At 35.4% G+C, this 261,910-nt stretch overlaps 12 protein-coding genes and 2 long non-coding RNA genes across 40 annotated transcripts in view; 7 read left to right on the forward strand and 7 right to left on the reverse strand.

Moving 5' to 3' along the window:
- LOC132163974 (uncharacterized) overlaps positions 1 to 2,712 on the reverse strand; it is a 4,017-nt gene extending 1,305 nt beyond the window's left edge. Inside the window, exons 1-3 of the mRNA XM_059574370.2 lie at positions 2,534 to 2,712; positions 2,282 to 2,429; positions 1,934 to 2,027 (exon numbers count right to left, since the gene is read on the reverse strand). Coding sequence (XP_059430353.1) covers positions 1,934 to 2,027; positions 2,282 to 2,429; positions 2,534 to 2,649 — 358 coding nt within the window. The 5' untranslated portion in view covers positions 2,650 to 2,712. The remainder of the gene's footprint in view (positions 1 to 1,933; positions 2,028 to 2,281; positions 2,430 to 2,533) is intronic.
- Positions 2,713 to 35,601: 32,889 nt separating this feature from the next.
- LOC132187924 (agamous-like MADS-box protein FUL-L) lies at positions 35,602 to 118,409 on the forward strand. Of its 11 annotated transcripts, XM_059602356.2 has the most exons (9): positions 35,605 to 35,919; positions 51,018 to 51,096; positions 53,805 to 53,885; positions 59,983 to 60,044; positions 60,326 to 60,425; positions 69,841 to 69,882; positions 109,291 to 109,422; positions 117,826 to 117,872; positions 118,284 to 118,312. In XM_059602356.2, exons 1-9 carry the CDS (start codon positions 35,735 to 35,737, stop codon positions 118,285 to 118,287), a joined length of 732 nt encoding a protein of 243 aa, XP_059458339.1. In that variant the 5' UTR covers positions 35,605 to 35,734; the 3' UTR covers positions 118,288 to 118,312. The 11 variants fall into 11 exon arrangements, 10 of the variants coding, with proteins under 10 accessions (XP_059458347.1, XP_059458329.1, XP_059458339.1 ...); XM_059602346.2 differs by lacking the exon at positions 118,284 to 118,312 and having other exon boundaries at positions 35,604 to 35,919; positions 117,826 to 118,113; XM_059602361.2 differs by lacking the exon at positions 117,826 to 117,872 and having other exon boundaries at positions 118,284 to 118,409.
- On the reverse strand, positions 51,546 to 62,580 carry LOC132187971 (uncharacterized). The gene is made up of 3 exons (XR_009440857.2): positions 62,168 to 62,580; positions 60,636 to 60,709; positions 51,546 to 51,975 (listed from the first exon to the last, which is right to left on the reverse strand). It is a non-coding gene; the product is annotated as an uncharacterized LOC132187971 (long non-coding RNA).
- Positions 102,616 to 116,687, reverse strand: LOC132187964 (uncharacterized). The gene is made up of 4 exons (XR_009440856.2): positions 116,571 to 116,687; positions 116,420 to 116,468; positions 116,021 to 116,344; positions 102,616 to 102,868 (listed from the first exon to the last, which is right to left on the reverse strand). It is a non-coding gene; the product is annotated as an uncharacterized LOC132187964 (long non-coding RNA).
- A 1,780-nt stretch (positions 118,410 to 120,189) lies between the features above and the next one.
- Positions 120,190 to 124,564, forward strand: LOC132187745 (PLAC8 family protein). The gene is made up of 5 exons (XM_059602166.1): positions 120,190 to 120,322; positions 120,409 to 120,516; positions 121,340 to 121,454; positions 122,413 to 122,675; positions 124,102 to 124,564. Exons 2-5 carry the CDS (start codon positions 120,409 to 120,411, stop codon positions 124,336 to 124,338), a joined length of 723 nt encoding a protein of 240 aa, XP_059458149.1. The 5' UTR covers positions 120,190 to 120,322; the 3' UTR covers positions 124,339 to 124,564.
- A 964-nt stretch (positions 124,565 to 125,528) lies between these two features.
- Positions 125,529 to 137,176, forward strand: LOC132179536 (Translation elongation factor EFG/EF2 protein). Of its 2 annotated transcripts, XM_059592282.1 has the most exons (21): positions 125,529 to 126,112; positions 127,107 to 127,328; positions 127,911 to 128,032; positions 128,124 to 128,274; positions 128,520 to 128,591; positions 130,624 to 130,719; positions 130,814 to 130,902; positions 131,036 to 131,102; positions 132,033 to 132,071; positions 132,368 to 132,428; positions 133,091 to 133,200; positions 133,296 to 133,370; positions 133,473 to 133,541; positions 133,695 to 133,816; positions 134,616 to 134,741; positions 134,925 to 135,045; positions 135,206 to 135,306; positions 135,392 to 135,452; positions 136,360 to 136,413; positions 136,516 to 136,657; positions 136,838 to 137,176. In XM_059592282.1, the coding sequence occupies exons 1-20, from the start codon at positions 125,705 to 125,707 to the stop codon at positions 136,615 to 136,617; spliced, it is 2,268 nt and encodes a 755-aa protein (XP_059448265.1). In that variant the 5' UTR covers positions 125,529 to 125,704; the 3' UTR covers positions 136,618 to 136,657; positions 136,838 to 137,176. The 2 variants fall into 2 exon arrangements, with proteins under 2 accessions (XP_059448265.1, XP_059448256.1); XM_059592273.2 differs by having other exon boundaries at positions 136,516 to 137,176.
- A 903-nt stretch (positions 137,177 to 138,079) lies between these two features.
- On the reverse strand, positions 138,080 to 146,061 carry LOC132162651 (3-hydroxyisobutyryl-CoA hydrolase-like protein 1, mitochondrial). Of its 3 annotated transcripts, none has more exons than XM_059572937.2 (14): positions 145,867 to 146,061; positions 145,704 to 145,784; positions 144,884 to 144,952; positions 144,679 to 144,742; positions 144,027 to 144,106; positions 143,406 to 143,489; positions 142,888 to 142,972; positions 141,922 to 142,007; positions 141,712 to 141,833; positions 141,187 to 141,247; positions 138,909 to 139,007; positions 138,712 to 138,813; positions 138,586 to 138,627; positions 138,080 to 138,473 (listed from the first exon to the last, which is right to left on the reverse strand). In XM_059572937.2, the coding sequence occupies exons 1-14, from the start codon at positions 145,990 to 145,992 to the stop codon at positions 138,354 to 138,356; spliced, it is 1,221 nt and encodes a 406-aa protein (XP_059428920.1). In that variant the 5' UTR covers positions 145,993 to 146,061; the 3' UTR covers positions 138,080 to 138,353. The 3 variants fall into 3 exon arrangements, with proteins under 3 accessions (XP_059428920.1, XP_059428932.1, XP_059428928.1); XM_059572949.1 differs by having other exon boundaries at positions 144,679 to 144,737; positions 145,867 to 145,956; XM_059572945.2 differs by lacking the exon at positions 144,884 to 144,952.
- Positions 146,062 to 151,403: 5,342 nt separating this feature from the next.
- Positions 151,404 to 158,421, forward strand: LOC132184707 (malate dehydrogenase, cytoplasmic). 2 transcript variants are annotated; one of them, XM_059598446.2, is made up of 7 exons: positions 151,404 to 151,725; positions 153,718 to 153,876; positions 153,975 to 154,150; positions 155,495 to 155,772; positions 156,643 to 156,778; positions 156,895 to 157,006; positions 158,038 to 158,421. In XM_059598446.2, exons 1-7 carry the CDS (start codon positions 151,683 to 151,685, stop codon positions 158,130 to 158,132), a joined length of 999 nt encoding a protein of 332 aa, XP_059454429.1. In that variant the 5' UTR covers positions 151,404 to 151,682; the 3' UTR covers positions 158,133 to 158,421. The 2 variants fall into 2 exon arrangements, with proteins under 2 accessions (XP_059454429.1, XP_059454421.1); XM_059598438.2 differs by lacking the exon at positions 151,404 to 151,725 and adding an exon at positions 152,348 to 152,535.
- Positions 158,422 to 159,043: 622 nt separating this feature from the next.
- Positions 159,044 to 165,130, forward strand: LOC132164562 (uncharacterized). Its single transcript, XM_059575098.2, has 3 exons — positions 159,044 to 159,347; positions 160,339 to 160,606; positions 164,719 to 165,130. Exons 1-3 carry the CDS (start codon positions 159,264 to 159,266, stop codon positions 164,865 to 164,867), a joined length of 501 nt encoding a protein of 166 aa, XP_059431081.1. The 5' UTR covers positions 159,044 to 159,263; the 3' UTR covers positions 164,868 to 165,130.
- A 19,053-nt stretch (positions 165,131 to 184,183) lies between these two features.
- Positions 184,184 to 186,308, forward strand: SPL8 (squamosa promoter binding protein-like 8). The gene is made up of 4 exons (XM_059602551.2): positions 184,184 to 184,513; positions 184,602 to 185,251; positions 185,827 to 185,975; positions 186,058 to 186,308. The coding sequence occupies exons 2-4, from the start codon at positions 184,623 to 184,625 to the stop codon at positions 186,210 to 186,212; spliced, it is 933 nt and encodes a 310-aa protein (XP_059458534.1). The 5' UTR covers positions 184,184 to 184,513; positions 184,602 to 184,622; the 3' UTR covers positions 186,213 to 186,308.
- Positions 186,309 to 199,056: 12,748 nt separating this feature from the next.
- LOC132163301 (uncharacterized) lies at positions 199,057 to 204,956 on the reverse strand. The gene is made up of 4 exons (XM_059573578.2): positions 203,960 to 204,956; positions 203,664 to 203,782; positions 199,829 to 200,009; positions 199,057 to 199,553 (listed from the first exon to the last, which is right to left on the reverse strand). Exons 1-4 carry the CDS (start codon positions 204,652 to 204,654, stop codon positions 199,295 to 199,297), a joined length of 1,254 nt encoding a protein of 417 aa, XP_059429561.2. The 5' UTR covers positions 204,655 to 204,956; the 3' UTR covers positions 199,057 to 199,294.
- Positions 204,957 to 222,264: 17,308 nt separating this feature from the next.
- Positions 222,265 to 223,270, forward strand: LOC132167705 (Matrixin family protein). Its single transcript, XM_059578718.2, has one exon. The coding sequence runs from the start codon at positions 222,287 to 222,289 to the stop codon at positions 223,268 to 223,270; it is 984 nt and encodes a 327-aa protein (XP_059434701.1). The 5' UTR covers positions 222,265 to 222,286.
- Positions 223,271 to 234,143: 10,873 nt separating this feature from the next.
- LOC132166938 (zinc ion-binding protein) lies at positions 234,144 to 235,116 on the reverse strand. Its single transcript, XM_059577803.2, has 2 exons — positions 234,918 to 235,116; positions 234,144 to 234,580 (listed from the first exon to the last, which is right to left on the reverse strand). Exons 1-2 carry the CDS (start codon positions 235,016 to 235,018, stop codon positions 234,313 to 234,315), a joined length of 369 nt encoding a protein of 122 aa, XP_059433786.1. The 5' UTR covers positions 235,019 to 235,116; the 3' UTR covers positions 234,144 to 234,312.
- A 19,030-nt stretch (positions 235,117 to 254,146) lies between these two features.
- LOC132164880 (Plastid-lipid associated protein PAP / fibrillin family protein) lies at positions 254,147 to 261,219 on the reverse strand. Of its 13 annotated transcripts, none has more exons than XR_009438457.2 (5): positions 260,718 to 261,219; positions 259,974 to 260,039; positions 255,489 to 255,609; positions 255,274 to 255,344; positions 254,147 to 254,437 (listed from the first exon to the last, which is right to left on the reverse strand). XR_009438457.2 is itself a non-coding variant. In XM_059575423.2 (4 exons), exons 1-3 carry the CDS (start codon positions 261,176 to 261,178, stop codon positions 255,510 to 255,512), a joined length of 627 nt encoding a protein of 208 aa, XP_059431406.2. In that variant the 5' UTR covers positions 261,179 to 261,219; the 3' UTR covers positions 254,147 to 254,440; positions 255,489 to 255,509. The 13 variants fall into 13 exon arrangements, 5 of the variants coding, with proteins under 5 accessions (XP_059431406.2, XP_059431370.2, XP_059431428.2 ...); XR_009438452.2 differs by having other exon boundaries at positions 254,147 to 254,440; XR_009438453.2 differs by having other exon boundaries at positions 254,147 to 254,440; positions 255,248 to 255,344.
- Positions 261,220 to 261,910: the final 691 nt, after the last annotated feature.

Raw genomic sequence — 261,910 nt, forward strand, 5'->3', positions numbered from 1 at the left:
GAGTGAGTACACTTACAAATCAAGAGTGTCACGTGTACTCCAAGAACTGGGGTCACTCTTTTTTACCAAACGCATCAAGCCAAGACACTCGTATGAGTAGCATCGGAAGCTAAACCAATTATTGAGAGGAGAAACACCTAGGGAAGCCTTTTTTTAGTGAGCCTATAATATAGCATGTTAAGACACCACTTAATTCAAAAGCTCAAGCGAATAGATTTGGGCTCAACTATGCCATATAAACCACTCACTCTTCTTACATCTTAGTAATGTGGGACATAAACCTCACAAGTGCATTCACGACAATCTCCCAATCACTCGAGTCTCTTCCACATTAATCCAAACTCCCCTCATGTATGAGTGAGTACACTTACAAACCAAGAGTGCCACGTGTACTCCAAGAACTGGGGTCACTCTTTTTTACCAAACGCGTCAAACCAAAGACACTCGTATGAGTAGCATCGGAAGCTAAACCAATTATTGAGAGGAGAAACACCTAGGAAAGCTATTTTTTAGTGAACCTATAATATAGCATGTTGAGACACCACTTAACTCAAAAGCTCAAGTGAATAGATTTGGACTCAACTATGCCATATAAACCACTCACTCTTCTTACATCTTAGTAATGTGGGACACAAACCTCACAAGTACACTCACAAGGAAAAATAATTTCTAAGCAATTCAAATTTATAGCAACAAGACAAATAAACCCTAGCCGTCTCTTTTCTCTCTAGCCGCCAGAGAGAAAAGCGAAACCCTTCAGCCACATAGGGGAGGAGGGTTGGCCGTTTGGCAGCCTCCCTCCTCCCCTCGTCATTCTCGCTCCGGTGCTAGCTATTTACCTGATGCCCTAGCCCCGGTGCCTCCTCTCTACCCCTTCCTTGCCGCTCATTTCCCCCTCAATTTTTCTCCATTTTTGCCTATTCCCTGCCGCTTTTCTTCCCCCTCCTTCATTTTCTGCAGCGGGCTCCTTGGCCATGTTTTGGCTCTTTGTGGGTTCGAATTTTGTCTGTGGTCGCCGCTTCGCTGCCCACTTTTAGGGTTTTCTTTCATACGTCCCCACCGCATCGAGCTCCCACGCCCCTTACGCGGTTGTTTTCGGCCTGCACGGGTCTGGCTCCCTTCCGGCTACCGTCTTCCCACTTTGTGCTCATTTTCCCTGTTTTGGTGGCTCCTTCTTGTTTTTTTTCTTGTTTGTGGTTGTTTTCAGGTCCTGCTTTGCCGGTCTTCTCCACACCTGTTCGCCGCCCACCGTCCACTGTTGGGCCTTTCGACGCTTCTCCGCCGCGATGAGCTTCCAACGCCCCTTCGGTTTTCGGTTCTCGGTGTGTGCGTGATCGGAGTGTGCTGTTTTTTTCTTGTTTTATTTCCCTATTCTGTTGCTTCTTTAAGATGTATTTGTGTTTTGGCGGGTGTTTTTTTCTTGTATTGTTTAATTTTCATGTTTTGTTTGGTTTGTAATAAGACTCTTTCCCCTCTCACTCAATCTATGTCGCCTTCGGATTAATTAGTTTTGGTCCAGGCCTTTGGGTTGTGGATGTGATCATTATCCTGGCCATCGGGTCGAGGAGGAAGAGTTTCGGCATGAGAGTCTTTCCGCTCTCAGGGTCGAGGAATAATTGCCATCCATGCATTTGGTTGAGTCTGTTTGTCACAGATCTAGTATTAAATCTGATTTTAGTCATGGGTTAGCGGATTGGTCTCAAATCTTGTAGTAAACCTGGTAATCTTATAGCTTTATGCTATGGTTGCTTCAGAGCTTTGCTCTGTGATATAAAAGCTTTATGCTCGTGGTATTATTGAATGAAATGTTATGTTTTTCTCAAAAAAAAAAAAAAAAAAAAATTATAGCAACAAGGGCACTACTATTTTGGCTGTTTTCTTTGAAAAGAGTCTATCAACAAAAACCAAACATGTGATGAGCAGAGTGCAAAACCTGTGTAGAGCGACTGTCGAAGAGTTTGAACCAATTCGTTCTTCATAACCGCATCCCAAACAGCTTTATCAGTTGCTAGTGCAAACACTAGTCTCTGCATTTAAGTTAGATCCCTTAAAGAGACGTAAATTAACAGAAAAATTCTGTCTGTCCAGGAAAAAAAAAAAAAATTTACCAATTTGAAGTATTTGAAAACTCATCTTTTGATTTATAAAAAAATGGGTTGGAAAAAGTTTGTAGAGTCGAAATGATATTTTCCTTAAAAAGAAAAAAAAAAAAGCAATTTCTAAGTAAAAGATTATCCAAAGCTTGAAGAATGCTCATTTAATGTGAAAACTAAGAAGGCACCTTAATGGAAGGATCTGTTTGCAGCAATCGAAAAGCATCACAAACTGTTCTGTATCCCTGAGACAGCAAAAGTCTTGGATCAACGCAATCCAACTTCTGCTGGAGGCATTTCAACGATGACCCAGATGAGGATTCCCCAACTAAAAAACTGGTTGCCAAAGAAATCTGATCAGAAAATTCCAGTCTAAGAAATAGATGATTTTTCCGTGAAAAACGCAAAAGAAACAGAAATTGTAAAACTAATATACTCACTTCAAGAGAGCATTGATGGCATTTTCAACCTCCAATTGGGATGGAACATGTCCGAAAACAAGATTATAGAGAGACCCACTTCCTCTTTGCTGTTCTGTTCCATCTACAATCTCCATTTCTTCCACTGGTTTCACTGTGTCCAGTGTCCTCTATAATTGGCTGAAACTGGATGGTTTAGAATCTTTGGATGGAAAGAAGAAGAATGGCGCGTTGTCGCTACTCGCTTATATTTATATCAACTCAATCGTGGGCCCCAATTTTTTATGTTGTCCTCGTGGTTCGTCCTCTACTCACTCACTCACTCACTCAGCTTCTTGGACAAGTTTCTCGACCCACTTTTACAAGGGTTTTTTTTTTTTTTTTTTTTTTTTTTTTCTTCTAAAAATGTAATTTTTAAAATTAATATTTGGTCAAAATTTAATAGTAATATATCACAAGCTCAATAATAATTTTGAAAAAAAAAAGACCTATATCATTTTTGGTGAGATATAAGAGAGACTTTTAACATTACTCTTATGAGAAAGATATGCACCCATATTTTAAATCTCGAAAAAAAAAATCCTTAAATTTTGTTAGAATTAACGCTAGCTGGGGTTGTTTGGTAAAGAGTTTTATTATGAAATTTTTGCTTGAATATTAATAAGAACTTATTGATTGATAAAAAGTAAAATTGAGTTTTGAATTTTTTGTGAGGGAAAAGTAAAAAAAAAAAAAAAAAAGTTGTTTGGTAATGGTTCTGAAATGAGGTTAACTTTTCTTTTTCTTTTTTTTTATGGGAGAAGTACAAATAAGGGAGAGTTGTTTGCCAAACAGTATGTCATGTTTGCTGTGTCGTACCACATTTAGAGAATTAAGAAGATTTATTTATTTTTTCTTTATGTGAGAATGAGATTTAAGTTTATTGGAGTTTTGGGTCTTCAATAGTATTTTTACTGTATTCTTTGTACTTCATCTTTAACCAGTTTGGTTTTCCAACCCTAGGAGCATAAACTATCTAGTCTAGACTATCTTAACCCAAATTATTATCATATATTTTATTCTCACTATGCAAGAATATGCAATGTCATAATATCATCATGATCAGCATTTCATTTCATAAACATCTTTAAATGATCATGTTAATTCATAAATTAGTCATGCTCAGTTATAAAGCAAATATCACTTTTGCTTTAAAAATAAATTAAGTTTCACACTACTGATGGTCATGCGGCAAACCCTTTGGGGTTCTACTCCGTTTATGAAACGTTGTCTTATATTACGGCATTTTTTGGTGGTATAAGTTCTCTTGATGGGCCAGATTTTTATTTGATCTACTCCCAACTATTCTTCGGAAGGTTCTGTCACTTTTGTTTTTTTTTTTTTTTTCATTTTCTTGTAATTTCTCTTTTCTCTTTCCCACATTGAATATGTATATATATGTGTGTTGGGGGAGGGGGGGGGGGGGAAGAAAGAGCATCTTTGGGTGGCGGTTTTTCCTTCATGTATTTACCCACGCGTACCTGCAGGGCAAGGTTCTGACTAACCAATGAACTGAACTTTGAGTTGATTCGAAAAAAAAAAATTTATTTACTCGGATTTTCATACGTGCATTACTACAACATAGATATAATCATTATTAAACTATGTTATTATTACGGTTATTACCCAAACATTACAGTGCCATTATTATAATTTTTTACGATAAATTGAATATAATGAAATTATATAAAAGCATTATTTTAAAATAATAAATCTAACTCACTCTACATCATACTGCTATAATAAATTAACCTAATATTGCTACAATAAATTAAGATAATCTCTTATATTCCCAAAATTTTACCCTATATGTAACCCTCCTTCATTTTCATCTTCATCTTCCTCAGCCACTTCACAAAATGCGATCGTCAAATTCTTGCAAAATGTTCTTAAATTGTGGTGAGGAAGACGAAATTGAGTGAGGGTTATGCACCAAGTAAAATTTCAGGGATGGAAGATATTATGCACTGAGTAATTTTTATTTTTTTTTTAAAAAGTGATTAACCGCTAACCGCCGGTTAGTTATAACCGCTAACAATCACCACCTTTTCACCTCTAGTCAAGAGGAGCTTACCAAGCATTATTCCTATCTTCCTCTTTTTATTTTATTTTATTTTTTATTTTTTCCTCTCTTTTCTCTCTTCTTCTCTCCCACATTGGGGGGCCTTCCTGCCACGTCATGTCGGAGGATGCGTGCCAAGATTTCTACTTTTATTTTTTATTTATTTTTTCATATTTATGTTCTCGGTTCAAATCAGCCATTAAAAGAAGCAATCTAAAATTAGGCATATCCCAATGGGGTGGTTCCGGTCACCCCTATTTGGGCCTTTGAGGTGGCCGAACCACCCCCAACCTGGCCATTTGGGGGTGGCCGAGCCAGCCCCAATGGGTTTGGGGGTGGTTTCGGCCACCTCCATTTAATTGGCCACTTGGGGTGGCTCCCAAATGCCACCTCTAACTTTTTTTTTTTTTAAAAAAAATTAAATATAAATTTTTAATGTTTTTAATTTTAAAAAAAATATTTTTTAATTAATTATATGGACACGTGTTAATTTGTTATTAGTGCTGACATGACGTTTCGTCAAATTTTAGATGGAATTTAGACGGAGGTACCATCTCCGTCTTTAGGCAAATTAGAAGTACTTTCCTGTGATAAAAAGTAAACCCTAAATGGCAAAAAAAATAAAGAAGTTAAACCACAGGGAAATAAAGTATTTAACCCTAAAATTTATATAGACAATTTTGCTGTTTGATAATAAATTTTAAAATAAATCCATAAAAAAAAAAAAAAAAAAAAATTGACTATGCACCTACAAATTTTTAAGAAAGAGAAAAAAATATTTGTAGTAAAGCAGCCTTGTAGTTGGAGATTGTGTGAATAAGTAAATTGAGAGCAAAAATTACTATTTGTTAAGAGACAGTAGATGAATAATTGAAAAAAAATTGCTTGCTAAGAAAAAAAAAAAAAAGCTTTTTTTATTTTATTTTATTTTAATCATGGTATATGGCTAAATGGGGTTGCAATTTCGAAAAATCCTCACCTTTTTTTTTTTTTTTTGAGAGAAAAATCCTCACCTTTGTTAGCTGCAGTTGTTTGTGGCATCCTTTTCCTTTTCCTTTTATTTGGAAGAAGCAAATTAGGCAGCAAACCATTAATCTACTTTCTGAAAATTTAGAGTATCTTTTATACTCTCACACAATTAAGTTTTCTTTTAATTTTTCATTCAAAAATAATTTTAATTACTCACGTCAGAACTTGGTTGGTTTTGTATAGTTGAAGGCTAGGGGCATTTAAGAGAGTATGGATAGATTTTTCTTTCAAACTGGCCGGGTTGGAGAAATTTTTTCTAACTCAATCTATAAAAATAACATGTGTCCTTTGAACATTTAAGATAAACATGTTTTTTTAATAGTAGGGACAAAGTTGGAATAAATTTTACTAAAAACTCATGTGCATCTCATATGTTGTTAAAAAAAATAGACACATGTCATTTTTATAAACTGTGTTGAAAGAAGTTTCTCTAACTCAGTTTGAAAAAAAACTGTGTCCTTTAAGTATACTACGTCACCAGTCAAATCACATAGGGCAATTTTTTTCTAAGGGTGCACACGACTTTTTTATATGTATGATGTATTAGAAAATTTGGGCGGGTTCAGGGTTAATTTGCCCCCTCTCGACCCCTTCCATCCTCCATTAGATCGAGCAATGCACTTGTGCCTTACAATGGAGTTGAAGGTCATTTCTTGACTTTGAATATGAAACATGTATATTTGCTGCTTTTGAACACTGCTTAGGTAATAACATTTGTTTTTGTAACAAAAGTGTTACAAAAACCCATTTGAGTGCTTTCATTTAATATATTAAAACATTTTAGATGATACGTCTTCATATGTTCATATGAAAAACAAATTGACCCTTCCAAGTTTAAAGTATTCTTTATAAAAATAACTTATTAATTATATAGTAACTTGGGAGTTTATAACCCTAAGCAAGGATACTTTTTAGTTTAACTTATGATCTATCTTACTCTTTCAAAGGCTACCATTGCTAAACAACTCTCAAATTAAATAAATTTTTCTTGAAGGCAAATTCATACAAACAACAATTGACCCTTCGAAGTGAAGACGAATTTTGTGTTGCTTATGATTTATATATTTTAGTTTGTAGTGTTCTTTTACTATTGTTGTCAAAAGCCTATAAAATACATAGCTTTTACTAGTGTTCTTTTAAAGTATTTTTTTTTCACATAAAATTACTTTAGGAACATGTCAATTCATGGACTAAAATATCTTTTATTGCAAGTGTCTAATCATTCTCTTGCATACTAGTGTAAGGTATAAGCCTTAATTCTCATTTTGATTTACAATCCAAATCAAGGAAGTTTCTGAAGTGTGAGAATGACAATGGTTAGGAAATGTGTTAGAAACCTTACAGTGGTGATGGTGGAGTTGCTTATCCTTATTTTCCTTGATGTAGAAGCCAATAATCTTGCCCCCAACTCTATTTTCTTCTTCACCTCCTATCCTACTTCATTATTCCTCTAAACTTGATCAAGCTAAAGAATCCATGCATGAGTGCCTTACAAATGAAATTGAAGGTTGTGAAAGTTCTAAAACAACATGGCCATTTACTGATGTAAAATACAGCTTTTGCATTTTTCATAGTTTTGAAAAGTGTTTGCACAACCATCGTTTCGATCTAATTATGTATCCTATTATTAGAGATTGCTTCCTTGGTTGCATACCCAAATTGAAAATTGGGCTGGCAACTGGCCATTTTACGAGTTGTTTATTGAAATGTTATGAAGACCACATCAAGAAGCCCTCAAATGTCATTTATACGAAGAATCCTTGAGTTCCAGCTTTTGATCTGGTAAGAGTTCCTAACGTTCTTCAATATCTATTTTATTGACAAAGTTGTGTTTCTATAACACTCATGCAACTAGAAATGTTTTTTTAAGGATGACGAATGCTTAGTTTAATGAAAAATTGATGGAAATGTCATGTTTAGGAAAGTTTTCGAATTAGGAAACTTTTTTAGGAATGACTCCTAGCTAGTTCAACTAGAAGTAGGTTAGGTTTGGTAAAATTTTATAGGAGGTTTGTTTCACATAAAAACCCCAAGTTGTCCTTTAGCAAATCTATCCAAATATTAGTCCTTGCAAAAAATGAATTTTTGGAAAGCCTAAGGGGGCAAAAGGGAGTTTCAACTTTCGCCCACCAGTAGATCTTACTATTTAATCACTAAAAGATATAAGTCCTTAAGAGATTAAAACCCTAGAAAATATGTTGCCCATCGGAGGTAGACAAATGAAGTCTCTAATTTATGCTTGAATTTGATTTTGATATGAATTTGAAACTGATTTATGCTTGAATACTAAGCCTTTAAAAGTCCAGATACATATCTAGAACAAAGAATGAAAATTGAGTCTCTGATGCTTGATAACAAAAGAGAAGCAAATGGGAGAGCTTTAGAGCGTTAGTTTGTTGTTTGTGGTGTAAAGACTTGATTTTTTATTGTTATTTTCTATAATTTTTTTTGGCACTTGATTACCACCCAGCCACCTCCATGGCCTGGGGGTGGCTCGACGGCCATCCCCAGGCCATGGGGCGGCTGGGCGGCCACCCCACAGCCCCCTTTTTTAATTAATTAATTATTATTTTTTGAAAATTTTTTTTAGGGTTTGCCAAACGACATCATTTTGGGGACCTTTTTTAAATTGATTTTTTTCCCAAAAATGGCATTTTAGTAATTTAACCTTACCAAAACGACGTCGTATTGAATTTTCAATCCTATTTGACGGTAATGACTAATGGAATGACCAAATTCCAACTGGTTGGTAGTTTGGGTGGTTACTTTATTACATTTTGAATATTGAGGGGCTAAATTGAAAATGACTGGTAGTTTGGGGGGCTAAATTATATTTTTCTCATTAAACTAATATGTAAAAAATAAAATGACTACCCATTCCGAGTTAAGAAAATATAAGCAAAAGAAAATGCACAAAATATTTTTTTCTTAATATATTACAATTTTCAATTCAATTGCTTATTAAAACGAAACTTAACGTTCTTTTACATACTAAAAATCATTTATGATTGAATATGTATTAAATTTCGCAACAATTTCTCTTTCGATGTATAATATCAAGGAATCAATAAGAAACTAATCTTCAATTTTGTTGTGAAATCTAGTTTTGACAATATTCATAGCGGAAATTGTGGTAGAAATGAAAAAAAGCACGCACAAGTCGATAAATAAGTTGGTAAATAGTTGATCTTCTAGTACTTACACTACAAGAAAAAGGTGAATTAGGGTCCTTTTCCTTTCATGCCTTTTAATAAAAGTAGTAGATTAACTACCTTTTTTATAAAGTGACCGTATATAAATACACTTTAAATAAATGACTCTAAAAGCAAGAAGTATTGTGTCCTTTTGACAATCTTTGAAAGTGTGAATCGTTGATCTTATGGTGCTTACCTATTATTAGCACAATTGACCATCTTTGAAAGTGCGAATGTTCAACTACATTATGCTCATAATGCTAGAGTTATATTTTCAATTAACCTAAGAAGTCTAGAGGATCTTGGTGTGCATTGCTTCAATTAAGAGAGAGAGAGAGAGAGAGTAATTAGGAAATCTTTACTAAATCCAAAAGCTGGAATTCAAGGATTCTGCATAATAGTGACATCTGAGGGGTTCGTGACATGCTCTTTGTAACAATCCAATAAACAACTCACATAACGAGCATTCAAACGATGAGCAGCTTTAATTTTCAGTTTTGGGGTGCACTTGGTTGAAATGCATTCATCAATGATTTGATGCATAATTGGGTCTTCATAAATATTAATTATTTGTAAGCAGTGTATAAAAGTATAAAAAATACACAATTCATATTTAGGGTCGGGATATGGCCATGTGCTTTTACACTTCTGACAATCACCAACTCCATGTGTAAGGCACAAGTATAATTCTCCGTGATCAAGTTCAGAGTAATAAGGAGGCAGGATGGGAGGTAAAGATGGAGAGAATGAGGTAAGGGTATGGGCATTGGCTTGCATATTGAGGAGAACAAGTATAAGTAATTGTATCATCAATAACATAAGTTTTCTAACATATTTCGTAACCATCATTTTTCTCACACTTGAGAGAAACTTTGTTATTTGAAGTTTAATTCAAACTGATAATTAAGACTTGAGCAACTACCCTTATATTCAAATGAAATGACTTTTGGTTAGAGCAAAAGTGTTAGTTCTTGTGTTGGCTTAATTCAGTTCCAAAATGCAGATGCTACTGTTCACGGCTCAAACACTGATATAGAATGCTCAGAATCCAATCTCCACCGTTCATAATGTAGATTCATGTGTTATGAATGTCCCTGCAAAATTTCAGCTCAATCGGACCACAAACGCCCATCGATCGGAGTTGTTGATGAAGACTGGACAGTCCGGGTCCGGACCTTCAGAAGCCGGGTCCGGACCCCATTTCCAGAAACTTGATTTTTCAAGCAGGGTCCGGACCTCAATTCCCCGGGTCCGGACCCCAGTTCCCGAAAGTGCATTTTATGAGGCCTGTCCGGACCTCAGATCTGCAGGGTCCGGACCTGGCTGACTTATTAGGGTTATTTTCTATTTAAACACGATTTTGCTACATTTACAAGTACGTATTTTTGGAGAGCAAAATCAGAGAGCTTAGAGAGAGATATTGTTCTAGATTATTTGAGAAGAGATTAAATACGTGAAGCCAATCGGAGTTCCGGTGAAAGGAAATCTTATAGAAGAATTGTGCCAGATGTTCTGGAAAGGGCTACTGCGGTAGAAGTCAAGTGGGTCGCTTGTCGTATACAAGGAAGAGTAAATTGCAAAGGTTTTGTAATTCTTCTTGTATTCCTTATTCTTCTTATAGTGGATTGATTTCCTGGGTTTGGCTGCCCCGGAGAGGTTTTACATTTAGAGAGTTCTCTAAATGGTTTCCTCTTCGTAACCAAATATCTGTGTTCTTGATTTTCATTACATATCTGTATTTGGTTGATTATTGATTGTTAGGTCAGATCTTATTCCGCTTAATATTTGTGAATCACCTAGACATTTGAATAGGTGTCGTTTGGAGTCGTTTTAGAATTTTCAATTGGTATCAGAGCAGGTTCACTCTGTGAAGGATTTATTTCCTGAGTGTGATCCGAGACTCCATATCAAATGTCTCATACTGTTGCTCCTAATTCTCTTCCCTTCTTTGACGGAACAAATTATACGCTTTGGAAAATTCGTATGAGAGCATATTTTAAATCCATTAATGTTTGGCATGTTGTCGAATCTGGATGGACACGTCCAGAAAAAGCAATAGCTGAATGGACAACAGAGGAAAAGAATAATGCTACTGCGAATGACAAAGCTATAAATGCTATTTACATCTCTGTTTCAAATGAGGAATTTTCTAGAATTTCTAGATGTGAAATAGCTAAGGAAGCCTGGGAAACTTTAGAAATCACACATGAAGGAACTAAGGTTGTTAGAACTTCAAAAATTCAAATGTTGGTTTCTCAGTTTGAGGAGATTAGAATGCAAGAAGATGAAACTTTTGATGAATTCTATTCAAAGCTTAGTGCCATTAGAAACTCTACCATTAATTTGGGAAAGAAAATGGATGATGCTAAAGTGGTGAAAAAAATCTTAAGATCTTTGCCTGAGAGGTTTATTCCCCAAATTTCTGCTATACAACAGAGCAAGGACTTAGATACTATGAGAGTAGAAGAACTTGTAGGTTCCCTTCAGACCTTTGAGCTAATTCTTCCTAAACACAAGAACACCAAAAATATTGCTCTTAAGGCAAAAAATGTTAAGGTTGACTCTTGTGGTTCATCTGATGAGGATTCTGGAAATGAGGAAGAAATTGCTATGTTTGCTAAGAAGTTTAGGAAATTCTTTAGAGCCAAGAAAGGAAATTTTAGAAATAGCAATTCACAATTTTCTGAGAAATCTAGAAATGAGAATGTTGAGAAAGGAAAGTCACCTAAAGGTATCAAGTGTCACGAATGTGGAGGACATGGGCACATTCATGTCGACTGTGCTAACTTGAGAAAGTCAAATGGCAAGGCATTTAATGTGACTCAAAGTGATGAGTCAGACAAGGACGATGCTGAACAAGGAGTTAATTACTTAGCATTTGGAGTTAGTTATGAGAGTGAGCATGAGAATAGTGAGTGTAATTCTCAAGACAAACAAGGTGTGTCCGATAATGATTCGGAAGAAGAAGATGATTTGCAAAATGCTTATAATAATCTCTTTGTGGAATACACTAAACTGAAAAAGCTGAATAAGCAGCAATTGAAGAAACTCAATGAGGTTAATCTTGAAAATGATCAACTTTCTGTCACCTTAACTGATTCTCTTGCTACTCATAATACTTTGATGTCTGAAAATCAAATGCTAATTGCCAAAGTGAAATCCTTAGAGAATGAACTGAATGAATCAAAGAATCATTTAACAAAATTCTCTAGTGAAAAGCTAAATCAAATGCTACATAATCAGAAACATTCGTTTGATAGAACTGGATTGGGTTTTGATAAATCTGCTATTTTATCTACTAATGTTGCTTCTTCTTCAAAGATGATTTTTGTGAAACCAGTGAACAAAGAAGATAGCTTGGCTGAAAAGAAGGTAATTTCTCCTCAAATTTTCAAAGGTGGAAAAGGTAAGGGAACTCTAACTGATTCCTATATGTCTAGTTCTAAGTCGAGAAGTATGCACATGTTAAGGAACCAACCTTCTCAAAGGTTTATTCCTACGTGTCATAACTGTGGTAAGATTGGACATATTCGTCCTAAGTGTTTTCAGCTTAACAGTCATGAGCCTAAAAGAGAATATTTCCATTCTAGAAATAGTTATGAGAAATTATTCAACATGATGAGAGACATAGTAACACGGTTAGATGTCTTGGATAAGAGTCACACAGTTGTCCCTGATGTGAAGAAAGTTTGGGTCAAGAAGATTAATACCATTCACCCATTGAGGGGGAGTGGTAATGGACTCACCTAGATTAGGTGGGCACATAGACCATGCCTAGAAATTGAGCATATTGATATTTGTCTATAGCTGTTCTAGGGCATTTTTTTTTTTAATTTTTGTTTGCTGTGTTTTTATTTTCTTTGATTATTTTTTATTCTTTTAGATTGTTTTAATTGTTAGATACTCAGTTTCTCATGTCTTGTGCTCAAATGAATATTTTACATATGAGTGGGGTCAATATTTTTGCAATTTACATCTATTGCTCCATATGTTTCTGATATACCTTGTTTTTCTGAAGACTGTTAAAGGAGTAAGAGTCAGTTTTTCTCATGTTCGAAATTGTGCACTTTTTGCCCCCATTAGGTTTAGATTTTTGTTATATGTTTGGGGATTTGGAGCAAACATTTTGCTTGGAAGATAGGTAGTGTCAGTTCTATCCACTTGACCAACTCGTTAGTTGAACCTAGCTCCTAAAAAATTCCAACATTTTCCCAAAAAAAAAAAAAAAAAAGGGGCTTAAAATAAGCTCAAATGACTTAGTTTTGCTTCTGTCTGTCCCTAAAGAAAGAATCGGTGATCAAATCATTACGGAAATAGATGATTACTAAAGGACATGGTAAAAGCGAATGATTAGTCTCAGGGGGAGTGTATCGGATGAGGGAATCTAGGTCCTAACATTATAAGGTTTTACTGTGGCTTGAATCAGACTGTTTGTCTTTCATTTACAAAGTGTCTGCCTAGATTTCCTTTCCACTGATGCAATCTTATTTAATGGGAGTTTTCACACACTACACCATCACATGAGATTTCTGATTATTGCCTACTTGACTGCATTCACAGACCAAGGTTGTGTCATGCATATGGTACATTTACGGTGTAAGTGTAGCTTGTTGATCACTCCGAATTGTTCAGATATTCATACGAGCACGCATGATCTATTGCTTATCTATACAAGTTGTGTTTTTTTTTGGTGTTTTGTTTTATAAAAAAAAAAAAAAAAATTCATTTTTTTTCTTTCTTTCTCGGTGATTTCGTTTCTTAAAGGCTCAACACTTTGGTATCATCCAAGGTATGCTTCTTCCATTATTCCTTTTCGATTTGATTTCAAATTGCAATATGTGAATGTTTGGGTTTAATTGTGCGATTCCGAATTGCTTATCTGTTTGATTCTTATTGGTCATTCTTTGTATCTCACATGGCTGTTGCACAATACATCATCTATCATGTATTTGGGGATGGGTTCCTTAGTTTGCCATGGACTGTTCACGGATGAATTTTCTTTGCCTCTCACGTGTTTGATAAATTGCCTCAAAGACTCAGTTTTGCAATTGTGTTCCATTGGCGCTCTCATTACGAAGATTTTGCACGCCACTTTGCCAAAAATTGCTGCAAATGAACATATGAAAGCTCCTGAAGGTTACTTTGGAAAAGCAACTATGATGAAGTCAAATGCCCAACTTCGACTTCACGCTCCAGCTAAGTAGGCGCCTCCACTTGCTCAAGATTCTCCAGCTGCATCCTCCTCGGGATGAAAGATGTGAAGTCCATCAAGGAAAGCTTTTGGATATTCATTGTGCAATACATGAGTCATTGATGTGTTATCATGTGTGTTCATTTAACTTTTAAAGGGGGAGAAACATGCTTTGCATTTCCAGTTTCCTGTTGTTAATTGAGTCATACATTGAGGGGGAGTTTTGCTGATGTTTCTTTATAATCACGCATCATTTTTTTCTTGAGTTTTATTTATGTCTTCTTGTTCCACATATGCCTTGATGTATTTTGTGAAGTGTTTCAGGAAACATGAAGACCTTTTGTCATTCTGTGACAAAAAGGGGGAGTAAATATGGGGAGATGATGGGATTGGCTCGACATTTTGGTTTTGTCACTGAATTGCCAAAGGGGGAGTTTGTTAGTTCTTGTGTTGGCTTAATTCAGTTCCAAAATGCAGATGCTACTGTTCATGGCTCAAACACTAATATAGAATGCTCAGAATCCAATCTCCACCGTTCATAATGTAGATTCATGTGTTATGAACGTCCCTGCAAAATTTCAGCTCAATCGGACCACAAACGCCCATCGATCGGAGTTGTTGATGAAGACTGGACAGTCCGGGTCCGGACCTTCAGAAGCCGGGTCCGGACCCCATTTCCAGAAACTTGATTTTTCAAGCAGGGTCCGGACCTCAATTCCCCGGGTCCGGACCCCAGTTCCCGAAAGTGCATTTTATGAGGCCTGTCCGGACCTCAGATCTGCAGGGTCCGGACCTGGCTGACTTATTAGGGTTATTTTCTATTTAAACACGATTTTGCTACATTTACAAGTACGTATTTTTGGAGAGCAAAATCAGAGAGCTTAGAGAGAGATATTGTTCTAGATTATTTGAGAAGGGATTAAATACGTGAAGCCAATCGGAGTTCCGGTGAAAGGAAATCTTATAGAAGAATTGTGCCAGATGTTCTGGAAAGGGCTACTGCGGTAGAAGTCAAGTGGGTCGCTTGTCGTGTACAAGGAAGAGTAAATTGCAAAGGTTTTGTAATTCTTCTTGTATTCCTTATTCTTCTTATAGTGGATTGATTTCCTGGGTTTGGCTGCCCCGGAGAGGTTTTACATTTAGAGAGTTCTCTAAATGGTTTCCTCTTCGTAACCAAATATCTGTGTTCTTGATTTTCATTACATATCTGTATTTGGTTGATTATTGATTGTTAGGTCAGATCTTATTCCGCTTAATATTTGTGAATCACCTAGACATTTGAATAGGTGTCGTTTGGAGTCGTTTTAGAATTTTCAAAAAGTTTTAATGGTTCTGAATTGATTTATTCTTAAATTAGTTTTATTCGAAACAAGGCTTGTTTAATAGTTCTTATTTTTGGAAGTATGGATTTTCTATAGTACATGGACACTTGGTTAGATCAAAAGGTTTTGGAAAACATTTATATTAACATGTGACTTCTAGCGAAGCTAAAGTTTACTTGTACGTGTTTAATTATTTTCTATAAACAAGTTGTTAGTTTTTATTATTAGCTCATATGGGGCTTAAAACATATCTTTTTTTTTTTTGGGATCGAGTAGAATTGCACTTAGGTTTGCGGTTTAAGACATTAAAGAAACTGTGTAAAAAAAAATAAAATAAAAAAGTACGAGAGAAAATGTCCGAACAATAACACAAGCTGCATGGGCAGCTTCAGAGAGTCACTATGTATGAAGTATAGCATTACTCAAACGCTTATTACATAGAGGAATGTGATACTTGGAGCATGTTGGTGAATAGGTGATGTTTCCTCATCTCAACATAAAAACCAATTTTTATAGAAGATTACAAATTTACAATTGGATAATACTAGACATCTCAACACTTTTTCTCAAATGATCCGGTCCATTCAATAAATAAATAGATTTATATTATTTTTTTTTCTTAAATGAATGTGGGGTCCAGATCATTTAGAAAAAAATGTTGAGATGCCTAGCAGCCCTCTTCATAATTTATGTTTCTCACAACTAGCGAACATTTAAATTTATAAAATAAAATAATGCAAAAAAAAAATAAAAATAAAAGGGGGAGGTTCATCTTACTTTGACGAGCATGATGCCATAAATGCTCTTGCGAACAAAAAAGGGTACCAATCCCGTCAAAGGGTTGGATTAAGGGTTTCCATTGACCAATCATAAAACTCCAAGTCTCAAGATGTGAGCCGCTGCCAATAGCGATGAGAGGCGACAAAGGTGGCTATGAATGAAATAGGAAGAGAAGTAAGAGGTAGAGAGAGGCAGAGAAGCACGTTTACAAACTTATTTATGCACAATGATTAAATAAAAGAGGAAGGAACAAATTTTATAAAAAAAAATTACAAAGTGATGTGGGATGCAACATGATTGAAAATGAAATAAATTCAAATTTTGAAAAATCCAATCATGTTGTGCAACATCATATTGTAAAAAAAAAAAATTGTAAAATTTATTTGTAGGCCTAGTGTTGTGCAAAAAACACACGATCACAATTACGGTTAAATAAAGCGAGAACAATCACACACAAGATAACACCATGATTTAAGTGGTTCCCTCAATGTGAGGTACGTCCACTGGTGGAAGCGATCACGAAGAAATTCATTATGAAAGATGGAGTGCAAAAATATAATAGAGAGAAAATCACTCAGACCCAAAACCCCAATACACTCAAATCGTCAATCACACAATAGAGATTATTCCCTAAATAGAATATAAAAGACAGGACTACAAACTCTTCTTCTTTTGCTGGGATACAATGGCGGATGGTCCCTTATATTTTTCTCTTCCACAGTTGCACCCTTTATTTTTCTCTCTTGTTTTGGGCTCCTCCAAAACCAAGAAGAAAACAGTATGGTGCTCTTTGTCTTCTCTCCTTTATTTTCTCTCATGTCTCTAACTCATGAAACCAAGAAGAAAATACAAGAGGTGTGGCGCATTACTCTGCTGCCCTTCAAACAGTAGCCCACAAATTCACTTGTGCCGCTCTGTTGGTGCTTTTCGCATACTTCATAAGAGGACCAAAAACACGTATATATAGGCAAGCAAAGTCGGTTCCTTGAAGGAGAAATCCAAGTTGGTCAAAATTCCTATTGCATGTAGGTCTTTAGTATTCCCACTAGGTCTTGGATTTCATATAAGACAAAACTAAATCCTTTCCTTCTTAGAGAAGGACCACACATTGGGGACCCACCTTAGTCATTGGTTAAAGTCACCTTACGTCAACAATTTCCAACTTGACTTGAAACCCATCAAGTCCCTGAAATACGAATCTGCTTATGATCCCTCCGCCCAAGCCACTAAGGGCTATCACAATCCATAAGTGTCACTCAAGTCCAAGCACCTTTTGAACTTGAGCATAGGACCTAGTTTAGACAGACTACCATGCTTCTCTGGCAGTCCTCTAAGCCACACAACTTTATGTGTTGACCCATTCTTTTTGTAGACCCATTTGCACTCTTTAACCATCTTTGCCTTTAGCAATTCTATCGATTCCTAAGCTTTACCTTTCTATAGTAACTCCACCTCTATCGGCATGCCATTCTAAATAGACGATGAGACTCCACTACAACTGTTAGAGCAAAGGAAACCATGTCCTGAAATCTATACCTCTCCGGTGCTTTTTGATCATGTTTCTTTTTGCCTCTACCTAAAGAATAAGGCTCTTCTCGATGCTCTGAATCTCTTGACGATTCTTCGTCATCACATATGTCTATGAGTGAACGTTGTTCATCAAGCTCCACCTCCACTACTTGTTTCCTTTCTAGCTATCAGTCGATGCTTCACCCTCACCCTTTCTTAACATATTGGCCTCATTAAACACCACATCTCTGCTAGCAATCTTCTTCTTTGAGACTGGATCCTAGAGTCTATAGCCTTTAACACCAAATTCCAAACCAAGACAAATACATTTTCTTGACTTTGAATCTAATTTCGATCGTTCTCTACTATGCACTTGAACATATGTCAGACAACCAAATATTCTTAACATAGAATAATTAACCAGTTTACCTGACCATACTTCCTCTGGAACCTTGAAGTCAATCCTAGTGGCTAGTGATCGGTTGGTGACGAAGCATGCATAATTAATTGCCTCAGCCCAGAAACCCTTTGGTTATCCTGCACTCAACCTCATACATCTTGCATTTTTTAATTGTGTTCTGTTCATCCTTCGACAACTCTGTTCTACTGTGGAGTCCCTGATAAGCGCTGAATGTTGCACATTCAAGCCCCTTAATTTGCATATGTTAATTCCTTAGCGTTGTTATTTGTTTGATTTTGTTTTGTTTTTATTGTTTTCAGGTTATAAATAAAGATGCAATTAATTCCATTGATTTTGGGCTTAAAAGCACACATTGGGAAGACCTAGAAGATATGGTTAAACTTAACCAATCATGGTTAAGTTTAATCAAATAAAAGAAGGGATTAATTCGGAATTTCTCAAATTGGAGTCAAAATCGGATTGGATTCAAATTTGGATTCTGCATATGTCTCGGTATTTTGGCCATAACTTTCAGCTCAAATATCCGATTAAGGTGATTCAAGCGGCAGTAGAAAGCTAACTCAAATTACTACAAATCATTGTGAAATAGAATTTTCCCAATTCGGAGCGCCGCAATGCCAAAATAGCCCCGCAAGACAGGAACGCAATTCTGGGCGAATCCTATTCCGATTTGGACTTAGGTTTTCTTTGTCCTAATTGGACTTGGACTTAAATCTCCGAAATTTATAGGATTACTAGGGCTTCTAGGACTCTCCTAAGCCCTATAAATAGGCCTCTAAGCATTGAGAAAAGACACCGCTTTTAGAGCAAAAATTCAGTAAAATAGTTTGTGGAGCTTAGAAGATCATGAGCAGCTAAACCCAATTGTGGGGTATTGATGTAGCCCTCTCCAAGTACAATGGTTTGATTGTATTTAATTTCTAGTCTTTCAATTTATGCATGTTGATTGTATAACTTTGAGGATTGCTACAATTGATTTCTGTTCTTCATATTAAATGCAGTTGTTCTTTAAATTCCAATTTAATATTAGTAAAATTTTTATCTTGTCTTAGAAATTATTTTACTATTATTGAACTCAAATCATTCTTATTTTCTGTGATTATAAGAATGATGGTTATACAATGGTTCTTAATTGACATGCAATCAATAGGATTAGATAGGCCATGCCTAGGGAAGACGGATCGTACTACACCCTAGCTTAGTGTAATTTAGGTAGACGGTCCGTGCCAACCGAAGATGGGTTATGCTATTCCATTGATTGTATGAGATTATTTTTATATGTTTTCTTGTTGAAATTATAACATGCATAGAATGAATTGCTAGAATTAAATATGGTTAACCATTGATGTGCGGATTGTGGTGAAGTCAATACCCTACTCTCTCTCTCTCATACATTTACTTCCTTTATTTTCCGTTTATTTTATGCACTTCAAATTCACACAAACAAATCACTCTCTTTTAATTAAGTTAATTTTGATCTTTCGAATTTGATAATTTAACCCCTGCAGTCCTTGAGGTTCGACACCCTCTCTATAGCCCTATCCTACGGGATTCGTTCTATTGCGAGTGGTTATTTTTATTATTGATATTTTTGGTCACAAAATACCACATCAATTTTTGGCGCCGTTGCCGGGGACTGCTTAACGGTTTATTGTCAAATTTTAGAGATTAATTTTAGCTTAATAGTTTATTTCCCTGTTTTAAGTTGCTAATTTTTTTTTTTTTAATTTTGTTTTGTGTTGATTTTTTTTTAGAAACTGCAAACAGGTCCGTAAGTTGCCTTCTCTGTAACTGCGATCGAGCGCACCCTGCCGTGTGATCGAGCGCACTTACGGCATCCTACAGCCAGAACCCTAAAGTGCTCTAAGGCCGTTTGTGAGCTTATTTGTTTCTGCTTTAGCTTAATTTTTTTTTTTTCCTGTTTTCTTTTTAATTTCTGTTTAGTTTATGCTAGGTCGTCGTTCTTTATCTTTTCCATTAATTTCTTGCGACCTTGAAATTGAACGCACTCTTAGACAAATTAGATCCCAAGGGACCCCTAATTTGCTAGAAGAACGTTCCACTGAGACCATGGGAGACGGTAATCACGTAGCTTTGCAGGATCACTACCTGCCAACCACTTACACTACTCCCACATGTCTCCGGTTGCCAGAAATTACGGCAACCCATTATGAAATTAAGCCCAGCACCATACGAAGTTTACCTTCTTTCTTAGGGCTTAGCACTGAAAATCCTTATGACTTCCTCAGTGACTTTGAAGCAATTTGTGATACTACTAAAATGAATGGATTCACTGAGGATGCCCTAAGGATGCGTCTTTTTCCTTTCTCCCTCAAGGAAAAAGCCAAACATTGGTTTCAATCCTTAACACCTAACTCTATTACTTCTTGGGCTCAATTACAGCAAGAATTTCTTAAGAAGTATTTTCCCATAGGAATGACCAATGATACTAGGAGAGCCATCACTACTTTCTCCCAGTATGAGGGAGAAGATTTCCATGAAACTTGGGATAGGTTGCAGAGCTTGCTTAGATCATGCCCACACCACGCTGTCCCAAAATGGCAGCTAGTGCAGTGTTTTTATGATGGCTTGACCGAGTCCAACAGAAAAATGGTAGATGCATCATGTGGGGGGACATTCATGTTAAAAAGCGAAGATGAAGCATGGTCTATGTTTGAAAACTTGAGTAACAATTCTCTTCAGCAGGTCTCTACCAGACGGAGGGCACCACCACCTAAAGCACTCAAGACCGAAAGTTTGTATGAAGCAGACCAGTTCCCAAACATGGCGAACCAAGTAGTTGAGGCCATCACAAAGAAGCTAGATCAAGTTCTGTTGACTGCCGGTTTAGCTCCTAATGCTGCTCACACACACACTGAGCCATGTTCTTTCTGTTCCAGTCCTATGCATCATATAAATAACTGCCCTATTACTGGAAATTACACTGATATTGCAAATGAGCAGGTTAATGCAGCTTTCTCCAGACCGGGTAATGATCCATACTCCAATACTTACAACCCCGGATGGAGAAATCATCCAAATTTCTCATGGAAGAATTCAAGTTCAGGCAACTCAGCCCCAGGGCCACATAATCAATCTCAATCCAACAGGCAGCCCTACCAATCTCATTCTACTTACCGGCCTCCACAGCAGCACTATCAAGTTCCCCCAGAGTCAAATTTTGAGGATCGGATTATAAAAGCAGTGAATGAGCTGACCAGCGAGATCAAGCAGTCAATCAAATCTCAAGAAGAAAGAGTCAACTCACATTCCCAATCCATCGCCAAGCTAGAAGCTCAAGTCGGACAACTTGCCAACACTGTCAACAGAAGGGACGAAGGCAAGCTTCCAAGTCAGCCGGTGGTAAACCCTAAGGGGCACTTCATGGTAGATGAGGGCACTTCCTACCATCAGCAAGTTCAAGCCATCACCACCTTGAGAAGCGGCAAAATAGTTGACAATCATGTGGAGGAGAAAAAGGATGAGCACACAGAGGTTGCACAGAACCTGCAGAATGACAATAGCAAGCAAGCAAGCAATAAGGTTTCGTCATCAGCGGCACCCACTCCAGAGATCCCATATGAGCCACGGGCCCCCTTCCCGGAACGTCTCAGGGCACCTTCACACTTTGGGAAACAAGGAGAGAAAATTCAAGGAATGATGGAGATGTTCAAACAAGTCAAAATCAATCTTCCCCTCCTAGATGCCATTGCACAAGTGCCCGCCTATGCCAAGTTCCTTAAAGACTTGTGTACTCAAAAGAGGAAGACCAGAAATAACATCCCCAAGAAAGTCCTTCTGACTGAGCAAGTAAGTTCCCTGATTAAGCACAACACTCCTCTAAAGTTCAAGGACCCCGGGGCTCCAACAATTTCCTGCATCATCGGAAAAAGCGAGATTGATCGGGCACTCTTAGATCTGGGAGCTGGTGTGAATTTACTTCCTTATTCAGTATATCAGCAGCTTGGCCTAGGGGAGCTGAAACCCACCACTGTGATTTTGCAACTAGCTGATCGGTCAATTAAGAAGCCTAGAGGGATTGTAGAAGATGTGATCATCCAGGTAGACAAATTTTTCTTCCCAGTTGACTTCATAGTGCTTGATACTGAGCCTGTGCCCAATCCTGAGAAACTGGTTCCTGTCATCCTTGGGCGTCCATTCTTAGCCACAGCAAATGCATGTATCAACTGTCGAACTGGAGTCATGGAGATCTCCTTTGGCAATATGAAGGTTCGGTTGAATATCTTTACTGCATTTCAGCATGCTCCTGATCAGAATGAGTGTTTCTTTTTGGACAGCATTGAAGGATATGTAGAAGATTCACTACCCAGTCTCCTGACGAAGGATCCAGTGGAAGCATGCCTGAATTACTTCGACTTTGAAGAATTCAACACCGACCAGTACATTCAAGAGGTCCATGATTTGCTCGAAACAGCTGCAAGTGCAGATTTCCATCCATGGAGAGTAGTAAAGGAGCCCCTACCTGCGACGGCCAGCACTCCTCCTGTTCCATCTCTGCTGTCTCCACCAAAGCTTGAGTTGAAGCCCCTGCCAGCAAAGCTCAAGTACGCATTTCTGGGGTCTAACAACACCTTGCCAGTTATCATTGCTTCCGACTTGCAAAAAGACCAAGAGGACAGTCTACTCGCAGTGTTAAAGGAGTATAAAGAGGCTATTGGTTGGACCGTGGCAGATTTAAAAGGGATTGACCCCTCCATCTGTATGCACCGGATCCATTTGGAAGAAGATGCTCGACCCTCCCGCGAGGCACAGCGCCGGTTGAATCCCAACATGAAGGAGGTAGTAATGAAAGAGGTAGTCAAGTTACTTGATGCAGGCATTATCTACCCCATCTCAGATAGCAAATGGGTGAGCCCCACTCAAGTGGTTCCAAAGAAATCAGGCATCACCGTCGTTGAGAACTCTGCAGGAGAATTGGTTCCACAGCGCACCACCACGGGATGGCGTGTCTGCATTGACTACCGGAAGCTAAATTCCCATACCCGGAAGGATCATTTCCCGCTCCCATTCATTGATCAAATTTTAGAGCGTCTTGCTGGCCAAAGTTACTATTGCTTCCTTGACGGCTACTCCGGGTATAACCAGGTTGCAGTTGATCCCCAAGACCAAGAGAAGACGACATTCACATGTCCATTCGGCACCTTTGCTTACCGACGCATGCCCTTCGGCTTATGCAATGCACCTGCCACATTCCAGAGATGTATGATGTCTATCTTCTCCGACATGGTGGAAAAATTTTTGGAGGTATTTATGGATGACTTTTCTGTTTTTGGATCTTCTTTTGATCAATGTCTTCATAATTTGTCACTTGTGCTTCAACGTTGCAAAGAAACTAACCTGATTTTGAGCTGGGAGAAGAGCCACTTCATGGTACAGGAAGGGATAGTTTTGGGCCATATAGTGTCCAAGAGAGGTATTGAGGTGGACCGGGCTAAAGTTGAGCTCATTGAGAATTTACCACCCCCCACTTCAGTGAAGCAGATCCGTTCTTTCCTAGGGCACGCCGGTTTCTACCGTCGTTTCATCAAAGACTTCAGCAAAATCTCAAGGCCCTTATGTAACTTGCTTGCTAAGGACGCCCCTTTTCACTTTGATGAAGCATGTCATAAGGCATTCCAGCAGCTCCGGTCTCTCTTATCTTCGGCTCCCATCATGCAGCCGCCTGATTGGTCATTGCCCTTTGAGATTATGTGTGATGCATCTGACTATGCTGTGGGTGCAGTTTTGGGACAACGGGTAGGCAAGCTTCCTCATGTCATTTATTATGCTAGCAAGACTTTGATAGATGCTCAAGTTAACTATACAACCACTGAGAAAGAATTGCTAGCTGTGGTATTTGCTCTGGATAAATTCCGCTCATATCTGCTGGGCTCAAAGGTTATAATTTTTTCTGATCATGCTGCTCTGCGACATCTACTGGCCAAGAAGGAAACAAAGCCTCGGTTGATCCGCTGGATATTACTTTTGCAAGAATTTGACATCGAGATTCGAGACAAAAAGGGCACTGAAAATGTTGTTGCTGACCATTTGTCACGGATTTTATTTGAGACACCTCAGCCAACTCCTGTTCATGACTCTTTCCCCGATGAGCAACTCTTGGAAATTACTCCGAGCAATCCGCCGTGGTATGCCGATATTGTCAATTATCTAGCAACAGATCGGATTCCTTCTCATTGGTCCAAGCAAGATAAGGACCGCTTCTTCAAGCAAGTTCGATTCTATTATTGGGAAGATCCAGAGTTGTTCAAGTATTGTGCGGACCAGATCATCCGACGTTGTGTCCCGGAGAGTGAATTTTCCAGCATTCTTACCTTTTGTCATTCCCTGGCTTGTGGAGGACACTTCAGTGCCAAGAGGACAGCAGCCAAGGTTCTACAATGCGGATTCACATGGCCCACCTTGTTCAAAGATGCCTATGACTTCTGCCGAGCTTGTGAGAGATGTCAACGCCTAGGAGCAATGTCTCGGAGGGACATGATGCCATTAAACCCCATCCTTATCGTCGAGATTTTTGATGTTTGGGGTATCGACTTCATGGGACCCTTCCCACCGTCTTGCGGGTATGAGTACATTTTGGTAGGAGTGGATTATGTTTCTAAGTGGGTAGAAGCCATTGCCACAAAGACCAATGATCATAAGGTTGTAGTGAAATTTCTCCAAGCCAACATTTTCAGCAGATTTGGCACTCCTCGGGCAATCATTAGTGATGGAGGTAGACACTTTTGCAACCGGTTTTTCAAAGCCTCGCTTCTCAAGTATTCTGTCACACATAAGGTAGCCACTCCCTACCATCCTCAAACAAGTGGCCAAGTGGAAGTGTCTAATCGGGAGATTAAGCATATTCTGGAGAAGACGGTTAGGCCAGACCGAAAGGATTGGTCCTTGCGTCTCAATGATGCATTATGGGCCTACCGCACAGCTTACAAAACTCCCATTGGAATGTCTCCCTATCGGCTGGTATATGGCAAAGCGTGCCACCTCCCTGTGGAATTAGAACACAAGGCTCTATGGGCAATTAAGCAGTTTAATTTCGACATGCAAGCAGCTGGTTCTCACCGGAAACTTCAATTGACAGAGTTAGAGGAGCTGCGGCGAGATGCATATGATAATGCTTGCATTTATAAGGAGCGGACTAAGGCTTTTCATGACAAACATATCTTGCCCAAAACATTTGTTCGGGACCAGAAAGTATGGCTCTTCAATTCCAGACTCCGGCTTTTCCCTGGCAAGCTTCGCTCCCGATGGGACGGCCCCTTCATAGTCACCGCAGTGTCGCCCCATGGTGCTGTCGAGTTGCGGGACCCAAAGAATGGCACTCTGTTCAAGGTCAATGGTCAAAGATTGAAGCCCTGCATCCAGCATTTCGAGCCAGGTACAGACGTGGAATCCGTCGATTTGACGGATCCCGTCTATTTTTTGGATTAGGGCACTGACACCCTGGGCTCGAGCGCACTCACCATGCGCTCGATCCTAGAAGACGAGCCTGCGCTCGAGCCCACCATGCGTGGGATCGAGCGCAGATGCTCTGCACTCAACACACACATGCATGAATGCACTCGAGCGCACCTTCAGGAGCGCTCGAGCGTACCCCCGCTTTTCCACCCCACTCTCTGCGCAAGAGCGATCGAGCGCACTCATTTAGAGTTTGCACGTGACCCTTTTAGGTCATGATCCCCTCTTTCTCCCCCATTTTTCCCCACTCCCCAGCGCCGCACCTCTTCTTTCCCCCACACCACCGAATCCAACCAAGCACCCACCTCACCAAACCGCACCGTCCCCCTTTTTCGTTCAAATTTTTGTAGCAATCAGCAGTCCGTGGGTCCACAGACTGCTCTGTGTTGGTTTGTCTTTGTTTTGCAAGGGGTTGGGCAGCCCAATAAGGTGGTTATCCATCTCCTCCCTTTTGGAGTGCCCACCAAGTGCTCGACGAATTGCCTTAACCAAGCAACATCATGCTTCGGGCCACTGCTTCCACATCCCGCTCTTCGCCTGCTCGGGAGAAGCCCAGCAAGAACTGCTGCGCACCATTGTAGCATGGCTGCCACCTGCACCCGGGGCATCTTCTTCTGCGCCTTAGTGACAGGTTCAGTGTTTCTTTTTCCCCTTGCACTGTTTTATTGTTATTTTCCACACACTGAGGACATTGTGCACATTAAGTTGGGGGGTGTGGGCATATACATGAGAGTTCTGAGCATGCAATTGATTTTCCGGTTGTGGTTTGAAATTCATTGATAGGCTTAATATGACGAACAGATAATCACTTGATTAAGGAATTAAAACTGGGTTACTTTCATTGGCAGTATGAAATATTACTTGTTTCAATTTGATTTGCACAAGCACACTAGCACATAGTCTGTGGATCATGAAATCTGGAATCAAGATTGTTTGTTTTTAATATTTGAAATGTAGTTGGGCAACTTATTGGGAAAACGACCTTGGCATAAATTCCAATTAAAAAAAAAAAAAAAAAAAAATGACGATCATTTTGAACTTTCCACCAAGTAACCGGACCTCTTGCCTCATTAAGCAGTGAGCGTTCGCGTCAAAAAGTGAAAAGTTTAGATTGGTTGATATATATAAAAAAAAAAAAAAAAAAAAAAAAAAAAAAAGCTTAGCTTTGTAGCCTTTTTGATCCGAGTTAGTAAGTCCTTAGGGGTGTCTTTACACCTAATGCCCTAAAACCATCTGGTTTGGGAGTCATTGGCTTAACGCTCGATACATGGGTCAATTAGAAAGCTTAAGGGAGCTAAGTGAAAGAAAAAAAAAAAAAAAAAAATTTGTTGCCTCGGTTGTTTATCCAGTAAGAAGTCCAATAAATTTTGAGTATTAATCCAATGTATGACTGAGATTAGTTTTGAAATCCCTTGACTATTTGTTGAGTTCACATACACGAGTTGAATCTTGTAATATCTCATAATTGCCATGATTGAAGCTAAGTTGTGATTGCCTGAAATTGTGAAGATAGTGTTTGTTTTATTAAGCCTGTTTATGACTGAGAACCATGATGGTTATGATATTGCATGTTTGAGAACTACAGGGGTATAAAATGTTTGTGGGTATCATTCCTGAAAAACCCTCACGAGACTTCACTCGTCCTCTAGGGAATTCCTAGGGGTTTAAAAGGCTTGTTGCATACGCTAAATGCAATCGTATATCCCACGAAAGATGGATTTATCTTTTTATGTTTCACTTTATTTTCTGCTTTGTATTGCTAAGGGACTAGCAATATGTAAGTTTGGGGGTGTGATAAGCGCTGAATGTTGCACATTCAAGCCCCTTAATTTGCATATGTTAATTCCTTAGCGTTGTTATTTGTTTGATTTTGTTTTGTTTTTATTGTTTTCAGGTTATAAATAAAGATGCAATTAATTCCATTGATTTTGGGCTTAAAAGCACACATTGGGAAGACCTAGAAGATATGGTTAAACTTAACCAATCATGGTTAAGTTTAATCAAATAAAAGAAGGGATTAATTCGGAATTTCTCAAATTGGAGTCAAAATCGGATTGGATTCAAATTTGGATTCTGCATATGTCTCGGTATTTTGGCCATAACTTTCAGCTCAAATATCCGATTAAGGTGATTCAAGCGGCAGTAGAAAGCTAACTCAAATTACTACAAATCATTGTGAAATAGAATTTTCCCAATTCGGAGCGCCGCAATGCCAAAATAGCCCCGCAAGACAGGAACGCAATTCTGGGCGAATCCTATTCCGATTTGGACTTAGGTTTTCTTTGTCCTAATTGGACTTGGACTTAAATCTCCGAAATTTATAGGATTACTAGGGCTTCTAGGACTCTCCTAAGCCCTATAAATAGGCCTCTAAGCATTGAGAAAAGACACCGCTTTTAGAGCAAAAATTCAGTAAAATAGTTTGTGGAGCTTAGAAGATCATGAGCAGCTAAACCCAATTGTGGGGTATTGATGTAGCCCTCTCCAAGTACAATGGTTTGATTGTATTTAATTTCTAGTCTTTCAATTTATGCATGTTGATTGTATAACTTTGAGGATTGCTACAATTGATTTCTGTTCTTCATATTAAATGCAGTTGTTCTTTAAATTCCAATTTAATATTAGTAAAATTTTTATCTTGTCTTAGAAATTATTTTACTATTATTGAACTCAAATCATTCTTATTTTCTGTGATTATAAGAATGATGGTTATACAATGGTTCTTAATTGACATGCAATCAATAGGATTAGATAGGCCATGCCTAGGGAAGACGGATCGTACTATACCCTAGCTTAGTGTAATTTAGGTAGACGGTCCGTGCCAACCGAAGATGGGTTATGCTATTCCATTGATTGTATGAGATTATTTTTATATGTTTTCTTGTTGAAATTATAACATGCATAGAATGAATTGCTAGAATTAAATATGGTTAACCATTGATGTGCGGATTGTGGTGAAGTCAATACCCTACTCTCTCTCTCTCATACATTTACTTCCTTTATTTTCCGTTTATTTTATGCACTTCAAATTCACACAAACAAATCACTCTCTTTTAATTAAGTTAATTTTGATCTTTCGAATTTGATAATTTAACCCCTGCAGTCCTTGAGGTTCGACACCCTCTCTATAGCCCTATCCTACGGGATTCGTTCTATTGCGAGTGGTTATTTTTATTATTGATATTTTTGGTCACAAAATACCACATCAGTCCCTCTCACTGTGAAGTGACAACTAATGCCTTTTGTTTTGCAAAATTCCAAAAATGCAGTATCTTTGTACTTTAACCCATTGTCCGATCTCAGATACTTCACTCTTCTTCCCGTTTGATTTTCACCTGTGCCATCCACTACTTGAAGATGGTGAAAACCTCTGACTTGTGCTTCATAAAATGCACCCAGACCTTTCTTGAAAAATCATCAATAAAACTAACAAAATAATGTGCACCTTCGTTTGATGGCATCGCAACTAGTCCTAAACATCTGAGTGAACATAGTCGAGAACACAATTGCTTGAAGGAGACGCCACCTTAAAGCTGACTCTTCGTTGCTTCCATTCCTCTTGTGAACCTCAAACATATTGCGCTCACCTAAATGACCAAGCTGCATATGCCACAAAACTGTGTTACCATTATTTGGTTCTGCCGAGGTGGACACTGCAGCTCCACCTGTAACTATGTCCCCGAGTAACTTATACAAATTGCCAATTTTCTTACCTTTCATTATCACTATAGCACCTTTAGTTGTTTTCATAACTCCATCTTTGGCTGAATAACCATAGCCAAAGAGTCCAATGCGCCTAATGAGATCAAATTTTTCTTAAGATCGGGAACATATCTGACATTAGTGAGTATCCTGACAATCCCATCAAACATCCTGACTTTTATGGTACCTAGTCCAATGGCCTTACACCTAGCATCATTGCCCATTAGCACTGTACCCGCATTATAGGATTTAAATGTGTCGAACCACATCCTATTCGGACATATATGATATGAACAAGTAGAATCCAAAACCCAAGAGTCTATGAGAGAATTTTACCTGAGGAAACTGAAAGAACATTTGTGCTTGCCTTGCTGTCATCAGACTCACCATCGGCCACACTAACTGAATCTGTGGAACCTGTCTGATTCTTCTTATCTTCCAGGTCTTGTTTCATTAGCCTGCAAAATTTTCTGTAGTGCCCTTTGTTATGACAATAATAGCACTTCACATCTTTTGCATCTGACCGAGATTCTTCACCCTATGCTGATCGTGACATAGACCGAGATTGCTTACCTCTGCCATTTTTTCCCCTTAAACTTATCTCTTCCGCGCTTTGGCTCAAATCGTGCCATAAGCCCATCAACTTGATCATTGACAGGTTTTCTCCGTGTCTCATGTGACAAGAGAAATCTCCTCACCTCTTCAAACGGTAGAGTCTTTTTCCCATTTAACAATGTCATAACTATATGATCATAAGAAGGGGGAAGCGATGCCAACAGAAGGATCGCTTTATCTTCTTCTATAATATTCACTCCATAATTCAACAGCTGTGTATTCAACATGTTGAACTTATTGAGGTGCTCCAACAGATCTGTATTTTCTTCCATCTGTAAACCATATAGCTGCTTCTTCACGTACAACTTATTCGTCAAATTCTTCGCGATATATAAACTCTCCAATTTCTGCCAAATTGACTCAACCTTTTCTTCATCAATCACATTCATCTGACAAATTAAGACGGATCGCACAGGTAGCCTTCGCATCCATCTCTTTCCAAACATCATTCTCCATCTTCTTAGGTTTCTTCGCCTTTCCCAATAACGCATTGTGGACTACTTGCTGAATCAGCAGATCCTTCATCCTTCTTTGCCAAAGAGAAATTATTCTTCCCATTAAACTTCTCCACTTCAAACTTGGTACTCGCCATATTTGCCGTCAATTTGATTCTTGAACTTGAGCTCTGATACTACTTGTTGTGCAAAAAACACACGATTACAATTATGGTTAAATAAGGCGAGAACACTCACACACAAGATAACACCAAGATTTAAGTGGTTCCCTCAATGTGAGGTACGTCCACTAACAGAGGCGATCACGAAAAAATTTACTATGAAAGATAGAGTACAAAAATATAGTAGAGAGAAAATCACTTAGACCCAAAACCCCAATACACCCAAATCTGACTATCACACAATATAAATTATTCCCCAAAGAGAATACAAAAGACAGGAATACAAACTCTTCTTCTTTTGGTGGGATACAATGGCGGATGGTCTCCTCTATTTTTCTCTTCCACAGTTGCACCCTTTCTTTTGCTCTCTTGTTTTGGGCTCCTCCCAAACCAAAAAGAAAACAGTCTGGTGCTCTTTGTCTTCTCTCCTTTATTTCCTCTCTTGTCTCTAACTCATGAAACCAAGAAGAAAATACAAGAGATGCGGCGCACTACTCTATTGCCCTTCAACCAGCAGCCCACAAATTCACTTGTGCGGCTCTATTGATGTTTTCCGCACGCTTCACAAGAGGACCAAAAACATGTATAGATACGCAAGCAAAGTCGGTTGCTTGAAGGAGAAATCCAAGTTGATCAAAACTCCTATTGCATGTAGGTCTTTAGTATTCCCACTAGGTCTTGGATTTCATATAAGACAAAACCAAATCATTTCCTTCTTAGAGAAGGATCACACATTGGGGACACACCTTAGTCATGGGTTTAAAGTCACCTTACGTCAACACCTAGCATTTTTTTCTAAATAAAATGCATCTTTTTTGTTTCTCTTAGTGAGTATGGGTCTTGCTCTTTCGAAGTTTCATTAATGATAGGGGCAAAGCATTAAGCATGGATATAAATATATTAAAATTAAAGATTAAACTAATATGTAAAAAATAAAATGACTACCCATTCCGAGTTAAGAAAATATAAGCAAAAGAAAAGGCACAAAATAATTTTTTCTTAATATATTATATTTTTCAGTTCAATTGCTTATTAAAATGGAACTTAAAGTTCTTTTAGATCCCAAAAATCATTTATGATCGAATATGTACTAAATTTCGTAACAGTTTCTCTTTCGATTGATAATATTAAGGAATCAATAAGAAACGAATCTTCAAATTTGTTGTGAAATCTAGTTTTGACAATATTCATGGCAAAAATTTGTGGTAGAAATGCAAAAAGTTTGTACAAGTACAACAAGTCGATAAATAAGTTGGTACATAGTTGATCTTCTTATGCTTACACTACAAGAAAAATGTGAATTTCTTTCATGCCTTTTAATAAAAGTAGTAGATTAACTACCTTTTTTATAAAGTGATGGTATATAAATATACTTTAAATAAGTGACTCTAAAAGCAAGAAGTATTGTATCCTTTTGAAAATCTTTGAAAGTGTGAATTTTCAATTACATTATGCTCATAATGCTGGAGTTATATTTTCAATTGTATTTTTTCATGATCAATAAAGTATTGCGGTTAAAACTTGTTTATTAACTGACAAATATCATCAATTCTGGTGTTAATTTAGACCAAGTTCATTAGGGTATTTTTTTTTTTTATAGGCCACATGGGGTCAGGTTTGTTCGTGTACTTAATTTTTTAGACCCCCTTTAAGGGGCCTAAGGCAAAACCTAAAGATGTATCCTAAAACATATTTATATTGAACCATTCAAAATTTGAGGGAGGTCATAGCCTATGTCAGTCTCCCTTAAGTAGGTCTCTGGTCATATGCATGACATAACTAACCTTATAATGTGATGGGATTAATGTTTAAAACGACAAAAGAAATGAAATAGCTAACGTTCATATTACTTAACCAACATTGTGGACGTTACTCATTTATGGTAAGTTTGGAACGCATGATGACTATTCTTTACATTCTCTTTTTTTTGTTTTGTTTTTATAAAAAAAAAAAAATACATTTAATTGTGAATTGATCGAATAAGATAGAATATAATAGTTTTGGTGTTAAAGTATATTTCGGAGATACCCTATCATATACCCTAACACTTGAAATTGTCATTCTCTCATAGATGATAATGGTTATTCAAGGGTTATTTCATTTCACATTTTTTAATTTCTAATTTTATTATTATTTTATGAGTATTATTATTATTTTTTTAAGTAAACAATTGGGTAGCTTATGGATGCCACAACTCTATTCAATCCGTTGGATAATGACTTGATTTCACAAGTCTTATGGTGGGCTCCAGCCTTTTTTTTATTTACTTTTCTATTTTCTCACTTGGTTTTGTCTCACATGCTGCTTTCTTCATTGAGAAGTTTACGTCATGGTGATGTTCTTCACCATGACCGATATATTTATATATTATACCTATTCGGCCATACACTAAGTGAGAGGACAACATCTTTCCAAAAAAAAAAAAAAAAAAAAGTGAACGGCTTCATGGTGTAGAAAAAAATAATGAGCGGTTTTATTTGTACTATTCTTTATACTTTACATTTTGTTAGTAAATTCTTCTTAATCTAATGCTTATTAAGTCAAATTATTTAAATTTTGGTGTCTTGTATGACCAATTGTTATTTTTTATTGTGCTATTTTTTTTTTGCTTTATTGGTGATCATAGAATTATATTATCTCAACACTAACTACTCTCTATTTGGGCAATCACATATGGCCACAACTCTATTTACACGTGATAGAAATTTCTTACAAATTAAGTTGTTAGAATTTTTTTTTTAGAAGTGTCATATGTCCCTTAGCATGTGAGAAATACATGTTTTTTTTAATAGTATTAATAATAATAAAAAATGTACTTCTCACATGCTTAAGATACACGTAACATTTATAGTGCTTGAATTGGAAAAATTCTTAAACCCTAAACCCTAATTTGTAGGAAATTTATATCCGTGAGTAAATAAAACATGTACTTCACTCATGCAAAATATACACATAACATTTTTAGAGACTTAATTGGAAACATTCTTAAACCCTAAACCCTAATTTGTAGGAAATTTATATCCTTTAAGGTAGTGTTTGTTAAACAACACACCACTCCCACTCACTATTCACTTCATTTTTTCAAAAAAATCAACATAAAAACATTCTCACTTTTATATCATATCATTTATTTTTTATATCACATCATTTACTTTTTACTACTATTCAAATAAAAAAATCACCACAAAACAATTTTTTTTTACTTTTTAATACTACTTTTTCACTTTTCTATATCAATCATTATTTAATTTTTTTAATTTTTTTAATTGTGAACAGTATCTTGGAAAAGCATTGTTGTTTAACAAACAAACAAGGCCTAAGTAAATAGTTGGATAGCCTCTGCAAGGATGCTCAATTCTAAGTTTCTAACTTGACCTGCGCAATCATATTCAACAACCACAATAATTTTATGTTTGTCTTGGACGTGACTAAATTGGGCTTTAACTCCTTTCTAAAGTTCAGCATGTCCAGGTCCCGGGCCAGCACAATTGTCTCACTGTCGGGTTCCATTTTCTATTTATTTATTTCATGTACTTTTTAGTACAATTAATGGATCGCATTTAATTGGACAAACATATATTCGAAAAACTTAACAAAGAACCTTGGATTGTCGTATGATATGAAATGACCCCCAAATTTTAAAATTATTTCAATTTCACCTCTTGAACTTTTAATTTGATGGAATTCATCTTCCGCTACTAATTTTTGGATGTTAAAAGTGATAAAATGACCTTTATACTCCTTAAACTTTTTAAAAATTTTAAATTTACCATTATTTTCACATTGAATTTTTTTTAAAAAAAAATTGGAGAGTAATTTGGTCCTTTTAGTAGTTTCTATTAGGGTTTAACAGCAAAAATTGATGGGAGGATTAATTGCATCAAATTAAAAGTTTTTAAAATTTAGAGGGGGTCTTCTCAAAATGCATGATAATTCAAGGGTGCTAAGTGAAATTATCCAATATATATATATATATATATATATATATATATATATATATATTTGCACCTAAAATCAGCTCATAATTAGACACCTTTTTATTATTTGAATATAATATGAAGACACAAGCATACATCGATGAATTATTTATAATTTTATAGGAAATAGAAGATGTTCAATGTAATTGGCATCTGCCCTCAATTTCTTATAAATTATTTCCAAAATATGAGAAAATCAATGATGGTTGCTTCTCTATTTAAAGTTAAACCGAAATGATTTATTTTATGGTTTATATTAAATTCAGTAGTGTATATGTTAGCACGTTATTTAAACACTATGTACACCGTAAAATACAACAAGATAAAATATTAACCACAAAATAGACTCTCCAATCACAAAAATGGTTGCTCAATATATGTAGCACACATCTAAAACAATGTCTCACAAAACTTAAGGCTAGCACGCCTCTAAGATTATCCTTCTCAAATTATCCTACTCGAGAATTTGACCACCTCAATGTCGCTTATCTTAATTAAGGATAAAATTTTCTTTTCTCCAATCTAATATATTAAACTGATATTTGTTTTTAGAGCATATGATTATAATGTACATTTGTAATAAAACATATTCTAAGAACAAATATCAATTTAATAAACTAAATTGAAAAAAAAAAAAATCTTCTAGCCTAATTTAATTTAATGAAGCTTTATACCAAAATCAAAAACTAATAGTTTTATTTATTTATTCAAAAGGGTAGGCCGGAAGATGCTAAAACTACTGCGCTCGAAGTTTCTTTAAAAGGACAGAACACTTTATAGGGGAGACAAGTATCTAAGAAGGCCCATAAAAAATGTCTGGGCCAAGAGAGAGACAAATGAAATTATGAAACGGCCGGGTCTAGTGGGGAACAATCAAATTATTGATGACGTAAGCATCCACGATATAGCTCTACGGCCTGGAAATCATTCTGTACGGGCCTTCACTGTTATCGTTTAAATAGACCGCGACGGGACTTAGTATAGTAAGCCTATGACGAAACCTAGGACCCAGGGTTTGCGACACGTGTCCATAAGATCTGACACGCAGCTAATTTTTTCATCCTGATCATGGACGCGCAAAAGGGATGATTGCCACGTGGAAGAGTATAGTCCTCGCGATAAAGATGCTGCGATTTCTATTTTCGAAACTATCTATCTAAAATATCTAAATACTTAAAAGAGGCCCAAAAAAATAAACAAAGACGTTAAGAAGAAAAATCGTGGACTCTATTCGAATCGATCCGATCCTCACCGGAGAAGATCCGAGGGTTAGGGTTTTGGAGGGAGAGAAAATGGGGAGGGGGAAGGTGCAGCTGAAGCGAATCGAGGACAAGATCAGCCGGCAAGTGACGTTCTCGAAGCGGAAGGGCGGGTTGATGAAGAAGGCTAACGAGCTCGCTGTGCTCTGCGACGTGGAGGTGGCGCTCCTGATCTTCTCCGACCGAGGAAGGCTCTACGAGTTCTGTAGTACAGAGAGGTTGGCCTTTCTTGAACTTTTTGCACACACTCTTTTTCACAAAGTTTCCAATTTCTTTTCTTTCTCTCGGCTCGCGCGAAGTCCTCACTTCTTCGCTCTCCATCCATGTCGTTTCCCTCTGTGCTCCATCTCTGCTTTCTGCACGGTCACATGTCCATGTCCATGTCCTAGCTTAGGTTTGAGTCAGATACAAAGGAGAATATCTTAAATATCTTAAATATCTGAAATATCTTATTTTTTACTTTTTTAGAGAAATATCTTAAATATCTTTCTCCAAGATATTTTTTTGCTCCTTATATTCTTCCAAACTAGTTGACGGAGCAAATCAATTCTGGTTGGCGGTGGGTCTAATCGCGCATGGTCTTCTTCGGTCATGTGCCACTGTTTGACACCATGCGCTCACTAAAATATCGGTTTCTTGGAGCTGGGTTTCGGTGTCAGATGCGCAGGGAAGCCTCTGCATTCTTCATATGGAATCAATTCCAGCAATATGCTTATCCTCCACTTGGAAATTATCTTCGTTTGAAGAAGGCCTTGGAATATATACATTTTGTTAATTGTAATTGCTCTTGGACCGCCCAACAGTTTTTGGGGCTTTTGCTGTGAATATGCTAGTGTATCTGTTACTGTGGTTTGCATTTAGCCTAGTGTAATTTATGCAACTCTATTGATTTTAGTATGAATTGCTCTTCTTCTTCTTCTTCTTTTTATTTTAACTGTAATTGGCATGGTATGGTTCTTGAAGCTGAAAATGGTATGTCAAGTGTGTGATTATAAATTTAAAATGTCTACCAACGGTTTCAAATGATGAGAGGATGAGGTCGTTAAATAAAAGATTGTTAATTTAGGTAAGTTGCAACGAATTATCCAAATTTCTACGACTTTCCACGTATGCAAGGGGGTTCTTGTGATTGAGGTGTTGTCTTTCTTTGTGGTAGAGTGCGCTCGCATATTTTAGGTTTCAGGCTTGGGATTTTTGTATTGGATTGTATGTCTCTGTGAAGTGCATTTGTCTAGGGCAGAGAACCACCTCTTACGGGCGGATTTCAGCTTTACCTGGACCTTGTCCTTGTATTACTCTCTCAATGGGGGGCAGTTTTGGTATCCACCTGAGGCTTGAATCCGCCCGTATCCGCCCTAAGGGCGGGTAATTTTGGCTATTCCATCCGATTAAGCAAAAAAAAATCAGACAATAGCGCACATATAATCTATACAAGAAAATGAAGAGGCTCTCGAATGATAAAAAAACCAAAAGGGGGATAGAAAAAAAAAAACTCTTTTTACTTATTATATTATTATATAAAATAGACAATTGTATAATATTAATTTGGCGGGCGGATATATCCACCCTTGCTATCCGCTGCCCATTACCCTTACGGGTGGGTAGATTCTGGCAGGCAGGTCGGTTCAACTGTTCTCCCAACTTTTCATTTTGGATGTGGGGACTTTGTTAACTCATGACCCAATTTTGGCGCCTTGGTGTGTGTTTTGAAATTCTAGTTTGGACGTATCCTTCTCATTTAGTTCGAGGCCCAATAGAGTAACTACCTATGATAGGAGGCTTTTGTTATCATAAATTAAAACTTAGCTGCTTCTATTAGGGGATGGTAATAGGTTAATAGGGATTGAGATTTAGGTATTACATAGGATATGGTACCTAGTAGCTTTAATTTAGTTTGTTCATTTTAGATGAATGGCTTGAACCACTTTTAGTTTAGATGAACAAACGATTGGCCACAAGGGTGGTTTGGCTACCCCCTATTTGGTCTTTGGGGGTGGTCCGACCACCCCTAAATGGTCTTTGAGGTGACCGAACCATTCTAGTAGCTAAAGGGAGTGATTTGACCACTCCCAACTTGATCTTTAGGGTGGTCGAACCACATCTAGTGACTTGTGGTTGCCAAACTATCCTCTTTGGCCACATGCATCCATAAGGGTGGCCGGTTATCCCTTTGTCTATACAGCGAGAGAGGAAAGCCATTGATGGTGGTGGTAGACTGACAGTGACGGTGTAGTTATGGTGGTCATGGTGAAAGTAGAGTTGGCAGCTGAAAAATGAGAGAAAATTTTGAGTTATAATTTGTATTGATGATGTGGCATGGAATGACTCAGATTAGAGCTATTGCACAATATTGCGTGAGATCTCAATCCGGTGAATAGGTTTGTTATGCCATTCACTTGACAGAATAATTGCAAGAGTATAGTTGCTAAGAGAAGTTATAGTTTGAGAAATTATCTTCTAAGCTTGTCATAGTTAGATAGCGTTGATAACACCCTCTACATAAAAAGGCAACATAAATTGATATTGTCATTTTGATTAGTGTTGTTAAAAGCGCCGGACAGATTCTAGTGGAGGCCTTATGGAGCTAACACAAATAAATATAAAAATAAGAGGAAAAACTAAATTGGCTAAAAACTACGCAGAATTTCAATCCTGATATTAAATTTAGGCCAAATAATTAAGGGCATTTTGGATTGCTGTTCTGAGAGCTTTTTGCTGGAATCCCCGGTGACGAAAGAACCATATAATTAAATTGTGAAATAATGCTGGTATTGTAGAGTATAAGAACTTTCAAATATGTCAATCTCACTAACATTTGATGTTAAAGCCAATGATAATGTAGGGCTTGTGCATCGTTTGGGTTTCTTGCTTGTTGAGAGCCTCTTGTGTATATTGCTTGTGTATTTAGGGGCGCCTTACGCTTTTTAATGAATAACTTTCATTACTTATATATATATATAAAAAAAAAAAGCCAATGATAATGTGCTTCTAGTGGATGATAGTAGTTCCTTTGTAATTGGAGCGTCCCTTCCCCAGTTGGAATGGGAAGAAGGTGCATGGCATGGCATGGATAAAGTCCATATAGACTTGAGCTTCTTTTGGTTGAGTCTTGACCTAGCAGGTAATATAATAGTCATTGAAAAGACTCCTAAAAGAAAAAAATTAAGATAAATATTAAACAAAAAGTTTGATTTCCCCACTCCCCTGCAAGGGCACCAACACCTTCTTTAACACACACACACTATATTACCCCCACCATCATCTTTGTCCTCCCCTGGATATCCACCATCATCTTGATCTTCCTGTAGACATGTTCCTGGGATGCATAACGAACATTTAAACAATATCCAAAAGGACTAATAATAATTGAGATTCTCTGTAATCGATTATATAACTTAGATCGTCCTAGTATATGCTTAATCTAGGACTTAGCATATGTCCATAAAATGCTTTAACAAATTCAATTTGGGATGTCACAATCTTACATAAATTCCTTAAATCCTCATCGAAGCCTGTGTTTTGATGTAATGTCTGAACCATTGAATGTTATTAAGTTGGCTTTCATACCATTTGTGGAAGTCTATAAGGTCTAAGGTTTGAATTCTCTTGGGTTTAAACAATTTCTTGGGATCAGTCCGCCGGCAAAGCCGGAGTATTACCAGATCCATGTAGAAGGGGCGCTTTACACCGGTCCGAAGTGTACCTAACAGGGGTGGGTACATTAAGTGGGTCTGCCTTGAAGGGATTCCTTGTTATCAAAAAGAAAAAGAAAAGGACAATGGTTGCATACTTCCTATTTAGTTGGAGTGCCTTACACTTTTAATGATACCTCGATTATTTATTTAAAAAAAGAAAGACAATTGGATACCAGAAAATGTGATATTAGGTTATGCCGTTGCAATGCAAAGCCTCATCTATAAATAGATTTGGCTATTAATTTGAATCTAGGAAAATATGGGGTTTGAACTCGAGATTTGTTGAAAGAATTAATATAAGGTGAGATTTAAATGGTGACATGAGAAAGGATGGTAAGAGAATATTGAGGTGGGCATAAGAAAGAAATGACTCAAAAAGTTGGAATACTAGGTCTTGCAATTGCAATGGTATATGAAAGGCTGAAAATTTTATAATTTAATTTCTAATTAAAAAAAGTTATTTCTTAAAAGGACCTAATTCGTTATATATTAGCAATAATAGTGTTGGGGGATAAGAAAAAGTCATAATATTAAACAACCTCGTCTTTAAATAGGTTTGCTTTGTCTTGATTTTAGAGTAGAAAGAACAAATTTTTGAAGATTTGGAAATAAACATGATTACCGTCTTTGCACCATATTGACAGGAGCTAAGCATTATAGTGTCATTCATTTGAGTGGGCGGGCCTTACAATTGAACCACATGATTTCTCTCCTTTAACTTGGAATAACATATGAAGGATATAGATGAGAGGTTAACTAGAAAACATAGTAAATTACCTATGAGCAAGGTTGTAGAGTCGGGTTCTTCCAAGTTAAGAAAAATGTTTAGTGTTTTGAAAAGTGTTTTAGTGCTTGAAAGGCGGAACCTCGCTTTCAAAGGTATTTTTCACTTGCATTCAAAAACTGAGCATGTGTTTTCAAAACATTCTTATATGAAGGTGGAGAAGTTTTTGAGAAGTGTTTTGTGTTTTATTTTCTAAAATGTGTTTAGTGTTTTGAGAAGTGTTTTCAAAAACGAAAACTGAAAAGTGTTTTTTTGTGGGAGCTACATGTAAAACTTTGTTTGAAAAGTTTTTTTATTGTTTAAATAGCGAAATCACTTTCAGAAAGGTATTACCAAACATTGTGATACTTGAGGACTAGGAATAGATGATGAAACTTCAATCGGGAAAAACTTATGTTTAAGGGCAAGGAATGTACATGAAATTTGGATAAAGTGGACAAATCAATATTGGAGGATAAGGATTGATGATGGTTCTTGAAAGAGGACTAGTCAAAGTCACTATTGGAGCTTCCTAAAATCACTTAAATAGTCGAGTCTTACCAACTAAGGAACTAATATGGAACTTAACACTATGTAACACATTCACAATCCACTCATCTAATGTGACCCTCACTTAAATTTTTGGTGTCTTTGTCAGGGCTCATGTTACATCATAGTACCCCAATGCTACATGATGTATTGATGTTACTAGGTTGTGTTAGAATTAGCAAAAAATGCAAGAAAATATTAACAAAAAAGCAGCAACAAGAATCAAGACTCAATTTTACGTGATTTGACAAGATTGCATACATCCACAAGTGTTGAAAAACAAATGTTTCTCTTTGGAAAATACAATGAACCTATCTCCTTTTTTCTTATGGAACTTCAAACTACCGATAGGATACAATATGCGCATATAAGCCTATTGCATGAGTAGGGGTCTATATTGAATGCGTATACAATATGCCTATTGCATGAGTAGGGGTATATAAGCCTATTGCATGCATATACAATATGCATCTTATTCTGAATTTATAGACTTATGCACTTCTTTATCTACGGAGTAGGGGTCTCTTGTATACTCCCTGTGTACATGGGTTGCACCCCTCTGCGCATTGCTTGAATATACATTATTTATATATAAAAAAAAGAAGCCTATTGCATGAGCTTTATTTATAAGCAAAAATAATCCTCTCATAAGGAAATTGGGATTCATGAAGAGAGAAAGAATAGGTCTCATAATCTTAAGAGGATACATGATCCTACCAAAGTTTTATTTTTTATTTTTATGACGAGAAAGCTCTCTAAGGCAAAGTCACTTCGTGTACCCACTTCTGTTGAATAGACTTCGGAACCGTGCAAATCGCTCCCTCTACACGAATCGGGTAATAATCCAGCTTCGCTGGTGGGCTAGCCCTAAGAAATTGTTTGCACCCAAAGGGATTCGAACCTTAAACCTAATGAAAATGCTATCAAGACCAATGCCCTTACCACTTTAGCCAACCTCTTGGGTAATCCTACCAAAAGGTTTTTTTTTTTTTTTTGATAAGTAATGTAATCATATTAGGGGTTTTGGGTTTTTTGGGCTGGGTCATCTTGGATTGTGTTTTGGGTTTTGAGGGCTGATGTTGGGTTATTGTGGCTTTTGTTTTGGGTTCTCTTTTAGGGTTTTCTGTTTGGCTGGGGCTTCTTGGGTTGTGTTTTGGGTTTTTAGGGCTGGTGTTGGGTTATTGTGGGCTTTTGTTTTGGGTTCTCTTTTAGGGTTTTCTGTTTGGCTGGGGCTTCTTGTTGGGTTTTTTGGGTTGGGTCATCTTGGGCTGTGTTTTCGGGCTTGTGTTAGGCTACCTATGTATACTTTCTTGTGTACTTAGAGGCGCTTTGCGCTTTTTTTGGATATATACAACACTGCGTATCAAAAAAAAGTAATGTAATCATATCAAAGAGCGTAGAGGGGCGCAAGCACAACCATAATACACATAAAATATACAAGAGAACGCCTAAGAAAAAGAAGAAAAAAGAACAAGAAAATCATTAAAAGTATTCACTAAGGGAGCTTAAAACGTAGCAGTCCAAGAAAAAAAAAGGGAAGAAAAGAAAAAAGACTTGAGCTCCTCCAACGTCCTTTCTTGGTTCTTGAGAGTTCTAACTAATAGATTAAGAAGGGTTGTGAAGAAGATTATCTCAAAGCCTTAGAATGCTTTTGTAATGGGTAGGCAAATTCTGGATTCAATTCTCATAGCTAGTGAATGTTTGGATCGTCGAAACAAGTGTGGCAAACAAGGGGTGCTTTGCAAATTGGATATTGAGAAGGCCTATGATCACATCAACTGGAAGTTCTTATTGTATATGTTGAGAAGGTGCGGCTTTGGGGAGAAAAGGTGTTCTTGGATAGAGCACTGCATCTCTTCGTTGCGTTTCTCCATCTTGGTCAATGGCACTTTGTCTGGTTTCTGTAGTAGCTCTCGTGGGTTGAGGCAGGGTGATCCTTTGTCTCCTCTTCTTTTTGCAGTTGTTATGGAGGTTTTGAGTAAAATGATTACTGCTACTATCGAACATGGGTCTTCTGCTTCTCTGTGGGTTCTAGGCCCTCCAATATGGTTAATATTTCTCACTTATTGTTCGCAGATAATACTTTGGTTTTTTGTGGGGCCAACCCTGACCATCTTCACCATCTGTGTGTTTTAATTGTATGTTTGGAAGTTGTTTCTGGGTTAAAGGTTAATTTGGCCAAGTTAGTTTTGGTTCCCGTGGGTAATGTGGAAAATGTGGATGGGCTGCTGGCAACCCTTGAAGTGGGGCCAACCCTTGAAGTGTCTTGGTTTTCCGCTGGGGGCTTGTTACAAGGCTAAGTCTATTTGGGCTGGCATTGTGGAAAAGATTGAGTGTCGGTTGGCTAGTTGGAAAATGTTGTATTTGTCTAAGAGTGGTAGGGTTACCCATATTAAGAGCACTCTCTCCAACTTACTTACGTACTTCTTGTCTCTTTTCCCCATTCATGCTGGAGTGGCAAATCGTATAAAGAAGCTCCAACAAGATTTTCTATGGGGAGGGACAAGTGAAGATTTTTAATATCACCTGGTTATCTGGACCAAAGTTTGCTCTTCTATTTCTGAGGGAGGATTGTTGATTCAAAACTTGAAGTTGTTCAATACGGCCCTTTTAGGAAAGTGGTTGTTCGGTTATGTGCATGAGAGAGAGGCATGGTGGAAAGTTGTTGTAGACACTAAATTTGGTAGTGCTTGGGGCGGGTGGTATTCTATTGATCCCCCGGGACGCATGGGGTGGGGCTTGGGAAGAATATTAGGAAGGGGTGGAGGTTGTTTTGTAGCCATACCAAACTTGAGCTTGGAGATGGGTCCAAGATCAAATTTTGGGATGATGTGTGGTGCGTAAGGATGACCCTCAAGGAAGCTTTCCCGGATTTATATAACATTTCTCTTGGATGCGTCTGTTGCAGTTTATTTGGACTCCTCTAGTGGATTACTTCAATGGAATGTTAGCTTTATTCGTGCGGCTCATGATTGGGAGGTGGAGGTTTTGGCTTCCTTTTGCACTTTGTTGTATTCCTCTAGAGTGAGAAGGGAAGGGGAGTGGAAATTTTAGTATGTCCATTATGGAGCAAAAATTTTAACTTTTTAGTATGGGACAAGGTTGTGAAGGAGAGTTCTCTCTGGCCGTCACTGGAAGCAGGTTGTAACCGGAAGTAGTTGAGTTTGTTTTCTGTTAGCATTAGCGATGGGTTACTTGGGTTTCTTTTACGTGGAATCTAAATCATTTGAGATTCAGTCTGATGTGAATGGAGGCGTTCAAATGGTTGAACAAAGTAGAAGGGTCTCTAGATCAGTGATCATGGCTTGGCAGACCATGTTTTGGCTATTGATTGCATGGGATTTTCTTACTACAGGCGAGACGGTACGTGAAAATTGGAGAACGTTTCGCTTCGGTGGCTTTGCATATGTGATGCAGAGAAGAAACAATTCTTAGGGAAACTTCTTGGAGTTATCTGAATATAGAGGTAGAGGGCGAAGAAGTTTTGTGATCATTCTTGAGGGTAATGACGGGAAGGGCTAGGTGGACTGCATCATCCCAAATCACGCACATATCAAACACTCTTAATGATATGAGTAATGCTATCAAACATAGTGTTGGACGTTTGTGACTTGAACATCAAGCCAATGGATCTCACTTACTATTCTTTATGGTTTAGGAGTATGTTGGTGTTCTTTTGTCAATTTGTACAGAGTTTCAGGCTTACAAAAGCATGTTTTCGGTCCTTCTGATTTTTGCAGCAAAGAAGAGTATTGCTTAACTTCTTTTCTTTTGTTTGCGGGATCGCATAAGAGAAAACGTCTTTGTTTCTTGTCGGAGGCGCCGCAACAAGAGAAAGTTGAGTGTGAGAAAAATAGAGAGAGACCAATTGCCGCTTGTTTCCATGCAAAGAAAAGTTTGTCATTTTGTTTTCTTCTTTGGGGAAGAATCTCTTTTATGTGTCAATGAGTTTATTCACAATCGCCTTTATTTGTGGACATACCTCACATTGAGGGAACCACATAAATTCTGGTGTTCTTATGTGTAATTGCTGTGTTAATTACCTTAACTATGATCTTTTGTACAACAAGTGATATCAGAGCTAAGTTTGGTATTCAAATTGAAGATTATGGTAAATATGGCAAGCACCAAGTATGAAGTTGAGAAGTTCAATAGTAATAACAATTTCTCTCTTTATCAAAGAAAGATGAAAGATCTTTTGATTAAGCATGTAGCATACAAGGCATTATCAGGAAAGGCCAAGAAACCCCAACAGACAGACGGTTGTGAGTGGGAAGAAATGGATGCCAAAGCGGCCACTGCAACCCGTATTAATTTGTTAGATGAAGTTATTTATAATGTGATTGATGAAGAGAAGGCATAAACAATTTAGTAGAAATTAGAGTTTGTATATGGCAAAAGAATTTGATGAATAAGTTGTACGTGAAGAAGCAGTTATATGGATTACAGATGGAGGAAAATATGGATCAACTTGAGCACCTCAACAAGTTTAACATGTCGAATACATAATTGTTAAACTTTAGAGTGAAGATTGAGGAAGAAGATAAAGTGATACTTTTGTTGGCATCATTTTCCTATTCATATGATCTCCTGGTTACAACATTATTGTATGGGAAAGACTCTTTGGAGTTGGAAGAGGTGACTGAAACTCTCTTGTCACATGAGACGAGAAGAATACATGTCAATGATTAGGTTGATGGGCTTGTGGCAAGGTTTTAGCCAATGTGCAAAAAGAGTAAGTCTAAGTGGAAGAATGACGAAAGTAGGTAATCTTAAAGGATGAAGAATCATGGTCAGATGCAAAAGATGTGGAGTGTTATTATTGTCATAAGAAATGACACTATAGATGATTTTGCAGGGTGTTGAAAAAAGATTTTGAAGATGAAAAGAATCAGAAAAGTTTCGCGGACTTGGTCAATGTTGTCAATGATGAGTCCAATGACAATTAGGTTAGTGTAGATTTTCTCTCTCAGTTTCCTTAAGTACATATTCTCTCATAGACTCTTGAGTTTTGAATTCTGCTTGCTCATATTATATGTTTCCGAATATGTAGTGGTTTGACACGTTTAAATCCAATAATGTTGGTATTGTTCTAATGGGTAGTGATGCTAGGTAATCCATTGGAATATGTACCATAAAATTTAGGTAAGCCATTGTGAGGACACTTAATAATGTTAGATATATTCCAGACTTTGTACTGAGAGACTCCAGACATTTGTAAAATATTTTAGGCTTCTATGCTCGTTTTGCTTAGTTATTCTTTAACCTTGTTTATAAAGTAAATGTTATCTTCTATAGATAACATACTTGAAGAGTTCTATTAATTATGAGGGGTCCAACTGTGGTAAAGGCAAGAAGGTGTAGGGTTCCTTGTGGGTTTTTGGGTTTCGTGTCTGTTTTGGGTTGCTTTGTTGGTTTTGGGTTTTCCTTTGTTTTTCTTGCTTTTGTTCTTTTACTTGGTGTCCTTGTGTATACTTCCAGTATACTTAGGGGCGCATCACGCTTTTTTATAATATGCGCTTGATTACCTATCAAAGAAAGGTAAATGTTATCTTCTAACCTTGAAACAACTTAAAAATACATAAGAAACACCAATTTTTATTTCATGTTGTTCATCCCACAAAAATTTGAAATATCATCACCATAAAGCATATGACCAATTGATGAAGACAATTGTACTTCCACTTGAAAACATAACTACTTAGGCCTTTGCCGTAACTTGTAACTAGGTGTGATAACCCAAAATTGTAATAGTTAAGTCTCACATTGGACAAGTGGATTATAAAGGTGTGTCTATACATCGTCTCACATTGGTGGTATACTAGATGAGACTGGATTGTATTAATGACTTTAGGGTGTTTTAATTATAACTTAACTAGTACATTTCGGGTATAAAACAAATTTGAGTAGTGCTTCCTTATGACGTGACAAATGATATCAAAGCCAATCTAGTAACACCATATGGTGCTGGGGTACTACAGTGTGACGTGAACCCTAACAAAGACGTCACAAATTTGAGTGGAGATTTTGATACCCTAGATTATGACACTTAAGTCCCACATTTGAGGTATAAAACATATATGACTAGTGCTTCCCTATGATGTGACAAATGGTATTGGAGTCCAATAACACCATATAGTGTTGGGGCACTACAGTTTGATGTGGACTATGAAAAAGATGTCATGAATTTGAATGGAGGGGATTTTGATACCTTGGATTGTGAAACTTAAGTCCCACATTGGATTGATGAATTATAAAAGCATTTATGTGCTAAGTCCCACATTGATTGTGTATTAAATAGGGTTGGGCTATACAAGTGATTCTAGGGTATTTCAATTGAATATTGACTACTTTTTTTGGAATTATGCTGATAATCTGTGAATAAGTTGATTGATTCAATTATGTTCATATACTTCAAAGCACCAAATATCTAAATTACTTTGACTTAGTTCAATCGCTTAGCTTCCAATCTGTAATTTGGTGAATCTGGACTCAAATAATCTAGTTCGTTTTTCAAAAGAATGAAGCAGCTTTATAGTTATGCTTTGGGTTTAAATACATTATCGAGCAATTACTGTGTCGCACAATGAATGTATATTAATCTTTTCTTCTGGTGACAGGCCTCTAGAGTTTGGCTAAATTCACTTAAATTTGGTCATCTTGCAAAAGGGGCTGCATGATGGAAAATGGCTATTTGTCTACCACCTAAGAACTCCAGCATGAGATAGTTCCTTCTTTATTTTGGTTATATGGAAGTTCTTGTATTAAACTAGAAATACCAAAAAAAAGAGAGGCTTGTTTTCTTTTCCTATATTATTATAATCACATTTGCAGGTTTTTCTTATTTTTTCTGTTTTGATGTCTTTTTTGTATACTCCGTGTATGCTTAGGGTGTCTTACGCTTTTTTTATAATATTCCTTTGATTACCATTAAAAAAAAAAAAATCTCATTCCTTGAAGTTCCACCCCTATGTGATTATTGAAACTAAAAGAAGTTATTGTTTCAAACAAATAAATCAACTAGTCCTTGCCTAGAAAAACAAAGGTATGTTTATTAATGTGTTCTTTTTTTCTTGAGGGGGGAGGTGTTTTTTGTTTGAAAAAATGTTATGATGTGACATAAATGTGACAATAGTTTGTGTTTTGAAGAGTGTTTTCGGTTGTTTGTTAATATCTTTGACTTAAGAATAGAAAACAAAGTTGTTGTGAAACATGTTTTTCCCCGAACTACTAAAAAGTCCACTTAAAGTTTCACAAAAATTGTAAGAACAAAATGTGATGAATAAACTTTAAGAAACTATAGTCCCATGTACTACAACCGTTTTTTCATTTACGCATCCAAACTCTAAAAGTGACACTAGGGCCCCCCATACTACCATCATGTGTCAAATTAAACACTTGTGTGTTTTTCTTTCCAAAATACTCTTGAAATTATTAAAAACATAAAAAATAACCATTTGAAAATAATATTAAGGGGGCAAATACGAAAAGGGCCACCTCTTTTCGTATTTTCGGTTGTTCTTTCTTTTTTGTTTAATGTTTTTAATAATTGTTTTTTTTTTTTCCCAAGTAGTTATTTTTTAATAGAGTAATGCTAGATATTATACTATTATCTTACAATTGTTTAACAATGTTAACGTGGCACCCCATATCAACCACTAGATCTTTTTTATTTAAGAAGGATTAATTCAAGGGTTAGTTGGTAGTGCCACATCAGCCTTGTTGGATGAATGTTTGATATAATTATAGTATTTAGTATTTCTCTTTTTAATAACGGTAAGGGTATTTAGGGAAGAAAATTTTATGTCCTAGTTTGAGGCTTATTTAAGCATAGAGGTTGCCTACTAATTAGGCATATGGAAAATGAATTATTATCTAAATTTTAGATAGAAACCTTCAAAATCACCTTACATATGTAAAATGCATTTGAGCTATAGTTCTTCTCCAATTTTGGAGAATTGTAGCACAATTTATTTATTTAGTTTTTAATTCATCTCTCTTTCTTGAATAAAGACAAAGTATTTAAATGTTATAGAAAAAAGAATGGATTAATAGATAATCAGATATTTAAAAAGTCTTTTAACTAAAATAGAAAAAAAGTAGCCATAATTAGCTATTTCAAATAGAAATTTAGAAAAATCGGATAAACTAGTGGCTAGAACTCATGATACTACCCGTATTGTAGGGAAGGTGTCATTTAAGTTAAAACTCATTGACTGCATAAAATATCTTAATATTATATTTTTCTTTAAAGAATAAAAATCTAATAAAATCAGAACACCAAAATAATAATAATAATATTGAACTGAACCCCATTGAGGGCATAAGCTATTCTAATATTATCTTTGTATTTATTTATTTTTTAAATAGGACCGGAAGACAAGAAAATATTTATTATTGCAAATTTAATGCGTTCGATATATATATAATGGAATATAAAAAATAAAAAGAAAAATTAATAGCAATTTTTCACTGCTAGTGAGTTTAGATTTGCGTGGTTTCTTTGAGTCGGTTAAATTCTTATCCCTTGGCTTAGAAAAAGAGTTCGCTATCACCTATAGCCTCTTTCACTATGATATGATATCATCAATGTTTCAATATCTACTCTGTTTTTGGAGGCATGGCTATGTTATTGCAAAGTTGAAGAGTTTCCAAATTTAAAGAATCCTTCATCCTTTTGGGTAATTTACGTCACTGCAACAAGAGACAAGTAGAACTTGGAAAATAAAAGAATTTCATGGTTTTATTGGAGGGAGTGGTAAACTGATGTTGCTTATAAAGTGTTTATAACGCTGTACGTTTGATGGTAGTTTTGAAAAAGTGTTTGGATGTGATATACACGTGAGAAGTGCTTTTTTTTTTTTTTGGTGGGGTCTACATTTAAAAGTGTTTTGAATTGATTGATAAAGATTTTGAGAAAAATGTGTTTTTTGTTTAGAAAATAAAAAATTTTTGTTTTTCCTTAAAAAGTGTTTTTCCTTATATGTTTGAGAATAGTTTTGAAAAGTGATTTTTTGTTTTGGTTTGAAAAAGTGTTTTGATGTGATATAAAGGTGAGAAGGGGTTACGCTCTCTTTTTATAATTCCCGTGTATATGGGTTGTGCCCCTCTACGCTTTTGTTTTATATCATCATTTCTTATAAAAAAAAAAAAAAAAAAAAGAAAAAAAGGTGAGAAGGGTTTTTTTTTTTTTTGGATTTACATCTAGAAAATCTTGTGTTTTAAATTGATTGTGAATGATTTTGAGAAAAGTGTGTTTTTGGTTTAGAAGACAAATGTGTTTTCAAAACCATCACCGAACAAGGCCAAATCAGAAGCAATACAAACAAGTAATTGGAGGAAGTAGTAAGCTTTTATTGCTTGGTTTTCAGGTCTTAATAATGGTTTGGGCGCTATAGTTAATAGAAATCTATGTGCTATGCTGCTTCATGGAATATATACCATCTTGAAAAAGACGCTTGCCATGGACTCAAGTAAGAAATGAGGTTGAAAATAGGAGGTCTTGGCAATGAAATAGTGGCGTACATTTAGATCAAAACTAAGGCTATTAAAAACAGAAATAGTGGCTTAGCTTACGTTCCAAATCCAAATTTCTGCAGAGTTGGATGCTCAGTTAAGTCAGTTGTGTGTAGATTCTGAAAATGGAATATACGTTGCAATGCAAAAGTCCTTGCCTTGCAACAAAGGCCATTCTCTGCAAGCATATTCTTAGAGGTCTCTTTGGCGCAATAACTTTTAAAGAATCAGACAGGACTTCACTTTTTTAACATGAAGAGTGCAATATTGCAAAATCTAGCTAAATGGCTGCTTCTTCTGAAGAGAGTAGAAGCATTCTCATTGTCTATACCCCGATTGTTATTGAAACTTTCGAGGGTGCAGTGCACGGGTCCGAGATTTACTTTCCAGGGGTGGGTCCGAAGGGCCCTACCCTGTCGAGGTTCCCCGTCATTAAAAAAAAAAAAAAAAAAAAGTTATTGTACCTATTAGTGACCTCAACCCCCTCTCATTTTCTTCATCTCCTTTGTTGGTGTTTTTCTGTTCTATTTTGTCTTGTTTTGGTGCACTGGTATTATGCGAGTTGATTGTATCAGCACGAGGATATCCTATAGCACAAAAGGATCCTCACGTATATGTATTCACTACATAGTTCAATGCTTTAGTGAACTTATTAGCAAAGTATTCAAGTGAAAATTCTAATTGTTCAAATAGAACCAAATCACCTTGTTTATTTGAGTTTTGTTGTTCTGTTTAAGTTTTATAATATAATGTTTTTGACATTCTGCAACGCTATATGTTCCTGGTGCTACAGTCTAGAAGAAATTCTTGAGCGTTACAGGATACATGCAGAAGAAGAAGCTGCTGTTCGTAAGAGAGCTGAACAAGAAAAGGTTAGCCAAAATTTTCATCTTTTTCGAGGTGTAGATCTGTGACTGTAGATTTATAGTACTCATAAGATTTTGTATAATGACAGAAGACCAATAGTAGCCATAATATTATCCATCTTTTTAGAGGTGTCCAATTCTAGCCAAGCAAATTGAAACTTCAGCTCTGACCAGAATATAACACAGGGCACTGGACCAGCATATATAGATATGCAATGGTTTGGTGAAAGAAGACTCCGCACTTTGCTCTTCTTTTCTAATTAAATGAGCCTTTCCCAATAATGTTGAGTCAACAACAGATTCTTTGCTAATTAAATGAGGCCATTGAATTCAGACAAAAATAAAAATACTGAGCTCATTGAAACATGATCATTTCCTATATGTTGTGGAATAGATCACAATTACAATAAATAATACAAAACAATCACATGCAAGAACACTAAAATTTACTTGATTCCTTCAATGTGAGGTATGTCCGATTCACTAACCAAAGATGGAGTACAATATTGTAGAGAAAAAAATCACTCAAATCCAAAATCCACGACACCCAAATATCACTCTCGCAAGAGAAAGAATTATCTTTTACACAATTCTCTAGTCTTAACACAAGAGAGAGAATGAGAAAAGAAGAAAAATTTTCAGCTCATGCCAAAATACCTTATTATGCAATATTTCAAGAAGCCCTCAAACCCTACAAGCACGCCAACCTGAAACCCACAAAACACGTAAAGTTCTCTGACCTGAAATCCACATGAAGCACTCAACGCTACTGCACATAAGCTTTGCCTTTCCCACGCCTAGAGGACACGCATGCAGTGTGGAAACATCCCAAAAATCGTCTCCCTGAGCCCACACCACCATCTCCGAAGACGGACTAAAGCCTACCTGCAACTTTGAGATTGAATCAAACCAGTCAACATAGTTTGGTCATAACACCACGCTTTTTTACTAGTTCAGCTGGCCACAACGTACTAATCTGTCACTGATCGACATTGAATATTTCGGAGGTAGGAGACGGTGAACAATGTACTAATCTATCACTGATCGACATTGATCGATGGTGGTCGAGTAATGTGCTGACTAATCTATTGACACTCGGGACTGATCTACGACACTGGTCAGAATGCAAAAATTTGAGAGTTAAGTACTAGGACTATGGCTATCTCTCAGGAAATCCTACTAATGATAAGATATCTTGTTGATGAAGAAATCAGAGTGTTTGAAGGAGATTTTGAGGAGAAATATTACGACCAAGGAGAGTAAACTCACATGAAAGTCTATACAATGATTTTTCAGCATGCTTCTTTTGATATAAAATGTGCATCTTTGTGCTATCATAAAATGCTTTGTGATTTAATGTTGTGAACCTTGAGTTTTTAACTAAAGCTAATAATTTTGTAAAATGAATAATTGTGTGACCCTCAATGTTATTTTAAATGCATGGAAAATGAAATGATAATGTACTCGTGTGACATAGCCACCTTTGTTAAATAATGTGAAAGGAATATGTGGCATGAGCATACTAGACTATACTGACTAACTCTAGGGCTAGTTATGTGAGGAGTGAGTATTACCCTGGATCGGAGGGTGATTGTGATCGACACAAACAGCCACGGGGTGGAGGTTACACCTTGCAGCATCACTAGTTGAGTGAATCACTTGGGGTCGGATTTGGTCGATCAACTAGCTATGTACCTCGCCATGGGCACCGGAGTTGTGCCATATGTCGTGGACATGCAAACCTTCCCGTGAAGGTAATGCTATTTTAAATGCATGGAAAATGAAATGATAATGTACTTGTGTGACATAGCCACCTTTGTTAAATAATGTGAAAGGAATATGTGGCATGAGCATACTAGACTATACTGACCGACTCTAAGGCTAGTTATGTGAGGAGTGAGTATTACCCTGGATCGGAGGGTGATTGTGATCGACACAAACAGCCACGGGGTGGAGGTTACACCTTGCAACATCACTAGTTGAGTGAATCACTTGGGGTCGGATTTGGTCGATCAACTAGCTATGTACCTCGCCATGGGCACCGGAGTTGTGCCATATGTCGTGGACATGCAAACCTTCCCATGAAGGTGAAAGGGCATGGATAGGCCATAGTGAGGAGAGTTGTGACATGTAATATAATTATATATTATGTATACTTATGCGTTAGCATGATTTTCTACCCTTCCACATTGAGAAATACTGTTGCATGTGTAATTTTACTCCGTTTCAAAACGATTGGGTTCACCACATAATTGTGTTTGACCACATTACCGTTTCAATCCTTTCCATCTATAAAACAATATGTTTTACAGAGAAGCCTGTACTAGGAATTGAGCAAGGAACATCTCAAGATAGATGCGGTTGCTTGACGCGATATTATCGAACCTATATAGCCTAAGGGCTTGCCACTCATAGTAATTAGTGCCTTTGGGTGAAGATTACAAACTTAATGAATTAAGATGATTTTGTGTATTAAGATATAACTTATACTTTGCGGTAGTGATAAATATTGATGTGATTAGTAGATGCTCTAGTTGTAATAATTAATGTTGATGGTTACAAAGAAAAATAAATAAATATTTAAATTATGCTTTAATCTTGATTATGGTTTAGTGGTGACACTTCGAGTTAATTATCAGTTAATTAATTTCAGGGGCGTTACAATACTTCTCTGGTACTTTTTGATCATGTTTCTCTCTGCCTTTTTAATGCAGCATGGCGTAGTGGATGACAAAGACAAACAATCACAAGAATTACAACTCTTCCCAAAACTGAGATCAAATCATGGAATTGAGGTAAAACAGATAAAGAAACAACTCCTTGAGTATTCCTTGCTGAAATCCAACGAATAATAATAAAAAATTGCTACATTAGTTGTCCATAACATGTATTTATAGTAAATAGACTCCCAAACTTAATAAGACATTGAAAGAAAGTCAGTTTAACCAATTTTACATTACTCGTCTAGACGGGCATCCTTACTCGTTTGGACGAGTACGCGATAACATGATAAAACCCTAAAAATCAATATCAATCCGAACAGGATTCCGACTGAGCTATCGAACATTTGCTATAGTTTGATTTCTCATTCGGACCCATAGCAAACGACCAATCGAACGAAGCATTCTGGATCTTCCCTTGACTCCACTTGTTAGGACTTGTTTTGAACATCACTCCAAGCGAGGTACACTAGTTCTTCTGCAAAAGCCTTCCTAACATTGTTCGGATGCCAATGTCTATACCTGTTTTCTACATAAATTCGAACGCAGTCTAGTTTACATCACTTTAAGTACATAATAATACTCTTATTGGTAATGTGAATCTCTAAAAAAATGTTCATCATCACTCGTGTATGGGTAAACTTTAATCATCAAACTCCATCTCCACAACTTGTTTCCCTTTCTGGTTGGCAGTTGATACTTCCATCTTCACTTTTTCTTAGCATATAAGCCTCATTAAATACTACATTTCTGCTAACCAATTTCTTCTTTGAAATGGGATCTCATAGCCTATCATCCTTAAAACCGATCTTAAAGCTCTTGATAGGGTGGAGGAAGAGAGAGGTTTATCTCCGGAAGAGGTTGAAAGGAAAAGGGTGCTTGCAAGAGAGTTAGAATCCTCCCTCCTTCAAAAAGAAATCAGTTGGAGGCAAAAATCTAGGATCCATTGGTTGAAAGAGGGTGATAAGTGTACGAAATTCTTCCATCGGATTGCTAATGCCAACCGAAGACAGAATTATATTGAGTCTTTGAACATTAATGGCACTACTACTTCTGATCAAGAGGCTATTAGTAATCATATCACTTGTTTTTATGAGTCGCTGTTCACGGAGACTCTTAGTTGGAGACTGAGGTTGGATAATCTTCATTTTGACATGTTGGAGGTGGATGAGTCTTCTAGTCTGGAAGCTCCTTTCGAGGAAAGGGAGGTGTCAGAGGTCGTCAAAAAAATGGATAGGGACAAGGCTCCCGGCCAGGATGGCTTTTCTATGGCTTTTTTTCAGGATTGTTGGGATGTGATAAAACTAGACATCATGGCTGTTTTTGTGGAGTTCCATGATCGAGGTAAATTTGAAAAAAGTTTGAATGCTACGTTTATTGCTCTTATTCCGAAGTCTCATGGGGCATCCGCTGAAGGACTTTCGTCCAATCAGCCTTGTGGGGGGACCTACAAGATTATTGCAAAGATTTTAGCCAATAGAATGAGGAGAGTTGTGAATCGGGTCATCTCCAACCCGCAGAATGCCTTCGGCAAAGGTAGACATATTTTGGATTCGGTTCTTATCGCCAATGAATGCCTGGACAGCCGAATCAGATCTGGGGACCTCGGCCTCTTGTGTAAGTTGGATATGGAAAAGGCTTATGATCGCATGAACTAGAAGTTTTACTCTACTTGTTAAGAATGTGCGGTTTTGGTGAGAAATGGTGCTTATGGATTGAGCATTGTATCTCGTCGGTGCGGTTCTCAGTTTTGATCAATGGCTCTTCTTCCGGTTTCTTTGAGAGTTCGTGTGGGGTGAGACAAGGCAATCCTCTTTTGCCTTTTTTGTTCATTATGGTCATGGAGGTGTTCAGCAGGATGATTAATGCTTCTATTAGTAGGGGCTTCATCAATGGTTTCTATGTGGGTGCTAGAGAGTCTGAGCGGGTAATTGTTTTTCACCTTCTTTTCGCTGATGATACACTGGTTTTTTGTGGGACTGTTCCTGACCAAGTCAGATTTATTAAAGCCCTCGTTATTGGCTTCGAGGCGGTCTCAGGGTTAAAAGTAAACCGGACCAAATCTGTTTTGGTCCCAGTTGGAGGTTCGGTTGAGACGGGTGAGTTGGCTGGTATTCTGGTTTGTGGCACCAGTTCTTTGCCTTTGAAGTATCTAAGTCTTACTTCGGGCTTCGTTCAAGCTTTTGGTTATTTGGGATGACATGTTGGAAAAGATTGATAGAAGGTTGGCCCCTTGGAAGCGCTTGTATCTGTCCAAGGGGGCGAGGCTCACTCTCATCAAGAGCACCTTATCCAATTTTCTCACCTATTTTCTGTCTCTTTTCCCCATCCTTACTTCTGTGGCGAATCGTATTGAGAAGATTCAACGGGATTTTTTTTTTGGGGGGGGGGGGGGGGCCTCAACAACGAACCTAAGTTCCACTTGGTTAGATGGCAGGTTTGTTCTCCGATTTCTGAGGGTGACCTAGGGATTCGGAGTCTGCGTCTTTTTAATCAAGCTCTTTTGGGGAAATGGTTGTGGAGATTTGCCAATGAGGAAGAAGCTTGGTGGAGAAGTATCTTGGTGGCAAAGTATGAGGTGTATTGGGGTGGTTGGCGCTCTAAAGTTCCTCGTGGAACACATGGGGTTGGGTTATGGAAACACATTTGTAAGGGGTGGAGGTCGTTTTAGTGCCACTTTAGATTTGATCCTGGCTTGGGGGTGAAAGTCAAATTTTGGGAGGATATTTGGTGTGGCGAGATGTCCCTCAAGGATGCTTTTCCTGGTCTTTTCAATATTGCTATTAATAAGGATGCTTCCATTGCGGATATCAGGGAGTGTTTAAATGGTATGGTTCACTGGAATGTTACCTTTGCTTGTAGAATTCATGATTAGGAGGAGATGGACCTTAGCCTCCCTTTTCTTGCTCTTGTATTCGTTTTCGATGCATGGGGAAGGGGAGGACCGGATGTGGTGGATCCCGTCAAGAAAAGGGAAGTTTGAGGTTCGCTCTTTTTATAGGATGCTTGTCTTTAAAGAGTCCAACCATTTCCCTTGGAAAAGTATTTGGCACACCAAGGCTCCTTCAAGAGTGGCGTTTTTTGCTTGGTCGGCCGTCCTTGGGAAATCTCTCACCTTAGATAATGTTCGGAAGAGAGGTATTGTTGTGATTAATTGATGTTGTATGTGTGAATCAGATGGGGAGTCTGTGGATCATCTCTTTCTTCATTGTGGGGTTGCGTGCAAGTTGTGGGATGTTATCTTCTCTTTTGTTTCAACATGTGTTGGGTTATGCCTAGAAGCATTAAGGAGATGTTCGCTAGTTGGTGGTCGGGCGGTAAATCCCGTAGTGCTGTGGTGTGGAAGGAAATGAATTCGAGATGCTTCGAGGATTTGTTGAGGAACCTTGAGGACCTTGTTCATTTCTTTTTGTACACGCTTTTCACTTGGACTGCAGGCTGGCTTGCTCCTTTAGTGATCAATTTTCCTGATTTTCTCTTTATGTTCTCTTCTTCTTTCTCCCTAGCTTAGTCATTCTCTTGTATACTTCCTGTGTACTTGGGTTGCACCCCTCTACGCTCTTTTAATGCATCATTACTTGTCAAAAAAAAAAAAAAAAAAAAACAATCTCAATGTGATGTGTGACTTGAAATCAATCAAGTCTTGTAGTGTGGGGCCTAGCAACTTTGCTTGTCTCATTTGATTTGGTTTTTGAAGTTGTAGCCGATTCTCAATCTTGTTCAAGTTGGACTTGGAGTCTTTTGTTATAACTGACTTCAAGTTTTATAAAAGGCTTCAAATAGCCACCCAACAAGAACGTGAAAGAGAAGAGAAAAGGGTAGCCACATTCTTGTTTTGTTTGACGCCCAAAACTCAAGTTTTCTCACTGTTTTGTTGTGTCACACAGCATTAAGAGAGTTGGAGAAAGTTCTCTTTTGTCAAAATTCTCTTTTGTATGAGAGTGAATTTTGGGTGTATTGAAGCATTAGGTTTTGAGTGATTTTTTCTCTACTAGTGTTTGGACTCCATCTTTTGATAGTGAATTTCTCATGGTTGTCTTTGTTTGTGAACGTAAGTTTGTTAAGCTGAACTAGGTACATCTTTGCGTCTTGTGTGACTTTTTTATTTAATTATGTTCTTTTTTTGTTTCTTTGAGATCCTGAGATTACTTTGTCACAACACCATAAATCTCAAAACTAAGAAATATACACTTTATAGATTTTGGATCTAATTTTGACCGCTCTGCACTTGGCAAATAACCGTATGCAGGTCGCCAAAGAGAGAAGTTGTTCTCACCATTGAACTTTTCCACTTCATACTTGGTACTTGTTATATTTACCGTAATCATCGATTAGAATATCGAACCTTAGCTCTAATACAAATTATTGTGCAATTGACCACAATTACGATAAATAATACAAAACAATCATATGCAAGAACATCAAAATTTACGTGGTTCACCCAATTTGAGGTTCGTCCATGAGTGGAGGCAATCACAAAGAAATTCAGTAACCAAAGGAGTACAAAATTACAGTGAAGAAAAATCACTTAAACTCACAATATAATACACCCAAATCCTTTTTGTTATTTTTGATAAGTAATAATCATGTTTTATTAACACCCAAATCTTACTCTCACACAAGACACAGAATTTTTCTTTGAGACAATCATCTAATCTTAACACATAAAAGAGAACATGAGAACAGAAGAAAAATATGCAATTCACGCCAAAATACCTTGTTATGCAGCAGCTCAAATTCTCTCTCGTTTTCTCCCTTTTCCTCTTGTGCTGCTTCCTTTTAGTGGGTAAACAAAACCAAATTTTTTCTTCTCACTTCTTTAGTGTGCGGGAAGCTTTCTTCATTTACTCTTCTTTCACACATAACAATGAGTCATACTTCATACATTTATGTATACTAGTAGTCAGTTAAAAGAAGGCTACCTTAATGCAATTAATGCTTCCAATGACAACTTTTTCCTTCACATAAAAGAAGACCACTTCTTTAGGAGAAGAAAAACACCCACATGACTTGATGGGTTTAAGTCACATCAACACTATGAAATCTGGATCATTATATCCTTTATCATTCATCCAACAAACTTCTTTTCCCAGACTACAACGATGCTATGTTGACTATATTAGAGCATCTCCAGTAGAATAGGCAAATGATCCATAATAACTAAATTTGACTTTAATGAGCTATTTTTTGTGTCCAACAGAGTAGCTACTTTAACATTTTTCTTATACTGTGAATAATAAATAGGCTCTTTTGCCTATTCACTATTTACACTACAAAAGATTTTTATTATCTTCTCTCTTCCTTTATTTCTTTGACTCTCTCTCTCCCCCACTTTCTTTCACACTCTCACACACAAAAGAATATTTAAAGAAAATAGAAAGTAGAATAAAGAATCTGTTGGAGTGTGTATAGAAAAATGAATAGCAAAAGTAGAAATTTGTACTTTTTCAATAGTTATTTTGGCTACTCCTGTTGGAGATACTCCTAGAGGTTTTATTTTCTCTAAAAGACTTAACATTATGCCTCATGTGAGGACAAAGCTGGATATGGTACTAGCCTAATGGGAAAAGGAACACGGCATTGTCAATGCTGCTAGGATGATCACAATCATGAAGAGGACAATTTCCCTTTCCGAAGCATGGAAAAATAGATTGCTTTAATGATGGGTCTCAATCAGAGTCGCACAATAGAATAGAATTGTATTTAGGATAAAACTCCACTTTGGGTAGGAGTTGGAAGTACATACACAAGACAATAGAAATTCTCGACCTCATAACATAACACAAAGACCCTTAAATACTCTACTACTAACAGTTACCTAAACCACTACCACTTCTCTCACACTATAACAAATCTTACACCACAACACGTAACTGCCCATACTAAATAACCTCCCAGTAGTTAAGTAAACTTCTACTAACCCCTATTATAAGATAACACTAACTCCATTAATCAAGTCACGTTCTATCATTTGCCCTTCATGGGTAATTAACTTATGTGGCCTATCATTTAATCCCATTTCTGTCCTAATTAGCATGATACAAACTATTTGCTGTGTTACATGAGTTTGCTGATCATCTGTGGTTATTAACTTCTAAATGTCATCCTAGTATATTTGATGATTAATTTTATGAAATTCTTCTCTTATTCAGTTTTTTGTCTTGCCATGCAGATGAATCTTGCTGAGTGTACTGATCTTCAGACAAGTGGTAACCCACTGCAAATGATTCAAAGGTACATCTTTGAGGTCCATATACATGAGTTGCAAGTGACACAGAGGAAGTAAATGACTCATGTAACAGGGAAAACTGCAGGTTCATCTTTTACATGATTCAAAGGCCACATCTTGAAGATCAGTTTCCGTTGTTACATGATATTTTCTCAAACTATATGATCCTCTCTTAACATGCTATCTGCACAAACTCTTGTCCATCAGTTGCATAAAATCTTTGGGACCTATGTAGACTTGCCTCAATGGACCTGCTAATGCACCTCTATTTTTGTGCTTTTGGCAGCCACCTTGACACACAAAACATTGACCAGAAAAGCATGACAGAACTCACACAACTAGAGAAAGAAATGGATGCCATATTAAGACAAATCAGATTGAGAAAGGTAATTCTTACAAGCTACCTGTTATTTCCTTTTTCTTTTTTCAGTAGCAATATTAGAGTTAAATAGTTAAAAACCGTGATCAGTGACAAGCTGTAGCCATGAGGTGTCATCTAATCATTAGTCAAAATTCTTGAACACAAATACAATGGAAATTAGATTTGTTATAAAGTTGTGTTCTCATGTGTAAAAATAAATATGAAAGATGTTAACCTGATCTTGTAAGAAATTATCCAGCATGTGGTAGATGGTCATGGGCTGTTAGTTTGGAAATGCATCAACTGTTCCTGAATGGGAAATGTTGAAAAGCTTAACAGAAAATGAAACTAGATGGCAGGGAATTACTCCCAAAAGAATTGAAAAATGCTTAGGTTACTACAGCTTTTTACTACAGCTTTTACTTCAATTCTCTGACAAATTCAAGTGGCAATATCTTAATGGTGGAAAAATTAAGGCAAAAAATTTGACAAGTAAATTTAATTGTTTAGTGGCTGAAGTGGTAAGCGTTATATGGATTCTCACGTCAGTTTGTAAGGGACTTATAGTAAAAGTTGCAGTACTCCTAGCAACGCTCAAAAGAATTAAGAGAAGCATTAATGAATTTAAACGTTGGGAACATCATACATCAACATGATTGAAAATCAGGCAGATTCTTTGCATTTCATTTGAGATGATAAACAGCTATAGTGTACAACCTAGTTTAAACTGAAATTTCTGTGAAAGTGTTTTGGTTCAACTCACCAAACAGAGTCATTGAATTCTTATTTATAAACTCTGTTCATTTACATTTGCGGAAGATAAGTTACATTGATACAATTGTACTCTTGAAGATAACGTAAGAAGACAAGAAGTTGTTGTAAATGCAGGAGCCATTTCTCATCTGTTGGAATTATCACCAGAAATCTTGGTTGATGTCTGGTTTAGTTCATGATGGTTAACAAAAAGAAGTGAAAAAGGCAAATAATCTTTAGAGGTGAGCGCAGATGAACAAAAAAACTATTACTGAAAATATTCTTGTTGTTTCCATAAATCATATTAACACCGCTTTTGGTTAGTGGTGTCTAATACCGGCATTGAGAACATATGATGGTGGGTGTCTACTACCAGTACCTTAACACAAAAAAAAATTATGGTATTGAGAACATATGATGTGGTGGGTATCTAATACCGGTACCTTAACCAACTGCAAGTGTCTGTGCAGAGTAGAGTATTCATGGTCTTTAGAGGATTTCACAACAGGAGAGTGTTTAGTCTCCTTGAAACTAACATAAGATGTTGCACATTAGTGTTGTTTACTAAACTTGATTTAGTAATATTCATTTCTAATTTATTCTAGATTTATGGAGTTAAAGGGTCTTACATGTATTTGGTCTAAAAGTAAAGGGAATAAGGGAATAATTGTTTTAGAAGTTACATGAGATTTTTCATGCATGTGAGTTATTTGGGATTTATTTTTATGTGGGAGTTACATATGATGTAAACGAGGGATTTGAATTCTGGAAGACTAGAAGCATCCATTGTAGCTCATAAATACCCATCTTTCTTAGAATATTGATTGCGTTTTAGCCTGCTTGATTTCCAACACATAGTCCCGCTGAGTTTTAATTTTCAGTGCCATAAGAAATGAAGAGTCAACGTATGCATATAAAATTTTCTTAATTGAGAAAAGGAACCACTTTTGCAGAAGAAGTAAGAATATACAACGAAATCACTTGTATGGAAAAGAAGAGATGGGCACTGTTTACCTGCAGGTATGAAGTCCTGGGGTGCCAATTTGAAAATGGTCACAAGAAACCGAAGATATTCTTGATCTTCTTTTTCTCCTTTTTCTTCTTCTTCTATTTCCCCTCCCCCCCAGCACATCTAATGGATTCGTACAAAATTGACTTTATCTTCTAGCCTTCTTTGTCGCCGGCATAGTCACGTTATAAAAGGACCTTTTCTATAGTGCGAGAAAACAGAGTGCGATCTTTTCTTTTCCTCTTGGCACTGCACCGCAAGAGAGGAGAGTAAAGAAGCCAAAGCAGTGAAAGAGAAACATAGAGAGGTCAGCTGCGTTTTGTTGTAGCAAAAGAAATGTTTGTATTTTTGTTTTCTTTTTTGAAGAAAATCTCGAAAGCAAGTGATATTGGGCTTTGGGTTCTAAGTAATTTTCTCTGCACTTTGACGTACTTCGTATTGAGAGAATCATGTAAATCTTAATGTTATTGTGAGTGATTATTTTATCTTATTTATCATAATTAGAGTTAAGGTCCAGTATTCAGATTGACGATTATGGTAAATATGAAGTGGAGAAGTTCAATGGGATGAACAATTTTTTTTGGGGAGAGAATGATGAAAAATCTTTTGATTTAGCAAGGAGTCTACAAGCCTTTATTGAGAAAGGCGAAGAAACCTTAGAAGGTGGACAATAATTAGTGGAAAGAGATTGATGTGAAGGTTGCCAATGTGCTCTGTTTTAATTTGTAAATGATGTCATTTATAGTGTGATTGATAACTTGTATTCGCACTTGATGCGTGGGGTAGGGGATGATCGAATGTGGTGGATTTCTTCTCGCAAAGGTAATTTTGAGGTTAGATCTTTTTACAGGATCCTTGCTTCTAAAGATCCCTCGCCTTCCTTTGGAAGAGTTTATGGCGCACCAAGGCTCCTTCGAAAGTGGCTCTTTTTGCTTGGACGGCCGTGCTTGAGAAGACTTTAACCTTAGATAATGTTTGGAAGAGAGGTATTGTTGTGATAAATTGTTGTTGCATGTGTGAATCGGATGGGGAGTCAGTTAACCATCTCTTTCTTCATTGTGGGGTTGCGCGTATCTTGTGGAATGCCGTTTTCTCTCGGTTTGGTTTGTGTTGGGCGATGCCTGGTAGTGTTAGGGGGTTGTATGATTCTTGGTGGGCGGGTGGCAAAGCTCGCAGTGCTGTTGTGTGGAAGATGGTTCCTCTTTGTCTTATGTGGTGCATCTAGACTGAGAGAAATGCTAGATGTTTCAAGGACTCGTCCCTGATTTTCTTTTTATGTTTTCTTCTTCTTTTTCTCCCTCTTAGTCACTCTCTTGTATACTCCCTGTGTACTAGGGTTGCGCCCCTCTGCGCTTTGATAATGCATCTTTACTTATCAAAAAAAAAAAAGAAAAAGAAAAAATTGAGTCAATTTTGCAAAAGAATTTGACAAATAGGTTGTACATGAAGAAGCAGCCATATGGTTTACAAATGGAGGAACATTCAGATTTGCTGGAGCACCTCAACAAGTTCGACATGTTGAATACATAATTGTTGAACTTTTGAGTAAAGATTGAAGAAAAAGATAAAAGCAATATTTTTGTTGGCATCACTTCCCCCTTCATATAATCGCATGATCACAACATTATTGTATGTTAAAGAAACTTTGGTGTTAACATAGGTTACTGAAGCTCTCTTCTCATATGAGGCAAGAATGATCAGGCTGATGTCTTGTGATGAGCTCCAAGTTTTTTTTGATAAGTAATATTGTATATGTAAAAAAGCGTAAGGCACCCCAAAGTACACAGAGTATACACATGACAACCAACATCAACCCTCAAAAAGACCCCCGTAAAAGAATCCTGAGACCCATAGTCCCTAGGCCCGCAAATACATACCCCTGAAACCCCAACTAAGCCCTAAACTCATAATGCCTTCCTAGACCCACATAGCTGTCCTGCCTTTACCCCTACTAGATCCCTTTCCTATAGCCTCAAAGTTAATGGAGCATTCCAAATTTTTGAGCTCCCTTTTTCCCTTAATATTTGAAATAGGAACACCATCTTCATGAAACCGATCATCTTCAATGATTGAAAGAAGATCCTTGAGCCATTTCTCATCACCCCCAAAAGACAATCCCAAAGTGGGGGCGACTCCCATCGCATTAAGCACGACCTTGGATGAGTCCTCCTTCCCCCCAAAAGGAATGGCCGACACAGCCTCGACGATCAGATTCTTGTTTATCTTCTTGTTCAGCATTGCTCCTATGTTGTTCTTTACTCTTCGAGTATACCTCTGTTGTGACTTGGCATCAGAAGGGTAAATAGGAGCTTCATCCTCCGACATGACAGGATGGGAGAGATGAAGTCTATCACCCAACTCAACCGCCCCTGAACAAGAACCCTCGAACTCTAAAGAACCTGCCGTCAAGACAGTGTGAATGTCTTGTTCAATACCATTGAACGACCCTTTATTTGACAATAGAGGCAAGGCCACAATAGATGCTGTCGGAGGATTCCTTGCAGCCAAGGCTTCCTTAACTACCAGTGTTGATGAAGAAGAAGCGGTGCTCGACCCCAAAAACCCTTCGCCGGTGGAGGTTTACGATCAACCTTGACAATAGTTTCCTCCTGTAACGCCCCGAAAATTAATTAACTGGTAATTAATTACATGGTTCGTCTCTCAGCCTTATTCCACTTCGAACAAGACTCAAGGACCTCTACTCCTCGAAAACAGAGGATACTAAACAGTGGAAACAAAAAGATTCTATAAACATAATCGTTACAACTAGAGCGTCTACCAAGGAACATCGAAATAGCTGAAATCACACTATACAAGTTATCACCTTTACAAGGGATTCATGCTAAATCTTAATATGCAAGCATGCATAAAAGCTCCTAATGCCTACCGCACAACTCATAAGTACTAGTTACCATGAGTATCTGCCTAAGCTTGCAATAAGTCCTCAAGCATCCCCCGGGTCGAATCCTCCATAATAACCGGATGTTTCGCGGTATCCATCTTCTGCTAAACTATCTATAACAGCATAGTTGTACATATAGAGAAAAAAAAAAAGAAAGGGAAATAATACAAGGATAAGTCCGACGACTTAGTGAGTATAAATGCACATAACGTACCCGTTATTAAATAATGAACTCAGTTGTTTATAAAACACATGCAACATTATGAGATGACAGTTTATCTTGGGTGTGATATAGATATAATATATGCTTATAGTTATGAGTAACAGTAATAGTTCAACTATATGGTCTACCCGAGATATTACTTCTTCTCAGCAGGGTTGGCGCTGTCCTGAGGGACCTGTAATACAACACCGGTGCCCCGGATATTGTAAGCTACCGTACATAACATTAGTGGCACGACCGAGTCAAACCTCGGGTGGCCCACACCACTAATGACGTTTGTCTTATAGTGACCATCCATTGGGAATGGCTGCGCCTTGGTCACGAAACCATTGGATCCAAAGCTTACACACATAAACATTTGACCATAAAGTTAACCTGTATAGTAAGCCCATGGCTGTTATCCCGCACGTACCGGTGTACCATGTCATACAATGCAATTAGTCTTATTAATCTTTTACATGCATTGTTTTACAAATCTCATTATTATCTTGTTATCAACACACGTTTTCACAAAATAGAGTTCACAGTAGTTTCAAAATGTATTTCATGAGAGTTGCAAAATATGCATGTTTGATATATATATATATATAAAATAGACGTGCAATGCTGAAAATGTAACAACAAGCATCCATGTGAGTTTGTACTCACCCCGATCGTAAGGCTCCTCCATAAAATTTTCTTGATACTCCATAACCTCAAATACTGAGAAAAGACCTATCATCAGTTCTAATCCAACTAAAACGAACTTAGAACATCAAAACAGAGGTTGTCAGACGACTGGCCAAAGTGACGTTCTTTGGAACACTCCTGACCGTACGTCCGGGCTCGTGACCGTACGTTCGCCCAGAAGGCTCGTACGTCTGGTCTCGTGGCCGTACATCCGCTCAGAGAGTTTCAGGTAGAACTTCATTTGGTTCAACCATCCTCTTATTCTCCCAAACTGGTTCTAAAGCTACCAAAAGGATTCCTAGGACCTCCTATCTCAAAACAGCTCCTCCATTCAAAAGGAAATAAGGCCAACAAGAATCAAATGCTAACCTAAGCTTAAACCAAGATTAAGGGCAACAATATAACTAGAAGCTACAAACTTAAGCTAACTATGGAAAAGCACTTAAACAACATAACAAATATGTAACAAGTTAGGCTTAGAAGGTTACCTCCTTGAAGCCAAAAACCTTCAAGAATCACTCATTCTCCAAGAACTCACAAAATCCTCACAAAACACTCACACAGGGGTATTAGAGAACCTGGGGACGAGAATGGGTGTGAGAAACCTTGAGGGTAAAAGGTATTTATAGCAGAGGGCGCTACCAACTTATCTAAAAAGTAGCGGACGTCCGGTACTATTGGGGCATACTTCCAGTACTGTTTACACAGCGGTCCAAAGGCTGTAGCGTACGATTCAGGTATTATCCAAGGGGTATTCCAAAAGTAGCATACGTCCGTGTGGTCCCAGCGTACGTCCGTGTACTATAATTAGTGTACGTCCGGTGGTCCTCATATGTACGTCCACACTAAAAACAAGATCGTACGTCCGGCAACCCTATGTCCTCTACTACAGACAAGAGCGAACGTCTGGTAACTCTAGCGTACGTCCGGTCCGAAAGTCCAAAATTCTCAAAATGCCCTTCTAGCTGTCCTTAGTGACCCAAAATTCAAATTAACCCTCTAACTCGGCTACCTAAGCTTAGTTAATTATTTGGGTCACTACACCTCCACCGCCACAAGTATAGACCTCACCGAAGCCTCCATTGCCATAGGTACAAGGTCCACAAGGTCCATACACACTAAAGGCTGAATACTCATTGGACACGCCACCACATAGGCGAGACCATAACTGGATTCGTTGGAGCAACCATTGGAAACTACTGGGTTTGATGGAGATAACACCAGCGTGTCAGAGACAAGCTCCACCTCTGGAGATGCAGCCCCACGACCCGCTTTAGCACCTGATCCTTCCATTGAATTGTGGGGAAAACCTACCCATGAATTAACTGAATCTGGCTGAGTACTAAAGCCTGACAACGACCCAGTGATGGGCTCAAAATCCAAGTCCAACATTGAAGGCCTGACCTTCTTCAACTTAAACCCAGACCTCAACGTAAAGCCACGAAAGGATATGGGCTTTAGGCCCAACCCAATAGAGAGGACCCAATCCATGTCAGCCCTAATATTCAAGGATCCTCTTCCACGAACGCAAAACAGTCCTCGTCTTCATCGTTTGGGCACCGCCACCCTGAGAACAACTCCTTCCTAGCAAAGAGCCCACTGCTTCCTTTTTGGTCGGGGCACCATACTCAAACTTGAAGCAGTTCACTGGTGATCTCGCCTCCTCACCATCATTCACCAACTCTAAGCAACCCACAACCAAAAACAAATCGATGTTAATCAGCAGCTTCAAACCACTTAGTGACGTTGAAAGCATTGCCGCATAGGAACGTTGCGACGAGAAATCACCTCCGCCAGAGGAACCTCCAGTAACCATCGGTCGATCCGTAACAATGATGAGCTCCAACAATAGCCGCAACTCGTCCACGAAGCGACGCCAGCCCCAACCTCATCGGCCCTCAGGGATCCAAATAATCCCTTTCCGGCCACCCTCAGCAAAGATAGCCGCCGCTAAAAAACAACCGGACTTGTTGCTACCCTTTACAAACCATCAACACCTCCACCTCTTCATGTAAAGATTTAACAAAATCCTCCTTCCCTTGAGACAACAGCGCCTCCTCCACCATGTCTGCCAACCAATCCGAACCCCTACTCCCCAGGAAGATAGAACCCTCGTACCCTTTTCTTCTTTCCTCCAATCAAACCTCTAACTTGTCTGATTTCGCTGAGAAAAAGAAGGATTTAGCTTCCACAATAAAACGACGCTCCATCTCCACCAACCCAAGCGCATCTCACGAACCAGAACCAATCTCTAGCGGGACACGTGCACGCGTCTCCACTAGAGAGGAGGGAGAAAGAGAGAGAGAGAGAGAACGCTAGAGAGAATCGAGGTTTAAATTTTCCCTAAGGAACGAAATAAGAGAAATAAATGTTGCATTAAGACTTTTTCAAACTTGCCTCCAGCATAGAAGTCATTGAGGTCTAAATTAAAGCGCAAAAGGGATAAGTTTTAAGGAAAAGAATGGCAAAGGTAAACATTCTTGTTGTAAGCCACTTTTGGCAAATGATGATGAATCTCAATCAGATGTAAAAGATGTGAAATGCTATTATTGTCACAAGAAAGGACACTATAGAAGATTTTGCAGGGTGTTGAAACAAGATTTATAAGATAAAAAGAATACTAAAGATTTCGCAAATTCAGTCGGTGTGACCAATGATGAGCCATTGAGCCTCATGACAATGAGGTTAGCGTAGATATTTTTTCAGTTTCATCAAGTATAGATTCTCTCATAGATTATTGGGTTTTGGATTCTACTTGTTCATATCATGTGTCCGAATGGGCAGTGGTTTGAGACATTTAAATCTTGTAATGCTCGTACTGTTCTGATGGGTAATGATGCTAGGTGTAAGGCTATTGGAATAAGTACCATAAAAATTAAGATGTTTGATAGGGTTGTAAGGACACTAACTAATAATTGCAATAACCGCATGAATGCAGATAGTAATCGCATGATGCGGATATTACTAATATCCACATCCGCATTTTCACTCCTCATATACCTCATATTGAAAGAACCACGTAAATCTTAATATTATTGTATGTTATTATTTTATATTATTTATCATAATTGTGGTCTTTTGCACAATAATAATTCAACATGATAACTTTAACATGATCTGATAAGCTGGGAAGAGACCTGCTTGGTATGAATACTCACCAATCAAAATGTATATATAGGGGCCACGCAAATTGATGATTTTGAGGTGCTTCTGTTGTGTAATATTGTAGAATTAGGTTGTGCCCTTTTGGTGTTTATGTTAACCATCATGAACTAAACCAGACAAATGGAGATTTCTGCAGATAATTCCAACAGATGAGAAACAGTTAACCTTGTCGTCTTGTGTTTACAACAGTTCAGCTCCTATATTTACAACAACAGATGAGAAACGACTCCTGCATTAACAACTTCTTTTCTTCTTGCTTCATCATCGGTTATCAAGTGTACAGTTGTATCAATGTAACTAATCTTCCGCAAATGTAAATGTACAGAGTTTATAAATAAAATTTGAAGGACTCTGTTTTGGTGAGTTGAAATAAAACACTTACATATAAATTTTTATGGTATCAAAACTGAATCTTGTCTCCGTCATTCATGTCTCATTAAAATTAAACATTTCACTTGTTGAGCCTCACTTATTGAGATGGAATTTGAGCCTACACGTGAGGGGAGTGTTACATGTGGGGAGAAATGCGTTTGATGTGGTTCTTTTTTTTCACTTATGTGAAGGCCTATATGTGTATCTTGTAGAAAAGAACTTAAGATAAAGATACAGTTCGTTATGATTTTTAATCTGTCTTTCTATTCAATATGTACACTAGTTATGTAGTCTGACAGAAGAAAAAAAAAACACATAGAATACTCAGGAGTTTTAATGGTACACAGACACAGCTAATGATGGAAGCTGTAAAAGCAGTGCATGAAGAGGTATGCCTTTCTAACTCATTGTTCATGTGAAACTTGATTCATTTCACAGAGTAAATCGTGCATCTCAGATAGGAACAAAATTTGAGACAGCTTTCATTAGGTGAGTGAATGTTTCGAAAACCCTGCAGAAAACTTTGTTAAAGAATCTATTGAAGGCTGTGTCTCATTTTGTTTCAGGGTGACAAAAGTGTTATCAACTTAGTTGATCTATTCGTGGCTTTTTGGGTAACTAACCTATATTTTGGCATTTGGGGGGAGGTTGAAGAGCTTGTCTTTTCCAGTGCTTCTGAGAAATATCTGGTTTGCATAAGGTTACATAAAGTTAGTTTACTTATGGCTTTGAAATCTTTTACTCTGTATAATTATGTTATCTAGTTAGTAGCCTTCTAGGAAGAGCATTATTTGCAAACTCTAATCTAACTGTAGTAGTCTTGGATCATCAAGTACACAGAGGTTGCTAAAAGGAGGAGAAAACCCTCTCTTCTCAAATGGTACATATACTTGTACACATATTATGAGTATGGTGAATGGGGGCATGATTGGGGAGGGAGATTTGATGCAGGGCCGATTGGTCCAGCAGCAATAACCTAGGACAACATCAGAAAAGGATAGAAGTCTCAAGTCAACTCAACTATAGCTGTAATTGCTAAGGATGGAGGAGGTGAAGAAAGCAGAGTGCACAGAAAATGTTTGAAATTCAATTGATGAAGTATGATAAATGATGATCTCCAAAAGACAATAATTTATAGGAAACGTAGACTCAAGAATTGACCTAGAATTCAGAATACTTATTAGTTATTCTAAAGTCCCTCCACATCCAAACCCTTCATATTTTGTTTCCTTATTTATTTAGACCAAATAGTCTCTTAAATAGGTTGGTTTCGTTAGGTTTCATGTTGGTTAATTCGGTGTTCAAAACAATTCGTTGCAAGTTTAAATTTGACAGACTAAGTTTTGTACTTAGACTAGAAATGAGAAACTTGATATTGCAAAGGCATATAATTGCTCGGGTGGAAGGTTTGGTTGGTGGAAGTCCGAATCAAGAGTCTTTACAAGAGTTCAAGTATGGCTTCCCGAGGCACTGTCGAAGAGGCCGTTCGTGGTGGATCCAGACGAGACATTTAAGTGGACTTCCCAAACAACTCAATTGGAAGGCTCGTTCAAAGCCGTTTGGTTGTTTTGTATTGTTTTGAGAATAACTCCTAAGGCATCTAGTAGGAATGATCGGTCGGGTTGGTTAGAGAGTTTAGTCACAGATCGTTCGAACGAGCGTGTTTCTTTGAAAAGAATTGAAGTTCAAGTTTGACTCCCGAGAAGCGTGGTCGCAAAGCTTGATCGGACTTTGTCCAAACGAGTTGAAGATCTCATTCTCGCTGAGGCTTGATCGGACTTTGTCCAAACGAGTTGAAGATCGCATTCTCGCTGAGACATTCCTTCTGAAACTCGGGCTTTGTTCGGTAAATGAGTTGGGCTTCCCTCGATACTATTTATCACAATTTTCCAAAAAAATCAACATCAAAACATTCTAACTTTTTTACTTTTTATATCACATAATTCACTTTTTATTATTATTCAAATAAAAAAATTACTACAAAATAAAACTTCTTCACTTTTTCATACTACTTTGTTCACTTTTTTATACCAAACATTCTTGCTTTTTTTTTTTCACATCAATCTACATTAACTACAGTGTCTAGACCAACCCATTTACCAAACACCACCTCAGTCTCACCACATCCGAACGCTTCCAGAAGAAATCCGTGAAACCCTAGCTGCGTTCGAATGACACCACTCTCTTCCAAACACCAACCTAACATTTGCCTCTTCTTTTTAAGGAAACGAATTGCATTAAAATACCTTGTTTTTCCAGTTTTCAGTATGGCCTTTCAGTACACGATTTTCACAGGACTATAAGACCAATATTTGGTGAGCTAAGAAAGAACCCTAACATCCTTATGAGTTTGATTAAACCACAAAAGTCCTTAAACCTTCAAGCTTTCAGGTTTCAAGAGGAGACTCGGTAGAACATTTGGTCTATAGTTCTGGAGCTACTGCGGTAGGAAACAAACTGGTCGTTTATTAGGGTGCACATCAGATTAACAATTTAATAGGCTAGAAATTCGAAATTAATATTTATGTCTAGTGCATCGAGTCAAAATCGAACAGAAAATCTACTTTCTAAGCCCATTGTTAAATACTCTCGTTGGGTAATTATGAGTTAGGGTATCACCCAGCTAAACTCAGGAAATTTTGAACAATTAGGGAGCCGAGATCATTATGGTTTTTTTTTTTTTTGTCTCTCTCTCACGTACGCTGCCCCTCTTCTTCTATTTAACGTGTCTGAACAAAAAACTAAAACCCTCCCCTCTCTCTCATGTCTCTTCTATCCCTCTTATCAAAGGTGGAAGCTTTTTCCTTTGAACTCAAAATTCCAAGGAAAGTCCCTTCTCTCTCCTTATCTCTTTGTGCATAATTACTGGATTGCATGAATGGTTTAGACACAAAAGGTGGAGGCTACTCAACTTGTTACGTAGCCTACCACACATCTTATCATATAGGTTTAGAGAAATATAATAATGCTAAAATATTCCCAAACCCTAATAACTCTTCTAATACTCCACTTCAAGTTTGAGCTTATATATCATATAATCCAGCTTGGAAGAATCAAGCAAATTAAAAAAACCTAGAAAAACATACTCTAACACTCCCCTTCAAGCTGGAACAGCTTGGAGCACACACACACACACAAAAAAAAAAAAAAAAAACCGTCTCATTGGGCCTTTGGAAACTAGTCGGTCGAAAACTAGTCGGAAACTACAACGGGCGGTTGGATCTTGTCGCAAAACACTAAGGCCGGTAGGATCTCGCCGCAAAACAATAAGGACCGGTTGAAACCCTCCGCAAAACACCAAGGCCAGTTGGATCTCACCGCCAAGAGTCGATCGGATCTCACTACAAGATCCCAAGGCCGGTCGAATCGCACTGCAAAACACCAAGGCCGGTAGAATCTCACTGGAAAACACCAAGAACCGGTTAGAAACCAGTGCAAAACACTAAGGCCAGTCGGATCTTGACAACCAACAACAATCATGTGTACTGTGATCAGCCAACAACGACGACAACTTGAATGAGAGCTACTCCCCCTGAGCAACAAACCCGATGAGAGCGCCATGCAGCTCAAACCAACATGAACTAGGCTAAAACACAACTGAACCAGACATGAAACTCACTAAACAAGTAAAGAAAGCACTGAACTGGTCAAAAACCAGTTAACCAGTTGTAAAAGATATTGAATTGGTCTCCAAACCATATGCACCAAGAAGAAAACTACAAAACCAGTTATAAATCAAACTGAATCGGGCAAAACCAATGAACCGATCTGAAACCACATTGAACTGGTCTAGAAGGGTGCTGAATCACTTGTAAAACAGCATAAACCTGACTGAACCAGACAATAATCAATGAGCATCTTCATCGCCGGAAAAGACCGCAACAGCTGCCAGAAAGAACTATAACCACCAAAAGTTGCCAGATTTTGCCGAAAAGTCGTCGGAGACAGGCAAATGTTACCGCAAACATTCAGCAACTGCCGGAGACGGCCACGAAAGCACCCATTGAGGCCCCCGACTACCAACAATGCTGACGACCACTAAACGATAGCCAATTACCGTGAAACTTCACAGTTTTTCACTAGAGTCTCACTACAAATAGCTCTTTTAGTTCTCTAACAGGGCACTGCCTTAGTCCACATAGGTGGTGCTGCCGCCAAAGAGAGACTCGCCAACACAAAGACATAAAGTTCAACAAAAAACAGAGGGAAAAAAATACTACAAAAGAAAGGGATTAGACCAAAGATCTAAACCTAAAGCTCTGATACCATGTTGTAGTTTGCATGAGCGGTTTAGATAGAAAAGGCGGAGGCTATTCAATTTATTACGTAACCTACCACACATCTTAAAGCATTCACATCCGGCTCAACAAATATTTAGCTAAGTTTTAGCTAGATGATCACCTTTTCTACTTTAGCATTCCACTTCTTCAAAGCACCTACATCTGACTCAACATTTTAGCTATCAACTTTCACTTTTTCATTTACAATATTATTTATTTATTTACTTTCCCTATTCCCAAAGATAAGAGAGAACAAGATTGAATTTTTTATTATTATTATTAGGTATAGATTGTTGAGTTACAGTGCTCAGCAAATTTGCCGTGCACTGTAGCAGCTCTACAAACTCTTAGCAACTCAAGCTAGCCGGATGTATGGTCTTGTTTGCTACATGGCTCAACAAAATAAGAGCCCAATGCGAGTGCTCTTATTATATAGGTTTAGAGAAATATAACAATGACACAAATATCTCCGAACCCTAATGACTCATAAACACTAATAACTCTTGTAACAACAGCTAACACTCTTTCTCTCTCCTATTATTGTTTCTCTCTCTGTTTCGTTTGGTTTCTCTTTATGGTGATAGTAATTCGTGTATTTTGGTTTTAGAACAGATTGATATTTAGTGCAATTTCGAGTTTTGAGCGTTGATATTCTTTTATAATTAAGGCTCGTCTTTCTTCTGGGGTTGGAGCAAATGAAAATGGATTGCATGCGTTGGTTTTTCGTTGAGTCTAAAGTAGTGTGTGAGCTTTCGGTGCTCTAAGGGGCGTTTAGTCTTGCGGTTGGTTGAGAGAAGACATGGGTTATCCCGTGTTATGTTGGTTGGAAAATTTAATGTTCCTTGGCTAAAAAAATCGACAGAAACTACTTCGTCTGTCAGAGGACACATACTTCATCAATTCTTCGTGGGCTCTTTGTAGAATGGCGGGGATGAAATATTGTCGTTGCTAAGTTGGGGAAGGTGGTGGTTGTCGCGCTCTCAAATTGTGAAATTTAAAAGGGCACTGAAAATCAGTCGTTTAGGATTAGAGTACAAAATTGCAAACAAAAATTCCTAGGGCAGTGAAATTTACAACAAGAAACTTTTAATTATCATAAACTTTAATATAATGATACAGGAGTTTCTTTACTCTATACATCTCAAAATGTAAAAGAGCTAATCCTGAGGAAACTACACTGCATGTAGGCAGGTCACCGCCATCCCAAACCTTGGACCAGCTAGATAGGTGATGTAGGGGCCATGATCAACAATGTCTGTATACACTGTTTACAGGTAAAAGAGGTTAGTTTTACAACTTAATAAGTAAACACAAAACATATGCTAAAATATTTATTCTTAGAAAATCCTTATTACAAGTTATAATAGTTCATGCAAAATCATTACTTTGAAGAAAAAGAAATTAAACTTTGAAACATAATTTCATAATTATCTTTAACCATTATGACTTGCAAATGAATCAAATCTTTCATTTTGCTTTACATGAACAAACTTCCTTCCATTTTTCATAAAATCATGTCCTCGTGTAACATGTTTACCGCTTGGGCCATTTCCGCATTTCTTAAACCCTGAGAAGCGCAGGTTGGCTTGTCCCGAAGGACCATCATGAGCTCAATCCTGTGGCTATAGGAGAGCTGCCATAATGGAAGCTTCCCTAGGTGAAGGCCACCCAATTGATAATCCACATGTGCAATAAAGTGTGGTTACTGTGCTATCCATAAATCGTTAACATATCATCATAGTAAGCTCAGAAAATACCCACAGTCATAGCATCATCATAGTGGTGCCGTGGGGAAACATAGTGCACATGCATCTTTCATAAACTTAACATCTTTGAGTTCAATAAACTCGTATACATTATATAGCTCATAATCTTTGTGCATTCTTTTTCATAAACATCATTGAGCTTATAAACTTTGTGCATTTTCATGAATTATTAAAACCATGCTCATGGCATCATAACATTTTCATGAAATATCATAATCATGATTCATGTCATAAAACATCATCTTATCATCTTTAAATAGCATGACATGTAAATCGTGTCATTTATCATAATTTAAAAAATACGGAGCGAAGTATTAAAATGTATGCATCAATTAGTTTAATAAAATGAATTTGTCGAGAGTTTTTAATTGTTTACTTACCTGGTTGCCGACATGTGGAAAAGTGTCCCTTCACCTGAAACCCTACAATTTATCACATAACTAGGTTTCGTTTATGCTTGTGAAGTACCCCGGCCTACCATTGGGGGCCTCTTACAAGGCTAAACATATTTGGGACAATGTCATTGAAAAGATAGAGCAACGGTTGGCTTGTTGAAAAATGATGTACTTGTCTAAGGGTGGTAGGAGCACACTTTCTAATTTTCCTATGCATTTCTTGTCCCTATTTCCTCTCTCTGTGAGTGTCGCAAACCGTATGAAGAAGCTCTGAAGTTATTTCTTATAGGGTGGGCTAAGTGAAAAGTTCAAATATCGCCTAGTTAGCTGGTCCAAGGTTTGTTCACCGTTGTCGGGGGAAGGGTTGGGAATTTGGAAATTACGGTTGTTCAATTGCTCTCTTAGGTAAGGATGCCTCTAATGCGACTCACTTGGAGTTTTTTAGTGGTTCCAATCAAGGAAATGTAAGCTTTGCTAAAACGGTTTATAATTGGAGGTGAATGTCTTAGCCTCATTCTCTAGGGTATTGTATTTGGCTAGAGTGAAAGGATTTAGTGAAGATAAAAGGTTTGATCCTTCTATTGTTCCTTGGGTTGTAGTGAAAGCTACTGTTTCCCTTTGAAGAGTGTTTAGCGGACTAAGGCTCCCCCGATGGTCGCTTTTTCCGCTTGGTTGGTGGCTCTAGGTAAGTTCCTTACCTTGGATAACCTCAGGAAGCGACACGTTATTGTGGAGGACAAATGCTGCATGTGTCTAAGGGATGATGAGTCTGTAGACCATCTTCTTCTTCATTGTGATGTGGCTTATGCCATTTGTATTGCCGCCGTCAGTTGTTTTGGATTGTCTTGAGTTATGCCTAGATTTGTAGTTGACCTGTATGCTTGTTGGTGGACTAACGGTAGTAAGTAAAGTTTTGTTGTGTGGAAGATGGTGGCTACTTGCCTTTTTATGGTGTTTATGAAGGGAAATGAATGATAGATGTTTTGAAAACCGTGAGAGGACTTTAGAGAAGATTAAGTCATTTTTCTTTAAAATTTTATATCTTTGGACGGCTGCTTATATTTCTCCTTTAACAATTAGCTATAATGATTTTCTTGTTCATTTTGCTCTCTCTATTTAGGTGCTTCCGCTTGTATACTTTTTCTATACTTAGTGGCACCTTTACACTTTTAATGATATTTGCTTATTACTTATAAGATCATTAGCAGCAGATACCCTATATGTCATTCACTTCCCTATGTTTAAGGAAAATTTCAAAAAAACCACACTACTCACATCAGATTCTCTACATTTAACCAACCATCAAGAATTGTTACAATATTTCTCAATGTGTAGGGAACCAAAGTGGTTCCCTATACATTATTTTAATATAAACATTTATCTTTCTTCTCTCATCTTTCATCTTTTTGTCTTTAATTGGAGATTGTGAAAAAAGTAAAGGTAGTTAAGAAATTTGTATTTTGTAAATAAATAATATTTTAATGTTATAGGGAAAGCTAATGGAAGCTATTATGAAATATATTTTCATAGGGAAGCAAAAAGTAATTTTGTCTCCTAAATTTTGGAAAAATCAAAGGGAAGCTGCTGTTAGTACTCTAAGAAAAAGAATACAATACTTGTGTTGGGTAATTGCGAATTGATGCTTCTTTGCATGCCCATTCAAAGACTAAAGCAGATTTAGAGTAAATTGTTGAAATATTTAGTAGAACCGGATACCCATTTAATTTTCTTTCCTCTCATTGATCAGTTATGTTGTTTGTTGTGATCGAGTCTTTTTGGTTAAGATTAAATGGATTATTATTGGTATACCCATCTGTTAATTTTGCCAACTCAGGTAAATTTTGGGAACAAAAAAATTTGTAAGAAAGCCGAAACCCCTCTTTTGGTATATCAAATTTTGCTTTTCTATAAATTGATTAAGGGCTTGATTTTCGGTGGTGATCTTCTTTGATGTGGTTAAATAATTTCTTTGTTTGGGTATTGGAAGTTTTCTTTTTGTTAAATAGCAAATTTTATTTGGACCGGTTGGGGGACATGTTTTTTTTTTTTTGAGGGTTTAGATGATTTTAGTGCTCTTTTTTTTTTTTTCTTTTAAATTTACGAGTAATTCGGTGAAAAGATTCTAAATTCTCGTTCAAGTCTTGCTATATTTTGCTACAACTTGATGCTGGGTTTCTTAATGCTTTTTGAGTTCGAGATTTTGATTGAGATTTTGGATTGTCTTGGGTTTCTCTGTTTGCTTACTCTGAAAGTGTGGGAAAACAATTTGAATCATAGGCTTATTTAAATAAACCAAATGGAGGGTGAATGGATTGGTTTATTTAAATATTTTTTCTAGCTTCGGTGAACTATTTTCTCTTGAGAAAATAGTGTTAAGAAGTTTTTCTGGGGAGTTAATTACTGTTCTTTAATGATTCTATGACTAATCTTTTATATATCAACTCTCGAGTTGATGATGCATGATTGGATGGACAAGTAAATAAATTGCTATTGGTCAATGGACATTTTTACCATAACAGGACCCGGATTCTCTCTGTTTCAAAGGAAATGGAGAGGAGCCAGTCTCTTATTTTACAAGGGTAGAATAGTCATTTCACTTTTTTTTTTTTTTGGCCATTCTTCTCTTATAAAAAAAGGACCCGAAGGAAATGGAGATGATCCTTCTCCACCTTAACATACGTATCTGGACAAAGGACATCTTTACCTGAACATGAACATGAACATGAACATGGACAAAGGACATTTTTACCTGGACTTGGACAACACTATTCAGACAATTTGGAAATGACAATTATTGTTGTTGGACAAATAATCATATGTAAATTGGACTTAAAGAATACAAAATTTAGTGATAAACGAAAAAAGGGGTTAGGTGGCGTATTCAAGCTGGACAAATTTTTATTTGATTTAAATGGATATTTGTCTATTGGGTCATAGGATAAAGTTTGGATTTAATTTTATGATGATTACAGAAATTTGCAAATTCCTGTGTGGTGCAGGAATTTTAATGTAGGAATTTTTACTTTTTTATTTTGAGAATTGTTGAATTGGACAGCTTAATTGGCATCTAGTAGAATTTAAGCACTTTTAATTGAGAGATAGAAAGGGGGGAGGATAGCTAGCTGTCCAGTAAATAAAATTCTGGGCAATGTTTAATTTCTAAAAAAAATAGAGATTGAAGAACTTCTCTAAACAAGGTTATGTGATAATTTGCAAGGTCCCAGGTAAAGGGACACTTTTCTACGTGTTGGCAACTAGGTAAGTAACATCTTTAAAAGTACCGACAAGGGTACAAATATTATTTTTATTCAACTAATGATTCAAAAAAAAAAAGAAAAAATGTCGGAAAATATTATAAACTGATGCATGTACTTTAAATGTTATAATACAATGTCATGAAAGTTTCAAGATGCTATGAATTTTGAAAGTGCCATGATATATTAAAAGTGCAATTGTACTTTATGCCATTACCATGATTTATGAAAATGTGCACGCATAGTTATGCACAGAAGATTATGAGCTCAATTATGTTATGTTTATGAAAGAGCATGCACATCATGTTTTAATAAGTTAACCCTCGACGCCATTATGATATGATGATGTTTATGACCGATACGGGATTACATGATGTATATGATTTACGGATAGCACAACGCACCACATCAAATGATAATTACATGAAGGTGTGGGCTATTAGCCGGGTGTCATTCTCCTGAGTGTACACTCACGGCAATGGTCTTTTGCTCGGTCATGATCCATTGATCAGGGAAGATTCCCATTGTAGGCAGCTCTCTTGTGGTTACAGGTTAGAGCTCATGAGTTTAAGAAATGCGAAAATGGTCCAATGGGTAAACATGTTCCATAAGAAAATAATATTCATGAAAAGTGGGAGGAAAGCTTTGATTAATTTACAAAGCCAAAATTGATTTGCAAGTCTTAGATGATTTGAAGTTTATGCTTCAAGTTTATTACATTTCATTTATTGCATGATCTATTATGACTAGCAATACAGAATTTCTTTCAATAAATGTTTTCAATATATGATTTATCTCATGTTTTGTGTTTACTTACCGAGTAGTGAAGCTCACCCTCTTTCACCTGTAAACTTTGTTTACAGACACTGTTAAGTTTGGCCTCTACATCATCATCTGTTTAGCTGGACCAGGGATCGAGATGGCGATGATGTAGCGCCCCAACTTTTAATACAAGCCGTAAGTGGGATTATCTGAATTCCCACATGATGCTACTACATAATTGTAACACTTGCAGCGGAAATATCATGTATAAAATTTTTCTTTTATTTGTTTTTCTTTTTTGGTACTACAAATTCATCTCGAATCATAAATGAACCAGTGCATCTAATTTAAACTTCACATTATATAATTACGTAGAACATTTTCTTTACATTAACATTATCAACATTTATGCTAAGTTTCCAAAAAATGTCATATGCAGTAGCTCAAAATACTAAAAATTTGCTATAGTAATTCATCCTCTTCTGAAAATTGAGGCTTCTTGTTAGCCTCAAGAATAGTAGTGCAAACATGCGTATGGGTCTTCATCTTCCTCCTCCTCAACCATGGTAATTTTACAGGTAGATGTGCTTGTGCACGACTCAGCAAGTTTAAGCTTAAGCCTTCTTTTTATCTCGAAAAAAAATAATAATAAATAAATCTCTAAATAATATTTACTAAACAACTATTTATGTATGGTTTTCACAAAGAGTTTGATAAACTTATATTCAAACTAGAGAAGTTAATACATAATAATAAAATTTCATATTTTCCTTTGCTTTTTCTTTACTATATATATGTATACAGCTTCACATCCCATATTATGGAGTAGTAAAATAGTTCGTAACATGATAATGGAAACAACAATTTAAATCATAACTAGTAGGGATCATATCTCACTCATACCTAGTTTGTATGAAAATAGCTCTGAAACCCTGTTATATAACAATCTCAAAATAATACTATCACTTGCATGGTTATCACAATATCGCCAATGTACCTAAGTAAATTGCTTCAAGTTGAACACATCGGAGGCCTTTAAATGACTTAGAAGACTTGGCCGGTGTGCATTACGATTTATCTTCTACATAATCTCGTAAGGCCAAATCTTCCCCTCTCGTAGCTCGCTATACTCACCGATGGGGAAACGATCACGTGTGAGTACAACCTAAACCAGATCAACCTCAAACGTTACCATGCGCCTATGGTTGTTGGATCGTGCTATATACATGACATTGCTATCTTCTATCATTTTCTTAACCTGGTCATGAACTCCTTGGAGGTAATCTCCCATCTCATCAGCCTTAATACTCAATCGACCAATACGGGGAATGCGTGCCAAGACAAGCACTCCCAATGGCTTTTGTCCATACACGATCTCTAAAGTGCTCAACTAAGTCGTTCTATTCTTTGACTGGTTGTAAGCAAACTCTGCCTGTGATAAAGCTAGGTCCCACTGCTTCTGCTTATTTCTACTATCTAAACTCCTTAAAAGATTTCCCAAGCTCTCATTCACCACCTCAGTCTAATCATTGGGGGTGGTAGGCACTACTAAAATTAAGCTTGGTCTCCATCTTTTCCCACAGACTCGTCCAAAAATGACTCATGAATTTTGTATCTCAATCCGATGTAATAGATATTGAAAACTCATGCCTTGTGCATGCAGCTAATTTCCCAAAAATATAGGAGAGCAATTCGGGTGGCATTCATCTTCTTCCGACAAGCTACAAAATGGGCCATCTTCGAAAATCAATCCACCAACATGAGAATAGAATCCATGCTCCTCTGAGTGCGAGGTAACCCTAATACAAAATCCATGCTAACGTTGAGCCATGGGCCATCGAGCACTAGAATGAGGTGTACAGACCAACATTTGTGAGGGCTCATTTGGACCTTTGAAAAATAAAACATTGTTCCATGTAACGTGCCACATCACTAGTTTGCTAGGGCCAATAATAGTCTGATGAGACCAAGGCCAAAGATTTCTCTCTCCCAAAGTGACCTCCATGCAACTCTCATAGTATCTGCTCCATCAACGAACTAATCAGAATGCATATATGTAAACCACATAACATATAACCTTTAAGAATAATATAATAATTTTTCTTACCAATAGAGACCTCAACAAATATCTTCTCGAATGAAGGATCTTCTATATACAACTCTCGGAAGGTGTCAAAACTCTGGTATGCAGAGTAGTAAAAAACCCGCCTACTCAAAGCATCATCAACTTGATTCAAGCTCCTTGATTGGTGCCCTAAGGAAAAAGTGAACTCCTGAAGGTAGGCAACCCACTTAACATGTCTACGGCTAAGGTTATGTTGGCCATTGATGTACTTGAGGGCCTTGTGATTATTGATAAGGATGAATTCCTTCTGCACCAGGTAATGATGCCAATACTTCAAAGATTGTACAATGGCGTAGAACTCCAAGTCATAGGTGGAATAATTCTTTTTAGACCCCGATAGCTTCTCACTAAAAAGGCGATCGAACGTACTTATGGCTCAGAACACCACCAATGCCAACGTCAAATGCATCATAGTTGACTTCAAAAATCTTCTCGAAGTCTAGAAGAGCAAGAATGGGTGCTTCAGTCATTTGCTACTTTACCAAGTGAAAACTTGCATCGGCTTCTTTAGTCCACTAGAAAGTCCGACCCTTTAAGCACTCTATTATTGGTATAATCAATGTACTGAAATTTCGGATGAACTGTCGGTAGAATGACGCCAATCTATGAAAATTTTGGACATCATGTTGACACTTGGGTGTTTACCACTCTATAATTGCTGCCACCTTAGACTGATCTACTTAAACACCATCAGTAAATACAAAAAAAAAAAAAAAAAATGGTAGTAAGAAATGAACACTTCTTCTAATTGACATATAAACACTCATTTCATTGTGTTTCAAAAATTTCCTTAAGGTGCTCTAGTTGTGTCTCTTGCAAGAGCTATAGATGAGGATATCGTCAAAGTAAACAACAACGAACTTCTCCATGTAAGACTGCAACACCTGATGCATGAACCACAAGAATGTGTTTGGGCGGGTTGGATAGTCCAAAAGGTATGACCATCCACTTGTACAACCTATGATGCATCTTGAACGTTTTTTTCCACTCATCTCCAGGCCTAATTCTGATTTGGTGATACCCGCTCCTAAGGTCAATTTTCGAAAGACCTTAGAACTTGATAAATGATCCAGCATTTCGTTCCAAGAAAGGAATCGAGAGTCTACACTTCACCATGATTCGATTGATGACTTTGCTATTGATACACATACACCACAATCCATCCTTCTTCGGAACTAAAAGAGACAAAACTGAATATGGACTCATGCTCTCTTGGATATAACCTCTTTCCAATAACTCTATCACTTGGCGTTGTAACTCTTCGGATTCCTTCAGGTTGAGGCGATAAGCTAGTCGATTTGGCAAGCTTGACCCCAGCACGAAGTCAATGTGGTGTTGAATATCTCTCATGGGTTGCAAACCAAGGGGTAGATTCTCAAGCATCAAATTAGCAAACTCGGTCAACACCTCTCGTAACTCTTCTGGCACTTCATCATCTACACTGGCACCCTCTTCACATGGCATCAAGTGTTAGAGGGATTTAGGGTTTGCATGTAAAGAGAAGAAAGAAGAGGCTCTGTTGTTTTTTCACGTAGCCTTCTCCTCTTTTACTTCATATATATATATATATAATGTAACATTGAGTACAAAGACCAAAATACCCCATATAATATATTAACCCTAATATGCTCATCTAACACTCCCCCTCAAGCTGGAGCATATATATCATATAAGCCCAGCTTGGAACAAATAAACTCTAACTTCTTTCGACACAGAGACTTTGTAAACATATCAGCTAGTTGATCTCCAGACTTCACAAATGGTGTAGATATATCTCTGCTGAGTATCTTATCTCGAACAAAGTGACAATCGACCTCAATATGCTTAGTTCTTTCATGAAAAACAGAGTTAGATGCAATATGTATAGCGGCTTGATTGTCACAAAATAATGGGATAGGTGTAGGAGCAGTGAATCCGATCTCCTGTAGGAAATGTTGTAACCACGTCAATTCACTAGCAGTATTAGACATTGCCCTGTATTCTGCCTTAGCACTCGACCGTGCCACCACCGTTTGTTTCTTACTTTTCCAAGTCACCAAATTACCACCCAAGAATGTGCAATACCCTGTAGTAGATCGCCTATCTGGGAGGGAACCTGCCCAATCTGCATCAGTAAACCCTTCTACCCGGAGGTGTCCATTCGGTCTATACAATATCCCAAGGCCAGGAGCTCCTTTCAAATATCGAATAATACGAGTAACAACTTCCCAATGTAAAACTCTAGGAGCCTCCAAGAATTGACTAACAACACCAACTGCATATGAAATGTCTGGCCTAGTAATAGTGAGATAATTCAACTTTCCAACCAAACGACGATACCTACTAGGATCTTCAAATAATTCTCCTTCATCTTTTACTAATTTCTGATTAGGATCCATTGGAGTGTCAACAGGACGAGCACCCAGGAGACCTGTCTCTTCTAACAAATCAAGTGCATATTTTCTTTGAGATAAATTGATACCCTTTCGGGATCTAGCAACTTCAATCCCCAAGAAATATCTGAGTTTTCCCAAATCTTTAGTATGAAACTTCTGCTGTAAAAACAGTTTCAATCGAGCGATACCTCCTGAATCATCCCCTGTAATCACAATGTCATCCACATATACCACAAGAAGAATGTAGCCTGCATTTGTATGCAAGTGAAATACTGAATGATCTGTCTGACAACGCTGAAGACCAAACTCCATAATGGCCTCAGAGAACTTCCCAAACCATGCCCGTGGAGATTGCTTGAGACCATACAAAGCCTTCTTTAACTTACAAACACAACTCCGATACTCCCCCTGAGCAACAAACCCAGGTGGTTGCTCCATATAAACTTCCTCATGTAAATCCCCATGTAAAAAGGCATTTTTGACGTCCAACTAAAATAAGGGCCAATTAAGATTAGCAGCCAAAGAAATAAGAATACGAACGGAAGAGATTTTGGCAACTGGAGAAAACGTCTCATCATAATCAATACCATACGTCTGTGTATAACCCTTAGCAACCAAACGAGCTTTCAACCGTTCAACAGAACCATCAGGATTAAACTTAACTGTGTATACCCATTTGCAACCAACAGTCTTCTTAGCAGGGGGTAATGGAACAAGTTCCCACGTACCATTTTGATGTAAGGCCTTCATTTCCAATTCCATAGCTTGCCTCCAACCAGAGTCAGATAAGGCATCCTGCATTGTCTTTGGGGTGGAAACAGTGGAAAGATGGGAAATAAAGCAAAAATGGGAAGGAGATAAAGAACTAGTGGATACAAACTGACTGATAGGATGTTTAGTAGTGCAAGAACGTGTACCTTTCCGTAGGGCAATGGGCAAGGAATCAGATGCAGGTGCCAGTGGATCCGAAGACGGGGTGAGAGATGCACTGTTTACCAAGGGGGAGTGTTAGATGCAGTCAATAGTTATGGCTCTGATACCATGTTAGAGGGATTTAGGGTTTGCATGTAAAGAGAAGAAAGAAGAGGCTCTGTTGTTTTTTCACGTAGCCTTCTCCTCTCATACTTCATATATATATATATATATATATATATATATATATATATATAATGTAACATTGAGTACAAAGACCAAAATACCCCATATAATATATTAACCCTAATATGCTCATCTAACAAAGGTGTACATTACACTATCCTCTTTTGCTTCCTCCAGGATTGTTCTGATAGCGTATGATAACATCAGAAGTTAAGAATGAAGACTATAAAGGGAACTCAAGAAGAGAGAATATAACGAATAGGAAAGCGAAAGACCATACTCGCCCCAAAGAAGCAAACATAGAATAACTTTAAAAGACCAAAATTTTATTGATACTTCAAAACTGAATTGTTTCATTGAGTGTGTATCCCTTATATAGACTAAGATACACTTCTAATTTAACAAGGAAAAGGGAAAAAACTAAACAAATCCTAAATGGAAAAGAAAAAACCTAATCCTTAATGAAAAAGGAAAAACCTAATCCTTATTGAAAAGGAAAACTAAAACACACATGCATAATTGGAAAAACAGAAACCCAATCCTAATAGAAAAGGAAAACTAAAACACATACATAAATAAAATAAATCAACACTAATATCGGTCTTCACCTGCATCACAATCTTAAACATGTGTATATAAGGTCTTAGACACCATCCCCTTGCAAGCCTTTTCAAAGTGTGAATTTTACCCAAGGTACAAACCTCAGGTAGAACTTACGCTTGAAAACCGGTTTGCAAGAGGCGAATGTCCAAAACTTTATATACACATGCTTAAGATTTTATTTATGCCATGTGGAACAATTAATGTTTAATAGAACTAAGTGTGGCCAGACACTTGAGGATTGATCAACTCTTTTTTTTCTCAGAAGCATAAATTCATGACGAAAGAAAATGTTATATGCTCGGGCAAATGATTTATTTCAACCAAACCATTAATCCACCACACCTCCAAAAAAATCTCATCCAGTGTTAATGAAAACTCTTATTAACTAATGTCTAGGTAAAATTAAAGGTGTAGTGTTTAGCATTGCTCCCACTCTAGGTGAGAATGTTCTTTGTCCGATGTCCAGGTAAAATTTTCCATTGTCTAATATCTAAGTAAAATTGTCCATTGTCTAGTATCCAATGTCCAAATAACATCCTTTGTCCAAGTTCAGGTAATAAAATATCATTTGTTCAAATTTCCAATTTAATTCCATGATCCAACATTTTATGTTTTATTTTCTTACCACTTAATAAAGAATGAGTTTAACCCATATATATAGCTTAAATTATATTGTACAATTATTTATATAAAATTATAGTACCAATACTCCTTTTCTCTAGAGGCCAACAACCAACAAAAAATCCCAATCAATTCTTCAAAAAATTTCTCAAAAAAAAAAAAAAAAAAAATCTAAAAACCCCATCAAATTCACCCTTCATCCAAACATCAAACACCCATTGATTTTTCTTCCATTCAACCAAACATCAACCAAAACTTCACAACCTAAACCAAATTCGATCAGCCACAAAAAGAACCCAAACCAAAAGGTTCAAAATCGGTTACCACATAGAATCAATCAAAATACCTAAAATTTGAAACCCAATCATCCCAATTCCAAAACTCTTCCAAATTTGGCCAAAGGGAATAACAAATCAAAATTTGCTAAAAATTTTCTATTCTACCAAACCACAATTTATTCTAGAAATCTACTTTAGTTCGACTACCTTCTCGATAGTAATCAGCGTGGAACCTTGTAAATCAATATCAACCAAAAGAAAACACCCAATCAGTCAAGAAATATAAGAGTTATGAATATGTGATGTCTTACAAAATCATGGTTAAGGCCTTTTTTATTTATAAACTAATCAGTTACACAAGACATAGATGAATACAATTTCTATGTTTGTACATGAACAAAATGTTATCTACTGTTTTAACTGGATTGATTGATATCCTTATCAGATGGTGTATCTTGAATGTTTGAACTTGAATTGATCTTATCATGAGTGAGATGAGTTGTTGTGGAGATCATATCTCTAACACGCCCTCTCAAGTTGAACGATATAGGGATAAAGTTTAGCTTATCACGAAAGAGGCCCAACTGTGAGGATAAGAGTGGCTTTGTGAAGATGTCCGCAAGTTGATCTTTGCTAGAGATAAATTTGATGGATAGGATTTCTTGGCCACCATGTCTCAGACGAAATGGAAGTCAATCTTGACATGTTTGGTTCTTGCGTGGAAGACTGGGTTGGAGGACAAATATGTGGCTTCAATATTGTCACAACATAACTTTGGAGGCTGAGAAAATTGTAAACCAATTTTGGATCAATGTGAGCTAAGATAACTCCGCATTTGTATTTGTTAATGCTTTGTACTTAGCCTCTATACTTGACCTGGCGATAGTTTTTTGTTTGCAACAGCTCCAAGAAATAAGATTTTTGCCAAGAAAGATACAATAGCCCCCCAGTAAAGAGATGATCATCATGACTACCCATCTAGTCAACATTAGAAAAAGTTTGAATACACGATATGGATGCCTTTTAGAACCAAAGACCATGCTAGATGGTTTGCTTGAGTTAGCACAATAAGACTTAACAAATTGCCAATGGAGTATGTGGGTTTGTGCATAAAATGGGAGAGTTTATTGACAAAAAAAGGAAATTTCTGGCCATGTGATGCATAAGTACTATAAAGCCCCAATGGTGCTTTTGAATAATGTGGGATTAGAGAATAAATCACCCTCAAATGCAGAAAGGTGAGCAGAACCAATCATCTTAGTACGCTTAAGTAGATCCAAGATATATCTTTGTTGGGATAAGATAACCCCCCTATAGCAAGGCAACACTTCTTTTTCCTAGAAAAATATTTAATGTGCCCAAATCTTTCACAACAAAGTCACGGTGAAGGGTAGTGAGTAATTCACAATGCGTATGTTATCCACATAAATTAGCACCAACATGATATAATCAGAAGAATGATAAATAAAAAGAGAGCTATCATATTGAGAACTAAACAATCCGAGCTCAACCAATTGGATACTCAATATTGAGAACCAAGCCCCACGGGCTTGTTTCAAGCCATACAGGGCTTTTTGAAACTTGCAAATGTGAGATGGATACTAAGAATGAGCAAAGCTAGGTGGCTAAGTCATATATACTTCCTCAAATAAATTGCCATGGAGGAATGCATTTTGTATGAATATTTGGTGAATTGGCCGACCACTAGAAATAGAAAACTACAGAAATAGACGTGTTGTTGTGGGTTTAATAACTAGACTTTAGGTCTCACCATAATCAATTCCAGCTTGTTGATGAAACCCTTTAGCAATGATTCTAGCCGTGTAATGGTCAATTGATCTGTCAGCTTTCCTCTTCAACTAGAAGACCCATTTACACCCAATCACTTTCTTTGCTGAGGTGGAAGGAACCAAGTCCATGTATGATTTTTTAGTAGAGCATCAAATTAGGTGTTCATGGCTTTCCAACAAATCTAGTCCTTCATGGCTGAAGAGTGACAAGTGGGTTCGAACTCCTGTAGATTCGAGAATGAGGGCATGGGATATAGGGTAACAAGAACTGCCCATCTATGAACTTTTTGGGTTTTGTAATGTTATTTTTGGCACGGGTTATCATTTGATGAATCGAAGGTGGAGGTTACTAGGATTGATCAGAAGGAGAGGAAATAATGTGAGAGATTGGGGATGAAAAAGGTAAAGTGGGTACTTGGAACTCTGTAGATGGTGGGCTGGATGTATCATGTGGGCTGCAACTAACTTGGAGGTTTGAAGATACTGAGTCCGTGGATGGCGTTGTTGTAGGCCCATGGTTTGAGATAAAAGGAGACATAAGGTAAGGATTGATTTTTGAGACCTACAAACTTAAACTTGACTGGACTGAATTGGAGGGTGACTCACTATGTAAGGGAAACACAGACTCATCAAAAATAACATCTTGTGAAATGTTAAGACGATTAGTGGATAGATTTAGACACTTGTACCCTTTATGATGAGGATTCTACCCAAAGAACAAACACTAAGAGGATCATGGCAAAAAATTATTTTTAAATGTTGGAGTTGGCATGCGATTATAATGTCAGGACCAGTTTTGACATTATAATGTCAATGCTTACAACACTATTTTGTTAATGCATGTGTGGACAAGAAACACAATGGGAAATGGCAAATGATTGAAGAAATTTACTCACCCCCCACCAATCGGATTGAACTGCTTCTATTTTTGGACCCAAAGAAACATTCAACATATGATTTGAATTTAATAAAAACACGGGTAACATCACTTTTACAAGGAATAGGATATAACCAAGTATATTTACTAAAGGAATCTAAAACGGAAACATAATACATAGAACCAGATTTTGAACAAACCGGGGCAGGACCCCATTAGGGACACGTGGTTTGAAATTGAGAGGCAACAAGAAGTTAATTGCTTTTTGAGCTCAAGCAAGTACAGCACATCCCATCCACTTTATTGGAAGCAAAAGGAAGCTTGAAAGAGCACAACACCCGTTGAACCACCTTTAAGGCTGAGTGTGCCAACCATGAGTGCCACTAAGGGAAGGAGACACGCTCGAAAACGACCGAGACAGTGGGAGGCGGTTTAATGGCAAAAGGAAGAAATTGATACAAACATTGGCTATTCAAGACTTTAAGCAACGTGTTCTCCGAAGCTCAAACCTTCAAAAGACAATAAGAGGGATGGAATTCATAAAGGAAGAACTTGTGGACAGACAACATATTTTTTGAAATCTTGGGGACATGCAAAACATCAAACATATCAAATTGAAAATTAGAGGAGAAAAGACGGGTGTTTCCAATGTGATAGATGGAAAGCCCTTTACCATTGTCGATTCTAATATGATCGGAGCTCATGTAGTCCTCAACCTTAAGGTTGAAATTTTCCATACTAGAAGTTAGGTGATGGGTAGCACTGGAATCTGGGTACCAGTTCGGGTCAGAACCACCCAATGGAGCGGAGAAATTTGCCTCCATTGATGGAGTTGTCTCTCTTGTGTAGATGTTATCATAACAATGATAATAGTCAAGGGCAACATGGCCTATTTTGTTGCAGACCTTGCAAACAGGTCGAGAGGATGAGCTATATCTGGGAGACCCATGGCTAGAGAAGGGATGTCCTTACTCCCTGCCTTAGTTTGGTTTAGAGAGTGCATGTTAAAATTTCCATGACCAGAGGAGTTATAGTTCCTATGGCCTCCTTGTCCTCCACGGTTTGATCGTCCCTGAGATGCAAGATTAGCACAACCAACAAAAAGATCAAGAGTAGATTGATTTTGTTCGAGCCGTAATTCGTGGGCTAACAAATGGCCAAAGAGCTCCTCAATGGAGAGAGGTTCAACACGTCTCATAACAGAGGTGACAAATGGGTCAAACTCCGACTTAAGGGCAGAAATTCATTCAGAGGTTGATCCACAGCAGCCAGAGTATTAGTAAGTTGCTGAAGTTTTTTATGATAATAATATGCAATTGATGTGTTTCCCTTCTTAAGGGTAGCCAATTGATAATGGACTTGCATTGTTCGCACTTGAGACTGGGACAAGAACAATGTTTCTAAAGTGAGCCAAGCATCTCTAGAAGTAGCACAACGAGTAACATAAAAGAGCATTTTTTCTGATAGTGAAGAATTTAGCATCTAGAATCAATTGATCTTGCATGTTCCAATTTAGGGGTAACATATTCAACACCATCCCTAGTAGAGAATGGTTTGAGGTGGGGGATGGATAGACCCATCAACATAACCAAACAGTTTCCTACCCTCAAGGTAAGGAACAATTTGGGTAACCAAAGACTATAATTATCCCGAGATAGCTTCTAAGGATTGAAGTTAGGGAAGGTAACTAGGGGTGGGGTTGAGGTTTAGGTGGAAGTGAATGAAGAGGAGGTGGTGGACGACTGGGTGGATTGAGTAGAAGTTGTAGGATCTTGAAAGAAAAAAAATGGATGAAAGGAAAAAAATGGATGTGTGTTAGTGAGGCTCTAATACCATATAAGAGTTTTGAATATGTTGCCGTACAAAATCATGGTTAAGGCCTTTGTATTTATAAACTAATCAGTTACACAAGATATAGATTATTATAGTTTGTGTGCTATACAAACACTATACATGAACATAATGTTATCTACTATTTGAACTTGATTGGATGATATCCTTATTAGATGGTGTATCTTGAATGTTTGAAGTTGACTTGGTCTTATCATGAGCGAGATGAGCTATCATGGAAATATCTCCACCAAGAAACATCCAAAAAATCAAGCCCTGGAATGCGTATATAGAAAATCTGAAAATCATACTCATAATCAGTAATTAGAAAATGAAATTAAGCCCCAATTGCAAGTTTTCTTCACCCATGTTCGGCTACCTTAAATGAAACCCCAAGAGCCACCGAAAATTTCCAATAGAATACCCAATGAAAATTTCATCTCAACTCAACAAAATCTCTTCACCCAACTGGTTGTAAGGAGAACCCACTGAGAAAATCAACCTAAAAGAAACTCTCCCTGAAACACCAATTTTCAGTCAATTCTTAACCAAAATCAATTTTCCTACCCACTTGAATTTTTTCAAGACCCAATCGATATGTCAATCCAAACAACCAAAATACCCACCATAATCATCAGCCAAAATTTTAAGCTTGTTTCGGCCAACACAAAAATTTCCAAAGCAAAACCCAAAATTTACATCCCAATAACCGCTAGAATCGTCAGCCAAAATTCTTATCTTGTTTCGGCCAACACAAAAATTTCCAAATCAAACCCAAAATTTACATCCCAATAAATCAATCATTCAAACATCAACCAAATTAACGTTCAAACCCCTTCAACCAATTCTTACAAAAAATAAAGCTTCAAATCTTAACTAATATTAAACCCAAAAATTAAAGCAACAATACCCATTCAATCATCCTCAATGGTAGACCAAAGAGAAGAAAAACATCAAAGGGGGATTGGAAAGAGAGAGGAAAATATAATATGAGAGAGAGGGAGGTAGAAAAATTACCTCAAAATTGATTTTGAATTCCCTTCTTTTGCAGGGGGAGAGAAGTGCGTAAAAAATGATTTTGGAAGAAAGAAGAAAACATTCTTGACGGATTCCGTTAGTGTGTCATGTCACATCCAATTATATGATGACACGTGTTGCCCATTATAAAAGCTATAAATGTATAAAAATGTAAAACTATTAAAAAAAAAATCAATAGAAGGTACCAATCAATCGATCCAAGTCAGCAAAACCCTATCAATCAATTGGCAAAACGTACCAATCAATTAGTGGTCAAGTTGATCAATAGGTTAAGCGATCGTACACTGTGGATTTAAAAAAAAAAAAAAAAAATGTAATTTATTGATTGACCTAAAGTAACTGATCAATCGATGAGGTGCGAAGACACATTAGATGAAATTGAAACCTTGGTGATCTAACGGCCCAATGAACCAATCTATAGGTGATAGACAATTTGCGATTTAGGTTAAGTCCAAAACTTGCAGAAATGGTAGGGGGCTTATTTAAGGTCGTAATGGAACCATACACCTCCAGAAATGTGTAGAAGAGAGAGATAGAGTAAAAGGAGAAGAGAAGGAGAAAGAAAAGGCATGTATTTTCTTGGTTCTTTGGGAGTTTAGGGCCCCAAGAGGTAATCTCTTAAATCAAGCTTGTATTTTTGTTCCTAAAGGCACTGCTATTTTCTTGGGTTTGGTTGGTTATATGCTAGTGTGTGTAGTTATGGGTGTGGGAATGAAAAGAGATTTAGAATTTTGTAGCTTGAGGTGGGTTCCGTCTTAAATATACTAGATGAGACTAAAGACGAACTTTAGGCTATGCAAGTTGTAAATTTAAATAGTTGTTTGGAGTTTTTGGTTAAAGGAATATGGTGAGAATGTAAAGTTGAGAACTTTGTGCTTAGTAGAAAGACTCTTGACTTTTGGCTTTAAAAGTGTTAGATGTGATAAAGGATGTGCCTTTTCGAGTCTTAGTTCTGCTGACTAATCTATTGACACTCAATATTTAACTACCGATGCTATTCAGAATGTTCATCTCTATACTGTAATGAAATGTTTTGGGATTTAATGTTGTGAATCTTGAGTTTCAAATTAACGCTAATGAGTTTTGCAAAATTAATGATTGTGTAACACTAAATTTTATTTTACATGCATGGAAAATGAAATGATAATATGCTCGTATGACACAGCCACCTTTGTTAAATAATGTAAAACTTATAATGTAATAAATATATGGCATGTGCATAGTAGATTATACCAACTAGCCCTATGGCTAGTTGTGTAAGGGGTGAGTTTTACCCTAGATCCGAGGGTTATTGTGGTTGGTGCGACCATCCACAGGGTATGGGTCACTCACAACGCCATCATCAGTTGAGTGGATCATTTGGGGTTAGACTCAGTCGATCATCTAGTGGCGGCTAGCTACGTACCTCAGTCAAGGCATCGAGGTTGTACCATATGTCCTTTTGGACGTGCAAACCCTACTTACGCATCAACATGATTTTCTGCCTTTTCATATTGAGAAATACTGTTTGCATGTGTAATTTTACACCTTTGTTTCAAAATGATTGGATTCACTACATAACATGTTTCACGCGTGCTTTACTCACTAAGTCGTGGCTTATCGTTTCCATTTGTAAAACAGTCTGTTTTATAGAGAAGTTACCACTAGGATTTGGAACAAGGAAGATCTCGAGATACATGCGTATGCTTAACATGATATTATCGACCTTATATCGCTTAAGAACTTATAGACCACTAACTACTTCGGGTGAAGATTGCAAATATAATGATTTAAGATGATTTCACGTATTAAGATATAACTTATATCTACTTTGTGGCGGTGATAAATATTATGTAATGATTACAATTGATGTGATGGTTACATAGTAGATGCTCTAGTTATAATAATTAACGTTGATAGTTACAAAGAAACAAAAATAGATGAATAAATTTCGTTAATTTATTTACTAAAAAAACAAAAATGTCTTTTTGTATTTACTAGAAGCAGATAACCGCATATGATGTAACGGGGCTTTCATAAGTAATCAAAGCATTGGCAATATTATATGCTTTCATAAGTAATCAAAGCATTGGCAATAATCGTGCGGATGCGAATAATAATCACAAGATGCAGATACCTAAAAATGATAATTGTATTATGCGGATGCAGATATTGCTGATAACCACATCTGCATCTGCATTTACACCCCTAGTAGTTGCACTCTTGTTTTGTTTGACACAAATCTCTTCAATTGTCTTCTTGTTTTGTAGTGTTGCATGGTCTTAGGCCCACTAGCCTACTTGGGCCTATTGACTTGAACGACTAGCCCATGCCCCAATAGACTTGAGTGTAGTTAGTAGGTGCCACACCAGAGCCCGTCCCCTAGCCGTTTACCCATGCCCCCGACATCCCATTAGCCCTCTCATGTCCCTATCATCCTACTTATGTCCTCACAATCTCGTCTACCCCCTAAACATTTATGAAGGTCCACTAATTACGACTTTTAGGGCAAAGTTCTAGCAGGTAAGGCCTCCAATCGAAACATGCCTCGTAGCTAGCGGTAAAGTGCTTATAAAATTATGGTCAAATGATAAAGTATTGATAATCCTCTTCATACTAATTGCACATTTCTCTTTCCTCATATATATAACCCTCTTTGAAATACTAACTTAAGCATCAAAGCTATCTTCGCCAATTTGCTTTGGCAAGCTCTTATGCCCAGTTTTCCTCGTTTCTCACCAGTGATTTAGAGCACATCCTCGGCACGCAACCAACTATATCAACAGTTTGACATCGTCTGTGGCAAGCAACATTGTTTATTTGACAAAGGGTGGATTTTGAGCACATCCTGGGCACGTAGTCAGATGTATCAATAGTTTGACATCATACGTGGGAAGCAAAATTGTTTCTTTGACAAAAGACCGAATGTTGGAAACTTGGTCCAAAAACGTGTGTAACCATGATGGGAGTCCCCCCAACCCGCACAACACCAGCACCTCCTAAGAAGAGCTTACCATATTTGAGGCTCACCTCCTGCAGCTTTCCCATTAGATGGATGTGCTGGTACAACAAAACCAACAAATCATGTAGCGTTGAGTGTGAACCAGTAGTGGGCAACCAAACCCACCATGACGACCACAAGACCCAGCCAACTGAACTTCAAGGAACCTGTGACGAAGGGGAAAGCATGAATGTTGGCTGGAACAATGAGGGCAACCTCTCCGCTCAACAATTGTCAACTCCTAATCTGGTGGATAGCCGAAAGGAAGGATGCATATGAAGGAGTGCCTCAGCGACTTGCGAGCCCTAATACGATGAGATGGAGCACAAGATTAAAGGGAAGCAATCCGCAGTGGAAGATTTGCTAAAGAACGCTAATGTCCCTTTTCATATTGGAGGCCATGGAACTCCCCTTGCCCTAGAGGTTCAAGGATCCACAGATGGACGTATTGACAAATTTGAGGATCCCGCCAAGCACATTGAGATGTACATGGCCCATATGATCCTCCATGCAATCCCTGATGGGATAGCATGTACAGCCTTTCCTCTCACACTCAAGGGATCAGCATGGAAGTGGTTTGCAAACTTGTAGCCGAATTCCATCAGGTCCTTCGACGATTTATGTAAGTTGTTCTTCAAGCAATTCATTGTTGGCCACAAATGCAGAAGGCCAACAACGTACCTCTTAACTCTCAAGCAGATGGGAGATGAGTTACTCAAAGACTTAATGGCTCGATTTAATAAAGAAATACTAGCAATCGAAGACTAGGACGATAGAATAATATTGGTTGTCCTCCTCGAAGCAATTTGGATCTCAGCCTTTACGTCCCCACTTTCAAGCCCATACCCATTGAAGACAACGTTGTATAAGTATGATACCTTGATGCGCCTTATCAATTGGCTAGTCGAACTAAGGGAGTTCAATATTGAATACATCCCCTAGGTGGAAATCAAGGGACAAGTTGTGGTAGAGTTCACCAACCGACCGTTGGGGGACGAGGGTGACAAACCAGAGGGGTCGATCTGGGTAATCTACATGAACGGTTCCACAAACAGAAGAAGAAGAGGCACATAATTAGTGCTCACCTCCTTAGAGGGTCTTGAAATGGAATATGCAATTAGACTATCGTTCAAGGCCACCAATAACGAAGTAAACTACGAGGCTGTAGTAGCTAGCCTTGGTATAGCAAGGGTGCAAAGTAGTGACAATTCGAAGCAATTCTCAAGTAGTTGTTAGGCAGGTCAAAGGAGATTTTGTGCCAAAGGAGACCTTCTGAAGAAGTACCTAGCCAAAGTTCTTGAACTAAAAGATCGATCCCATCAGTTTATCATAGAAAAAGTGCCAAGAGAGTAGAATGTCCGGGTAGATTAACTCGCCCGAATGGCATCCATTTTAAAGGAAGAGACTAGGACAACAGGTGGCACAAACGTGGCATGGGCAAAACCCAATTTTGGATTACTTCAAGAATGGTGTGGTGCTTACGAACAGAAACGAGACCAAGTGGATAAGGTTCCAAGCTGCCATGTTTTCCATGATAGGAGACGTGTTGTATAGAAGGAGCTTTGTGCTTCCACTCCTCAAATGCATCTCCGGAAAAGTTCATTGCTATCTCCTTGCCCTACCCTTTCACGCAGTAGGGTGTCGACTTGGTCAGTCCCCTCCCAAAGCGAAAATGGGGAGTGAAATTTGCTATTATGGCGATAGATTACTTCACCAATGGGTTGAGGCTAAGGCGTTGACAACAATAACTAGCAAGAATATAGAAGGCTTTCTTTGGCGATCGATGGTGTGTAGGTTCAGAATCCTCAAAACATGCTAGATGTTTTGAGGACTCGTCAAGGAATATTGAGGACCTCATACACTTCTTCCTATCTACCCTCTTCACTTGGACTGCTGGCTGGCCAGCTCCCTTTGTGTTTAGTTTCCCTGTTTTTCTCTCTTTTCTCTTCTCTTTCTCATTCTTCGGCGTTCCTTTGTGTATGGCCTGTGTACTAGGATTGCGCTCCTCCACACATTTTTGATATATACATTTTTACTTATATAAAAAAAAAAGAATCCCGTACGCTTTTGTCACAAACAATGGGAAGCAATTCGACTAAGAGTCATTCAAAAAATGGTGCTTAGACCTCATAGTCCATAATGTCTATTCATCTCCCGAGCACCCTCAAGCAAATGGCCAAGTAAAGGCAACCAGTAAACAAATCTTTAAATTAATAAAGAAGAAGTTGGGCGACAGATATGGGTTATGGGCAGAAGAGCTACTTGGAGGATACCAACTTCTCGGTAAAACTTTAAAACACTTTGCTAAGGGGTTTCCCTTTAGCAATACCCTAAGTCCTTGCTTGAGGGAACACCCCCGATAGGCCATAGACCTCATTGAGAGGTCTCTTAAGAAATTATTTTAAAGGCTTTGGCTGGGGTATACCAACTTCTAGGCAAAACTTTAAAACACTTTGCTAGAGGTTCCCCTCCAACAGAATCCTAAGTCCTTACTTGGGGAACACCCCCGATAGGGCATAGGCATCACCAAATGTTTCCTTAGAAAGTCTTTGCAAGGCTTCACCTGGGAGATACCAACTTCTCGGTGAAGCTTTAAAACATTTTGTTGGTGGGTTCCCCCAGGAAAATGCTGTCTTTTCTCGAGGGAGATTATGATGAGAAAAGGATAACCAGATTTTGACGTGTGTTAATAAAAATTATATTTAAAAAATGTTGAGTTTTGGAAGGATAACCAGATTTGAGAAAATGACACGTTATTACATACAGTTAGTAAAGGAAAATGATAATGCTATAGAGTTAGCAAAGATTAAGAGTTGATGAGTAAATTGTGGAACCTATGTTACGGGGGGCAAAGAGTCATAAAGACTCATGTTAGCATAATATGCTTTATGGACTTTTTTATTGCTCTATATATATATATATATATAGAGAGAGAGAGAGAGAGAGAGAGAGAGAAATACATAGTAAAGAAAAATGCCAAAGAAAATATAAGAGGATTTTCTATATATCATTATAAACTTCTCTAATAAATATCTTATTAGCGGTGACTTTTCAGTAATAAACTCTTTTTTTGTAATACTCTATACTAGCTGTCATTAGACACATGTAGAGATATTTTCTAAAAATAAGGCTTATATTATAAAGGTCAGTGTTTATTATACTTATTTTTTATAAGTAATAATGCATTAAAGAGCGCAGAGGGGCGCAACCCATGTACACAGGGAGTATACAAGAGAGCGGCTAAGTAGGGGAGAAAGAAAAAGAGAACATAAAGAGAAAATCAGGAAAATTAATCACTAAAGGAGCAAGCCAGCTTGTAGCCTGCATTCCTCATGTTTCCAGTGTTTATTATACTTATTGAAAATGTGAACTCATATATCCGTTTATGTAATTGTGGTGACTCTACAATTACATAGTTGTTGATGCAGGGACTGAGGCTGAAGGGAGGACCTTTATGCCTACTTAGGTTATTATGGATGAGGCTGGTCATAGTCTCCATTTTGTTATATACTAACATGTCTTAGTCTATCTTAGATGTATATATTCGGTTGTGCCGCTTGTGGCACTTTTGATAAACACGTTGTACAGTGTATAGTTAATGTAATAACTTACAATTTTAATTTTTATGTAAATAGATATTTATACAGTAGCTCTGATATGTTTATCTAGCTATGATTATACTGCTAACAGAAAAAGAAAAATTATTCCGTTGTGAGATTTATGGTGTATGTAGTATTGTCACTTGAAAAGAGTTATTTCCACTAACGACTTTGTTTTAAAAGCCATAGCATTATAAACAACGTCATGCGCGAACGTCTCCTCATTGAGGCATACTTCATCCTTGCTCCCATCAACCAATGCATCTTCCTTCTTCTCCGGGGTGCGCACGCATGTCAATTGTATTGAATACCTCTCAATGTGAAGGTTACTCATATTATATAGGAATTGTATAGCTAATTACAGCAATCTAGGAGAACAAATAAGGTAACTAAAACTCACCTATTAATTATAAGATACTATAGCTATAATACAAAAATATGTCATAACTAGAGAGACTAATTATGGCTAAATATATATGATATATATGAGTATCTAACTGACATCCCCCCTCAAATTGATGTTGGTCGATCAAGAAGCATCAATTTGCCCACAAGGAACTAATGACGCTGTCGTGTCATGGCCTTCGTGAAAACGTCAGCTATCTGAAGATTAGTGGAAACACGAGGAAGAGAGATAACACGAGTGTCCAAGGCTTCCTAAATAGAATGACAGTCTACCTCAATATGCTTTGTACGCTCATGGTAAACAGGATTAACAGCTATTTGAATGGCACTAGTATTATCAGCATGAAGGGGAGTAGAATCAGATTAAGCAAAACCAAGCTCAACCAGAAGCCCACGAAGCCAGACAATCTCAGAACAAGTAGTAGACATTGCCCGGTATTCGGATTCAGTAGATGATTCTAAAATGCGAGCTTGTTTCTTACTCTTCCAAGAAATCAAAGAATCACCAAGAAACATGCACCAACCCGTGACAGACCGCCGAGTATCAGGACATCCGGCCCAATCCACATCACTATAAGCAACAAGGCGAAGAGGAGAGCCGGTTGGAAAGAACAACCCACGGCCAGGTGACCCCCGAAGATATCGAATGATATGGCAAACAGCAGCTAAATAAAGATGGCGTGGAGTTCGCATAAACTGGCTAACCTGCTGGACAGCGAAAGAAATATCAGGCCGAGTAATAGTCAAATAGTTCAAGCTGCCTGCCAACTGTCGGAACACAGTAAGATCAGAAAGAAGATCACCCTCCTCACTTCGATATTTCACATTAACCTCCATAGGAGTATCCACCGAAGAAGAATCGTGAAGACCAGCCAGGCTAATCAAGTCCTAGGTATATTTGTGTTGATTTAAGAATATACCTGAAAAATCAGTGTGCACCTCCAACCCCAAAAAATACGTAAGAAGACCAAGGTCTTTCATAGGAAAAGAAGCCTAAAGATTCTACTTGAGATGGGCAATTAAACTGGAGTCAATGCCAGTAATGACAATATCATCCACATACACAAGTAAAAGAACGAGACCAGTCGGAGCCTTGCAAAGGAACAAAAAGGAGTCATATTGGCTTTGGACAAGGAGAAGCGTAGCAGAGTAGACCTGAATTTTTCAAACCATGCCCAGAGAGCCTATTTTAAGCCATAAAGAGACCGCTTTAACTTACGCACAACGGTAGATGGAGAATAAAACAAACCCGGAGGAAGAGTCATGCAAATATCATCTTTGAGATCACCATGAAGAAAAGCATTTTTTACGTCCATCTGGTGAAGTGGCCAGCTTTGGGAGGCGGCAATAGAAATAACTGTATGCACTCCACCGGAGCAAATGGCTCCTCATAGTCCGCCCCATATTCTTGCATGTTTCCAAGAGCAACTAATTGTGCCTTATACCGATCCAAAGTCCCATCAGAGCGAAGCTTAATCGATTAAACATATTTACAACTGATGGCTTTAACATTAGAGGGGCAAGGAACCACGTTCCATGTATGATTGTCCTGGAGAGCCCGAAGTTCCTTATCCATCGCTTTCCGCCACCATTCATATTTAACAGCCTTAGAAAAGCATGTAGGGATGGAAATAGAAAACAAAGTAGCATTAAAAGAAGTGTGGGAAAAACCATACCAATCAGGAGGACATGATACTCGGGTAGATCGTCAAGGACCAGACTTAGGAACTATCTCAGATGGCGGGTCAATCTGAGGAGAACAAATAAGGTAACTAAAATTCACCTATTAATTACAAGATACTATAGCTATAATACGAAAACATGCCATAACTAGAGAGACTAATTATGGCTATATGATATATATGCCGTATCTGACTGGCAACGCATACAACAGGCACCGAATATCACTCCCGAAGTGTCATTAGGTCTTCCTCTCCCATAGAGGACCGCACATGAGACATCATCCACCTCCTTTAGGGCCTGTTTGGGATTGTGTTTGAGGGACCTAAAAGTGCATTTAACACTCAACAAGCGTTTTTTGACTTAAAAGCTCTATTTCTCAAACACACTCCCAAATAGGCTCCTAGTTGCCTCATGGGTCATGAGGTATGCAATCGTAGTACAGTTTTGCGGTAAGGAGGTCTCTAACACCGGCAAGACTACAAACATGATTGCCAATATGGGGGAATCAACTCCAACGAAATGTTATAGCTCAGGCACACAATTCACAGTAGCACAAAAGCAACATATCTGGACAAAGTAGAAGATCAAGAAATTGGGAAGACACTAGGTCTAAGCCTAAGAAGAATCTTGAGAAAGGAGAGTGAGAACGGACTGGAAAGAGAGAAAAAATAAAGGAAGGAAAAAGATGCGGAAAAGGAGAAGGAAGAACGACAGAGGAAGTGACAAGTTGTGTTGAAGGTGCTTGGATTTAAAAGGTGAACCTTTGATTATCATGCCTTAACAGTAAGCTTCACTTAATTCGCTCACGTGGTAAAAGGCCATCGTTCCAAATGAACAAGAGTAACGATCCCTTGTTCATGGCCCTTTCTCGAGACATTCATGGCATGGCCCAAAATCTTGAATGCCCCTGCCCAAACCTTGCCCAAAGGCATTAAGGGGGTAACTGTTAGGCCTAGTAGCCCTCATTGGGCCTACTGACCCAAATGACCAGCCCATGCCCCAATAGACCCAAGTGTAGTTGGTAGGTGCCACACCAAAGCCTAGGCCCCTAGACGTCAGGCCATGCCCCCGACATCCCATCAGCTCTCTCGTGTCCTCGAAATCCCGTCAACCCCCAAACACTTATGAAGCTGTATAGGTCACAGGCCCTAGCGCAAATTCCAGTAAGCAAGGTCTCTAATTGGAACATGCCACGTGGCCAACAATAAAGTGCCTATAAAAGAACAGTTAGCGAATGGTAAGGTATTGATAATCCTCTTAATACTAGTTGCATACTTCCCTTATATATATACAACCCTCTCGAAAATTAAAACATTATGACTTCTATCATTCTATCAACATTAATCATTGCAACCAAAGCATCTACCAAGAATCATCACATTAACTAAAATTAAACTATACATATCATTGTTACAAAGGATCCATATTATACCTTAATGTACAAGCATATCTCAAAACTATAAGTTTACAACATCACCCAAAAGTACTAATTAGCATGAACAACCGACCTAATCTCGTAATAAGTCATCAGCTGTCAACTGGATCGATATCACTATGCCAAACAGCCGCATCTGCCTCAAGGTCCATCTCAAATCTGACATCTAATGGTAGTCCAACTATAAAACAACACATGTTTCATAAGTGAAAAAGATAGAAATGTAAGTCCACAACTTAGTGAGTATAAATGCACATGACGTACACGTTATTATATGGTAAACTCAGTTGTTTATAAATTACATGCAATAATATAAGGTTACCATCCATCGTTTGACAAAATAATCTTGAATGCAATGTAGATAATATATATGTTGTAATAGGAGAATTATGTCATAGTTTAACATTATATGGTCTACTCGATATATTAACCCCTTCCCGGTAGGGTTGGCGTTGTCCCAAGGGACTTGCAATAAAATATCGGTGCCCTGAATATTATATACTATCGTCCATCACTAGCAGCCCAACCGAGTTCAACCTCGGGTGGCCGACGCCACTAGTAACGTCTGTCCTATAGTGACCACCAATCAAACATAGTTGCACCAGTCACAAACAACTATTGGATCTAAGGCCAAATATAAACAATAAACATATTTTGATCATAGGGCTAACCCGTATATTTTTGTAAGCCCATGGCCATTATCATGTATTCTTTTACAAATCTCATTTTCATCATCTTGCTTAATCAGCATACATTTTCACAAAGTAGAGTTCACAGTAATCCAATATCTATTTCATGAGTTGTAAACATGCACATTTGAAATATATAAAATAATCATGTTATGCGGAAAGTAACAAGTATCCATGTGAGTTTCTACTCACCTTGTGCGTGGTTTTCCACTGGGTAACTGCCTTGACAGTCCACATCGTCCAACTATGTGAAATGGTCTATCATCAATCTTAATCTAAGCAAAAATACCCTTACAACTATTATGATGGCAAAATAGTCATTTTGCATGACCATCGAACATTCAGAAATAGTGTTGAACGGTCGGCATCGAACATTTAGTATTCATGTCAAACGTTCGACATGAACGTTCGATACTTCTGTCGAACATTCAGTTAGTATGGCAGAACCTCCTTTTTTAAGGTCCTAGCTCTACCCATTCTAACATGATTCAAGATTTGATTTCACTTCTAAATACGATTCTAAGCCATTTAATGTTCTTGGGAATGTATTATGAAACCCATTGAATGTTCATGCTTCCTTGGCAAAGAGAAAAGTTGTTCTTACCATTGAACTTCTCCACTTCATACTTGATGCTTGTCATATTTATAGTAATTGTCGATCGGAATACCGAATCTTAGGTCTGATACCACTTTTTGTGCAATATAGAATTTTGTGTAACGCTGCCTACTTCAACAGTAGGGCAATAATTGTATATATATAGTAATCATATAACATCTAACTTAAAGTCTACACTATCCATACAATTTAAACACTATAATCCTATCACAAGTGTTCTTCTATCGACACTTGATGTTTATCTTCCTCTTCTTTATCTTGTACGTTATCTCTAGTAGGTTGAGTTTGAGTAGGTCTAAAACATCCCCACAATTTCGACGGTGGAGATCTGACATTGAGATTGGACTTGAGTAGTGTGAACTTTTTGGAGACTAGAGGCTTTGTGAGAATGTCAACCACTTGATCCTTGCCGGAGATGAACTGAACATCGAGACTTTTGGATGCCACTTCGTCTCATACAAAATGATAGTCAATGGCGATGTGCTTTTTCCAAGCAAGAAACATAGAATTGGAAGTAAGATACGTTGCTCCAATATTGTCACAATGTAGAATTGGAGCACTAGGTAAAGAGATTCCAAGTTCACCCATGAGAGATTGAATCCAAGTTAATTCAGTAGAGGCATTAGGAGGAGGAGAGAAATTCTTTTTGCTATTGGAGAATGGGAAAGAGGACTCGTTAAACACAACATGACGAGCAATGTACACCTTCCCAGTGGGAAGATGTAGGCATTTGTAGCCTTGGTGCTCTTTACTGTATCCTATGAAAATACAAGATTTGGAACGAAAGTCTAACTTATGATGGTTGTAAGGTCTAAGGAAGGGCCAACATTCACAACCAAAGGTTTTGGGGAATTTGTAGTCCAGGGTGAGATTGAAGAGAAGTTGAAAGGGAGACTTATGTTGGATAACCTTTGAAGGGAGAACCATAGAGTGAGAGGGGCTCTAGCCGTGGCTAGGAGAGTGAGTCCGGTCTCTACAATGTGTTTATGGCGACGTTCAACAAAACCCATTTGATGGTGAGTGTGAGGGCAACTTGATCTATATGTGATGCCCATTGATGGTAAGGTAGATTGGGGGGTGTGAAACTCCCCTCCATTGCCACTTTGAACAGCTAGGATGTTTCGGCCAAAGTAGTTTTTAACTCATCTTTTAAAACGAAGGAAAATAGCAGCAACTTCAGATTTGTGTGTGATGGGGAATAGCCAGATATACTTGGTGAAATCATCAACAATGCAAAAACAAAACTTCTTATTATTGATTGAAGGTAAAGCAGGGCCCACACATCAAGATATAGTAATTGTAAGGGGTTGCTAGACATGGACATAGATGCTGGAAAATGTAGACGGTGGCTTTTGCCTTGTTGACACGATGAGAAAATTGATGTAGAGGGGGATGATGGAGCTACGGGAAGGTTATTTGAGCGAAGAACACAACGAACAATGAGCGGAGCAGGATGGCCTAACTGACGATGCCAATCATCCATGGGAACCTTCTCTCCAATATGGGCAGTAAGTTCATTGAATGAGGAATGGGAGGAGGGCCATGGGCAGATCTCGTTTCTACTCGAGCCTCGGAACAGTAGTTTGCGAGAGCGGAGGTCCTTCACAAAACACAGTTAGGATGAAATTCAACAAAAACACCATTTTCACGAGTGAATTGATTGACAAATATAAGATTTTTGTTTATTTGAGGAACATGAAGTAAAAAGGAAAGACGAAAATTATGATGAGAAAAGGGTAAAGTAGCAGTGCCAGTGTGTAATATGCGCAAACCTTGGTCGTTTCCCACTTTGAGTTTGTCCGAACCAGTATAGTCCTCCACACGAACATTTAGGCTAGCGAACTCGTTGGTGACATGATGATTACAGCCTGTGTCATGATACCACTGGGGGTCTAGTGTAGCATTAGTAGTAGCCATGAAGGCAGCTGCTTGAGGGGATTCTGAGGAGTGATCTATACACTACCAACAGTTAGGAGCCGTGTGAACAATCTTGTGACAAAGTTGGCAAATCGGTCTGGGGGAGTAACCATAACCATAATTTTGAGAGGGAGCACCCCTACATTATCCACGTCCCCGGCCTCGAGTATAGTTGTTGCGGGGACCAAAGTTGTGAAACGTACCACAAGGGGGCCGTAGGTAGGAGATGAACACCATTGTGTAGTGTTGGCAATGGAAATGGAAAGATCAATTGCAGTCGTGTTCTGCTCAAGACGCAGCTCATGAGAGAGGAGCAAACCATAGAGATCAGTCAAGGAGACGGGTTCAAATCTTGTTGTAATTGAGGTAACTAGGGGATCATAGTCAACACTAAGACCGGTGAGAATATAGGGGACACAATATCGAAGTCCTCAAGATGGTGACCAATGGCAGCCAACATGTGAGCAAAACCTTAGGCCTTCTGAAAATAATTAGCCTATTGAGTGCCTTTCTTCAAAGTGGCGAGTTGATGTCGGACTTGCATGAGTCGAGCTTGATAATGAGAAGAGAGCAATGTCTCTAAAGTAGTCCATAAGGAATGGGAGGTTAAAATACCTATCACATGCGGTAACAACCCATCAGAGAGAGTGGAGATGAGGGCACTCATGAGGAGCTTGTCATGGAGATACCAAGTGTGAAAATCGGGATTGGGAACCAGCATCCTAGATGTGGAATTAGCTGTAAGTTTCGATGGCTAGATAGTTGTAACATCAACGAAACCAATAAGATCATGGCCTTCAAGAAAGGGAACAACAACAACTTTCCAAAGTGGATAGTTGTCGCGGGTGAGTTTGAGGGAGATGTGCTAAGTGACATTGTGCAAAGGGTTGTGAGGAGTAGCAGACATCATTGGGAGGGTGGCGGAATCTATGGTGGAGGTGGAGGATGAAGCGACCATAAAAAAAATAAAAAAATAAAAAAAGACGTTAGTCGTCCATAGGCTCTGATACCATATAGAATTATGTGTAATGCTGCCTACTTCAACGGTAGGGTAGTGCTTGTATATATAAAGTAATCATTGAGATACATATAACATCTAACTTAAACTCTACACTATCAATACAAGTTAAACACTAGAGTCCTATCACAAGTGTTCTTCTATTGACACTTGATGTTTATCTTCCTCTTCTTTATCTTGTACATCATCCCTAGTAGGTTGAGTTTGAGTTGGTCTAATATGCAATTGACCACGATTACAGTAAATAAAACAAAACAATCATATGCAAGAACACCAAAATTTACGTGGTTCCCTCAATGTGAGGTTCATCCACGTACGGGGGCAATCACGAAAAAATTCACTAACCAAATATGGAGTACAAAATTGTGGTAAAGAAAAATCACTCAAACCCAAAATCCAATACATCAAAATCTCACTCTCACGCAAGACAAAGACAATTCTTCTTTTACACAATTCTCTAATCTTAACACATAAAAGAGAGCATGAGAAAAGAAGAAAAATATGCAGTTCACGCCCAAAATTCCTTGGTATGCAACAACTCAAATTTTCGCTTGTTCTCCTTTTTCCTCCTCTCGTGTTGCTTGCTTTTTTAGTGGGTAAACAAAACCAAATTTTTTTCTTCTCTCTTCTTTAGTGCGCGGGAAGCTTTCTTCATTCACTCTTTTTCACACATAACATTCACTCTTTTTCACACATAATAATGAGTAACACTTCATATATATATATATGTGTGTGTGTGTGTGTGTGTGTGTGTGTGTGTGTTCACACATAATAATGAGTAACACTTCATATATATATATATGTGTGTGTGTGTGTGTGTGTGTGTGTGTGTGTGTGTGCGCACGCGCGCGCGCGCGCGCGCGTGCGTGCGTGCATGCGTGTGTGTGTGTTAAACTACCACTTATCCCAAAAGCTTAAGCTTATAGGAAGAGATAAATTTAATCACTTAATCATTACTTTAACACTTCCCCTTGCGTGTGAGCTCAAACTCTTTTTTAATAGATGGGGCTCAACACGTGGAATATTTAATTTTAAATGGGGGTGAATTGACAGAATTAAGGTTTGATCCAAGGATCTTTAGCTCTGATATCATGTTAAACTACCATTTATCCCAAAAGTTTAAGCTTTTAGAAAGAGATAAATTTAATCACTTAATCATTACTTTAACAATATACATACTAGTAAAGAGTTGAAAGTTACCTTAATGCAATTAATGCTTCCAGCAACAACTTTGTCCTTCATGTAAAAGAAGACCACTTCTCTAGGAGAATAAAAACACCCACATGACTTGAGGGGTTTTAAGTCACGTCAACATTATGAAATGTGTCATTATATCCTCTATCATTCGTCGAACAAGTTTCATTTCCCGAACTACAAAGATGCTATGTTCTGCGTGGATCACATCTAAACAAATAGAAGCAAGGTGACGAGCAATGACACGAAATGTGCGCCTTAGTGGAAAAATATGGGTACATATATTTACAGACCAATTTCAGTACTACAAAAAAACCGCAAAAACGCGTATGGGTTCAGGGAAAGGATCTCCCGAATATTGGGTAGCTATCGTTAAACCGGGTAGAATACTTTATGAAATGGGTAGAGTAGCAGAAAATGTAGCCAGCAAGGCTATTTCAATACCGGCATCCAAAATGTCTATACGAACTCAATTCATTATTTCATGACAAGGAATGTAAAACCAAAGGAAATAGGTCTTTGGAATAAAAGAAAGCAATTGTAGGTTTCTTTTTTTTTTTGGACAAACAATATTGCTACTCTATATTAGAGGTTTTATTTTTACTGAAAAATTGAGTAAGGATATGGTACTAACCTAATAAGCCAGATGGGAAAAATAGATTGCTTTAATCCTATTTCTCTCCTAACTTGCTGTGTTACATGATGAGTTACTTATCATCTATAGTTATTAACTTCTAAATCTCATCAAACTATATTTGATCATTAATTTTATGAAATTTCTCTCTTATTCAATTTTTGTCTTGTCATGCAGAACAATCTTGTAGTGTACTGATCTTCAGACAAGTGCTAACTAACCCACTGCCAGGGACAAAATTAGGATTTTAGGTTTTGGGTGGGCAAAACTAAAAAATAAAGTAAAATAAAATAAAAAGAATTTTTTTGGGGGTAAAAATTATTTGTTTAAGGGTATATCTAGAAAAAACAAAAAAAACAATGAGGAGGAATTCTAAAAACATTTTGGGGGGGGGGGGCAAGGCTGCATTTGGGTCCACCCTTGCCCACTGGCAACATCTTGAAGATCAGTTTCCCTTTTTACATGATATTTTCTCAAACTATATGATCCTCTCTTAACATGCTATCAGCATAAAATCTTTGGGACCTATGTGTAGATTTGCTTCAATGGACCAGCTAATGCACTTTTGGCAAGCACCACACAAAGCATTGAACAGAAAAACATGACACAGCTCTCACAACTAGAGAGAGAACTGGATGTCATATTAAGACAAATCATATTCAGAAAGGTAATTCTTACAAGCTACCTTTTTTCTTTTTTTTCTTTTTTTTTTTCTTTTTTCAGTAGCAATATTAGAGCTGACAAGCCGTAGCCATGAGGTGTCATCTAATCAGCAGTCAAAATTCTTGAACACAAAGACAATGGAAATTAGATTTGTTATGAAGTTGTGTTCTCATGTGTAAAAATAAATAAGAAAGATGTTAACCTGATCTTCTACAAAAAACATGTTTGTTTGTGATTGCGTTGGGAAATAGAGTTTTTTAAGTTTTTTTCTAAAAGTGCGTTGTAGCCATTTTACCAAACATGGCATCTTTTTGTTTGGCAATTTCTTAGGTACTAAAAGTTATTTTTAAGCTCCCAAACGCAAACTCAAAATTGTCCAACATATTTTGTAGATGGTCATGGGTTGTTGGTTTGGAAGTGCATCAACAGTTCCTGAATGAGGAATGTTGAAAAGCTTACCAGAAATTAAGACTAGATGGCAGTGAATTACTCCCAAAAGAATTGGAAAACATTTATAATTTATTATAAATGGTTTGGAAGTGCTTTTGGCAGGCACCTTGACACAAAACATGAAAAGCTTAACAGAAAAGGATCGTCTCCCCTTCAATTCTGAACCTCATGTCATACTTGAGAATTGCAACAAGGAATGAGAAAAAGACACTTAGAGCATGTTTGGAATTGTGTTGAGAAATATAGCTTTTAAAGTCAAAAAGAGTTTTTTTTTTTTAAAAGAACCTTCATTTTTAAACTTCTTCCAAAAGTGCGTTTTGGCAATTTTTAGAATAAAAAAGTCAAGAAAATACTTTCGAAGTTTTTTACCAAACAGACCAGATTTTTGTTTAGCACACCTTTTTTAAGTATTAAAAGTACTTTTTAAACTCTCTAACGCAATTCCAAACAAGCTCTTACCCTGGTGGAGCACCAATTAAGCATGAAACTGAGTGTCAATCCTAGTCAGCAGATTTTCATCTTCAAAGAGTTGCCCGGCAAGAGCCTTTGCAAGCTCTGTCTTGCCAAAACACCAGTTGGACCCAGGAATAGGAATGACCCTATTGGTTGTTGAGGCCTTCCTAACCCAGCATCACTGACAGCACCAACTGCTTTATCCTTTCAGGACTCTAATTTTTGGAGATTATAAATACCTAATTTTTGGTAATTAAAAATGTTGTTGTGTGTGTTTATCCTTTCCTCCACTTATCTTTCTTAGAATGTTGATTGTGTTCCTAGAGTTTTTCATCTTGAGTGCCAGAAATGAAGAGTCACTGGTTTTCACTGATGTTCTTAAAATCATACACATAAAATCTTCTTAATTGAGAGAAGGAAGATTTTCACTGATGTTCTAAGAGGTTGGCCAACAAACTGCATATAAAAAGTTAAAAGCAGCATACTAATTCAGGAAATTGTAGTTAAAATCAATGAAAAATCACTAGAACGGAAAAAGAAGAGATGTGTACTGTTTGAACAAGGAATGAGATAAGAAGCTACTCTCATATACACACATAAATAAGATGTGCTAATACACTTACAGCATGTTTGGGATTGAGTTGAGAAATATAGCTTTTAAAGCCAAAAAGAGTAAAAAAGCTTTATTTTAAAACTTTTCCCAAAAATGCGTTTTGGCCCTGAAAGTTTTTTTATCAAACAAACTATTGAGATATGATTTGATTCCTTGAAATTCCTCCCTTGATTATCTACCATTTATTTCTCTTAATTAGTTCCCATGTATATAGAAGCACACCTGTATGTCATTATTAGATTTTATATTTGAATTGTATTTTCCTTTTCTTAGTCCATAGTTTATGGGATTTTGTCCCCCTTAATGTACTATAAAACATAGCTCAAAGATGCAGAATTATATATGAGAATTCATTCTCTTTTCATGTCTTTGTTCAATCTTGTTCCAAGTTATATTTCTTAACATGGTATCAGAGCAGTTCTGATTTCCATTTTTTTTTCTCCATCAACATGTCCGAGTCACACACAAATGTGGAGGGTCATATACCCTTGAACAACGAAACACCTCACACAACAACCAGTGATGTTTCTCTTCAATCTTCTCCATATTATCTCCATTCTGCTGATCATCCAGGAGCAGTTTTGTGTTCTACCCATCTCACCGGTGACAACTACATCACATGGAAGCGAGCCATGAAAATGGCCTTAAATGCCAAAAACAAATTTGGCTTTGTAGATGGTTCTCTTACTCGACCACCAGCCAACTCCACAGACCTTCCTATGTGGGAAAGATGTAATGATATGGTGCTGTCATGGATCCTTAACTCCATTGATAAATCGCTCGTCAACAGTGTCATCTATTGCAACAATCCTCGAGAGGTATGGATCGACTTAGAAGAACGTTTCTCTCAAGGTAATAATCCCCGAATCTTTAAGTTAAAAAGAGATATATCTACCTTGAGCCAAGATCATATGTCAATTGCTGCCTACTATAACATTATCAAATCATATTGGGATGAGTTAAATACACTCACAACCATCCCAGAATGCTCTTGTGGTGCCTTGCGAGAACTCAACCAAATGCAGGAAGTTGAACGTGTCTTTCAATTCCTTATGGGATTGAACGAATCATATGCTTCCATCCGCAGTCAGATTCTTGCTGTAGATCCTCTTCCCAACGTTGGCAAAGTTTATTCCATCATCCATCAAGAAGAAAAACAGAGATTGCTCCACCTCCCTACATCCAATTCTGATTCTATAGCCATGGCAGCAAATCGAAATTTTTCACAATCTCGTCCAAATGAATCACGAGGCAGAGGACGTGGTAGGCCAAAATGCGATCACTGTGGAGCTCTTGGACATTGGAAAGATGTCTGCTATAAGCTCGTAGGGTATCCACCCAATTGGGATCATTCTCGCAGCAATCAAAAGTCCGGCCCCCCAAAAGGATCATCTCCTTATGTTGCTCATCATGTCTCTACAAAACCAGGAACATTTCATACCAGTGAAAGTTCAATACCAGGTCTCTCTGCTGAACAGTACCGCCAATTGATGGATCTTCTCTCGCCCACTCCTTCAGCCAACCTTGCTGGTAATATCCCATCTCCCTCTTGTAATTTAATTCCACCTTCACATTCATCTGATTGGGTCATTGATAGTGGAGCATCCGATCACATGACCTCTATTCCATCCATCCTCGAGACTTCTCATGAAGTTAGCAATGCTAGCCCCATTAAACTTCCAACAGGTGAAGTCGTTCCTATCACTCACATTGGCTCTGTCAAATTATCCCCCACTGTCACTATAGCCAATGTTTTATGCGTCCCTGATTTTAAGTTTAATCTCCTTTCTATTAGCAAAATCACTTGTGCTCTAAATTGTGTTGCTATTTTTTTCTCCACTTTTTGTGTCTTCCAGGACCTAGCCACGAGGAAGCTGATTGGAATGGGTGAACTTCGTGATGGACTATACTACTACAAGGCATCCGCAACACCACTTTCCTCTGCAATTCCATCTGCCATGCAATCCCAACAGAATCTTGACTTCTCTTTGTGGCACCAACGTCTAGGACATCCATCTCCATCCGGCATGAATAAATTCATTTCTATTCCTAATTCTTGTTCTCACTGTGATGTATGCCAACGAGCTAAACATACTCGTCTCCCTTTTTCATTGAACCACAATAAAAGCACTGCCATTTTTTCTCGAATATATTGTGACATTTGGGGAGGTTATCCTACTCCTTCACACACAGGTGCCCATTATTTTTTAACTGTTGTTGATGATTATTCACGCAACACTTGGGTATATCTTATGCGTTTCAAATCTGAAACTTATTCCTGCTTAAAGCATTTTTGCCTTCTCATCAAAAATCAATTTTCCTGCCCAGTTAGACACATCCGAACTGACAATGGGCAAGAATTTCTATCACATCGCATCCAACAATTCTTCCACGATGAAGGTATAATTCATGAGCGCACTTGTGTGGAAACGCCCCAACAAAATGGAGTTGCAGAGCGTAAGCATCGACACCTACTCAATGTTGCACGGTGCTTACGCTTCCAAGCCCATCTTCCCATCTCTTTTTGGGGTGAGTGTATTTTGACTGCCACATATCTCATTAATAGAATCACCTCCCCTAGCCTTGGAAACAAATCCCCCCATGAACTCCTTTTCAATACCTCTCCCGAATATCATCATCTTCGGGTGTTTGGCTGCCTTTGCTATGCACAATCCCTTCGTTCATCTCGCGACAAATTCTCACCCCGTGCCTCCAAATGTATCTTCCTTGGTTATCCGTTTGGTCATAAAGCATACCGAGTATATGATCTAACTACTAAGAAAATCTTTATATCTCGAGATGTAACTTTCGTTGAGAATGTTTTCCCATTCCAACATCATTCTCCTTCTCCAAATGCACCTGTTATCCCTTTACCCTCTATGGATCTTTCTCTCCCTAACCCATCTACTCCAACCACTTCAACATTCATTTCTGCTCCTAGTCCCACCGACCCAATTGACTCATCTTGTCCTCTTACCCCTCCTGTGCCTTCACCCACACCACCACCTCCTGCCCCTTCACCCACACTACCACCCATCCCCACTCGGCCTCAACGCACAATCTCCCGACCTACCTATTTGAAGGATTTTATTTGTGCGCCTCTACCTAACAAGTCCATCACGACTTCCCCTCATCAGCACTCGGCAGGTATGGTCCATTCTCTGTCTCATTTTCTTTCATATGATCGTTTTCACCCCAAACACTTGGCTTTTTTATCTGCTTTGTCTCACCATAAAGATCCCATCAATTATACACAAGCGGTCCAACACTCACATTGGCGGGATGCCATGGCTTCTGAAATTCAAGCCTTGGAGGCAAATCAGACTTGGACACTTCAAGCCTTACCATCTGGCAAACGACCCATCGGCTGTAAATGGGTCTTCAAGACCAAGCTTCGAGCAGATGGCACCATTGAAAGGTACAAAGCCCGCCTTGTGGCTAAAGGCTATACTCAAATTGAAGGGCTCGATTATCATGATACCTTTGCACCTGTTGCCAAGCTTGTCACTGTTCGTTGTGTCCTTGCCGTTGCTGCAGCCCGTCATTGGTCTCTCCATCAACTGGATGTTCATAATACTTTCCTGCATGGAGACCTTGATGAAGAGGTCTACATGACCCTTCCACCCGGTTTTTGCAAGAAGGGGGAGAATCGAGTTTGTCGTCTCAACAAATCACTTTACGGGCTTAAACAAGCCTCTCGCAATTGGTTTTCCAAATTTTCTTCTGTCCTTGTTGCGGCTGGTTTTCAACAATCTCCTGCTGACCACTCTCTATTCACTAAGTCACAAGGCCCTTCTTTAACAATAGTTCTTGTCTATGTCGATGACATCTTGGTGGCTGGTAATAATCTGGATTCTATTGGCAAACTCAAAGACTTCTTAGCCCAAAAGTTTCGCATCAAAGATCTTGGCACTTTAAAATATTTCTTGGGCCTCGAAGTTGCTCGATCACCAACCGGTATCTTTCTTAATCAACGAAAATATGCTTTGGATATTCTCAGTGACAGTGGTCATCTTGGTGCTCGGCCAGCTACCTTTCCAATGGAGCAAAATCTCAAGCTTACACATGAAGAAGGTACTCCCCTACTTGATCCTAGCCCTTATCGGCGTCTTGTGGGCCGTTTGCTTTATCTCACTATCACTAGGCCCGACATTGTGTATTCCGTCAACATTTTGAGTCAATTTATGCATCAACCACGCCAGCCACACTACGATGCTGCCATCAGAGTTCTCCGCTATATCAAATCATCCCCTGGCAAAGGTATTTTTTTCCCTACTGATTGTGACTTCCAAGTTTATGGTTACTCAGACTCAGATTGGGCGAGTTGCCCCATCACTCGTCGATCCACCACCGGCTATTTTACTACACTTGGCAATAGCCCTCTCTCATGGAGAACCAAGAAGCAAACCACTGTCTCCCGCTCTTCCGCAGAAGCTGAATACCGCGCTATGGCAGCAACCACTTGTGAACTCCTTTGGCTCAAGATGCTTCTTCAGTCTCTCGGGGTTCCTCATTCTCAACCCATGAAGCTCTTTTGTGACAATAAAGCAGCCCTTCACATTGCTGCCAACCCCGTTTTTCATGAACGAACGAAGCATATTGACATTGATTGCCACCTTGTCCGTGAAAAACTCTGTGCTAAGATCATCTCTACAGCTCACGTCCCTGCTAGCCATCAGCTTGCCGATATTTTCACTAAAGCTTTGGGCCGTGACAACTTCCTTAGTTTCCTTAGCAAGTTGGGCATTACGGATCTTCATGCACCAACTTGAGGGGGAGTATTGAGATATGATTTGATTCCTTGAAATTCCTCCCTTGATTATCTACCATTTATTTCTCTTAATTAGTTCCCATGTATATAGAAGCACACCTGTATGTCATTATTAGATTTTATATTTGAATTGTATTTTCCTTTTCTTAGTCCATAGTTTATGGGATTTTGTCCCCCTTAATGTACTATAAAACATAGCTCAAAGATGCAGAATTATATATGAGAATTCATTCTCTTTTCATGTCTTTGTTCAATCTTGTTCCAAGTTATATTTCTTAACACAAACTAATTTTTAAACTCCCAAATAGCTCTTACCCTGGCGAGCACCAATTAAGCATGAAACTGAGTGTTGCTCCATGTACTCAGACATGTCAATCATAATCAGCAGATTTTCATCGTCAAAGAACCTTTGCAAGCTCTGTCTTGCCAACACCAGTTGGACCCAGGAATGACCCTGTTGGTTGTTGAGGCCTTCCTAAACCAGCCTCAGAGACAGCACCAACTGCTTTATCCTTTTAGGGGAGATTAAAAATACCTAATTATTAAAAATAATATTCCTGTGTTTATCCTCTTCTCCACTAATCTTTCTCAGAATATTGATTGTATTTAAGCCCGCTTGATTTCCAACACACAGTTTCTCTGAGCCATCAGAAATGAAGAGTCAGAGGCTTTCACTGATATTCTTAAAATCATATACATATAAAATCTTCTTACCTGAGAAAAGGAAGATTTTCACTGATGTTCTAATAGGTTGGCCAACAGACTGCATATAAAAAGTTAAAAGCAGCATAGAACTTCCGGAAATTGTAGATAAAATCAATGAAAAATCACTAGAACAGAAAAAGAAGAGATGGGTATTGTTTACCTGCAAGCTTGCAGAAGACATGTATGAAATCTTGGGGTGCAAGTTTGAAAATATCACAAGCTATTCTTTTTCTTGCTTCTTCTCTGTTTTTTCCCCTCTTTTTAGGTAAGCACAACCAAAGGATTCGTATAAAATTGAACTTCTGACCTTATCTTCCAGCCTCCTTAATGAGAAGAGGAGATGCCATTAGATAAAAGACCACTGGGCGCAGGACTCTTGGCTGTCTGATAAAATATCAGAAAACTGCTTCTGATATTTTGAGGTGCTTCTGTTGTGTAACATTTGTAGACTTAGGTTGTGTCCTTTTGTTGTTGACTATTTCCACATTAGTCCATTGAAATGAGAGTGGAGGGAAATTGAGTATTTAGAATTACTCTCGGGTGTTTATTGTCACATTTTGATTCTGTTTTGCTACACTTGGTTCTACTTGACACATTTGGATATTTTTTTATGTATCTTTTCATTGAGTAATGATATAAGGAGGATTATAATATTCTTAAGTGTGATGTGGCTTTTAAAATTACCATTGAAGTTGAGATGATCCTTATTAAATTTTGATCTATTTGTAATTTTAAAAGCCACATCATATTTGGGAAGACTCTAGTACTCCTTATATCATTTACTCATTTCCATTTGTCTTTGAAAACAGAGTAATGCTAGAAGGAGGAGTCCTCCTTGTGTCTTCCCAAATATGATATGGCCTTTAAAATCACCAATAGATCAAAATTCAATAATGATCATCTTAAATTTAAGGGTGATTTTAAAAGGCACATCACATTTGTAAGGACACAAGGAGGACTCTAGTCCTCTTTCTATTATTACTCTTGAAAACAAAAAGAGAGAACTTTTAAGAATATTACTTAGTTAATCCTTTTTGACGAGTAATTCTAGAAAGTGTCTCTTGTGTCACTCTAAAATGAGGTGGCTTTTAAAATCATATTTTGATCAAAATTCGATAGTGATCAATTACGAGCTTAACGGTAATTTTAAAAACTGCATTATTTTTGAAGCGAGGCAAAAAGGACACAAGAGACACTTTTAACATTTACTCATTTTTGACTAACATGTTATTAGATATTCATGGATAGTGGTTTATTTCTAATTTTGATTAAAACTGTTCGTTTGGGTGTATCTATTATGAATTATGATGAATTGATATGATTCATATTCTGGTGTATCTATCAAGTTGTTTTGTGATATTTTCAATACTTGTTAGTTCCCCATGCACGTAATGTGTTTGTTCAGTGATTTTCAGGAACTATGTTCAAGATCATTTTTTTGCCTCATTCTGTGGTTTTATAGGTTAGATTATGTCTTGGGTTTTTGTAATCAGTTACGTGTCTGTAATGGGTCTGTCACTGAATAGCCAAAATGGAGAGTTTGTTAAGTTTTTAGTTGGTTTATTCGGTGTCCAAAATATGTCTTTTGCTTTTTAGGGCATTTGTAGTTTTTATTTTTCCAAGAAGACGATGTCTAGATATGGAAGATACATGTACAGACATGGAAGAGACAGGAAGTTGTGTTTTTCTAATGTCCGGACATTGTGTGTAACATCCCGCTTAAATACATGGCAATTATTTTTAATAAACATTGGCTTACAATCCACAAATTTTTTTAAAATATTTGTAGCTAATAAAACTTCTCTAATATATCTTGGTACATTGTTTACCTTTATCTTTATGTTGTTTGACTTTGGATCTAATTATTTTATAGTTGACGGGCGCAAACCACGTACGGATGGTGGTCACATAGATATGGAAGATACATGTACGGACATGGAAGAGACAAGAAGTTGTGTTTTCTAATGTCCGGACATTGTGTATAGCATCCCGCTTAAATATATGGCAATTATTTTCAATAAACATTGGCTTACAATCCACAAATATTTTTTTAAAATATTTGTAACTAATAGAACTTCTCTAATATATCTTGGTACATTGTTTACCTTTATCTTTATGTTGTTTGGCTTTGGATCTAATTATTTTATAGTTGATGGGCGTAAACCACGTACGGGTGGTGGTCACATAGACAACATTGTTAGTAGTGTCGATCACTCGGGGTTTAAATCCGAACGGGCCATTACAGGTCTCATGGAACAACACAAATCCTATCGAAAAGGGTAAGGCTAGAATAAACTATATGGAGAAATTAAAGTTATAGATTATTAATTAGTAAATATGAATAATGTTTTAAATATCTATTCAACATGATTTTTGAATTAAAATAATATCTGAATTGTCCTTGGAATTATGGGAATACCAATTTCAAACCAAAACCATTTTGATGCTAGCTAGCGTTCTAATAGAGGCAACACTAACCCATGACATTCTCAATTATCAAAGTCAAATTCTGTAAATTAAGGATCACAAGTTCTTCGATAATTTACTTAGTAAGTCTCTTTAAAAATTGATTGATTGAAAACTAATGCATCATGTTTTTATGATGGCATGTTTATTGGATATGCAAGTCGGTGGTGTCTTTATGCAGCACATGCACATCTACTTCTTTCAACAATTTGTTTCTAAAGAAAAACGCTATAGGCATGCTGATTGATCTCTCTCTTTCCCATATATGCAATGTTTGGTATACAACAATCTCTTACAAATTTATAAAATAAAGGTTATCTAGATTGATCGACGTTATAAGTACAACGTGGATTGTCACGTTAGTTTATAAACGTGATAAGTGTCATGTAGACTGTCAAGTGACAATCTATATTTTAGTAGCTAATGTGATAAGTATCATGTGTTTGTTAAGGACTTATAGTAAAATTTGTAATAGTCATAACAACACTTCAAAAATTGATGAAAAAGTATGGATTGACCTCTGTGAAGGAAGTGGGATTGTATACCAAATCACTAACAATAAAAAAATTAATGAATATACTGAATTTGAAACTCGAGTTGAGAATTTGTCTAAAGTTTTGTGTAGGGAAAATGATTGTATATTGAATCATACATATTATTGTACAAGAGAGACTTATACATAGATGCCAATAATACAGATACACACCAATAATCAATGTGAGACAATGTATAATAAATATATAATATATAGCCTAACAACCCTTCTCAAATTCAAGGTGGAGTTGGTCTCTCGCACTCCACCTGGAAAGATAAATGTAATATATTATATTTTTATTTCACAATGATCCCCAAATGCTGATATGACAGGTCCAATCAATTCTTAAATTTTATTTTTCTTTTAACAGTGACTAATCTAAGAGTTAATTGAGACTCAACAGTAACAATGGAAGGCAGTATGGGTTTAAGTGACATCTGCTATCCCAAGAAGGTGAACGAGAATAGTTGTGAGATAAATATATGATTTCTAGCTCTATCATTTTGAATCTCTATGGGTAAGGAGTCGATCTATGTGTTTAGGGTTGACCTTCGTACATGAGATTCTCTACGTTATCCCAAAAAAAAAAAAAAAAAGTTTAATAGATTGTTGTACAACTGTCACTTAATCAAGTTGTACAATCTACTTAAAAAAAAAAATTGCCTTCATAAATAATTGTGTATTAAATAATAAAAATAAAAAATAAAAAAAACTTGATAGATCTTTTTTTGGGTTGTGAAAAAACAATTTGAATACGAAACAAAGATCCATTCGACGTCGTTTCAGTCCCCCAATGTAAATCGTCAACGGGGCGTTTCGTCGTTGGGAAAGAAACTGCTCCCGATTTGGATATACCAATTGGAGTCTCTCAGAAACTGAATATTCAATTCTGTTCTTTCCAATTTCCAAAGGTCCATATTTCCTCTTCTCTTCACCTCCTCCATTTCTCTATTCTCACTCTCTCTCTGATCCGTTTGATTTTGTTTTTTGGGATCAGATGGCTGACGGGAACGCGCACTCGCGGTACGTGAAGTTGACGAAGGATCAAGCGCCATTGGAGGAGATCACCCCCGGAGAGCTCAACCAACCCATTCAAATCCCTCAGGTTCTTTTCCCTCTCAAATATGTCTGTGTCTGTGTGTGTTGTATTGGTTTGTGTTTGTGCATTTTAGTCAACGGCGCGGTTTTTGCTTGAATTTTGATTCTCTGTCTCTGATTTTTGGGTTGGATTGGAGTTTGCTCTTGCTCTGTTTGGTTGCCGAGAAAATGGACGGGAAAGGTGTTTGGGGGAAGGGTTGTAAACAATGTGATTTGTGTGGTTGAATTTATAGCTTTGATTCTGTCTCTACACTTTTCTTGCCGGCCGAATCGAGACGGTTACTGTCTGGATGAATTGCCGTTTTCGATTCAGTGTTGGTGGATGGATAATCTGTTTCTGTGTGTGTAGTTTAGTGGTTAGTATCCTGCAGCGGCGAAAGGCATTTGACTGTGGAATGTTGGAGAATATTGAACTTGTTGTGATTTGGTTTGTAAATTTGATCGTATTTGTGTTATGGTTTTTCCAATGATTGTATATGTGTTAGGCGTGTTCTTGTTTCTTCTTTTGCATTTACAATTAGAGATGGAAAATTAGTTTGCACATGGAATGTGAATTTCATAACTTCGAATAAATGTCTTATTTATTTTTGTATTATTCGAAGTTCATGGAGATGCAATTGCCAAGAACTTTGTATGTTCTGTTTTTGAAATTTGAATACTCAACAACAATCCCCTCTCTTCCCAACTCTTAAAAGGACTCTTTCAACTTTAATGTGCTAAAGCAGAACATGTGATTCTGTTGCATGGTTTATCTGCTTATAATGTGATTAAAAAAATATTATTGTTTATTTAATACTTTTTAATCACTGATTTTGTCTCCTATTGGACAGTTAGTCGTTCATAAATGTAATGAATGTGGGCAACCGCTACCTGAAAGCTATCATCCACCTGCTGATGAAGATTGGACGACTGGAATTTTTGGCTGTACAGAAGATTCTGAAAGTTGTAAGAGCCTCATCTAATATACGATGTCGAGTTGGCATTCACATGTTGACTTATCCACTTTTCTTTTCTTTTCTTTTTTCTAGGGAATTCATTATTCGTCACTTATGGTAGTTCTAGAAATCAAGCTTTCTGATTTGTTATTATTAATCATGCTTTCGCATTATTAAGCATTCTTTCAATAAGAGCGAAGAGAATTGTTCTTTTCAATGATGAGGAGTGAAGACAATTGTTCTTACCAGTCTTACACGAACCTGCGACCAAACCCACTACAACTTCCTTCACACTCCATATAACATTAGTTGTTGGTTTGAGCCACTGTTGATAAACAAGCCCCCCTTTTCAAGCTAGGCCCTTCAATGTTCTTTGAGAAACTCTAGGCATCCTCGCAAGTGTTGGACTCATTCTTTCTTGACCCTTGATTAATTTCCCCTTCTCCAATGGCCTTCTTTTCCTCCGGCTTTTCAGACTTATTAAAGTGCACAAGCCCATATCAATCCTAGAATCACACAGGCTCAAAACCTTATGACCCCATCCTTCAGTCATGTTACTTTGCAGGTTGGGTTTAAGCTTAGTAACGGGCCCAGATGGATTCCAGCCTACTTCCAGTATAACTAAACATCTTTCCACTTTCCTTTTAAGGGACGCCAGCATATCTTTGACAGCTCTTTTGTTAAAGAAGTAATCAGCCCCTAGATACACATGGAGTATACAAGAGAACACACCTAACTATTATATCTTTAACAGCTCTTGAATCATGATTGTTAATATTTCCACAGAAAGGCATTTTGGTGATGTTAATATTTCCACTGAATTATTTTAGATCATAGATTGCCTAGATTTCAGAACAGGAAGTAAAAGGACTAGAAACAGAAGAGAAATGTAACTACCTCTTTGATTTGTCTGCTGTGTTCTTTTCATGATTGTTGATCATTCTAAAATCATTGTGGTTCTGTTCCAGGCTGGACAGGGCTCTTCTGCCCGTGTGTTTTGTTTGGACGTAATGTTGAAGCTTTGCATGATATTCCTTGGACCAATGCATGCGTTTGTCATGGCATGTGTGTTGAAGGTGGAATTGCACTTGCAGCTGCGATAGGTCTCTACCATGGTATTGATCCTAAGACATCATTTCTCATTTGCGAGGGCCTGTTATTTGCTTGGTGGATGTGTGGCATCTACACTGGTCTGTTTCGACAATCATTGCAGAAGAAATATCATCTTAAGGTAATTTCATTTTGTCTCATTATTATCCTGAATTTCACTGGTTGCAAATGCAAGATTAGGTATGCCTTAAACTTGAAATCAGCTGTATATAAACACATCCTCAGATATTTAGCTTTGCATTTAGCACTTATACTTCCAGTTTCTTCCCACCTAATGTGAGCTGTGGAAATGTAGAAGGCCAGTGAACATTTGGAATATTAGATTCACTTTTCCTCTTTTGTAATTATTGCTGGCATGGTTTCTTTCAGCATTGTGATTCTCATTATTCATGAGGTTCTGTTCATTTTTTCATTATACCTGGTAATAGCTCATTTTTGTTAGTTCAATAAATATCATTTATATCCGATATGATATACAAGAATATGTTAGGAGTTTTTCCTCTGCGTTCCATGAATTTATGTGAAATTTATTGTTTCACCAGTGTTGATTTAGGTGTTTGTCTTTGAAATAATCACTCTGACAAGTCTGCTTGTTTGTGACTTATGTTCAACGGGAGTTACTTTTGAGTTTCTCCACATAAAGACTGGTTTTAAGATTTTTGCTTGTGCATTTGGACATGAGATATTTCATGCTTGTTGGATCTCCTAAAACTAAAATATATTCATATAAGCATAATAGTTTGCCTATATATTTTTCAATTTGATAATGATTCTGCTGTTGGAAAATGTGAGCGTTTGGAATTATTTGTCTATGCATATTGCAATTTATTGTTGTGGAATATTGTAAACCAGCTGGTTGGTTGGTTGAATTACTTTTCTGTTGGTGCGGCTTTCATCCCATTACCAAGGAAATCTCCTTTTCATCTAAGGAGTATGCAACTTTTTACCAATATTATTTATCTTCAGCAAAGATTTAGCCACATCACTTTATAAATAAAGTGCAATTGGGTCTCCCATGCGGAACATGGGAAATGTAACCCAGTGAGAGGAGGTTTAACTGAGCTAGAGGGGTTGGGTGTGGAGCTGCCTAGGCTGGTCGCCACCATTGCCAGTGCTGGTGGCACAATAGATTTAACTTCTTCATGTCTTATAGTTTACTGCCAGAAAATATGCTTTATTTTTATACCATAGCCGAAGACTTTGAGGTTAAGAAGTTCACCAATTTCAACATAAGAGGGAAATAAGATATCCAGGTTACTCTATGGATATGTATCGATACGCTGACAAACTTTTAGCTATGTCCCCCCTGATGTGCTTAATGTGATCACTTAATCAAAGGAGTAACTTGCTCTTGGCCGTTACGCATTTAGATGACTCTGTTACATTCTGATCCCTGGATTTGTTGTTCAACACACTGAAGATTGGTTTGGTACAGAAAAGCTAGTGAAACTTTTTATTTCAAATGACGCATCTGTAGATGTTATAGCGTCGTTTGTAGGCATTGCTCTGCAGGCCGTGTTCTGACCAATCATGTTGCTTGTTTGCAGAACTCACCATGTGATCCCTGCCTAGTGCATTGCTGCATGCACTGGTGTGCCATTTGCCAGGAGCACAGGGAGATGAAGAATCATCTATCTGATAATGCCGACGTGGCCATGACCATTGTTAACCCTCCACCAGTTCAGGAGATGAGCACCGGTGAGACCAAGGAAACTGAATCGTCTGCAGCAACAGCATCTTCTGGAAATGGCGAGCAAAGCAATCTGGAAATTCAGCCTTCCTAGGATTTTAACTTTGCTTATACAGAAGTCAAAAAGAAATTCTTTCCCGTATTTCAATTTCTTTTTGAGGGTGAGAAGTGGATCAACATGTGCAGAGAGCCTTACGTCAAAGTGCTAAGTTTTTGGGTGTTTGAAAATTATTGTACATCAACGAGACTGGACTACCATGGTAGCAACAATGTAACACCGATATATATTTGGCAAGTTAATGTGAACATCAATTAATCAAGTCACAGTTTAGCAGCAAGGCAACATGATCTTTTGTGAATGGCAGAGTTGTAAGCAATTGATTTGCCTCAAATCTGTCATCAATTTTTCCTTCTTCGGTTCTTCCAATTGCAGTCTAATTAACTTCCCATCTTTCCCGGTATGATTTGGTAACTCCCCTTTGGTTCACATCTTTGCATCATGGAGAATGCTCGAGATGTTATAGCTTTTATTACAATCTCTTTACAATTTTTAAACACAAATTGTGAAATTTAATATTCTCTAAATTCAGTTTAAAAAAATTACCCTACCAAATTATCTCAACAATTTAAAATATATGCAAGAATCTTGCATTCAAGGACAAATGTCAATATAATGACCGTCCTTCAATTAAGGTTAGCAATTTTTAACACGACACGCAAATTCGGCACGAATTCAATATGAAAGTAACAGATTAGAAAAGTTGAAAGGTCTAACTTGTCTAATTAAATGGATCGAGTTAAGGTTAATCTATATGGTTTTATACTCATATTTCAACACAATTACCCGATAAATTATATTTAAGATTGACAATTTTCAATATATCTCACTAACCCAATATGAAATTAGCGGTTTAGAATTAAAAGGTCTAACTCATTTAATCAAATAAAGAGAAGTGCTAGGGAGTCAAACAAACAAATTTAGAAAAAATTTCAAACTGACATGGCAAGGGTTTTTAAATTAAAAAAATGCAATTTTTTTTTCCTTATCTGCCACATTAGTTTAAAAAAAAATTTGAGTTTATTTATTTGGCTCACTAACACTTCCCTTAAATAAATCAAGACAAAGTAACCAATATAATCTCATACCCGTCTACAGTATCCATACGCGAACACGAATAGCAGTCAACCTCCAACTTTGTGTTTTTTTTTTTAAAAAAAAAAAATTTCCCCACCAAATTATCCCACCAAGCGCACCATGAAACCCCAACCCGAACCCGTCTACAGTATCCATTTCACCGGACCCGCCTCATTTCTGCTTCTTTCTTACTCTCTGCTGTCCTTCCAACCAAAAACCCCAGACCCAACTCCCCAACAGTAACAGACGCACTGAGACACACACAAAGCCCTCCAGGGTTTAGGGTTTAACCTGACCACCCCCCTCAAACCCTCAACCCACCACCATGGCTCGCTTCCCAAGACCCCACACACCCCGCCTTCTCTATACCCTCTACTCCAACAAAACGACGCCGTCCCACTCCCCAACGACCGCGCTTCTCAGTCACAACCTAAACCTCCATCTCCGCCGCTTCTCGTCTGGGAACTTGGCACGCGCCGCGAAGGAGGGCGAGGAGCCCTGGTGGAAGGAATCGATGAACCGGCTCCGCAACATCGGGATCTCGGCGCACATCGACTCCGGCAAGACTACGCTCACCGAGCGCGTTCTCTTCTACACCGGTCGTATCCACGAGATCCACGAGGTCAGAGGGAGAGATGGGGTCGGAGCCAAAATGGACTCCATGGATTTGGAGAGGGAGAAGGGGATCACTATTCAGTCCGCCGCCACTTACTGTACTTGGAATGACTATCAGGTATCAAATATGCTGTGTTGTTATTCTCTGTTTAGTTTGGTAAGAAAATGTAGGAAAATTTGAAGGAATTGCAATTGGGTTTTGCTTTTTTTTCTTCTTTTTTTTCCCCTATTGAAAGAGGGTTACGAGGAAACTAAGTACAAGAGGGGGTGGGCACCCCAACAACAAGGAAGCAATTGGGTTTTGCTTGGTTGATTAGGAAATGTAGGAAAAGAAATTAAATTGGAAGTTACAAATTTTATACTTAAAGCTTGAGGAGATGTTATTGAAATGCTATTGTATTTGTAAGGTAGGGTTTACTTAGGTGGCCGAGAAAATGTGGGGAAAGAAACTAGAATGAGATTTTGGGTCTTGTTCAGTTAACCACCATTGTCTTTAGTTGGGACCTGATTCCCGAGGCACTAGCCACTAGATATGAATAAAAACGATAAGTTGAAGGTTGAATTTTGAGTTAGGCATATGTAGAGGAATAGTTTCCAGTCTTGTCAAGTATCGTGCAAATGTAGCTTGCATGTTGTGACAGATGATATTAGAGTCAACCTGGTACTACCAAGTGGCTCAAGCACGGTAACATAGCGTGGATTTCCTTGATGAGGATTGAGGATATTAGGCATTTGAGTGCGATATTTTGGTACCTCGTCACAGTAGATGATACCAAGGATTGTGTGGATCTAAGATTTTGAACCATGAGAGCATTGTGTTGACATGTAATAAATATTTTATAGGGAGTCCCGATTGTGAGTAGTCATTTTGGTATCATGCAAACATGATTAGCGCATCCCCTTGTTGTGATAAAATATCGAAGAAATATTTTGAGTCTTTATTCTTTGGTTGCTGTGAAATTGAGGGATTAAAATTAAGTTTTTGAATTTCAATTGTTGATATTGTCAAGTTTGTTCTTGTGTGAATTATTGATTGATAAGCCTGGCTCATGAAAAAATTGTTGCCCTCTTTGCTGGATTTCTCATACATCTGGAAAATTTACTATTTGCAGATTAACATTATTGACACCCCTGGTCACGTTGATTTCACCATTGAGGTGGAGAGGGCTTTGCGTGTTCTTGACGGTGCCATTCTTGTCCTTTGTAGTGTTGGTGGTGTGCAAAGTCAGTCAATTACAGTTGATCGGCAAATGAGAAGATATGAGGTTCCAAGAGTTGCATTTATTAACAAGCTTGATCGAATGGGAGCAGATCCATGGAAAGTTCTGAACCAGGTACATTCTTGAATTATGATACATCGTTAAAATATCTTCTTTTTTTGTTTTTTATTGATTTTACTTGATGTTTATTGTAAGCAGAAAGTGGAGCATCTAGTTTACAATTTATTTATAATGAAGACGTAGCATGTTTCTACTGGCTAGATATGTCTTTAGGTTCCCTCCATAATTTCATGAAAGAACTTAATGAATTTCTTTCCCTGTAACATGTTTGAGAGCTTGAATACTTAAAGAGTTATGTTGGTCAAAAAGTCCTGTGGGAGTTAGGGATACAAATCTAGTAGTAATTAAAAATTATCCTTCTTCTGGATGGGCAAATAATTTTATCTTCTACTTGTTGCTTGATACCTTATGCATGATTATTATTTGTGCAAACATTATTTAGTGACTTTACATAATTAATTTTCCTTTTTCTTACATAGAGCACAACATTCTCAAAAGACATAAAATTTTGATCAATAATCTGCAACATAGTAGATTGTCCTTGTTTTACTCAGCAATTTAGTCAAGCTGGTTTTCAATGATCATAAATTTGAATCTTCACTAACAATATACTGATTAGATTGATTTATCTTGTAGGCAAGGTCTAAGCTCCGGCATCACAGTGCTGCCATGCAAGTTCCAATTGGGTTGGAGGAGGATTTTAAGGGTCTTATTGACCTTGTGCAACAAAAAGCATATTTTTTTCATGGTTACAGTGGGTCTGTTTCTAAGACTGGTGTTCTTTTTTCTAATGAAAATTTTCTTTTTTTCCCCAATATTTACCACTTATTATCTTGTTGCATATTGCAGTGAAAAAGTGGTTACTGAAGAAATACCTGCCAATATGGAGGCTTTAGCTGCAGAAAAGAGACGTGAACTGATAGAGACTGTTTCTGAAGTTGATGATAAACTTGCTGAAGCATTTCTTAATGATGAGCCTATATCATCTACTGAACTTGAGGTGTGTACAGAACTACCACCCTATTGTCAATGTCCCTCCAAACTACCAATTGTGTCAATGTTCCCCCTAAACTACCAACAAAATGTCAATGTCCCCCCTAAGGATTTCTTTTCTTTATAAGTAATCGAAATTCCCTTGTATTGTAATATTATTCTTTATATAGTGCTACTTCATTGCTAAATACTGCCAACTTTTTGTTGTCACTATATGTTTAAGGGAAATTTAATTTTTCATTTGTTGTGTAGGAGGCGATTCGCAGAGCAACTGTAGCACGGAAATTTGTACCTGTATTCATGGGTAGTGCATTTAAAAACAAGGTAATATGAGAATATACTCATATACTTTGAAAATGAATTTTGATGATATTTTTAATTCAAGGTAATTAAAGAATGCCACTAGGGAATTTTTTATTTTTATAAGTAATTCAATCTCATTAGAAAAGCGCAAAGGAATGCAACCTTTGTACATAAGAAGTATACAAGAGAAACCCTAATTAGGGACAAAAAAAAAAAAAATTGCAGGCTATTATGTGTTGTTGTCCATGTATAAAAGGATTTGGACATAATATTTTTTAGCTCTACTGCTGAAGTATCGAGATCTTTAAACCTCCTTGCATTCCGCTCTTTCCAAATATACCTCATTAAACACAAATGAGCCAACCTCCAAACTTTCAAAAATGTTGAGGCTTCCCACATGACCTCTCTAACTCACCAACAACACTCTTACCCCGTCTAGGCATAACCCAATTAACACCAAAAAGATGGAAAAATGAACTCCATATATCTCTTTCCACTTCATAGTGAAAAATAAGGTGATCAATGAGCTCTCACTTTTTCATACAAAGCCAATCAACCACTATAACGTTCCTCTTCCTCAGGTTTCAATGTCAAGATTCTTCCTAATGCCATTTTCCACACAAAGAACGCCACTTTCGAACGAGCCTTCCAAATACTATTCCAAGGAAAATGGGAACTAGTAGAAATGGATAACACATGATATAGAACCTCACTTCAAACTTACGCCTTTTGGAAGGAATTCAACATATTATATCATCACCTCTTTGCCTTAATTTGATAGAATATAACAGCTAAAAGAAAGAAGATACCAAATCCACCTCCCAATCACACACTGGTCTAGTAAAAAATATATTCCATTGAGGATTTCCATTTCAAAACTGCATATGATCTACCATGCACATGTCCTTACAACGTGCAATACTAAACAAGTCCGGGAAATAAATTTTCAGGGGTCATTCCCCACACCTCAGATCATGGATAAACCTAACCTAGCCTTGTATATTTTCACACAGCCACTCTAAAGGCCTTGCTACCTCTTTGGAACACAAACCTCCTCCAAAACTATCATATTTAGTTTCCACCACCGATCTCTACAAAGCCTACCTCTTCATAGCCTAATGCCATAACCATTTCCCAAAAGAGCTTGATCAAACTGAATTAGGTTTCTTTACCCCCAACCACCTCATTTCACTGGAGTACAAATTGTTGGCCATTTAAGTAAATGAAACTTAAAACTCATCCCCAATTCCACCCCATAAAAATTCACATCTGAAGTTTTTCAAGCCTATTAGCCACGCCTACATTAATAGAGAAGAGAAACAAATAACAAGTAGGCTAATTGGTAAGAGTGTTTTTATCAAATTCCATCTGCCTCTCTTAGACAGATAAAGCCTCTTCCAATTAGCCAAACAAGGTTCCATTTTTTCAATATTACCATCCAAATAGATGTAGCCTTACAAGAAGCTCCCAAGGGAAGACCCAAATACTTTATTGACAAAGATGCCACTCTAAAAACCAAGAATACTTGCCAAACCTTCTACATCACCTGCATCTCCAACTGGAATTAGATCTGCTAGCTAAAGAATCCAGAAGTAGCACTGTAGAAATTAAATGCACTATCTAAGCTCTCCATTTCCCCCCAAAGCAACATATCTCCCTAAAGATATATGTGTGCACTGCCAATTCGGTAGATTTCATGGTGAGTATAAGTAGAGTTAATCTCTAAGTACGTTACAGATTTTCTCTCTTTCAATAATTGTTTAGTTCTTTATGAAGTAATGCTGGTTAGATAGATTACATTGTGACCTGTCAAGTTACATTTTCTCGCATGCCTTTGTGGAGACTATTTGCGGTCTATGTGGACGATGATTGAGGCTGTTATTGCCATTATGGAAGCTTATTAGATATAAGCAAGCATTTTATTTTATTCTATATGCCCTACCAGGGTACGTGTGGTAGTGCATGGTAAAGAAATTATATATACTACTTGTTTGTGCAACTATCAGATGTCTGTCTATTATATTCCTCATCTTTTGCTCTTTCTGGACTACAGGGAGTACAACCACTTCTGAATGGTGTACTTAGTTATTTGCCTTGTCCAATTGAAGTTAGTAACTATGCTCTTGACCAAACAAATAATGAAGAGAAGGTATTCAGTTGCTCAAAATTGGGTTTTGAATTTTGTGTAATGTTATTTGTTATAAAACCTCACTAGGGAACTAATATATTTCATTCTCATGTAGGTTACATTGTCTGGAACTCCTAATGGACCTCTTGTGGCATTAGCTTTTAAACTGGAGGAAGGGCGCTTTGGTCAGTTGACATATCTAAGGTATGCCTGAGAGGTGGTACTTTTATTCTATGCTAGTCCAACTGTATTATTATTGCATTCCTGTACTGGGCTGTGTTAGCACTCAGCCTTGTAGATGAACGCTTATGCTAACAACTTTTGTTTTTTAACGAAGAATCTACGAAGGTGTTATTCGGAAGGGTGATTTTATATATAACATAAACACTGGAAAGAAGATTAAGGTCAGTTCAAGTCATGTGATGTACTAGCTTGGTTGTTTTCAATTCAAGTTATGCCATAGGCTTGAGATCATCTGTTCTGATTCATGTTATCAATTATTCCATTTCACATATACAAGTGTCATTTGAAAGAAAATGAGATGCAAACACGCTTTCAATTATTCCATTTTACATATTCCTGTGTCATTTGAAAGAAAATGATATGTGAATGCGAACAAGTTTATGTTGTTGAACTTATCATTCTTCCAGAATATTTTCCTTTCTGAAATATTTCAATATGAGATTCCTTTATGGTCCATCATTTTGAACAATTTTGGAAGAACTTGAATTGTGTTGAGTTGGCTAATATGATAATCCTTTGATCCCACTTTGCTAGTCCCTTTTCAAGAATCCAATTTTTTTACGAGAACATAAATGTTCCCTTGTTGTAAAAGTGACAAAATTCCTTAAGTAACCCTGTTTTTATATGTAGTAACTTTTGTAGAATATTCTAAGATTTTCCCGTAAGTGGGTAGTTTAAGAAACTAAAAAATTTTACATATGAAATTTCAAATTGGAAATCCATTGTGAAACATCTTAAAATGGGAAAGGGACTAACATTGTGGGACACAGAGAGTATATAGGACAGTCTGGTGTTTGCATATATTATGACCGTTTCAGTATCAAATGCAAGGTGACTCGGATATTTTTTTCTTTATGTGATTGCAAGGCTCATAGTTATGGCTTGATGTGGTAAGATGTGTCATTTGTGTGTTGTGGACTTGTGCATTGGTTAATGATATAAGCTGGAGTACTACATCCTTTAACTTTTGGAAAATAGTTTGATTTCATTACTCAATTCTCTGGCATGTCTGTTTTTCGTAACTCAAGACACTCTGATTGAATTTCTAAAGTAAATTTACTGGATAAGGTTATATTATCCTCTTCTTTCAGGTTCCTCGCTTGGTTCGGATGCATTCTGATGAGATGGAGGTTAGTTTTTGCTTTAACATTCATTGTAGTAGTTAATGCTAATAATAAGATTGGGCCTTTCTATATGTGAAATCAAAATTTCAGAAATCAAACATCTATATGATGTCTTCTGTTAGTCCCTGGGCCATGGCTCAGGTGGTAATGGGGTGGGGTTGGGGTAGGTCTCATTCTAATCTTCCAGAGTAAAACTCTTTTAGGTTAGATGAATAGATTAGAGTTGTTGAGTTATATGGTTTTAACTTCAGTTAATTTACTCTTCTTCTTTTTCCTTCTTCTCGGGGTCTTTTTATTTACAGGATATTCAAGAGGCACATGCTGGGCAAATAGTTGCTGTATTTGGTGTAGAGTGTGCATCAGGTCACACTTATCCCTTTGCTTATGTGCACATGATATTTTGTAGTTCTGTGTTGTTTTCCTTAGTTGTCTGTGTAGCGTGTGGGTAACCTCCCCCAGTTCGCTTATTTTTCTTATTTTGACTTATAATTATAAAAACTACTCACTATCAAAATGAAGATCAATTATCTACCCAAGAAGGTAGAGAGTCCCACATATGAAAAAAAGGTCAAAACTAGAGTTGAACCAAGTGAAATTGAAAAGGCATAATGATAGTAGGGTTGGGATATCCTGCCTTCCAAACCAGACACTGAGGAACTAGTGCAAGTTGAAGTTTCTAAAAGAGAAAGGGAAATGTCAAAATGGAGACAAGTGATTGTTGAGAAGTATGGGGTCCAAAAAAGGGGTTGATCTTCAGAAGAAGCTCGAGAGCCCTACAGGGTGTGCCTTTTGAGGAATATTAGGAATGGCTGGGGGAATTTCTCAAACTTTGTCTCCTTCAAGGTTGGGGATGGATCCCGCATCTTTTGAAATACTGGTATATTTGGAGTAGATTTAATAACGTAAACTGCTTATAGTTGGGTTTGAAGCTTTGAAACCTGATGGTTATGATATTTTTTTCCTAGTTGTTTCTTCTGTTTTGCCTTTCTGAATTTTCCTTAGTTTATGCTTTCTTTTGTTAACAGGAGATACATTTACTGATGGGTCAGTTAAGTACACCATGACCTCTATGAATGTCCCTGAGCCAGTGATGTCTTTAGCTGTTCAACCAGTTTCGAAAGATACAGGAGGACAGGTTAGTTGTTTTTGGTTAAGTGTGTATGTATGCGTGCATGCGTATTTGTTAGTATTCCACATTACATGACAATTTTCTTGTTTTCTTTTTGATAGTTTTCGAAGGCTTTGAATCGTTTCCAGAGAGAAGATCCTACTTTCCGAGTTGGGTTGGATGCTGAGAGTGGGCAGGTCTAATTTGTAAATATGTTTTCTCGTACTTTCCCCTTATAATTTGAGTTTACAAAGCAATTATGATGCCTTACCTTGTCATTTTATTTTTATCCCAAGTAGACAATTATTTCTGGGATGGGAGAGCTGCATTTGGACATATATGTTGAGCGGATTAGGAGAGAGTATAAGGTGCTCATCCTTTCTGTCTTTTTTTCCTTTTCTTTTATTTTTATTTTTTTTTAATGTATAAAATTAGGATTTTTTTTCAGTTTTGTTTATTACTGGAAGTCTGCAGTCCTGTATCATGGTTCAATTCTTCTTCTTTCACCTTTCCTTGAGTAGGTTGATGCAACTGTTGGTAAGCCACGTGTAAATTTCAGAGAAACTGTTACTCAACGTGCTGAGTTTGATTATTTACATAAGAAGCAAACTGGTGGACAAGGTCAATATGGACGTGTTTGTGGGTAAGGAGAACTGTTTTGGGTTTATCCTTATACCTAAGACACTTGGTGAATTTCATTTCTTTTTACCTGTCATTTGTATATCTTGTTTAATCTTTTCCTTTTTCCATGCTGATCCTGTTAAATGCCCATATTAGACATGGTGTGTTATATAAACCTTTATCCATCTCAAGGTATTAATGGAACAAAGAGGATTATCTGATCATGGGGTACCTTAATGTCAGCATTACTTGAAGACCAAAAAAATTGTTATTAGAAATGGTGGATTCTCTTCTTAAAAAAAAAAAAAAAAAAAAAAGGTTTCCTTTTGATGAGTGATTCAAAGTTAATTGTAAAATCACCTTGCTTATTGTAATGGAATTGATGTTTAAATTGACTAAATATTTATATCCTTGATAGTTCACCACATGCATGATAGAGATGATGTTTCTTGTTATATTATCTCTTTTGTTGCTAGAGAACTTATGCCAAATTAGTTTTATGCCCATAAAAATTTTCAGTATCTTTGTTAAAAAAATATATTTATTAACGTCTAAATTTGGTCAAAATATCAATACCAGGTGTATGATTTATGTAGCACATAAATTGGGTGGCTATTGGGTACCCACACCAATGCCTAGGTAAACCTGTGATTTTCCTGGGCTATGCCTTTGGCTCTTTGCATCTTCACCATACCAAATTACCATAATATAATGTCAATGCCTTGGCAAGAGTAGCTGGTTCTGATGTGAAGTAGCTGTAAATAGCTTGCTTTTCTCTGTTATTTGGCTATTTATTCTTCTTGTTTTTATATATTGGCTAGATACATTGAGCCACTTCCTCCGGGGTCATCAACTAAGTTTGAATTTGATAACATGATTGTTGGGCAAGCTATACCATCGAACTTCATTCCAGCAATTGAGAAAGGTTTTAAAGAAGCAGCAAATTCGTGAGTACTATTATGTTGTCTATGATATTGCATGAATTTTTGTTAAGGTTATTTTAGGCCTTTATTATTATCTTTTGTACAATTATTATTGGTTTTCTATCATAACATGCGCCTAGTTTTCATTGTGAATATGAATTGGTATGATGCTTGTCACGATGCACCTGTTTGCTCTTGCATGTACAGGGGTTCATTAATTGGACATCCAGTCGAACATCTTCGTGTTGTTTTAACAGATGGTGCTTCCCATGCCGTGGATTCCAGTGAACTTGCATTCAAGTTAGCTTCAATATATGCATTTAGACAGGTCATTCTTGTATCTTGTGTTCAGGGTGTAATTCTTTGTAAAATGAATTTATTCCATCTTTTGATGCAGTGGCCTATTCTTACCTTTTTAAATATTATTTCAACCTAACTGCTAGGCTTTTTTTACATTCATATGTTTATAAGTCCATTTTTTGAAACAGTGCTATACAGCTGCTAAACCAGTAATCTTGGAGCCCATCATGTCGGTGGAATTAAAAGTTCCTACAGAATTTCAGGGCACTGTTGCTGGTGATATTAACAAGTGAGCATTTAACTTTTACCAGAATATTATGAAGTTCCTTACGACTTCTGTAACTGATAATATCTGTGCATTTATCATATGATAGGAGAAAAGGTGTCATCGTCGGAAATGACCAGGAGGGAGATGACTCTGTAATTGCTGCCAACGTAAGCTTCTTTTTTTGGGTTAAATGTATGCATATTTTTTGCATTCCTGCCATATTTCCAAAAAATGCTGGTACCACCTTTTTTTCCAATTACTGCATGTCTTCAATGCTCGGGTTTATTTTTATTATGGACCTACTGAATTTTGGAATATCAAAGTCATGTTCTTGAATGAATAGAGGAAATAGTTTCTTTGATTGGTCCGTAGATGTTCAAGTCAAACTATAATTTGTCTTGTCTGGTCTACAAACATCAGGTCTGTCTTTGCTTGGCAGCATATGCGTGCTTATATTGTGCTCTAGAAGTCTGACATCAAGTAATCATGTATTCCTATCACTTTCTAGCTTTATTTTCACTTAAAATTCTGATATCGGCATTGGCTTTGCTCATAGGAGATTGCTAGCTTTTTTCAGGACGTTGTTTTTCTATAAATTTGTATATGTGATAACATAGGGATTCATCAAAATTTTCTCCCAATTCATATGTATCTAGTTACTATCTTTGCTTCTTCCTATTAGTTCTCATCAATTTTTTATTTTTGCCTTGAATTGTAGCATCTGATCACTATTCATGGAACCTTTTAATCCATAATAACATCCATGTTGATTTTAATTGTATGATGATTAATTTCAGATCAAGGATTATTTTACCAATGTGCTGTTCACTTGCTGTGTATCATTAACAATTAATTTACTGAGAATTGTTTGATTCAAAACTTTAGAATTGTTATGCTAGTAAAAAAAGAACCCAAGTTAGTGTGCCGCCGTGCTGATGTTTTTCACATTGTTGCCATTCCAAGACCAAAAAATTAAAAAAGAAGTGTTTTTGTTGTTGATGTTGGTAGCAGTTGAAATCTTTGGCGGTTTTAGTGGTAATAAGCTTCTCAGAAATCTTTTTGTTGTCTTTCCAGGTTCCTCTGAACAATATGTTTGGGTATTCAACGGCTCTTCGGTCAATGACACAGGTAAAGCAGAAATTCTACTGTAAATAGAAATAGCGTTTTACTTGTTTTCCAGTTTTAAGTGTCAAGATTTGTCTTGTTGATGCATGCCTCTTATCTGTGCAGGGAAAAGGCGAATTTACAATGGAGTACAAAGAGCATTCGGCAGTTTCTCACGATGTGCAGACGCAATTAGTAAACGCTCACAAGGGCACAAAGGCCGACTAGCTGGGAGTTTCAATTGAAGCATTTCCCCCTATATTCATTGGTAGGGTAAAATTTATCTTCTTATAGTGATTTTTTCTCTTTCAAATATAGAAGCTTATTGAGATGATTATTTAGGCGATAAGTTTGATCGTGTGGCGGTCAATGAATTTTGAAAAGCAGAAATAAATTTAAACTGCCCATTTTTGGTTTAACTGATGTATAAAACTACTGTACTTTCCAGTCAGAGAAGCATGTATCATAATAGCTGAAAGTGTTTCTCTCTTCATAGAGAGACAGATAATGTTTGTATTGGCGTTCTCATTGTGCCGTTCCTTGAATTATACGCTTCAAAAATTACGGAGCTAGCATGTACGAAAGCAATTGGATTTGTATATTGGGAATGCATCTATAGTGAAGCTGCTACTATTTGTCAATTTGTTTTGAAAAATTATGTCATGCAAATTTTGCCGAATTCTTTTCTGTATAAACACTTCAATTCTAAACACAAGTCTCAATTACTTCCATGTATTTTGGTCGATGTCTGGAAAGAATAATTTGAATTGAGTGGGTGCTTAGAACAGATTTTAGCTTTCAAGTAAGCTCTAATTTCTCCATGGAAGTGATGCCTGCATAGTCAAATTTCAGCCCTTATGTTTCTTTTATCTGCAGGAATGTTTCTAAGAGATGGTGCTTTTTCTTCTATATTGAGTGTTTATGGAAGCTTCATTACTTAAAACAAAACAATTTTTTTTTTTTTTTTTTTTTTAATGAAATAACTCATTTTTTCAACAGTTTCTTGCATGGAATCGTTTTCGATGAAAGTATTCTGTTTTCCTTTTTAGGCTATAGCACAAATTGAAAGTTATCACACTTTCAGTTTTGTTTTTTTGTCATAAGAAAGTTCAAATGTATAGCGACTTTTAAGAAAGCATGAAGGATGAAGAAACCGCCTAAACAGCATTAGAAGGTGTGTCGTTGGAAAAGGAAAATGTAATCAAATGCTTTGTACAGCATCAAAGTTTTATAACTTGTTAGGATTAAGAAACCCCAAATATTTTAAACCGAATTGAGTTTAACATACCGTGCTCCCCTGTTTGGATGGAGAGAAAAGTCAAAATGGAAAGGAATTAGTAAAACTTGCAGAAGTTGGACAAGCAAAGCAATTTAAGTTTAGCTACATCCTTCCAAATTGCAATGCATATTTCTTGAGTCTTCCCAAATTCCAAATTGCAAAGCAATTTGATCAGCAGAGTTGATTTTCGATTCCATTGCCTTGTGCTTGGTGGTCCGCTATTACTTAAAACACATTTGGAGCCAGGTTAACAGCATCTAGTGGTGTACGTAGTGCCACATCATTTAAAATTTTTAAATCACGTGGCAATATAATATGATCTGAATCATGAAATGGAAAGGATCTTGTCCATTCTACACGCCGAGAATTTCTTCTTCCGTCATATAAAAAGATCCATAATGACAAGCAAAATAAGAGTCCAAAAGCCAAAGATTTCTTTTTGTTTATTAATCCTTTTACCCCAAGGTCACCAATAAGCAACAAAATCGTGGGATAGTTTTCCCCTTTCCATGGATAATTGTCCTTGATGAGAGGCTACAATTTAGGCAGTTTCCTGCAAAATACCTATTGGCTTTGCTCCTACATTATTTTTTGTAAGCGTCATTGCAACTAGATGAACCACATGAATGCTTCTCTAAGTTTTGTGAGCATACAAGCAGAAAGCAACTTGTTACAACTAGATGAACTACGAGAATGCTTCTCGAAGTTTCGTGGGCAGCTCAAGATCAGGCTCGAATTCACTAAGCGGGGAAAAATAGTGCTCCACCATGTCTTCAGACACTTGTTCCAAGCTCGGAGGATCCCACTGCATATTTTAAGAAACATGACAACAGACAGTTGCTCAAACAAAATAATAGGGTAAGAATATTGTCACCAATGAATCAGATAATCAACAAGAGAATATAAGCAGTTGATACCTTTGGTGCCAAGTCCTTGTCTACCATCCGTGCCCTAACCCCCTGAAGAACATATATAAAACAAAATGAGGTAATTACGATTATGAAAGTTTGTTCTCCTACGAAGAAAATCAAGAGATTTTATACCTCGCGAAAGTCTCTTGAAATCAGATTAGATATTCCTTGTAGGGACATTCGGTACTCACGGATTAAGCACTGATCAAGGCTCTGAAATCTTCCTTCTCGTATCTGAGCCGGTATGGTGGATCAGATCGTAATGCAATTGTTTCTTAAAAGGAAAAAAAGAAAAAGAAGGCGGCGAAGCATGAGTATGAGGAACTTACAGATTTCAAAGAAACCTTCAAGCTTAATGGTGAGGTTTCCTTGAGTCTCCTTAGGGTGGAAGCGCACCACGCATCGTTTGTTTTACTAGCCTCAGTCTCCTGACAAAATGTTTATTTTAATGGGACAATCACAAGTTTTATCCAAAGTTATAGGATGTCATAATTTAGAGAAATCCCATAAATTTTATTTTAAATTGTCATCATATAGATGATAATGTTGGTGTTCGGCAACTACAACTCGTATGGCCCAGCCTTCAGGTCAGAACCTTTTTTTTAAAAAAAAAAAAAAAAAAAGTAATTCAATCTTATTAAAAAAAGCAGAGGAGCGTAACTTGAGTACACAAGAAGTAATGAAGTATATAAGAGACAACTAAAGGATCCTTATGTCTCAATCCACGAGCACTGTTAAAAAATTCAGTGGGAAATCCATTGATAAGAATGGAGAAATGTACCGTAGAAATACAATGAATTATCCAAGCTATCCATTTCTCCCCAAAGCCACATATACTCAACAAATACAACAAGAACTCCCAATTAACATGATCATAGGCAGGCCTTTTCTAAGTCTAATTTACGTAGCACACCAAATGCCCCTGATCTAATTCGACTATCAAGGCATTCATTAGCTACCAGAACTAAATCCAAAATCTATCTCCCCTAATGAACGCATTCTAAGACCTAGAAATAATCTTCTCCAACACTGTTTTAAGCATGTTCGGATAGTACCTTAGAGATAATTTTATAAACACCATCCACTAGACTAATAGAACAAAATTCCTTAATATCCACGATACTGACTTTCTTAGGGATAAGGGAAATAAAAGTTGCATTGATGCTCTTTTCAAACTTCCCTTGCAGATGAAAATCCTTGAAAAATCCATGATATCCTCTTTAATGACCTCCCAACAACTCTGAAAAAACACCATGAAGAAACCATCATGGCCCTAGGCCTTATCACTATTCAGGACTCTCACCACCTCAAAAACCTCTCTCCTCAAAAGCTCTTTCCAACCATGAACCCTCATCAACTCCTAAGGAATTGAACGAGAGACCATCCAATTTTGGCCGCCAACTGAATTGTTCTGAATAAAGCTAATTGTAAAATTGCACAATATGCTCCCTTACTTTTGTAGAAGCTGACATTGACCCATTAACAACTAAAGAATCCAGTGTTATTTCTTCTATTTGAATTTGACACCAGCGTAAAAATTAGGTGTTTTTGTCTCCCTCTCTCAACCAAAGAGCTCTTGACTTTTGCCTTCAGGTCATTTCTTCAAGAAGAATAAACCTCTCCAAGTACCTAGAAATTTCTTCCTCTCCAAGTCCCTAGAAATTTCTTCCTTTCTCAACCTCTCATCATCATATTAGGGTCTTCCCTCTACAATAATATCAGGGTCACAGATTCCATCCAAAATATCTTTTTTTCTGCTTCCCAACGTTGCCAAAAACCTCTTCATTCTATTTTTTCATATCCGTTTTCAAAGCTCTCAACTTCCATGCCATAATAAGAATAGGGGAGCCCTAAAAACTGTAGGACATCCACCATTTTTCACCTGTTTCACAAAGCCCTCATACTGCAACCACATATTCTCATACTTAAAATACTTAGTACTCCTAACCGCAACACCACAATCAAGCATCAAGGGAAGTGATCCAATAACAGGAAACTGTTCTTAATTGGGAGTGATAAGAAAACCAATCAATTAAGGTAAGAACTTAAGAGACCCAACATCCACTTTATGTAGACTGGCCAAAAAGAAAAAGGAAGAGGAAGTTAACCAATTGAAGACACACTTTCATTATCCTTAAATAAAATGCATCTCTCTACCATGCTTTTTAATCTAATCTGAGGTAGCTAAAGACATAGGTGGTAATGTTATTAAGTTGTAATTTTTAAATTTAATATTTTGGCTATATGGTTGGCTTGATCGTTGAAGCAATTCACAGAGATGAAGATAAAGATTGGCTAAAATAGAAAATTGCCTACTTGAAGCAAAACTTTTTTTCAAAATGATCCACAGTTCTTTAAATAAGAGTTAGTATAGATATTTTTCTCTTTCATTTTCCCTTCTCCCCAGCTGTATGGTTTCTAGTGCCTCTAGTTTTCTATTATTTTCTTTCTTCCAATTAACCAAAAAAATACTGGAAAAAGTTAAGTATGAAGTCAACCAAGTTGAACAACACGTCCTATGCATAAATGACCACGAAAATTTATTAAAATATTGACCCATAATATTTTTGAACAGAGAGGATATATGCAAAATAAAAATATGCTTACCAAAGCATCGATAATTTCTTCAACTGTGTCATGGCTGAAACATTTATCAAGCATTTCAAATCTAGACAAAATGGCAGAATAAAAAGATCAGCAAAATTTAAATTATAATGCACACGGAATGAGCACTGAACATTAATATCAAAACTTCAATCGAAAGTTCAATTGTCATGAAGATGGAATAGGCATTAATCTTGAGAGTTTCTTCCAAAGCTAATGACATTCTAAATAGTTTGAATTGATATTGTTTAAGAGAGAAAATTTTTGTCCTCTAAAATGTAACTAAATCTCTATGAGAAGCTGGTTTTATAAGGTTAAGTGCTGTAAAAAAACTACAGCATATGTGTGATAGTTTTTTCAACGGTGAAGTTCCAACTACAGCACATGTGCGAAAGTTTTTTCAACGGTCCAGATTTAACTTCTCTCTCTCTAAAATGTGGAAATAAATCTGGACCGTTGAAAAAACTACATCATATGGATGTAATTTTTTTTATAGCACCTAATCCAAATCTGTTTCATAAAACGTACCTGTTGACTACACTAGTCTTATCTGGATAGACAAGCTCACTATATTTTTCTAAACAAGTCTCAATGACAGAAGGATCGTCAGTAACCAATTTTCCAAGTTGTTCTTCAATTAATGGAAGCCTCTGCGGTAAAAAAGAAGCAATCACACTAATGTTATATAAGCAGGAAAGATGATTGGAAAACTAAAGATAAGGATCCAACAAACGTAACTGCAGTATGTGCATAATGTGTAGCAAGCCCACAAGCAATCATTTCCGCTCCACTGAGTTTTTCTCCTGTTAGACCCAAGTACTCCCCTATGAAAAATGTGCATTAGTTCAATAGCAAAAAGTTCTTTATCAATGGCAAACACCTAGTTATCAATTCCTAATTATATTGTCAACATTCTCTGATGTACAGAAAGGGCCCAAAAAGTTAGCCCCATAAAAGACTCAGAAAACAACATTGAACTAAAGTCACCCAGCCATTATGGTGCCTCAACACATGAAGAGTTTAGACCAATTTCAAGGATGAATGAACAAACTTTGGTAGAGTTTGTTATGCAATATCCTTACAACAATGTCATCATATTCACAAGTCCTAATGCAATTTACTTTTTTTTTTGATAAGTATAGTCCTAATGCAATTTACTTAAATAACATTGCTGAAAGTTGTGTGCTTCTAGATACAAGAAGAAGAGAACTTTAAATAAAAATATTTTGCAGAAGCATTGAAATTCACTTCTGTTCTTCTGAAACTAAGTATGGTGTCAATTACTGAGGCCTTTTAAACTTTCAAGTTCCTCCGTCCCTTAAATTTCTTCTAATGAACCTTTACAGCGAAACCATAAAAGATTGAGGTAAATTTACAAGGGACAGAATGTTAATCACATCAACAATGACTTAACATATAGATATCATCACAAACTTACCAAGTTTATCCGTCCCTTAAATTTCTCCTCATCAATGTTTATAGGGAAATCATAAAAGATTGAGGTAAATTCACAAGGGGCAGAATGTTAATCACATCAAAAATGACTTAACATATTGCTATCATCAGACTTATGCGAGGACCAGAAATAGAATTATATGGGACTTCCATTAATATCTCCAAACATAACATATTATCTGCAAGAATATCAGTAATAAATCATATTTTGATAGCACAGGAAAAACTATAATGTAACTGCCAGCATACCCAGGTGACCAGGTAGATGTGAGAGGTAAAATGATGCGCCAGCATCAGGGTGGAAACCAATTAGAGTTTCAGGGGTAGCAAAAACCTGTGATTTGTAAGAATAAATTAATTTTGAATATCTAAAGAATATTAAATAAGGAATTTGAAACAAAGTTTTCACAAGCACGTCACTGCAAAAAAGAACTACGTTTTTCACTCCTGTATATGTGTATTGTAATGAAAGCAGAAGTCATACACTTCATTATCCAAAAAAATCAAGCATTCAGCATTATAGTTAACAAAACATTTCTGAAATACAGGACAAGTCTTTGGTACAGAAATGATTGTCTTGCAACAACAACAACAACAATAATAATAATAATAAATAATTAGTCTGATGTAGGGGTGCAAAATAATTACAAAATTTCTTGCATAAAAGAAATAGAGTCAGTGAGAACAACAAGAATCAAAACAATCATCAAAGCCAACGACTAGATAAGGGGGAAAAGAATAAAAGTACGTGCAATCTTGCTACATACAGTTTTATCAGTTGCAACTCTAAATGTCCCAGGGATTGAAACTCCAGCCCCACCACCCATAGTAACGCCATTTAAAAGAGCCACCTGCATTGAGATTATTTACTGCACAAATATGAGTATATGGACTAGAGTATGGTTAAAATAAATGGAAAAGTTCAAGTTCCATTCCAACAAAAGGAACTAGAACTAATAAATATCACCAGCAACCCAAAAACAGGGAAGAAAACAGATATGAGACTTTTTAATGGACTTTAATTCAGAAAATAGAGCTTGGTGACTTCTTTATCATTCGAACCGTGGAGAAAAAACTACAGAAAACTCAAATGCAATATTTTGCAGAAAAATTTAGGAAATCCAAGTAGACAACCAGAACGAAGGAAATAATAACAATAACAATAACAATAAGAGGAATGTCACACCACAGTTAAAAGAACAGAAAGAGAAACCGAAGTAGGAGCCAAATAGAAATACAGTGAAACAAGAACCAAGTATCTCAAAGAAAAGTCTGCAAAAAATTACCACATATTGATGGTAATATAGCAGTCACAAAACTGAAAAGCCTGCAACATATTAACCACTAATGCATCACTAAAAAAATAAAAAAGGAAAAAGAACACTTACATGTGGCTTCAAATATGTACCTAGAAAGTATATGAAAGTATATATCTTCCGAAAAAATTCCTTACAATCTTCAATCTTCCCTGCATAGAACAAACCAAAGGTTAAAAGAATGTCCAAAAACAATCATCAACTTCATAACAAGATTACCAACTTAAAGAATTGTTAAGTACTCAAGTAACAAGGACACATATCAGGGCCTTCCCAGCGTTGGTGGGACCAGTATTGGTGGGTTGATCAGGTACTGCTTAATTTTATTGAATGTTCTCTATCTCTCTATTAAAAAAAAAAGCCCTTTCCCCTTTCTCTAAAAGGTAAGCTCGTTCCACCCCTTCTACCAATTCTTTCTCTAAAAGGTAAGCAAGTAATTTTGCTTATCCTAACCTTAAGATTGCCACAAGTAACTTCCCTCCAACTCAGCATCTTTTGTCTAGGCACGGAAGATCCCATTACTGCTATATATTCTCCATAGTTCTAGCATAGGTTTACCCCTAACAACAGTATCCCATAACCCCATCCCACCTCCCTCTATTTAAGGCTAATATTCTCCATATCATACACAACCAAAAACAAAGCCTTTTTCTTCATAAAAATTACTTTTAGTGTAAGATTTTTCCCAGTAAATTTAAAGGGAAAAGTTAGAAGAGTCTATTACCTGCATTTATCATATGATAAAGTGTCACAATATCACCACCAGCACAAAATGCCCTGCCACTGCCCTTCATAAAAAGCAAAAAAAATGTTTTAAGTAGTTCCTCAGCAAAAAATAATCACCGCTAAATATTATCATTCGCACTCAAAAATTCAAAATACTACAAATATATGAATCCAACAACTGATAACGGCATAGATATCTTTACCTTAATTGCCACAAAACCGATATCAGGATCATTTTCCCAACATGTGTACAGATTTTGTAATCTAGCCCCCTAGAAATCAAAGATGCGTCATTAAGTCACATATCTTTCTTGTTAGTTTCATAGAACAACATAAAACCCATATCACAAAAAGTATACAATTGGGCCACCAGGAACAAAATCAAGTTAATAACAATGCATAATAGTTGTCAAGCAAACACCCTAAACAAAATGACCAAGAAGTTTTCAATTGAACCAACTGGAGGGAATATAACAACACTGTTACAGAGAATTACGGAAGGTGCTAAACCCAATTATACATAATGGTTGTCAACCAGACATTAGAAGAATAAATATCCAGAAGATAATTCTTTCCACTGAGCCAATTGGATATAAGATAACAACCTGAATTCCAAGGTTTCCACATTGGGTGCCAACCCCATAGCCAAAAACACAGAGAGGAAGAAAGTGTATCCAAATCACTAGAAATATGATAACCCCATTTTCAATTACTGTACGAGTATAAGATACCACCAAAAAAAACCCAATTATACATAATGGTTGTCGACCAGACACTAGAATAACAAATACCCAGATAATAACTCTTTCAACTGATCCAATTGGATATAAGATAACAACCTGAATTCAAAGGTTTCAACTTTGGGTGCCGACCCCATAGCCAAAAGCACACACAGAGGAAGAAAGTTTATCCAAACCACTTGAAATAAGATAACCCCATTTTCAAGTAAAGTATGAGTATAAGATAACGCCAAAAAACACACAAAAAAACGTGTTAATGACATGGTAAAATGAGAGCACACACCATTGCTGTACTGAGAGCATTGAGCACCGAGGGTCTGTTCAGAATCGCTGTTCTGGACCAAGCTTTGGCCTCAACCAATACCTGCACAGAGAGAGAGAAAGAGAGAGAGTTATGGTTTGGCTTAAACAAAGGAAACAGACAAAAGGGTGATCGGGAAACTGACTTGGCTGTCAAGGTCCTCGGCAAGAGCACTGTCCGGAAGAGAGCAGAGGGTTCTGTGGTGGTTGAGGAAGAGAGGGCTATGAAGGCTGCGCCTCAGCAATAAGGTTGCCTTAAACCTCTGCATCATCTCCCTCTCACTCTTCCAAATTCTCCAAGCTCCCCTAGCCTTTGGAGAAATAAAGCTGGCGTAGCTTAGGAATGTTAAAAAACGAATTAAACGAATAAAAAAGGTAAAAAAAAAATACTCTTTATTTCGGATCGGATTGAAATTCGGTTAAATGTTGTGACCCTATCAAATTTCGCTCACAGATTTGACACTAATTACAATAGGACACGTGTCACATTTTTATTGAGCCTGAAGTATTATACTATCAAAATTTTTTATTAAGTAAATTATTTTTTCTTGTATCTCGTAAATATAAGGAGGACGAGTTGTTGCGAGTGTCATATATGTGACTTTTAAAATATCAATAAATTAAAATTCAATAATAATCATCTTAAATTTAATAGTAATTAACACATAACCTGTACTATGCTCGAAATTCTTCATTATAATTTAATTTTAAAATTTAAACGCATCTTATGTCACAACAATTTTTCCTTTTTCTTTTTGTTTTTTTTTCTTTCTAAAATCCAATATATATATTGCGAATTTTATGGTTTTTTTTTTTTTAATCGCATATATTAGATTTTAATTATGATTGTTTGGAGTAATTAATTAAGATTTTTTAAGTAAGGTATTAATACATATATTAAAGGAGCGGTTCACTACTTAATAAATATGAAAACGTGTAGAGAGGGAAAAAATAAGATTTGTATTATTTGTTTCCTTATTAGATTTGGACATTAATAATACTTAATTTATTGAATAATTTTTATATATAAAAAACTCTTGAAATATAATTAAATGCCCTTAATTACGCAAATTTAATGACCGGTTTTTTAAGTAAAAATCGGTCAACTCTTAAAAAATTGGTTCAAAAATTATGCCTTAAAAAACCGGCTTAGCCTTTTAAAAAAATGGGTTAATGCAACATATCGCAATTCTAGACTACCTCTAAAGAGTGATTCGGCTTTTATATATATATGATATGATATAATTTTAAAAGTTCCATCATATTTGGAAAGACTCAAGGAAGACTCTCAAATTTAATAAATCACAATAAATTATTTTGTATTTTTTCCTTTTTTGTTGTAGTTATGATCTAAATTGTCTATTTAAAATAAACTGCTTATAAAGAAGTTTCTCTCGTGTCCATCAAAGAATGATGTCTTTCTTAAAATTACTATCTGGCTTGTGATTAATCATTATTGAATTTTAATTAAATGATAATTTTAAAAGTCACTTCATATTTTAAATTGACAAAATAAGAACTTTTAGTATTACTGATAAAATAGATAGAGGCATGATAAAGGCACAACTTTTTGGCACAACTTTAACCCAACTTTTCTCTTATGTGGTCATTTTAAAAATTAAAAAAAAAAAATTTAAAATTTTTTTAAAAAAAATTATGAAGCAATACATCATATTTGGTCCTTTTTTATTTAGTATTTTTTTTATATATAAAAAATTGTATTTTTCCTCATAATAATGACTTTTTATGAAGAAAAAAAATATACTATTTTTCTTCATAAAAAAAGGACCATTTTTATGAAGAAAAATACTATTTTTTTTTTTTAAATACCAAATTAAAAAAAAAAAAAAAAAAAAAAGGGCCCGCATACAATGTTATTGCTTTAGAATTTTTTTTTTTTTTACTTTGTTTTTTTTTTTAAATAAAATAAAAAATAATAGAAAAATTGAGCCAAAGTTGTACAAAAAAATTATGCATTTATCATTTCTCAAATAGATATTGCCCTGGTGCAATACCTGCCTCGATCTCTTTGTTTAATGTCAATTAAGTTACCATGCCTCACCACATAAATTAAAGTAAATTAAAGGTCTCTAAAATTGGCAAATACTGAAAGAATAAAATCATGAAGTATCTATTAAAATATCAAATAATAAGAACAAAAAAATGGTCTTGTTTAAAAATTAGTCTTTCAAGTTTTTTTAAGAATATTTTATATTATTCTCTAGTTTATTTCTTTCCTTGTTAGATTTATTACAATTCATTTTCATTTTAGGGTTTATTACCTTACTTTAGTCTACTAATTTATTTGTTTAACACTCCTAACGTCTTTATAAATAGAAATTTACGTAAAACTTCACACAAAATAATTCAATACACTAAAAATGTAGTCCACACGTCTCTCTCTACTATTTCTCTTTTTCTTTTATATTTCTCTTCCCATCATATATTTCTACAAAGTTTTCAAAAAATTATAAAAACAAAAAAACAAAAAACAAAAAACAAAATAAGCAATGTCTAACTTTTCGATCCAAATTCCTGAGGAGTTTATGTCTTGTAAGCAAAGTCGAGAAAAAAAAAATAAAAAAAATGGACAGGTCATATCTAGGAAAATTTTAATTGTATCTAGTAAAAGACCAAAAAAAAAAAAAATGAATGAAAGAGAAGAAACTCACCTCCTCATAGAAGTGTTGGAGACCTCTATCCACCCAGGAACAAACCTTCCCCAACCTCCCAAAATTTGTTGTGGTACTGGGTTTATTTGATGTAATCTATAAGAGGCATATAAAGGGATAATTTTAGCCTAACTTTTCTCTTATTTTATTTTATTTTTTTTAAAGCAAAAGAAAAAAGAAAAAAATTTCTAAAGCAATAACTTGTTCTTTTTTTTATTTGGTATTAAAAAAAAAAAAAAAAAAAAAAAAAGGTATTTTTCTTCATAAAAATGGTCTTCTTTTTTTTTTAAAAAAATGCTCATTATTATGAAGAAAAATACATTTTTTTTTTTTATAAAAAAAAAAAAAAAAAAAAAAAAAAAAAAAGTTTATCCCCCCAAAGTTGACAGCATTTTTCAATTCGAACACCAAAGTTTTAATTTTTACAATTCACCCCCACAAAGTCCCAATTTTTTTTCAATTCAACCAATATTATCCCAAAATTCTCATATTGCCCCTAATTTTTTTTTTTTTTTTTTATTTTAAAAAAAATATTGGGGGTGCAAAAATGGCCACCCTGAATTTTTTAAAATTTTTTTATAAAAATTAGGGGCAATATGGGAAGTTTTGGATATAATTGATCAAATTGCAAAAATTTGAAACTTTGGGGGGTGAATTGCAAAAATTGAAACTTTTGAGTTCAAATTGAAAAACGATATCAACTTTGGGAGGGTAAACTATAATTTTCCCAACAAAAAAAATACCAAATAAAAAGAGGACCACGTAGGATGTTAGTGCTTAAGATTCTTTTTTTTTTTTAATTTTAATTTTAATTTTTTTTTTTAAATGACCACATAAAAAAAAAAAAATTTGGCCAAAGTTGTGCCTTTATCATTTATCAATCTATTAAGGGAGTGGCCGCAAACTGCCTAATCAAGGATGAGATGCAAAGAGGTTGACCCCTCTCACGCTCAAGTCAGTTAAAGTTAATTCAAAATTTGATTTTTATTGTCATGTTTAACACTATAAATGAACAAAGTAACTCATGAACTCGTTTGGGCTCGATTTGATTATTAAACAGGTTATTCATGAACACTAAACAATTCAAGTTTCAAAAAAAAAATTATTAAACGATTCATACTTGTATAAAACTCGGCTTGACTTGGTTAACATTGATGAACAAGCTTATGCAAGGCTAAAGACTCGACTCGCTTGCAAGCTTGACTTGTATATATTTATTAGGGTAATTATATAATAAGTTCCTGAGTTAACCCTCCAAAATTTAAAAATCCTTAAGTTTTTTTTTTTTTTTTTTTTTTTTTTTTTTCGAAAATTTACTCTTTGACTCAATCGAAATGACAATAAAATTCTTACCGTCAAAATTTTTTAACAGCCATTAATCCCAATCAAAACGCACCGTTTCACCTCATTAAAATATTAATTTTTTATTAAGTTAATTTAAATCTAAATCTAAATAAATAAAGAAAGAAAAAAAAATTGGGGCTACCCCATGGGGGGTTTTGGGGTGGCCGCGAGCCACCCCTAGGATGGAGGGGTGGCCCGCCAAATCCCCTAGGGGTGGCTACAAGCCACCCAAGGGGTGGGTTGCCCACCCCATAGGGGTTGGATGGTGGCCAGGTCAACCCTCCAATTTTTTTTTTCTTATATTTAAATTTTAAAATTAAATTAATAAAAAAATAATATTTTAATGAGGTAAAACGGTGTGTTTTGGTTGGGACTAACGACCGTTAAAAAATTTTGACAATAGAAATTTTATTGTCATTTTGATTAACCCAGGGAGTAAATTTTGGAGGGTTAACTCATTGACTTATTGTACAATTACCCTATATATATATATTAATCAACAAAGCTACTTATTAAGTATAGGAAAATGTTAGGTGTTCTCCTAGTGTCCTCCCAATTGAGACGTAACTTTTAAAATTACCAATAAATTAATAGTCAATAATGATAATCTCAAATTCAATGATAATTTTAAAAGTTACATCACAGTTGGGAGGATACCAGGAGAATACTAGAAGAACACATAACATTTCCCTTAACTATATTCCTCCACAAGTGTGCCTGAGGTCTGCTAGGGAGCCAAATAAATGAATCTAGAAAATTTTCTAAACTGATGTAACAGACCGTGAGTAGCAAACAAGGGAGAAAGAATTGCATTTTTTAATTTAAAAACTATTGCCACATTAATTTAGTAAATTTTATAGATTCATTTGTTTGATTCCTTAGCACTGGCCATTGTGCCTGACACCCGATATTGGTTTGGACAAATAGTGGTTTAGTTAATCAAATTTGGTTGACAATGCTAAAGTAAGTGAAGAATCATAGCTGTCTGAGAATCATTCTAGAAGGAGTGAAGAATTCGTTTCTCTGTCCTCTCCCTAACTTTTCTCTTTTTGTTTTATCTTTAGATTTATTTTCAATAGCGATCTACTTGGTGATTTTTTTTATTTTTTTATTTTATTTATTTATTTATTTTTTATGTTTTTTTGGACATATGTTGAGAAATGATAAACACAACTTTTTAGCACAACTTTGACCAAATTTTTCTCTTGCGTGGTCTTTTCTTAAAATTAAAAAAAAAAAAAAAAAATCAATCTTAAGCAATAATGACAATTTTTTTATTTGGTATTTTTTTTATTAAAAAAAAATAGACTTTTTCTTCATAATAATGACAATTTTTATGAAGAAAAATACCCTTTTTTTTTAAAATAAAAAATAAAAATTACCAAATAAAAAAATCACATATTATTGCTTCAATTTTTTTTTTAATTTTTAATTTTTTTTTTATATGACTACAAATGAAAAAAGTTCGGCTAAAGTTGTGCCAAAAATCATTCCTTTGATTTTTGTCTTTTTTTTTTCTTTTTTTTTTTTATTTCAATTTTGAAGTGGACACAACAATATGACTTTGTGTCACTAACTAAAAGTTTAGTGTTAAATGAGGCTTCTATTATATATATATATATATAGATGTCATGGACATTATATGAAAACAGAGTAACAAACAAACTTTTCCACAGCAGATTCCTTTGCATGGTGACACATTCTTTTAACTTGAAAGGTTGCAATCATATCATCATCATAATCATCACTCTTATCAAGATCCTCGATTGCCGTTACACTTCGATCCTGCTTCCTCGCCCGCGCATTTTCTCTCTCTCTTTATTTCACCACTATTGGCACTATATTTACATTTCAACAACTCATGATCATCACCACCTTCTCTCCCTGCCTATCTCTTCCTGTAGAAGAACGACTAATTTCTCTCTTTAGAGCCACTCTTTGCAACAATGGTGAAAAGCCCAGTTACAGTTCTGGTCACTGGCGCGGCGGGTACCATCTCTTTTCTCATTGCATCACTTCATTTTCAATATTGTTTGCCTTTTTGGTCGCTGAGAAAACCTGGGAAAATGAGAGAATTTTGTGATTTTCAATCTGAGATCTTTATTCTTTATAATGACATTTTTATCCAGAAAGCAAGATTAACCTCCTTTCAACTAAAGTGGGTTTTTCATTCTATGGAAGTCTCGAAATATATATATATATATATATATATATATATATATATATATATATTCTTTAGTTTTCTTTGGAAGTGTTAAATCTCACATTTCATCCTTTCATCTCAAAAGCTTAATCCGATAGAAAGGAATAGTTCGATACATAAAATATTTAATTGAAATGGGAGATAAACATCTGCTCCAATACAGTGTTAAATCGCAAATTATTAAGCTTTTGGGATGAATTGTGAGATTTAATATAAAGCAAACAAAAGGATGTATAGGTTCCTTTCTTTGGATCAAGGGATCTATTATACTTGTACATCTCTTGTGGAATTTGTTTTGGAATCTGAATGCCTTGTTTTGCAGGTTCCCTTTAAGATTCTTTGTGCTCATTGATAGTATATCATATGGTAATGCATCAAACATATGTCACGAGATAGGATTATTTTCTGTAGAAATCCACCAGGAACTGTAATGGATCAGTTTGATTTTATTGAGAAAATAGAGTATTCTGCATTGCTTCAGAAGGGCCTTGTTGTGTTGCTTTCTATAGCTTTCTTTTGGAAGCTTATTAGATATATGTGGAGCTTCCTAAACATAGAGAAGGATCCAGTAAGAGTGCTGGTCACTGGAGCTGCAGGCATGCTCAATCCATTATATTTTTGGTTTATTTTTCTTTTATTTGAATTTTTTTTCTTTGTCCTTGTTGGAACTGTTTGATTGTTTTGTCATCACCGTGGGACTCATTTGAAATAAGATGGCATATATTACTATATCCCAAATTTCAATATTTGAATCTCAGACTTAGAGCCTATTTAGGATTACGTTTGAGAAATAGAGCTTTTAAGTCAAAAAAAACTTTTTGACAAAATCTTCATTTTTAAACTTTTGCCAAAAGTGCGTTTTGTCCATTTTTAGGCTTATTTTACCCTTAAAATGGCTTTTAATTTTTTTACCAAATGAGTACTTGTCTTCAAACGGACTTTCTGAGAGTTAAAAACACTTTACGGCCTCTCAAACGCAATCCCAAATAAGCTTTTATTGGTTTCTCATTCGTGTAACTAGATGTCTAATTGGCATTAATTACTGACCGGTTATTTATTTTATTTTTTTTGGATTTATTGTTATATCTATTAACAAGGTAGCACAATTGTCCAAGTTTTCTGGATTTTTTTGTTTTTTTTTTTCGTCACAATTATTATCAAAATCTAACTACAGGAAGTATGGAATTCTTTTTTTCTTCAATTTTGTCCTGAAAATTCATTTGAAATCATGTTTGTATTTGATTCACAACTTTCTGCAATTATGCTTTGTGATATGATCCCTCACACATCTATTGGCATATGACTTTTTCTTCGAAGAACAATCTAAATGCCCTTTCTTAGATTATATATAGTTGGAAAGAATGAAAATTGAGTGAATTGGTCTATATCCATATGATTATTGTTACAAGTCAAGGAGCAAGCAAATTAGAAGTTGTTGATTTCCATGTTTTTTCTAGACATAGCTGTTAGAATATAAATTTAATGATTAAATTAACCATCTTCTATGAGCTTAAACTTTTAGGATAAATGATGATTTAATATGGTATCAAAACAAAGGTTCCGAATTCAAACTTTGTCTCCATTATTTATCTTTTATTTCAATTAAATATTTCAGGTGCTGGGCCTCATTAATTAGGAGAGGAGTTTGAGCCCGCATGTAAAGAAAATTGTTAGAATATAAGTTTAATGAAATTAATCATTTTCAATCTCCTTAACCTTTTAGGATAGCTAGTGATTTAGCAATTACAAAGCTCAAAATTAATGATTTTATTCAACAGGGCAAATAGGATATGCAATTGTTCCAATGATCGCAAGGGGCATCATGTTAGGCCCTGATCAGCCAGTGATTCTGCACTTGCTTGATATCGAACCTGCGGCAGAATCCTTGAATGGGGTGAAAATGGAATTGGTTGATGCTGCCTTTCCTCTTCTGAAAGGCATGCCTTTCCTCCTAACTTGAGTTCCAATTCTATGTAGAAAGAATTATTGCTTCCCATGAGGTTCCTTAAATCTTGTCATGAATGCTGTTCAACAGGTGTCGTTGCTACCACAGATGTTGTTGAAGCTTGTAAAGGTGTCAATGTTGCTGTTATGGTTGGTGGATTCCCTAGGAAGGAAGGTATGGAAAGGAAGGATGTAATGTCTAAAAATGTTTCAATTTACAAGGCTCAAGCTTCAGCCTTAGAGAAATATGCTGCTGAAGATTGCAAGGTGAGACACCACATTTCCTGCATGAAATCAATTTTATATTTTTAATTCTTTTGTTTGGAAATCTACTTTTATTAGTCAATCCCTATATGTTTTTATATATATATGGCTGTATCCAGTTTTGTGGTCATGAATAATATATGTTGATGATAGTGATTATCAAATTGTGGATATGTTTATTAACTTCTAAAAGAGGTGGCCTCCATATCAGGAATTAGCAAAAGATATCATATTTGAGGTCTGGGAAAGGCAGATAACTTAGAACTAATGATATCTGTGGAGACATTGAGGTTAACTTCAGCATCCTGTTCTGTTATTATGAGCATGTAATATTATGCCACAATCCATTCCCTGTCTCTCTATGACTTCTTATCCTTAATCCTTGGCATGGCTCCACTGGTTTTATTGTAGTTTTAATTTTGGAAAAATTACATTTTACCCTCCAAAGTTTGACTCTATTTTCAATTAGACCTCTAATGTTTAAAAATTTACAATGTACCCCGTCAAAGTTTCAAAAATGTTCAATGTGGCCCATCCGTTAGCCACATCTGTCTTCTCTAACGGAAATTGAATCACCAGGAGGGAAAAGAGGTATGAGCCCGAGCCCGAGGAGTGTTGGTGAAGACGATGATGATCCTTGGTAGAGTTATGGCGCTCGAATGGCAGGTTCCGGTGGGAAAACACTATGCCAAAGTCTTTATCAACAAGCAATGCAAGTGCCAGATCCATCGGGGTTGGGGGCATTTTGGGAAGTTTTGCACCTAAAACAGCACGTGTCTCGCACGTGATTTAATTTCCGTTAGATAAGACGGATGTGGCTAACGGATGGGCCACATTGAAATTTTTTGAAACTTTGATAAGGCACATTGTGAATTTTTAAACATTAGAGGTCTAATTGAAAATATGGTCAAACTTTGAGGGAGTAAAGTGCAATTGTCCATTTAATTCTTTTCCAGTATGCCTTCTAACATGCTTTGTGTCCATTCCCCTGCTTCAGTTGTTGATACATTCTCAAAGTCTGTATGCTTTCTTAGTATGCAAGTTATACCCTGTAAAGGAATAACTTGTGCTTAAATTAGCAATTCTATTAAGCAACCTCATCTAGAGTCCATTGCCATCTTAAAACTATTTCATCAGATTTTCTTTCTTCTAAAATTTGTTTTCTGAAGCCTTGTCTGTCTTTGTATGTTTTTGGTGACAACATGATTATATGCATTTTTGAGTCTGCTTCCATCTTACTTGAAAACCATATCATTTTGCATCTAACAGACGCTGGAAGAGTGAAGTTTTCAAAGGGTTGCTTTGCACTATGTTTATTGATGCATTTTAATTGCTTTTATTATGCAGGTGCTAGTTGTTGCCAACCCAGCAAACACCAATGCACTCATTTTGAAAGAGTTTGCCCCTTCAATCCCAGAGAAGAACATCACTTGTCTTACTCGACTGGATCATAATAGAGCATTAGGCCAAATCTCTGAGAGGCTAAAGGAACATGTTAGTGATGTCAAAAACGCAATCATCTGGGGCAATCACTCTTCAACTCAATATCCAGACGTCAACCATGCAACTGTCACCACCAGTAGTGGAGAGACACCTGTCAGAAAACTTGTTGCTGATGATCAATGGTAGCTTAAAATTTCCAACATGTTTACTGGTTTGATATGTTTGAATTACTTGGAAATAGTCTGTTGCAGAGTCAAATGCATAATTTTATTGGTGTTTAGGGCTCTAGTACATATAGGATCCCAAAGAAACAGAAATGATAGAATAAAAATAACTCAATCACGTTAAATATTAGTATTCAGTGTGATTAAATTATTTTTACTACAACACTAAGAGAAAAATAGAGTTTTCGCTTTTGTTAGTTTTCTTTTTTGTGTGAGACTGAGATTTTGGTGTATTAAGTCTTTTGGTTTTAAGTGGTTTTTCTCTCTACCACTCTTTGCACTCCATATTTTGATAGCGAATTTTTTCTCGGTTGTCTCCGCTAATAAATGTAAGTTTGTTAAGTCTAACCACATTAAGTCTTGGTATACTTTCTACTTCTATGGGATAAAAAATTATTTTGTAATCCTAGTTTTTGTGATATAGGTGGTAATAATTTTTTATGCTTGAATTTGTCTTAACCCTGTTCGAACATGCCTTGATATTGACTAAGAGCTTGCTTGAGATTGCGTCTGAGAAATAGAACTTTAAGTCAAAAAAATACTTTTTGGCAAAATCTTTATTTTTAAACTTCTGTAAAAAATGCGTTTTTGCTATTTTTTGAGTAAAAAAGTTAAAATAGTACTTTTAGAATTTTTTACCGAATACGCCAACTTTTGTTTGACACCGCTTTTTAAGTACTAAAAGTACTTTTTATGTTCTCTATCGCAATTTCAAACAAGCCCCAAGTTTGTAGTCATATTAACCATCTTCACATCTTTAAGCACCCTCTTCTGCTATTACCAATTGGCTTCACAAACAAATCTCCATTGTTTTTCTGTTCTTGGTAGGTTAAATACCGAGTTCATCACCACTGTGCAGCAGCGTGGTGCAGCCATTATCAAAGCTCGGAAACTATCAAGTGCATTGTCTGCTGCAAGTGCTGCTTGTGATCATATGCGTGATTGGGTTCTTGGGACTCCAAAGGTTCTTTTTCTTCATCTCAAATACCATTCTATCTTTCAGATTTCATTGCTTCTATAATTTTGCAATAATTTTTGTAATTTTTCCTTATTTTTTCTTCCTTTGGCTTTATCATTCAGGGAACATGGGTTTCCATGGGAGTCTATTCTGATGGGTCTTATGGCATCCAGCCTGGCCTTATCTACTCCTTTCCTGTTACTTGTGAGAAAGGACAATGGTCAATTGTGCAGGGTAAGTTCTATGTTTCTTCAAAATGTTGTAGATTTGATATCTCAATCTTTCCTTCAAAGTTGAAATGACTCCAAATTTTCATATTTTAATCTGCATGGAGGAATGAATACATGTTTTTTCAGATAATATTTAGATCTCACTAATATTTTTGACAAACTTAGGGCTTGTTTGCAGGGGAGGACCCAAGCGTCCCCCAAACTTTTTACAATTCTTTATAAAACATACATATTTTATGAATTATCTGTTTTTATTTATTTTTTGAGTGAAAATTCTCCAGTCATTTGGGTTTTAAATATTTATTTTTGGTACCATTTTCCTGAACTCTATATATCGTGTTTAGTTTATTTTGCTAATTGTTTATATTATTGTGTGTTTGTGATTATGATGCTATGAGATTAAATTTAAAAATTTTATATTTTTATTTTATATAAACAAGTACAAACACACATATAGATAAATTATATTTATTTATGTGCTTTTGTATTTATATAAGTCAATGTTCCTAACTTATAAAAAATAAAAAATAAAAAATAGGTCCGTTCCCAGAAATCCTGGTTTCGCCCCTGCTTGTTTGGCGACGCTTTTTAAGGTTACCTTTTTGTTTTGTGCTAAAAAGTAAAAGCATTAACAAACAAGTCATAACACATAACACTCAAAACTACTTTTACTTTTATGTCACATCACAACTAAAAAACAAAAAGCACCTTCTAAAAGACATTGTCAAATGAACCCTTAGGATAATTATGAGTGCTTTTCAAACATTATGTCAGCATCTTGTACTCCAAAGTGTTTCGAGAAAGGGTGCAAATTTCATAATATTGTATTTCAAGGGACCGTTTGCTAATGCTTTTTAAGATCGTTTTTTATTTGTTTAACAAACAACTCAAGTCTCAACACATAAAACACTTAAAACGGTTTTCATCTTTACGTCGCGTCACACAAAAAGAGCAAAAAAACAGCTTCTAAAAAGCATTAACAAATGAACATGGCAATGCATGCAGCATTTGAACTTGTTTTTTATCCGATGGCAGGGCTGAAGATCGACGAATTCTCAAGGGCGAAGATGGATGCAACAGCAAAAGAACTCATTGACGAGAAATCCTTGGCCTATTCATGCCTAGACTGATAATGAACCCATCTTTACCAGGAGAATAACAGAGGAGTTGATTCAATAAATCCATGGAAAATAAAAAAAGGAGTTCCAAATTACCATTCTAGCCTTTCACGGGGCATGACTACTGTCACTTTTAAGCTTTGGAACGGCAATACATGTCGTTCTTGTTTATTTATCTTATTTATTTCATGGCAAAAGTGGAGAGGAATTCATGAATCATGAAGCACCTTCCTACCTTCTGTTCATCTGTTTTCTTTCATTTTAAAGTTTTTTGTGATATACAAGATTAGCACATAATGAATCCATGCATTTCGCTATTAGTTACATAGTAACATTATTTAATAGACTGTTATACGATTGCTATACAATGTAATGATGTATCAGTGAAAAATTCGCCTTTCAATTAACACTTGTGAACAAAATATATTATCAAGAGCTGATTTTTCACTGTCACATCATTTCAGTAATATAAAAATCATATAACAATATACTAAATAGCTTTACTTTTTTTTAGTTCTTATCCTGGAAAATTTAGGGTAAAGTGGTGATTGACAAATATCACAATGAATATATATATATATATATATATAATTGAAAAAACTTCACATTTTTTTCCCATATTTGTAGTTGATTTTTCAAGATCAATGATAAAAATGAAATTGTTGTTAAGTGATACTACTAATGTTACAAATTGATAAGTCAAGTACAAGAACATAATATGAATTATAATGAAATCTATAATCTCAAATAATGAATCACTAGTTATAAATTTAAAGAGACCATGAGAAATAAAAATATTGGGTCAATCAAGGGCTGATGTGTCACTATTTTTTCATTTTTAAAATAAGAGTTAATTGATAATATCACATAGTAAATAAAGGCAAATGCTTGATGTTGTTCTAGTGATATTAATTAGAAGATTCTGGATCCCAAGCCCACAAGCCCAATTATTCGAATCCACCGTAGGATTTTCTGATTCCTCGGAGGTCTCGTTGGAGCTGAAAGACCCGGCTGAAGAGCAGAGCGTCTCGGCTCTCACGCCGACCTAACCGAAGACTCGCTCTCTTGACTCCTTGCCGATTGATACTTGTTTGGCTAATCGCATAAAAAAGCATTCAATCTTTTTTGTTCTGTTCATCGGAGATGGATGAGGGTATGAAGCGATTCCAGGAGCGCCTAATCGAGCTTGAAACTGAAGCTGAGTATCTTCTATTAGCCCGGCAGCAGGTAGATTTATCGATACCCACAAATTTCTACTTTGAGGTTTTTGTTTTGGATGCTAAGAAAGAGCGGGAAAACATAAACAGAAATTGAAATTTGGGTTCTTTAATGCATGTATGAGGAGTGAATGCTGAAGAAATGTGCCACTCAAACAGGAAGTAGATCTAATGGTAGGAAAGAAGGAAAAAGAAAGTGAACTACGATAACAAACAGACACCCAAAGATCTTTTGTTATGTGGTAATTGAGAAACGAAAAATTTTCTAATTCAAATATTTGGCTTGGTTGACTTATTAATTGAACATTGTCTATATACATTTTGTGAATTCTATATTTGAAAGTATGTATACGGTTAAGTTTTAAGTTACAGTATCTCTTTTGTAATGTTAATCACTTAATAATTTTTCATATTGATCAATATAATCCTGAACCCACCATTGGGATTTCAGTTTGCTAACCAAATATCAAGACAATCGGAGATGGAGAACTGTCTCATTTAGAACACTGACATTAACTTCTTTTTATCATACCAGGCACATGATATAGATTCTACAGTTGCACTTCACAAGGACCAAAACATGTCACAATCAGTGTTGTTGATGTGAGTGATTGGTAGCATTGAGTTGTTAGCTGACACTACGACTCTGCCTCCTTTAAATTCGGACATACCGAATAATTTCGCTTTATCACCGGTCATGTGGTTGGAGCATCTTAAAAATCTATGAAACAAATGAGTTTTAGTTTAGGTAGTAAATGACATCGGTTTGGTGTGAAATTTAGCATGCAAGGTAGAGTAGCAAAATATTAACAGTAGAGTAGCAAAATATTAATCTGGATTGAAATTTATTGAGTGGTGTAACACAGGAAAGAGTTAAATTAGGTGTACGCTTGAACTCAACCTATATGTGTGTGTACACGTATAATAGAGAGAAACACACACATCACAAGGTTTCACTGTGAACATTTGGATGGTTACTGATTTCTGTGATGAAATTGTAGCTGGTTGAAAACGATAGAGTGAGAAATGGGACCAGGGAAGCACTTACTGCACTGAGGAAGAGAGCTCGAACAACAAAGACTAGTGTGCCGTCTCCGTTTGAATCAATTATGAAGGAAATTGGGGGGCCTGAACATCGGCCCTTGGTGAAGGATGTATGTGCCACATGTGGCAACCATGACTTCAATGAGCATACATGGATGATGTTCCCGGGGACCGATATGTTTTCTAGGATTCCGTTTCATGCTGCTCACACCATCTTGGAAACAGGTTTTTCTCTGGTTTTTCTTATTTAATGCAGCTAGGTGGTTAAATTAGTTTTTTATATGATAAATATGAGCAACATAATTTTTTTTTACCTATCAAATGAAATGATTTAGTAAGGAATACTTGGGAGTGTCTTGATTTGTTGAGGAAATACAAATTTGTCATGCATTGGAAATGGGGCTTTTGATCATTCCAGTAGTTATGTCCTTTTGTGATGAATGTAATTATCAATGTATGCTTATTTATTCATATATGTAGATGAGTATGCAAATATGTTTTCTATACGTATACATATGAAAGCTAAGCTACTCTATGTAAGCTAAGCTTCTTTCTATCTTATTCAACTCAAGGTAAACAATAGCATATTAAAACTCTTCTAGGTCATATACACAAATTAAATTTTGGATTGAGAAGATTGAACAATAGCCCTAGATCCTCCGTTGGGTGCTTCTTTTAAAGCCAAATCTACTTAGGATGACATTATTAAGAAGATTGAATGTTGTTTAACTGGTTGGAAGCAGCTGTACTTGTCCAAATGGGGTAGGATTACCCTAATCAAGAGCACTCTGTCTGACTTGCGTGCCTACCTACTTCATGTCTCTATTTCCCATCCTGGCTAGCGTTGCCAACCAAATTGAGAAGTTACAACGGGATTTCTTGTGGGAAGGTATGGCTGATGAGGTTAAATTTCATTTGGTAAGCTGGTGCAAGATGCGTTCTTCGATTTTTGAGGGGTTTTGGGGATTTGAAAGTTGCTTGTGTTCAACCGAGCTCTTATGGGTAAGTGGTTATGGTGTTACCCTTATGAGAGGGAGGCCTTGTGGAAAGTCGTAGCGGATCATAAATATGGGAGTTAGTGGGGTGGGTGGTGTTCTAATGGAGTCAACGGTTCTTATGGGATGGGTCTCTGGAAATTCATTAGGAGTGTTTGGAAGGAGTTTTCTAGATTTAGTAGGTTTGTGGTGGGTGGCAGCTCTAAGATTAATTTTTGGAATGATGTATGGTGTTGGGAGCTTCCCTTAAGGTTCAACATTATTTGCTTAAGGGATGCTTCCGTAAAGACCTTCTTCAATTTGTTAATGGCTCTCCTCAGTGGAATGATAATTTTGTACGTAAGAATGATGCTAAATTGGGAGTTGGAATTCTTTACTTCATTCTTTGATCAATTGTATTCCATATGTTTGAAACAAGACAGTGTAGACAAGCTTTGTTGGAACCCCTTCAAGAAGAGGTTGTTTGATGTAAGATCGTTCTATATTGTCTTAATTCCCCATGACAACTCTTCTTTCCCTTGGAGGTTTATTTGGCGAAGTAAGGCTCCCTTGAATTTCTTTGCTTGGTCTGCTGTTTTAGGTAAGATTCTCACCTTGAATAACTTGAGGAAGCGACACATCATTGTAGTAGATTGGTGCTACTTGTGTAAGAAGAGTGGGGAAACCCTTGACCACTTGTTACTTCATTGTGAAACAGCTACTGCCTTATAGAACTCTATCTTTGGCTTGTTCAATTTAGCATGGGACATGCCTTGTCGAGTAAGAGACTTCTTTGCTTGTTGGAGAGGGCAGTTTGGTAGTCTTCAAAGCAAAGATGTTTGGACGATGATTCTGCATTTGGATAGAAATAAATGATCAAAGCTTCAAAGATAGTGAGAGGACGGTGGCGGAATTAAAGGCCTTTTTCTATAATACCCTTTTCCTTTAGATGGCTGCTAATGATTGCTATCATATTTCTAGTTTTCATGACATTTTTGCTTGTTTTTCTTTTTCTGGGTAGGTGTTGTATACATCATATGTACGTGGGTGCACCCTTTGATTTTAATGAATTTTGATTACTTATAAAAAGGAAAATTGTTCTCATGTAAATGATCACGTCTTAAATTTGTTTGTAAAATGCAATAGAAAAAGGGTTGATAATTTGATGTGGTAGAGATATTTGTAAATATAGAATAAAACCTATTTTGATGCAGTGATAGACCTGATTGATTGATTGATTGTTTTAAATTCCTCAACAGCTATGCCTTGGAAGTTGGAAGACCCTTTCAAGAAATAAACTTGTCTGATGATCACTATAACTAATTACAAGTAAATGAACTCATAGATGATTTATCTATTCAAGTGTTGAACGTCCCTGATAATTTGATTTTATTATTGGCTAGATATGTTGGACTTCATGCCCTCATTTCAATCATTGTAATTGTTGCCAAGGCTAAGTGTATGCTTTGCCTTTGTAGCAGTTTTTAATTACTTTAGGATGGTTTGCAATTTGTGCTAGCAAAAGCGTTGTGGGTCTCCCTACATGCATGCCAAATGATCCTGGTATTGATTGATAATAGTTGGATGAAAGAATCATGTTCTTGATCTTTCTTATTTAAAAAGCTGATATCCAAATGCAATTTTATGTCATTCTAATATTTAAAATTTATCTAAAAATGCCATTATGTTAAATGTTAAACTCTGGTAGTGGTAGTACTTCATTGTCCCTAGGAGGTTCAATACCCTCTTCTCTTTGTCCCCGTGGATTTAGATTTATCAATTCCTGGTATTGATTGATAATAGTTGGATGAAAGAATCATGTTCTTGATCTTTCTTATTTAAAAAGCTGATATCCAGATACAATTTTATGTCATTCTAATATTTAAAATTTATCTAAAAATGCCATTATGTTCAATGTTAAACTCGGGTAGTGGTAGTACTTCATTGTCCCTAGGAGGTTCAATACCCTCTTCTTTGTCCCTGTGCATTTAGATTTATCAAATAAATAGGCTATTTGACTTTTCACTTCCTACTTCTATCATATTTTAGCTGAGAACATGTGGGGTTTGAAATGTTATTAATGTTGAGTTCATTGCTCGTCCCAAAAGCTTAAGTTGATAGAAATTGGTAAATTTAATCATTTAATTAATGCTTTGATACTCTCTCTCATGTATGGGCTCAAACTCCCTTTTACAGATGATGTCAACACGTGAAATATATAATTTTAAATGGGAGGTGAATTATGGAGTCAGGGTTTAAACTCATTACCTCTACTCTAATACTGTTAGAACAATTTTCAAATGAGTGAATCACACAAATTGGAGAAATAACTCTTTGTTCTTTGTTTTCTTTGTGTTGTGGGATTAGTGGTTGGAGGTTGATGGCAGCTTTTTCTGTCATCGACCTCATTCCTGTACTTGGGCATCAATTGTTTGTAGCCATGTAATGTAACTGTATCTGGTGACTGGTTTCCATTACTTTCTGATGTGTTTTGTGTGAGTCCAGTCTTTCACGGAAGTTTTCGGCTGAGTATCATGAGGTTCAGCAAGTTCAGTTGTCTTTCCAACTAGATTAATTGTAGCTCGGCCTGTTTTGATTGTTTTTGGTCGAGTTTATGGAGTTTCAGCCTGTTCAATTCTTGTTTCGGCTGGTTCAAGTTGTTTTCTGCCATGTTTTGTTGGGTTTCAGCCAATTCAGAATGTTTTTTTTTTTCAGCTCATTCAGTTGGTTTTTAAGCCAATTTCATTTGTTTTTGGCCGATTCAGTTGGTTTTTTGATCAGTTCGTTGGTTTTTCGGTCAGTCAATTGTTTTTTTTTTTTTTTTCAGCCAATTCAGTTTGTTTCTTGGTCGAGTCAGGCTGTTTTTACAGCCTGTTTGGTTTGTTGATTTTGTTCGTGACATTTTTTTGAGTGAAGTAGTTTTTGTTACTGCAAAAGCCCTTTTTCATGGATGTGCTACATTTATTTGTTCCAAGTTGGGATTATTTTATAATCTCTAACTCCAGGGGGATTGTTAGAGGATTCTATCTTTATCATTTATCTAGTTGAGTTTTGTAGGTTAGTGGTATACTCGTATTTATCCTTATCTTGGTTTGGTAGTAGTTCAGTTTGTTTAGATTCATAATATTTATCTCTATCTTGACTTGTATTCCTCTTATAAATAATAAAAATAATGCTAAGAACCACATTTTTATCTCACGTGCTACCAACCCTTGTATTGGTCTTTGTTAACACTTCAACATTATGGGATAGTTGTGGGATAAAAATGTGGTATAGAGCGTTATTCAAATATCAGTAATGTGGGAGAAAATAATATAAACCCACTATTTATTTTCCTTAACAGGTTTTATCCTTGTAATGCAGATCAAGCACGACTCGACTTTGATGCGAAACAACTACAGAGCCAGATGAAGGAGAAGGCCCTTTTGATTTCAGAAAAAGGTGCCCTTGCTGACAAGATCAGCCCAGGTGTACTCAAATCCCTCTTAAGCCTATCAGACAAACCACAGTAAGCTTTGATTGAGGAAGTTGTATTCTATCTCATGGCTGTAACTTCTCCTCAACTTTCATCTCTTCTCTTTCTAGCTGACGATTTTAGCATTCACATTTTACTGGTGTAAAATTATGTATAGTCTAGTGTTGCTACATTTCCTCCTAATATTTTGTGCTCATGGGGTTTCCCATTGCAGCATTTGAGTCCATATGAGGGAGGACTAGTTATGATGACAAAGCCAGAAGTTGTTCTATGTTTGATCCATCTTGATCTTTGTGGTTATACTTCTTTTTTGAGTCCTACTTTGCAGTTACTCTTTTATTGAGGACACATGGTTCTTAGAGATCAGCCTGTCACAGACACATATTGAGATCTACATAAATCACTTGCTCAAATTGCTAGTAATTTAGGCAAGTAATATGAGAGAGTCCATATGAGACTTATCTGTCTAGCCACCTACCCGGTCACCTTAGGGTGTGGGCTTAGTATGTGAATTGGCCCAAATTGTACGGTTTGGTTGTGTAAGCCAATGATATTGGGCATAGTTAGCTGAGTAAAAATTGGATCAAAGCCTTTTAAAGAAGACCGTAAGAGTTTAAATAATAATAATAATAATAAAAATTCAACTCCATCTCGAATGATACCTATAATTTAATAGTTTAATTATAACACATGACATAGAGGATCAAGGAATTTAAAATCTTATGATGCATTTTAATTTCAGTGTTTATTGCTTCTGGATTATGCATTTTATGAAAAATTAGTCTAAGAGTTTAACTATCCTACAAAGTTTTGTTTTATGATTCAGAAAGCAATTAATCCCTATCTCATCTGAATGTATTTGATTCTCAATGATTATGAAACCATGTTTTCTCTTAAAAATGTTTTAATGTTTCATTCTTGTCATTGCACTTATTACATGTTGTCGATGGTTCATGTTTCAAGTTTTATCATATGTTTTAACTGCTCAATGTATCAAAATGTTTTACAACTAAGTTATCATTCAAATGTCGGTACCAATGACCAATGCTTAATTATGAAAGGAAGTTTTCAAATTATGAAAGTTTCTAGTAGAAACTTTCCAAATCTAGAAAGTTTCAATTTTAGAAAACTTTCCAAAATTTCTTATACTTGAATGAAGGGTATCATCTACACATGCAAAGTATTATCTAATTAAAAAGAGTATCAAGAAGTAAAGGATAAGTATGTGTTTAGGTTAAACCTTAATTATATTAAGTATCTATTTGGCCTTAAGGAAAAGTTAGTAGTGTTGTGTTGAGACTAAGATAGAGCGCACCACACTGAAGTTACAATTGCGTGACAATGTGGCCACCACTAAGTTTGCCATGCTAAGTACTCCTAAAAGTTAATCAATTGGGCATAGCGCATTTGTGGTTACAGACTCACAGGTGTTACTAGGGCTGGGCAAAAATCCGCCCAACCTGTAGGCCCGCCCCGTGCGGGCTTAGTGTTTATTTTCGCGGGTTCGGGTTGGGAATATCCAACCTGTGCAGGGCGGGGCGGGTTTCGGGTTTACTAATATTTCTTATGCAAGTACCCGCCCCGACCCGCACTTAAGGTCATAAAACACAAAAAGAAAACCCAACCCTAAGACCCATAACCCATTCGATTGTACATGTAATGGCAGGAATGAATGAAGAGTCGAAGGAGTTTGCGGGCAACCTGTTTGATGCTCTGGCTCGGGAGCGGGGCATCAAGGATGACTCCATCAACAAGGCCCAGCTGAAAGAGTTCTGGGACCAGATTTCTGATCAGAGCTTCGACTCCAGGCTTCAAACTTCTTTGACATGTTGTTCTTTTTCTTTAATTCTGCCCTTTCACCTTCACCTAGCAGTGAGCACTCAACTGGTTCTCAACACAGCCACACCGCACGGAGTGAGAGATCGAAGCAGCTGAGCGCCTGAGTGAGAGATCGAGAGGTTCTCAACACAGCCGCACCGCACGGAGTGAGAGATCCAGAGGCGAGACTCGAGAAATCACTTAACCCACGCGGATCTGAATCAGAAAATGAAGGAGAAATCGTTTCTCTTCGATTTGAATCGCCTGCGCCGCTTTTCTGAGCCGCCGGAGACGAGTTTCCGGTGAGTTCTTCCCCCTGCGCCGCTTTTCATGTTTTGGCATTTTTTCTTCTTTTTTAAGTTCCTCTTATGGCATCGTAGTAAACCCGACCCGACCCGACCCGACCCGCAAACCCGCACCTATTTAACGCGCACCGCAAACACCCGACCCGCGCGGATCTTGGTCATTGGGCTCGGGTGGCGGGTTGGAAAATCCCAAACCCGCAAGGTGCAGGGCGGGTGGGTAAAACCCGGATACCCGCCCCGCCCTGACCCGTGCCCAGCCCTAGGTGTTACTAGATCCTTGGAGATTAAATTGCACAACCCCATGCATACATGGTGTAATAGTATGTGATGCTATATATAACAAGTGAAAAGATAAGTTTTTACTCGTTCAAAAATCAAGATTACGTAGAAGTTTAATGAAAGAAGTTGATTTATAATTATTATTTTTTTGACACATGTTTTGTTAAGAAAGATTAAGAAAAATGCTCAGTGTTCAGCAAGAAAAGTTTATGTTATATGTCATATGCACATTATATAAATTTCTAAGTCTTTGCTTAAAATATTTTCAAACTAACTATTTTAAATCCCTTAGAAATGTTGCTCATTAAGCCTTTTTGCTCACTCTTTATAAGGTGACCGAGATAGGAGGCCGGGATGCTTAGGCTCTTTATAAAGAGGAAATTTGCAATCACACACTTCTTTACTATGACTTTAATTAGTAATAGCTTTAGGACATGCATGGAAAACCACTACATATCTCTAGTTAAATTATGTTATGAAAATTTTAGCGTCTTTCGTAAAATATTTTTCTCCTAGCGTGCATCATAGTGATTTATAAGTGTTCTAAATTTTTAAATAGATAACCTTTGCACTTCTAAGGCTTTAAGGTTAATGTACCAGGCCCTTTCGGCCGACGGCGTTATTTTTTTTACCAAGGTAGTCTCCTATGTATGAATGTGATGTATGCTAGTAAGGCCACACATATTAGCTTTTGGCTTGCTTCTTTATTTGGTTTTGTCATGCTTTCTTCCTCCCTACTAAAGGGAAGTGTTAGAAAAGTTTGGTGCAAGGTTGAGGGACCATGTATAATTTTTATACTTTTTCATAAAAATGTGGAAGTTTCGTGGGACGCCACAAAAAGTTTAAATCTATTATCCTTGTTGGTTCTTTGCTCTTTGTGCCCCTTAAAGCAAAGGTTTTTGGACATGGTCTAGGGCTAGGCTGATGGGAAACTTCCTTTCTATTTCTCCTTTTGTTTTCTCTTTGTTTTACCCCTCTTTCACTCTTACTTTTTATTGCTATTAATAATTGATTTGCCTTGAACTATTAATAATTAGTAACTGTTTTTTTTTAAAAAAAATAATAATAATAATAAAAAATTAATGCATGACTTAGAGCATGTTTGAGATTGTGTTTGAAAAATATAGTTTTTAAGTAAAAAATACGCTTTTTGAGAAAAGCTTAAAAATGAAGCTTTTGTCAAAAATGCGTTTTGACAATTTTTATGCTTTTTGAACCCTTAAAAGCGTTTTCAATTTTTTTTACAAAACGGGTACTTTTTTTTTTTCCTTTCAAAAACAGAATTTTTGAGTATTAAACGCACTTTTAAGTCATTCAAACACATACTCAAACAGACTCTTAATTGGAGTTTGGCTTATGTTTACCCACATTTGGCATGATGGGCTTATTGTTGTACACGAATTGAGACTGCAAGATCAAGTGATGGATAGAAATAAATTCCTTCAACTTCTATAAAAATGTCACAAGATAGGAATTCATGCTACCTTGTTATTTCCTCCTATATAAGTTGACAGTAATTTATCCTTAGAGCACATTAGGGGTGTACATGCGAATGCAGTTATTTGCAATATTCGCAACCGCATCCGCAAAATGTGGATATTACTTTTAGGTATTTGCATCCGACTGCATCTGTGCGGTTATTAAAGTTATTATCCGCTATCCACATTTTACGTAATGGGCCTATTTTAGTCTCATGGGCCTTATTTGGGCCTCTATTACAACATATTTTAAACAATTTCAAAAAATGCTAATTTGATGTTTTGGAGTTGTTTTAATTTTGTTAAGCCCTAATGTTTTGAAAATATATTAATTTCACATTAGTATTGCTTTTTTTGCCCATGTGAATGAGTAAATTGTAAAGAAGAAAAAAAACCTAAAACAATGTTGTTTGGATGTTTAACAACAAAACAACGTTGATTTGGTAAATTTATTAAATATAAAAAATATATTCACCGCACATCCGCATACCCTAAAATTGTTTTTCGCATCTATATCCACATGTGTGGATAGCGGGTGCAGGTAATTAATATCCACCCGCATGTACACCACTAGAGCACGTATATGCATTTTTAACTATGTCCTTTTTTTTAAAAAAAAAACGATTCACTTGTTAAATGTTTGTTTTGTGTCATATACGAACAATCGGAAAGGTTGAGAGAGAGACGTGCCAGCAAATTATAAAAGAGTTGTAGATTTAACATATTTCAAAGATTATTAGTGTAGCACAACCAAACAAAGTGGCCTAATCCATGAGCCAATTTTTAGGGGAAGATCAAATTACTCTCTTGTTTTTTCTTCTTTTTTCTTGTTTGGGTAACGAGTGGAAGAAACTTCTTGATGTGCACATATATTTATTATTGTATATTACATAGAACCCAGAAAAGGACTGCATGAGAAAGATTATTTGAAGTCACAAAAAGTTGTTTGGAAACAGAATAAATTAGGGAAGAATGACAGACAAACTGGCACCAACTAGGAAGACATACCCTCCTCTTGATGGTGCAGCTCCAACAAGCAGTTGGATGGTAAGCAAAAGGGGGGACTTATCTTAAGTTAGTGGGTGGAATACTTTTCTCACAATTTAATTATTATTATTATTTTTAATTTATTTTTCGAACAAACTTTTCTCACAAGGTAGTTGTTGCACTTGACAGTGGTCCAAACCTTCTTAGGATGAGACAAAGAAACATAAATTACTTCGCAGGTACATGCACAAGGATGGGAACTTTCATTGATGTTCTGAAAATATAGGTTATCACATAAAGTTAACTGAAAACCCCCTAGCAAACAAGAACTTAGATATAAAGAAAGGTCCAAAAAAACAAGTTTCTTCATAGCATGTCAAATGTAGGCAGCGGCGGTGATCATTGTAGGGTCTTTGGCTACCCCAAAATTTTTTATAATCCCTAAAAAAAATATGATTTTCTATAGTGTGCCCCTGCAAAGATGATTTCTGCTTTCTACTAGTTCTCATTTTTTGTTGCTAATTAAGGTGCGATGAGGTCCTAATTCTTCCCTCTCTTTCTTTATCCCATAGAGGGACCTCGATCCCTCGCATTCCTCTTAATTGTGAAAACACCACGAAAAGATGAAGTAGTTGACAAAATGTCAAAATGTAAGATTCATTTATCTATATATGCCACAAAACTTGCGCGCATACACATATTGAGATACTATATTTAATTGCATCTTTATTTATTTACATGAGTTCAAATCTCACCAAAAAAAAAACCTAATTCCGCCTTTGAATGCAGCCACACACATATCACATATGCATGTTTTAGTAGGATTCATTGACCAATGCAATCATGTTAAATCCTTGTATTTTATTAGATTAATTGGTGAGGGGACGAGACTCTTGCCTATTAATCCTTATTCAGCGACGTATTATCACTATGCCCTTGGTGAGGCTATAGCTTGATCCGTATCGAGAGAGTCCATGTGAATTTCCGACATTATTGGCCTCATGATTGGTCCCCCAACAGGTAAAATGCTATTAATTAGTTAGCCCATATAGAAAGTTGTAGTCTATGATTTCCCTAGCTCCCCCACCCATTTCCCATTTTGCTCCAAGGAAAAAAAAAAGTGTACTGTATAAATATTTCAATAAATTCAGAGAAAAATTCCTGGTACTGTACAAAGTTTGTTGGGGAGGAGAGGTCTCAGGAATTAGGTGGGTGGTGGTATTTATTTTCATTTGTGGTAGATATGGATTGTGGACTGTGAGCTAATCAACTTTCAACGGCTGAGATTGTTTCAGAGTTTGAGGCCCAATCAAATTAATTTCCAATCGTCAACCGTCAGATTAATTGGAAGGTCATGATCTCCTCCAAAGCATCTAAAAATCCAGTCTGATATTTCTGCAAACAGTGGAGCTTTTGTCTTTTTGTCTGTAAAATTTTGATCAGCATATCATAGAGCTAGCTTTTGCAAGAAGAGTTACTGTCAAATAGCTGTGTTTACGTGTTTGAAACCCTAAAAGTGCTTTTGCACTGCCAGAGTAACCAAATGACAGAGGAGGACATCATGGAAGTGATTTTTATTCTCCATCTGTCTCCATCAAATTACCCAAATAATAGACGTCATTTTCCTTTTTGTTTTTCGCGCTTTCTAATTATCTAATAGTCGGTGCCAACTGCCAACCCAAACGATCGGTCCCGAGTCCGAGCTCAAGCCTTCGAATATTTGTGATCAAGAGTTAAATAAACACCGATGATTGTCGGATGTATCAGCAAAAAATACTTCTGATTTTTAAGTTAGTAATAGATATGTGCGTAAGAAAATGAGGATAAAAAATAAAATACATTCATACCACTCAACACCTTATGTTTTTTTACGTTCGTGGGTTCTCTCTCCTCTGCATAGGTATCACTAAGTGTTCGTCCACTATTGAATTATACTATGATTAAGAGCATCGTTTGGTCACCGACCCCTAGGCTGTGTGTACCTCTTGCCAAGTGTCGTGTTTTCGTTGGGCATAATACTAACGAGGTATTTGGTGTTTCTTAACAGACATATGTTACTCTATGTCACAAGGTGGTATGGTGCGACACGCACTTTCTGGCTTGCAATGCGGTATCATCTAATGTCTTAGCACTAAGATTGTTATTATTATTTGACATGGCTTTTAGTGAACAAAACTTTCCCCATATCAGCAAGCTAGTCACAAGGAGAGCAGCCATAAGATATGGCTCAGCATGAGAGAGTATAGATCCATCTCAATCTCATGCTCTTGTTTGTTGCTCAAGGGCTTTGAGTTTGACCTAATAATTCGCCTGAAAGCCCTTTCGTTTGCTTGTTAAAGACGCATGGAAAAGGCCGGAAGCTCTTCCACACATGTGCCCGAAGAAAACCCTTTACAATGCAACTCTCCAAACGCGGCCTTAAGACCTCCATAAATTTACCATTAAAGGTGGTGGTTCAATGGCATAAAAAAATTTTCAAGTAATCCGACTATGTACCAGAGCGTGGTTTTGAATTTTCGCCATGAAGAATCTCCGCAATGGAGAATTCTCACATATACCTGATTAGTATTAGCCGTCTTAGATTCTCATTGATGCTTTGGTGGCGTTAAATCAAGTTATGATTCAGTCAAACTTGAGGTAGCGGCTACGGTTCCCATCTTTTATGCCCTTCCTATGCAGCTCCCAATGAGTAAGTACTACAATAGTCACACCCAAGTATAATAGCCATAATTAATCTCTCTCACCTACCCTTTTTGAATTAAAAAAATTATTTTAAAAAAAAAAAAAAAAAAAACCCTCCATGAATTTGTAGCAGACTTGTTTGCAACATGTCTAGCAGATTTGTCAGTAACATGTGAAAAGTTTACATCATTGTGTCCACTGTACATGAATAAACAATACTTTTGCACAACCTGTTTGGCTGTTACCTATGAACCATGTAGCTGTTAGGACACAACCTAATATTTAACACTTTTCAAAACATAAAATACTTTTCAAAAACTAAAACATTAAAACACTTTTCAATAAATAAAACCCAACAATGCACTTTTTAGGAAAAATTTTCCACCTTAAAAATAGGGGAACTTATTATTTTTTTTGAGAAAGATCAAAACAAAGAAGAGAGAGATGGTCACACAACCCCTCGTAACGGAGGAGAAAGGGTAACCACATGAACATCTCTATCTATTCAGAGGTAGTCATACGACCACCACAACAAAACATGAGTGGCTACAAGACCGTGTAAGTGCCCTTTTCATTTGCTAAGGGTAGCCGTACAACCACTTAAAAAAAATTAATTTTTACAAGTAAGAAGTCAACTTTACACCCCTGTTTTCTCAAAATAAGCATGTTTATTATTTGCTTCTTTGAAAACCGACAACACTTTCCAAAAAGTTTACCAAAAAACTTTCCTAAATATTTTTCACATTAAACAGCTTTTCGAATGCGGTCGAAAACACTTCTTAACTTTATATTCCATTAAACGATTTCAAATCAAATCATTAAAAAAAAAAAAAAAACAATTTTCCAAAACCATAAACAAAAAATGTCAACCCAAGTTTGATCTCAAGAATTTGGGAGTAATTATAAATAAATATAAAATTCAATCTGCAAATGAGATCTGGTTCCCTTCTCTAAATTCAATCTGCAAAGTTTAGAGGACTTGGAAATTATTTATTTATTTATTTATAAATTTTTTTTATCTTTTATTTGCAATTTGAGTCCACCCAATCTCTCACCTAGAGATATATATTATATAATAATTGAAATTAATATTTTAATTAAAATTGAACTCTCTGACCAAGTTATGAACATTTCGTACGGTACGTCAACCTTTCCCACCAAATGCAACCAGACTGGTATGCTTGACTTTTTGGAGACAGTCACCCCAATACATTCCCCACCGCCCCGAATAGACAAAACCCACTACTCGCTCGGAGCAACTCACACGTTTCCTTTTCCCAAAAAAAAAAAAAAAAAAAGAAACTTTACTGAATTCCCTGTACTTTCAATGTTTTCAATGTTTTTAGGATCATTCCTTCAACTTAAAAAAATCCTCTAACTAGTTTTTAAAAGCTTGCAATATCAACTCTATGGTACCATACCATTATGAACCTTATGGTTGAGGGAGGGTTAATTCAGATTGAATATAGGTAAAATGTCATTTATAACCCTATACATGAGAAATTATATTATTTTTAAATAATTCAAATTCAAAGAAAAACCATAGAACCCACGACCAAATATGAAAATTCTAATAGAATGGTGACATTGCAAACTTTTTAAACCTAAATATACTAAATTTAGAGTTTTTTTAAGTTTATGGGATGATTCCAAAAACACTGAAAGTCCGGAAGAGTTAAATGAAATCTTCCCAAAAAATTACTACCATATGAACAACAAATTTGCATCATCTGCATAGATTTCTTTAAGATAAGTAATTTTTATTTCTCCAAATTTCATGCTTCCTCTTCTAGTTATTAATTATTTGAAAGTTATAAATTTATGCATACAGTTTGTGTTATGAATAATGCTATTTTTTATACTTATTTATCATATTTATGTCGCACTGACTGACATTACCTTTTCTCTTTTTTTTTTTGAAAAATATGAAACTTTCATTGATGAAATTTCAGGAGCATAAAACTCTTATAATATAGAGCATCCAACTATGAAAAATCATAGTCAAAAGGTATGAAGGTTACAAAGTCATAAAAATGACTTCAAGCTTCCGCTAACCCATGTATAATTACATTTAAGGAACAGATCTACTTCGTGTAAACTAAATCTAAGACATGAGTAGCCCAAATACAAAACAAAAATAAAAAACAACTAGAAACTAAAAATCTAAAACATGAGTAGCCCAAATACAAAACAAAAATAAAAAACAACTAGAAACTAAAAATCTAGCCGTGAGAGTTAAGCCCCCACACCGATCTACTATATCCTCAACCTGAAGGCTAGGACAACAAATCCATCACCAACCCGAAGGCCAGGACAAACAAAACAAAACAAAAAACAAAAACCCCACAAGCGGAGGAGCACGACATCATAGACATCCCTTCGGAAGACACACCTTGACTGAAGAAGACAATCAGATCTAAAGTTGAAGAAACTATATCTGGATATAGATCTACAAACTAGATCTAAAGTAACCCGCCAGAAACAGAAACCAATGGAACCTACATAGAAGACACCGAACATTGCTACCGTGAAAGGAGAGAAAGGAAGATCTAGATCTTCCCTCTTGAAGTTCTTTTTGGTATTGTCTAAAAGAAAAGAAAGAGATGAATTCTGACATTACCTATTTTAAGTGACTTACAATGTCAATCACTTTAGAAAATAAAAGTGTGCAATGCTTAAAACATACCATATTAACTAACGTGACATGAAAGTATAAATGAGTGTAAAGTGTAGCATTACTCATTTCCTATTTTAATGAAAAATGTTGCGAGGGATAGTAATTCTGACTATAACTCACTTACAAACTGACGTAGTAATTCATTTGATATTTATTATATCATCCACTAAAATGTTAACTTTCACATGACAGTCTATATAACATTTATCATATCAGTTATTAAAATGTGAAGTCTTACATAATTATACGACACTCATTTTCACAAAAAAAAAAAAAACACATTGAATTTGTAACAAATAAAAATAAAAATTGTAATACCCCAATCGTCTTCCTTTAATATAAATAAATTTTATTTAAAAATAAATCTTGCTTGGAAAACTTGAGCGAGTAGCCCGGTAAGAATTGAGCCAATTGGCATCCGCAAGTGTGGATGGCTTTGCATGACTCGGATAACACATCGTACGTTGTAGATACGGTCATCGTTTTTCTGTCTTTTGCTGGTTTTATTTTACCTGACCTCCTCTTTTTCTTTATTTGCACAATATGCCCATCTTTCCTTTACTTTTTCACCCCTTTAAAATTGAAACTTTTTTTTTTTTGCTCTTTTTTTTTTTAAAAAAAAAAATGAAAAAGTGTTTAATAAACTTTGACCGAAAATGGTTTTTGAAAACAAAAACTCAAAATTATGTTTGAATAAATAATTGAAAATAAATTTGTTCCTTATACAATACAAGAATCATGTTTAGTTAGATATTAATTTTTAGTGTTATGTTTTTGCTATTAGTGACTAATCTTCAATTTGACCACCATATCCAATTTCTTCTCATTAAATCAGCTTTTGTTTGTATCCTCCAAATGCCCAGATGCCACCGTTTCGTGATCTGCTCATAATCGTAAAGGAGAAATTTAGACGGCAAAAGCTGCATGTGTTTCTTTAAATCTGATTGAGTTATAATATGATTTAGTCCCATCAAAGTATCAGTAGGACTCATAATGATTTACACTAATCACAATATAAAGATTTCGATTACGAGATTTAAGCTCATGCCCTAACATGTACCTAAACGCTTTGAAAATTTCGTTGAGATTACTGAACACTACCCTAAATGATAAAATGATAGGATTCATTAAACACCTTGTCATGATGATTACCAAGTACTCTAAATACAAATATTAGTTTAATAGACGGACATGATTTTTTTTTTCTTTCTATTTTCTCCTACACAAGAAAAACTTGGTTACAAGATAAATAGTAATACTCAACTTTATATCAATTTATTATACTCATTTTTTATCAATTAATGTAACGTATTTTAAGTGACTAACATGAAAAGTAACACTTATAATAAGTCGTGTCAACGGATTTAAAATTAGTGTGAAAAGAATTAGAAACGTAAAAAGAAGAGAGTTGAAGGTGTGTGGGTCTGAGGTTGGATGAATGAAATAATTGATAAGTTGTGTTGGACCCCAATTGACGGCAGAGCAGGACCCCGCCGCTTCCGGCATTTACTGTGTTTTATCGCAATAATGGAGACTGTAAGGATGATATATACGCATCATCATTTTCTTTTGTACTGTTAACAAAATTCTGCAGTTTTCAGATATATCATCAGCTTCTTTCTTCTTGGGTTTGTGCTCAAACCTCTCAACCATGCACCAACTTTTTAACCTGGGAATCTTTCTTTTTACCTTTTTCTCTTTTACTTTTACCTCAGGGTGTGGTCGGCAAAGGAATGGGTCGAACCCGGACTCAAAAATTCAAAAAAAATTTCTTAAAATTAACTTTAACAATTATATTTTTTACATTACATCAATCACTTTTTATTACTATTGAAATAAAAAATCACTACAAAACAAACTTTTCACTTTTTTATATAAAACATTCTTACTTCTTTTTTTTTTTTTTTTTTTTTTTTTTCTCACAACAATTAAATCTAGTACAGTTCCGTCCACTTCCTTTTTCAAGCCTTTTGCAAGAGAGTTATGAGAATGAGAAACACTGTTTGTGTGTATATATATATATATATAACTTTTTGTTTAGTGACATACTCAATTAAATGTATTGATAAATTTTAATTTAAAAAAAATAAATAAATAATTTAAGGGTGTATTCAGTATTCACCATGTCACGTTAGCTAAGTATGGTGAGAAAATACTGAAAGAATGCAAAATAATATTTCTATTATGAGGATGAAAAAGATCTTCTTGGTCATTATGGTTTTATTTTTTTTTTTTATTTTTTCTGGACAGTAAGATTTTCTTGGTCACTTAATTTTTTTTTATTTTTGTATTTTTATTTTTGAGATAAATATATTAACAAATAACTCATAATCCATAGTATTTTTTAAAAATACAAATACAAATTCACAGCAACAATTGCTACATTAGCTAGTTTTGAAGATTGTACACACCCACATGGAAGCAAATTTTGCGGCTCATAGTTTACCAAATGTCGCAATTAAATAAGTCATTGATGATATTTGACTGGAAGAAATTTCACATTGTATTTGTGATATTGTTTTGTTAGAGCAATTTGCTCTATTTTTTTACCGATAAATGAAAGATGATCACATTCTTTTTTTAAAATAATGTTTTTTCAAACTAAAATTCAGAAGAGAAATGTTACACACATTCTTACTCTCAAATACACACTCCCTGGCATTGGCAGTCAAAAATCATCATTAGATGGATAATTATTAGATTTTGGATCTAATGATAAATTTTACGGTCACAACTAAAGAGTATGTACTTGAAAGTGTGGATGTCTAAGTGTTTGTAGCATTTCTCAAAAAAAAAAAAAAAAAACAAAACAAAACAAAATAGCCCAAACACATTAATAAATATACTCAAAATTTTGAACATTTTTTAGGAAAGAGGATTTGATGTCTCAAGTATTAAGGTGTTGTTGCATGTTGAAAAGACTACCCACTTCGATTGCAATTAAGTAGACATCATCTTTATCATTGCTTCCCTTGTTCCATAAATGATCAAACAAATTAAAATAGGTGGTTGGGTTTGGCCATACGGGCGGTTCAACATAAATTTAGGTTTAAGGGAAAAGGTTAAAACGAGACACATCTAATTATATAATAATTTTTTTTATATTAAATGTAAAATATTTAAAAAAAAAATCCAATCAAAAATGGTTCTTCTCACATTTCAAGATGAAAAATTATTAACGAAATTGGTGTTTTCAAGTTTTGCTAATATATTATTCTTAATGTATAATATGCTTAATTAATTTAATTTTTATTGTGACACAATCAATCGTAATTAGGATTTTATTAAATTTAAGGGGTATTGCCAAGAGAAATGCTATGGTTCTTCCTAGTGTTTTCCTCATCTTACGTGGATATTGTTTTCTGAAAAATTTGAAAAAAAAAAACTTATCCCACTAGTCCCTCATATATATATGTTTTTTTATATTCAAGTAAGATGAAGAGAACACTATGAAGAATTGTAGCATTCCACTATTACCAATTATTGGATCAATTGTTACTGCTATCAACTCAAACAAAGTCATTGCGCAAGAAACCTCGAGATAAGAGTTATCCTAATAGAACAATCTTATCTTAACATCAACAACTGAAGTGTAGCTTGTATTCTATCATCAAAGCATTCTATTGTAATCTTGAGGGGTTCGTTCGGGTGATAAGTCACTAATTTGGGCCTAATGTCTCATAAAGTATCAGATCTAAAGTTCGACTCTCGTTGAATACAAACAATTATTTGAAGCCACGCCCACAGACGATAACTTGAGCTTTACGCTACCTATGTAGAGTAGCAATTCAATGTTCAATACATTATTTATTTCATATATTATCATTTCCATAAACTATCTTTTCATAGTCGCACAATCTGAGACAGATCTAATATTTATTAAATTATACAAACCAACAACCAAGTATTTTTCTTGTACTTGAATGAAATGAAGAGAATCATGATCCAAAAGAGAAGGAACATGCAAGTCAAGACCATAAATAAGCTAATTCAACATGTATTCAGAAAATTGGATGTCTATCTGATATGAAAAGAATCATGTTTTCCCAGTCCTTGTAAAATTTGCGGCTCCTTCTGTGTTTGTATGTGGTGTTCTCAAACCAATATAAGGCAATAGTATTATTAACATAGAGAATCATTTGGCCCCTCTTCTCCAAAAAGAAAGAACAATAAGTATTTGATTCAATATGGCCAAAGCACCACCTTATATTATTGGAATGTGTTGAATTGCAGTTTAGTTAGGACTTTTGGAATTGGAATGGTTTTCTGCCAGGAATCAAACAATCGATATGATTTTCGAATTTTCGACAACGAATGTTTGAGACTCATACCAAATGATCGATATATTTAAAGAGTAAGCCAATTTTGAAAACTGTTTTAAGTTTAGGACCTTCTTAGCGTACGATTACGGACTAATAATGGACCCTTTCATGAATTTGGAGTCATGAGACTATTAAGGGAATTAACCGGAGGAAACATATGAGAAATGTGAGTAAAACTCATACGGATACTTATTATTTTAATTCCTTCATAGAATGATTATTTTAGATATTAAACTTCCATACTAATTACAGCTCACATGGAATACATTTTAGAATATGAACTCTACTTTTGTGAAATTGTGTGGTGAATAGTGTAATGATATAATATGAGAGCTTGTAAATACATACATGTAAAAGACAATAACTAATTGTATCGTATGACAAGGTGCTTCATGTACTGATGAAGACCACAAGCTACTATTATACGGTTTATACACTATAATCAAAAGATTATGTTTATTATTTGGCGTTGAATCCAATGGTTTTATAGGTACATGATCAGCGCAACAATGCTTGATTGATTGTCACAATGACAACGTCATTAGTGGTGTTGAAATTTGATGCCATTACTTTGCTAGGATTGTATCTCTCCAACTTGTGTCACGTGGAAAAGCACGAATGTGAATAGAGGACATGAGTTTCACACCACACTTGACAAGTGTTATGCCCTATCAAAGGGTGACACCCGGTCGTCAAGATAGTATGGGAGAAAAAACTTTGCATATATAAAAAAGAGAAAGCAATCATTCTAGATACACAAACGATATTTCGTCATCTTTACGAGACACTTTTCTCCAAAGTATCACTATTTTTAAGAAAGACTATCAAACTCTTTGTTAACTTAACCATTGGAAAAATCCATGACCGACATTCTTGACAAGTCTGTAATCTCATTCTTTATCTCTCTTGTAGGCATTCATACTTTGAAGTTGGCCGTGCGATCAACTGCATCACTATCATTCAATATGGCTTTCTTAAATGAAGGATTGAGCCCACAAGGAAGAAAATGGGCAACTTTCCTTTATTGCATGCATACATAGGAGGACCTAGCACCAGGCATGTGGGAGCTTCAACTTCTCCAAAAATACATATTTTATGAGGTACACCCTCAAAAATTAATTTCCTCTCCCCCCAATTTTTTTTGTTTTTTGTTTTGTCCTCTACACTATTTTTTTTTTTTTTTTTTCACCCATGCATGCATATATAACTTGGTAGGAGAATAGTAAGAACAATATAGTAGTTACATATGTAACTCGTTTCACACGTCTTTTTGAAATAAAATCAAGCTACATATGATGGGTGTTTTTGGCAAGCCCTTCTCTCATCTTTTTTCATTTCTCTCTTAAAAAAAAAAAAAAATTGATTTTATAACTTTAACAAAAAATATTTCTTCACTTTTTTCTCAAAAATACATTCAAAAACTCGTTTTACCTTTATATTACATAAATAAATTTTGATTACCATTCCAAGAAAATTAAAATAGAAAAGGGCTTTGCCAAACGTGCCGAGAAGATATTTTTGCGAGAAAAATGCTACATCCATTTCCAAATGCATACCATCTAAATGTAACGTGCCACATAAAAAAAGAAAAAAAAAAAGATTTTTAAATTAAATTGAAAATTTTATAATAGTATATTTAAAATTTAATTGAATGTGTGTAGCATTTATCTTCAAAGGTATATGTACTTTGTGAGTAAATTGATTAAGATGTAGAAGAGAATTTGTAAAATAATGACCTGTACATAATAAAGCTCACATGCACCGTCCATTAATTATGATCTGAGCTCAAAATAATTCAACAAGTGAAATTATACGGCCCGATGGGACAGTTTGGACAGTGATCAAAACCAATTGCACTTTTGCACTTGCACGTCTCCTTTACTTTGAAGGTTTAATAAAATAAATAATGATTATATATATATATATATATATATATATATATATATATATATATATCATCCAACTATCATTTCTTGTCATATCTCTTTCAAATTATAAATTGTGTCATTGTTTCTCTTAAATTATTAAACAATGATTTTTTTTTTTTTTTTTTTTTAGATATGACCACACAAGAGAAAGAAAGAAATTCGAACTAATAACTCCCGCTTTATGAGACATAGCCTCCAACCAATTGAGTTACCTCTTAAGGACAACTATTAAACAATGTTAATGTCTCTTCAATGACAAAAATACTCTTCATAAAATTAAAATAATAATAATAATAATAATAAAGAAACCAACGGGGGTGGCTTGTCCAAGTTTTTATGTATTTTTTTTTTCGAATTTATAAGATATTTGTCTTATTTAAAATATTATATAATATTTTTGTTTTTTAACTTACCTTTAAGGAGAAATTGACATTTTTTTGGTAATTTGAATATGAATATTAACAATTAAATGGTAATTTAAAGAATACATGTACTTTTCCCTAAAACATTTAAATGGTGTGGCAATATGTACATTATTAAATTTGTAAGTAGACCATGGAATGAATTTATATCCATTTCATTTTAAACAAAAAAAAAATCATGATTCACGATTTAAATTTATATATATATATATATATATTTTTTTTCCTTAGAAGTCTTGGATTATATGGGTTACATAATAAATTTGTTTATCTCCTATTACTTTATCATTTTCTATTCATATAAAGGGAATTTCAATCACATACTTCTATTATGATGACAAAACATTTAATCAATTGAACTGTTTATATGCACCAAAATTAATATATATGTTATATTTTTAAAAGATTAAGTTTGATTTATGGAGTAATCCTATTTTTTACATCCATTTCCGGTTAACGGGATGTGTTTTGAGCGGTTCCTCATGTTAGCTCCTTAAAATAAAAAAAATAAAAAAAATTGCAAACACGCCACATCAGGTGGAGTAAAATTGACATAATAAATTAGTGTAAAAAATAGTATTGCTCTGATTTTTTATATTACAAAAATGAGTGAACGATCATTAGAAAAGTGATTAAAAATTGAAACCAATTATAACCATTTAATAAGAGATCATTTTCTGGCCAATTGAGCTATTTCTTTTTTGAGGGTTACATGAAAAATTTCTTGCTTTAAAACATAAATATAGAGTTCTAAGCAAATACAAGTAAAATAAATAAATAAAAGTCAGTGCCTCATATAGATCCCCTAAGCTAACCTGTATAGTACTGTTAAATGGTTGAAAATGGGCCAAAGTTTGATAAAAAAATATCCTTAATTTATAGGTCAAGAAAAGGGCCACCCGTCAAAGACGGAGCCATAAATTATTATAGGCAGGGGTCAAGGACTAAAAAAATTTGCTACTAGCTAGAGGCCAGTATTTTTATAATTTTTTTTACCTTCTAATTTTTTATTTTTTTATTTTTTTTAGGAATTTAGGGGAGCCATGTCCTATGCCAATCCTCCCTTCCCTCCATCCCTAGCCACCGTAACAAGTGGTTTCATGGCGATAGTCAGGCAGCTAGTGTCTTTGGTTGAGCTGCGGGAGGTTGGATCCATGACAACAAGCAAGTGGAACTTAAGCATCTTAGTGAGGACAATGATTCCGGTTGAGCTCGGATCAATGGAGGAGATGTCCATGGAGATTTTTGGAAATGCTGATGCTGATGCCTAACAGTTGATGCATAGGAGACATCCAGTCTATATAGTGTGTGTTTGTTTGTGTGTAAAATTGGGTTTCTATTGATTGTTGGTTTTCTGTTTATTAAAATTGGTTGGACAAAACTATTACAAGAGCATGGTGTAATATATATATATATATAAAAGAAAGTAAAAGTTAAAATATCTTTTTGAAAAGAAAAAAAAAAAAAAAAGTAAAATATCTTTTTAACCACAATTGATTTCTATGCGTTACACAAACCTTATAAGTTATCTTGACCCAAACCGAGGCACTGAAATGAGAAGAAAGGAACAGTAGAGAGTTTGAAATGAGAGATGCAATCGTTAAATTATTGATTAAATGATTAAATTTAGATAAACATTATAGTTTTTTTGTATTTTCCTGATCATGCCTAAATATTGTTTTCTAAAAAAGTAAAAAAATAATAATAATATCTACATAAGATTAGAAGAACACTAAGAAGAACTATAACATTTCTCTTAAATTTATCTTCTTGTAGCTTTTAGGACAAGTAATATTTAATATAGTATCAGAACTAAAGATCTTGAGTTCAAAGTTTAAACTTGTCTTAGTCATTCACCCACATTTCAATTAAATACGACAACCCCAAATAATTATTAAGCTTTTTTTTTTATATATAACAAAATTTATCCAAAAGTTGGTCGAGATAGCCACGTTAGCGACTGAGCATTGTGAAACAGTTGTATACCACACTTTGATCTAACTCTATTCCATTTAACTGATGTACGTGGTAGCTAGTACCAACCAGCCTTTATTAAAACAGAAAAAAGACTAGCTTTAAAGATGGCGACTCGACATTACAATTTTTTTTAACAAAACCATGGGAAATATATGCGAATTTTTCATTTTAAAATTTTTTTTTTTTTTACTAAAAAGTGTTGAAAAACGTTAGAAAAAAGGAAGAGGAAGTTTCTTTCTTGTTGCAACACTCGTTTGAAATATGGTGAAAGTGGAGTCCCTTTCAAAGTAAAACGAAAGAGCCGTAGACGATCCATTCCTCCTCTCTGCCTCAAACTAGCGAATTAGACAAAGGCAAAACAGATACTGGGCCCCATGCATTAATAGCCCACCGCGTGGCATTTCCTCCGAGTAACCACACGCAAACCCACAAAACACTCTCTAGTCCTTCCTTCCTAACTAGTTGGACTCCCTTTCTCCTTCTTTCTATTTACTTATTAATTTCAGTGCAGTGGCTTTCCCTCGCAATTACGTTCACATCGTTGGGGTATATCGGTCACTCTACCCCTTCTCCCCACTCAGCCCACAGTACATACCCACCAATCACACCACTCCTCTCTGCACAAGCCGCCTCATAACTGAGCCCTCCCCCCCTCCCCTAGCCTACAGCTAGAGAGAAAGGAAGAAATAGAAATTCATAGCCCCAAAAGGCTCGGCTTTTTCAACAAACAGCTGGTGTTCGCTTTCCGAGAGATTGCAGAGAGAGATACTTGATGTGCACGCCATTGTAGCGAGCGAGCTTCACAGAGGTGAGTTTGAAAATCTCTTTTCTTTCTTTCGTTCTTTGGGTAATCATCATCTCTTCTAAAAGCTGACACTTTTTTTGCTGTCTCTCAGAAACGACGCCGGGAAAGCGAAATGCTGGACTACGAATGGGGCAACCCGGGCGCGATGATGCTCTCGGGCGAGGAAGAGCCCGCTCCGGACCCGGACCAGACACGGCAAATCTTCGACCCTTACACCCAAACCTTCAACAACAGCGGCTTCAACCCTCAACCGACGACGGCCGCTTTCTCTCACTTCAACGCCGCGCCTCAACAAACCCATTCCCAGCTCCACCACTCGCTGTTCGACCCACGCGCCTACGCACCACCCAGCGCGTCGTCGTTCCATCCCACCCAACTGCTCTCCCTCGACCACCCCGTTAACGGCGGCGCCGGAAGCGGAGGCGGGTACCTGTTGGTTCCGAAGAGCGAAGAGGCGGTGTCTCGGCCCGTGGACTTTGTGTCCCGGCTCGGGCTTAACCTAGGAGGACGGACGTACTTCTCTTCGGCCGAGGACGAGTTCGTGAACCGGCTTTATCGGCGGACCAGGCCGGCCGAGCCGGGCTCGGCGAACTCACCCAGGTGCCAGGCCGAGGGGTGCAACGCTGACCTCACCCACGCCAAGCACTACCACCGGCGCCACAAGGTCTGCGAGTTTCACTCCAAAGCCTCCACCGTCATCGCCGCCGGGTTGACTCAGCGATTCTGCCAGCAGTGCAGCAGGTTGTGTCCACTTGACGGATTTGCCGTCCCCCTTCCCATGCACTCTTTTTTTGCCAAATGACGAAAGCGCCCCCGGTGGATTGTTCTCCGATCCTGAGGGCATTTGCGTCTGGAAAAACTCTTCCTCTTACTCTTCCTCTTGCTCTTCGTATTGCATTGATTGTTCAGTCGGGCAATTAAGAAGCTTAATTTTAATTAAGAAAGTTTAATTTTGATGCGAAATGACGGAAAGACCACCGGCACGGGGCAGTCCCCACCGGAAGGGAAATGTACAACTAGAACAATCATTTTATCTGTCAGCTCAGTCCCAAAGATGGTTGTAGCTTACCAACTTACGAAGACGCAAATGCCCCTGGAAGATGTGTTATTGATCCAATGATTGGCGCTGCCGTACATGTGGGGATTTCGAGGGCATTTGCGTCCGGAAATTTCACATCGCTGTTTGTGTTTTTCTTTTTCTTTTTTTCACCACTCTTTTTCCGTTCACGTACGCTAATTAATAATATTTACGAAATTGCATTTGTAGTGATTTATAGTTTCTAATCATCGCATTATTCGCTAAACAATTGTCACAGATTCCATCTTCTCTCGGAGTTCGATAACGGGAAACGCAGCTGCCGGAAGAGATTGGCCGACCACAATCGCCGCCGGCGAAAGACCCACCAACAAAATCAAGAACACCTGAAATCCCAGCCTGACAATGCCCGCAATTCCTCCTCTGAAAGTAAGTTGTATATATTAATTGTCAACTAAGCGGAATTTTGAGCTGTGGGGTATATATGATTGTTTTCTTATTGTCATTACAGGGTCTCCGCCGGACTCCGGAGCTCACTCAACATCGTCGGTGACGGTGGCGGTGTCGCCGCCGCGAATGTCATTGGACTGCTTTAGGCAGCGACCTTTTCAAGGCGGAACGGCTTCTTCCGCATCATCAAGTTCACTCTTTTTCCCAAGCGGTTAACATTTTCCTGAAACTGCCAATTTACGTGCTGTTGTAGAAATGGAGGACGAATTAATATTGAGCAATAACAAAGCTTTTAATTTTTCTTTCTGGGTTTCTTTGATCTATTTCCCCTTAGATTTCTGTTTGTAACATCTAATATATTTTCCCTGGAAAACAGATTCCCAAGTTGTTTTTTCATGTTTCAATTCTTTCTCCCTTTTTTTTTTTTTTTTTTTCCGGGAAAGATTGGATTTTTTCCCACAATAGTGTCTGTTTGGTTGCAGGTAAAGTTGTGACAGGCACGGGTGTGCAGGTTTACTTTCGTTTTGGGTATTGCATAATTCACTTTTGTCTTGTACTGGAATTTTCCCGGAAAAAAGCAGTAAAAATTTTCTTGGAATATTTGAGGGGGAAAATAATGCTCACGCCGTCATCAACCTGTCTCCTACATGGAGACTGTACTAAATAAACATATATAATAGCGAAATCAGTGAGATGGCCCATTCATAAATCTAATCTCTCTCTCTCTCTCTCTCTCTCTCTCTATCTCACAAACACACATTATTGGGATCGGTGTGGGTATTATTTTGTGAGTTGAAAAAAAAAGTGTGAGGATTTTTCAAAAGGGACCCATTGGAGGGGGGTCTACATTGAACAAAGTATCTGCTTTGCAGATTGCATGGATTGCTGCAACTTGCAATGATCGATCTTTCTCTTGCTTTCAGGCAACCAAAAAAAAAAACTGTGATTTGTACTTTAAATGCATGAGAGAAAGGAAAGGGGATGGATCTTCACATCTTGTTTTTAATCTTTCTTTTTCATAAATAGCTTTTATGCATGGATAATGTACGGTAATGTTTGTTAATTTTGGCGGTGTTTGGTAACCTTTTTTAAGATTAGTTTTTCGTGTTTCAGTTGAGAAAGTGTTTTGATGCAGGGAAAGGACGAAAGTGGCTTTGAGGTTTTTTTATTTTATTTTGAAGTGTTTTGTGAGGAATGTTGTTTGATGATGTTTTGACTTTTTGGGTGGAAAGAAAAAAAAGGAAAGATAGCAAACAAGCCCGATGATACCTAATCTAACTAGATTGATATGATCAAGGACGGATAAATACTACCTCATCAACTCAATGGGACGAATGTGGGATAGGGGTACTGTAGTATTTAGCATTTCGCTTTTTTGAAAACACACAATGTTAAAGGCTAAACTACGATTTTGCCAAATGCTTAACTGTGTTTTTAAAAATCATGTTTTCAAATTGTACTTTTTAAAATCGTAAATCCAAATGAAACCTTAGTAGATTTATACGACTGTCATAAAATTTGATAATGTAACAATGAAAATCAGCAAAAAAAAAAAAAAAAAAAAATTGATATTCATTGTCATATTATCCTAATTATATAACAGTCGTATAAAAGTTTACTAAACAACATTACTCTTAAGTTAAAGACATTAACAAACAACTCAAAATACAAAAATGTTTACCTTTTCAAATCGAACATCGAACATTAAATAGTCTCAAAACATACCCTACAAACAAAATTTAGATTTAAAAAAACGCATATTGAGGAAGATAAGAGTCATGACCAAAAGGAAGTATTAACTTTGGGTGTCACACCACCAAAGGCGGTGGTTCGATGGTCTTAGGGGCATTCCCACTAGGTTTGGATAATGCAAGGGCATGAGTTCAACTCCCGAATATGGGAATCCTCCATCTTATTTGTATTATCCCCCTTGAGTCTCATCGATGACCTGGTGGGTCGGGCGGCGCATGTGATTTTTGCCGTTTATGTCCTTCTTGAGTAGTCTCCTATGAGTTAGTGCTATTATGATTACGCCTAACTAAAATAACCACAATTGGTCTTCCCTCCCAACTTTTTTGAATTAAAAAAAAAATAAAAAAATTTAATTAGGTGTCACAAAGTACGAAAATAACTGCAATGGAAAAGCACAAGCTTGGTGTGGGACTGGATCTCAACCATGTGCAACCTTCTTGCTCTCTAACTGCATGGCTGATGGGTCCATGCAAACAACTACTCACCTTCATGGCTTCATAATAGGAGAAAGGAGGAATAAATTTATTTATATGACATAAAATAAAATAAAAACAGCTTTTAATTTTTAGAAGAAAAAAATCACACTAGTTGTTTGTTAATGTGAAAAAAACAAGCCTAATTTTTTGTTTAGCGTGTCAGTTTCACCGTAAGTGTTTTTATTTTTTCATTGAAACAAAAACAAAAACAAAAAACATAGGTTCGTTTGGCAACACATTTTGCCCAAATTTTTCACTTTTTTCAAAAACATTAACTATCGACTTAAAACACAATTTTTAAAACTGCTTTAACCTTTATATCACATCAAAATACTTTTTTTTTACCTCCGAAAACAAACGACCTTAGGCTATCTGCTCAAAATCACAATTTTTCTACAAGCTCCAAGCTCCAACCAGTCACTTTATAAGAAGACTTCTGAAACCCATACATTTAATTAAATACTCTACTTAAGAAAAAATCTCATAGAACATTAGATAGGCTAATGGGCTTGCACCAAAATTTCCTAGTATATTTTTTTTCATGCCATAAAGAATTCAATGGCTAGCAGCATGCTCAGCCTAGTAATTAGACTTAGGAGAGGGACTTCCCCTTACCTTACCAATAGGCCCCAACCACACTAGCAGAGTTGGGACACCTCATTAAAATTCAGACAATAAATAAAAGATATTAAGGAACCTTAAATTTTAAGGTACTTGAGCAAATAGGACCTGCCATCTAAGTTGTCGGGAAACTTGCCCTAGCACCTTAGGACTTAGGACCTCTTCTCTTATTTATTGCATTCCATCCTAACTAGGATTTTCCAGGATGATTATATTTTAATTGTACAATAAGATTTTCCAGAATTTTCCAGGATGTCATTTACTAAAATTTAAATTTATATTTGGATTTTCCAGGATGCCATGCACTAAAATTTTGTGCAGGCTATGCAACCCTAGCTATTGTGACACAATAACTCATGATAAAGCCTTTTTCTTTTTCTTTTTCTTTTTCTTTTTTTTTTTTTTTTTTTTTTTGGGGAGGGGGAGAATAATTGAGTAACTTTTATGGCGCACAAACAAACACATTACAATAACTCATGATGAAGCCTAAGAACATAACAATCATTGCACAACCCCTAAATCAATTACACTTTATCATGCATTCATGTTGATGACGATGACATTTTCCTTTCTTTCCCTTTTTTTTTTTTAAAAAAAAAAAAAAATTCTTTTTTTAATTTTTTATTTTTTTATTTTTGCAAAGTAGTCATTAATCATTATCACCTTTATGCTAATAACTAATTAATAAGAGTTTTTTTTTTGTAGCCAAGTAGTCATTGTCAGTTTATCACCTTTATGCTAATAACCAATTAATAAGAGAGTTTGTTTAATAAAAAATTTTAGACTGTTTTTATTTTATTTTTGGTTGTAATATGATACAAAAGTTAAAAATAAATAAATAAAATAAATGTTTTGAATTATTTGTTAATGTTGTTACCCATAATCATAATTTGCAATTAGTGTTCGTTTGGGTGGGAAAAAAACCTCAATTTATTATTAAATTATTTTTTTAGATAATATAATCTAGCTCTGCCTTTTTAGGTTGTTCTTAGGTGCGTTTGGGATTGTAATTTCACAAGAATAATCTCATTTTTAAAAGATATCACAATACGTAAGAAGTTTGGCATTACAATTTAAAAAGCACTTAATTTAAAATACGACAAAAAAAAAAATGTGATTTCTATAAGCAGGCTAGAGGTGCTTATTTGAAAATGCACGAATTTAAACTAAAATCACGATTACTCATAACAAATATTTAATAAAAATTTACTTTTTAACATGTTTTATCATACACCTTTGCAATTTTAAAAAACAGTCATTTCAAAAATGTAATTTTTAAAAACCCACATATTAAAATCACAATTTCAAACTGACCCTAAAAATAAAACAGGACTTATAATTACTTTAGCATGCATTAATCATAATGATGACAAGAAGGTTAGTCATTCAATTCCCTTAATTATTCTTATTAATAAGCAATTTTATTGAACTAAATCAGATGATTTTGACATATAATCAATCGACAATTAAAAAGCTGATGATGGTGAAATATGATGTTTATTTTGTTGTTATATATTGATCGCTGTCAGTCGATTAGTTCACAGAAAATCATGGATGCTAGTGACTAAGCTTCCTTTTCTTGATTAGGAAGCCTCCATGCACCTTCCAGGAAACTTATTGTGGGCCATCTCTTTTTCACTTTACTGGTGTTTTTTTTTTTTTTTTTAATGTCGTTTTTTGCTTCCAAGGAAGCATCCTTAGGCTTTGTTTGGTTCTCAGGAAGAAGAAACTAAATAACAAACAAGAAAATTTGGCTTCTTTTGTGGTTAATTTTTATTCATTTCATCGTACGTTTTGATTCTTGAAATAACACAGTAGTCGTTTTGGTTTATACTAATAAAATATAAATATTTAAGCTTTTAAAATAAATAATTATTTAACATGTTAGCAGAGCAAAAGTTTGAACGTGGCTGGGTTTGTTGGAGATAGTCGTAATAGAAGTTGGAGAGGATAGTTATGTGGGTAATGTACGATTAGTGGTAGTAACGGTTAATAATTGTTGTGGTTTTATAATCGGTTGATCTTGCCCAAAGAGAGCAAGGGGTGAAAAAAGTTTGTGTTTGGATTGTGGTTATTTTCACCCTAAGCGAAGATTATCTAGACTATTGTATTGTTTACTCCCTTGTAATTCATTTACTTTGGTTGCGACGACATATCAATTGGTATCATAGCATAGCATAGCTACAAAAAAGGAAATAATAGAAAAAATTGAAGCCGATATGGGAAAAGTGAGGGAAGGACAACACCTACCGGAAACAAGTGCCAACTTCTTTGTTGAATGCAAGCAACAACTAGAAGACACCCTAGGAGAAATCATTGAGCTTTTGAAAAAATAACTAAAAAGAAGGGGGGAAAATACATTTTTGCCCTCTAAACTATCACATATTTCGCACTTACACCTCTAAATTTTAAAAAGTGATATCAGGCCCTCCCATATTACCGTGTCAAATTAAATACTTTTGCATTTTTATCTCCAAAATACCCTTAAGTGTATCAAACAATTAAACCAACAACAAAAAAAACTAAAAAAAAAAACACTAAAAAGGGGTGGCCCTTTATTTTTAATTTTATTTATTAATAACTTCAAGTATATTTTGATGAGAAAAATGCAAAAATGTCTAATTTGACATGCAAAGATGATATGTGGGGGCATGGATGTCACTTTTTAAAGTTTATAGACATAATTGTAAAATATGTGTTAATTTAAGGAGCTAAAGTATATTTTTCCAAAAAAACAAAAATAATAAAAGAAAAGAAAATAAATGGTTTTATCCAAGCAATTTGACTATGGTGGGCTATTTCATGGACTCAGTGGGGCCTCCACTTCACCCATGACTTACACTAGCAGCCACCTGTCCGGGTCTAGATCCTTGGATCGGGTCAAACCGTCAAGGTTCAAACGGGTAGTCTTATTGATCCCTCAATTTCTCAAGTTTTTAGATGATTAGGAAGATTAATGTCGGTTGACCGACAAAATTAAAAATCAAAGTAAAGTGTTGATGTTTCTGAGTCACGCAAGTATATATTTCGGTGCCTGTGTTTTTAATGCACTATGAAAGTGACCCAACAAAACAATCCCATTATCGAATCTAGAAATGTTTGGAGAAGTGTCTCTTTCTTCCACCCTTTGCCCCAATGTTCTGTCCCCCATGCAATGGCAACCTAAGTCTAAGTAATCCATCAATTTTTTTTATTTTTTTTTCTTCTTACTATTAGTGGCGGTGATTTAGTAGTCTCAAAGAAATTTTTAAAGTGGTTGACCATATATTAGGATTAGAGTTCGACTCCTGAAATGGGAATCCCCAATCATATTAGCTAATATTAGTCGCTTTTGAGTCCTATTGATGCCTTAATGAGATTGGGTCAGGCTATGAATACCCTGATAGGATTGAGTTTGGATATGACTTAGTCAGACGTGCATGAGCACATGTGGTTCCCACTGTCTACGCCCTATTAGCTACTATTAGCCGCTTTGAGTCCTATTGATACCCTTATGGGGTTGGGTCAAGTTATGAATGCCCTGATAGGATTGTGTTAGGCTATGACTTAGTCAAACTTGTATAAGTTGTATGAGTGCTTGTATTTCCCATTGTCTACGCCCCTCCCGTGCGACTCCCAGTGAGCAAGTGCTACTATGGTCAAGCCCAACTATAATAACTATACTTTTTTTCTTTTTCTTTTCTTTTTTTGTAAATTTTTGTTTAGTTTCCTTAATTATATTCGTACTTGTACCACGAGCATTGGCTTCTCTATTTGGATCCGAATCCCCTCCAATTGGGGAGAAATTAGTGATTCTCTAATTGTTAATCGTGACCCTTCATTTTAAATATAATAATCTATAAAATCATTAAAATCTCAATAAAACAAAAACCAGCATTTAATGTCTCGGTTATACAAAAGCAGTTAGCATTTTATAGACCATTAAATTTAAAATGAAGGGCTGCGATTAACAATTGTAGAATCTCCAATTTCTCCCCAATTGGAGGGGATCTCAATCTTCTCTATTCTCCATTTCTATCTAAAATTTGGATAGAATCCATTGAGCCTATATACATTGACTTATCTATTCTCAATCTAAACTAACATTGAGAGCTACCACACTTATTCAAATTTGGAGAATCATTGTATCTCACTCTAACGTTTTTTCTTTAGATCTCTTTTGAATAAAGAAAGAATAGATGATCAAATGCGGAGTATATTTAAAAAAACCTTAGCAAAAATAGAAAGCCAATATTAGTGCTCTTATACCCCCTTGAAAAGCTTTTGAGGGATCATGTTTTTATAATTGAAATCGAGACTACTAAAGCAGGGATATATTGCTAGTTGTTGATTACCCACTGTCTACGCCCTATTAGCTACTATTAGCCGCTTTGAGTCCTATTGATACCCTTATGGGGTTGGGTCAAGTTATGAATGCCCTGATAGGATTGTGTTAGGCTATGACTTAGTCAAACTTGTATAAGTTGTATGAGTGCTTGTATTTCCCATTGTCTACGCCCCTCCCGTGCGACTCCCAGTGAGCAAGTGCTACTATGGTCAAGCCCAACTATAATAACTATACTTTTTTTCTTTTTCTTTTCTTTTTTTGTAAATTTTTGTTTAGTTTCCTTAATTATATTCGTACTTGTACCACGAGCATTGGCTTCTCTATTTGGATCCGAATCCCCTCCAATTGGGGAGAAATTAGTGATTCTCTAATTGTTAATCGTGACCCTTCATTTTAAATATAATAATCTATAAAATCATTAAAATCTCAATAAAACAAAAACCAGCATTTAATGTCTCGGTTATACAAAAGCAGTTAGCATTTTATAGACCATTAAATTTAAAATGAAGGGCTGCGATTAACAATTGTAGAATCTCCAATTTCTCCCCAATTGGAGGGGATCTCAATCTTCTCTATTCTCCATTTCTATCTAAAATTTGGATAGAATCCATTGAGCCTATATACATTGACTTATCTATTCTCAATCTAAACTAACATTGAGAGCTACCACACTTATTCAAATTTGGAGAATCATTGTATCTCACTCTAACGTTTTTTCTTTAGATCTCTTTTGAATAAAGAAAGAATAGATGATCAAATGCGGAGTATATTTAAAAAAACCTTAGCAAAAATAGAAAGCCAATATTAGTGCTCTTATACCCCCTTGAAAAGCTTTTGAGGGATCATGTTTTTATAATTGAAATCGAGACTACTAAAGCAGGGATATATTGCTAGTTGTTGATTAGCTTTTGCTTGATCTCCTTGTTTGATTGGTGAACAAATATATTAATAAAAGTTTCTTAAGCTTAATTAATTGTAACAACAATTCCTATGTTTAAAATGGAGGGAATTGTAATTTCAAACTATTTTCAGTCATTATTCCTTGTAACTATTTTTCCATGTGTCTAAAATATTGCAATTCTTAGAAGAAATATACGAAATACAAAAGACAAAAACAATTTGAGAAGCAATAAGAATGTTAGAAACACGAGTTGGGACATTTTCTGAGTGAAAAATGGGGAATCAAGACATAAGTTGTCGCTCGCTCTCTCTAGAACGACTTTTGATTTGAAAATGATGAATTTAATCATTTATTTAATATTCTAACATGCTCAACTCTCAAAACCTCAATTCCATATATCGGTCCAAAACACTCATGAGGATCATTTTCTCCTCATTAGTCCAAGGCCAACTTTGAGGGACTGGTATTGCATGGGATGCAATAAATTTTTAACTGCCACTTATGAGAGAGATAGAGAGAGAGAGAGAGCCATTAGAACAAATGCTCCTCTCATTCAATCGTTTCTCCGAATAAGTCTTTTTTTTTTTTAAACATTTGAAAGGATTACAGTCATCTTCACGTCTCAACGTGACTTTGCCATTGCTTCAAAATACCTTGTTGAGGATCGACCACCCCACAAAACTATCTAACTCTTTTCTTTTCTTTTTTTAAACATTGTTGGCACAATATGAACCCTTAAATTAATTTAATAAAAAGAAAGGTTAAAAAATAATTAATTTATCCCATACAATACAATACCAAAGCCTAGGTATAGGTATAATATTGTATTATTGGCTATATACGTATATTATAGATATGGGCCCCATCCTTGTGGCACTATTCATTCACCTTACTTTTCAAACCCTGCACGTGGAGGGTTTCTTTTGGTTTGTCAGTAGCTTCATATGTGGGCCCTCAATCTGATTCAGGAATGATATGTTGCTGCACCTTCACGTGCACTGCACGTGAATTACCAAATCACAGTCCCCCTCTGCTCCCAGGTGGGGACCCGTTTTAATTCCCATCAACTTTGTCCAAGTATTAAAGTGTGTTCGATTTTGTTGACTAAACACAAGCATATATCATGTTTGGGAATGTGGTTATAAAATATAGCTGTTATTTTCACCCGAGAGGCAAAAGGGTGTATTTAGAGGTCGGATTGTGATTTTATCAAACAATTGAGTATGTTTGATAAGAAGACTAAACTTTTCAAACTGGATGTTTTAAAATGACTAAGCCAGAAGTGCGATCAATGTGTGATATAATATGGTATGATTAGAAAAATAAAATGGTATGATTAGATTAGTATTTGTGCACAAAAATATGTGTTAGTTGCTATACCTTTAAGCAAATAATTAATGTTAAGTTGATGCCTCCCAACTTGTATCAAGATAAGTAAAACATAAAAGGGTGCACCCTCAACGAAGGTAATTCATGAATATGGATTATTTGGTGCTATCTAAAAAGCATTTAACTCTTCAAATAAATGGTTATTTCATGGAAATAATAATAATAATAATAATTATTAGCAGAGGGATATATTATTAGTTGTGAAGGTGCATGTACGAACTTTCACCTGAACAAGTGGAATATCAAAAAGGGACAATTATTGATACCATAGAAAGTACAATAAATTATTTTGGGGGAGAAAGACAAGGCCAAAAGGTATCTTAAGGTAACATGATGATTGAACAAAGATACAAAGCCGCATAGTTGCATGAAAATTATGAGGATATAAATAAAATAAATTTAATTACAATAAAAATTGTACAAAGAGAGTGAGAGACAACATTATTAGAGAGTCCCATCCCATGATTGGATTAGGAATAAGTCCACGAGGTCTTTTCAAGATCCAAGTCATATGAAAGGACAAGTTTTTGTGTTAAAGAAAGGAGTTGCTTATCACCTTTTCAACATCATATTTAGTTCACAATCATTAGCTTAAACCCTCGAAGATTTTACATTTTCAATCAACTTTGAGGTGTTTTCAATTCATTATTGAGCCTTTGATCATCATGGATTGAAAAGGAGCTAGCCTCTTTAGAGAAGTTGGATTGAAAGGAGAAATCAACTTTTCTCTAATTTCAATCAACTCAAATCTACATATTTCTCATATCTCACTACCGACACAATTTGTCAATTTCTTATCATGTTTATTGAGGTCAGGGGCGGAACTATGTATATGGGCTTGGTGAAGCCCCCAAGCCCCATGTTTCTCCAAACTTTTATAATTTTTTTTTAAAAAAATTAGAATATGCCCTTCTCCCCCCAATTTTTATTTTTTATTTTTTTACTTTTGCCCCCTAAATTATAAATGCTAGTTCTACCCTGATTGAGGTGGTTCGACCACTCCAAATGATTAGATTGCAGTCTCATTTGGCTATTTGGAAGTTGTCAAACTATAAGCGACATCTGATGGTCATAAGGTAATTCGGCCACCCTATTAATTCTTTTATATTTAAATTTTATGTTTTATATATATATATATATATATATATATATATATATATATATATATATATATTATTATAGGTGACATATCACAATATAATTGGTGCTAATGTATCACTTTAACAGTTTTCGTCAACATTTTGGATGAAATATGGATGCAATGACCTATTTGTATTTTTTGCTTGCCAAAGCAATTTTATACGTTAGAGAAAACATAAGGACTTTTTTTTTTTTTTGTTTACATATCCGTACAAGGGGAGGGAGGCTAATAATTATCTGCAAGCCATGTTTAAATGATTTGCTTTGATTATCTACAACCACACCTGTTTAAATGATTTGAGTATAAATACATTGACAAATATTTCCTCCAAAATTTTCTAACCTAGTCTATTTTTTTTTTTTTTTTTTTGACATGTCCACACAAGGGAAGGGGGAGGGGGGATTCGAACTAGTGACCTCCGCTTCATGAGGCGTGGTTCACAGCCGATTGAGCTACTCCTTGAGGACCTAACCTAGTCTATTAAGCAAACATAGATAAAGGCATTATAGACACATGTTAGTTTAATAAATTGGATTAATTCCTCCCACCCACTTTGAATGAAAACTTTATCCATATATTTATACTCAAATCATGTATTTCAGAAAAATTTATCCTAAAAACATTCACAATTCGATGTTTAGAAAGTATTCTTCCAATCTATACCACTTGATCTGTTTAGAGAAGTTACATAAAATTTATAAAGGCTATGTTAGGACCATATATATATATATATATAGGGGCAACCTACTTTATAGCCCCCTCAAAAAAATTTAAGGGTTAAATGAATAATTGATATGTGTAGTTTTCCTCTTTATCAAAAGGGTTAAATACAAAAGTGGTCCATGCGCTTTTAGACTATCAGTCCTTGAATTTTTAGAAGTGATAAAATTAGTCCTTATATTTTATGATAGTTTAAAATCAATTCTTCTTTTCATTTTCATTAGTAGGCCATTTTGCCACGTGTAAAAAAAAAAAAAAAAAAGTCAATTGGTCCAATCACCTTATACTACGTATACTATTTCCACATAATCATTGTCCTATAATTATTAAATATTGTCAAATCAGTTTTTCATCTAGTTCCCTAACTTCACGTCAGCACCAGGACATCACCAATTTTAAAAACTCCTCTACTGTTGATATTTTCGTTTGAAGTGGCCCCAAAACTAATTTGGTATGACTATGCAGAAGTGACCCTTAAAAAAAAAAATCCTATTTCTTCCCTTGGGGTATATTAATTCTCCTGACAGAAACGTGTCTCACATTGTTTAATATTCTTCTGCTTTATAACAAATTTCTACACAATGAGAAATTTTGTCATTTAATTCTAATCCCTATAAGAATCTGGCTTTTGTTGGAGAGAGAGAGAGAGAGAGAGAGAGAGAGTGTGTACAATCCATTGGCAAAAAAAACTGTATCCACTTTCCAGGCCTATAGCATTCACAATTTTGCTTAGGGTTTGGAGCTAAGGGAACACCAAGACAGCTAAGTCTATTGCAATCATAAAGGCGGAAGTGGAATCTTCTACCAAATTTGTTTCAAAGGACTTTCCTCTCATTTTTGAGGCATGCACTCAGTGAAAGAAACTTGTCTGGCACAAAACTTTGAAATAATGAGAGCTTTGCTTTGTCTTTAGCATTTCTTTGTAACTTTGAGGAGCCTTTTCACATGCTGCACTTCATTGTATGGTGACTTGACCTGCAAAGATGCTCAATCATTAACTCTTATAATTTCATTTTTCTTTGTCTTTTCTTTTCTTTTCTTTTTTAAATGAGAAAATCAACCAACCTTCCTGATTTGACTACTTAATTCCCTCCCTCCTGATTTCTGTTGTTCTTTTTCTTGTTTAAGCCAACTATTATTGTAAATTTTTTACCTCCTTTTCAGTATGCTTTGCTTTGAGTAATATTCCAATATCTCTGCTGCAGTCTTCCTCATTATTGGGAGCTATAAAAATTTACCAACATCTTCTACTTTCGGGTTAAATTACTAGGGTGGTAAAAAAAAGTACAAGCACTAGTCAAGTTTTATACCTACGACATCACATGGAGGTGCTTTTAGAAAGTGTTGCACAAAAGTAAACAAACATCTACTGATGTAGGGTTCTGTCGCATTATACTTGGTATTGTTTGTCAAATTCATGGCAATGTTCATAGGAAGAAAGCAAAAAGAATGCATTATTTAGCACCGGAAAGGGCCAAAAGCCATGAACACGGTTAGAATATTTAATTATATAATGATTAAATCAACCATTTTTTTATCGGCTTAAGCTTTTCAAATAAATGATGACTTAAGATATAATAAAAAAGAACGTCCTGACTTCAAACTTTAACTCCATAAACAATCGTGTAAAATGAAATCAAAAAGTACACATTTTTAGTCTTAAATATACAAACACATCTTCTCTTATACGGTCTTATAGTTGTGGCTGCATGCATGAGTAGATGGGGTTTATGCAGTAAGAGACTTTCTTCCAAATGGATTATAAATGATATTATTCTTTACACAATATCCTTACTGATTGATGAAATTATGAAACTTATGAAGCAAAACAAATGATCACATGAATTATACAGCTTGAAAAACTATCATCCTACAAGTCTATATGTCCTCACACTGAAAGATACAGTTAAATAACTACTTAAAAAGAGGGAAAATAAAATTTTAAAAAAAAAAAAAAGAGAAAAAGAAAAATCAGATTTCATGGGCTCCATGAAAGGAGTTCCATAGATCAGAACACTCTTCTTCCTCCTCCTTACTCTTCCCCCTCACAGACAGTAATCCAAATGCCGAGCTAGAAGCCTGCATGAGATCTAGTGTCAACTGGGTGTCACTTTCATGGTATCTATTCCAACTATGTGGCTCGGGAAACATTTGGTGCTGGTTGGGCATGACACAGTTTGATCGTCGTTGAGCCTCACCTAGATCCTCCATTCCATGGCTTTCTGTATACCTGTCAGAATATTTGATTAAATGATTAAATTTACTATTTTCTGTTAAGTTTTCGAAATAAATGATAATTTAACATGGTATCAGAACAAAAAGTCTTGAATTAAAACATTATCGTTATCATTCACCTCCTATTTCATTAAAGATTCTACATTTTGAGCCCAGGGAAATCAATTTGAGCTCACATGTAAGGAGGAGTATTAGAATATTGATTAAATGATTAAATTTACTATTTTTTATAAGCTTAAGCTTTTAAGATGAATGGTAATTTAACAATACCGGTCTCGATCCAAAATGAGCTGCCCCGCCATGATGGCTGCACGATGCTCTGCTATCAACTCACGAAGTGCTGCACTAGATCTTGAGGAGATATCGGGTGGAGAAACCCAAGAATCGGTCTTGGATGACAGAAGAGAGAGAGCACGTCCTGTCGGTGATGATAAGTACGGAAATCCCCCACCTATAAACAAATTTACATCATGTTCACCTTTATTTTCAATTACATGATTCATATTCATGTTAACTCCCAACTATTGCAAATACATATGATGCATAAGTAGGTTAGAAGTGCACATGCAAGAAGCTTAGCATGACTTGTAGGTGCATGCATGGCATCATTTTCCATTGCCTATTGCAAACACGCCAAATTCTACTTGAGGCCTGTTTGGAATTGAGTTTGAAGAGTTTAAAAGTGCTTTTAACACTCAAAAAGTCCGTTAGAAGAAAAAAGTCCTCGTTTGGTAAAAAATTTAAAAACACTTTTAAATGTCCAAAAAGCCTAAAAATGGCCAAACTGCACTTTTGGCAAAAGCTTACAACTTGAACTTTTGCCCAAAAGCTATTTTTAACTTAAAAGCTCTATTTCTCAAACGCAATCCCAAACAAGCTCTTACTCCCAAGCACTTATTCTCTGATGTGACTGTGAAAATCACTATTAGATTTTGAACGAGTTAACCTGTGTATGATATATCAATGGTGATTTTCACTGCCACATTAGGAAATAAGAACAATTTAGGTACTCAATGGAATAGTAAGCATCATATATTTCCCTCAAATTTATGTAGGTATGATTGATAAATTTAAGTAGTCATGATCTATGTTTGGCACAAATGCAATTTTGTAGTTTGAAACAATGAAGTATATAATCTTATAACAAGTTTGTGTTCAAGGTATCCCGTTAAGAGGGAATATATGAATAAGGAATGGAAAATGCTCGGGATACTAAAGCTTTTACTACAATTCTCATACAAACTCGTTTGACTGTCCATAAAAGGTGAAATGGCGTGGATTGTTGCATCAGTTTGCAGCAAAAGTTATAGTATCCCTAGTAGCACTCATTGCATATATAACGTTTACAACGTCTAGGAAACATATGTGTTGTATCAATAATGTTTACTGGACTGGATATTGAATTCACAAAATGCAGCTATATGTGTACATGAAAACGTTATCAGCAAAGCTTCTTTCTCTGTACAGTTTAGTTCAGTAGTTTCACACCATGTCTCCATGTGTTAAGTGTTTAATCTCAAACCATGTTAACAAAACAATGCCCTATCCTGAATTTAGTTTAAGATTTGAAGGAGAAGAAAAAAAAAACATGCATTAGGAGTGTCTGAGCAAATGCATTAGGAGCGTCGCAGCAAATTTTACAACTTAAGAATAATTTGAAACATGAATGTTTGGTTGAAGAACCATTAAGGTTGCAAACTTTGTCAAAACTATCCAAATCTCCTAAAAGTTTTACCAGCATTTAGAAACATACTCAGTGAAAGCACTGTGAATCATCAACTTTCTACGTGGTGGAAATTAAATCATTTAGAAACTGACGTGCAGAACAGGTTTCCATGATGAAAAAGAGGAGAGTTAAATATTGTCACAATATTGAGAAATGCTTGAGGTATATAACTTTTAATGCAAAATCATTTAGAAACTAACGTGATAGTCCATCTTTATAAGCACAACAAAGTACAAATAAATAAATTTTTCAAATATACAGTGTAAAGGAAAAGGGAAGCGTTCTTTCTACTCCGTCGACTGGCCAGAAAAAGAACGGTTAAAGCAACACATATAAAAACGGATTTAGAACGTTTTGTTAGAATATAAATTAAATGATCAAATTAACCATTTTCCTATAAACTTGAGCTTTTGGAATAAGTTCCAATTGCTATCCAATCTTCTTATTATAATCAATACGAATTCGAGAGCTCAACATGGATTATACAACATAATTATAAACAAAAAAGCATGAAACGAATCATACCAAAGAAATAGATCTGATTAGTGGCATGCAATAATAATCTATTTGTATAACAAGCACCATGAATACTAACATTAGAGTTAAGCACATGACAAATATGCAAAATGGGAGTCACAAATACCACACATGGGCCGATGTGATAGTGCTCACCAATCCTTAATATTTTGTTCATTAACAACGGTTGATCTTACCATATCAACTCAATAGGATGGAAGTGAATTGAGAGTGTCATATGTAGTATTACTCTTTTATTCAGACGTATCATATATGTGTCAAAAAAGAATTTAAAAGTCAATACAGTGCCGAACAAAGAATTTTTATGAGGAATGCTATTTGGTTACTTTATTTGTATGATTCAGTCTAATTACAAAAATCTCTTTGGCCAAACAAAGTTAATTTTCTTCTGGTCTTTCCTTTGTAACCAAGATACCTTTATTTGACAAGTGCTAACCCTCTAAACTAAAATATTTGAGAGCTATAAAATATAGACTCCAGAGACAAGCAGAAATGTGATCTTCAATGAACTCCAAACCCTAAGCATCATAGGATCACTAACAGATTCTTATTCTTCATTTTAACAATTAGGCAAGTGAGATTACTGTTTGGCAAGAAAATTAAGCATCCCACCACATGATGAGATGACAAAACTTGAACTATTTAATTAAAAATAATTAGGTACGTACCTGTGAAATCTAGAAAATTTATATTTAAAATGATATGATTTCTTTCATTTATTAAAAACTGTGCTTTTATCGTTTTGCTAGTCCTACTTAAATTAGAATTGTGGAATAATTATATGCAATATTCTATTTATGTTTAGTCTCTTCATATGATCAAATAAGTAGGTCAACAACATGAGGAATAATCTGTTAAATCTAATTTCCGATCGCTTGGAAGGAATAAACGAAACATAAGCTTTTAGAACAAATAGTGATTTAAAATATTATCAAAGGAAAGATCTTGAGTTTGAACTTCGTTTTTGTTATTCACTTCTCATTTCAATTAAATATTTTGTGTGTTTGACTCACTTATTAAGGGAAATTTAAGCCCACACGTAAAGGAGGGTATTAAAGTGTTTAATTAAATTATTACATTTACTCTTTCCTATTAACTTATCATCTTCTTTCAGATAATGCATATCGAATTAATGATGCGTTATTAAGTTACTTTCAATTTTGCCCACAAAATATGTCCTTGGCTAGAACTTTGAGATACTACTATTGTATTTCCAAGATGGGCTTGAAAATGTGCCACATAAATTTTTGTAACAAAAGAAACATAAAATCACATACAAATTACTAAGATGCATGTGAAAAAATTAGATGGGCAAGCTTCATAACTAAATTTCTACATGATGCACGCTTATATAAATAGAAATAGTACACATACTCTCTAGTGCTCAATCTCTAACATAGCTATGAAAATCACCGTTAGATTCGACATTTAATCGTAATTTTCACTGACACGATAGAGAGCAATCAGTATGTGTAGCACTCCAATATGTAAAAGGGATTCATTTCAGCAGCAACTTGATGGATGAATATTGTTGGGCCTTAAATAGACAGTATGCCTGAGAATATATAATAAGAACTGTGAAGTCTGAACCCTGATGCTTTTTTCTTGGGATTCACCCCCAAGGCAAAAACTTTGCCCTAGCTAGACAAATCTAAATATGCAAAGGTACGCATCTTTCTGAAAAAACCCATTCCAGATTTCCACTCCTATCAAAATGTAAATTTAGCTAGAGTCGAATGATTATATATGGTACAATCCTATCAAAAGAACCTTTTTTTTAATTTTTTTTTTTATAAAAAAACCAAAAGGGGACAAAATTGACTAAAACATGTCTCTATATACCTTGAGAAGTGTTCCTTGTAGCAGAATCATGAGCGCTCTTCCTTCTTCGCTCGTTGTGCCCCGCTAATCTCCTCCTGCAGCTCCTCTTCGAATCGTCGAATTCTGACACCGCATGAAACCTGCATTCATTTCACATGAAATAAACACAAAGAAAAAAATAAAAACAGACCCACTAACAGTAAGATTAATGTGCACGTATGAAATGTCGTGAAAGTGAAAATTAGCGTCGGAAAAAACCGACTCGTCTTTCAGGTGTAGGGTAATTGATAATTGTTGAGGGTCTAATTTGATAATACCTGCTACACTGCTGACAGAAGCGCTGCTCTAACCCTAAAACGACGACCCTGGGAGCTTTTGAGTGCATTTCACAGACCTTGTGCCTCCGGTGATAGTCCTTGGCGTTGAGAAGTGGGACGTGGCACCCCTCCACCTGGCATCTCGGAACCGTCGCCGGCAACGGCGAGGAAGAGGAGGAAGGCCCACCACCGCCACCTCTATGATCAGTGGTGGTGGGGATTGGGGGGGTGGTGTAGGGTTTGCCTCTCTTGCCTATAGATGATGACCTAGACACGTGGCGATCACCCAGAGGGGTAGCGTCCTCAAAGTAGTGCCTCTTCCCCAGATTCAAGCACATAAGGTGTGGGTCAGGGTGGCGCTGGGACCCATCTGCGGCGCCGTAGAGGGAGCCTTGCTGCTCCTGCTGGTAGTGCAATTGCTGGTGCTGCACGCCAATATCTGCTCCGCCACCGTGGTGGTGAAATAAAAATGGCGCGTGCGCCGCACTACCCTCCTCGTGCGTGGCGGTGGAACTCCCCGCCGTGATGGTGGCGGTGGTGGCTGTCGTCGTGTACAGGGTGTTGCTACTATTATTCCCCCCCCAATCCAACCTTGAAGTACTGAGCTCCCAGATATCCCACCCAATATTCCCGTTATTACTATTCTGCCCCCTGTTACCGTTGCTCTGACCGAACATGTTCCCGCCAATCTCCATTTTCCCGTTTTTTTTTTTTTTTTTTTTTTTGAAGCAGAAGAAGAGAGAAGAAAGAAGAAGAAGAAGAAGAGATATTTGTTTGAGACAGACAGACAGAAGAGTCTCTCTGGTTTCTTTGTTCCACTCCAATGGGGTTAAAACCCTTGAGAGAAAAGCTGCAAATGTGCAGAGAGGAGAGAGCAACTAATAGAGGGTGTGGGGAAGACAGCAGCAGTGTCACGTGAGATGCAGGTATGGCACGTGCAAAGAGCGAAAGGTGGGACCCATCCCTCTAAAGAGAGAAGGGGGTGGAGTGATAAGACTCGATAGGGTCAGAGACCAGTTAGATAGCAGTGGGCTGAGAGATGAGAGGCTTCTGCTCTCTTTTTTTCTCTTTTTCAATCATGGACGCAATGCCCTCGCTTTCCCCACGCGCATTTCACTACCTCGTGTGCCTCACTGCCCCGTTGTCGCTAATTCCGCATGCATTTCCCACGTAAACTCGCGTACAAACCTCCCGTTTTGACGTCACGCGTACGGTTTAACATGCAAGATTTGGGAGCGTGTCTTCGACGCGTTCTCTTCGGCCGTGACTCTCATATTCCTCAAATATATGCAAAATCCATATAGAATCCCCTGTCTAGTTCAGAATTTTTAACTTTATTGCTGTTATTATTACAATGTTTTGAGCATATTTAAGCAATCAGAAATTATAAGTATTTTTCTCGTGCTATTTTAGTTTGAAGTAGATATTATTTTTTTTATAAAATAAATAAATAAATAAGTTTTTCTTATTTCTTACTTTCTATTTTTAGAAAATAATATTCATCCAAAACAAGAAAAACACGAGAGAAGCAGCACATAGTATTCCTCTTTGAAAAATGCTTATATCGTCTCAAACGATTAGAAAATATATCTCAAAAAGTGAAGGTTATTACATTGAATCTTTCTCCCCAATAATTCCTTTTGTTTGGACAAGTAAAAAACTATATATGCTTATGTCGAAATGGATAGGGTTTTCTTCTACTACACAGTTTGGAGAACAACTCTATTTAATTTAAATATAGCTTATATTGAAATGCTTATTGGAATGTTAGAGTAATTTGCATAATTAATGTAAGAGAGTATATATGAGATTCTTACGTTCAAATAAATTTTAAGTTGTTTGACCACTAATTTGAACAGGCAAATTTCATATATACTCGCTCATATTAGCTACCTAAATTATCATGAATTTCAATCCATAAGTTTGTAAACTATGAAATTATAAATCTTAAATCCCAAATATTTAAAATTAATAAGAAAAACCATTCATATTATTTAGTTAATATTATAATCTTTTTTTCTTTTCTTTTTAATGTATGGGCTCAAATTACCCATTACCAAATGCGGATTAATATGTAAAGCATTTAATTAAAATAGAAAGTGAATGGCAAAGATAAAGTACAAACTTAGAACTTGACTCTGATACTATATTATATTACCAGTTATCTCGAAATTTTAAATTGATAAAAAAAATTATTATTTTATTATAATGATAATTATGCTTTTCCTTTATTTGTAATCCTAATACATATTCATTTTTCACCCAACAAGGATTGTATTATGGTATTTTTCTTCTTTTTGTTGGGTGTAGAATGAGTATGTGTAGTAACTATGGTAATCCTTCCATTATGCTATGGCATTTTTTTCACATTAGTAAATGGAAGGATTACAAAATTTTTGATACTATCATTCTCAAATTCTCTGACGTATCACTAAAAATTATTATTAAATTTTAATTTCAATAGCAATTCATTAAAAAATTAAATAACATTTTTTAGTGTCACGCCAAGAAGTGCATTTTGAGAATGTAAGAAACAAAGTGAGAATATGTGTTTTTAAAAAAAAAAAAAAAAAAAAAAATTTAATGTGGCTTTAAGGGGAAGTAAAGGGGAAGAACAAAGAATGAAAAGAGGAAAAAGGGTTGGTACCAAAACAAGCTAGGAAAGTACCAGAAACGGCTGGTCGTGCATGAAAGGACATGGACCTGAATGGAAGGGAATGGTAACAAAATGTGAAAACACGGGGAAGTCAAATCTTTTCAGGTACATTGGCCGACAAATGAAACGACAGCTAGTGGATCTTCATCCAACTCTTATATTATATATACAACATACTTATTGCTCAGAAAAATATTGTTTAATTAAGTACATATAGTTATTAATGTACCCAAAAAAAAAAAGAGTACAAAATTTCTTTAGACTTCACTAGCTCCAATTTTTTCTTATCAAATCTTTGTCGTTTTACTCTTTTAAGGTTTAAGTGTTATCAAAAAAGTATTTTTGACTATTTTTAATTAAATTTATAACAATAGTGTCCCTTCATATCTAATTATAACATAACACGTGTTTTTTTTACATTAAAAAAAAAAAAAAAAAAAAAAAACTATTTAAAAAAATTGAGCGTAGGGTAGTAGCAAGGCCACTCTGCGCATCCATCTACATTAGCAAATAGGGGTGGTCGCGCAAGTCATCCCCATACTTGAGTTGGCCTGAGCAACTAGTAACCCGACGTTTAGGGTGGTCAGCGAGGCCACTTGACCTTCTGTATTTATTTTTATATTTTCTTTCTACCTTTTGGTTTTTTACATTTATATTTCTTCTTTTAATTTTTCTTTCTATTTTCAGTAGTTGAATGGAACATGTGTCACCTTCTAATTGGATATGATTTACAGTACCATTAAAAATTGAACTGAAGGTAGACGTGCGGAATGGCCAATTTGATAACATGAAACCTTAATAAAGAGTGATTTGAACCAAAAAAAAAAAATAATAATAATGCCTCATTTCAAAGAATTTTAGGACTATATAATCCCATATCATTTTTTGTTAACATTTAAGTGTATTTTTAGAGATAAAGTAAAAAATGTCTAGACTATTTGTGCTTCAAGATTTTTCTAAAAGTTGTTCTAAGTACAACCATATAATGTACATGACAGATATCTCAATCGGATTGGGCCATGCTTCATGAAGTGAAGATCACTACTTCGAATTTCTCTCATCCCTCCTTTCTTTTTCCTTGTGCAGATTATGTAAAAAAAAAGGACTATATAAGAAATTAATTAGTACACGTATCCTAGTTTTCGATTTTAAGTTATATATACTTTATATTATTTAAGGTCTTATTAATGTATGTCATGTAAGAGTGAGATCTTGTCTTCAATATGACACCACAAATAATTAGCGTTGATCTTTCAATGTTGAATAAAAAAAGGTTTTGTATTTGTTGACCTCCTTATTGAGTGTGTTGATTTCATAATTATTGGAAAAAATATGAAAAAAAGTCCCACAAACTACCAGTCAGTTGCAATATAGCCCTCCAATATTCAAAAGGTCCTAAGGTAGCTCCCAAATTACCAAAATGTATCAAAAATGCCACTTATTTTTTTATATTCCTATAATACCCATATTATTTTAACAAATAAAATTAAATGAGCAAATAAATACCAAAAAAAAGAATTTGGAATAAATAAATAATTAATCACTATAGTTGGCATAAATTACAAATTGCTTCATGTCGTATTAAAGTAAAATCAAATGTATGGTTCTTGAGATATTAAAAAAAAAAAAAAAAAATTTAGTCCCTGGAGTCAAATTCTGTTAAAAATTTGTTTTTATTGGCCCATTGATTTTACTTTAATACGAAATGAAGCAATTTGTAATTTAAGCCAACTACAATGACTAATTATTTATTTATTCCAATTTTTTTTTTTTTTTATTCGCCCATTGGTTTTTTTGTATTTTTAAAAAATTGTTTGGTTTTTTTACAAGTATTTTATTATTTTATTTGTTAAAAGAATAGGGGTATCATAAGAATATAAAAAAATAAATGGTATTTTTTATACATAGTTTGGGGGGCTACTTTAGTATTTTTTAGGGAAAAATACAGTTTACCCCCTGAAGTTTCAGGGGTTTTTCAATTTTAATCCCGAAGTTCAAAAATTGGCAATCTACCCCCCTGAAGTTTCAAAAATTGGCAATTTAAACCCCCCCGTTAATTTTTCCATCTAATGGACGGAAATCTATGAAATTACATCATTATCCCTAGGCTTTTTTTTAAAAAAAAAAAAAATTTCGTCCAATTTAATGGAAATTAATAACGGAAGGTTTAAATTACCAATTTTTAAACTTTTGAGTAAAAATTGAAAAACCTCTGAAACTTCAGGGGGGTAAACTGTATTTTCCCTTATTTTTTAAACACTGATGGGTTATATTTCAAACGGTTTATAGTTTGGATGGCTTTTTTATATTTTTCCCAAAATTATTTTTTATTGGATGTGATATGAATCACCAAAAACAGGGTTGATATAAATTTTATTAAAAAGCCTTTTTTTTCTTTTAAAAATATAACAATTATAAAATAAAATATTGAAAAATTAACGTTGTGTTTTTTTTTTTAATCTTTCTATATATATTTTGGGTGGTTCCAAAAACACATTTAAATAGATGAAAAGGTATAAGTGATTTGTTGATTTTTTAACTACTTCAAACAATTCAAGTCACTGAGTATAAAATTAATGTGATAAATTAGTGTGAATAATAACATTCCTCTTATTTCCTAACAAAAATAAAATAATATACATTAGACTAATAACTTCATAGAATCATATACAAAAGCAATTAAAAAGAGTTGCAAGCTATGATCTTGATTTTGTACTTACTTTTCCTTGCGTAATCAAATTTGATTCAAGACAGCTATAATGGTTCTATTATAGAATGTTCCAAATTAGGATGGATAATTTTTTTTTCCTTATTAACTGGCATATGTTCAAAATGCATGCGACAATCACATACTCTTTTAATAATGTATATAAAAATTACAAACATTTTGTATAGATGCTAGTTTAATCAATATTGAATAAAACTTTTATAACCTAATTTAGAGGAAGAAAAAAAATTCCTAATAAGATAACAATAAGCTTAATGTTTCAATTCAGAAAAACAAGAGGAAAATCAAATTATAAACCTAATATTTCACTTGAGAAAACTATTCATCAAACATTAACATCAAGGCATGCATTGATATTTTTTTCATGTTAAAAGAATTTAAGAATTGTAGCCGAAGCTCATGTCATGCGCTACGAAAGGAAGAACAGATACATCTTTTTGGGAATATGATTCTCTTCAGTTCATTTGAATGGCATTTTTATTTTTTCACATTTTAGGGGACAAAAATACTCCTCTATATAACTAATTAAATAGGAAAAAATACAATTTATCCCCTTGAATTATTCATTCATTTGCACTTTTAACCATAATATTTAAAAAGTGACACTTTACCCCAAAACTTTCAAATTGTTGTAATTTGACCATTCTGACTTTTTCCCCCCCCCCCAAAATGCTCCCATCCCAAGTAAAATAAATAAATAAAAATTAATGGGTGGCCGGCCACCCCTTAATTTTTTTATTTTTTTGTTTTTTTAAACTTGGGATGAGGGCATTTTGGGAAAAAAAAAGTCAGAATGATCGAATTGTAACAATTTGAAAGTTTGAGGAGTAAAGTGTCACTTTTTAAATATTGAGGTTAAAAGTACAAATGAGTTGATAGTTCAGGAGAGTAAAATATATTTTCTCCAATTAAATATTATCGAATTGAATTGGAGATGATTCAATTTTATCTTTTTGTTGATAAACTGAATTCTATGTGAATTATGATTCTCATTATTTCAAGTAAAAAGAAAAAGACACACACATATATATATATATATATATATATATATATATATATGGATTATATTTATAATATATTTCTTATTGGTATATAAGTTACTACAATTACTAAATTATATCATTATTAAAACTCAGGGCGCGGCAAGAGTTTTCTTCGGCTGCATGCTCACTCACCTACTCCATATTCTCTCTTTCCCTATTTGTAATGAAAAAGATCTACCTATTTTAGCTTTATGTTTTGCTCTTATTTCTTTGTTTCTTATAGTTTTTTAAAAATAAATTATATCATTATATCATTATTTCAAGTAAAAAGAAAATGCAGAGTGATATATATTTCATTTAATTCAAGTTCGACATGTACAGACTGTAAAGTGCTTGATGCAGTGTTAAATTGGGGCAGGCCAAACACCTGTCATTTTTTGATTCCCCCATATACAGCAAAGATTGACCAGATTGCCTGATTGTGACTACTCTTTCCCTTGCCTTCTTTTTACTTATTTTATTTTATTTTTTACTTATTTTATTATTATTTTAAATATTCCTTTGGCTTCTTTTTTGAATTCTCAGAATATATGGTCGAAAAAATGAAAGGTATTCCCGTAATTAAGTGTTACAATGCACTGCTACGACAAGAGGAATTGGATAAAAGTTTCTATTTTATGGTTTGAATTTAAATATATTTAGATGCACTTAACTTTAAATTCTGATCATAAAATAAATATTATTTATTTTAAATAAAATTAAGAGAATCCTTATCCAAGACAAGAAGAATTTAGTTTTTTTAAAAAAAAAATTTGGACGTAGCTTGATTTACACCCTTTAATACCACAACGTTAAATTATTATGACTATGAAATAGTTTGTTTTCATCTCACTTGAAATATAGAGAATTTTATTAACACTCTCAAGACTAATATTATACATCACCCCTATTATTTTTCAAAGCTTGTGTGACGTGGGTAATTATAGTATTTCATACACGAAAACTATTTATTTGATCAATTAAGAAACCATGTCACATAAACGTTGCAAAATAATGTGATGATTGAGGAAATTACATATCGGAATCCGCCCAACCCCCTTTCATTAGTAAAGTTAGAAGTTACTCTTGTGTTCCTCTAAAAATTATGTGACTCTTAAAATCACTATTGTGCTAATAATCACTATTAATTTTTATCAAATGATGATTTTAAAAGCTACCTTATTTTTTGAGGGACTTCTAGAATTAACCCCCCACCCCCTTCCTCTCAATGTCAATATTAATGCCTTTATTTTGAAATTTTTCTACATGTAAAGACTCGTATTATTAATACTTTGAGTTAATAACTTTTTTGGTACCTGAGTTTTAATGTTTTTATTATTATTTTTTTTCTCATAGATTTTAAAACATGACAAATCTAGTACCTTAGATTTTGAAAAAGACTGCATCACCACCTCCGTTAATTTCCGTCCATCCCAATTAACGGCAGTCCACGTTATTTGCTCTTATATCGCGACACATGTTTTAAAAATAATAAATAATAATAATAATAATATAAAACAATAAACCTTAAATAAAAAAAATTTAAACTTTTATAGGGATGGCCGAACCACTCCAAGAGGTGGCCTGCCACCCTCAGTTTGACCTTATGGGTGGTTGAACGACCCCCAAAGCCGGTCTGGGGTGGCCGACCCACCTCCAAGGCCAAAGGGGATGGCCACCCCCTATGGCCCCTTTGGGATTGGCCGAACCACCCCCAAGGCCAAAGGGGGTTTTAGGGATGGTTCGGCCATCCCTTTTTTTGACCATTGAGGTAGTTTGGCTACTCCCAGATCGGCCTTAAGGTGGCTCAACTTCTCTTTATTTTTTATTTATTTATTTAGATGAAAAAAAAAAAAAAAAAAAAAGAAAAAAAAAAAAGAGAAAGGAATTATAACATTTTGTAAGTACATGGTGAATAGTGTAAAGCCAAAGGCAGTTGTGAATGGTGTTGTTGTAAATTTTAAGACAAACCCAGACATGTTTCGAAGTCCTGAACATCTGGTTTGTCATAAATACGTGTATGGCTAAAAAGACACAGCTGCTGATAAGTAGGGGGTATCCAAAGTAGTGGGACCCAATTGAATAAATGACATTTTAAAAAAATTGATATCCACGTGTACGGTCATTATGGGTTCACTTTATTGGTATCTAGTGGTGCATGGTCAGGAACCTTTTGGTTAATAATTTTGCATTTCTCCCAACAAACATATGTTCCTGAAAAGCAGGGAGAGAGAGAGAGAGAGAGAGAGATAAAAAGAAAAAAAGAAATAAAAACCTCCCACTTTCCACTGGTCATGTGGGTGTTTGCCACGTGTATATCAACAAAGTTGATTCCAAAATTCTCCTGCCCGTACCCGAGCAGGGGCCGGCCGGTAACTGTGAGACATGGGAAGAATAAGAAAACGTTGTTTCTTTTAATGAAACACAAAGAAGATTGCAAAAGAGATGAAGCAGCATGGGGAGGAGGAGGGGACCATTTTTTCAGGTTTTGTTTAATCACTTTATTGGATGATATATTAGAGGGACCATTTTAATTTTTTGATTATATTTTGAGCAAATTTATTAGGTCCTAAATTTGGTGTAAATGTGAATGTCTTTTTTTTTTTTTTTAAGTAATTGTAATTTGTAAGTACTACTAGCACATTAAAAAAAAGAAAAGAAAATATAACATTACGAGAGTGATGATACAGTTGATCACACGGCCAAACATAGCTAACGGACACATGCATGCAAGAGGAGTGGAAATTAACAATTCGGAGGCATGTTGGGATTTTCTAATTGGAAAATTCTCGAACGGTTAAGTTAGCAGAAAAATTAGCTATAAAGAAAAGTATGAGAATGGTTATGCGATGGTGCTTGGAATGGTTGTGTGTTGATGTATTCCCCAACCGAATCATAGGCTCCCAAATTCATATACCCGACTCGGGTTGTCCGAGAGTTTATCTAGTATTTCAGTGAGTCTTTCAAACTCAATCTCTTACAAAGAAAATACAAAAATGTATGAATTTTTTTTTTTTTTTTTTTTTTTTTTTAAAAAAAAGTATAATTTTATTCAATGTTAAATCAGCAATATGAATTATCAAAGTGGTGGAAGATACAATGAATTAGACTTTCTTCGTAAATCCTATAGCTTCTTTTGATCAGTTAAAAGTGCATGGAATAATATTCGTTCCCAAAGCCTTAAAGCGGCTTGAATGTATTGCAACACAAGTGAGGCCCCCCCGCCAAAGATTTCAATTTCATAGGCAGTGTTTGGGAATGGCCTGGGCCATGGCACTGGGTACTGTAGTATTTTTTTTTAGAAATATGTATTTGATTGGTTTTAGTGAAAATATTTTGTGAAAAAAAAATAAAAAAATAAATTTTATATGAAAAAATGTAAAAAATTAGTTTGTAGTTATTTTTTTATTTGAATAATAATTAAAAAAAATGATTGATGTGGTATAAAAAGTAGAGATGTTAGGATTAATTTTGAGGTGAAAAGATTTTTTTTTTTGAATTGAGGGAGGGCCTGGTACAGTACCAGCCCAGGCCATTCCCAAACACTGCCATAAAGGCCGAGTGGGTGCTTGCCCTTAGTTGGGTTGGGAGAAGAGGGCATTTCCATCGCGAATGATTCAATCCAGGCACATATTCTCTTACGGTTACCTTGTTATGACTTCATCCCAGTCAAAGACCCTACCGTGATATGCGCCAATAAGACCACAAAAACCTTTGTGGCACTAGTGGTACACAGAAGTCATGAGTGATCATTGGTCTGATGCTTCTGGCGAAACCAATTTCGAAATGGTCTTTTAAACTAAATTTGTAATAAAAATAAAAGAATTTGAAAGGTGTTAAAAGAATAAAGTGAGAAGATGCCAATTGGCATGTTATGAATATTAAGCTATATAAATAAATTAGTTTATTTTCCAAATATTTCCATTTTTTATAGCATATCATTAATAAGACCCGTAACAATTGCTTTTATAGAAAAAAAAAAAAAAAAATCCTACTTTTGATCAACTATGTCACAAGAAATATCAAATGGATTAGTCATATTAATATTATCGAATCAAAATATTATAATTACAATATTTGAATACAAAAATATGATTCAACAATGATTTTTAAATTAAAATTACATTATTTTTAAGATTAAAAAGGAAAATTTTGTGGGTTGTAATTGTAAATTTTATACAAAATGGGAAAAGAAAAAAAAAGAAAAAAAGAAAAATTTAGATTATAATTACTATTTTTATTTTTATGTTGCTTTTACTAAAAGTGGAATTGTTGTTAAGATAGAAATTATAGTGGTGTCACTTCCATCACAAACGCCAATATCAAACTCCTTTCCACGATGACTTGATAAAAAGTAAGACAGAATGACTTGATAGAAAGACAGAAAAGAAAATAAAAAGTAAAAAGGCTTCATCGCATTATAACCTACAAATCTAGGGCTATGTTTGCCTATGACCCCAAAAAAACAAAAATAAAAAAATATTATATTATATTATATTATTCATCTTAAATTTAACTTTTAATGTTTTTATTTTTTTATATTATATTAATTATTTTTTATTATAATTTAAAATTTTAAAAAAAATTAGTACAAAATTTATTTATTTATTTTACTTTTTCATATATATATATATATATATATATATATATATATTACATCAATAAAATCTTGCTACAAATTACCATTAAACAATAATCTTCCAATGCCAAATAGTTGAATTTTAAAAGATTTATGCTATAAGTGGAAAGTTCCCAAAATTTTCTCTTGAGTTCTTGGACCAAGATTTTTTAAGGGTGTCATGCATTGTTTGAAACAATAATGTGAAAGAAGATTAAGGATTTAAATGAGAAAAATGAAAGAATCTTCTTCTACTTTCTGAACAAAAAGTCTAATCAAATTAAGTTGAAGGGACAAAAAGAGGATTACATTATGTTTAGTATTTTTATGGCGACCACATTTGAAAACTTTTTTTGAGTAATAGTTTCTGAAAACTGTTATCATTTTTAAAAATAGAAAAAATATTTTGAAAACAATTGTGAAACGATTTTGATTTGTAGGGCCGACAATTTTAAAGATAAAAATTGATAGTAGCCGGACGACCCCTCACCCTAAAGGGTGGTCAACCACCTTGAAAACTGTAATCTCAAAATATTGTATATTATTTATAAACAATTGCTTTCATGATTAATGACGTATACTTTATATACATTTATACTTATTAAGTCGTCGAATTTATTTTCGTATTTATTTTCCTGTATATGTGTATTTGTGTTGTTATAGATAATTTAATAGGAGATAGATCACAAGAGGTATCCGGTCATCGTAAAAAAACTTAATACGGATCATTTTTTAGGACCTAGATCTCGTGTGGCTCAAGTCCATATGGGACGTTGATGGAACTACCCATCAGGATATGATCGAAATCATTTTTATGTTATACATCACTAAATGTATGCTTTAATTATTTTTAGAGCAATTGGATGTGGTTTGTATTATATTTTGATGACTAGTCTTTAATCTCGACACTTGGAAGTCTATCTATGTCGTAATGTTTTAAGTTTCACTCTTATTACTTGTGATTAAAAGTTTAACTTATAGCTATCTCTGTCATTTAGTGAGAAGTCTTCCGCTATAGACTCTCTTTGAAAATTGTTTCTCGTGGAATAAGACTAAGAGGTGAATCATGAAGTCAATTATAAGTTAATTGATTTCACTGGAGTGTTACAGTATCTCATGCACCTCCCCACGTGCCATTCTCTTTGCGCATCTCTCTATCAAAGCTGTTGATCAATGTTTTTTTTTTTTGTTTTGTCGTCACTTTCAAACCCTTCCGTTGTAAACGCCTTTGCTTTTACCATGAAAATTGCAAGAATCAATGTCCATTGTGCATCATTTGATGGGCACCTCTCCTTTCTAATTTTGGAGTGGAGCTCCTCTTTAGCGGCTTTAACTAAGTTGATTTTAATGCAATATTGTGGCAACTAATGTATCTTATTGCTACTGCATGTGTCAACCCAAGTAGGTTCACTTGTGGATTGTTTAAAAATTTGTCAACCTCGGTGGCTCTTTTATTGCACCCATTAAACCTGACCAAATTTTTAGCTCATTGTCAGTTTACTTTATGAATTTCATAGTACTGTATTAAGTGGTATAAGACAATTGATGTCGGGGCTTCCACCCCTTCTCTTTATAGTTAGTTTTTTATAATTAAATTTTATCTTACCTTAAAAAAGACCATTCAGTACGACACCAAAGAGAGTTTTAATATGTAGAGAGAGAGAGAGAGAGAGAGAGAGCTTTAGTAATGGATAGTTGAAAAAAAAAAAAGATATAAGAGAGTTAAAGAGGAGAGAAAATAAGAAATAAGTATAGTAACAAATCTTCAATGAGAATGATTTTAAAAACTTTCTTCTTTCCACATCACATATATCTACTAGATCTTATAAAATCAATACTGGAGTCTGGAGATGAGACATTAAAAAATAGGCACAAAAGGTGGAGTAAAAAATTATTATGGATAGGAGCTAGGGGTTAAAAAATTTTGCTGCTAGACGCCAAATACCTTATAATATTTTTTTCTACCTTAAAAATTTTTTGTTCTTAGGAATTGAGGGGGGCCATGACCTATGTCAGTCCCTCCTCCCTACGTCCCTGACACAAATATAGAAAGATTGAATAATGTTATATACTACATTCACACTACATTTATTTCATTTGGCTGATGTGATAGTACACATTAATCCTTGTTAAAAAAAAAAAAAAAAATCTAAAGATTGATGGACACTGTTAAGCTTTTATAACAAATGATGATTTAACATGGTATATATCAAAGTCAAAGGTCTTGAGTTCTAATCTTCACTCCTTCATCTATCTACATTTTAATTAAATACTTCACGTGTTAGCTATTAAAACAGAGTTTGCATCCACACGTGAGGGCTCGAAAAATATGAAAGTATTGATTAAATACTTAAATTTATATTTTTCTATCAGTTTAAGTTTTCAGTAAAATAAAAGTGAGATTGAAATGTAGTATATAGCATTTCTACGAGTATTACTAAAAACTATATTTTTATTCTATAATTATTTCGTAATGCTTACGTAAAACTTTAAGATCAGGGGATATTTGTTGAAAAAAAAAAAAAAAAAAAAAAAAACCTATAGATGTTCCATCAAGCTGAGTCAAGATGGGGGCCTTTCTCCACCAACTCATTAAGAAACGTGGGGTACAGATTTGTCTGAAACGAGTAAAATCGAGCCCTCCTCCTCATCCTTTCACGGGGCCTGTCCCTTTTAACCCCACCGAACAGAAAAATGCCTGCCTCAATAATTTCCACCATTGAAGCTTTTTAACCATTTCCTTAAAACTTGGCAGGATCTGTCCTCTCTCTTGGGGCCGTTTGATGCATGATTTTGAGGGGTCTGTTTGATCAGGCGGGTAGGATTCATCCACCCAAAGAGATGTGTGTTCACTCTAATTATCAGCTTTTGATTAGATGGGGCAGCATTTATTATTGCTTCGTATATGATTGAGTTGTATGGATTATTACTTGGAGCTCTGACAGGGTTCTTAATTTGAAGTTTCACGGTACTTTCTAACTCTTTGATTTTGACACTTTTATTTATTTTATTCATTTTGGGTCTTTGATTTTGAATCGTGGCCCATAGGATTCAAAGCAAAAGAAAGCATGGAAATTAGAAAAGAATTTGGGAAAACTTTATTTTGTAGTTCTGAATTATCATGTATTTTGAAAAAATACTTTTAAACTTAAAAAATTTTGAATTTAACCCTTTAAATTTTTAATTTGATTTAACTAACCCCATTCGTCAAATTCAACCGTTAACTCTTAGCGAAAATTACTAAAAAGACAAAATTATCTTTGGATTTTTGTTTTTTTATTTATTTGAAAATTGAAGATAAATTTGAAATTTTATAAAAAAAATTAAGGGTATAAAAGTCATTTTATTACTTTTAAAGTTTTAAATTTGACAAAGTGGGTACATTGCATTAAACTGAAAATTTAGTTGGTGAAATTGAAAACTTTTTAAATTTGAAAAGATCCTCCAAAAATGCATAATAATTCAAGGGTATTAAGTGAAGTTTCTAAAAAAAAAAAAATTAAAGAAAACCTCTTTTAAAGTTTTGAATTTTTTGTCAGTGTTTTGTAAAGAAAGAAAAAAAACAAAGAAAAAAAAGTGGACTTTAGATGGCCTCTTTTAATTTATTTTATTTTGTATTCTTCTGAAAAGTCATGGAAAATGGCCACGAATCTCTCTGGTGTTACCAATAAAGATGAGTGGATTTTTAGCTCACTTTTTTGGTTTTCTTTAAAAAAATTGAATTCTTAAAAAAAAAATTAATGGAAAGTTATATATATATATATATATATATATATAGAGAGAGAGAGAGAGAGAGAGAGAGGAAATTGCAACAAATCTCTTGTATATGGTGTTGTTAATTAAAGATGAGTGGATTTAACTCACATCTTTGGACATTTTTAATTGTTTTTTTTTTTCTAATAAAATAGCGCTAAGATTTTTCCCGACGTTACTCGACGGTAGGCCTTAGGCGACGGACCGCCTAAGGCCAAAGCCAGCCCTATATATATAAAAAGAAGAGCTCCTTAAGTTATTCCAACCTTGTTGGAATGAGATGGTTCTAGTTTATAAACTTTAAAGTTTACATTAAATTTACTATTTATTCATTTGAGTTTGACAAGATTGTGCCTTTTTTAATAAAATTTTGTTTCTTTTTCATTTTGGGCTTGGTTGAATGAAAACCGAGCAAGTTGTGGATTTTCCACCTTAAAACGTCAATAATACTGGTAAGAGAATTTGGGCTGCTAATAGAGGGCCCATATGGGCTTAAAGTTTTGGAATGGTTAACCCAAACTGGAGCCTGTAAGCTAAATGAAGCATTCAAGCAGCTCTTCCGGCTCTCCCTAGCTTGCACACTTCCCAGCTCAACGAAAACGGAAAATCTCTGATATATATATATATATATATATAGATAAAAAAAATTGCATGTATTTTGGATACATGTCAATTTAATAAATTGAGTTGGAAGAATTAGATATTTTTTTTTTTTTTTTTTTTTTTTTTTCGAAAAAGTAAAGGATAAAAATGCAAGAGTAATAAATTTCATATTGTTAAAATATAATCTTCTCTTTTTATGCTTATTTTTAGCACTTGAATTTTATATTGTTAGAATATAAATTTAATGATCAAATATATTCTTTTTTATCATCTAAAGATTTTATGATAATTGATAATTTAACATGGAATTAGAGCAGAAGACGTGAGTTCGAACCCTGACTCCTAGAATTTAAACCAATTTCAATTAAAATAATCAATGTGTTCTTTAGTCGCACATAGAGATGTGACCAAGCCGAGCCGAGCTTTAAGATTTCAAGACTAGTTCATTTACAAAGATGCTTATTCGAGTCGAGCTCGAGTTCGAGCCGAGCTATGGAATGTGTATTCAAGCTCGGCTCGTTTAAAGTTCAGGCAAGCTCGAGTTCGTTGAGAATGCTATTCGAGCCTAGCCAAGCTAAACTCGAGCTCAAGCTAAGCTATTAAATTCTTTAATATATGATCCGAGCATAGTTCAAGCCCGAATTTTAAAACAATCTATAGACATTTATCTATAGTATATATATCAATATTAAGTAATTTATATTACATATATTACTTAATTACTAATATACACACTTAATATATATATATATATATATATATATATATATATATATATATATGAACGAGCTAACGAATCGGATAAATGAATCGGTTGAACTTTAAATGAGCTGAGCTTACGAGCCCATATTGAGTTTTCTTGAGCGAGTCGGGTATGTATCATTTACTAATTGAACGTGTTTCTACAGTAACAAGCGAGTTTGTACAGTATTGAGCACAAGTTCGAGTCGAGTTAAACTGAGCAGATTGTCGAGCGAATTGGTTTATTTATAGCCCTAGACTCGCATATATATGAGGAAAGTGTTAAAATATTAATTAAATAATTAAATTCACATCTTCCTATCAACTAAAATTTTTAAGACAAGTGATATCAGAAGAAAGATCTCTAATTAAAACCTTATATTCGTCTTTCAACTAAATATTTCGCATGTGCTTTTGGAATAAGTTGGAATTTAATATATATATATATATGTCCACGTCAGCGTTTGCAGTAGTATTTGCATGGCCCCGGTGATGCCTTCCACAAGTAAAGCGATTGTGGGGATATTCTAACGACCAAATACAACAATTGCAAGCAAGCAATCCACGTACCCTCCTCTTCAAGCTTCCTCATTGTTCAATAATGTGATCGTGGGCCCGGTGTATGGTGAGGGTGCTGACTTTGTAATTTTCTTTTCTTTTTTCATTCTTAATTAACCTATAAACAAAATGAAAATATTGTACAAATTGACTCACCAAAATATCATAAACATTAATAATAATCATCATCATTATATGTTAGGGCATTACAACCTTTTGTTTTTTTATTTTTATTTTTTTTAACAATTTAACTTGCTAGTTCAAATAATACTTTCAATGTAAGTTATTAAACCATTAAAGTTGATTGTGGTGAATGTAACAGTATCACATGAACTACTAACTAGTTTGTACATCTAAGTAGTACACTTATCACGGAAACTACTAAATAATTAAATTTGGTTGAAACTAATGTGAATGCTACGTAAGCTACTACTTCAGTTTATAAGGAAATCGACTGTAATAAAAGCTATACTAGTACCAAAAGTATTTCCTAAACAAAATGACAATATGATGGTACATATAGTCAGGGTTGGCAATTTAACCCGTGACACGCTAACTCAACACGAACACAACACGTAATTTTAGGGTTAGAGTTTAGGTTAAATGGGTTCGGGTCGTAAACAGGTGACCCGTTTATGACACGTTTAATAAATGTGCCGGGTTGTGTCAACTCGTGGATTGACACGTTTGACCCGAATATATTTTTATTTCAAGTTTGCAAGGTTGCTGGGATTTTGCCATTTTGGTTAGGCTATAAAAATTAAAATGACATTAAACGTGTTAATAGGTCAGGTTGGAACCTATTAACATTTAAATTGAACGTGTTCACTGGTCGTATCGTGTCAACCCGACACGACACATTCATCTAAACCGGTTACACGTGTCTTGTCGTGTTACTCGTTAAGAAAACGTATCATGTTTAGATTTGGGTGTTCGATACGTTTAGTTAAATGTGTCATGTTCGGCTTTGACATAAATGAGTTTGTGTCATAAACAGATTGACACGCCAACACGTTTTGCTAGCCCATGCATATAATACTGAGGTGAACAAATGAAAATGAGTCATTGTATCCTATTCAGTTCCAGTGCTATTACTCCCCGTGGTGGCTAATGAACGGAAATTGGACGAGTTAATAAGCGCTACAAGTCATTTTTTCAATAATTCTGATTATAAACCATCATCTCATATTCCGTTTTAGTGTCATTTTTCTCCTCACCCGAATTGAGTAGAAAAGAAAAAGAAAAAGAAAAAAAAAATGATAATAATAAATAAATAAATTATAGGAGGTTGGGGGTTGTTTGGGAGGAGTGTTTCACTTATAGCACTTTTAGTAAACGTCAAGGTTAACTGATCAATGGCGACTGCAGAAGATGCACCAAACAAATTAAGGCGTAAAAATCAGTACACCCACCATGCATGATGCCTACTTGAGTCCGCCGGAATGCAACCCCTTTTGCAGATTCTTCTCAAATTCCCATCATTATCACTCTCATCATATAAATTACCTTTCCTTTATAATCATCGTATTCTCGAACTCTAATCCAAACAAGAAAGAAAAAGCTTATAAAAACTTGTCCATGGCTTTTTCATAAATATTCTCCATATCCATTCCTCCAAAGCCTCAAACGAGTCAAACCCAAAACTACCATGTTTCTCTTCTTCTTCTTCTTCATCTTCCTTCTCGGCTCACCGCCGTACCTTCTCGCCAGAAATACGCCGGGATTCACCAACAAAGAAGTGACCGGCATATCGGAATTCAAAAAACACTTTAACCGTTTCGGGTATCTCCCGTTGCAAAACGACACTTTCTTAACAACCGATACATTTGATGACCGGTTCAAATCGGCTGTTATACTCTACCAAGAAAAACTCGGCCTTCCCACCACCGGTAAGCTCGATTTCGCTACGGTTTCTCAAGTTTCCACCCCGAGATGCGGCGTGCCCGATACGCCCGATACACCCGATACGTTTCATGCAACGAAACGCTACGTATATTTCCCGGGAAAACCACGATGGTCTCGCCCCATGCCCATGACGCTCACGTACGCCTTCTCGCCGGTGAATTTCATCACCTCCTTGAGCTCATCGGACATAAGGGTCGTGTTCAAACGAGCATTTGCCACGTGGGCGTCGGTCATCCCGGTGAGCTTCGCTGAGACGGAGGACTACGCCTTTGCGGATATCAAGATAGGATTTTACAGTGGCGACCACGGAGACGGTGAGGCGTTCGACGGGGTTCTCGGCGTGCTGGCACACTCGTTTTCGCCCGAGAGCGGGCGGTTCCACCTCGACGCGGCGGAGACGTGGGCCATCGATTTCGGGACCGAGAAATCGGACGTGGCCGTCGATTTGGAGTCGGTGGCAACCCACGAGATCGGGCATTTGCTAGGGTTGGCACACAGCTCGGTTAAGGAGGCTGTTATGTACCCTAGCTTGAAGCCCAGGGATAAGAAGGTGGATTTGACGGTGGACGACATAGAAGGAGTGCAAGCTTTGTATGGATCAAACCCAAATTTTAGGTCTGGGGATTTGTTAGAGTCTGATATTTCCTCAAATCAGGCTGTTGATCTCAGAATTAGGTCATCTGATCATATGGCTCTGGCTTTGATTCTTTATTTGTTGTGCATGTAATTTTGCATGATTAATACTTTTGACTTTTTTTTTTGGGGGGGGGAGGGGTGTTGTGGAGGGGCGATCCTGTGGTCTAGGGTACAGGAGGCCTAGGAGTCATGATCATGATACCCTTCAGATAGGATACCAACAATCAGAGAGGCTAAAATCATGGGGAGCTTAATGACTGTTCTCTAATTAACCAATTAATAGCTTTATAAAGTTTGAACTAGTTTTGGGTTCATGATTTTATTTGTCTAGATTTTTTTTTTTAATTATTTTTAATGATGATCCTATACCATGCATCCAGATTTGGCTAAGTGGGTATTATATATGTTCATAAATTAGATAATCACCAAGGTTCTTGAAATTTTCTGCCCGAATTTTCAAACCGGCCGGACACCCGGAGTCCCACACACCTCTCTTATTCCCTACCAAACAAAAAAGAAGATCTGTTTCTATCCGATTGATTACGAATCTTAGGCCAGTTAATTTAAAATCTTTTGGTGCAACCATGGAATAATGTTAAAAGGAAGACTTATATCTCCTCAAAATTGATGTGACGCTTGAAATTATTATTTAATCAAAATTCAGCCATAAATTATTATAAATTTAATAATAATTTTAAAAGTTATATCAATTTTAAGAAGATACGAGATGTGGTTAAAGACTAAAATAGTTTGTTTTATTAATCAACCATGCAATTTGTATTTGATGCAATTTTCTTCTCTCTTCTGTTATGGGCTTGGAGTGAACAAAAGCTTAATTAATTAACCCTTAGAAGGCAATTAAAGATATAGATTGTGTTAAATGTCACAAATAAATTCGAATTAATTCAACTGAAATTCATTGCGTAAATTATATCCATCAGAAACCAGTTGCAATTATAGAGTGAATGGCACGTCACATCAAGTGAGAGCTATGCTATAATTATTAGCACACCAACTGGGTTGGTTGTCTACCCAACTCAGACTCATTTATTTTTTCTTCAAGAAAAATGAAAAGGCTGAATGACTGTACGCTATCATTTTTGTGGAGCAGCCTTATTAAAATTAATTTTTGGTTATTTTGGTGAGGTAATTTAGTTAAAGTGACTAAACATTTTAGCTTTCAGCCTCACCATTTTAATGAGAAAGAAATGATGAGTATCGAATAAAAAAGTAATTTCTCTCTCTTTTTGTTTTTTTTTTCTCTCTCATCCTTTAATAGTGGGAGAAAAAATAAACAAATATTTAAAAAATAATATTTAAATAGAACAGTAAAAATAATGAGTTTGAAAAGTGAAGATTTACACCACGTGCTCTTAATTTGAAGTATTACTTTTGGTTCAATTTGGGTTTGTGATTTTAAATATGTGGTATGATAAAATAACAATTTCAAAATCCAATTAAATGTGACCTTTTTATTTTTAACCTTTCTTTTTCCTTCAAACGCACTCCAAAATATGATATTTTCGTGATTTTTTTAAAATCGTGTTTTGGTCTGCAAAATCACAGAGCTAAACATACTCTTTATGCAGCAATACGTAGTGGAGCATAAATGAGTCTATAAGGAGATAAAATCATAAAACGCAAGCATTTCTTGAGACAGATTGAGCTATAGCTTAATTCTAGCTTGACTACTAAAAGTATAGTAATATGAGGTCGAAGCGTAGAAATTAATGAGTGTAAGTGTCATTCTTTAGTATTGTGTCCGAAAAATCTCAAATCTAAAGCCTCCTCTCACCAAAGCACATGAGAGCTCCCGGTGCTTTCGAAACTCATTTTATTAGCGTGACAAAATAAGAATAACGCTACTTCTTTTATATTAATTGACATTGTATATTTTAAATGGTGCACCGCCTTTCGATGACATATAATTGGATTGTGCTTTGAAAATGAAATTCCCACTATACTATATGACTTTTTTAATTACGTGAGATTCAAAAAATCAAGAATGGGGCCATAAATATTAAATAGTACAATAATGGCATCGACCTTAGACAATGATATATAGCTAGAGAGATTGTGAAATGATAGTGTTTTAATTATTAAGGGGTAGCTTAATCGGCTGTGTACCACGTCTTATGAAGCGGAAGTCACTAGTTCGAATCCCTCTCTCCCTTCTTTTGTGTGGACATGTCAAAAAAAATAAAATAAAATAAAATTTAAGTGATCTTTAAACTTATCTTTAAAATAGCATCAGTACTGTTGCCCATATGGTGTGTTTGACAAAATTTTCAAACACTACAAAACATATTAATTTCAAATAAAAATTATCAAACGGATTTTTAAAATTAGCCCTCACCATTATCACACTTATCAAAACAAATATAAAAAAACATTCTCAAAAAATAAAACACACTACACAAAAAATTTTCAAAAAATAAAGGGAGTGGTTCGACTGGTAAATTTTTTAGAATTGTTTTGAGTTTTGGGTTTCGAAAAAGGTCAAAATTGAAAATAGATTTGGTGGGAGTCACATTTGAAGAGTGATCACCCAAAATAAAAGAAAAAGGAAAAAATTATTACAATTTACACTCTACTAGCAGCGGCCATTGCATGGCCATAGGAGTTCATGGTGGCCACCGCGAGAGCGCCGCCATAAGTTCTTGGAGGCAAATGGTGGCTGTTGGATGTTTATGGCAACCATCATCAAAAGTTTACATTGGACTGCTGAAAATTCACAAAGATTGTCACAAGACGTTCTTGTTGAATATCCAATACAAGCATCTAGCTTATTAGCGTCCAGATTATTAGCGGCAACAACAATGTTGCTGCTAATAGGGTTCATTAGCAGCGACTACAAGAAGTCGCAGCTAATGGTAGTATATGCTAATCTTAGATGCTAAAAAAAAAAAATATACATATTAGCGTCGAAAAATAGTTATTGTAGGGGTTGCCTATAGTTTATGGTGGCTACCACGGACAAAGCCAGAAACTATTATAGATAGGAGCTAGGAGCAAAATAAATTATAAATTTATACTTTATAAATTTTTTATTTTTTTACCTTAAAATTTTTTTTTTCTTAGGAATTGACGGGAGGCCATGGCCTATACCAGTCTCCCCTCCCTCCGTCCTTGGTGGCTACCATGAAGCAATCGGAGTTCCTGACAACTCATAGTGGCTACTATATGTTCTTGGTGGCAGCTTTCAGAAGTTTATGGTGATATTGCGGGGCCATTGAATGTTTACGACAGTCACTATAAGACTGTAAATAAGTTATTGATAATTATTTTTTGAGAAGTGTTTTATGATTTAATATTTGAGAAATGTTTTGTAAAAAGTGTTTAGTGTTAGTAGCCATGTATGAAAATCCGTTTGGATAAGTTTTTATTTCTTCCTCCTTTTCACTGCGCAGTTTTTCTTCTCCTCACACTTAATTCCTTGCCAATTTCAAATATTTACCAAACTGCCATTCTGTGTTTTTACCCAACTGCTCTTCAGAAGGTTTTAATGACTAAAAATTTTTTATATTGAACTTATAATTCTAAGCTACTTTTGTTTTCTCAGCCTGATGGGCTAAAAAGCTCAATTATATTTCTAATAGGGCCATTTAAATTTATCTCTAAGCCCATTTCGTCCTATTTCACAAATTAAATACAACATTCCATTTTACTAAGCCCATTACTAAGTCCTTACATGATTATGGGCCTTGGCTCCAAGATTTAATCCGTAAAAGTAATGCTATACATCACAAACATCGTTAGATCTATTTGGTAGCCGCTGCCAGATTTGCTTGTTGGCTATCGTGGTTGTAACACCTCGGTCCCATATTGAAAAAATGAAGAATAGGTCACAAAGAGTGTATGGTTTATAAAGATAGTTATAAGTGCTAAGTTTTATATTGCCTAGGTTAGACTGAACTTTATAAGCAATTTTATGTAAGTTCTAAATTGACTGGTCATTTTGAAGTGATAGCGCATATGTAGCTAATGCTTTTTCATGTATCGTTATAGTGGTGGTTGCTCAATTTATTGGGTGGCATTCATAGGAGTAGCGACCATCACCCATAGAGGCGCTCTATAGCAAACTTGATTTTATTTTTTATTTTTTTTGTGGGCTTTTTTGCTTGTTTATTTTATTTTTCTGACGTGGTTCTTCTCCCACGTCAGAAAATTTTCTAACACAGCAAACAGTAGCACGTCAGTAAATTTTGATGTGCTAAGCAGAAACACATGAGTAAACAAAATTTACTGACTCTTACGATTCTAACCTTCAACACACATCAGAAAGGCCACGTCAAAAAAGTTTTCTGACGTGTCAGACATCATGACACGTCAGAAAAGTCTAGTCAAGAAAAAATAGTTATTTTGTAGTGATTTTTTTAGTTTTTTTTTTTTTTTTAATTTACCAAATAAATTTTCATTTTGTGTAACCCATTGACAACACTTTTTAAAGTGTGGCCCCTACCAAAACAATTCTCAATTTTGTTCTTTTTCCGAAACTCTATTCAAAATCCAAAACCCAAAATGCATTTCAAAACTTTACTAAATCAAACCTATATTTGAATTCTAAGAATTAGCTTGAATATGAAATAAGTATGAACTCAGACTAATCTTTGTAAACAAGTCGTTTGCTGAGGTTGTAAGCATGTGGCCATATAGACTGGTTGTAACACGTACATTATTCTTCTATAATGGAATTCCTTTGGGGTTGACTGGCCATCGTTATGTTTTTTTTTTTTTTTTTTTTGGTTAAGTGTATTGGGGCAAGTTTTGGATTTGGGCTAGGTTCTTAATAGAAGGGAGAGTCAAGTTGAATACTCTATATATATATATATATATATATATATATATATATATATATATATATTGGTTAAGTGTATTGGGGCAAGTTTTGGATTTGGGCTAGGTTCTTAATAGAAAGGAGAGTCAAGTTGAATACTCACACCAATTCCAAAAGAACAATATCGGTAACCAATGAAATATTCCATAGCACATCCATGTATCCGTGGGTATATATATATATATATATATATGATGTATATGATGGCAATATGAATGAGATGGTTCGGACACTTCATCAAAAGTGAAATCGAAGATAATTGCATAATAAACATATAGCAAATGAGGAAAGGAGGGAGTAAGTAATGTTGTTCTCCGACGTTTCTTTGGCTGCCGTTCCTCATCATTATTCCCAGCCACTACCAGCATGGGCTCCAACAACCTTTAGCGGTCATCACCACTGTTTTAGCCACTATTCTCTAATAGTTGATAAGTGTCAAATATTGCATATTTGAACTCCCTTTATTTGCATTAGTTAATCCTTTATCTGTGTCGTTATTTAATATTTTGTGTTAGTTTTGTATTTTTAGTGTTTTGTATGTCATTAAAGAAAAATTATAGCTTTAAAGGAAAAAATGCAAAGTTTAGAAGAAAACATACTTTGAGAAGACCTAGATGATGTGATTAAGTTTAACTAAATCCAAGAAAATGTTAAATCAGGATCATATTGAATTAAAATTCAGATTTGATAAAATTTCGGATTGGATTCAAATTCAGATTCTGCACACGTCTCAGTATTTTGACCATCAAATATCAGATTGAAGTGATTCAAACAGCATTGGAAAGCTAACTCAAAATACTACAATTCGTTGTGAAATAGGATTTTCCTAATTCGGACGGTTACTATGCCAAAATCGCCCTGCAATTAAAGGACACAAATCTGGACAAATCCTATTCCAATTTTAGACTTCTATTTTGACTGGAAGACAGACATCCAAAATATCTAGGTTTAATAGGGCTTCTAGGACTTCCCTAAGCCTATAAATAGACTTCTTTGCATTCAAGAAAAGATATAGAATTCTAGAGAACAAAATTCTACAGTTTTTCTTTTTTTAGTTTAGATTTTCTTTAGATTTAGGTTTTATTTTTTTGTGGAGCTAAATTCCCAACTAAGGTTGGGGATGAAGCCTCACTAATGAAGAACATCGATACTTTCATGTAAGTCTTTATTTATCTGATTTTATTGAGTTTAATATTTCAATTGTTTTTTTTTTTTTTTTTTGACATGTCCGCACAAGAGGGGGGGAGGGAAATTTAAACTAGTGACCTCCACTTCATTAAGTGTGGTCCCAGCCGATTGAGCTACCTCTTGGGGACAATATTTCAATTATTTTACTTCTTTTCAATATGTAGAGTGATTTTTGGATATCTTTTGTGATTCAAGGATACACTTGATGATTTAAGATAATTTCACATAATTGATTTCTTGATTATTTGCCTAAATAATTGGATATCCCTTATGATTTGTTCTAAGGATACATTTGGTGTTTCAATTAAGATTTGATATCTTTTGTGATTTACGGATACATCTGATGATTTAATTGATATTTGATTCCTTTTGTGATTTGTGCAATGAATGGATACATGAGATGGTTTTGATTAATTGTTTGAAGCATAGTAGAACATATAAGATTTTAATTGTGAGAACTTCAGATTAATATTGATAAACATGGAAGTATGTTGTTATGATTCGGTGAGTGTAAATTTCCAAATCTTAATATTTTTTCTCTTAGTTTATTTTAATTAGTTTATGTTTGTCTTTTAATTTTTAAAACCAAAATTCAAAACCCTTTTGGAACTAGGTTAGAATTTAATTAGTTTAGATTTAAATTGCTCTTTCAATAATATAATTCTTTATGGGATCGACCTCGCACTTACAATCTATTAAACTACAATCGATTTGCGCACTTGCGAGTTAAATAAATTTACACAACAATAATACTTAATTGTTTTCCGATCAACCTAATCGGCGTTGTCCTCCGATTGTGTTCTCTACTGCCGTAACCAACCATCATCCATCATTGCATCCCGACTATCACCACTACCAAATTCAACCCGAGCTCAGGATCATATTCTCATTTGCGTCGCATTGGATTATTGCTCATCAAAGCTCACATCAAGTTTTATACTCCTACTGCCCAATATCGTTATTTGCTTCATCAACGGTTCTAAACGGCAAGCTCACACTAAGCTTTTGATACTTGCCGCACTAGATTTCGTTTTGCAAAAAAGAAGATCTTTCTCTTTCCAATTTGAGCGTGAGGAAAAATGTTGGAATATTTTCCATTTTAAGCTATTTTTCATCTTAAGCAATGATTTATTTTTCTTCTAGGTTTACAATCAATTTCCTACCTTATTTGACTTACTATACTTTAACTTGTTCATCACACCTTAATTCCTCTATAAATACAACACATTGTAATACATACAATTTCATATAATTCAATATTATCTTGCAAGATGTAGCCCTAATTCTTGTTTTCTCACTCTCTACTTGACATTTTATATATTTTGTCAGAAATTTCTAACACAATTATTGTATCATCACCATCGTTATCTCTCATTAACATTCATACATGTAATAATTTTAAAATCCATGTAAAACCAAAAGCATGTTTCAATATGATAATATAGTATGTACTATGTACAATCATCTTTTCGAAATCCAAGTAAAAAGAAACATGTTTCAATTAAATAATGGTCGTGATGTTCATCTTTCCCCATCATCACTGACATCATGCAGGACAATACCATAGATTACGAGTGCTAAGAGTTGATGTTCTCAATGCTAATGGCATCCAAGTGTCACTGTAAATATATGCCACGTGTCCCATAGCAGTAGTTAAAGCTTTCAACCCACAAAGTATATATATATATATATAATATAAGCCAAAAATAATCGTTAATTTGCCCGACAGAACCCCACATCCTATAAAGTCTGCGTGGAAGTACTCGAAATTGATGGACTTTGCTTAGACTATCTATTAAAAAAAAAATTGTAGCAACTTCGAGGAAAAATGAATTTAATTTCTTAATTAAATGGGCTTCTTTCTATATTTAGTGAAAGCACGTATAGAAGACATCTCAGACCCATTGAAAAAGTCCAAGAAAAAAAAAAGAGTTGATAATTATGAAGAAGAAGAAGGGTACATCAAAGAGGAAATCAGGAAACTTCATGAAAGTTTCATGTAAATTAAAGGGTATAGCTTAACCTAAAATTCTAGCTCGACTCCATATTAATCATGCTGGGTATTGCTTCGATCCAATTATAATGCCTGTTATTACGTGAAGATTTAAGAGGGTCGACCACTATAACAATTAACAACTTCGTTTATAGTTCATGAGGTTTGAGCATGTTAGAATATTAACTAAATTATCAAATTAATAATTTTTTTATTATTAATTTTAACTTTTACGATAAGTGATGATTTAACATTATATTATAGTTAAACATCATGAGTTGGGTTCAAACATTGTATCTAACATTCATTGTTCATTATGATTAAATATTTTACGTTCACATGTCACGTATTATTAATTAAAAAAGATTAAATCAACAATTTTTTTTTTTAATAAATTTTTTATTGCACCAACCAAACAAATTAAGAAACTAGCAAAACGCTAGCATTCTACGTGTACAACTAACTAGATCAAATCAACAATTTATTATCAATTTAAGCATTTGAAATAAGTGATGATATAAGAAGCTGTTGCTGGTAGAAGCGTCATATATGTCATTGATAGGCAATTAAAGACATATATAGTCTCCAAGAGGTAGCTCAATCGGTTGGGACTACGTCTAATGAAGCGAAAGTCACTAATTCGAATCCTCCTCCCCCTCTTGTGCGGACATGTTAAAAAAAAAAAGAAAAAAAAAAAGAAAAGACATATAGCCGACAAGATGAATGAGAATCCACAAAGGAATGACTTAACTCCATAAAATCACGTATCAATACCTAGATATATATGTAGAAACTTTTTATATTCGTAAAAGAAATATATACATATATATATAATAAACTTCCAGCAAGATTTATTTTGTTAAATAATATCCAAAAACCCTTCACGAGGTCAATTTAATTATATCACCCAATATCAGAGTTTTAGAGCATTAACTACATAGATACTTTAGAGATCATGATGACACATATAATTCAATAAGATATTTGGTTGAAAAGAAGGAAAAGAAGAAGAAGAAGAAGATATTTTGTTTTATTAAACCTAGCTAGTTGCACTTCTTTCGTCTGGAAGCCACAGAGACAGTGGCAAAGACAAATTAAAGCATCTTTTTATTAATCAAACTGTCACGCATTAAAAGCTTACACGAATTGTATTATTAGTGAACAACTTGGTTAATTAGCATATATATATATGAACATAAGATGAAGGGGAATTAATTAAGGAAAACACGTGGTAATTAATAATGATATTGCATGTGTTGATCATTTGTTAGATCCTCATGTAATGGGATTGGGAGGTTGCTTGTAAATTGGACAATGAAAGGTGGTGGGTTTATATATATATATATCTATATGAAACCAAGCAACCATGTGGCTCATCTTGATGGTAGTTTAGAAAGAAAGGAAAGTTTTGACAGATGAAGGAAACCGATGTTGGGTCATGATGTGTTTTTCTACAGCCAGTTTCCTTCATCTTCAAATTAGGTCACATGAAGGGTAGCCAAACTTATATATAGAAGAAAAATATGAGAGAGAGAGGGGGGGGGGGGGGGGGGGGGGTAAAGATCGTATACTGCAGAAAGAGTAATACTATAAACTATATATATTTTTATCCCAGATCAACTCTTTCACAAAATGGACGTAACAGTTAAAACCGGTTCTTAAATCAGTTCGTTAAATAAAAAAGAATCCAATCAGAAAGAGATTGGTATAAAAATCGCATATTGAAGAGGAAAAATAATCATGGAAATTACATTTTTATTTGATAATGTTAATATGGAAAATTCGACCGACCTTTAGAAACATCATTGTTAAAACAAAAAATCAACAACTACTAGGATAATTGTAGTATACAAATGGGACGGTTAACATTAATTATAAAGAAAAGGGATTTTGGTAGATAGAGGCTAATTATGGCCTTATTGTCACTTCAGAAAGCCCCAAAGAGAAGGGCTTTGTTGGTTTCTCATAAATGGCCAAACAGGCACAGTAGAGAAGCCTTGTCACCATGTGTACTTTGGAGATATTTCACAAAGTATGGGTCAACACAGTACATGCACGTAAGGAGAAAAAATATCACAAATTCATGACTAAATGAATGGCCTAGAACCAACACCCACTTAGAGTCTCTCTCTCTCTCTCTCTCTCTTTTAGTCTCTTATTCAAAAGCACCAACACTTCCCAATATTTTTCTTTTTTCTAATGAGAAAATATTTTCAAAGCAAATATTAATTGGTAAAAGTTTTCCCCTAAATATTAATTAAAGACTTTTGGGTTTTTTTTTTTTTTTTGGTTTCTTCTTGTCTTTGTGCGCTCGTCAATATCCATGAAGTTTTCTTTTTCCCCCTTCCCATTTGACAATAATAGAGGGCCTAGCTATTAAAGCCCCTTCAATGAATCTGTAAAAGTCATCAGGCTTCAGGTACTATGAATTCTTTGGCCGAAAGGGACTCCAATGCATTCAATTCTCCTTAAGAGACTCAACAAAGCAAACAATTAACAATGGGTGCAACTCTCCCAAGAAACCCTGTTGTCACACACACCAACACCCCCCACAAACCTTCCGTGTGATCACTTGTCACCATGTCAGTTAATCAAACACAACCCGCCAATTTGTCTGCGTTTCCGTAATAAAATAACGTGATAAATAAGTCTGATTTACCCCCTCGATCTACCTATCATTTGGTAATATTATTTAGTAAATTGTTATACGACTGTCATACAACTAAATCAGCGTGATGAATAAGATTGATTTTCACTGAATTTTATGTTAATCGCTTGCGTCTAAACATGTTTTGATTGGCTCAATTAACAAACCAATTGATGCACGAAACCTTCTTCATGTGTATATCATGCTTGCTTGGTTCATCATATGCATCAAATTCTGTTAGTTGCACATGCACAAACAAATTAATTTAGAACAAAAAAAAAAATAGTTGAGATGGGTCCTGATTGAGAAGGTTACATTATTTTATTAACAACTTACTGAAAACCAAACCACAAACAAAACTCCTTCAAAAACTCAAAAACAACACCCACAAACGACATATATAATTAACATTTTGCTACTATGAACACAATAGGATTTTTTTCCTGTTTTTTTTTTCTTTTTTCATCATCAACACATTACATCCTTGAGAAGCTTGTACCTGCGGGTAGCCGTCCGTGGGGAAGGTGTCGGGCTCTTTCCCTTCTCGGCGGTCTCTTCCCGATCATGCTGCTTGATTTTGTCGCCGGAGTACTCCGACCGGCTTGTCACTCCGACGTCGTTTAGAGCTGCAGATTTCTTTGAAGAGCTTCCTTGCCTTGTGTTCCTCTCCTCACTTTGGCACCAATCGCACAGTTCAATCGGCTCCGCAAGTTCGCTGTAGTAATTACTACAATACCTGTTAATTAAAATCAACAAAAATTAACCATAATTAAATTCACTCGTAAAATATAACAAAAGAATTACCGTAATAACATCAAAATTTACGTGATTCTCTTAGACCGCTCAACAAAGACAAATGGGTTTTCATAGTAATCATATATGATGGTATATATATATATATATATACATATGCAACATGGCATATGATGAAACATGATAATTATATGGTGGTTGGCTGAGGTGGGTACCTAGAGAAGATGGTGGTGATGATGATGATGTATGGCAAATAAGTCTATGAATGATTATGATGATGGTGATGATGATGATGATGGGTTAAAGGAATAGAAACATACGAGTGCTGGAAGCGGTTCCGACATTTGTTGCAGCGGAAGAGCTTGTCGGGGAAGCCCACGTCGCCACACATGCAGCAGACAGTCTGGAGATCCACCATCATCCCTGCTGCTTCAAGCTCTTGAATTGCCAAGACAGAGAGAATGTGAAAGAGAAACCCAACAAGAGAGAGAGAGAGAGAGATAACTACAAAAGAGAAAGAGAGGCACAGAGAAAGAGAGACTTATAAAGAGGATTAAATGGTTTCGAGTCGGTGTCAAATTCTATATAAATTTATTTTTATTATTACTTTATTTTTATATAGTATTTATTATATCGACAGTCATATAAGTAAGAGCGTGTTTGGGAGAAATAAAATTTTTAAGTTAAAAAAGTGCGTTTTGGTAATTTTTAGATTTTTTTTTACCCTTAAAAATATTTTTAATTTTTTTTACCAAATAACTACTTTTTATTTTCAAATGAACTTTTTGAGTGTTAAAAGTATTTTTAAGCTCTTCAAATGTAAATAAGTTCTAAAATAATGTAACAGTAAAGATTAACTTTTGAATAAACTTGTAAAAAAATAAAATATTAAATATTAAATATTATTGTCATGCAATTGATTCTAATTATAAGACAGTCGTATATCTTTTTATTAAATAACATTTTTGTTATTATTTACGATTTATATATATATATATAGACAGGTAGACCACAGGTTGCTTGCAGTCGTAATCAGTTAGGGCGGGCTCAAAGAGAGAGAACCTTAACATTGATGTGGAGAAAATGACAGTTGTGTCCTGGGCTCAGCACTCTTAATTTCATTTCTTGCCTGTACTTTTCCATCTTTTGCCCTTTTTTTTGGTTCTGCCTTTCCCATGTAGTGGTCCCCGTTAAGTATCACCAGATAACACGCACCCCTCTCCTAAGATAGAATCTATTTTATCCCTCACCTTAAATTTTATTAATTTCACTTTCAATTTTATTAAATTTAATGGTAGATATATTGTGGTTGCACGTGTTACTATTTATACCGATGTGACATTATGTACATCATTAAAAAAAAAAAAAAAAAAACAATTTTGTCCATGTTTTAATAAAGTGACAGTCAAATTTTAGAGTAATTCTAAGTGGCGTACTTGTATCCTACTAAGAATGATGTGACTATTAAAATCACCATTAAACTTGTGATTGATCATTATTAAATTTTGATGAAATGATGATTTTAATAGTCACATCATTCTTAGTAGGATACAAACAGAACACAAGTAGGCCTTCTAAAATTACTTCTCAAAAAAATAAGATGTAAAATATGACATAAAGGGTTGCAATAAATTCCTACTCATAAGTTGACCAGAAAGGCTTTTAGAATTTGATAATTAAAAGAAGAAGAAGAAGAAAAAAAAAAAAAAAACTCTAAAATGATTCACCTCCATAAAGGAGATTAAAGAATTATTAATAAATTATATGGTTATTAGGTTTTGGGTTCTAGATTTGTAGGCCTATTTTACGCACTAATTTTTAGTGGGATCAGCATTTCTTACAATTCCTACACTATTAGGTTTCTTTAAGTCTCAACCAATGTTTTCAAATTAAGTGGTAAAGATTTTATCTATATTCAGTACTAAATACTACAAACATTCTGAGAATTCTAGACCATACCAATATATTGGTAGGGTATCACAGTTTTTACTACAAATTCTCTTATAAACTAATGTAATATAGTATATAAGTAATAAAATGATTAAACAAAAAAAATTGGCTTGTAAATTTAATTAGTTAGTGATTAATTTGTCGATTACACACTCTTAATCATTTTATCAATTATAAATTGTCACATCAATCTATAAAAAAAAAAATTATAATAAAAACTATAGTATCAAGAACATCAATCTCACTTATTTTAACTATTTGAACCTCAAAACTCGTAAGGTTTTATAAATTAATAATGTTAGAAACTATATTTTTATTCTACAATGTTAACGTAACAGTCCCAACTAATTTTTTGATCAATAATTTTTTTTTAAAAAAAATAATAAAAAAATTAATTTGAACTATCACATCAATATTATAAAATAAAAATATATTTTCTAGCATTTCTATCTATAAATAGGAGTAATGCTACATACTCGTCTCATATCTTACTCTCATGCCATTGACTGGACTGATATGACAGTACTCATTAACTTTTAAATTCGTCTTTATTAAAAACAATTAAAAAAAAAAAACTAATGGACACTGCCATACCCACCAAGTGACCAAGTGATATAGGAGTGAGACGAAAAATAAGTACCTAGAATTAATCCTATAAATAGCTTTGCATTAGAGTTAGGGAGAGTAAAGGACACGCATGGCTTAGAGAGAGTGGGCTTGGCAGTTGTAGAGATTTATAAAAAGGTTAAAAGGTAAAGTGAAAAAGTCTTGAAAAGGAAACAAACGGTCAACTTCGTACCTGTTGTTGTCGTCATATGGGCGGGGACACAGGTGTCATTAATTCACTTCCAATCGATAATCGAGGAATGTTAACAACCACAAGTACAGTTGTATTCTCTCGGTAGGCTTTGGACAAAAAAGTCTACAACACTACGATTACGACCACAAGGGGATACAGTGCTTCTCACCTCTCATGTATATGCAACACTTCAATGATCGATTGATCTCCACCGTTTATAATTTTCATTACTATCTTCTAAATTCTTTAGAATAATTTTATAGTAAAATTATCAAAAGGTTAACCATTATTATTTTTTTAATTGAACGATTCATTTTTAATCATCTCCGCATCTATTACATTTTTAAAAAAAAAAATTAAAATTTATTATATCATAGTTAATAATAAATAAATAATAGGTTAATTTTTAAAATATTATTATTATGAGTTTAAAAAAAATTATGTAATGCTATCGAATGGTACTATATATATATTATCATATCATTTAAAATTTTAAATGATGTGACATCATACACACGGTTGAATGTAATAAAACAAAATTATAACCGTAAAATGATAGCTGTTAATTTTTGATACAACTTACGAACCCAACACGAAATTAGCGTGTTAGGGTAGAAGAGTTTAATCTGTTTAATTAAATGAATCGGATTAAAGTTAACCTATAGCCTTGTATTTATACATCGACACGACCTAAACGGCTAAACCTGACACGTGATAATAGGACTAACAATTTTTGACACGACTAGCTAACCAAACACAAATTAGAGGGTTAAGATTGAAGGGTTTGGCCTGTTTAATTAAATAAATCGGATTATAATTTTCTACTCATACTTCGCTATGATTCAAACTCAACACACGAACACGAATTACTACCCCCGATATAAAATAGACTATATTCCTTCAACCATAAACACAAAATTGATGGGATTGAGAGAGTCATTAGATTTGCACAATCATCAATTAAGAGTTCATCTTACCATGGGGAGATTTTCTGCACCGTGAGATTGAAAATTGATGCTGCATCGAACGGTCAAGCTGATAAGCACCATATGGGAATGGGACCAGACCTCTCTTCCTTTTTTTTTTTTTTTTTTTTTTTTTTTTAATGTTTGAAGAGTTTATATGGGTAAAAAGGGCGATCTTCTTGGTCCTCCACTCAAAGCAATATCTTCCTTCCTATTTGTTCTTTTGGAAATAAATTGTAATTTTATAAGAATTGTTTAGATTTGTTTTCTTTGTCAAAACCACGGCTTAAAAGGTAGATTTTTTTTTTTTTTTTTTTTTGAAGTGGCTTAAATAAAGGTTGATGATTGTACTGAAGTGATTAGTAAAAGTGGTGGGGGGGATTATTTTAATAGACACGTTAGAGAAACAATGCGAGTCAACTCTAATAAAAAGTTATTTTAATTATTTTAAAATAAAAAAAATTCAAGATTTGGTCCCCTATATCTATACTTGATCCAAAAGAAATCAATTTATATCAACTCCATAGATAAGAAGATCCTAATTTTGTCTCTACTTTGCATTGTCATAATTTGAGTTTGAGTAAATTACATTTTACCATTGTATATTATCATATTTGTTGTAATGTCCTTACTAAAATCTCAATCTGATCGATAGACCCTTTATCTAAAATAATGGTTATAATGTGCCCCAAAGGGCAATAAAAAAAGAGAAAAAAGATTTAGGTATGTTATTGGCATAAATATAGAAAGATAATTCTCAAATATATATATTTGATAACCAGGGTATCCGTCGTTTCGCCCCGATTAGATCCCCAAGACACCGTGCATTAGAAAAAAATAAATAAAGTATATGCATATGCAAATGCAATAAACAACCTAGTATATGCAAATATTTGCACAAAGAGTTGATATTGGATTTGCAATAAGATTATTGGTTTATAACAAGACCTTGGAAGATTTTTTTACGATAACTTGGTTGAATTTTCTTCTTTAAGAATAATAAGAGTTAAAACTAAAATAAGTATATGGAAATTTTTTTTCAACAAACAATTGTACAAGGAACAGATTAATCTTGGATTTGTTTTGCCAAAAAAAAAAAACAAAAAAAGGAGGGGGGAGGGGGGAAGGAAAAATAACAAAACTATTGCATTAACAATTAATCATCATAATGTGACACAATCAACATCATGTTGTCCATAGAAAAAAAAAATCAACATCATGAATAAGATCTAGCATTTGCTTTCACTTAATTACATGCTACACCAAAAGGTCCAAAACAATAAATTAGTACCTAAATGGCCTAACAATTTAATAAGTTTTGTATTTTCTGTCAATTAGAGACTTAGAGTAGCCTGTGTGGGGGCCTAATAGCCAAAGGCTAGCGATTAAAGTAGTTGACTATATTTATAACCTTACCAAAATCTCAGAATAATGAAATTTTTTGTCTTCCTATTTTTTTTCAATTTTTCTTCACTAATTTTATATTAAATTCATGTCGAGTTCGTGGGTTGTATAAAAAATTAGTAATCCTTAAAAAAGAAAAAATACAGATGAAATTTGTCTTTGTGTGTCATAAATAGAAAGAATGATGTAGCACCATATCAAGGAACAAAGCAATGAGCTTTGCCAGAATGATGTCCATGTGGCTTCATGTTAATCTTCTAAATGGTACGTTTTGGTTTCCACCATACAAATGGCATATTTTGCAGTTCAGACTTGATGGCTGCTTTATGAGTATTTATGGTTTGTCTTGAAGATATTTGCTCTCAAGATTAATTATTTGTGAAAGTAACTCTAGAAGATTGTCAATCCCTCTATTAGAAGTAATCAATCTAGTGGGAGCATTTTTAGGATGAGGATTCCCTACAAAAGAAATTCGGGTAGTCTAAGGGTCCGTTTGGGAGTGCGTTTATAAAGAAATAATCTGTGTTTTTAAACTAAATCGCAATTTTAGAGTATTTGGAATTGCGATTTTAAAAACGCAAATTTTAAAATCGTGAAAAAATCTGCGATTTCTATAAGCTGATTAGGGGGTGCTTATTTGAAAAAGTATGAATTTAAACCAAAATCATGATTTCGCTCAAAATAATATCCGGCGCAATATTTACCTATTTGGCCATGAAACCGCAATTATATGCTAATGTTATCCAAACACTCAATTGATAAAAAATAAAAAAAATAAAAATAAAAAAATAAAAAAACTTTTTAACTTGTTTTATCAAACACTTGTGCGATTTTAAAAAGTAGCGATTTCAAAAATGCAATTTTTAAAAACGCAATTTTTAAAATCGCACTTATTGAAATCGCAGTCTCAAACAGGCAGAGCTTAGCTATTGGGGACAGTCTAAAATGTGAGATTCACCTAACTGAATCAGGTAAGTTCTGCATCTCCCCTCTCTCTCTCCCTCTCTCTCTCAGAAGTTGGTTTAACTTATGATACCAAACCAGCTTTTGTTTCTCATTGATTTCATAATCAAATGTACATGGTTTGTACTATTAAAAAACTATAGAAGATTTAATCTACAATTAAATATTAGAGTAAACGTCATGAATTCAAAGTTCGCATATCTTTCATGCCGGCCAATTTCAGTTAAATAATTGAAATGTTTATTCTTTCTTATCAACTTATGTTTTGAATTTTTTGGGACAACTAATGATTTAACAAAATTCTCCTTCGCTCTTAGGAGTTACAAAGATATATACCTCTTATATATTCTTCACCCCATAATCTAATGTAGGACTTGAATTTGAGAGCAGTTAAGATTTCAATCTCAAATCTACTTCTAGATTTTGTATTAATTTGTTATCATTATGATTATATTAGAGAAATGCTACTGTTTTTCCTGGTATTCTCTTAGGCCCCGTTTGGTTCGCGGATTAGACCCTTGGATTGGACTAGCTAACACTAGGTATAGCTAGTCCTTTGTTTGGTAACACTCTATTCCCAGGAATAGCTATTCCCATGGGATTACTAATCCTATATACACGGGGTTAGCTAAGCCACTCAAAAACGAGTGGCTTAGCTAATCCTTTCCTGTGGGATTAAAATTATCGTGTAAATTGCCCACAAAAACCCCACCCTTCTAGCACCCACATCTCTCAAGGAGACTCTGCAAAACGATCTCCATCTCTCAAAGAGCAACGATCTCTCTCCCCCTTTCTTCTCTTCGATTTCTCTTCTTTGTTTCTTGGTTATTTCATTCTCTCTCTATTTCTTAGATTTTTTTTTCTCTGTAACATTTCTCTTTTTTTTTTTCTTTTTTTTTTTTCCTTTTTCTTTTTCTTTTGATTCTCTATATCGTTTCTCTTTGATTCTGTTTAGGCTTTTTTAAAAAAATAAAAAATAAATTTTTATTTTTTATTTTTTATTCTGTTTCTCCATCTCTCTTTCTCTATACTTTCTCAGTTTGATTTTTAATTAAGTTATATATATATATATATATATATATATATATATATATATGTTCAAGCGTACAACCTGTGTTCAAGCGTATATACACACACGCTTGAACACAGGTTATTCATACATGTTCAAGCGTGTGTGTATATATATATATACCCAAAACGTTTCTGATTTTTTTTATTTTTCTTCTGTTTTTTTATTTCTTTTGATTCTCTGTATCGTTTCTCTTTGATTATGTTTATGGTTTTTTTTTTTTTTTTTTATTATTCTGTTTCTCCATCTCTTTTTCTCTATACTTTCTCAGTGTATATATATATATATAACTGAATTAAAAATCACACTGATATATATACACACACACTTGAACACAGGTTATTCATACCTGTTCAAGCGTGTATATATATATAAAATTATATATACATGACATAACTAAAAAAAAAAAATTATAGTAAAATTGTTTATGTTTCAAAAAAAAAAAGAAAAAAAGAATGAAAGTCCTTAATAATATAAATTGTATTTATATTATAAGGGTATTTTAGGAAATAAGATCACAATACAATTCCATTTACCAACATATTGCACTGTACCAAACGAAGGAATAGGATTAGGTAGTCTATTCCAGCGTTACAACCAAATAAAGGAATAGGACTAACTAATCTATTCCCAGTGGTAACTAATCCCAGTGGTAGCTAATCCTTTTCCAATGGACTAGACAATCTGCGAACCAAACGAAGCCTAGTGTTTTTTTTTATCCTAACTGGATATTGTTTTCTTAAAAAAAAAAAAAAAAAACAAAACAAAAACAAAAACTTACCACACCAGTCCCTCAGAAGAAAAACAGAAAATAATATTTATATAGGACCAGAAGAACACTAAGAGAATACAAGGAAGAACAGTAGCATTCCTCTTATGATTATGTATGAGATGGATGATTTTCAGCTCAAGAAGAAATGGAGATAATAAACAAATAGAAAATATTTTAGCTGATTAATTTTAAGATGATGACACTTTTTTCTTTTCTTTTTTTTTTGTTTTTTTTTTTTTAATTTTTGTTTTTTTTTTATTATTATTTTTTATTTTTAAGTGTGTCGGCACAACGAACTAAATTCAGATGCATGAAGTGGCATTTTCTTCTCTTTTTAATTTTTTTTTTTTTTCTTCTTATACATGGAGATTGACAGCAACATTTCATGCATATGGACGGTGAATTAAAACCATGTGGGATAATAGTACTGGCGCTGATTCCTCATAGTGATAGCAGCTTTGGAGATGGCATGGGTTGGCAAAGCTACCATTTGCTTAATCATAAAAAAAATAATAAAAATAATAAAAAGAAAAGAAAAGAAAAACAAGAAGCTACCATTTGCTTTGTGGGGCTGGGAATTGAACTGGGTTTGATGATTAACGACGTCTAAAGTGTACGTAAATGATTGTCTTTGGCCAGGATTAATTGCTAACTAATTAACTCCGTTATCATTACTTCATTCCTTTAAGATGTAACTTCCCTAATGATTTATATTAGTTACTCCGTCATTGCAACGGTAATCATTCAAACGCATATTGTAAGATCTGAAATTCATTATGGTGTTATCATTAATCTTGCCAATGATATCAACAAAAAGAAATTCATGAAACATTCAGCGAAGTTTCTATATCTGTCTTAAAGGATTGGAGTTATGATTGCTTCAAAAAAAAGAAAAATAAAGAAAATGTAATTTTTTTTTTTTTGTTTTTTCATACCGCGCTCAAAATGGCCCCTCACACAAGGACAATGAGGCAGCAAAAATACAGCTACTAGTAAGTACGAACCTAATCGTTATGGGGTGATTCGGCCACCTGGCCTAGACCTCTCAGACCTAATGGTTATGGGGTGATTCAGCCACTTGGCCTAGACTGCTTAGAGAGGTTGATTGAGCAACTCCACTAACCAAAGAGGGTACGTAGTTGAGTGATGAGGGTGGTTTCGGTCATTCTCTTTCAACCACCCCTTGGCCAAATCAGTCACTCACATTTGGTCATTTTGAAGTGTAAAAACTTAGTTGTATTAGCACCTCACAAAGTTTAGGAGGAAGTATACCTTACCCCCACTCCGGAGGCATTTTGGAGAGTTTCAGGTCTAAAATGTCACATGAGACACAAGTGATGTAATTTATGTCCAAAAAAATGGAAAACTTGAACTTATTATGTAAAGTGTCGGCGTTTGATAGTTTGTGAGGTTTAAATCTCATTTTTTAAACATTTGAAGTAAAAATGCCAAATTGATGACAATTTAGGGGGGATAAAATGTATTTTTCCCAAAATTTTACTAATTAAAGGTTGATGAGTGTTTGTGTTTAGTTAATTACTAAAAGTTAGGAAAATTATGCTTAGAAAACACTGGAATAGAAATATTTCTAATGCATGGGTTTGCAATTGATAGTATGTACTTGCATGTTCTTATGACAAGTTTTTTCTCACCTTTTTTTTTTTTCGCCCCCACTCATATATATATATATATATATATATATATATATATAATTTTGCTATTTGGGGATGGGTGAACTACTCCTAATGACCCTTGAGGTGGTTTAGTCACCCTCAGATATAGCCAAAGGGGATGGTCGAACCACCTATTGACCATTTAAAGGTGGTTTAGCTACCCTTATATACCCAAATGAGGTGGCAGAACTTTTTGCTTAACTCCTGAAAATACATTGATGGTATGCTTCCACATTCTTTTTGCATTTCATTATAGCATAATATGAGACCTCTTAAGCTTATCTAAAACCCTAAGGGTTACCTAAGTCCTATTGGTCCTCCGATCCTCATTTTTCCTCAAAGGGTCTTTTCCTTTCTATTTTGAGTAGTCCCAATCGAACAGTCTCCAACCGATCATCGACCGAGGTTCTCGGATCTAACTTTTCTCATCCTACCACCAATCACCAATGCATTATATCTCCAGGTACTGGAGATTGGGTAGATATGATTTGATTCTCTAGGATTTAGTTAGATAAAATAAGTTAGGTTTGAACTTTAAATTTTGAATTTTTTTATTATCAACCTCTATCTTATGGATTCATCATAATCTTCTAAGTCATGTCAACAAAGTTTCCATCTAAAAAAATCTTACAAAGACATTAGGTTGGGCAATTGAAAGGAGAAAGAAAGAAAGAAAAAACAATAATAAAGGGAAAAAGGCTTAAAGCTAGCAAAAGAAGGAGAGGGATGGGGGCTAAGAAAGAGAGAAAGCTTGAGAAAGCTACAAGGATCCATTGATATGTCCACATCTCAAATTTGTTCTGATTCCCAAAAACGTTTTATAAATTGTAGTTGTCATGACTCAATGACTCAAGAACACATCAACATAAATCCGAATCTTTATTACTTTATTATTTTATTAGCAACCTAGTTTTATGTATGAATTAAGAAACTAGTGCAAGTTTTTGTTAAAAAGTATAACCTATCCATATCAATTGTGACAAAATAGAGATTGCCTAGCTTCCTCCAATGGGAACTACTGTCACATGAATCCAACTTTATGTTATTAAAATTGATAATTGGTGGGGAATAATCAACAATGGAGCCAAAAAGAATTTTCTAATGGGGGACAATGTATAATATAATAATGATGTGTGAAATGTTAATAGTCTACTGATGAGACAGAAGATGTCACAAAATTCTTTAATTTTTTATATACTTGTTGTACAAGTATGAAATTGCTGGGTATATACTATGTGTAAATATATGTGACCAATTGAATAATAATTGATTATCATTTCATTTGGAAAAAATAAATGATGTTGTTATTGTCATAAACATTCCATTCATAATATTTTTGTATTCTTAATCCTCATATATTTTTTTTAAAAAAAATAAAAAAAAATAAAATTACAACTAATTCTTCCATTTTTCATTTGCAATTGTGATCCCTATCCCTAAATGCAACGTGTATTATTTTGTAGATGGTTAAAGTTGACACTCCTCAATCTCACATCTACAACAAAGTTAGTGTGAATTGTCTACTTTTTTTCTTTTTTTTTTTCTACAATAATATATTATATAAGACTCAATAATATATTTTATAAGACTATATATAACATATAAGGGTAGGCGAGTAGCCATTATTAACTATCTTTGCCTACCTCCTAAAATCGATAACGGCAACTACCCTAGGCGGTTAGCAATTTTTGTCAACCGCCTATCAAAGCGATTGCATGGTTAGTGATAACTAAGGGTAGGAATTCGTGTTCGTGTGTCAATACATATGTATAAGAATATATAAGTCAATCCTAATCCAATCCATTTAATTAAACAAGTCAAACTATCAATCATAACCTTCTAATTCTGTACTGGGTTTGTGTTAGGTTCGCGGGTCATATAAAAAATTGTCAGTCATTATGTTACGTGTCAGGTTCAAGTCATGTCGAAGCATAGATATAAGACTATATAAGTGAACCCTAACTTGACCTATTTAATTGAATGGGTCAAACTCTTCAACTCTAACCTTTTAATTTTATGTTGTGTTCGTGACAAGTTTGCAGATCGTGTTAAAAGTTACCGACCCTAATTGATGATTATTAAGGATTAATAACCGACCAGTTATTCATCCTACTAAACTATAAATGTTAATCCTTTGGTGGGCCAAAGAAAGTAAAAATACAAAATTTATAGCTTAAAAACAGGAGTGTTTGTGCTAGGGCCTAGGGACAAAAAAGATGACAAGAGAGCTAGGTGAAAATTTTGGGGTTAGCCAACAAAGCCATAAAGACATTGGTGAGCACAAACCTTAAAGTGAGGGAGGGCGAGTGGGTTGGAAAAGGTTTATATAATGTTTTGTACAAATCCAAAGGAAACGGCAATCTTTTGCGTACGTTAACCACACGCAAATGTTTCCCAAAAGAAAGACATTTCCCACCACAAAACTCTCATTCTTTTCCTGACCCCTAGTACCATGGATCATTGGGGCCAGCAAACATCTGACTAAAATTTCAGATTATGGGAGACCACGTCCTTACCTTTACTTCTAACAATTTTAAACTGGACTCTCGAATTGATTTTTTTTTTTTTACATGTTCACACAAGAAAAAAAAAGGGGATTCGAACTAGTAACCTCCACTTCATAACGCATGGTCTCCAATCGATTGAGCTATCTCTTAGAGACGAAAATTAATAAATTGATATTGACTTAACATAAAATTAATAAATTGATTTATATAGTTTTATATACATGTTTTGATACGACTTAGATTTAGTATGCGACATTTAATAGCTATGACAGTTTTTTACAAGACCTGTAAGCCCGATACGAATCTAACATAAAATTAGTAGGTTCCGACACATGAACACGACATGTTAATATATAATTGGAGCTAAATGTTATAAGCATTTAACAGTTTTCAATTGTTAAAGCTCTGGGATCAAACCTTGACTCCGTCAATTTACCTTCCATTTAAATTAAATATTTTATGTATTGGGTATCACCTATTAAATGGAGTTTAAGTACACACATGAGGAAGAGTGTTAAAGTAATGATTAAACTTACATCTTCCTATCAGTTTAAGCTTGTGGGATAAGTGGTGTTTAACATCAACCACACACGCTAGTATTAAAAATTGTAAAACAATTGAATGTTTAGCATTTATTTCACAAGAAATTTTGCAAGTGAATTCCCCTTAGAAATAATGGTCTATGAATTCTATCGAGCCTTATAAATATAAGGTGGGCTTTCAAGGGGTAGCTCAAACCACATCTCATGAAGTGAAAGTCACTAATTTGAATCATCATCCTCATTTCTATCCTCTTATGTGAACATGCCAAATATATATACAAGGTGCACCACATATTTAAGTACATAAATCCCTAGTGTATAATAAATAATTGGTTTTCAAGGTAAAAGAGGAAAGGATTTATATCATTTGTGAGTGTCAACAAACATCTTTTTGGTTGAATAAAGATTTTATTTAAAACTTGAAATTAAAAATCCCAACTAAAGGAAGAGTTTAACTCTTCAATGGAAATAAAAATTTTGAGCACCAATTATAACAAAAGGCAAGCATTATTCAAGGACTTTAACTTGTACCAAATGAAATTATTCAAATCCTAAGAGAAATGCTATGACGGTTTTTCTTGGTGTTTTCATGGTTATATGTGAATATTATATATATATAGGACCAAGAGGACACTAAAAGAACACAACAAAAATCGTAACATTCCTCAAATCTTAATATCTAATGTTAGTAGGACATCAACTCTTTAACACTTTATTTATTAATTTGAATAACAAGAGTAATATATTATAAGTCTCTGAGTCAACTAGCCAAAACTAAAAAAAAATTAGGTTTTTTTTTTTTTTTTTTTTTTTTTTTTACTCCATGTGTTAATCGAAATCCCAATAAAACCTATATCATTAAATTTTTGTAACACCCGTTAGTTCTAATCAAAATGCATCATTTTGCCACGCCAGTATAATAATTTTATTAATTTAATTTAAAAAATTGTGGACCACCTCTTGCCCACCCCTGTGGTGGCTTGCGGCCACCCCATAGGAGTTGGGGAGTGGCAGCCCCACTGCTGGCTACTCCTTTAATTTTTTTTTAAAAAAATTTTAAAATTAAATTAATAAAAAATTATTATGCTGACGTGTCAAAATTGTGCGTTTTGATTGGGACTAACGTGCGTTACAAAAATCTAACGGTAGAAATTTTATTGACATTTCGATTAATCCAGAGAATAAAAAATTCAAAAAAAAAAACCTAAGGACTTTTTAGTTTTGACGGGTTGACTCATGAACTTATAATATATTTACCCTAATAACAAATCTTTTTTTTTTTATTTAAAAAAAAAAAGAGAATGTTTTATTTAAAAAAGTCTTTAAAACATTCATCAAATGGAATATGATACGAATGAATAAAAAAATAACAAAAAAAGAAAATAAAATAAGTTGTAATTGAGACTTTTAAGTGTCCCAGATTGGACTTTCGGCAATTGATAGCATTGAGGGAGGCTGCAGCCTACACAGATTCTCTCTCCTACGTTTCATCAAGTTGGATTAAAATATCTCAAATGCTAATCTCATCTTTTTGTCCTCCCACCAAAATTACTTTACTTTAAAATTTATACAAAATGTTTAATTAATTACAGTAACATGTATCTAAATTGTGCTTAATACTGACCACAAGTGTCTAATCCCATGATAATTTTTATTTAAACACCATGAATTCAATAGTTTTGAGTCTAATTATATTATATTATGACTTTATTTTTTAAATTGAGTGTTAATCATTTTATACTTACCCCATTACCTGTGCATGGTCGGTCGGCTCAACAATAATTAATTATTATTAAAGCATTAAGTATAAATTAAATAATTAAATTTACTTATTTCTATCGGCTAAAATTTTTGGGATAAGTGATAAGTTTGAATACTTATTCCGTCAATTCACTTTATATTGAAATTAAATATTCTACTATTAAAAGGGAGTTTGAGTCCACACATGAGAGTGGGTATTAAAATATTAATTAAATAATTAAATTTACCTCTTCTGATTAGCTTAAACTTTTAGAACAAATAGTGATTTAACAATTATTAGCAGCTTTTTCACTTAAATCATGGCATACCACGGTTGCATTATTCCTTTTAGGGGAAAATATACTTCGACCTTCCAAATTATTATCGCCTTTTCATTTACGTCACCTAACTTCAAAAACAGATATATGTGTACCCTAAACTCTCATTTATTGTCAAACGGGTCACTCTATATATCAATTAAAATATATAAAAATTCAATTTTAACGCTCAACACTAACTAATCGACCTTTTTTACACTAATAATTGAAAAAGATAAAGTATATTTTTCCCTTTATTTTACACGGATGGAGGACCTCCACATCCCCCAACAACCCATGCCCCTTCCCCCACAAATACGTCATGAACCATTTGGGTGAAATAAAAGTGTCACATTCTTTTGATGTGATGAATGGTAAATGCTACAATTATATATTTGACAATCATACTCTATGGTGCCGCCTTGTCATATTCATTGGCACAAATTACTTGACTTCTTTGAGATCCCTTGATGGAACTCCAGCCTGCCATCACACGGTTGCTCAAGTTTACTTTTTTTTCTTCCAACATGCGTTAATTGTTTTTCAAATGTCTTAAATATGTTAGTTTTCGGCCGAAGATCACGCCTCATGAAATGAAATTTATTAATTCAAATTCTCATTTTCCTTTGTCTCCTTTTTGTGTGAACATATTAAAAAAAAAAAAGAAGAAAAAAAATGGGCATTAGTTTCTAATACAGTTTTAGTCGCATGCCAATACGTGACCGCAGATTGTAAAAGAGTTATAAAGATATCATTACTCTAAATATGGTGCTTAAAATAGAATTGTAGAACATGCAAAGCTCATACTTGATAAGTTTACATCACTTTCTCTCTTTTTTTTCTTTTTTTCTTTTAATTGAATAAGGAAAATGGTTACAAGAGGAAGAGAGAGTAAATGATTCTAAAACTGAAAGAAGGGTGGACTCCCCAACAACAGACCCGAAACGAAATAAAATAGTATGAAAATATATACAAGTGGTAGGAAATTGATCAAATATGAATACATGAAAACTAATACTAGATAAATTTTTCTTGCAATTTCACAATTGTTTGTGTAATTGTCACTTGTTGCTGCTTATCGGTTTAAACTTTTAAGATAAATGATGTTTTAATATGATGTTGAAACAAAGATTATAAATTCGAATCTTATCTCTTTCATTCATTTCCCATTTTAGTTTTTATGATTATGGACTTAGCCGATCGGGTGCGGAACATTACTCCAATGAATTATATAGACGTAGACACACAAAAACACACATCAAAGTGAAAAGACACCACCACTAATAAGATTAAAAAGTAGATATCTATAATTAATAAATCAAAAGATTCACCTTGTCAAATTCTCTAGCTACTATCGTATTCTCTATATTATCTTCATATGTGTCACCTTTAATCACTTGTGAAATTTATTGGTTTCTTTTTCCTTCACTAATTTGTTAATCATGTAAACCAAATCGAAGAGTGCATATATGATCTATGCATCTTCATCCTCTTTCCTTTTCCTCCGATTAAATTTATTTTACTTTTGATTTTATTATTTTGAAGTTGAAAACTAATCAGAAAAAAAGAAAAGTTAATTACGACTAGACTTTGTTTTAGCAAGTCTTCTCTTCAAAGAAAATGACAATTAAATATATTGCTTCCTTTCAAGTCGTTCTCTCCAAAAGTACTTGTTCATGACTCTCAATAAATCAAATGCTAGCCAAAAAAGTCATAGAAAGTGGCCAACTTGCGTGGAAAACCTTTATAGTGCAAGAAAAAAAAAACAAAAAAGAAAGCCCTAATTAATTAATAGGTGTTTCCAGCTTGGATTAGGAAAAATAATAATTACTCATTTCATTATAATTTTATGACTAATGCTATAAATCACATGTTTAATTATTTCACACCTACAACGTTGATGTGACCATCCCAACAAACCATTAAATTAGTTTTTTGTTAAAAAATAAAAAAATAAAAATTTAGGGTGTATTAGGACCGTCTCGTTAGCATTATGGGATAAAAATGTTATTAGTAATGCAATAAACCATATTTTTATTTTACAACCATCCCACAATGCTAATCTAGTAGCCCTAACCAACCTTTAGATTAGTTTCTGTTAAAAAAAAAAAGGATTGGTTATGACTATTACGTCAACTTTATAGAATAATTGTGAGATAAAAATGTGTTTTTTAGCATTGTTATACTCCATTACATATTAGACCTAATTACTAATTAATGCTAAATACTACACATTTATCTTATTAAACTGATGTGACACTGTTCAAATGAACATTGCCACATCAACCCTGTAAAATAAGAGTATCACACCACCACGTCAGTGGTCTGACAATTATGTGATTGATCTTTCTAGCCTATAGACCTCTATGGTCTAGGTCTTTCCTAGCCAACACCTCATTGAATACAAGATTGACCGTACCTCTTTTATACCCGCTTTGAGAGTTGAGTTCGAATTAAAATTGGACCGTTGAGATTAGACACGTATTTTTTTGTCATGTCATGAAACACATTTCGTATAATTTCAATTGAAATTGGGGTTTTTTTTTTTTGCCTAGAAAAAAGAAATAATATATATATTTATGTTTTTCCTTTTGTATTAGAGTTGAGGTTGATTGGACATTTACGTGGCTTCCCAGCAGGAAAGTGAAAACCAGGGGGTGGATCTGCATCATTGCCAGGTTGAAAATGCAACCTCTATGATTGGGGGCCCAACTTTTTTGTGAGGCATAGAAACAAAGAGGGTCCCACAGAGGATCCCAGGGAGCCATGTGGCCCATTAAGGGCCCACATCCACGTAGCACCAGCCTACCTTTAGGCCTCATCCACAAGCTCCCAACTCTCCCCCTTTTCTTTTTCTTTTTTTCTTCCTTGCTCATCAATGAGGAGGCCCAACCAGCTCAGGCTTTTTGCCTAGGGGTTTTTATTCCGTACGGCAGCACCACCGCCTTCTTTAGGGGACAAATGGTGGGAGTGGGACCATGAAGCGTACAGATGTGATAAAAGTAGTCTGATTGTGGGGTCCAGAATTGACCTAAACTATGGTTTTAATTTCCATGCAATTTCATCATGATCATCTTTGGGTCCCACCACCCCATTACATGTCAACCACACGATGGGTGGGGGGGTGGGGCTCACTAGATTTCACGTACAATATCCTTTTGGGTTAATTAATAAAATCACTATCATGAGTTTTGGGCCGACATCAATTCACTCTCCCTTTGATTCTTTTAATATTTTGTAATCAGCTTCGCAGGTTTTTTTTTTTTTTTTTTTTTTTTTTTTTTTTTTTTTTTTTCAGCCAGAGACTTCTGTTTTATTTTTCACCAATTTTATATTAGGAGAAGTGTGAAAACTCAATTATATCCTTAAAATAATAATAATAAAATAATAAAATAATAAAATAAAAAAAGGGTAGGATTGGTTCAAAACGTCAACCACTCCTCCCCCAACACATGCTTTTCTTTTTTAATAAAGCTTTCTTGGGTTAGTAATTTTTATTTTTTTTTACTATTTGTACTTAAAAGTATGTGATATAAATGTTAGTTTAATAAAATAAATTGAAGGAATTTCTTTTATTCAGTTTAGAAAATTAAAAAAAAAAAAAAAAAAAAAAGGTTTGTTCTTTCTTTTTATTTTTTTGCATTTTTTATTTTTTTTAATAATATTTTGAGGAGTAAATTTACCATATTTCTTAAGTGCAAGAATTCTTTACAATCTCAACTTGATCTAAGATCTTGCAGATTTAATGAGGATAATTTTGTGACAGAATTCTTAAAAAGCTATTATGATTTTCGATTAAATTGCTCAGATTACAATTTTAGCATACAACTTAATATATAGGATACATCAATTAAGAAAAAAAATATATCAAGATTTTATAAACGTTAAATCACCTAGTATAAACCATTTTAATCAAAGATAATAGGATTTTAAAAAGGATCATGTACAAACCCTAAACCCTAAACCCTAAACCGGTCTGGCCGAAGTGAAATTAAACAGTTGGGCCCATCTTGTAGCCCAAATGGATCAAAATTACCATTGATTGTTGTAAATCTTATGTATAGAGGAAGACTACATGGTATAGCATATTGTTATCAAGAGTGATTCTAAAAATTATATTTGTATTCTATAATTATAATTCAGACATGGCAATCTTAACCTTTGGATTAATCTTTATTCGAAATATTTAAAGATTAGTTAAAATTGCCACGTCAATATTGTAAAATTAATATATGACATACAATATTACAAATGATAGTAAACATTTTTATGAGATAAAAAGTGACAAATTTAGTACCCGAGATGCATGAGCATCGTTATCACATGGTTATTTTCAGTTTCAATACTGCATTTAGGGTTTATACCAAGGAAAATGCTTGTAGCATTGAAGCTTGAGAAAAAATACACACTCCTACTCCTATGTTTTTACTCTCACATTCTCTTACATGGCTTTTTAAAATCACAATTATATCAGAATTCAATATTTATTCATTACAAACCCAATAACAATTTTAAAAGTCATGCGAGTGTAAGAATAGAAGTGCAAGAGTGAGAGCGTGAGCGTGAGTAGCATTACTCTTATAGTTTTTACTACGACTTCTTACAAACTCACATGACAATTCATGTTTTTTGTATATGAATGTCACATAAACTGTCCATGATAGTTTACATTTTAGTGATTGACATAGCAAATGCTTCTCAAATGCCATGGAGCAATTCACATTTTAGTGACGGCATGATAAATATCATGCAAACTGTCATGTCAACTTGTTTAGAGTTTTGTAGTAAAAATTGTTATATCCCCACCAACATTGGTATATCAAGTATTCATTCCTGAAATGCTAGACAGGAATAAGGGTATTAATTTAATCAGTCAAAGGGTGATTTTAACAGGAAATTTCCAGATAAATATACAAGTGGTAATAAATATGTGCAGAAAGTCGAGCCTCCAACCTAAGAAACCAAACAAAATAAGCTAAACGACAAGCAGAAGATCATAAATGAGAATAGCAAATCCCAGCCAACATGCCATGTCTCAAGCCATTGGCTTAGTGCCTAATCATATAGCCTGCTCTTCATTTTAATCACTGTCTTAATCCCATATCCCTCTCAAACCTCTGCTTACATCATGCTTTGCTCCTGCTGTTGTTGGGATGTTAAAAAAATGTTATTCAAAACCAAATTCAATAAAGCCATACAATCATAAGTCATAACAACAATGATAAAAAGAGTATAACCCTTTTCCACAAATCAAACTACAGCAAAATCTCAACACATAAAAGGTTTCATTATTGTAAATATCATATTTAATACTAACTTTTACAAAGAATCCCCTCTCTCCCTCCCTCAATTTCATCCCTCACATCAACTGGTATTTAAGTGTCCTTTATTTGAGGTTTTTGTTTGGGACAAAAATTAAGCAAAAAAGGAGAGAATCATCTCTCTCCTCACTTTTTTTCTCCCTTACACCATGAAATATTTTTACTGTTAGGCCATCTTCTTTTTCTTGTTCTTTTTTGGCTGCTGCTTGAATTCTATGGTGGATTCGGGAAAATGTTGATCCTATGAAAAGTTACTAAGGAGTGTAACATTATGAAGAGTTGCACTACGTGTAAGTTGAAACTAATCCATAATATAAATATTAATATAAACATTTGTGTATCTGTATGTATTTATGCATGTGTAAATGTGTGTGTGTGTACGGAGAGAGAGAGAGAGAGGGAGAGAGTTATGCTCATCTTATGCTCTGATTAGATGAGATATGCATCACTATAGGTCATATATATTAGTAAAATTACAAATGAGCTGTGCATGGGCAGCCTGTTTATAAGAAAACAGCCTTCAATTTGAATTAGGAGCATGACTCAGACCTATTAGCAAATACAACCTTAGATCCAAAAAAAAAAACCAGGATCATAACAATATATTTACTTCAGCCTGATTTCATACGGCTAGAAAGGCAAGAATCTGATGACCTATGGTGATGCAAGCCATCATGTGGATGGAGCAGATTTCCATGAGTCAGAAGTTCCCTCTGAAAGAGACCCTGACAGTAAGGCAGAAATGAGGATTTAGAGAATATAGTCTGAAAGCAAGAAAGAAATCTGGACATGAAACAAACTTGTCCGATAAATGGGAAGGCAATAGTACTGGAGTAACCAAAAGTTGCTGCGCAAGAATTTTAAAATACCAAGACATTGCACTTCCGTCCTCACTCTTTCCAACTATAAGGAGCATGATCAACAACTAAATAGTCTCCACGGATATCCTTTGCTACTCTAATGTCATCATCGAGGTATATAGATTCAAACCTGCAGAAGTTAAGGAGTTTCAATTATTTTTCATAGTTAAGGGTGTTTCAATTATTTTTCATAGTTAAGGGTGTGTGTTTAGAAGGTGGGAAACTGGTAATATGCTGTTGATTAACTCACTCAGATAAATACTAATATGAACTGAAACACCAGCTATTTACTACTAAATAAAATATGGTATTTAGTTGATCCAAGAGTTGAGACAGTTTAATATCTAGCAAAAATGGCTGTGAGATATTAATTGGGCAGGTCAACTAGTAATTTCACATGATGTAAAACCACACCTTCAAAACCAACTTGTTCAAGTTGATTAGGGGGGAGGGCGGGAAAGACACAGAATAACAAAGAAACAAAGAGAAATAATAGGAGAAATACTTCAAAGCACAAACAATAACGTGTCCGGCAAAACCAAAAATATTGGACCAAAACTTTGCCACAGGAAGAATATTAACTTCTTTTTTATTTTGGTAAGAGGAAAAAATATACCAAGTCTACATGAAAACTGTAAGCAACAATTAGAAGACTGTAAAAGAGCACCAACAACGATAACAGAGGCAAATTTCAATCCCTAGGCAGTAGGCAGAACTGTAACTCTGCTTAATGTTGAGGAATCGACATTTTAAATATTGAGAAATCAACATTTCACATTATTAAAGGTAAGAAGATTACTGTTGATGGGAGTTTTAAGTTAAGCAGGACCAGGAGGTAGAAACCTGCATCTCCTCTTTCCAGGATGTCCAATTGAAAGGCAAACAACTGCAGAGTTTGGGGAGTTCTCCAGTTCTGCTTAATGTTGAGCCTCAGGGGGTGAAGAGTGGTCAAACATTTCAGGGCATAGAGCTCAGTCTTGTTTCTTTTTTTTTTTATAAATAATGTTGTATATATCAAAAACGCAGAGGGGCGTAACCTTAGTACACAGAAAATATACAAGAGAACGCCTAAGACGAAAGAGAAAATAGAGCAAGGAAATCTAAAAAGCTAATAACTAGAGGAGTTAAATAAGCAACTGTTCAAGTAAAGAGGGAAAAAAAAAGAAATAGGACTTGAGCTCCTCTAAGGTCCTCTCAAGATTATCGAAGTTCCTATCATTTCTTTCCCTCCATAGGCACCACATAAGGCAAAGAGCCCATCTTCCAGACGACCGCACTTCATGATTTCTTAAATTCACTTACATTTGAATATATGTCCTATGTGATTAACCCAACCCCCGGGATCACACCACTTTACCTCTTCAAAGCAGGAATGTCAGACCACCTTTAATGCAGGATATAATGGAGTGACTATCATTTACTGGGTTCAAGTAGAATAGAATGAGAGAAAAAGGGGTTTAAACTATGAGGAGTGCTACACATTCCAAATTTGTTTCCCAAAAGTTGGTTCCCAAATGATGTGTGTACATCTCATGAGATTTATTATTTTGGGAAGTGTGTCACCAACTCATGAGATGGTGACACATCATTTGGGGATTAAATTTTGGAAAACAAATTTGGGATGCGTAAAATTTCTCTTAAACTACACACGCACGAAAAAAAAAAAGTTTTATTTTAAGGTCCCAATAATTAAAGAAACATTTCAGCCAGTTTTTTTTTTTTTTGCATATAATTAAGGAAAGAATGTAATCTTCCATGAAACACAACATTTTCCCTGTCAGCAACGAAGATGGAGCCAATCAAAGTCATGCAATTAGATTATCTGGATTCATACAGAAACAAGTAGCATTAACACATCAAGCAAGACCTGTTCAGGTTACTCATTTAAACAATTGGCTCTAAAATAAGTGAACTCACATTTTGCTCCCACATTGGTAACAACAACATAAACCATAACTTTTGCCCTTCATTCTTTCCAATCATAAGGAGCACGGTCAACAACCAAATAGTCTCCCCTGATATCCTTCACAACTCGAAGCTCGTCATCAAGGTACACGGACTCAAACCTATAGAAATAATATGCCCTTGATTCCACAACAATATGAAAAGCAAACAAAACAGAAGAACAAAGCAGTCCCCTATGACATCCTGCCATATGACAATATATAAGACCAGATATATATATATATATATATATATATATATATATATATATATATATATATATATATAGAGAGAGAGAGAGAGAGAGAGAGAGAGAGAGCATAATAAACAATAACAAGAATAAGAAATCATCAAGAAAGACTACAGAACATTAAGATCTTAGAAGAGAATAGATCTCAAATCAGCTGCTGTATGAAGGAACCTTAGATTCAAATTTAAAGTTATACAAGTTTACTACATATGCACATAAAAAAATAAGAAAAAAAAAAAATCTAAAACCCCAAACATTCTCATCTAAGAGTGACCATCAAATTTGAATTTAATATGTGCATACAATGAAAAGAGACGAGTGCAAAGGAAAACTAGAAAGAGCTTTTTACTTTGGCAAGTGAAAACTAAAAAGAACATTGGTTGAGGGAGAACTATAAGACATCACAGGATATGTCATTCATATAACACAACGCCAAAACTTAAACATGTTATAAACAAAGGCGCATGGAAATGAGTTGGGCCAAAAAGCTCGGCAGGATGAGAAATGGGAACAACCAAAAAGGAGGGAAAAAAAAAAAAACAGAAGAAAAAGGGACCTTGAACCAGATCATCTATATATGGAAAAAGCTGCAGGTGTTGCCTACTAACATGAAATGATGTTTTGTACTTTTTTTAAATAAGTAAATATTCATTTTATTGAAAAGAGGATAATGCTCCAGTACACGGGATCCATACTAGAGCAACTCCTAAAACTTTTACAATCCAAGGTTTAAAAGACCAATAAATTCTAGAAAAGACGTGGAATGAACAAGACCTAAAGCAGACATTCAATCATTCAAAGTTTTCAGGAATGAACTCTGCCTAATGTTGCTATGTCATATTCTATTGAAATTATAGACTGCTTTTCCAGCCATGGTAAAGCAAATCAGGCAAAGTTTCAAAAAAGAGTCTTGAGCCAATAAAATTTCAAGAGCTAAATCAGACTTCTCTCTCAAATGAACAATCTTAAGCCCAAGGCGGGGGGGTGGGGGGGGGGGGGGAAGAACTAGGAAAACAAGAAGACAAAGGGCCTAAAATCAGAGGGGGAAAAAAGCATGGCATTGCAGCTTCTATATATCTTTAAAGGAATAAACAATCTGCTGAGAGAAACTGAGGCCAGAAAAGGCAACAAAAAGATGACTTATATGATAAGAGAAAGAGAAAAATGTAGAAAACAAAAGGCAACACAAACTTCAAAAGATGTACAACATTCAGAAAAACTGGAGGAGGTACTTCAAGCGTAGTGAAAGTGTGCAAAGTGAAGTGATTGTCAGGAGCACCAAAAAAAAAAAAAAAACCAAGACTGCTATTAGAAAGACAAGAAGCTTCCCAAGAACTTCCTTTGCTTTCACAAAACCATTTTGCAGACGGGTATGAATCGAAAACGCACAACAGAAGGCAGAAGCAGCTTACATTTTCTCAGTATTTAGTATTTACTCTGACACAGTCTAGAAGAGGGGAAAAAAACAGCCCTGTAAGAATACTAGATGGATACATCAAACTATTTGTAATCACAATTCACAGTCCAATTGGAAAAGAGAACTTCAACCTTTTATCCAGAAGAACTCTATTCTACAGTCCGAGACCTAGGAAAGAGAACCACAAATACAGATAATTGAAGAGGGCTACCCAACTTATTCCAGGCAAACTAAAGCTTTTCCAAATTGCTTTCTAACCAGATTATTCTATGAAAATCATACGATATGAAATTGCTTTTAAAATAGGATTTTCATGTTAAATCCAAAAAAGATAGGGATGAACCTCTAAGGACACCAACTATCATGGCTTGATGGGATATAAAAGCCTATCTAGAGTTCCAAATTTAAAATGTCATATTGAAGGGACGGGCATATAAGAGAAACGTAATATGATAATACACAGGAACAAAGTTATCATATGAGTACAAAACACAATCTGCATCTAACCTAAGGTCATGGAGGTTAACAATGAAGCTATGATGAAGACTTGGGAGCTTCAATAAAGATCACAAAGATGACATCATCAGTATCTTTTTTGTTTGGATGGCTATGATCATCAAAATTCGATTTCCTTTTTATTTTTTTCTGTTTTGCTATATGAACCCTAATAGTTCCTTCTTTGTTGATAAGTAACTTAAGGTTTTTTATGAAGTTCTCCATGAAATTATCAATAAACCACCCCTTTTCTATTTTTCTTTATAGCAAAACAAAAGCAACTATCCAGTTGTGTAGGGACACCTCTGAGACTATAAATGAAGAACTCTAAACATCACCAAGTTTACCATTAGCAATCACCTATCAAGATCAGAAATTGAGCACTCACCAACCTTGCCCGAACGGCGGTAGTGGGATCTCCCAGTTTTTCCCCCTTAGAACCGCGCTTGTAAATCTGACACAAGCATCATTTTAGAGATAAAGTCATCAAATCTCTTTATTAAAAGAAGTAAATGTTATTACGCTGTATTTTCTTTGCACATACTTAAATCTGAACTGGAAATCCATTACAAAGATTTCAAAACTATTGCTCCATTAAAGGTAAACCTGTTTTGTGATTTTAACATCCACAAAATTCAAACCCAATACCGAACTCATTATACATAAAAGTAACATTATCTAAACAAACAACCTGTAGGATTGAGATTGGAGCCCAATCTCCCACTTCCAATTCCAATGATAAGGCTAAATTGGCACACAATGAAGATCAGTTTTAGTAGAGTTTCTGCTTTTAAATCAAATTCGAAACACTTGTGTTTCAAATAACATTTACTCATATATTATTTTATAAATGGACTCAGAACCAGCTACTGTAACAACACCATGTTAAATTAACAGTCAAACTGTTGTTCTAAAATATTAAACTGATAGGAAAATGCAATTTAATCATTTAATTACTTAACCATTACCCTAATATATTGCAGCTAAATAAAAGTTGAAAAATACTTTATTATTTAAATAAATGATTTAATTATTTATCGATTTGTTTAATACAGTGTTCGAACTCAGAATCAGCTAGTTTAATACCAAGATAAATTAACAGCCAAGCAATTGTGTCAAAAACATTTAGTACCTAAAATTCACTCTCTGCGGCGAAGCGATTTCGATACCGGAGCGAACAAAGAAAACCCCGTCGGGAGGGAAAGTGATCACATTGTTTAGAGTCATTTTCTCGACGTCGATCACCTGCAAGACGTCACCGGCCTGAGTACCAAACAACCGTGCATTCTCGACGATGAAGAGCTGCTCCTTCTCCGTGGTCCAGAGCAGCCGCCACGTGGCCGAGAGGGACGCGCCAGTGGTGACTGTATCACGGCCGAGAACGGCCATGGCGTCGATGGCTTCGACGATCGAATCGCGTCTCGCAGGGTCTTTCTGGGTCTTGATGCCTCGGTCCTGGTCCGAGATGAGGCTGAGGAGGTGGCTCTTGGCGGCCTGGGACTGGGCCGTGAGGGACGAGCAGGTGATTTTCGGGGTGGGAGATTGATGGCATTTTGGAGCGTAGGTGGTGGGAATGAGGAGGCATGTGGCCATAGCTGTATATGTGGATATCTGGTGCGAAGGAAATGAGAAGATACGGGCCGATGGGTGCTTTTGCGAGCTGACAAATTGGCGGTTCAAACTAAAAAGGTGGCCCCCACCCCGGAAGTAGCGGGACAATTTTTTACGCGACTTACGTATAAATATCAACTCAATACAAAATTAATTATCATATCACAATGATTAAAGTTTATAACTCGTTTAATTAAATATGTCGATTATAATTAACATAAATCATTTTATATTTTTAATTAGGAAATACTAGGTGTTCTTTCAATATTTTTTGTGGTGTCTCATCAATTGTGATGTGACTTTTAAAATCACCAATAAATTAAAAGTCAATATTGATAATCTCAAATTCAACAATAATTTTAAAAGTAACATCCCAGTTGATAGAATACCATAAAAATACTAGAAGAACATCTATCATTTCGATGCATGATTTGACATGATGTATAATTTTTGACACAATCATGAACTAGCAAATTTGAAAAAGAATTCAACCTAAAATTAACAAGTTATAATTGTTGTTGAGTTATACTAAAGTTGGCGTATATAATCTTTAAATTTTGTACATATTTCTCGACGTGAGTTAAACTCCATCACAGGAGCACGAATGTTCACCTTTCGGCCACAAGCATATAATTAAAAACGACGTCGTGGCGTGCCAAAAATTCCTTCGCACTCACATAATACCTCTCTCAATGTTTTACCTAGTTTTTATAT

The sequence above is a fragment of the Corylus avellana genome, chromosome 2 (genome assembly GCF_965113065.1).
Source record: "Corylus avellana chromosome 2, dhCorAvel1.hap1.2, whole genome shotgun sequence".
NCBI classification, from domain to species: domain Eukaryota; kingdom Viridiplantae; phylum Streptophyta; class Magnoliopsida; order Fagales; family Betulaceae; genus Corylus; species Corylus avellana.

Bases quoted from the DNA above. Each gene is read 5' to 3' on its own strand.
- LOC132163301 (XM_059573578.2), bottom strand. From the start codon at position 204,654: ATGGAGATTGGCGGGAACATGTTCGGTCAGAGCAACGGTAACAGGGGG. The intron at 200,010-203,663 runs GTATATAGAGAC...ATTTGTTTATAG, and splicing joins TACAAGGAACACTTCTCAAG to GTGGGGGATTTCCGTACTTA. The intron at 199,554-199,828 runs GTATTGTTAAAT...ATATTCTGACAG, and splicing joins CTCATTTTGGATCGAGACCG to GTATACAGAAAGCCATGGAA.
- LOC132179536 (XM_059592273.2), top strand. From the start codon at position 125,705: ATGGCTCGCTTCCCAAGACCCCACACACCCCGCCTTCTCTATACCCTC. The intron at 133,542-133,694 runs GTGCTCATCCTT...TTCCTTGAGTAG, and splicing joins GGATTAGGAGAGAGTATAAG to GTTGATGCAACTGTTGGTAA. The intron at 134,742-134,924 runs GTGAGTACTATT...TTGCATGTACAG, and splicing joins TTTAAAGAAGCAGCAAATTC to GGGTTCATTAATTGGACATC.
- LOC132187924 (XM_059602346.2), top strand. From the start codon at position 35,735: ATGGGGAGGGGGAAGGTGCAGCTGAAGCGAATCGAGGACAAGATCAGC. The intron at 60,045-60,325 runs GTACATCTTTGA...TGCTTTTGGCAG, and splicing joins CCACTGCAAATGATTCAAAG to CCACCTTGACACACAAAACA. The intron at 69,883-109,290 runs GTATGCCTTTCT...ACCTATGTGTAG, and splicing joins TAAAAGCAGTGCATGAAGAG to ATTTGCTTCAATGGACCAGC.
- LOC132162651 (XM_059572937.2), bottom strand. From the start codon at position 145,992: ATGATGCAGAGGTTTAAGGCAACCTTATTGCTGAGGCGCAGCCTTCAT. The intron at 144,953-145,703 runs GTGTGTGCTCTC...TTTGATTTCTAG, and splicing joins ATGCTCTCAGTACAGCAATG to GGGGCTAGATTACAAAATCT. The intron at 142,008-142,887 runs GTATGCTGGCAG...CATTTTTCATAG, and splicing joins ACATCTACCTGGTCACCTGG to GGGAGTACTTGGGTCTAACA.
- LOC132166938 (XM_059577803.2), bottom strand. From the start codon at position 235,018: ATGATGGTGGATCTCCAGACTGTCTGCTGCATGTGTGGCGACGTGGGC. The intron at 234,581-234,917 runs GTATGTTTCTAT...TTTAATTAACAG, and splicing joins CGGAACCGCTTCCAGCACTC to GTATTGTAGTAATTACTACA.
- LOC132167705 (XM_059578718.2), top strand. From the start codon at position 222,287: ATGTTTCTCTTCTTCTTCTTCTTCATCTTCCTTCTCGGCTCACCGCCG.
- LOC132164880 (XM_059575423.2), bottom strand. From the start codon at position 261,178: ATGGCCACATGCCTCCTCATTCCCACCACCTACGCTCCAAAATGCCAT. The intron at 260,040-260,717 runs GTACTAAATGTT...TGCTTGTGTCAG, and splicing joins CCGCAGAGAGTGAATTTTAG to ATTTACAAGCGCGGTTCTAA. The intron at 255,610-259,973 runs GTGAGTGCTCAA...TAACTTCTGCAG, and splicing joins CCGCCGTTCGGGCAAGGTTG to GTTTGAATCTATATACCTCG.
- LOC132184707 (XM_059598438.2), top strand. From the start codon at position 152,370: ATGGATCAGTTTGATTTTATTGAGAAAATAGAGTATTCTGCATTGCTT. The intron at 152,536-153,717 runs GCATGCTCAATC...TTTATTCAACAG, and splicing joins GCTGGTCACTGGAGCTGCAG to GGCAAATAGGATATGCAATT. The intron at 154,151-155,494 runs GTGAGACACCAC...TTTATTATGCAG, and splicing joins ATGCTGCTGAAGATTGCAAG to GTGCTAGTTGTTGCCAACCC.
- SPL8 (XM_059602551.2), top strand. From the start codon at position 184,623: ATGCTGGACTACGAATGGGGCAACCCGGGCGCGATGATGCTCTCGGGC. The intron at 185,252-185,826 runs GTTGTGTCCACT...CAATTGTCACAG, and splicing joins TTCTGCCAGCAGTGCAGCAG to ATTCCATCTTCTCTCGGAGT. The intron at 185,976-186,057 runs GTAAGTTGTATA...TTGTCATTACAG, and splicing joins CCGCAATTCCTCCTCTGAAA to GGTCTCCGCCGGACTCCGGA.
- LOC132164562 (XM_059575098.2), top strand. From the start codon at position 159,264: ATGGATGAGGGTATGAAGCGATTCCAGGAGCGCCTAATCGAGCTTGAA. The intron at 159,348-160,338 runs GTAGATTTATCG...ATGAAATTGTAG, and splicing joins TTCTATTAGCCCGGCAGCAG to CTGGTTGAAAACGATAGAGT. The intron at 160,607-164,718 runs GTTTTTCTCTGG...CTTGTAATGCAG, and splicing joins TCACACCATCTTGGAAACAG to ATCAAGCACGACTCGACTTT.
- LOC132187745 (XM_059602166.1), top strand. From the start codon at position 120,409: ATGGCTGACGGGAACGCGCACTCGCGGTACGTGAAGTTGACGAAGGAT. The intron at 120,517-121,339 runs GTTCTTTTCCCT...CCTATTGGACAG, and splicing joins AACCCATTCAAATCCCTCAG to TTAGTCGTTCATAAATGTAA. The intron at 122,676-124,101 runs GTAATTTCATTT...GCTTGTTTGCAG, and splicing joins AGAAGAAATATCATCTTAAG to AACTCACCATGTGATCCCTG.